General features: G+C 45.7%; 10 protein-coding genes and 1 non-coding gene across 32 annotated transcripts; 6 read left to right on the top strand and 5 right to left on the bottom strand.

Moving 5' to 3' along the window:
* Positions 1-5,868: 5,868 nt before the first annotated feature.
* TJAP1 (tight junction associated protein 1) lies at positions 5,869-31,800 on the top strand. Of its 14 annotated transcripts, none has more exons than XM_053668337.1 (12): positions 5,875-5,947; positions 6,424-6,544; positions 17,252-17,388; positions 24,249-24,355; positions 25,070-25,195; positions 26,726-26,754; positions 27,433-27,648; positions 27,855-27,921; positions 28,153-28,182; positions 28,942-29,049; positions 29,159-29,242; positions 29,944-31,800. In XM_053668337.1, exons 5-12 carry the CDS (start codon positions 25,097-25,099, stop codon positions 31,042-31,044), a joined length of 1,734 nt encoding a protein of 577 aa, XP_053524312.1. In that variant the 5' UTR covers positions 5,875-5,947; positions 6,424-6,544; positions 17,252-17,388; positions 24,249-24,355; positions 25,070-25,096; the 3' UTR covers positions 31,045-31,800. The 14 variants fall into 14 exon arrangements, with proteins under 14 accessions (XP_053524313.1, XP_053524312.1, XP_053524311.1 ...); XM_053668336.1 differs by having other exon boundaries at positions 5,882-5,947; positions 6,454-6,544; XM_053668334.1 differs by having other exon boundaries at positions 5,882-5,947; positions 6,413-6,544; positions 25,073-25,195.
* LRRC73 (leucine rich repeat containing 73) lies at positions 31,794-36,885 on the bottom strand. Of its 2 annotated transcripts, XM_037154197.2 has the most exons (6): positions 34,791-36,885; positions 34,039-34,199; positions 33,577-33,699; positions 33,098-33,198; positions 32,732-32,954; positions 31,794-32,581 (listed from the first exon to the last, which is right to left on the bottom strand). In XM_037154197.2, exons 1-6 carry the CDS (start codon positions 35,060-35,062, stop codon positions 32,511-32,513), a joined length of 951 nt encoding a protein of 316 aa, XP_037010092.2. In that variant the 5' UTR covers positions 35,063-36,885; the 3' UTR covers positions 31,794-32,510. The 2 variants fall into 2 exon arrangements, with proteins under 2 accessions (XP_037010092.2, XP_037010098.2); XM_037154203.2 differs by lacking the exon at positions 33,577-33,699.
* Positions 36,886-36,990: 105 nt separating this feature from the next.
* YIPF3 (Yip1 domain family member 3) lies at positions 36,991-41,462 on the bottom strand. Its single transcript, XM_037154189.2, has 9 exons — positions 41,218-41,462; positions 40,418-40,615; positions 39,929-40,035; positions 38,628-38,673; positions 38,423-38,515; positions 38,128-38,259; positions 37,886-37,999; positions 37,577-37,700; positions 36,991-37,484 (listed from the first exon to the last, which is right to left on the bottom strand). Exons 1-9 carry the CDS (start codon positions 41,296-41,298, stop codon positions 37,324-37,326), a joined length of 1,056 nt encoding a protein of 351 aa, XP_037010084.2. The 5' UTR covers positions 41,299-41,462; the 3' UTR covers positions 36,991-37,323.
* A 105-nt stretch (positions 41,463-41,567) lies between these two features.
* Positions 41,568-45,899, top strand: POLR1C (RNA polymerase I and III subunit C). Of its 3 annotated transcripts, none has more exons than XM_037154175.2 (9): positions 41,568-41,670; positions 41,796-41,867; positions 43,732-43,839; positions 44,085-44,217; positions 44,518-44,637; positions 44,742-44,894; positions 45,055-45,204; positions 45,314-45,430; positions 45,566-45,899. In XM_037154175.2, the coding sequence occupies exons 1-9, from the start codon at positions 41,602-41,604 to the stop codon at positions 45,682-45,684; spliced, it is 1,041 nt and encodes a 346-aa protein (XP_037010070.2). In that variant the 5' UTR covers positions 41,568-41,601; the 3' UTR covers positions 45,685-45,899. The 3 variants fall into 3 exon arrangements, with proteins under 3 accessions (XP_037010070.2, XP_037010062.2, XP_037010078.2); XM_037154167.2 differs by having other exon boundaries at positions 45,037-45,204; XM_037154183.2 differs by lacking the exon at positions 41,796-41,867 and having other exon boundaries at positions 41,581-41,670; positions 45,037-45,204.
* On the bottom strand, positions 45,885-110,406 carry XPO5 (exportin 5). Of its 2 annotated transcripts, XM_053668331.1 has the most exons (32): positions 110,099-110,406; positions 108,605-108,726; positions 107,607-107,679; positions 106,410-106,547; positions 106,073-106,255; positions 98,578-98,604; positions 98,000-98,185; positions 96,950-97,026; positions 90,493-90,592; positions 89,440-89,523; positions 88,464-88,589; positions 87,233-87,323; positions 85,603-85,731; positions 82,097-82,215; positions 77,003-77,158; positions 75,319-75,360; positions 74,825-74,914; positions 73,862-74,061; positions 72,048-72,147; positions 71,035-71,216; positions 55,580-55,680; positions 53,806-53,902; positions 52,859-52,995; positions 52,133-52,230; positions 51,523-51,569; positions 50,984-51,081; positions 50,290-50,352; positions 49,447-49,529; positions 48,862-48,969; positions 48,613-48,750; positions 48,265-48,429; positions 45,885-48,099 (listed from the first exon to the last, which is right to left on the bottom strand). In XM_053668331.1, the coding sequence occupies exons 1-32, from the start codon at positions 110,201-110,203 to the stop codon at positions 47,962-47,964; spliced, it is 3,603 nt and encodes a 1,200-aa protein (XP_053524306.1). In that variant the 5' UTR covers positions 110,204-110,406; the 3' UTR covers positions 45,885-47,961. The 2 variants fall into 2 exon arrangements, with proteins under 2 accessions (XP_053524306.1, XP_053524307.1); XM_053668332.1 differs by lacking the exon at positions 98,578-98,604.
* Positions 110,407-110,518: 112 nt separating this feature from the next.
* POLH (DNA polymerase eta) lies at positions 110,519-148,353 on the top strand. Its single transcript, XM_037154045.2, has 11 exons — positions 110,519-110,779; positions 113,744-113,884; positions 114,122-114,256; positions 117,751-117,968; positions 128,999-129,168; positions 130,997-131,100; positions 134,475-134,594; positions 136,254-136,377; positions 136,950-137,015; positions 141,800-141,969; positions 143,866-148,353. Exons 2-11 carry the CDS (start codon positions 113,748-113,750, stop codon positions 144,758-144,760), a joined length of 2,139 nt encoding a protein of 712 aa, XP_037009940.2. The 5' UTR covers positions 110,519-110,779; positions 113,744-113,747; the 3' UTR covers positions 144,761-148,353.
* Positions 116,786-116,892, top strand: LOC119056856 (U6 spliceosomal RNA). The gene has a single exon (XR_005083962.2). It is a non-coding gene; the product is annotated as a U6 spliceosomal RNA (small nuclear RNA).
* An 860-nt stretch (positions 148,354-149,213) lies between the features above and the next one.
* GTPBP2 (GTP binding protein 2) lies at positions 149,214-158,305 on the bottom strand. 5 transcript variants are annotated; one of them, XM_037154015.2, is made up of 13 exons: positions 156,620-156,816; positions 154,914-154,940; positions 154,477-154,661; positions 154,007-154,115; positions 153,613-153,810; positions 153,155-153,329; positions 152,780-152,999; positions 152,223-152,358; positions 152,028-152,086; positions 151,239-151,410; positions 150,696-150,860; positions 150,250-150,471; positions 149,802-149,891 (listed from the first exon to the last, which is right to left on the bottom strand). In XM_037154015.2, the coding sequence occupies exons 1-12, from the start codon at positions 156,803-156,805 to the stop codon at positions 150,298-150,300; spliced, it is 1,806 nt and encodes a 601-aa protein (XP_037009910.1). In that variant the 5' UTR covers positions 156,806-156,816; the 3' UTR covers positions 149,802-149,891; positions 150,250-150,297. The 5 variants fall into 5 exon arrangements, with proteins under 5 accessions (XP_037009923.1, XP_037009931.1, XP_037009902.1 ...); XM_037154028.2 differs by lacking the exon at positions 150,250-150,471 and having other exon boundaries at positions 149,214-149,891; XM_037154036.2 differs by lacking the exon at positions 156,620-156,816 and adding an exon at positions 158,098-158,305 and having other exon boundaries at positions 149,798-150,471.
* On the top strand, positions 157,056-164,742 carry MAD2L1BP (MAD2L1 binding protein). The gene is made up of 4 exons (XM_037153996.2): positions 157,056-157,355; positions 160,866-161,280; positions 161,806-162,071; positions 163,799-164,742. The coding sequence occupies exons 2-4, from the start codon at positions 161,235-161,237 to the stop codon at positions 164,309-164,311; spliced, it is 825 nt and encodes a 274-aa protein (XP_037009891.2). The 5' UTR covers positions 157,056-157,355; positions 160,866-161,234; the 3' UTR covers positions 164,312-164,742.
* A 3,021-nt stretch (positions 164,743-167,763) lies between these two features.
* On the top strand, positions 167,764-181,413 carry RSPH9 (radial spoke head component 9). The gene is made up of 5 exons (XM_037153977.2): positions 167,764-168,007; positions 170,375-170,540; positions 173,489-173,618; positions 174,084-174,230; positions 180,879-181,413. The coding sequence occupies exons 1-5, from the start codon at positions 167,781-167,783 to the stop codon at positions 181,037-181,039; spliced, it is 831 nt and encodes a 276-aa protein (XP_037009872.2). The 5' UTR covers positions 167,764-167,780; the 3' UTR covers positions 181,040-181,413.
* Positions 181,414-181,493: 80 nt separating this feature from the next.
* Positions 181,494-197,435, bottom strand: MRPS18A (mitochondrial ribosomal protein S18A). The gene is made up of 6 exons (XM_037153988.2): positions 197,305-197,435; positions 190,211-190,242; positions 187,585-187,692; positions 185,066-185,189; positions 184,771-184,840; positions 181,494-181,893 (listed from the first exon to the last, which is right to left on the bottom strand). Exons 1-6 carry the CDS (start codon positions 197,417-197,419, stop codon positions 181,749-181,751), a joined length of 594 nt encoding a protein of 197 aa, XP_037009883.2. The 5' UTR covers positions 197,420-197,435; the 3' UTR covers positions 181,494-181,748.
* Between the last annotated feature and the right edge of the window lie 46,358 nt (positions 197,436-243,793).

The raw sequence follows: 243,793 nt of genomic DNA, 5'->3' as shown, positions 1-243,793 counted from the left end.
GGCACATGCCTGGGTTGCAGGCCAGTTCCCAGCACGGGATGCACAAGAGGCACCCATACATTGATATTTCTCTCCCTCTCTCCTTCCCTTCCCCTCTAAAGATAAATAAATAAAATGGAAAAAAAGAAAAAAGTAAAGGGCCTTGGGAGCTTATAGTGTGGTAAGGCAGGCACACCCACTCACTGTTCACACACTACGAGTAAACTTGGGACCAGAGGTGCCTGCAGTCTCTGGACCTATGAAGACCAAGGGACACACAGGCCTGGCCCTTGTCCTCATCAGGTAAGGGGCACTCATCTACCTGTTTGCTTTGTCCTGCCACTGTCTCTCCAAGCCAGCTCTTGCCAGCCCAGAAAGTGGGGGTCAGGGGTGGGAGCTGAGTTTGAGCAGGTAGGGAGTCAGGCAAGTCCAAGTAGGCCACCCTTCTCTGGGTTTTCTGCCAGCACAGGGATCTTTGGGTCCTGAAACAAATGTCCTCCCGCTGTGCTTGTTTCCTGTCCTCCTCCCCCACCCCTACCATGAGGCAGGAGTTGGAGCCAGCTGCTCCAGGGCTGAAATCCAAACCAGCCATTGTGCCCCACCTTTCGGCTGTGTCTGACTCTGTGTGCTTGTGTGCTGGTGGGGATTTCTGTGTGCCCCAAGGGTTGCTGTGCCAAGTCCCAGTCTCTGGGTGTCATGCTTGGGGTACCTGGAGATGCCTGCTCAAGGAAAGGGAGGAAGCTGGGAGAGGGTAGATACCAGCTGTAAGTTTGGGGGATAGTTGGAAAGTGGCAGAGGGGGACACTTTGCCCACTGATGGGACCAGTGTGCAGTCATGTAGCTAGTGTCCAAAATGTTGAGAGGGGGAATGTGTCTCTCTGGGACCCTGAGCGTGTGCAGACACATGTGCACAGGCCTGGAAGGATGAGGGGCTCACCCTCTCCAGCATTATGAGTGTAAAACACAAGCAGTACCAAGATTTCACATGCCTCACACGCTTGTGAAGCCCCTGCCACCCTGGCTCCACCCATGCCCGTGAGGAGGTGGGGAGGCAGCCACAGCACAGGCAGGTTCCAGCCTCTCCAGCAGTGGCTAAAGGAGCCATCCCCAAGGTTTACTTGAAGCTTCTGGAAGCTGAACCTCCTCTGTTAACCTTTTATGTATAAACAATTACTTGGTCTATTACATTCAAGGCCAAATTTCAGATAATCACCCGGGATGGAGGGAAGCCCTCCCAATTCAGCAAAGAGACTTGGGACCACAGACCTGCCTAGTCTCTACTGGGTCAGAGTGAAACAGGACCTGACGAATGAGTCCCAGGGTGGTCTGGAACGGGGAGATGAATTGTTTCTTTGGTGTTTTCCAAGCGTCCCCAGGATGAAGAATCAAAGTCTGAGAGAGGAGGCACAGGTTTTCACCTCAGGGAGCCCAAACTCTGAGAGGGGAGACAGGCCTGTCCTCAGGGAGTCCCAGCCTCAGAGTTGGGAGAGGCAGGACCCTACCAGAAGCCAGAAAACAAGACTTGGAATCATTTAAAGATGTATGGGATGTATATTTTAAGTACTTTTTTCAGGAAATATTTTTTTTATTGTGGGTAATGTTTACCATTTTAACCATTTTAAGTGTACAGTTCAGCGGCATTAACGTGGACGACCATCGCCACTCTCTAGCTCCAGACCTTTTTCCTTCTCCTAAACTGAAACCCTGCCCCTACTGAACACAACTCCCTGTCTTTGCTTCCACCAGCACCTGGCAACCACCCCTCCATGTTGTGTTTCTGTGAATTTGACTGCACCAGGTATCTCATATCGATGAGATCACATAGTATTTTTCCTTTCGTGATTGGCTTATTGAACTCAGCATAATGTCCTCAAGGTTCATCCATGTTGTAGCATGTGTCAGAATTTCCCTCCTTTTTATGGCTAAAAAATATTCCATTGTGTGTATACACCACATTATGTTTACCCATTCATCTGGCAACGGACACTTGGGTGGCTTCTTCTCTTTGGCTATGAATAGTATTGTTGCACATATCGGTGTACATATGGGCGTTCACTTGCCTGAGTTTCTGCCTTCATTATCTTCTAAGGGTTAAGTGGTTTTAAGAATATTAAAGAATGAGAGACCCCACCAACTTTCGAGGTCTTTAAAATTGCATTTCTTGCCCTGGCTGGTGTGGCTCAGGTTGGTTGGAATATTGTCCTATAACCAAAAGGTTGCAGATTCAATTCCTGGTCAGGCACATACTTAGGTTGTAGGTTCAGTCCCCAGTATGGCTGCCTATGGTCCCCAGTCCAGGCATGTACAATCGATCCTTCTCTCTCACAGGAGAGATGATGTTTCTCTCTCTCCCTCCCTCCCTCTCTAAAAAGCAATAAAATATGTCCTCTGGTGAGGATAAATATAAAAAAAACAAAGTAAAATTGCGTTTCTTGGGCTCCCATCAAATCCAACATACCAAGTTAGGAGAAAGACATTTACACATAATATAAGTTTATCCCCCAGGGTGGCAGCTGTGGGCTTCTATTAATAGACAGAAGAATCAGGAGATGTGTATAACTTAAATCTGCGGAAGCAGACTAAGTTATCGCCTCTTGAAGTTTTGAAATCATTGTCAAAACAACCATGTAACTAGGGTTCAGCGTGTCCAATCAGAGTCACGAGTAAGAATATAGGCAGCCTCCTGGTTTCAAACTATAAGTAGACAATGTCAATTGCAACCATAAACATTGCATATGGCTTCACGGCCCTTCTCGCTGTCATGATGAACAGTTCAGAGGACTATGGGGTTGAGTCTAGGATGATTTCAACTCTTTAGCAGTTTTCTCCAATACCTGGAGCTCAAAGTTCTATCTTTGTCCAGAACCCACTTCTATTTCAAGGCTCTGGACTCCACGCACGCCGCCGCCTCCATTCCAGCTGGGAAACTAGGTCTACAGAAATAAAATCAGGAGAAAGAACTATCTTCAGTCTGGATGGATTGTGTCCTGGGAAGCACTTGACCATGCTTGTGCAGGTGGGCCCTGCGGCCACTGCAGCCCTGTGGACACAAGGCACAACCACATGAAAATGGCTATCAAAATGCAGTGAGCCTATTTTGCAAATTGCAGTTACTTCACGAAACCCTGAAAGCCTAAAAGAGGTCTTTAGTCTTCACCACCTTCCAGTTGTCTTGCAGGGATGGTAAATAATTATGTAATTGTGGTCTAAGGAATATACAGGTACACATGCATCTACAGAGGGAGTGATGAGGTAAACTAGTCTCTCCCCAGTAAAAAGATCTTTATCTCACATATTTTAAAAGTTCAAAATTCCGGAGGACTGTGACTTTTTTTCTTTTCAAAGGCATGTTTATGTTTACTGATACTTTCCCTTTTTACAAAATATGAACTTGAATCACTTTTCAAATTTATATACCATAAGTTTGTTTACCTGACAGTTCATGGGCCTCCTTCTCTCTGTGGCTCCCTCTGTGGATCACAAAACAAATTCGGAAAAGGTACAGAGGAGGAGGTCTAGGGGTCAGCCCTAAGAGGAACTCTGCTTCTGCATTTTCTCTTTCAGGCAGACTCCCTTTAGTAAGAAGTAAAAGTCTTATTTCAAAAAATCTGAGTTTGTGGTCTTTTTTAAAAGATTTATTTATTTATTTATTAGTTTAGAGAGAGGGGAAGGGAAGGAGAAAGAGAGGGAGAGAAACATACATCCTTTGCCTCTAGCAGGCCTCCAGCCCCAACAGAGGACCTGGCCAGGCATGTGCCCTGACCAGGAATCAGCGTCTAGGACCTTTGGGTCTTCAGGATGATCCCCAACCCACTTGGCCACACCAGTCAGGGCTGAATTTCACATTTTGGAGGTATTGTACTGGCAAATTAAGAGGAACCACGCAGAAACGTATAATGATTAGACCTTATTTTAAGCTCTGCAAGAGCTTAAACCAGTATGATTGATTCACTTAGTGAAATTTTATTAAATTAACAATAATAAAAATTTGTATGGGATTGAAAGCGTGGAGAGGATGGGAAATAAAGATGACTGACCTGTCCCTCTGGGGAGTACCTGCAAAGGTTTTTTGTGTGTTGGTGGAATGAGTTCTTGAGGCCAGCTCTACCAAGGGACAGACCCATCTCCTGTTCCCTTGGCCCAGGGAAATGGGACACCTCTCTGCTCTGAAATGTTCATGAGCAGTGGAAGGAAGAAGGACAGGGGAACAGATGGAATTCCTGGACAATTGTTCCGGCTGTCACCAGAGAGGACAGGCGGGAGGGAGCACTGGATAATTTACCGAGGAACAGATGCTGAGGCGCCTCCGGAACCATCTGGCCAAGAGAGGCCTGGGCTCGGGGTGGATGTTGTCTTTAGATCTGAGTAAACTCCTCGGCCTCCAGCCCACGCCATTTCCTCTGCCTAAACTGTGGCTTTCCCAGGAGGACTCTGCTCCCTGAGGACCCACCTCCCAAGTTCCACCTGGTTCTCATTCCACTCCTTTCTTTTCTGAGCCTGGCTTCTGTCTTTGCTACTATTACTGATAGGGACAAATCTGATCTTGAAAGCCTGTAATACATTTTATGCTGTAGTATTTCTTTCTTTTTTTTCACTGATTTTTGAGAGAGACAGACAGACAGAGGCAGAGACAAAGATATAGATTTCTTGGTCCACTTATTCATGTATTCACTGATTGACTCTTGCATGTGCCTGACCAGAAAATAAGGCCACAACTTTGGTGTATCCAGACAGTGCTCTAACCAACTAAGCTACCTGGCCTATTTTGTAGTATTTTTAATCTCTCCTTTCTACTTCTATATCCCAAAATCCCTCTATCACTAATCTCCATGATATTTACTAATTCAATAAACATTTATTGAATACCTACTGTGCTAGGAATTGTTTTAGACACTGGGGCTACAGTGATGAGTGAGAAAAAGTCCCAGACTTTTGGGGTTCACATTATAATGGAAAATGGTCAATAAACAAAGACATATTTAATATGTCAGATAACAATAAGTGCTATGAAGCAAAAAAAATTAAGGAAAGGTAAGAAAGAGTGGCTGAGGATGCTGTTTTAGATAGAGTGACCAGGGAAGGCTTCCCTGAGGCAGTGACATATGAGCAAGTCATGCATGGGAGTAAATATCTGGAGGAATAACATTCCAGGCACAGGGAAGAGCAAAGCTAAAAGCCCTGAGGCAGAATTATGCCCAGTGCATTAGAGGATACCATGCTATTTATTCGTTAAGCAATTATTGTGTGCCAGGCACCTTCTGGGAAATAAGGAATATGAAGATGCAGTCACACAGAATCTGCCTTGTGGGAGCGTCAGCTTAGTGAGGGATACAGCATGTACATGAATAATGACAGCACAAGTTAGCTACAATGAAGTTATGTGCAAGTGCAAAAGGAGCACCAAATGCAGGGGGATTGGAGAAGAATTTCCGGAGGAGGTGACAGTTTGAGCTGAGGGTTGAAGGAGAACAGGGCTTGGGCATTTTAAGACCTGAACGAATACACAGGACAGTTGGGAACCTGTAGTCCCCGGAAGAAGTGGAAAATTAAGCTGGCGAACATGTAAGAGGCTGGATCCTGCGGATCTCTGCGTGAGAAGCTACTTTTCTTCTTTGGATGATGGGGAACTAGTGCTAAGACATTCCCGCCATATTTTTATGCTGTTTTCCCCTACTCTTTCTTTCTTTCTTTTCTTTTCTTTTTTTTTTTTTTTTTTTTGAGTACCAGAATCTCTCCCCATCCTTCCCGCTATCGCCTTACTCCTACACCTCCTTCCAGCTCCCGCAGCCGGCCGCTTTTAGGACACACCCATCTTTCCCCCATCCTGCTCCCAGCATGAGACCACGCCCCATGACACGCCCCCGATGACGCACGGCGCGTAGAGCGTGGGGATTCCTGAAGCCGTGGCCACTACCCGGCCTGCCCCGCGACAAGATGGCGGTCTGAAGGCTACGGGCAACGGAAGAAAGTTTGTTGTGGGATGGGAGTAGTTGGCGGGGAGGCTGGGGTTTGGGGAAGAAATTGTGAGAACACTAACATGGAGTAGGGGCGGAGGAGGGTCTAGTTCCGGAGTTTAGAAAAGGAAATGGAATGGGGGAAAGTTCAGGGGAGAAAGAAAAAGGGAGAGTGGGTGGGAAGGGAGGGGCCCTAGGATCTAATGGCAGCCCTGGGGGAGGGGTCCAAAGCAGGGTACCAGAGGTAGATGTGCAGGCCCTGGAGAAGCTGACTCACGAATTGGAGGGGAATTATTTTTAACCGAGATTAAAGAAGCCTGGAGCATGTGCGACTGTACCATGCTGGTGGGAGAGGAATGGGGTCTTTCCTGTGGAGGAGCATAGTGGGGAAGCAGAAAGAGAAACCTGGAGTATGATGGGTAGGTTTGGTAAGGAAGGAACTAAAGCCAGTCAATGAATCTCTTCCGCACTTAAATCAGCCTTTCCACAGTTCTTATAGAAGCATCTGCCCCAATTTCAGCTGAAGACTCAGGGGCCCCAGGGACTGGAGGAATCACAGTGCCTTCTTGGAAGAAGAGGTAGCAACTTGCCCAAGCCCAACCCCAGAGCGGGTAAGGTGGCCTCCTTTGACAGGCTGTCATGCACCCTGGAAGCAGGATGCATGGGTTCTGAATGATGCTGAGAATCATTTAATCTGAGGAGGGCGCTCTTTTATAGACATTGCCCTTTGCCTGTGGTCCCTAAATTAGTGTTCTGCTTAGATTGCACGGTGGTTTTTGAGAGTTGGATGTAGAATTGAGCCTCGTGTACCTTTAGCCATTTAAGCAAGCGAACATGGGCAAGGGCCTAGGGATGAGGCTGAAAATATTTAACACATCCCTGTCACAAGCAGTTTCCTACATGTTCACTGTATCTTCTTCAGTCTCCCATCACAGTTGCAGTTTGGCATCCTGCCTGAAGTGGAGATTTGTGGGTGACAAATGGTGGGGAGTCAGGAGAAAACAAATTTCTGATGGTATTCACTAACCATTTAAGAACCTACTGTCACCAACTCCTGAATTCACTCTTGTAGCATTTCTACTTTTTTTGATCTTTTCTTTTGGTAAGAAGGGCTCCTTAGTGTTCTTGGGGATGTGGATTTGGTGATAGGTTGGGTCAGAGGAGGAAGAAAGGCAGTTTGGGATTAGGGAGACAAAATCCAGTTTGATGTATGGTAAGAGGTCAGGCTGACTGGTGTAAAGCTCTAAGAATGTTTATTACATAACTGTCGAGACCCGTGGTATCTGAGAACTGCTTTACAGTCTGGACCAATGTGGTGATGGAAGCAAAGGACTGTAGAACTTGCCCTTCTCTTTTTTGGTAGCTTGTTTCTCTTTTGTATTCTCATCAAACCACATAAAAAAACTCAGGTTATTAGCCAAACTAAGCATGGCTTTAGAGATAGGGGACTTGGGGTTGGAGAAAAAGGAAGGGGTCTCGAGCCACAGAATGCAGTGAATATGGTTCTCACTTTCTCTGATGCCCTGTCCTTATACTCAAGCCAGAGTTGGAAGTAGGCTTCTTACTGAAGCCTGTTTCAGGGCCGGCATCTGCTCCATGACTGGACTGGGAAGTCAGGTTTGATTAAGGACACCTCACTAACCGTCTCCTGCTCCTACTCCCCACCCCCACTCCCAAAATGTTTGACTCCAGATAGGCCAATGCAAATCTCTGTTACTAGGCCAGCTTCAGTACCTTCAGGTACCTGAAGCACTGATGCCGTTTGGTTGTGATCTCTTAGAAGGTTAGGAACCTTTTCTATCTGAGGGTACTTTGTGGATGTCCTCTTGGAAATTGTCATCAGCAAGGACAATGTGGTGAGTGCACATACAGGTTAAGAACACTGACTTGGGAGCCAGGGTGCGTAGTTCTCGTCCTGGCTTTGCCATTTGTAGCTCTGTGACCTTTAGAAATTACATAGCGCTCTGTGGCTCAGCTTTTTCATCAACCAATGGGTTTGGTAAGAGTACCTATCTCATAGGGTTATGAGGGTTAAATAAGTTAATATGTTAATGCATTTAGAACAGTACCTGACCCTCGATATGTATTTGTTGTTTTCGTGTTAGATCTCAGCACTGATTTCTGCTTCATGATTGAACTTGTAGTCTCTCTATGGAGGACCTGAACTTGTTTGGGCTGCCATCCTGATGTTAGAGATGGGAAGTACAGCTTTCTAATGTATTTAAAGTAATGTTAAAATGCCAATGATTTCCTGCTGAAGCTTTGAAGCTGTAGAATTATCTTCTTTGCATTTGAGTGGTGATAATAACAGTAGTGCTTACTGAGCACATTTTATGTGCCTGGCACTTTTGTGAGTGCTTTAAATATATTAACCAATTTTTATAACAATGCTGTGAACTAGATACTGCTATTATCCCCATTTTACAGATGAGCAAATAGAGGTGCAAAATGGTTAAGTAAGTTGCTCAAAGTTTCCATGCTAGTAAGTGGCAGATCTGGGATTTGATACCAGGCAATCTGGCTTGGCAGTTGACCACCTTTTTTGGGATCTAGTATAAAGTTAACTATTAAATATGCCTAGTGGCTATTTGTATCTCTCTGTAATGATGGTTAGTTATATACCCATACTGTAGTAAAAATTTTTGATTATTAAAAAAAGTTTTAGCCCTGGCTGGTGTGGCTCAGTGGATTGAGCACCAGCCTGTGAACCGAAAGGTTGCCTACGCGATTCCCAGTCAGGGCACATGCCTGGGTTGCGACCTTAGAGGCAACCCATCAACCAGCAGTGTTTCTCACATGCATTGATGTTTCTCTGCCTCTCTTTCTCCCTTCCACTCTCTCTAAAAATAAAGAAATAAAATCTTTTAAAAAAAAGTGTTTAGAAACTGATCTCTTCATCACAGCTGTCTCCTTCCTCTTAGAAATAATAACCGTGCTGGAACTGTGGTGATAGAGACCTCTGTGCCGTGTTAACCACATCTGGACTCTCTCTTTGTGATTTGACTTGGCCTTTGGAAAACCTGGGGCCTGAGTTGGGTGAGCAGATTAACATTAGGACTAACACTAAGCATGGCTTAATGGAGTGTGTGTATGTGTGTGTGTTAATGTACATGTAAGTGTAAAGCTCATTTCTGACTTTGTTTACTAATATGAGCAATTGAAGCAGTCATCGTGTTAAATTCATGGACAGTCTGGCTGCATCTTTTAAAAATAGCAAGTAGCAAACTATACAGGAAAAAAAAATGCATGGCATTTTAAACAGTTCCCTCCTCCCAGCTTAAAAAGAAAATGGAAAGTGAATGTGCCTCTGCTGAGGCTTGTGTTGCTGAGGAAGACCATGGCTCAGTGCTCATCTTTTTTTTTTTTAGTCAGGCAGGAGGCCTTTGTGCTGCCTTGGGGCACAGGTGTGCCCCAGTTTGATAAACTGGCTTTCCTTTGCCCTCTTCTTTTTTTGGGGGGGGTGGGGGGTGGAGAGTATTTAAGACTCACTCTTCCCCTCTTTCTGAGTCACATCCTGTCTTTTAACTCACCCTCCGGGCCCATCTTTTTCTTAGTGAATGACTCTCCACCCTGCCATCAGAGTAGGCACACGCCTGGTGTCTAACCAGATTTCAGGGGATTGGGGGTTCAGGAATTAGGGCTTTCCCTGGGAATTCCTACCCAGCCCTGTGATGAACTCTTCTGTTCGTTGTGGTGCACGTGATTTTTGTCAGTCTCTGCTGCCCTCCTCCAATAACTTAGGAGCTGCCTATCTCTGGATAGTGTGTTTTATCTTGTGTTGCAGGCAGCATGCTGAGACACGTTACCTCTGTAGAGCACATCTTTCTGTTTTGGTAGAAGTCCTCAGACTTTGTTGATTCGGGTCACATTTTAGCAAATGATTAAACTGCAGGGTGAAGTCAGATTGATTTCGAGCTGATTCTCTTCACTGTTTTGTTTTAGTTGTCTAAATCATTTTCTTCTCACAACACCCCTTGTTATGTATTAGCTTCGAATCTAATCCCTTTGCATCCTTTCTACCACATTTTGGGTGCCAAGGACCCCTGAGTAAACTAGGCCTCATTTCTCACCCAGATTCAGCCTCTGAACAGCGCTGTAAACTCACCTCATTCTAGTTTTGGGCATCTGTAAGTGCTGGTCCTGCTCTGGAATGCATCCCCTCTCTTCTGTTTACTTTCCTTTTTGTCCTTCACGTCTCAGTTTAAATGTCACTTCCTTTGGGACCCCACACCCCCTTAACTGCCCTTTTTCTGTGCTTCTATTTTAACCCTTATCTTGTATTGTAATTGCCTGTTTACTTGTCTGACTCTTACAAGACCATAAGTGCCCTGAGAAAAGAGACTGCATTTTATTCATTATTGTATTTTCCTATTTAGGATAGTGCAGGGCACATAATAGGTGCTTTCTAGTGCTGTTGTGCATGTAGAACAAATGAAGTGTGATGGGCAGTCTTGCCCCACTCCATTCTATCTTCTTTGCTGAAATTATTTTTCTATTAAAAAAATATGTCTCGCCCTGGCTGGTGTAGCTCAGTGGTTTGAGCGCCAGCCTGTGAACTAAGGGATCGCGATTTGATTCCCAGTCAGGGCACATGCCTGGGTTGCAGGCCAGTTCTCAACAGGAGACACACAAGAGGCAACCATACATTGATATTTCTCACCTTCTCTCCTTCCCTTCCCCTCTAAAGATAAATGAATACAATCTTAAGAAAAATATGTCCCTTCCCTTAGAAATGCCATGGGTTCTACTTTTTCAGGATAAAGTCCATACTCTTTGGCTAGGCGTGCAAAAACAGTTCTTTACACTTCGCCCCAAACCCAACCCTGTTGCCTGAGTTGCTGCTACATCTGTCCTGTTCTTCCTTGCTTTTAAATTTCCTGCTGTCCTGAATGTGTTGTGGCTGTCCATTTACCCATTTACTTTGTTCTTTGCTTGTACACTGTACTCGCTGCATGATGCTTACCATGTGTCTGAAACTCTGCCCATTCCTAAGACCCAGCTCCTCTGTCACCTCCCATGAGATGACTTCCCTGCTCTCCTTTCCTCCTCTTGGCCCCCACAACACTGTGTTTGAGCCTCTGTTCTGGCACTTACCTTGTTGTATGGTGAGTTCTCTGTTGACTTGTCCATCTCTTTCACTGAGCCAACCCCCTCTAGAGGAGGGACCCTCCCTGGTCTCAGGGTGGGGGTGGGTCGATGGGGAAGACTGGAAGTGTGTGGGGGTGTGGAGAGTTAGGAGTGGGGTAAGCAGTGTATTAGAGTCTGATTTTGGAGCTAGGCAGACCTGGTTTAAATCCAGACTCTCCCTTACCAGCGGTGGGACTTAGGAAAGTGCTTAACCAGTACGACCCTTAGTCTCGTACCTTATAAAGTGTGACATGATTTTTTTTTTGCAGGAGTGTTGAGCATTAGAGAAAGTAAGTTTACAGCATATTGCATGGTGCCTGGCATGTGGAAGATACTCAGTAAATATTTGTTAAATAAATGAATTTCATTTTGAAAAACTCAGTGTATAAGAAAAGGCTTTGTTTTATTCAAGCTAGAATAAGCCTTTTGCTTTCCGCCAGGTAGCCAGGAGCATTTTTGAGGTGGGAGTAAAATTGAGAGTCTCCTTTCTTGTGATGAAGCAATAAAAAAGGTGAGGCTGGGGACACTGTCAGTGAGTAGCCTGTGCGAAATAAAAGATTGTTGACGCTTCCCCACATTCTTGTGTTGTAATGACTCCTTCGATGGGTCATGACATGCACTCAGGATTCGTGGTGACTTTGGTGAATACAGGTGGGGGTGGGTAGATGGTAGATTTGTAATGTAGTTAAGGCTGTGGATGACTGGATGGTGTGTTTGAGGATTCATGTTTTTTTCCTCCTGGTGGGTTTTTTTTCTCTTGGTGTTTTATGAACTGAAGAGTGTTGGCCAAAGCAGGTAGAACACATCTAGGCTTTGAGAAAGCCAGATTTTAGGGGGGCTCAGTTTTCTTAGGACTTTTTTGTTGTCATTCCACTTTTTTATGCATTCATTGGTTAATTCTTATATGTACTCGATAGTGGATCAAACCCACAACTTTGGTGTATCAGGACAATGCTGTAACCAGCTGAGTTAATCTAGCCTAGGCATGGAGGCTTTGATGATTTTCTTGTGCCACAGAACTGGCTTAACTCAGATACTGCCCAGAAATCACACTGGTAGCTGAGAGAGTTGCTGTCCTCTCTGCCTTTTTATTTTTCATGTAGTTGGCGGGGTTATTTCTTAGGGCGTCAGTTCTCAGCAGACACCAAGGGAAGTTGTTTCTAGAAGTCTGGACCTCTTAATTGTAAAATGCCAGGTGGTCCTCCAGGGTGAGTTTAAACTCAAATGAGGAAGATATGAAAATAAACTGGCAAAAAGGAAGTTTGGGTAGGAAGAAGCAAAGAGACTAAGAAGGAAAAAACTGAAAAAGGAAAAGGAGAATTGCGAAGGACAGAGGAAGAGAAGGAAAAGAACACAGGTGGAAAGGTGATAAGAGAAAAGGAAAAAGCAGTGAAGAGTGATAAATAAGGGCGAAGAAAGAGCAAGTGAGGAAGAAGTTGGAAGAGGGGATAGAAGGTAGTAGTTTGTCGCTAGTTTGTTGTTAGTCTTGAGAAGGCTGAGAAACAAGCCTGCTCTGAGGGGGCCTCCTTGCTCCTCATATTTCGGGTCCCAGGCAGGTAGGGCAGGCCGCCCTCAGAAGCTTCTTCATGGGCACTGACCCAGAGGGATCGCTGTGTGGAGGTGCTTGTAATATGCTCTTCAGATCAAACTTTTGCCCTTGTTTTATCTTGTGTGAATAGTAAATCTCAAACTTCATTACAAATTAATTAAAATGTTGATGAAATAATAAGTACTGCAAATACTACATAACAGACATAGTACTCAAGTACTATGCTTATTTCAGAAGATAAGTGCTTTTTTTTTAACTTCTAAGAAACCTTATCCTAAGGAATTGAAATAAAATATTCCTGTGGTCTTCAGTCTTTTAGAAGAAAATAAGTTCTTTAGTTCATCAGCCTTTCTTCAAAACTCATCATCAGATTGCTTGGAACTTACTGTACTGTGATACTATGATATAATAAGACATATATAGTGTCCGGCAGAAGTAACGCCTGCTTGAGTGGGGTTTGTAGGGCGATAATATGGGTGTGATAAGTTATAGTTTTAACTTGAACATTTCACCTAACATGTCATATGATGTGCTTGAGTGATATTGTTATGTTACAGAATTACATGCTTATGATTTTGTAATTTAAAAAAAAAAAGAACTTCTCAGGAGGGCAGGCTTCTTGTCTGGTCCTTGAGCCCCTGCCCCAGCCAGGCATCTCTCCTCTGCGCCCTCAAAGCACTCACCACACTCCAATGCAAGTGATTCTTTTTTTTTCTTCTTTATTTAAAATTTTAATTATTGTTCAAGCACACAGGTGGTTCTTAACCTGCCCCTCCCCCACTAGGGGCAAGGTCTTCTCTCTCTGCAGCTTCTTAGGGCCGAGGTCTTTTACTGAAGGCATTTAGGCCCTACATACCATAGTGTGATGCACATAGTGTGCACTTTTTTGCCCAAATTTTTTAGGGAAAAATAAGAATGCGCATTATACATGGGTAGTACCTGAAATACCTTGTGTCTGTTCCTGTGTTTTATTATTTGTTACATAACGTTTCTTGTACCATAATATGTTAAAAAAGTAAAAGCTAAAATTCCTTTATAATACAAAAAACCAAGTATCTAAATAGAAATAAATTAATAATTGGATTGATTAAACGAAAGATGATTTTCCTGAAAGTTTGGGCCAAAAATGTTTGTGCGCAGTACACACCAGAGAGCACTGTACAGGGCAAAGTGCGGCAGTAGTTGCCGAACATCCGGTTCCCGTGTGACCCCACCAGTCCTTCCTCAGAGAGACTGAAGCAGATAGGACTTATCTCGAACAACCTTTTGAACTGCTTATGAAGAGAAGTCTTGCATAAACAAAAGATGATAGTATTAACGATAGCATTACTGACTGGTTTCCAGGGTTGAGTTAATGTGGTTACATGGTCTTCCAGGTGCTTGGCTTCAGTCGTCTCCCTTTTCAGCCTTTTTATTTCAACATTCATCCCTCAGCCAGCATGACAGGTTAAAAGAGGAGGCGAAACACACCAGTATATTTTCTTTTTTAATCCTCACCTGAGGACATGCTTATTGATTTTAGAGAGAGGGGAAGGGAGGGAGAGAGAGGCATTGATCCCTTGTCTCTCCTATGTGCCCTGGCGGGACTGAACCTGCAGCCTGTGCGCTGACCTGAAATCAAACTCGTGACCTTTCAGTTTACGGGGTGACGTTCCATCCAACTGAACTGTACCAGCCAGGGCCACCAGTATATTTTCTTGCTGAATTAGCATCTATAAGTCTGGCTGCTGGCATCCTTTTTGTTCTTCATTAAGCTTCTTTTAGTGGCCCTATATCCTTCTTGTTTTTCTGGTTGTATCACTAGTCCTATCTTGGTGCGCTCCAAGCTCACATCCAGGTCTTGCTCCATCCTCGTGATGCCTGGACAATCAGAAGGCCGAAAGGAAAAGCTCTGGTATGATGTGGCACATCTTCACTGAGCGCACCTCGGTGGGAGTGATAAGCTACGTTGTATGTTAAGCAGAGTTTTTAAAAAATATTTATTTATTTTTAGAGAGAGGGGAAGGGAAGGAGAAAGAAAGGGAGAGAAACATCAATGTGTGGTTGCCTCTTGTGTGTCCCCCACTGGGGACCTGGCCTGCAATCCAGGCATGTGTCCTGACTGGGAATCGAACTGGTGACCCTTTGCTTCACAGGCCCGTGCTCAATCCACTGAGCTACGCCAGCCAGGGCTGTTAAGCAGATTTGAGAGTCAGCTGGGCGAGCCTCCTGGACTGGATTGTGCTGTGTATTTTTAGGCTTCAAAAGGACTGAGTCTCCTGGACGGGCCATGAGTAGACGAGTGGGGCCTCCTCTTTGTTAGTTACTATCTCAAAAGTGTCGGCTGCCTGCTCTCAGTGACATTTGGAATCCATAAAGGACAGAACTGCCATGACTTTTCTGTGGCTCCCTAGAGATGACTGTTTTCCATGCTTTGCACTGGAGTTGGAAACAGGGCTCTGTCTTAGTCTGTGGTCTTAGGCAAGTCTCTTAGTCTCTCTGTCACTTTGGAATGGGGGAGCTCCACCTGTCTGTGAGCTCATAAGGCTGCAAGGATCAAAGGGCATAAAGTGGAAGGGAGAGCTATTCCAGAATGGAAAAGTGCAGTGAGGACAGAGGGCTTTTGTCTGTTTGTCCGGGAGGTGTATGTTTTTGTCATAAATGTGTGTCTTTGTATAAATTACCAACCATACAGAAAAACATACAAAATAAAAAGTAAAAAAAAAACCTCCCCATTGCCCCTTTGTAAGCCCGTTCCCCAAAGATAGGGAACTAGTTCTAACAACTGTTAACCATTTATCACATATCCTTCTAATCATTTTGTATCCTTCTAGACAGTCCTAATAAAGTATTACTTATAAAATAAACAAAACTCATTAATAGTATATACTGTTCTTCAATTTGTTCTCTTCCCCTAACAAGTCACTTAGGGTTGAGTAGTCCCTGTTGGAACCTTTGAGGAGCCTGGCCGTAGCCTTCCTCCCAGCTCCGGGGTTCCCTTTGGTGCTAGCTAGCTCTTTGGGAGGGACGGAGAGGCTTCGCTGCAGGTTCTGGGCACAGCGGCCCTCTGGTTATCTCTGAGGGACCGTTTTTCATTCTGAGCTGAAACTCTGCACAGGAGTGCACTTGAGTAGGATTCAGAATGGATATAAGCATGGTGTGGGCATCAACACTTTATCCTATGTTTGTTTCTCCCCTCAGTCCACTGTCATTTTTGGCTGGGAAGAGAGTAAAATTGCCTGATTTTTGAACCTCTGTTTCATTGCAGGGGGTGTCCCTGGTTTCTGAAACCTTGGATTAGCCAGTTCACTTGCTACTCTACCTTTTGAAAGCAAACCAGGCCACCCCAGCTGGTGCTGATCATCCTTATTCTTAGTAGTAGTTTGTGTGGGTGAAGATTCTGAGGTCACCTGTCCATGGCCATGTTTTCCTATCAGTCCAGGGAACAGGTCAGAGCCCACTGCAAGCGTTCTTTGTCTTCTTGATGGTTCTCTCACCCTCTGTGGTTGGGCCTTGGCCTTTGGAGCTCTGGGGCAGTTGTCACGGAAATAGGGAGAACCCAGTGAGTGAGCAGTTGGAAGCCTACTGGAGGCTTCTCATGCCTGTGTTAATCATTAACCTCGGAGAGGAGCCAGGGCTACCTGTGGGGCCAGGTTGGTCACTATTCTCTCCTTTCCACCCCAAGTCATCTCAGCATCTGCAGTGCTACCCAGACAGAAGGGGGAATCCCTCCCTGTTTGTTTTCCCTTGACAACAAGTCTTTCTCTTTTAAGCACAAACAATATTCATCGATACATTTGCTGAAGCTTTCCTATTTTGCTGCCTCAGGGGTCATTTCTTGTGGGGCTTCTGGGGCTCTACTGTCATTGCTTCATTTGCCGGGAGATCTATAGGCCAGGGCCTGTGACTTCCCTTTGGGTGGTTCTGGGCTTGCTGTGAGGAGAATGCTTGCCTTTCAGGCCATTGCTCATTCTGAGAGAGTGGACTAGTCCCTGTTGGAGTGTGGGGAGCCTGGCTATAGCACAGCCTTTATCCTAACTCTGTAGGATCCTCTGGGACCAGCTCCCTGGAAAGAGCTGTCCCCCTGGCCCTTTCCAAAACTGAAAGGTGGCAGTGTGCCGCCCTTCCCTTGACTGGCCCAGAGCTGGGCCGCCTCACATACAGCCCCATTGTACTGTGCTTTCCATGCAGCTCTTGTTGCAGTATCTGATCCCTGGGCAAGTTCTCTCCCGGTCCCTTTCCTCAGAGCCTGTGGGAGGTGGTGGGGTGGACTCTGCCAGCACAGGCATGGGGTGGGTAGCAGCTGCAGCTGTGGGTGGCTTTGTTCTTAAGAAAAAAGCTCTAACAGAGCTTTCAGGGCTCTGGTGTAGCCTTGTGTCAGTGTTGGGGGAATAGGCGAGATAGGAGCAGCCCCCCATCTCCCTACAAGCAGTGATCTTTTTGCAACAGCTGACCAGCCAAAGAGCCTTGTTATGTGGCGTCAGGGAGCTGGACTCATCGGGCGGCAGGGGAGTGCTACCCCTCTGTGCCTGGCATGGTTTCCTGGCGGGAGGAAGCCCCTGAGGGTCTAACGCTAAGTCTGGAGGAGCTTGCCCTGTCAGGAGAGCACAGTGTGTGCCCTGGTCATCTGCAGCTTGGCGTTCCTTCTGTTCTGTCTTTGCAGCTCCGGAGTTGGGAGTTGGGCTGCTCACAAAGCCAGCTGTCTGTTTATATGGAGTGCCTGGAGGGTGTCCGCCATGAGTCTGTCACTAACCATGCTAACCAGGATTGCTGGCTGCTTGGGGAGAAGACACTAACCCTGTGAGTCTGACCTGGGCAAGCTAACCTGCCCTAGGAATACCACCAGCAGTGCCCCTGTCCTCGCTCCCTCCCCATAACCTGGCTGCCTCCTCCCCCTAGCCTACCTCATGCCATCTCCTCTGCTCTCTGGTCCTTATAACTGGGTTTCCTCCATCTTCCCAGTCTCCTCGCTCTGGGTGCGGATGTACCCCCTTCATGGCCAGGAGAGGAGGGCGACCTGTGCATCTGCCAGCCTGCTGCTGGACTCGGCCTCCCCTCAGTCAGTACCACGCTTTCCCATTCTTTCTTACTTTTTTTTTTTTTTTTAGATTTTTATTTATTTATTTTTAGAGGGGAAGGGAGGGAGAAAAAGGGAGAGAAATGTCAATGTGTGGTTTCCTCTCATGTGCCCTGTACTTGGGACCTGTCCCACAACCCAGGCATGTGCCCTGACCAGGAATTGAACCAGTGACCCTTTGGTTCACAGGCCAGTACTCAGTCCACTGAACCACACCAGCCAGGGCCCTTCCCATTCTTTCTTAAAGCAGAATTGGGTAGTTTCTGTTTAATATGCCTTTATCACCATGGAGTTAGAAAGTATCCCTCGGTTAGCATGCTGTTTGATGCCTCAGAGACAGATGGGAATTTTCTTGAGACTGAATAGTTTCTTCTGTTTTTCAAGAAGGGAAGATTGAATGGTGTCCCCATTATTTTCACTGCAGGTTAATAATTTAGAATTAGCTGCAAGGTTCTCCTTGGGGTTAGGGAGGTTGAGGAAAACCTCAACCTAGTTGTGAGAATTTCCTTGGACAGAAGTGTGAAGCTTCTTAAACTGAAATCGAGCCCAGAGCCAGGTACCCATCTGAGATATGGCTCCCATTGGTGACTATTACTCTGGTAAGCCGAGTGGGTGGAGTTTGGTCCCCCACTGTCTTCCATGGCTGGAGCTTCGGTGGACTTTAGCCGAGAAGAGCTGGGAGGGGCACCTTAGCCCAAGGAAACGGGACCTGCTTTGGATTCCACAGTGAGCCTAGGAGAGGCTCTGGCCTCAGGCTGGGAGACTGGCAAACGCTGTGCCATGGAGAAGCTCCCACCGAACCCCTGTCTCCCTCTAGGGTTGGAGAGGACAAAGGGGTTCTGGAAATAACAGGAAGGCCAATTGCTTGGAGCTCCCTGGTGTTCTGCACAGGTAACTCTAGACAGACTGTCTGTGTCTCCAGTATCTGGAAGCTGTGCAGTATGGGGTAGTCTGGGTAGGGAAACTTGAGACCTGCGGGTGCTCACAGTGGTTCTGTACCATTGGGCTAGGAGGGAACAAGGCACGGGGGCTGTCTGCTAGCACGGTGTGGGAATGTGTACGTATGAGAGCTGGTGGATGCTAATCAGACGTCTAGGGACCTAGAATAGGGAGTGAACAAGCTGAAGGGGGTTGTGGCTTGGCTCCGACCAGGAAAACCGAAGGAGACTGGAGGGGAGCCGGAGTTCAGGGCCACCTCTCACTTTGATTTTCCAGCTTAGGAGCGGGTATGGGGGCTACTGTCAAGTGCTGGTTATGATCTTGGGGGGGCTGGCCCTCCCTTTATGAAGGGAGGTTTGGTTTGCTTGGACCATCATCAGTAGTCTTTAGCCCCTTTATTCCCTTCTGGTGTTTGTTCGGTTGAAGTCAGGTGATAGACTTGAGGTGTTTGCTCAGGTGGGGAGCCAGGGGAGCACTCCAGGTCGCCATGCTAGTTCTGAGTCCTCAGGATTACTCTGTGGCAGAAAAGTCCCCACCCCTATTGGAGTTTGAAAACCTGTCAATCCGTTCTGCTTAGAGCAGGCAAAAGGCCAGGTCAGGGCCACAGGCAGCCTGTCCCAATCGGGTGAGGTTGTACTTGCCCAGAAGGGTGGCAGGCTTGGCTGTTGGAGGGGCAGCAGGGCTGGTCTGGGCACAGACCGGCATCTTCCAGCCTAGTCATGAGCTCAGAGCAGAGCCTGCCCAGGCCCCACCCTGTGAGCTGCTGGCTGCTTGCCTGCCACGCGCCCAGGATTGCTGAGGGCTTTGCTCATGTATCTCAGGAACAGCTGCATGCCGGAAACCGGGGGCTGACGGCAAGCAGGAGGGACACCCGGGGGTCGTGTGGGAAAGCTGAGCCCCAACAGCTCTGGTAGGGTCTGCTCACTGTGCTGGAGGACTGTTCTGCTGTTCACTGACAGTCCAGGTGGAGAGGGGTCCTTGCTGACTCACCTGGTTACAGGCCTGGGCCTTGCAGGGTGGTAGTTTGTACTTTTGCGCCTTGGTTGGAGGTAGAGCCTGGATTTCAAGGGCTTGAGGTGCAGCTTCCTCCATGCTTGCAGAGTTCAGAGACTACATACCGCCGAGGACAGTAACTTTCCGCTGAGGACAATTCCCACAGAGGAGACTTTGGTCCCAGTATGATCAGACATTCATGTTTCAGTGGTTGCTTAGGGGCTTCAGGAAGGGCCTGTATTTATTTTTATTGTTTATTTATATCTTGCTGGGTTCTGAGAGAATTAAGGCAGCATGTAGCACAGCTGGGGTATTCTGAAGATGGGCTGGTTTTCCTGTCACTTTAAAAGCAGTAGTGATTGCTGATTCTGAGTTTTCTTGAGTGCATTATGAAGACACACTTTAATGATTTTGGTGGTACTTTATTGGCCCTTCATGATTGAGAAAATTGAGTTCATTGACCCCTCAAGTGCCCCACTTGCCTGATTCAGTGCCAGCTATGAGCAGAAAGGCGTATCATTAGGATGGGAAATGGTGCCGTAATTTCCTAAAGAGAGCAGGGGTGGTGTGGTGAGCAGTGTGGCATTCAGACTTTCTAGGGCAGGGCAGTGGAATGAAGTCGTAGAGCAGAGCTTGGAAGCTAGAGGAGACACCCGATGGGGGAAGGCAGAAGTTTGAAAAGCCAAAGAACCACACCCGTTTTGGATTTACTCCAGTCTTCCTCTGCTGGGCCAGTGTTGAGAAGGTGGCCTCTGAACCCTCAGAGGGATGCTTGGACCTTCCTCTCCTGCACCTTTAAATTTGCCCTGCGCCTTGGGCAAACCCACAGAAAAGGTGGCAGAAGGAACTGAGAGGGTGTCCTTGGCTAAGAGCTTGAATGTTTTTGCTGTTGCCTCCTGTGGGTTTGCTGGGAGTACAAGTAAGGCAGTGGTTTGAAGAGAATTGGGATTCTGAAAAGTTTTCTCCTTACGTGGCTCCATCTCTGGCAACAGTGATTCCTGACCACAGTGGAATTCCTGGTCGCATACGCGTACTTCATATCCACAGAAAGGAGCAGGTATGCTTGGCAAATTTGTTCTCTGATTCAAGGATACTGCTCCGCCAATTTCTGGCACAGATTTCTCCTTATATCTGTCTCTGTCTACATTCTCTGCTCAGCTGTTCAGGTTCACAGTGCAGGTTCACTATGCGTGCGAGTCCCATTTCTAATGAAAGCAGACTTTGTTCTCTGGAGGCAGTTAATCATGCCCCATGGGCTGTAATCAGGGAGAAGGTATTTGATACAGGGCAGGTGGCAACAGGCAGCGTGCACCGACTGGCAGATTGCAACATGGCAATTAGGAAGCTAATCACCCCACTCCCCACCCCAACAGATATGGGGGTTGAGTCTCTTCTCCAAACTGATTTGGAGTGAGTGAAGAATGAGTACTATGCAGAGGAGGCAAGAGAAGGCGGGGGGTGGGGGGCAGGAGTTGGTGGGGGGCAGTGAGGGGTGAGGAGAGCTGCGTTTCCTTCTCACCTCACCTCCCTGAGATGGGGAGGGTTTACTGCTCTGGGTGTCTCCCTCCATAGTGCCTGCAGGTCCAGGCCAAGGAGCCTCAGACCAGACTGGGTCAGCCAGAGGTCTTACCCTAGGCCTCAGCCCCTTTCCCAGAGCACAGCTGTACTTACAGTGCAGACCCAGCACGTGATCTGGTAGTCCCACATCCCCAGTCGTCTGCCCCCAGTTCCTTGAAGCTTGGGTAGGTGAGGAGTGGGATCCTTCCCCTCTCAATTTCTTGACCTTCCAGAAGACCAATTTCTTGAACATGCCCTGAAGGAGGGCACCAAGAGGCTGAGATGCCCCAGAGGTGGCTTGCTTGCTCCTCAGGGCCCAAGGCCCATTGTGAACATCCAGCTGCTTTCCCTGGAGTTCTTTTCTCCACGCAGGGCTGAACTCCTCCTTGGGCTGAAACACCACAAGGCCACCTGGGAACCTCTGGGTGGAGGACGTGTGGCCAGTGGAGGCTGAACCTCATAGCTGGGAGGGTCTGCTCTGCTGCCTTTTAGCTGACCTTTCATCTTTTCCCAGCTCGGAGGCCTGGGGTCCATCTGCTGCCTGTTTTGTTCTCTGCCTAGCATTGTTCTCACGCCCAGGTCTGCCCTTCCCGGTAGCGCTTCTGGTCAAGGATGGCAGCTTTCCAGGCTCATTTTCCTATTCAGCTCTGGGACAGTCACGCCTATAGGCTGATCTGGGGTACTTAGCAGATCCCAGGAGTTGGAGCTAGGGCCCAACATGCACTGGTGTTTGTGGACATAGGGCAGGGAGTGGCACAGACTCCTGTGGACTTGTGTTGGGGACATGGTAGGCTCGCTGTGGACTGTCTCCCTAGTGGCATTGCCTCTGCTTCCCCGGCTGGGAGTGGCTCCCCCCTCCCTGTGACTGATGTGCATGAAAGGGAAAGCTTTGGCTGGGTGTGAGAACTGCCCCTCTCATCTCTCCACCATTCCTCCTCCCAGAGAGTCCATGTCTGCATTTCCTCCCTCTCTTGCTGCCACCCACATCCACAGTTTGCCCCCCAGCAAGCCAGGCTGTGGATGCCCTGGGAATGTGCTATGGGACTGTGGGCCTGGGGGGATGGGGACTTGTCAGGGGGAGGCAGGATGACCTGTAGGATGTGTGGCAATTAGAGCGAGGGCTGCGGGCATGCAGTGAGGCCTCTGTCCTTAAGGGTAGAATTACCAGATACCTGAGCAGTCAGTGTCCTCCCTGTCCACCCACTGCCCGTAAACAAACATATTCTGGCGCCTAGAGGACAGTGCGGTCATCGGCAGGCACAGGGCAGGGGAGAAAAGCAGCAGCTGAGAATAGAGGGGGGTACACAGAGGGGTCTGCAGGGAGAAGGGGGCCTGGATTCTCTATATGGGGAGCAGGCTGCAGCCAGTATGGGGTTCTCCCCTGGGTGTGTAGAGTCTCTGGCCGCCTGTAACGCTTATAGTCCTTTGTCTCGGGCTCTACCCCTTTTCCAACTTACATACACACCCCCTCTTCTACCCCTGAATATCAGCGCTCAGGGACCCAGGCTGGTTGGGGCTTTCTGGGCCTGTCCCCAGACCATAGGAATGCTCACCCTGGGGCCGTCTGGAGGGGTAGCCCTGGGGGACCTGTGGGGTGGCTGGTTTGCTCCCACACCCCAGGAATGTACTGTCCCTTCAGGCCCGCCCGGATTCCTGCACAGGGAGTCAGCCCAGCACAGCGTGCTGCTCGTGCCCTGTGGGGACACGTTTTGCCTCACCGTCAGAGGGGCGGAGGTTGGCGGCTCGTGCCTGCTGTCACACCCCCGTCCCTGAGAGTCCCCAGCCAGAGACTAGACTGTTCAGACAGAGGAGGGAGGCCACTCCTGTCTCCCCGCCCTCTCTACTCCGCACCGTTCTTCCTGCCTTAGGCCCTGTTGGAATGTGACAGGAGTCATGGCCAGGGCATGTCCCAACAGCAGGAACACACGCTTTAGCCCGTAAGGCTTCCCTCAGCCCCCAGCTCTGTTGAGGTGGATGGCAGCAGGAAGATTGTTTCTGCCCAGAAGGCTACCTGAGGTTACTGTCTCCATTGGTCCCTGTGGTGGCTGCTGCCCCCTGCTGTTGTCCAGCTTACTGCAGGTGGGGGCAGAGCTTGGAGCCCCAAGAACCTGGAGGGGATGACACAGGTCCCTCAGCGCAGCCACCCTGTGCAGATGACACAGCCTATCTAGAGAGCAAGGGCCACACGTGGTGTGTCAGAAGCATCACTGGGCCTGGGACCCAGGTGTCTCCGCTCCCCGGACATGGGTGTTCTATCCCAGGCTTTCTCGGCCTTGGCGCCATCACACTGCGTGCTGCTGACTCTGTTGTGGGGGCTCCATCACAGTGCGTGCCGCTGACTCTGTTGTGGGGGCTCCATCATACTGCGTGCTGCTGATTCTGTTGTGGGGGCGCCATCACATTGTGTGCCGCTGACTCTGTTGTGGGGGCTCCCCTGTGCGTTACAGGCTGCTTGGCAGCAGCCCTGGCCTCCACCCACTGGGTGCCAGGAGCACCCACCCCTGTTGTGACAACCAGAAATGTCTTCAGGCACCTGCCAGCTGTCTGAGGAGGGCGAGGGGGATCGTCGTCGCCCTGTGTGAGCACCATCATCTCTCGAAACGGCTGCCTTTCTAGGTTTTCTCGGCCACACCCGGCCCTCTCATCTCAGAGTCTGCTCGCCACCGCCGTGCACAAGAGGTCATCTGTGGGCTCCTCTGGAGCTTTCTTTCCAGCAGAATCTTATATCTCTGCTAGGCCTGTCCCTGGTATTCTCTTCTGCCACCCATGTTCTCCAAACCTCTTAGTTGTTTCTAGACTCTAAGAGGCCTGGGAGGTGTGCAGAACGGATGTGGGGCAGGGTGGGGACAGGACAGACCTGACCTATTTCTGGATCAGGCTTGTGGGTATGCCAACACCGTGAACACGTACACACGGGGGGTGCTCACGGAGACGGCAGGAGCCCGGTGCCTCCAGCCCTTCTCCAGCCCTCTGTCCGTGCTTTCCTGCCTGGCTCTCCCTGGGGGGCCTTCCTGGTCCCACACTGGGCAGGGTGGCCTGTGGCACTGACAGACAGGCGGCTGACACCTGGTTTCTGCTTTCTTCCCTTCTCCAGTTTCAGAAGCTGTTGGCTAGAGGAGGAAGTGGAGGGGCCGTGGGATGTGGAGAGCCGAGGGCTAAGTCCCGAACGGCAGAACAGAGCGAGCTGCCAACTGACAGACGGTACGTTCTGGTGAGGCCTGAGACCCCCCCATGTGGCTCTCCTGGGGAGGCTGGCAGGAGAGGGGGCAGGCAGGTGGCCCCTCTTGGCCGGGGCCTGGTGAAAGAGGAGTGGTGGAGGCCAGTGGGGCTTGGTCTTTAGGGTTCTCTCGAGCTCAGAGAATCGCACTGAGGAGCCCAGGCTGGTTAAATGTCCTCAAACCCTTACTTTCTGGTTATTTTTGGAAGGTAACATTGACCATTTCTTTTCTTTCTTTTTTTTTTTTACATTGGCCATTTCTTAAGTGCTAGGTACTTTCTCACTGCTTTATATGATCGCACAATACCCTATGAAATTGGTGCTATTTTCACCCCAATTTGGAGTTAAGGAAGCTGACGCACCAGAGCAGCTTCCCCTTCGAGGCTTTCTTCTGCACCCGCAAAGTAGAGAGGCGCTGCCTCAGACTCCCCGCCCTTTCTGCACAGCGCACGCTTCCTGGTGCACGGGCTCTGCATCCTGCCCTTCCCACCGTCTATTCCTGTTGGACCCCTGCAGGGCTCTTGCGACTCCGTAGGTGCCAGCACACAGGAATCCACCCTTCTCATGACCCCAGCATGCCTAAGCCTGTCTGCCTGCCTGGTGGCTCCTACATATGTCCCCTTTTACCATCCTTTTCCTTTCGTCCAGAGGCCTCTTGCCTTTGTTTCTGAGGCTCCTCTGTCCTCGCTTTCCCTCAGCAGGTCACGGAGCCCTTACCTCCCAGAATGACCAGTGCAGCCCCTGCTAAGAAACCCTACCGTAAGGCACCACCCGAGCATCGGGAGTTACGCCTGGAAGTTCCTGGATCCCAGCTGGAGCAGGAGGTCAGCAAGGCTGGTACCTCGACCCTGGCTGGCAGAGGCAGGCTCCTGAGGCTGGGTATCCGGCCCACTTCTCCCACACTAGGGGCTTCTGGCTCCCAGCATTTGGGTGAGAGTGTGGTGCTGCTGGCAGGGCTGCGTAGGCTCACAGGGGCCACCGTGGGTGCACGTCCACCTGTCTGGAGCCCCCCGAGTCTTGGTAGCTTAGCAGAGACGACCCCACACATGCAGTATGGTTCTTCCTGTGAGAAGCAACCCGCCAGACTGAGGGGCCCTAACCTGCTGGAGGCCAGGACTCTGGTCCTCCCCTGGCTGAGCGAGCCGTTCAGCCCACAGTCCCTCTGGGGGCTGTTGGGAGGTGGTACTCCAGCTTATTCCACCAGACCAGCTGTTCCTCACTGTCCCCAGAAGCGCGGCCTTCCTCCAGCTTTGTGTTGTTTGGGCGGCATTCGTTAATGCATCGGTTACCCTCCCTCACTAGGCTTACTGACAGGAGGAGAGAAATGTCGCAGTGGTTTATCCGTCTCGCTCCTGGGTTCCCACCCTGTTGCAGTATGTAAGGCGCACTCACAGAACCCGAGAGACGTGCTGAGCACCAGGCATGCCACAGCCATTGTGGTCAGACTCAGGGCACAGGTGCCAGGATTTGCCCACTTCAACTCAGAACAGTAAATAAAAAGGCCAGGTATTGTGCTAGGTGCCACCCAAGGGGCCTTCCCCCGGTTTTGGAGATGAGGACCCTAGGGCTCAGTGCAGTTAATGTAACCAGTGTGTGATAGAAAAGGGTCAAATCTAGGTGTCAGTGGCTCCAGAGTCCGTGGTCTCGGCTGCCCACCTCATTTTTGGACCCTGACTGGTGTTTGGAGCAGCCAGTTCAATCCGAAGTGGGCCCGTTAACATTTCCCTCTTGCCAGTGCACGCCTGCTCTACTCTGTGTCTGGCTGAGCCCTGACTCTTGGGCCACGACCAACAAAGGGGTTCAGGAGGATGGGGCAGGAGGTCAAAAGCAAGACGAGACACTTCACTCCTCTCAGTCCCGACTGGCCCAGCACCTCTCCTTTACCCGTGCCTGGGTTCCTCCCAAGCCTCTGTGAGGTCCTGATTCCGCCTGGTTGTCAGAGCCCAGAACCCTGCTACATCTCAGCCCGATTTCTTCTCTGGAAGGTCTCTGCCATGCCTGCGAGGCTCATAGCATCCCATGAACAGGCTCTTTTTATCCCTGGGAGAGGTCACATGGGTACCAAGACTGATTCACAACTGATTCTAGGCCTGAGAGAGGGATTGGAGCTGATGTGTGTGAGGGTGAGGGCTGGAAGGGGTTCTTGAATCTTCTAGTTGGTATGAGAGAGAGTGATCCAGGCCTGTCTGGGCATTACTGGATTGCCTCCATCTCTAGGGGACACTCACTCAGCCCTGTTCTGCAGTGAGAGATTTGGGCTTCAGAAGTGGTCCTTTCTAGGGCTTCTTGGAGGGTGGGCAAGCAGGAGGCTGGGTCTAGAGCTGAGCCTCAGGCTTTCGTTTTTTTGTGCCCAGGAGTCCCTGACTGATGCAGAGAGGATGAAGTAAGTATCTGCTGCCTGAGAGCCTGCCCTGCCTCCTGCCTCAGCTCTGCCCCTCTTAGCTCCAGGCAAGGCTGTTGGGATAGTTGGGCTTTTCCTTGGATTAGATAGTTGGGCTTTTTCCTTGAATGTTGCGGCGGGGGTGGTATTTTAGGGACTCTGGGAGGGGGCTTGCTGTGGTTATTCCTTTTAGAAAAAGAGGTTTGTTCCACGGGCTCCAAGAGAACCTGGAATTGAGGGGATGGCTCTGAGGGCCTGCTCTTGGCAGTGAGCCCTTCCCCAGCTCCTGGCCCTCCTGTGCCAGCTGCCTTTCTGAAACCCTGTCTGTCAGCCACGGAAGACCTCGAGAGGAGGGCAGTTCTGGGCTGGATGTCCAAGAGATTAATAATGGAGCAGCCTGATTGTGTAGTGGGGAAACTGGAGCTGCTGCGGGCTCGGCTGTAACCAGAGACAGACTGGGAATTCTGTCCTCTCATTCTTCTCCAACAAGTGGGGGTTGGACTACCACCTCCTGTCCCCTCTGCTCCCCTGACCCCCCCAGCCAGGCTGTGTTCTTAGGTCCAGTAGGCCTGTGGAATTTGTGGCCCCAGACTCTGATTGAATCTCAAGGAGTCCCCTGCCCCCAGTTGCCTGTCTTCTGTCATTCCTATTCCTTCCTTTCTGACCTGCCTGGGGCTCCAGGGATGGCCCTCCTATCTCTGAAGCCCCTCTGCTCTTGACCCCTTACCCTGCCAGGCTCTTGCAGCAGGAGAATGAGGAGCTTCGCAGGCGCCTGGCCTTGGCTACCAGGCGCACCGAGGCCCTGGAGCGTGAGCTGGAAATTGGGCAGGACTGCCTGGAGATGGAGCTGGGCCAGAGCCGAGAGGAGCTGGACAAATTTAAGGACAGGTTCCGCAGGTGTGGGCACGAGGGGCTAGGACGTGCATGTGTGCATCTCCCGTTCATTGGGAGCTAGCTGGAAGGGGCCTCAGAGATCATCTGATTTTGATGAGAAAACAAGTTTGGGGAGGAGAATGATTTGCCCAAGATCCCTTACAAAAGAGCTGAACAGGGTCTGAGGAACAGGATCAAGACCCAGGGGTCTGCCTTGTGTTCCTCTGCAGACTGCAGAACAGCTACACAGCTTCCCAGAGGACCAACCAGGAGCTGGAGGACAAGCTGCACACGCTGGTAATCTGGGAGGGCAGTTTGGCTGGCATTGTGCTTACAGCATAGCAGGGGGGGCTAGGACTTGCCAAGGGAATGCCATTCTGCCCTGGGGCTTGGGGAGGGGTTGTTGGCAGTGGTGGGGAGGGGACCACTGTGTGCTGTGCGAGTTGGTACTGTCTTAATGCTCACACTGTTTCTCTTCTCTCGTCTCCCCCTCATGCTGCCACCGTTGCTGCTGCATTCTCCTCTCAGGCCTCTCTTAGCCACAGCTGGATTTTTGCAGTTGCGTCTGAGTTTGTGTGTTTCCTCCCTTGTCCTGGCCTCCTCCTCCACTGAGATCTGGGACTGCTGGGGCCCTGGTCATTTCTCTCTGCCCACTCTTTTCCTCTTCCTTATGTGAGGCCCATTCAGTAGTCAGTGCCTCCTTCCTGGGGGACAGCTGGGAGCCTGCTCTTGGCCCAGGCAGAGGTAGTGATTGATGTCACCACTGAACACACACAGCTTCTCGGCTGCCGTGGCTGCAAGCCCAAGCCATTCTGGGGAAGAGGGCTATAGATCCGGCCTAGGAGCTGAAGATCAGAAAGCTGCTTTTGAGCCTGCAGCTTTCTCCCAGCTCAACTAGATAATCTCACAGGCTCCCCTAGCGGCCCCGCAGCAGCTGCTCCCTCCTCCCTCTTCCTAGCCTGATCCTGAAAACAGCTACCTACATAGGCTGAAGCCCGCCTGGGTTTGCAGTTACCTTCTCTCAGGTACCAGCTGCCTTGCCTGGTGCATCATAGGGTTCCGTCAAGGGATGGGCAGCTCATATACTGCCTCTACTGCTGGGCCCAAGTGGCAGCAGGTCATGCTTAGAAAGCGCCTACCTCACAGTCAGCCCGGAGAACAGGAGAGGTGTTCCATCTCCTTCTGTCTGTTCGTCGTCAGTCTCTGTTCTGTCTGCCTTGGCTGCCCTAGCACCTGTGGCTTCCTGTATCTGGGCTGGGAGGGGGTGGAAGGGCTGGCTGGGGCGTGGACTTGGTTCACCACAGTCTTGTGCCTCAGATCAAGAAGGCTGAGATGGACAGGAAGACGCTGGACTGGGAGATTGTAGAGCTGACCAACAAGCTGCTGGATGCCAAGAACACCATCAACAAGCTGGAGGAGCTCAATGTACGTGCACCTCCAGGGCCTTCCTCGCCTGGGGCTGGCACTGTCCTGGCCTGTCCCGGCCCTGCTCCCTTGGGCAGGGCTGGGCTCTGAGCCCTGTCTGTATCTGCAGGAACGGTACCGGTTGGACTGCAACCTGGCTGTGCAGCTCCTCAAGTGCAACAAGTCCCACTTCCGTAACCACAAGTTTGCTGATGTGAGTACAGTGCCCGCCTCAGCAATGCCAGTCCAGTCTTTTTGGGACTCTTCTGACTCTGGTTTCTGCATCTCCATCCCCATAGCCTCCCTGTCTCCTCTCAAGCCAGTCACCTCTGTCACTGCTTGTGTCCTGTATGCTATCAAGGGCCCAGCACTAGGGCTGGGGCTGGCCTTGTTGGTATTTCTGGAACAGATACAGGGGGAGGGGGACTCCAGGATCCCATGCAGGAGGGAGGGAGTGGCCAGAGCTATCAGCCATGAGAACATTGAGAGATCCCCCCACCCCAAGGGGCAAACTCTAGACTCAGGATCCTCAGGTTTAAGGGTGATGGGGCCTACAGGAGTAGTGGAGGCATTCTCAAGGTTCCGGTCATTACAGATCCTTAAACCTGTGTCCGGTTTGGGCAGAAGCTACTGCTAAGATAGGGGACATGGAAGTTTCAGCACATGGGGGCCCTAGTACCAGTTCTGGGTTTAGATCTTGGCGGTGTTAATCGGAACCTCAGGTTATTTTGCCCCTCCTGAGCCTCAGTGTTTCCGTGAAGCGGGGACCTGCCCTGGCATGCTGCAGGCTCAGTGTAGCGAAGTGCCGAGCACATAGCGGTCTACACTCGTGCGTGCTACCACGACTTCTGCCCTCAGTCAGCCTGTCTGAGGTTGGGGTCATGCGTGTCTCTTCCTTTCTGCTCTTTACCCCAGCTGCCCTGCGAGCTACAGGACATGGTTCGGAAACACCTGCACAGTGATCAAGAGGCCGCCAGCCCAGGTCCTGCCCCGAGCCTGGCATCAGGGGCTGTGGTACCCACCTCGGTCATTGCCCGGGTGTTGGAGAAGCCAGAGTCTCTACTGCTCAATTCGGTGCAGTCGGGCAGTGCTGGACGCCCCTTGGCTGAGGATGTTTTTGTGCATGTAGACATGAGTGGGGGTGCCCCAGGTGACCCAGCCAGCCTCCCTGCCCCTGGCAGCCCCACCCCCCAACCCAATGGGGAGTGCCACTCTCTGAGTGCTGCTGGGGGCTCCCCAGAGGATGACCTGCCACTGCCGGCCTGTGAGAAGCTGAGCCCCTACCCCACCCCATCTCCACCACACCCTCTGTATCCTGGCCGGAAGGTCATAGAGTTCTCTGAGGATAAAGTGCGAATCCCCCACAACAGCCCCCTGCCCAACTGCACTTATGCCACCCGCCAGGCCATTTCCCTGAGCCTGGTGGAGGAGGGGAGTGAGCGAGCCCGACCCAGCCCAGTGCCCAGCAGCCCTGCCTCAGCCCAGGCCTCACCGCATCACCAGCCCAGCCCAGCACCCCTGACACTCAGCGCTCCTGTAAGCTCTGCCAGCTCTGAAGAGGACCTGCTGGCCAGCTGGCAGCGAGCATTCGTGGACCGCGTTCCACCACCGGCCACTGCGGCCCAGCGCACAGCCTTCGGACACGATGCACTGCCTGAGCTGCAGCGCCATTTTGCTCTTAACTCCACGGACAGAGATGAGGAGTTTCAGGCACCTTCTTCCCCATCCTGTGAGAGCGGGCTTCTCCTGCCAACAGAACCTGACTCTGGCCTGCCCAGGGAGGAAGAAGAGGAAGAGCTGAACCTGCCTGTCAGCCCCGAGGAAGAACAGCAAAGCCTGCTGCCCAGTGATAGTAGCACAGAGAAAGGGTCGGGCACTTCCCACGCTGAGGGCAGGAGCTGGGCGCTCCCTGGCCCCAGCCGCCCCCAGCGCAGCCCCAAGAGGATGGGGGTACACCACTTGCACCGCAAGGACAGCCTGACCCAGGCCCAGGAGCAGGGCAACCTGCTCAACTAGGACCCCTGCCTGCCTTCCTGCCAGTGCTGCACCGGGACTAAGGGAGGCCCGTACCCTTGTAGCTCCAGGTCCCCTTCCCAGCCCAGGCCCTTGAGCTTGCCTCTCTCTAGGCCTGTGCAGCTCTGTTCCCTGTGCAGTTGGGTCAGGCAGTGGGTCACACCAGGCCTTTCAGCTGCATTGACTGACTGCCACCAGCTTGCCTCATGGTTTTTCTCCCTTCTTAAAATATTTATTCTCCAAAGGTAACATGCAGCTGGGCTCAAGACTTTTTTACCTATCAGTCCAGCCCCAGTTGGGCTTCTGGGGAGCAGAGAGTTCATCACATCATCCTCTATCGTCCTTCGATAGCCATGGATGAACACCCTCCATCGGTGTGTATCCTCCATCATCCTTCAATAGCCATGAGGGGTTTGGGGGGAGGGGAGGGGAGTGTTTTGGGGATTAGTAACTTCTAATTTCTGTTTTCAGTTACCCTCTCTATTTCCCTCCCTCTCCAAACCCTCTGCAGAGCTGTTGCCTTCAGGGGGCCTGGCACAGTGGGTCCTCCAGGGGGAGGGAGAGGGCTGACTCAGGGCTCTCTTCAGCTGTCTCTTCCTCAGGAAGCAGGTGTGGGGTGGGACTCGGGGCCTCAGCTGGGCTCCGGGTGAGGCCTGGCCCCCCTCCCAACCTTGGCTCTAGACTGTTACTCCCAGCTTTGGGAAATTTTCACATTGATGACTATTTTAAAATTAAATAAAACTATTTTACTGGTATGGACTAATTTGTCTATTAATGACCATTCATTTCTCCATTCTTGAGTATTCCCAGTTCCTGTGATGTCCTACTCTTTGCTAGTGATTCTGCCTTGCCCCAACTGCCTGGGCCTTCCCTGGGCACAGAGCATCGGGCAGTCGGGAGGGGCTGCACCTTAAATAACCTTGACTGGGCCTCAAGTCTCCCCTGAGGTAGGGTCCAGTCCAGCTCAGCTCTGGAGGTAAGCTCTATACCTCTGCAAAAATATAATCTTTGTTATATCTTTATAGGCCTTGTGTAAGGGGTCACTTCAGAACCCTGGGTTGTGGAAGTCCCAGGCCTGTGCCAGACCATTTTGAGACCTTTTGCTGGTGGGGGGTGGTGTCAAAGGATGCTTTGGCTGTGGGGTGGCATTGCCCCCTAGTGGTATCTAATGGTAGTTCCAGTTCCTCCCCTACTGCCAGCCCCCCAGTGACCATAGCCACACGCCAGGTTGTAAAGTTGATAAAATCTCTTCCGAGCCAGCGGGCTGCAGCCAGAGCTGCCAAGTCCAGAGCCATTGCCTTGGGTTCAAGGCAGTTCACAGCTTCCAGAGCCTCCCACCCCACTGCCATGAGCTGCCAGAGCCCCAGGCAACCCCTCCCTCCCAAGCCCCAGGGCCTAACCCTGGCATCTGGGGCAAGGTGCTGGGGACAGAGAAAAATGTAATGATGTGCAGAAGCCCAAGTGGAGAGTCACATCTCGGTCTCAGCCAACAGACTGTCCCCTAGTCCTGATGTCATTAGCACCATCTGAGAGCTGGGATCTGTGGAAGGGCAGAGGGGCGTTTAGAATACCATTTGTTCCTCCAGTGGGGACCATAAATAGAAAAAAAGTGGCCTAGGTTTCCCACACCCATCCTCCCAGGTCCCCAGTCTCTTCAGACCTGGTTCCAATGAACCCTCAGGGCTCTTACCACTAGGGCACATCCAGGAGCCGCTTCCCCTCTGGTGGGCAGCAGGCTCCCTCCCCCTCTCTCGTTCCTGGGTGTCACCAGGCCCTCCTGCCACCTCCTCCTCCTCCTCTCCCTCAGAAAGGAGGTCACAGATCTGTTGCTGCAGCTCTGGGCTAATGCTGTTCTCAGCCAACACCAGGCTCCGCAAAGCTGTGGGGTAATTTTCTACCATGTCCAGCAGGGTCTAGGGTGGAAGAGAGTATGGAAAAGGACAAGCAGTTAACGTGGCTTCCCCGACTCCAACCTGCCATACCCCTTGGGTATGTCCACAAACACCCTAACTTCCACTGCAACCTATGGCCTCCCCCAAACATGAAGAACTCACACCTGAGCCGACTGGTTGGTGAGCCCTGTGCTCTCCAAATCTAGAACCTCTAAGGTTCGACTGGACGCCACAGCCACAGCCAGCATCCCGGCCACATGGTCACCTGGGGAGACAGCATGCACACCTGAGTTCATGCACAAGCCTGCTAATCCCTCTACCCTGACAGCCTCCTCATTGTCCTGTCGACCTTAGATCCCACCCCCAGGCCAGGAAACGCTGACAATTAGTAGATGGCCAGGAGGGGAGCATTGTGATTTGTGAGTGAATGCATACAGCAAGCCTGGCCCACGGTGGTGATGGATTCTTTGATCTACCTGTTGGTCATCTACCTGGTCATCTACACAAGTGATTCCTCTATTACCTCCCAGATCTCCCTCTATCTTCCCTTTCCTGGTGTGGGGGTACTGTAGCAGCTGATGGTCCCAGGTACTTGGATGGGGATGGGGTAGTGAGAATCTAAGGGGGGTTTCTTGAGCCTCACCCAGCGGGTTGTAGTCCAAATTGAGGACGCGGACCTGCGAGCTGTGGGCCACAGCAATGGCGAGGCGACTCCAGCCCTTAGGGGTGATGCCAGGGTTGGCACTCAGCGTTAGCTCCTTCAGACCTGGGCAACATCGTAAGGAGAAGCCAGGATGGAGAAGGCCAGGCCCTCTTTAAGCCCCTCCCCTCCTCTGGGTCTCGGGGTGTCCCTAGTGCCTGGGAGCACCCCACCCCTACCACAGACCTCCAGTGCCCTTAGAGACCCTGTCTTCCCTGCCCACCAGACCTGGATTCCAAATTCTCCATCCTGCTCTGCCCCTAATCCTTCTCCTTCCTGAGGGATTTAAAAACATTCTCACCCACACTGTCAGAGCCCTCAGCTCTGGGCCACAGACCCTGCCCTCTCCATTTAGCTTTTCATCAAGGCTACACCAGCCCATGCCCTTAGGAGGGCCCTGCTCACCAGACTTGGCCCCATCTGGGGGGAGGAGGCCACAGATGAGGTTGATGGCTTCATCACCCAGCATGCAGTCCCCCAGGTCCAGAGCCACAAGGGCAGGGTGGAGGGCTAGGGCTGGGTTCAGCAAGGCCAGCCCGGCATCTGTCAGGGGGCTCCCATGCAGGCTGGTGGGTGAGACCAGAGAGCAGCGGTTACCACAGTCATCAGCCCCACTGTAGGGGACAGGGGTGAGCCCTAGTGGTAATGAGGGCACTGAGGAAAGGCCTTGGAAAGGGAGAGAAAATTCTAGATTCTAAAAGAATACAGGTAGAAGGGGAATTCGCTTTTTCTGGTGCAGGGACTGGGACCCAGGACAGAGCACATAGAAGGGGCGTGGGGTGGGGAAGGATTCCTCAACGGGCAGGACGTAGGGAAGGGATCCGGTCCCCAGAGCAGTGTTCCTTCTTGGGAACTAAGTAGCTGCCCCCAGAAGTCAATGCGGGTGATTAGGTGGGAGGTACACGTGCCCCACCAGGAAGATGTGGGTATCCCATCTTCTCTGGGGTGGGGCTGTGTGTGCCAAGTCCGGAGAGAAGAGATGTGCTGGGAGGGTACTGTGGAGTCACGGGCAGAGGAAGGAGGGGGGTGTGTAAGGGTGGGGGGAGAGGGAGGCCGGTGGAAAGAGGTACAGGAAGGTGTGTGGAGGAAAAGGAGGTGGCAGGGAGTGCAAGAAAGGGTGCAGTGCCCGGGACCCCCTTGCGAGGGAGCGCACTCACAAGAGGGACTGGATGGAGCGGTTGGTCCGCAGCGCCTCCGCCAGCTGCTTGATGCGGCTGGGGCTGGACACGACGCCCAGGTTAAGGTTGAGCTGCGCCAGGGACGTGGCCCCAGCCAGGGCCCGGCAGATGCGGCCAAAGTCGCGGTCGCAGAGGCGGCAGCCGCGAAGGGAGAGCAGGCGCACGGCGTTGTCGCGCAGGCCACGGCAGATGTCCCGCACCTCGGCGCCTGACAGCGGCTCCCCTGAAATCTGGATGGAGCTGGGCAGCATCGTACCTACAGCTGGGCCTCCTCCAGGGCCTGGGCCGGGCCGCGGGCGAGGTTGGCAGGGCAGGGGGCGGGGATGGGGCTCAAGTCGGGGCCTGGGCTGGGGTCGCGGCCAGAACCGGGGCAGGGGTGGCGGCAGAGGTGCAGGCGGCGGAAGACGTGTCGGCGGCGGCGGCAGTGGCCACGAAGAGCGTCGGGGCCCAGGCCACAGATGGCTGGGATGCGGCAGGCACTGAGGTCACCGGGGAAGTTGAGACCACGCAGTGCTGGTGCTGGGGCGGACCGTGCCGTCTGTGTCTGGGCAGGAGGCCGACCGGCCGGGAGCTGCTCCGCGCTTGTACGCGTCCCTGGCGATTGCGGCGGCGGCGAAGGGGTCTCGTCTTAGGACGTGCAAGACCGGTCCCAGCTCGGAGGCCGCATCTGCTCCCTGCCTTCCTCTAGCCTGGTTTCTCCTACCGTGCCGCAAAGAGAGCCCGAAGTGGGCAAGAGGGGCAGCCGGCAGGCGGGCAGCGGGCGACGGGCGACAGGCGACAGGCGGCCACTGGATCTTCGGCTCCCGAGCAGGAGCGGGCGGCAAGTTCCCATGGCAACGGCCGCGTCACCGCTGCTCGCTCCGCCCCTTCCCTGTTCTAAGCCAAGTGGGCCTACCAGGCTTGTAGGCACTGGGTGGTTCAGCAGAGATGAGGATGCTCTTTCCCTGAGAGTGGGGCACACGACAGGCAGAAAGTAGGTATGAGAGTTGAGACCTGCGATTGGCAGGGGTGGGGAGGGAATGGAGCTACGTGACATGAAGGTGACCTGGTTCTCTTGCCCATTTTCCCGTCGTCCCCCATTCCCACGGACCAGACCCTCTTCGCCTTTGCTTGGATCCTTGGCACGCCCTCCCGTCCCTTTAGAAGTACCTAGGGCCCTTTAATCCTGGCTTTGCCCCGCCCCTGCGAGGGCAGGCACTGTGGAGAGGACTTCTGGCGTGTTCCTCACTAAGTTGGCGGCCTCGCAGCGGCGGCCCCGGGGGCCTGGCTGGGTAGAGATGGCCTCAACTACTAAGCACAGGGGAACCACAAAGACTTTCTGGGGCAGGTAGATTCAAGGTGCTGGAACCACCCCTTCTTCAGGTGCGTGGGGCAGTGCTGATGCCGTGAGGCTCAGTACCAGTGAGACTGAGGTAGCCAAAATAAGCAGGGTGCCAGGCCCAGCGACCTGGAGTGGTGGTGAGGCCATGGGAAGTGGGCTAGAGCTTTCTGGAAGGACACACTGTATGGTGTAGGCAGTAATGATAGAACTTTGTCCAAGGATGATGGTGTGGGGGCTCACATAGAAGGCAAATGAAGGTCACATCTTTCTTAGTCCCTTTATTAGGAAGGAAAGATGCTGACCTAGATTTACTATGGTAATTTTTCTTTTTAATGAGTAATGTAAGTGTAGTGAAGAGAGGTCAAAAATTACATTCCCTGGGAACTAGCAGAGAGCAGATTAAATGGATGGTGGCAGGCTTTTAAGAGTAACCAGCACTTTTTCAAGAGGAAGGGCAGAACTGAAGAGAGCTTTGTTCCTCGGCCCCACTACAACCCAGGCCAAGCCAGGTCTGTTTGGGTCTTGGACGGATATGGGGGACATGGGAAGTTTTTGTCCAATTGTCATTGCTTCACCGGTGTCCCAAGAGTGCAGCTGAGTCCAGACTCAAGCTGGATACTCTACTTCACTGAACTTACAGTCCCCATGCTGCTGTGGGTCAGATGTCCCTTGCACTCAGGGACGGGTTCCATATTCCATCACTGCCTTCAGTGTAGCCGGGGCTGTCCCCTTCACCCTGCCTGTCCCATCTTACATCCTGAGGGTATAAATAAGAAAACATGCTGCACCTCCACCTCGGACAGAGGAACAGGAAGGTGTACAGAAGTAGAACGGCAGGGAGGACCACTGGAGGGCAGCTGCAGTTCCAAACTTCAGTATTTTAATTACCAAGTCTATATTTAGCAAGACAACGTGGGAGAAACAAAGAGGAAGGAAGGGGTAGGTGGTAAGAGGGCCTCAGAGGCCCCGACCCACGTTGTGCACTAGCTGCAGAGCCCTGCAGTCCCGGCCAGGGGTTCTCGGCCTTGTGCCCTTCAGAAGCCCGACAGGTGACAAAGGAGGTGCTTCAGTGGCTACAGTTCTGTAGCAGCTGCAGACCCCAACAGAGACATATGTCATCAGTTCTGTCCTTTAGTCTTCCTTCACTCTGCAGCTGGGTTAAAGGGGGCTGGCCAAGGGTTTCAGGTGGGGTCAGTGTGACTGCAGGGTGACCACAACAGCCTTGGCTGTGACGTTGAGCAAGGTGGCTGGAAGCCTAGCAGCAGGGAGTGCAGCAGGGAGTGCAGCAGGGACATCTCTGGGGACCCTCTGCATGGGTGGGATGTTGGGGCCCTCCAGTGTGTCCAGGATCCCTGGAAGGAGGACGGAAAGTGAGCAGGAGCTGGGTGGCCCTCGCCCCAGGCGCCGTTCTCCCCTTTCCCGCACCAGGCCTCCTGTCACTTACCCTCCACCACCTTGTGGTAGGCAAAATGCAGATAGAGCAGGAAGAGCATGTGCAGGGTGGCTAGGGTGCCACAGAGCAGCAGCCGCTGTGTGGGGCCCACAGTCCGTGACACCAACACGGCCACCTAGGGCCACAGGAATACAGCTCAGAGGGCATGGCTCCATAGTGAGCAGAACCGTCTTCGGGCTCTTACCGCCCCCGCCCCCCCATGCTTCCTCAGAGCCCTCTGTGAACTTCCGCCTGAGCTCTGGGCTGCTTTCCCCAACTCCCCAGGAGGACAGCCAGCTCCTGGAAATCTGCCCAGCTTACCATGCGCAGGGTGGACAGCCCCCCTACCAGCAGCCAGAATAGGTAGAAGAGGGCATGGAGGTGGATGTTGTAGGTGATGAACAGGACAATGCAGTGCCCAAAGAGGCCATAGCCCTAGGAGGAGGAAGATGGAAAGAAAATCTCTCAGGTTGGGCTGGCCTCTAGACCCTCATGAGAACTCTGAGAAATAAATGGTCTACTGTTAAGATTACCCTTGCCCGCCACCATGCTGGAGTCCTTACCAGCAGTGCCAGCATCTGGAGCATGGTGATCTGGGCATTGCACAGGTAGGCGAGGAAGTAAATGAAGGATGAGACGCCCAGCCAGTAGCCAAAGCAGGTGCCAATGGCTGTGCCCATCAAGGTGCCCTCCCGCTGCAGGGTAAAGGCTCTACTTAGTCCTGGGAGGCCTCTGACCCCAGCCTCACCCAGGGCTATCCTCAGGACTGCTTCTTGCTTCTCACTTACTCCCCCAGCTCTTCCTCAGGCAGCTTTCTACTCAGTTTGGCCACCCCCCAAAGTCCCCTGTCTGGCTTACGATAATGGTGTCAGATGTCTTCATCCCGTGGAGGAGAATGGCGACCAACGTGAAGACCAGCATGAGAGGCCCATAGAGCTCACCTGCAATTTTCTGTCAAGATACCAAGTCATTCAGGCTGGAGGGGACAATGGTGCTTCTGTTTCCTCCTTCCCAGGCTTTGCCTGGCGACCCCACCCTCTTCCCTTGTGCTTTCCCCACTCACCTGGGGAAAGTTGACCATCTTGACAGGGATCATGGACTCCAGGAGCCTGAGAGAGGAGAGGAGAGGAGAGATGAGCGCAGAGGCAGCACTTAAGAGGTTCTGCAGGGCCTGAATTTTAATCATCTAATTCCAGAGAACATGCTAGATGGTAAAGGGAGAAGAATGTAGTAAAGACAGACAAAGAAGGAGGAAATCACTTCCTTGCCTCTAACAATATTTCCCTCAGGTGCTGTGCCGACTGACGCAACCGCAATATGGGAAACTCAGGGAGCCCAGCTGGGTCTCTGGAGAGGGTATGACTATTTACCTATTTGAACTGCCCCCCGATAAAAGGCAAACCTCAGCAGAGAATGTCCAGAATGCTGAACTGCAATGGTGAAGCCCTGGGAAAGGTTTCAAAGGGAAGGTGGTACCTGAGGGAACCAGTGTGCCTCCTGCCTCTTCCTGCTTCCCATTCCTCCATGCACTGCTGAGGATTTTCTTGAAATATATTTGAAGTGGTATGAAAATTCCAGGGAGGAGAAATAGAAGTGCAAGTCCCCATTCTCTTCTTAAGCGGCTAGCTCCTAATAATACCTTGGAATTTGGCTAGATCTTACCCTCTCTGGGAAACCCACCCTGTCCCAACCTCCGGCCTACTCTGGGTCAGGTGTCCCCTGCCCCCATGTTCCTTTATAGCAAGTGAGTGCTGTACTCTCTAACTGCACTTGAGGGCAAGGCTCCTGTCTGTCTTCACCACTAACTCAGATACAACCAGTAAATTGCCTAATGCAGAGTAAAAGCTTAAACAAAGAACCAAACCAAGATTAATTCCGGTTCTTGAGAATTCATTCAATAATTATGTGCCGACATTCTGGTTCAGAGACTGTTCTGGTGCTGGGAATAAAAAGATAAACAAATCACAGAGCCTACTTTTGAAGAGATCTCTAGGGAGACAGAATCAAGACTGAGAGAGTACAGCATGACTGAAGTGTTATCTGTTAGAGGGAAACGCAGAGCTCTGTGGGAGCGCCCAGAAATGACGAACTGGGGATCGGGTCGAGGAATGGGGAACAAAGGAAATGACGTCTGAGCTACGTTTTGAGGAAAGATAAGTAATTTACTACATGGAAAAGAGGAAGGTGATGTGTTATCACCATGTCCTGTTCTAGACTGGTAAGAGGAATGGGTGTACCTAGAGTACAGACATAATGACAACTGATGACGTCAAGAAGAGGAGCGTTTAAGGGCCTGGCCTCTGGCTGCATTTTGGATGAAGGGCTATGTGTGAGGAGGGCAGCTTCTGTCAGAAGGGTCCTCACCTGCTTCGCACCTGGGCGGGCTCCACATCAAAGTAGGGTCTCAGGATGTCAATGTTGGCATACAAGCTGAAAGCCCTAGAAGCTTGTCTCTTCCCTGCCTGCCACATCTGAAATTAGGAAAACAAGGATGGGGTAGGTGGGTATTGTAAAACACCAACAGCTCTAAGATCTGTTGCCTATTTTTTAAAAGATTTTATTTCTAGAAAGAGAAGTAGGGAGGGAGAAAGAGAAACATCAACATATGGTCACTTCTTGTATGCCCCCCACTGGGGACCTGGCCTGCAATCCAGGCATGTACCCTGACTGGGAATAGAACTGGCCAGCACTCAACCCACTGAGCCACACAAGCCAGGGCTGCTCTGTTGCTTATTTTCTGTTGGATTTCTACATGGTTCTGACTGGACAACCAAGGCTTCACTAACATCAATTCCAGAACCTGGGGCCTCCCAAGTATACTTTTGTATTTGCCAGACATCCAGTTTTGCTTACCTGATCAGCCACTTGCCGGCTCAGCTGGCCCTTAAAGCCCTTCATACCCAGGAATTCCCCATCCTCATCTTCAGCAGCGGCTGCATCAGCATCTACTTCTTCCTCGCGCAGTCGCTGATGCAGCTCACCCATATCCTCGAAGCTAGACCCTGAAGTATCATCCATGTTCTCCATGTCAATCACAGCTGAGCCCCCACCCTGTGAAAACAATAAGCTTTTAGTGTTCAGGACCTTCCTGCTCCAGCCTGTAAGCCCTTCTCTGTTCATTCCTAAGCCTGGGGCTTTATTCTTCCACTGCCAGGTATATGGCTTGGAATGACCATATAGCCACTCCTTCTCCTCATTCGCTCTCCAAACCTTGGTTGGTTGTTTCTTTTCTAGCCTAGGAAACCTACTCCCTGTCTTCCACACATGTCTTTCTCCTACCTTCCCTATCAAAGGGCTATAAAATTGCTTACTTCCTTTGTCTTTCCCAACCCAAACGAGACTGTGCACACAGTGTGGTTTTGGCCAGTGCAGACACCCTCTCAGCCCCCGCCATGCCTAACCCCGACCGACCTCCTAAACTGTCCCGAAAAAAAGAGCTGCACCCACAGACCAGAGGTCTTCTGTCTGGAGTGCAAGCCCGACCCTTTCAGGTGAGTTCTGGCCCCACTGACTTTCATGTGCACGAAGAGCCAAAGGATAGGTGAAGTGCTGCAAATGGAGCAGACTTCCAGGCCCCGGAGGAAAGTCCGCAAAACGCTTCAGGACGACAGCCAGCCCCAGGGCTGGGGCTGCCAGAGCCTTGAGGCCATTACCTGGATGTTTTCTTCGAACCCTCCCCATTCCGGGCCAGCCCCATTTCGAGAGCCGCCGGCCGGCGCGGCCGTAGACGCCATGTCCCTCGAGGGCTCCCGTCGTTGAAGGTCGCGCTACTCCCGCACGCGGAGGAGTGGGAGAGATCTGGGCCTTATAGAAGAGGTATAGGGGCAGAGAGAGGTGGGATCAGCCAGAACGCAGAAAAACGAGGAACCCGGATGTTTGGACAAAACTAACTTCCGGAAGCTGGGGACGTGGACGTTGACTGGACAGAGTCTCGCGATATTTAGCCTTCTAGGCGGTGACGCGTTGCCACGGAGACGAAAGGGGTCCATTAGAACGCATGCGCCCGTTGCTACTGTAGTCACGTGGAAAGGTGGAAGATGGCAGCGACTCCTGCGGTGGAAGAAATGCGTAGCCGCGTGGTTCTAGGGGAGTTCGGGGTTCGCAACGTAAGCTTGCGGCCTTGACGTCGGGAGGAGAAGTGAAAGAGGGACAGGGATGATTTGAGTTCGGAGTAGGGATGGGCTTGGCTTCGGTGCCCCTTCGCAGACAGCCTCGTCTCTCTTTGCTTTAGGTTCATACCACCGATTTTCCCGGTAACTATTCGGGCTATGATGATGCTTGGGACCAGGACCGCTTCGAGAAGGTGGGTGGAGCTGGAGGTGTCCGGAGAGGGTTATGAGGATCGGACCATGTGATTTGAGCAGCCTGTGCTTCAAAAGCTGTCTTCGGGGATCGGTTTCCACCTTTTTCTGCGAACAGATGTTCGTTCAGTCTCGTTGGAAAAGAGCGCATGTAAACAAACGATTATAGTATAATGTGGTAAAGGCAGTTGGTAGCAGTAAGGATGACGCGGGATGGGCTGCGGTGGGGGGTTACCCCATCCCGCAGAGGCTCTTAATCTAGAATGGGAAGGAGGGCAAACGTATGGAAGAGTTTCTGAAAGAGAAAACACCCTAATTGAGCCTAGAACGATGAACAGAAGTTGAGAACAGGTGAGAAGGGACTAGGAACAGAAGCTAAATCACAAAGGCTTGTGTGATCTGTTGTGGGAGTGTCCAAACAGTTCGTTATTGCCAGAACATAAAGCGGGTGGGCATGAATGGTAGGCAGGACTGAAATATGTTTTAGGGACTCTAGGTGATAGAGCAAAAGGGAGAAACAAGGTAAGTTTGGTGATTGCTTTGATAGGGGTTGTGACAGAGTACTGTAAAGCGACTTAGCTTGGGGATCAAGACATAATGGCGTCATTTATTGAGAAATTGGTTTGGAAAATGATGATGCATTCAGTGCCCTGCAGATGGAGAAGTCTATTAGGCTAGTGCATATATGTTGGAATTGAGATCAGAAGTAATAATTTTGGGAGTTGTTGGTGCAGATAGTTGATAAAACCATGAGTGTAGTTGAGGTCACTCTGGAGGGAAAACTTGGGAAATAGTATTTGTGGAGTAGGTAGAACATAGTGAGTTTAGAAAGATTCATCGGAGAAGAAAAAACCAGGAGATTGGTGCTCAGAAATAAGGCACTAGAGTTTGAAAATGAGGGATCTTAACAATGAGGATTGGACCATGTGATTTGTGCAGCCTGTGCTTCAGAAGCTGTCATCAGGGATCGGTTTCCACCTTGTTCTGCGAACAGATGTTCGTTCAGTCTTGTTGGAAAAGAGCACCTGTAAACAAATGATTATAGTATAATGTGGTTGTACACATTATAAATGTGCACAACCAAATGTTGTGCAACAGAATAGTCTAGCAAGGTAAGGATTGAGTAGTGTCAACCAGACTAAGCAGAATGGAAGCATGTTCTCTAGTAGAGTAGCTTCTGGATGTTCTGGCTAGAAGCCATAATGCAGAGGCATGGAAACGACAGCAGTGTCCTTTGCTAGGTGATTGAATAAAGATGATGTGGTACATACCTACAGTGGAATACTATGTAACCATAAGAAAAGATGAAATACTGCTATACGTGATCATGTGGATTGATCTTGAGAATATCATGCTAGGCAAAATAAGTCAGAACCAGTTAAGAACCGTATTTCATTCATTCATGTGGGATAGGAAACTGAAAGCAACAGACGAACAAACAAAAACTCAGACAACGGTATGGTGGTTACCAGAGGAAAGGGGGGTAAGGGGATGTTAAAGGGGGTAAAATGGATGGTGATGGAAGACAATTTGACTAGGTGGTGGGCACACAATGCAATGTACAGGTCACATGTAGAAAGCATACTTGAAATCTATATAATCTTATTAACTATTGTCACCTCAGTAAATTTAATTAAAAAATATGCAGAAAAAAATCCTCACTCTTAAAAGATATTTAATTTGACCAAATAAAGTGGGGGGGGGATTGCAAAAAAAAAAATAAAAGGTTGGGGTGAAATGAACATCTAATGAGGGACATCTAGGCAAAGGGAGGTTTTGGGGTGAGAGAGAATGTTAATACTTTAAGGGAAATATCTGGGGCAGGGGGTATTGACTATACAATTTCGTGTTTTTCTGTCTTTTTAGAACTTCCGTGTGGATGTGATACACATGGATGAAAACACATTGGAGTTTGACATGGTGGGAATCGATGCAGCCATTGCCAATGCTTTTCGACGTATTCTATTAGCTGAGGTATTGGTTGGCTTGGTGGCAGGGGTGAAGTTGCATGGGACACCTTGCTGTTACCTCACTTGCAGAATTCTCAAGGTTTATTTTTCCTGAAATTTTGCTGAGCATTTCTCCTGCTCATTTGTAAACTTTTAGTCAAACACAAACATTCTTCTAGGAAGAGATCTCTCCCTACCTGTGTCAGCAGGTAGGGAGTAGATGGGAAATCTATGGGGTCTTGGTAGGTGAGGGATTGTTTTGTTGGGCAGGTGCCAACCATGGCTGTGGAAAAGGTCCTGGTGTACAACAACACATCCATTGTCCAGGATGAGATCCTTGCTCATCGCTTGGGGCTCATTCCCATTCATGCAGATCCTCGTCTTTTTGAATACCGGAACCAAGGTGAGGGTTTGAGAAAGCGAAATTTTGGGGAAAGGAGAGCAGCTCTTTTTTGCAGAGTTGATTCTGGAATCAGACTGCCTATTTTCAAATCCTGGATTGACTTTACTCTGTGACCTTGGCAAGTTACTCCTTTTTTCATACACTAGTGTTCTTACCTGGGAGAACACTTGTCCTTGCCCTCTTTGTTTGTCCCCTACTTCAGTTTGTCGAGAAGATTAAATCAGAAGTGTAATGCACTCAGTATGGTTGATGTCTGGCATTCAGATGACTAGTCCTCTAAGAGCTTCTGTCTTTGTGTAGGAGATGAAGAAGGCACAGAAATTGATACTCTGCAGTTTCGGCTGCAAGTCAGGTGCACTCGCAACCCCCATGCAGCTAAAGATTCCTCTGATCCCAATGAACTCTATGTGAACCACAAAGGTAAGTATTGGTAGTGTAAGAGAGTCCACCTTTGGGCTCTCTAGCACCCTTTGGTGGGTGCTAGTTTTAGGGACTGAGGTCTTTCAATGTGCTTCTTCCTCCAGTGTACACCAGACACATGACATGGGTCCCCTTGGGGAACCAAGCTGACCTTTTCCCGGAGGGCACCATCCGACCAGTGCACGATGACATCCTCATTGCTCAGCTGCGGCCTGGCCAGGAGATTGACCTACTCATGCACTGTGTCAAGGGCATTGGTGAGAATCCTGTGGGCTGTGGTGGGGGGGTTAAGGTAGTTTGAATACGGTTGGATGAAGTGCAACTAAGGGACCCACCAAAATGTCAGACAGGCAGAAAGTCAGTGGGCCTTTGTGAATATCAAGAAGGGTTCTCCCACAGGTTCTGATTTCCCTCTAGGCAAAGATCATGCCAAGTTTTCACCTGTGGCAACAGCCAGTTACAGGCTTCTGCCAGACATCACTTTGTTGGAGCCCGTGGAAGGGGAGGCAGCTGAGGAGCTGAGTCAGTGCTTTTCACCTGGCGTTATTGAGGTACATGAAGTCCAAGGTATGGTATTTGGGATGCTTTTGGGGTCAGGACCTAATGTATATATATTTTTGAAAGTGGCAGAGAGAAAGCTCAAATGCATGTTTATAACATGGTTTGTTTTAATTAGGTAAAAAGGTGGCCAGAGTTGCCAATCCCCGGCTAGATACCTTCAGCAGGGAAGTCTTCCGAAATGAGAAGTTAAAGAAGGTTGTACGGCTTGCTCGGGTTCGGGACCATTATATCTGTGAGTATGCAGTTTGCAAGGGTTAGTTCTTTGATACTACCACTTTTGGTAGAGTCCAGATGTGAAATATAGCGGTAACTTACACAGGAGCTTTTGCAAGCCGTGTCTGGGCTAAAATGTCTCTTTGCTTCCCAGTCTCTGTTGAGTCGACAGGAGTACTGCCACCAGATGTGCTGGTGAGTGAAGCCATCAAAGTACTGATGGGAAAGTGCCGGCGGTTCTTGGATGAACTAGATGCAGTTCAGATGGACTGAGGCTTCTTGGCGGGGCTTGGATGTTCCTGATGCAAGCTGAAGATTCTGACCTGTTGCCACCAGATTCCTAGAGAGAGCCCAGTATGATCAGGTGTCCCGAGTTTCTGGGACAATTTTAGCTTTATTTCAGTCAATCCATTTTGTTAAATGTGTCGCAAAATGTGACTATGCCTTTATAAGGCTTTCATGTAAATAAATTCATACCCAAACACAAATTGTTTAGTCTGAGACTACTCTTTCTGTTTCAGTCCACAGATACTGGGCCATAATCTCAAAACAGGTTTGGCACTGACAGGAACATTGGGCTCAGATGTCGTTGCAGGTCTGGACCAAGTCCCTCTGAGGCTTTGTGAGAAATGCCAAATCGAGGTGGCCACAGTCAGACTGTACAAAAACACTGTGCCAGTTAAGCTGTCTCTTTGATACTGGAAGAAGTTGCTGATCAAAAAAAGAGTGGTCCCTAGCAGTCAATTTACATTGTTACCAAGAACTGTATGAAGAACAGCAATCCCTTTGGACTGTCCCCAGGGTCAGATCCAGGGGTCACCAGAGACAACTCTGGAGAATGGTATGGGTTGCCTGGTCTACGTGTGTTGAGGATAGAAATCTTTTTCTAGCTGGTATACTGTTTCAGAATGCTTGACAGAGCAGGTCCATCAGTTCTTCCTGTCCACTCAGGGACATGAGGTATGTCACTACTTTGAAAAAGACAGATGGGCTCTTTCTGTATGAAATTGAGATTTTTACTGACATGCAGATGTGCTTTAGAGTTATGTTTCTACAAAAAGGTTCTATAAACAATAGAAAACTTCTAGCATGAAGTCACAAGATGTTAAAAATAGTACAACACAATAAATACAACTATGCCCTCCACAGCCCCAACTACAGAGAGGAGTAGGCAGCTAACACGTTTGGAGGGAACCATGCTTTGAGATGGCCTTCACAGTTGATAAGCCCAGAGCACCACTCAGGAAGAGGGTGTGGGACAAGTCTCTGCCACAGAAACAACTATACTGGACACCAAGTTCTGTTTCCCCAGCTTCACCCCTTCCTAAGCCTTCTTGCCTGGGACCAACACAAGCTAAAAGCTGTAGCTTCTGTCCATGCTGTTCCACTCAGTCCTCACTGAAACCCTCCTCAGTGAGCTGGATCGACAGGCCTCTGTGCAGAACACGTGGACACATATCGTATGGTTTCTGTATGGGTTAAGCTTGTGTATGGTGAGCAAGGACCTCAAGGCTAGGGTCTGGCATCTATTCTCTTATGCTTACTAGGGCCACCCAGTGATCTCTAAAGTGGGCTGGAAACTCAAAATAGGAAGGCATATTTTCTTTTGGAAAATGGTCCGTGACAGAAATGACCAGGGTCCTGAAAGACCATGAGATTTTTGAAGGCACCTGGACTCAGCTAGTCCTTGGAGAGACCAGTGGCTTTGCTAGCTGCTTGTCACAGATGTAGCCTAGTTGGTCTGGATTATCCTTAGATGCCAATGATATCACTTGACACTAGGTAGGGTACTGTGGCTCTTGTGCCTGAGTGGACCCTGGGGCTGGGAAAAGCACACTGAGGTCATTCGTGGAAGGGCACGTGTGGGTTCTTAGGGGGATGTTAACACTACAGATGCTGACTCAGCCCCAGTCCCTGAAGGTACTATACTTAATACTGCGTCCAGAGCTTAGCAAAAGCCTGTTCCGTGGACCCCATCAGCAGACCAGATTCTTGTTTAAAACAGAGGGAACTGGCCAAATTCAGTTCAGCACTTGGCACCTGACCCAGACAAGCCCCTGGTGGATGGGAAAGGCTCCCTGTCAGCCCAGCAGCATGGGGGCTCAGTGGGACTTGCAATGGTCCAGGAGAAACACTTAGGCACAAGTACTTCAGGGCTGAGCCCTTGCCACAAGGCCGGCTAGTTGAAGTGCTGGGTACAGCACCCCTAGTTACCACTCTACACAGGTGTATGGCTGCACGGGGGCGGCAGGGCTTGGGGAGAAGGGCTGCTCTGCTCTAGCTCTTCTCTCTTGGAAAAGCCAAAACTCCAAGCAGCATGGGAGACCCTGGGAGGTCTAGACAGCGTGGTGTAAGCCCCGGCTCCCTTTCCTGATACTTCAGTATGATTACTTCTGGCCCTGCACAGGGCCCACTCTCCAGCTCCAAACCTGGATCTCTCCAGGCCGACAATGGACGTGAGTGGGGTGGCAGTGAAGAGGGGCCTAGAGAGTAGCTACGAAGGAGAAGAGATGACAATAAAGGCCAAGAAAGGACGCCCAAAAGCTTGATTCAGGGTTCAAAGATGGTGGCCAGGCCACCCTCCTCATTGTCCAGCACCTCCGTCTCCAATACTGGCTTTGATTTTTTGAAAAGTGAGGGAAGATTCTTAATGTGAACTTCTTTTCGGAACTGCTCTCCCAAGGGTTTCTGTGGAAAACAAATGAGAAACAACTAATGATGGACCCTGAGTAGTGGGTTGTTTTGAAGATCATCTCACCATAACGGCCAATCGCTATAGCTGAAGTTTGCCTGAGCCCATCGTCTGAGAAGACCACAAGGTGTCGGGAGCACAAAGGAAGGTGCATGACCTACCCCAATGCAACCAGCAATGAGGCGTTTGAATTGGTCCTTCCGGCGCTTATCAGCAGCTTTTTGCAGAGAGGGGTTCAAAAGCTTGCAGTCAAACTGGTCCAGAGAGTCTTTCTGTATTTCAGGGATCTGCTCCATAACAGCTCTTATCTCCAGGTACCTGGGACGCTGAGAAGTGAGGACAAACCCGCTCGATGGGGTAGGTTTGGGCCCTGCCACTTTCCCCATTCTGGGCCACACCCACTCCTCAGGCAGCAGCGGCAACTTGGCTGCTGCCTACATTCAGGAGAAGGCCTTGCTGAGTGGGAGCAGCTGAGAAGGGTGAAGCCATGGCCGTCCTCCCCCACTCACCAGTGCCTCGTAGATCTGGAAAGCCAGGTGCACCAGGGAAGCCATGCAGCCGTCGTGCTGCCCGTGCGTCTGCAAGCCCTTCAGCACGCTGCTGAAAAGCCATGTCACAGCATCTGAGAGCAGCGTCCCTGACAACACCTGGGGAGACAGCTGTGCTCAGGGCCAAAGTGGGACTCTGAAGACCCCAGTACCCCAATTCTTCCAAATGATTATGACCCAAACTTTTCAAGAAGGGGCAAATGACCATACTTGTTTGAGGAGGGGCCAGCAGAGCTGTGTAGTCGTCCTCTGGCAGGACAAAGTATCCTTCCAGGCCAGGGAATTGAAGGCTGTAATTAACAGCGCCGTACAGACATCCTAATGGAAAAGGATGAAGGGGTTACCATGGGAAAGTAAGCCCAACTTTCCCTGAGTGTACTTTTAGGCATCAGGAGCTACAGTTTCAATACTAGGTAAGCAGGAAAATGATAAAAGAAAAGTGAGTTTATTTCCTTGCTATGAAATCAGGCAGTCAAAAGAAGATAAAACAACTAATATAGAAGAGGAAACCTATGTGTAGGAAGGAGACGGAGCTTGGGCCTGGAAGAGGCCGCACATGAGAAAGTGGCACTGGCGTGCCGCTGAGTTTTTCTGAGAGCCTTTGCCCGTATCAGCAGAGGAGACACCATGGCCTTGAGTTTTACCCACTGCTTTCTGAGGCTTTAGGAATCAGGAACTTAATTCGTGTAAAGTATTGCCCCTAAAACTTTTTTGAAGACATCGCAGAATGAGAATAGTGGAAGCTGGCTCCACAGCTGGGAAAGGAGAAAAACATCACCTGTGTCCTCCACCCACCTCGTGCTTCATTAGGCATTTGCCCAGGTCTGTAAGCTCCGTCATGGCCGAGGGGGTTACCTCTGTGGCCATCATCTCTTCATCTGTAAGCAGAGAGCAGAATGTTAAACTCCATCCTCTTAGAACAGTGAGAGAAGCCCACAGAGTAGAGTTGAGCATGCTGGGCTGACTGCTGGCTGAGTATGGAAAGGGTGTGGAAGCCACTGCCCATGGTAGATCTAGAGATGTATGTAGCTGTACATTTGGGAACACTGGGAAACGAGTTTACTGGACAGTTGCTTAAAAAGCTGCAAATGGTGAGGATCCTTTGTCGTTGAACAAATATTTGAGGACCCACTGCAGTGCACACTAATTTAATTACTGGGGTAGCTGACATTCCAGTAAGGGAGAGACAAGTAATAAATGAATATATAAGTACATTGTAACATCATAAAAAAAGTCATTAAACAACAAAAATGTAATGTCAGGTAGTAATAAGTGCCCTGAAGAAAAATATAGCATAAGAGAATATAGAAGGGCTGGGTTTGCTATTTTTGCTAAGCTGTTCATTGAGGATCTATCAGAGGTGATACTTGGGCAGAGACCCAAATAAAGCAAGGGAACAGGCAATGTATATGGCTGAGAAGAAAAATCCAGACAAAACAGCCAGTGCAAAGGCTCTGAGGTGGGAATATAGTGAAGGACTAGAGCAAAAGGGATAGCAGAGGTGAAAGCTAGATGTACAAATTCATCCATATCAGACTGCTAGAGAAAGTTTCTACAAGAACTGACCTGGCTACAGAAAGGACAATATTTAGGAGCCTAAGTAAGGGCAGACCTCCCAGAGTCACGCAACAGACTCACCATCTCCATCTGCAGGGGGAGCAGTATTATGATCAGCACCTTTCTTTGAAACACAGCACACGGCTAAAGCAAGAAAGCAGGGTTACTGGGTTTACTACCACCAGACAACAGCTGCCTCAGGCCAACAGATCCCAAACTGTCCCTGGGCAGGTGAGGAGGGAGGAAGGTGGGGTACTGTCCAGGAACAACATCAGCTTCACCAATAGAAACAAGCATTTGACCAGCCTGTGTTTTGGTCCCTCTTCAAGTTCAATTAACTGGAGGAAAATTAGCGAATTCTCTGAGGCTAAGTGGCCAGGAGAGGATATCTGATAAATCTTTGGTCTACTTTGCATCTCAAACAAATGAAATGACCAAAAAATAAAAGAGAAATTAACCACCTTCATGTCCAAGAATTAAATTTTTTCCCTATTTTGACAAAACAAGGAAGTTATTCTTACCATTAATCCAAATTCCTTCTATTTTAGACCATTTCCTTATATTTTAGCCTTAGTATGAACAAATGCAATTCCATTTGCCATTTATAAAATGACTGTAGGTTGATTTAAAGACCACCTTGTTTCTACCTGGTTAATTTTTTCTCATTGATCTGTCAGTATTGCTGCAAATATGCCTTACTGGGGTTGGATGGCTGACCAGTTCTTTCTTCAGAGAAATTCTTCTCTACGAGCCCTAGTTCCCACATGTCACTTACTGATTAGGTCCATGACTTCTCGGGTTAACATCCTCACCAGCTGTTCCTCTAGCATCTCTTGAGACTCTGGGTTTTCATCTGCAGTCTCATCTTCTCCACTGCAGAACACCAGGGGACAAAGTTCAACAAGAGTGATAAAAGGGAAGGACAAGGAAAGCAGGGACCCTAACCAGACCTTGTGTGCCCAGCTCCTTCTCCTGGCTCCCTTCTGGTGTGCATTCCATGCAAATGTTGGGAATAGGCAGCAAGGATCCATTAAGGGACATTATGGCTTGTGATGATATCCAGTTGGCAAAGGGCGCTGAGACAAAATCCTAAGTGGGTAAAATGCCTCGGCATTCACCTGAAGTAGCTCAAGGTGCCCCCTGTGAAGTCTGAGTCTGATCTGGGTCTGCCTCATGTTCATTTTAGGCTGAGAATGACTACAACCCATCGCTGTTCTAGCTCTGGGATAGCAGAAACACCCTCCCTGCTCCTGACCTTCTCCCACCCCAAACGTGGCTCCAGCTCATCTACCAAGGAAAAGAGATGCTCCTTACCACAGCAGGCTCCTCTGGTTGATGACCTGCCATTTTTGGGAAAGCCTCTGGGGAAACAAAAAGGAAGGTGAGTACTAGTATTGGGGAGAAGACTGGAACAGATAATACCTCCTTCTTGATTAGAAGTAGCCAAGGATGATTGTAGGTATCAATGACAGCCTTGGAAGGCCCACAAGGTTAAAAAACCAGGCATAGTTTCTGTACCCTCCCTATACCCATATGAGGACAGCAGATCGAACACTTAATTTGCTTGGAAAGGATGAACAATTTTAGAATTCCTGGGTCACTCTGGACACATCTGTTCTCCACCCAGCCGGTCACTCTGCTTAATTCCAGAGTCAGTGAAACAGAAGCAGGCGAAGCACTGATCACCTTTCCTTAGATAACAGGAGGTTAGGAGCAAAAGCTGACGCTGCAGGTGCTTCATGGACAATTAAAGCAGTTTAATTCTCGGCGGACTGCTCAACCCACTGCAACAAAGGTGGGACAGCTACACAGCCATCCTGGCAGGGCCAGGAGACACTTTCAGGAGCTCCTTATTTGTAAGACTCGTGAGAGGCCAGGCATCCTGAAAGTCCACTTTGTTACCCGTTCCTGACCAATCCCTTACCATGTGGAGGTAGGTGAAAAGAGGTCCGAGGATGGGAGACACCAGGGCTTCGTAGTGCTCTGGGGGACAGAAGAGCACCAGAGGCTTCACAAAGACCCATGCCACAGCAGGTTAAGAAACTTTAGCACATGAGCGCACACACCTCTCATTCTAAAGCACCCCTTATCTGTCAGGTGACAGGTTGGGCCTTTGGACAGAGTCAACACACAAAGGACTAGCGAGATGCCAAGAACATCTTGTGTTAATCTTCAAGTTCTTTTCTGAAAATCCTAAGCTGCACGGATACTCATTTCCATTATATTTTTAGTTTCACTGTCCTTTCTACCAGGCTGCACGTTAATGGGCAGTGGGTCATCTGAAAGCAGGGAGGAAAATAGAAAGGACATCCTTATAACTCAGGGAAGAAAGGTATTTTTTTTAAAAGGATCCAAATGATAATGAAGTATGAGAGTGCAACTTCAAGGGGAAAGTACCTGACAAAGTATACAAAGGGGCTGAAACTGGGATGGTAAAGAGTTGCTCCTAAGAGCTTTCAAAGCCCCCTGAACTGCCTTCCTGTTTCTCCTGCTATTTACTTCAGTCTTTTTGTCCTTTTAATGTGGTTATTATACACTTTAGATATATGATTTGGTCTCTTCCATGCAGCTCATCTCTGCCTCCTCTGGTGCCTATGAACTGTTCCTGTATTTGATCTTCTGGGTTATCTAGGGACTTCTGAAAGGATATGAAGCATGGGTCTGAGTCGATAGTCGGGAATATTGTTCAAATTGACGAAGGCTGAGCTGAGAAGCTGGGTAGCCAGATGCTCCACAGTGTAAAAGTCCTGCTGCATGGAGGGGCCTGCCTTCCCCAGGATATGGAAACTGTAAGGGAAATCATGGGCAATGACAAATCCAACATCTATTACTGCCAGCTTTGACTGCCCCAGGAAATCTCTGTGCCACGGTGACACAGAAACTTCTAGTCTACAACAAATTAGAAAAGCAATTGCATTTACTTCTTAAGAGAACTTTAGCTAATCAGTATACTTCGAATATGTGGACTTAATCTTTTATCAGAAGTGAAAGTAACACCCCCTCGCTTCCCACTCTTAAGGAAGCTTCTTGATAGCAGATTCAGCATTGCTCGGAGGCCAATTTTGGTATATTATGGTACCCAAGACCAGCAGTAACCTTTATTACTTCATAAGTAACACAGACTTACAATGGAGAATCTTGTTAGTTTGGCTGATCTGGCTCTGGGTTAGTGAGGCCAGTGGCCTGGGTGTGGCAGTGCACAGGAAGGCCTCTCACTGCCCCACCCCCCAAATGGGACCTGAAGACAAAATCTGGCCATTGTCCCATAAAAAAGCAGGCTTGGATGGGTGAGGGGTATGGGAAAAATACATCCCCACCACTATACCTTCTCCTTTGGTCTCATCATTTTATGCACCAGAACAGACAAGTTGGGCATAAAATATCAAGTCATGGATAGGACTGAGGCACATATGACAATGATAAAATAACAAATATAAGAAAACTTCATTTTTATTTGGAACTAGAATTATAAGTTTCCTGTCAAATTCTCGCCTCATCTTACCTACTATTTCTCTACACCAAAAGTCCAACCCATGCCTATTTCTATACAACACATGCCTAGGAAGAGAATGTGGAGAGGCTGCATCGGTTCATTACCAGTTTTCGTAGAGGGTGGAGAAGAAACGCTGCATTCTTTCTAGGACTGTTTTGTAAACAGGAGAGTCATTCAGTTCCAGGAGAGGCTGAGGTAATCCTACAGAGAAAGAAACGTCAGGTATGTGCTGCTCCGCTTCTAAGAGTCTCAACTTACCAACACCCTACTGCAGGCAGATGTGGTTTGGGGGTAGGGGATGAGGAGTGTTACCAATGCCAAGCAGCTGGCCAAGTCTTCCACGAGCTGGAGGTGGTAGGAAGAGGTAAAAGCTATTTAAGTACTCAGGACTTTAGACTAGACCTGGGTACTCCAACTTTTGCTTGGGTTTCCCCAGATGGGACTTGTACCAAAACACACAATGAGAACTCAAAATGATCTCTCCATAAAAAAGTGGGGCCTCCCTTTTTAAGTTGTACAACCTCTTTTTCAAGCAATATTTTATGCAAAGCCCAAGATGTGTAACAGATCAAAATGAAACTCACTTATCTCAGTATAATAATTGCCTTAAAAGATCTATACTTTTAATCACAGGGAATTTTATATTTCAAGTCTTTTTCATGGTAGGAAGCTGCCAGAGGAACTGTTTGTCCATCCTAGTATGCTTTGGCTGGCCGTATATTTCTATAGCCAGAGTTTCATGGTTTAATCTGAATGATAATTGAATGTGGGTGTGTGGGTGTGTGTTTGTGTGAAGCAACAGCTACTTTTTATAATGGCAAGACATTTTCTGGAAGTTTTATTTTTACTGGTTTCTGCAACATGGACCTTAAGTGTAGTGGTGCCAGAGTGAATGGCCCAGAACTATGTAGGCCAAGACAGACCTAAGCTCTGGAAAGGCAAACGACCACCTTTCCTTTCATCAACATACTTACTGGGTTACTTCACCACAGCCAGGCCTAGGCAGAGGTTACAGGTGTGAACAAAGGGATATGGTGGGAGAAGTGAAGTTTCAGAGCCCGCATGAAGCATCAGAGATGGGCACAGAGTTCAGACAAGTCTGGATGTCACTAGCTCTAACTTGTAACTGTCACGGCCTTGCCCTTTTCTTACAGCCACACGAGTCCCTCCTCTCTATGCCCGGGACACACGGAGCTCTTTCTTGTATGCCTCACATCTTATACCTGCCAAACCTGTTTGGCCAGAATGCTCAGCATCTCCTCTTGCCCCAAACCTGGTTAGCTCCTACTCATCCTTCAAGTCTCCACTGGGGGGACAATCTTCTGACTCCTCCCCAAGACACAGTCACTTTCATTCACAGAACAAGTCACAGTTATGACTGCATGGTTATTTGCCCATGGGAAAAATGAGTTAAAGCAACATTTTGATACAGAAAACAGGGCTTAGAAAGTATTTATTTAAAATTGTTGATAATATATATTACTGCTGAAAGCTATTTAAGCTTAATTGTTTTAATAATTTTTAGCCCCATACAAAGGCAGGAAATTATGCTAATATCCTTCAGGTCAAAAACACCAAGGTTTCTTTATAGCCTAGAAGCTCTAACAAACAGCACTACCTGGAGGAGTTAATGTGGGGTAGGAGTGGCAGTGGGGAGAAACTGTCTTTGAAGACCTTCTCTGTGTGCTACGATGATGAAGTGAATGTACTTGCTCCTAGGGAGGCCATGGGAACTCCATACATGCATGTTTGAACAGACAGGTGGTCAAGATAGTGCCAGGTGACAAAGAGGAGACACAAGGCACACTGAGGCTGCTTGAGGAGCCCATTAGAGGTAAGGTGAGCTTCAAGGAAAAAAAAAAAGGCTAGATTTCTTACCTAAAATAGCAGATTTTTCCACTTCAAGCATATCCAGAGCCTTTGTGAAAGGCTCTACCATTTTGGCTAGCATTTCTGGTGCATATAAAGTATTGTGAGTTCTAAAAGAAAAAAAGGATGCTATGTGAACTTTCCTAGTCTGTTGCAGAAGGCAAGAGTGGGTTTCACCTTGTAATTGTGATACTACACTTCCACATAGATAAATCTCCCTGTCAATGCTACTCCTGGCAGGGGGAAAAAAGGCTGGTATAAACATTTAAATATTGCCCTGGAAAAGAGAACAGACTCAAGGCTAGTAAGTATAGTTGTATAGTATACCAACCTAAAAGCAATCAAGACGAGAACCAAATCCTGAGATAGCTGGACAACGTAACAGTCTGATGCTAGAAAGCAAAATTCTTTAAAACTTGAGACCATGCCTTGGCACACTATTTTCTGTTGCCAGTGACACAGGATGCAATGTCAGAGGCATTGTGGAGTCACAGGCAGGAACAGAGCACAAGTGGTAATATGCTTTAATTTTTCAGATGTTCTGTCTCCATCCCAAGAACACAGACTCTATCTACATTGCTCTGACAGTTGTTTCAGCCTCCTGGAGGAACATCCACAGTTCTCACATATGCATGTGTTCCCCAGCAAAACGACTTACCTGAGCAGTTACTGGCTTTGTAGGACTGAGGAGAAACGACTGTGGTGGACCTGACCTACCTGCCATCCACAGTAGCCACTCTTGCCCACAACAACGGCGCACTGAACAATCTATAGTCAGAGAACATCACTACCTATTTTGTTTGAAAGTTAATTATAAAACACCTCAAGATATAGAAAATTACAAATATAACAAATACCGGCAAGGTTACATATTTAAGATGCATGTGGACCAGATCTGTTTAGATCATGCTTTAAAAAAAGAAACAAAAAAACTCACCCTCAGTATTATTTTGAAACAGTACACTCATTTAAACTGTCTTTTAGAATGCCACTTTGTAAGTTAACTCCAGTTTATTTCCCCATCTCCCTAGTAAGAGTTAATGAGATTGTCTCCGCTCTCTTGCTTACACAAAGAGCCAAGCAATGAGCTTTTATGCAGAGGTCTCCTTGTGTACATGTGAGTTTCTCTATGGTGGATATAAACACATGGAATCACTGGAAACTGGTCCTTTGCAACTCACGGTTGCAAATGTTTTCCCAGTCAGTGGCCTGACTTGCTTACACTGACATCTGCAACTATACTTACAGGCTATACTTTTTCCCTTTTCTAATTGTGCTAACATACATATCACACAAAATTTACCATTTTAAGTGTCCAGTTTAAATGGTATTAAATACCAAAAATATTGTGCAATCAGCACCATTACCCATCCCCATAATTATTTTTACCTATGTAAAACTCTATACATTTCAAGCAAAAACTCCCCATTCTTCCTTCCCCATTATACTTTCTGTTTTTATGATTTTGACTATGCTAATCACCTCATATAAGTGGAATCATACAGTATGTGAACAAAAATGGGGCTACTTGGCAGGCCTGACAAGATCAATAACTGAAAGTAACCACACAGGATGTTTTCATAATATAAAATTTCCAACCTGAACAGATTTTAACGGGAAGTCATGTCTTAAAAGCCTGTATGATAAATTCATCTCTACCTTGAGCAAGTCCTGTTGATTATTTTTATCCATAACATACTTAAAACACCAAAATGATCTCTTCTCCAAACCTCCATAGTAAACACTCAGTATATTGGGACAACCCCAACATTCTTCATTATGATCTTTTATCTGCACACCTCTACAAACTATGTATGTTAAGTGTTAATTACCCTGCACCCACCAATGTATAAGAATTATGTATCTCCCCACTTTATTTCGCATCTAATCCTAGAGACTTGGCTTGCTTTACTTTCTCCCTCCTTAATCTGCCAGCAATGGACTTCATGTAACCTTGCCCATGTCTCTGGTTCTTATGTGCAAAATGAACTGCAAAACTTCTACTTCTTGGAGTGTTATGTCTCAATCCTTTGAGATTTTGCTTCCAGGACTCGCCCAAAAATCTTTGCTCAAATAAACACTTCAAACCTTTTTTATTTTTTTAATTTTTATTTATTTTCTTAGAGATGGGAAGGGAGGGAGTAAGGAAGAGAAACATCAATGTGTGGTTGCCTCTCATGTGCCCCCCATTGGGGACCCGGCCTGCAATGCAAGAATGTGCCCTGACTGGGAATTGAACTGGCAACTCTTTAGTTCACAGGCTGGCACTCAATCCACTGAGCAACATCAGCTAGGGCTCTTTAAACCTTTCTTTAGGTTTGGAATTTTGTTCATCGGACAAGTATTTGTCTCTGTGTGACTGGCTTATTTCACTTAGCATAATGTCGTCAAGATTCATCTATGTTTTAGCATATTGCAGAATTTTCTTCCGTTTAAAGGCTGAATAATATTCCATTAGTGTATACATACCACATTTTGCTTATCCATTCATCCATCAATAAAATACTTAAGTTTCTTCCATGTTTTAGCTTTGTGAATAATGCTATGAACACAGGTATGTGTATGTATATATAAATATATGTAGAGTGTATATATTTTCAATACTCTCTCTTTTTTCTTTTTTTAAAGGAAATACCAATGGCTTTAAAAAATATTTTACTTATTTTTTAGAGAGAGGAGAAAGAGTCTACAGCCATACCACCCTGAACGCGCCCGATCTCGTCTGATCTCGGAAGCTAAGCAGGGTCGGGCCTAGTTAGTACTTGGATGGGAGAGTTAGGAGAAAGAGAGGGAGAGAAATATCCAACTGGGGACCTGGCTTGCAACTCAGACATGTGCCCTGACTGGGGGGTCAAACCTGTGACCTTTTAGTTTGCAGCCCAGCGCTCAACCCACTGAGCCACACCAGGTAGGGTACTGACACCCTACTTTCAATTCTTTTTAATATACACCTAGAGTTGGAATTGCTGAATAATATGGTAATTGTTTTTAATTTTCTGAGGAATGACCAAATATTTTAGGAACAATTTTCCACAGTGGCTGTACAATTTTACATTCCCACCAACAGTGCGCAAGTGTTACAATTTTTCCTCATTTTCCCCAATACCTATTTTCTGATTTTTGTGATAGTACCAATTTTAATGGACATGAAATGATAACCCATTTTAATTTTAATCTGCATTTCCCTAATGACTGGTGATTTTTAAGCATCTTTTCATTTGCTTATTGGCATTTCTGTTCGAGTCCTTTGTCCATTTTTAAATTGTTTTGCTGTTAGGTTGGAATACATAGAAAATATATTCTGAACATTAATCTCTTACCAGATATGTGATTTGCAAATATTTCTCCCATTCTGTGGGTTGCCTTTTTATTTTGTGGAATAGTGTCCTTTAATGCACAAAATTTAAAGCATTCTCATGAAATTCAATTTTCCTATGTTACCAGTGCCTTTGGTGTCATAGCCAAGAAATTATAACCAAATCCACTGAGAAGATTTTGTTCTATGATTTCTTCTAAGAGTTTTACCGTATTAGGTCTTCAATCTACTCTGAGTTAATATTTGTATGTAGTGTTAGGTAAAGGCCCAACTTCACTCATTTGCATGTGGATATCCAGTTTTCCCAGCACCATTTGTTGAAAAGACTGTCCTTTCCACCATTGAATAATCTTCACATTCTTGCCAAAAATCATTTGACCATATACATGAGGTTTATTTCTGGGCTCTCTTCTCTATTCCATTGGTCTGTATCTCTGCCTCTCTTTATGCCAATACCACACTGTTTTGATGATGGTAGCTTTGTAGTAGGATTTGAAATCAGAAAGTGCCAGTCCTCCAGTTCCGTTTCTCAAGATTGTTTTGGGGGACTTCTGGTCAAGATGTAGATGTGGGCAGACACGTTTTGCCTCCTCATACAAACACAGAAACAATTACAACTAGATTTCAAATCAAATGACACCCAGAACTGTCAAAAAATCAAGCTGTATGGAAGTCCAACAACCAAGGATTTAAAGAAGACACATTCATTCAGAAAGGCAGGAGGGGTGGAATAGCATGGAGAGTTGGCAGCAGCAGTGGAATGAACCATCTCACATTCATGCATGGTGGATAAAAATTGGGAGGGATACCTTGAGAACAAGTGATTTCAGCCCCAAACCAGACCATCCAGCCCAGGGTTCCAGTGCCAGGAAAATAAATCCCCATAATTTCTGGCTGTAAAAACCAGTGGGGGTTGGGGCGGCAGAAGAAACTGCTGGATTTTTCAGGAGACTCAGACCAAAGGGCCCACACAGACTTAGAATGTACACAAACCCACCCACTCTGGGATTCACCAAAAGGACGATGGCTAGAAGGGCGCCTGTCACCGGCACTGCTCCCTCTCCGATCCTCACCCCCCCAACAGCCACAAAGTGGTAAAGCAGGTTGCCTCACCTTAGTTATTATACCTAAGCCTCCATCCCACACAATTTACAGGTGCCTTTTCTACAATAGGCCACAGTACTAAGACAGGGAATCAAAGCAGCTCTACCTAGTACACATAACAAACATAGGGAGGCTGACAGTTAAGGAGACAAAGAAATATGGTCCAAATGAAAGAACAGAACAAAAAGAAATGGAGATAACCATCATATCAGATGCAGAGTTCAAAACACAGGTGATCAGGATGCTCAAAGGACTCACTGAGTACAGCAACAACATAAAGGAAGAAATAAAGATTACACTAAATGAAATAAATAAAAATCTACAGGAAACCACCAGTGGAGGGGAAGAAGCTGGGATTCAAATCAACAACTTGGAATGTAAAGAAGAAATAAGCATTTAACCAGAACAGCCTTAAGGAAAAACAATAACAAAAAACAACAAAAACCAAAACAAGGAGAATATAAAGACGACCCGGGACATCTCCAAATGTACCAACATCCAAATCAAAAAAGTGCCAGAAGGAAAAGAGAAAGACCAAGAAACTGAAAACTTACTTGAAAAAATAATGAAACAAAACTCCCCTAATTTGGCAAAGGAAACAGACACACAAGTCCAGGAAGCAGAGAATCCCAAACAAGTAGGACCAAAAGAGGACCACACCAAGACAGATCATAATTAAAACATCACAGGTTAAAGATAAAGAGAGAATTTAAAAAGCAGTAAGAGAAAAAAAAGTACAGATATACCTACAAAGGAGTTCCCATAAGACTATCAGCCAATTTCTTGAAAGAAACTATAGGCAAGAAAGGACTGGAAAGGAGGAGTATTCAAAGTGATGAAACACAATCTAGATTACTCTCTTCAGCAAAGCTATCATTTAGAATGGAAGGGCAGATAAAATGCTTCCCAGACAAGCTAAAGCTTAAAAAGTTCATCATCACCAAGCTCTTACATGAATGTTAAAGTACATTTATACAATGGAATTCTCTGCAGCAAAGAGAAAGAAGGAGCTTGTATTATTTGTGACAGCATGGATGGAACTAGAGAGCATTATGTTAAGCGAAATAAGCCAGGCTGTGAGGAACAAACACCATATGATCTCACCTTTAACTGGAACATAATCAACAAAAGAAAAAAGCAAACAAAATATAACCAGAATAACTGAAATTAAGAATAATCTAACAATAGCCAGAGGGGGGGGGAGGGGACAGTGGGGAGAAGGGTTTTCAGGAACTACTATAAAAGACACATGGACAAAACCAAGAGGGGGGGTGGAAGCAAGGGAGGGAGGTGGGTTTGGAGGGTGGGGAGAAAATATAGACTGTAATTGAAAAACAATAAAATAATTTAAATTAAAGAAGAAAAAGAAAAAGAAGGCCACAACTATGAACATTAAAATGGCAACAAATTCACAACTCTCAGCACCTGAATCTAAAAAAAAAAAAACAAACTAAGCAAACAACCAGAACAGGAACAGAATCATAGAATGGGAAAAAAGAGGTGCAGGAATTAAGAAGCATAATTGGCCGTGGCTGGTGTGGCTCAGTGTGTTGAGTGCCAGCCTGCAAACTGAAAGGTCACCAGTTCATTTTCCAGTCAGGGCACATGCCTGGGTTGTAGGCCAGATCCCCAGTAGGGGGCATACAAAAGGCAGCCAATTGATGTTTCTCTTGTATGTTGATGTTTCTCTCCCTCTCTTTCTCTCTCTATTCTCCTCTCTCTAAAAATAAATACATAAAATCTAAAAAACAAAACGAACAAAAAACCCCCCAGGGTAGCATAATTGGTAGGTACAGAACAGACAGGGGGATGTTAAGAACAGTATAATAGGAGCCCTGGCCGGGGCAGCTCAGCGGATTGAGTGACAACCTGTGAACCGAAAGGTGGCTTCCTTGATTCCTAGTCAGGGCACATGCCTGGATTGTGGGCCAAGTCCCTGGTTGAGGCTGTTCGCAGGCAACCAACTGACGTTTCCCTTGCATGTTGATGTTTTTCTCCCTCTCTCTGTCCCTCCCTTACCCTCTCTCTGAAAACAAATAAATAAAATCTTTAAATAATAACAAAGAAGAATAGTATAGAAAATGGAGAAGCAAAAGAACCTACATGCACAACCCATGGACATGAACTAAGGTAAGGAAGTGCAGGGCAGAAGAGGGCAAAGAGGAAAAAAATTGGGACAACTGTAATAGCATAACCATTAAATGTATGTCTATATTTTTACATTTTTTAACTTTTTATTTTTAAAATATTTATCGATTATGCTATTACAGTTGTCCTATTTTCCCCCCTTCATCCCCCTCCACCCTGCACACCCCCTCCTACCCACATTCCCCCCCCTTTAGTTCATGTCCATGGGTAACACATATAAGTTCTTTGACTTCTACGTTTCCCATACTGTTCTTAACCTCCCTCTGTCTATTTGCTACCTACCATTTATTCTACTTATTCTCTGTACATTTCCCCCCCCCCCCCCTCCCATTTCTGTTGATAACCCTCCATGTGATCCGCATTTCTGTGGCTCTGTTCCTGTTCTAGTTGTTTGCTTAGTTTGTGTTTTCATTTTTGTTTTAGGTGTGGTTGTTAATAATTGTGAGCTTGCTGTCATTTTACTGTACATGTATTTTATCTTCTTTTTCTTAGATAAGTCCCTTTAACATTTCATATAATAAGGGCTTGGTGATGATGAACTCCTTTAACTTGACCTTATCTGAGAAGCACTGTTATCTGCCCTTCCATTCTAAATTAAAGCTTTGCTGGATAGAGCAATCTTGGATGTAACTCTTTGCCTTTCATGCCTTGGAATACTTCCTTCCAGCCCCTTCTTCCCTGCAAGGTTTCTTTTGAGAAATCAGCTGACAGTCTGATGGGAACTCCTTTGTAGGCTAACTGTCTCCTTTTCTCTTGCTGCTCTTAAGATTCTCTCCCCCCTTTTTCATCTTGGGTAATGTAATTATGATGTGCCTTGGTGTGCTTCTCCTTGGGTCCAACTTCTTTGGGACTCTGTGAACTTTCCGAAAGTCTATTTCCTTTGCGAGACTGGGGAAGTTCTTCTTCATTATTTGTTCAAATAAGTTTTCAATTTCTTGCTCTTTCTCTTCTCCTTCTGGCACCCCTGTAATTCGGATGTTGGAACATTTGAAGATGTCCTGGAGGTTCCTAAGCCTCTCATTTTTTTTGAATTCTTGCTTCTTCATTCTTTTCTGATTGGATGTTTCTTTCTTCCTTCTGGTCCACACCACTGATGTGAGTCCCAGTGTCCTTCCCATCATTATAGGTTCCCTGTGCATTTTCCTTCATTTCACTTAGGATAGCCTTCATTTTTCCATCTAATTTGCAACCCAAGTCAACCAATTCTGTGAGCATACTGATTACCAGTGTTCTGAACTGTGCACCTGATGGATTGGCTATCTCTTCATCGTTTAATTGTATTTTTTTCTGGTGCTTTGATCTGTTCTTCCATTTGGGCCATTTTTTTTTTGTCCTGACGAGTCTATTATGTAATAAGGAGCGGAGCTTTAGATGATCTCCAGGGCGGGGCAACCACATCACTGCATTGTGACTCTGTATGTAGGGAAGGGGTCCGAGAGGGAACGATGGCACTTGCTCCGCTCTCTGCTGGATTTCAGTCACTTCCCCTAAGCAGATTGTGCCCTTCTGGAGCTGGTTCCTGGGTAGGTGGGCTTGTGTACATTTTGGACCCTGTGGGTCTCTCTAACAAGCTTTCCTGTGAGGCTGGGAGTTTCTCCCACTGCCGCCTCAACCCCCATAGGTGTTTTCAGTCAGAGGCTTTGAGGCCTTATTTCCTCACCCCGGAAACTTGGGTTGCATGGTCTGTCTCGCGTCCTAGTTGTTTCTCCTGGTTTATCTGCACACAGTTGTGGGACTGTCTGGTCCTTAATCTGCTACCTCGCAGGGTCCGCCAGCCACCACTTTGCCCGCCCCAGTCCTCTAGCTGCTGCCTTGCTTGTGAGTCCTCTCTGCTGCGCTTCCCAACTCTGCTCCTCCTACCAGTCTGGATGAATGTTTCTTCTTTAACTCCTTTGTTGAAGGACTTCTATACAGTTCGACTTTCTGTCAGTTCTGGTTGTTTTTTGTTTTTAAATTGTTGTTGTCCTTCTTTTGGTAGTGCAAAGAGGCACAGTATGTCTGTGTCTCCATCTTAGCTGGATGTTAAAAATATATTAAAAAAAAAAAGAGAGACTGCTGGCCAAGATGGAGACATTCTTCCAGACCGGTAAGAGGAGTGGAGTTGGGCAGCTTCTGGCAAAGCAGTGGCTGGCGGACTACAGTGTGCAAGGTGGCAGCTGGCAAGGCAAGGCAGAGGCTGGCGGCCTGGGGATCCTACATTCGCTTGCACATAAATCAGGAGGAACAACTGGGGAGCAAGACAGACCACACAACCCACAGTCTGAGCACAGGGAAATAAAGCCTCAAACCATTGACTGAAAACACCTGTGGAGGTTGCGGCAGCAGCAGGAGAAACTCTCAGCCTCACAGGAGAGTTCACTGGAGAAACCCACAGGGTCCTAGAATGTATACAAACCTACCCATATGGGAATCAGCACCAGAAGGGCCCAATTTGCTTGTAGGAAGTGGTGGAAGTGATGGAAATCTGGCAGAGAGTAGAGCAAGCGCCACTGTTCCCTCTCGGACCACTTCCCCACATACAGCATCACAACTCCCTGCCCTGGTGAACATCTAAGGCTCTGCCCCTCACTACATAATAAGCATTAAGACAAAGAAAAATAAAAAATAAAAAAAATAATTAATAAAAAGGCCCAAATGAAAGAACAGATAAAAGCACCAGAAAAAATATAACTAAGCAATGAACAGATAGCCAACCTATCAGGTGCACAATTCAAAACACTGGGAATTAAGATGCTCACAGAATTGGTTGAATTTGGTCAAAAATTAGATGAAAAATTAAGGCTATGCTAAGGGAAATAAAGGAAAATGTACAGGGAACCAATAGTGATGGGAGGGACACTGGGACTCACATCAATGGTGTGGACCAGAAGGAAGAAAGAAACATCCAATCAGAAAAGAATGAAGAAGCAAGAATTCAAAAAAAAAAAATAAGGAGAGGCTTAGGAACCTCCAGGACATCTTCAAATGTTCCAACATCCGAATTACAGGGGTGCCAGAAGGAGAAGAGAAAGAGCAAGAAATTGAAAACTTATTTGAACAAATAATGAAGAAGAACTTCCCCAGTCTCGCAAAGGAAATAGACTTTCGGAAAGTTCACAGAGTCCCAAAGAAGTTGGACCCAAGGAGAAGCACACCAAGGCACATCATAATTACATTACCCAAGATGAAAAAGGGGGAGAGAATCTTAAGAGCAGCAAGAGAAAAGGAGACAGTTAGCCTACAAAGGAGTTCCCATCAGACTGTCAGCTGATTTCTCAAAAGAAACCTTGCAGGGAAGAAGGGGCTGGAAGGAAGTATTCCAAGGCATGAAAGGCAAAGAGTTACATCCAAGATTGCTCTATCCAGCAAAGCTCTCATTTAGAATGGAAGGGCAGATACAGTGCTTCTCAGATAAGGTCAAGGAGTTCATCATCACCAAGCCCTTATTATATGAAATGTTAAAGGGACTTATCTAAGAAAAAGAAGATAAAATACATGTACAGTAAAATGATAGCAAACTCACAATTATTAACAACCACACCTAAAACAAAAATGAAAACACAAACTAAGCAAACAACTAGAACAGGAACAGAGCCACAGAAATGCGGATCACATGGAGGGTTATCAACAGAAATGGGAGGGGGAGGGGGGGGAAATGTACAGAGAATAAGTAGAATAAATGGTAGGTAGCAAATAGACAGAGGGAGGTTAAGAATAGTATGGGAAATGTAGAAGTCAAAGAACTTATATGTGTTACCCATGGACATGAACTAAAGGGAGGGAATGTGGCTGGGTGGGCATGTGCAGAGTGAAGAGGAATAAAGGGTTGCGATGGGACAACTGTAATAGCATAATCTTAAGTATATTATCTTAAGTATATTTTATTATTAAATAGCATTATTTAATAATAAAATATACATAAGATAAAAGACTGTTTTGGGTATTTGTGGTCCCTTGAAATTCCACACAGATAGTTTTTCTCTTTCTGTGAGAAACCATTTTTGGGATTTTGATAGGGGACAGTGAATGTGCAGATTATGTTGGGTATTATCAACATTTTAATAACATTGTTTTCTAATCCATGAACATGGGATGTGTTTCCACTTATGTCTTCTTTAATTTCTTTAAGCAATATTTTGTAGTTTTTAATGTATGGGTTTTTCAAATTCCTTGGATGCTAATTCCTAAGTATTTTATTTTCTTTGGCGCTATTGTAAATACAACTGTTTTTGCGATTTCCCTTTTTAGATTGTTTAATTGTTGAAATATAGAAATGCAACAGATTTTTGTGTGTTGATTTTGTATCCTGCTACTTTGTGAAATTCATGTACAGTTGACCCTTGAGCAACACAGGTTTGAACTGCACAGGTCTACCCATAGAGATATTTTTAACTGGGGTTTTCTGTGTGAACCCCAATAATGTCTCTCTGTGAACAGAGGGAGTGTTACTCCTTTTCTAGTTTGAATGCTTCATTTCTTTTTCTTTGCCAACTGCTCTGTGTTGGATTTCCAGTACACAGTGGTGTACAGCAGTGGTGAAAGTGCTTGCTCGTTCTTTCCTTGCTTGCTCCTTGATGGTAGGGGGAGAGCTGTCCATCTTTCACCATGGAGTATCATATAAGCTGTGGATTTTTTATAAAAATCATTTTTCATGTTGAGGAAATTCCATTCTAGTCCATGTTAGCGGAGTGTTTTTTATCGTGAGAGAAGGTTAGATTTTTTCAAATGCTTTTCCAGTGTCAGTTAAGATGATCACACTTTTTTTCCTTTGTTCTATTAACATGGCATATTACACTCAATTTATTTTTGTATGCTGAACTACTCTTACATCCCCAGAATAAATCCTACTTGGTCATGGTGTATAACCTTTTTAACATGCTTTTACTGTCAGTCTGCTTGTATTCTATGAGGCTGTCTAAAACTCTGCCTTAGCATTTATCCCCTGCTGTGTAGAGCCCACGGATAGGTAAGAGGTGCCATTTACTTTTAAAAACTGCAACATTGTCATCTTTTTAGTTTCTGATTTAAGGTTTTTTTGAAGATGTCTGATACTATGAAATGATCTCTGATAAAATCAGTTTCCAGAAGAAATCGACTTTGACAGAGAGCAGATGAGCAGTTTCTTACTCTTTCATTAAGTACAACTGTGACCCAAAGAGATCACTTATCAAGCAGAAGGGTTACAGCATCATGTCAAATGTTCCTGGAGCTACAACAGAATCTTGCAGCCCTTATACTCTCCCCTCCTCCCGAAGGAGGTGGCACCATGGTGACTGCCCTCCACCTCACAGGCAGAGGAGGACTCGGATACAAGCCTGCTCTTGTATCTCTGACTCCAGGTCAACCGTTCATAAGCAGGGACACCTGCAACCCGTAGTTATATTCAGACTCCTGAAATGTCACCTTTCCTGACACACCTGCAAGTTGGAGCTCTGTGCTTTCACATTAAGAGGGACTAGTTACTGCTTGGCAAAGAAAAAGATAATTACCATATTTTGCCATATATAATGTGGTTCCATGTATAACGTGCACCTATATTTTTAGTCCAAACTTTCAGGGGAAAAATCTTTTGTTTTAATTTTTTAATCCAAGTATTTATTTGTTTATATTTAGAAACAAAACCGATTATTGTATTCCAGGGTATTATTTTCCATCAGGATACCCTTACTGCTTTCTAGAGTTACACTTTTTTTTAAAATACATATGCCTGGGTCCCACCCCTGGCCAATTACATCAAAATCTCTGAGGGTGGGGTGTAGGCATTAGTATTTTTTTTAAAGATTTTATTTATTTATTTTTAGAGAGAGGAGAAGGGAAGAAGAAGAGAGGGAAACATCAATGTGTGGTTGCCTCTTGTGTGCCCCCTACTGGAGACTTGGCCTGCAACTCAGGCATGTTGTGGGAATCAAACCAGCAACGCTTTGTTTTGCAGGCCTGTGCCCAATCCACTGAGCCACACCAGTCAGGTCTAGAGTTATACTTTTAAAGCATAAATAAAGGAGTTAAAAACACTTTTATAGATACAGAATTAATACTACTCATGTATAATGTGCATCCTTATTTTTTCCTTAAAAATTGGGGCAAAACAATACACATTATACATGGCAAAAAATGGTAGGTAATAAAAGTTTTAAGTTTTGGACTATCTGCACCTATCTTAAATACGGGAGTTGGCAAAAATAGGTTAATAGTTGTGATACAAATAAATAATACAATGATTAATAAATAATAGTACAAGAATAAACTCTGTTTCACGTACTCAATATTGGAAACCTACTTTTGCCAACCCCTGTATTCTTAGTATCACCAGCTACGAGTACAATCCCTATGCTAAATAAGACTTTATACATATAAAGATTGAGCAGCACATATAGAAACAATGTAACAAACTTGAGTTAGCTGAGAAGCTGTTATTATAAACTGATGACAATCTACCTTTCAAGAATCAGAGTTCTGTTCCCCATATCTGGCTTCTATCCAACTCACTAGAAATAACACTGTCCAACAGAAATACAGTGTAAGCCACTAAAATTTTCTAGCCAGCCAAACTTAAAAAGTGAAAAGAAACAAGTTAATCATATTTTATTTAATCCAATGCATAAAAAAATCATTTCAACATGTTATCAACACTAAAAATTATTGAAATATTTCACTTTTTTTCTGTAATAAGTTTTCAAAATCCGGTGTGTATTTTATATGTACAGATTCTCTCAATTCAAACTAGCCACATTTCATGTGCTCAACAGCCAACTGCAATAGTGGCTACCATGCTGGATAGCATAGCTCTAACACCTTCTTTGCTTATCAGACTACTTGACAGGGAGTTAAACCTCACAGCTCCAGTATACAATTGATGGAAATATACATTGTAACTTAACTGGCTCTACTGATGAAAACAGAAAACATGCATACCTTATAAACCATGAATACTACTCTTACCTGTAGGATTCTACTTCTCAACAGAAATGAAGTATTAAGTAAGTATTTGCATAGCCAAAAGACATTTACAAGAATGGTAACACTGTTTGTAGTAACAAAACACTAGAAACTACCAAAAAGTCCATCACTGTTAAGTGAATAAATAATTTAAAGTATATTCACACAACAGAATACCACCCAAGCAATGAGAATAACAAACCATGACTGTGCAATAACATGGATGACACTTACAAATATTGAGCAAGAGAAACCTGACATGAAGGAGTGCATGCTTCTGATGCCATCCACTAAAGGTAAAACAACCAGGCAAAATGTTAAATGTCAGAATAAGTGGTTGCCCTTGAGAGGCAGGTACTGATTTGAAAAGAGTTGTTGGATAAGATTGTTTCTTAATCTGGGTGCTGATTACATAGGTGTATCCATTTCACGAAAATCCATCTTCACACACTCTTAATTTGCATCCTTTAATTATATATTTGTGTCCTCACATTATACTTCAAGATAAAATTTACTACAAAACTCTAACTACTCAAAGAATCTAACTGTTCCATAACTACAGTCAACATTTTTCAAAATACCTTTTGGCTGATTCTGGGATTTCCTAAAAGCATTGAACTCTTAGAAAAACATCAAGAGGACAGTCATGCTGTTCCATTGTGGCCTCCTCACCCAACCAGGAATAAATCCCATTTCCAGGTCTGGGTTCTCACCATATGTACTCTGGCCACAGTTCTAAAAAGGCTGGGTTGTTAAGTCTGTTGCCAACTAATTTAAACACGTTCACATTTCTCTAAACTAACGAAGAACCTTTTAGTTTAAAAAACATTGCTATGAAAACAAACCTTTCCCTGAATAAATATTTTACTGCCCTCTCAACATGCAGGTCATAATTCTTTACTGAAACCTCTCTTTTTGAAATCAGCACACAAAATATTGCCTAATTCCAGATGCATCCACAATAACAACTCTTTCAGACATTCCACCCTTACAAATTGGTCAACAAGCCCTTTAAACCTTAAATTCTTAAGTTTATGATCTAAAGTGTCTGTTGCTAGCAGAGCGTCCTTGAGACAGGAGTAATTTGTTTTGCTCCGTTGAGATTCTGCTCTTAAACCCTGGACAAGAGGCCAAGCTCATGGTAACACAGTTCTCAGTAGTAACGAGATATAGAAAGCAATCAAATTTTGCTTTGGCCAGTAAGAACTGAATTCTGTCCAAAGCCTATTTTTCTCTGCAGAGAGCATCTCTGAATCATCAAACATACATCAAGCAACTAACGAGCATAGACTTGGCATATTTCAATTTGAATACACTAGCTCATGTGATTTATAACAGTGATTATGAAGCTTTAATGTGCAGAAGAACTACTTTGGGATCTTGTTCTAATGCAGATTCTGATTTAATATGTCTGGGGTGGGACCCCAACTCTGCATTTCAAACAAGCTGACGCTACTGGTCTGAGGTCTCAGCTTTGAGAAGTAAACACCTAGGAAAGGGAGGTGGACCATGTATCAGGCCCTTCTTTGGCATGATCAGCCACTAGCTATTTGGTCCATTTGACATCAAGAGTCATTATGGATACATTCAGATCAGGTCATCTGAATACCACCCAGAAACACATCACTATAGAAAGCAACTGTCCTTCCCAATGAACAATTCCTTTAGTGGCAAAAATTTAGACTAAATAAAACTTAGCAAGTAAAAAGTAAGAATAATGTATAAAAAAGTAGGAGAAAAACACAGAGGAGATTCAAATCAAGAAAAGCCACTTTGGGATTAGCACCCATGTGCTCACTTGAAATGCAAGATTTAATGCGAGAACTAATATTATTTTTAAAAAGAGACTTTTCCCCCATGGAAGTAAACATCTAATGCCTCATTTACCATCACCATGATTTGAAGAAATTTAAACAATTTTCAACTTTTGAGATTCTTAAGGTAAAAAGAAAGAGAGAGAAAAACCATTATCCTGACTCACCTTATAAGGGCAAGCAAATTGTCAAGAAGTTTCAGAATCTGTTCTGTACAGGGATTACGGAAGATGGGATTTCCAGTGGGTGTGTAACCCACCACAAACCCTCCAGCTTTGGCCTCTTCGAGGTCGGTGGGCCAACACGTTCGTTTCACAACACCCAGAATGCTATACACACAAAAGCTCATCTACAGAAAAACAAAATGAAAGGTAAACATGAAAGGGGAAGAAAAGACAAAAGTGCTATCAGATATATGCAAGGTTATGGCAAAAGGGATACAAAGATGAGAGAGAAGGAAAAGGCTCCTGCCCCCAACCCTGTCCCTTCCTTTAAGGTCAAGTCCTTTCACTGCCATCTTCAAGTGCAGTGGTAGGCTCTAGAAACTTCTCTGTCATGAGGATGTCCTTCCAGAGGCTACAGTGACCCTCTCACAGGACCCCAATTAGAAAGTGGCTTGGACATGCTTCAAAGCAAAGTATTTAGACAGACAACACTTTATCTTGTTTTTGAAATGACCCTGCAGCCTCCAGCTTAAGCCTTGATAGCCTTTGCCCTAACCCCCCACTCATGGTACTCTCAACCAACCTGTTACCTGCCAGGTTCATTAATGTGATTTTTGCCATAATGGAGACAAGAACAATGTTTATTTGAATAGCAAAAACTGAAAAATCTCAGGTTTGCAAGTTAGGTTATCATTTAGGACTTTACATGCCAGAGAGCAATGGCAGGGAGGACTCACCCTGCTGACCAAGTTCTGACCTACTTCCTCATTACACCTTCAGTCTTCAGAGCTATTTAGAGATCCTTAAAGCCAAAATAATGACTTCATAGAAAAGACCATCTGCTCTGCTGTGGGAACTAACTCAAGAATTCAAGACTAAAGAAGAAAAGAAAGGAGAAGCTTAGGAAAGTGAAGAGCCCAGATTTCTGACCCATACAGAAAAAAATGTAAATGACAACACCCCTACTCCTACCCATGGCAACTTCTACTTCCCATTCCCAGAAAAGGCTGACTTACTCGTGCACGGTTTAAGCCACAGGAATCCTCCAGGGCAGGGTCGCAGCTTTTCCGATCTGCACCCACATAGGCAAGAAATGCATCAACGTCTGACAGCACTCTGAAGGTTAGGGAGAAAGATAAGCTATACCAGGATTTTAAGCAAGGACAGTTTCTTCCACAAAAATTATGGTTATTTGGCCCCAAAAAACAATTTTTATAGTGACAGCAGTTTAATCATATTTTCAGCCTTCATTTGACAAGTTTAAAGTTCTCTTCTCACTTCTAAATGCTATTAGTGACACTTTTGCTCTGGCTGGTGTGGCTCAGTGGATTGAGTGCCGGCCTGCGAACCAAAGGGCCAGCTGGTTTGATTCCCAGTCAGGGTAGATGCCTGGGTTGCAGGCCAGGTCCCCAGTGGTGGGCACACGAGAGGCAACCACACACTGATGTTTCTCTTCCTCTCTTTCTCCTTCCTTTCCCCTCTGTCTCAAAATTAAAAAAAAATAAAAAAGTTACTAGTGACACTTTTAAGAAAACAAGCTTGAACCCTGGCTGGTGTGGCTCAATGGACTAAGTGCTGGCCTATGAACCAAAAGGTCGCTAATTCAATTCCCAGTCAGGGCACAGGTTTAAGTTGTAGGCCAGGTCCCCATTTGGGGGCATGTGAAAGGCAACTGATCATGTATTTCCTGCATATCGATGTTTTTCTCCTTCTCTTTCTCCCTCCCTTACTCTCTCTCTAAAAACAAACAGATAGAATCTAAAAAAAAAAGAAAGAAAAGAGAAAAGAAAAGAAAAAGAATACCAGCTTGGCTCAGTTGGTTAGAGCATCATCCAATAAGGGTTCGATCCTCAGTCAGGGCACATACAAGAATCAACCAATAAATGCACAAATAAGTGGAACAAAAACCCTTATGTTTCTTCCTCTTTCCCCCTCTCATCCTCCCTCCCTCCCGCCTTCCTTTCCTCTGTCTCTCTAAAATCAGTTAGATCTTACAAAATACAAGCTTTGATGGCACTCTCCCCTTTGAGAGCATGCCCGCCTTCCCCTCCTCTTTCCCCAGTGGGGTGTGCTTTCTCCGGAGCACGCCTGTGCCTTTCCCTTACCCCTTTTCTTCCCACCGGGTGTATTACCTTTGTCTCTCTCTCTCTCCTAAGTGCCAAAGACCCTTCTTTTGTCTCTGTAATTTGTTTCCTGGGCCTAAGCAGCCCAGTTGGCTCACATCTACTACCTCTGTAACTTTCTAAATAACCTTTTTCTTATTAAAAATAAAAAAAGAATACAAGCTTGAGAATGCTACACGAGCTCAGATAAGTGTTTGTGTGGCCCCTACTCGGTATAGGCCATTACTGGCTGTTCTTATTTCTCTACATGTACTGGGGCTACAACACAGACACAGCAAGTTTCATGGTGAACTCCCAAACCATACAGTCCGTTTGTTATTCTCCCTCCCTATACCTCTGTCCAGCAAGAGGATATTTTCAGCAATTAGAATAGAGGCTGCTTTCACACATCACTGATTGTGCCATTGTATCTCAACATCTTTACAACATCCTTACCCCTCCTGGGCATTGCCTGCTCTTTTTTTTTTTTGGTTAATTATAGTTGACTTTCAATATTATTTTATATTAGTTTCAGGTATACAGCATAGTTGTTAGCATTTATATAAATTATGAAGTGACCCCCCTGATTAGTCTAGTACCTGCCTGGCACAATATTACTGACTATAACTTCCCTACGTTGCACTTTACGTTCCCATGACCAGCATAGCTCTCGAAACAGAAAGGGTGCTTGAGTGCAGTGCCAGTAAGCAGCAAAGGATGTCCTCTACCTGTGCATGTCTTCAGAAAGCCAGATGCCAGCCACCGGTGCCATCAGCTCCTCTAGGAACATCTTCTGACGCTCATAGTTCTTGAACTGGTTGCTAATGAGAACCAGGGCTTCCATGAGGGCACACTTCTCCATTTGTGTCAGGAGTAGCTCATTGGAGAGGAGTTGTTTCACGTGGTTGTAAAGCATGTCAAAATTGGGCTGCAGATCACAAAGGAAAAAAAATACTAGAGGTGGTGAAAATCTAATTTTCAGGGAGAGATAGTTTTCAAGGAAGCTGGAAGGAAAACCAAGGCATTCATTCCCAAGAAGGTCAGGTCTATAAGACTGTCCTTAGTGATTTGGCTTCCGGGTTCTTTTGTTTGGGCAAACAAGGCAATTTAGGCAGAAGGTGGCTGTCTTGAGTATTTGGGTAACTGCAATTTCCCATACTACAAGTGGGAAAACACTTTATCTTTTTTCTACATCAACTTTTACAGTATAGTATGCTCACAAAGGTCAGTTTGTTTTATACACATACACACTCTCATACAACACTGCTGTGTGTTCAGAAGAGAAATTTACGGTTAATTTGTAATTTGGAGTAGTGCTAAATTTCTTCTAAAAACCATCCAAAAAATACTGGGGTTCACATCTGGCTTCTCTCAAGATTAGCACATCATTTGCTAGTAGTAGTGAAGAACATCACATAGTACATAACAGTAAAGAGGTGTACACTGATGGGAAAAATGTGGTCTCATCCATATGCAAGAGAACTATTTATTTTGAGGGAATATTCTGCACTTTTAACTCCACCAGTAAGTAGAAGATACCAATTCAAGAATGCTTATTTTAAGCAACGACATATTTCCCAGTTTTCCATTTATGTGAGGTAGAAATAAAAATGAATTTACAAAAAAAAAACAAAACAAAAAACCAAACTTGACAAGTCTCCGTGACTACTTGGCCAAATCCAGGGGCTTACCAGTGCAAGATGGGGGTAGTCTCGACATATCTTGATGATGGAGGAACAAGCATGTCTTCTCACGTTCCTCACTGCCCTGGTTCTGGGGGCCTAGGAAGAAATATCCAACAAATGTGGAGCCATTTTTAATACGATTTACAGATGCTGCATATTACTATGTAAATACCTCCTCCAGAGCAAATTCACAGTCATATGTTACAACTGTGTAAAATATGAATATAAAGAGGTGGCATTTACAGTCACCATGAGAGTATGGTTGCCATGAGTATAAAGGGGTGACATTTATAATCACCATGAATCCAAATTTACTGTTTACCCTAGGGTATCTCTAGTACAAAATACTATATCATATGATCATCTCCTGCTTTTACTTACCCTTTCTACAAAAAAAACCCCAAAACAAACAAACAAAAAAACCCCAAAAAACCAAGACTAAGTGTTAAGTATTTATACTTTTGCTCTCAAGAATTTGTTGGTTGAATTAATGGTCTTACCTTACTTTCTTCAACAGTTTCAAAAGTGACAGATGAAAATAGCTAAGGGGAAGGAGAAAAAGGCCACTTATCAGTAAGAACTCTGCAGAGTTTTTTTAAAACAGTAGTTATAAAGTTTCCAACTAAAAATCCCCAAAGTGTTACAATACGGCTACAAAAGGGCTTTCCATTGGTATTACAAAGTTTTGAGTGTTTGTTTTCTCAGTTAAGGAAGAAGGCTTGAGATTCAGAATTTTACCATCAAACATTTTACAAAGATAAAAGGCCACAGAATCCCAGAACAACCCCTGCCATCATGCAAACACCCAGCTGTCATGATGCCTCTTCCTTCTCCACTTTTTATTAAAAGTGCTCTACCTTTCCTAACTTCACTGCATGCATAACTTCCCATTTACTCTTTAACCCAATGCAATATGACTGCTGCCCTAGTCACTATAATGCACTAACACTATAAAGAAGGTTTAATAGAGAAACATAACAGACATTCTCCAGTTCTTAAGAAAATTTCAGTTGCAACAAATGAGTCCACGTTTTGGAAGTTATACTGATCTTTGTCTTACAACATTTTCTCCACTTCTCTGGCTTTTTTTTCTCCTTTGAAGCTTCTTTTTAAAATTTTATTTACTTTTTTTTAGAGAGAGGGGAAGGGAAGGAGAAAGAGAGGGAGAACATCAATGTGTGAGAGATACATCGATCAACTGCCTCTCACTTGCCCCCAACTGGGGACCTGGTCCACAATCCAGGCATGTGCCCTGACTGGGAATTGAACTGGCGACCTTTTGGTTTGCAGGCCAGTGTTCAATCGATGAGCCACACCAGCCAGGGTTCCTTTGTCTTTGCTCCCTCCCCCCAGTGATAGTGATCTCCAGGGTTCTCTGCTTGAGCCATCTAACTCTACTGATCCTCTTCCCTAGGGCTTCACCTCTATTCTTGACACTTACATGATGACGCTGCCTTCAGTTTATCTTATACTCCAAAGTCTAGACCTTTAACCTCAACTAGTCAATTTATTGTGAGGCATCTCTTCAGCTACTGTTTGGAAACACAGTATTCCCAAACAAAACTCACTCCCTCTTCTTCCGTACTCCTCCACTGCCCAATGACCCACTATTCGCCCTCAGGTGGCACTCTCCTGCTCACCTACGCACCTGCACTGGAAACTTCTAACCCCTCCCACCATCCCTTCTCAGACTGACAGAATGCTCTGATTCCCTCTCAGGGGTGTCCAACCTTTTGGTATCTCTGGGCCACAATGGAAGAAGAGTTGTTTTGGGCCACACATTAAATATACAAACACTAATGAAAACTGATGAGCAAAAAAAAAGGTTCTAAGTACATTTATGATTTTGTGTTGGGCAGCATTCATAGCCACCCTGGGCCTCATGCAACCCATGAGCCATGGGCTGGACATCCCTGCTTCTTTTCCACTGTTCAGTGTACATGTCTATAAATTGCAACGCCACACTGGTACATCTGTTTATATGACTTTCTTCCCAAACAGAGTGCTCCTAAGCGATAAGGCTTCCCCTACCCCCCACTATCGTGGTGCCTGATCCACAGTAAGTACAGCGTAAATATTTTAAATGAATAAAGGACTATTTATCAGCTTGTCTCACAGTTTCAAAAGCAATTACATGCATTAGCTTAGAAATGCCAAACTGTTTACAAAGCAGTTGAAATTTACCTTAGAGAAGACCTGGGGTAGAAACTCTGGTCTGTAGGTGACAAATGGAAAGAGTGCTGAGACATCAGTGAGGACACAAGACAGAATGAGAGGGTCCTTAGTGTCAAAGTTCAGGACCATCTGCAATAGCTCTAGTCCATCACTAACAGGGATTTCCTGTAATACAGACATGAAAAGGCAATTGACACGGCTGATAACTTTTCATTTGGACTCTAGTTTGCAAATGCATAATATGGTTGCCATATATGGTCTTATGTACTGTTTTATTTATTTACTTATTTAAAGATGTTATTCATTTATTTTTAGAAGGGAAGGGAAGGAGAGAGGGAGAGAAATCTCAATGTATGGTTGCCTCTCATGTGTCCCCCAGTGGGAACTGGCCTGCAACCCAGGCATGTGCCCCGACCGGGAACTGAACCAGCGAAACCCACCCCCCTGCTTCACAGGCCCGTGCCCAATCCACTGAGCCACACCGGCCAGGGCTAATGTGCCCTTCTTATCATGTTCTCAGCAGCATTGACTCTAAGTCAATGCTCTAAATAAGTACTCTAAAACGTACTTATTTAAAAGTTTTAAAAAAAAAGAGCTTATTTAAATTTACATTTCTTCCATTACTTTTTTTTTCAAATTTATTAACTATTTTAGTTTCTCCTCTATGTATTATCCGATCACATCTTTTACCTATTTCTCCACTGGATTCTAATGTTTTTATCAATTTATATAAACCTCTTACTGTGAAATATTCCAGGCCTTTAAACGGTATAAATAATACTTAAAGGACCCTCCACACAACTTTGAGAAGCGCAACGTCTCTGACAGTGGTTGTTTTGTGCACATAATCTCTTTCTCCGTCACACAGGAGGCCACCAACCTGAATTTGGCTGTTCATAATTTCAGATTCCTTCATTTCTGTATACTTTTATCCCAAATGTACACATTCCTAATTACACAGTATTGTAGATTCACTTTGTAGCTTGCTGTTTTGGGTCAACATGTTTATCAGAATTATTCCTATTCACTGTATAACTCTAGTTCATTTTCACTGGTCTATAATAAATATATTACAATCTAGTCTATATAATATATTGGTGGGTATTAAGTATTTTTCTTGGCTTAAAACACAAGGCCTCTATATTGGTCATTCAGTACACGTGTGGCATTTTTCTGGAGTCCAGACTTAGGGGCATAGTTGCTAGGTTGTCTTCAACTAGATATTGCCAAATTATTCTCCAAAGTTGTGATATCAATTGTACTCTGTAAGTGATGATTAAGAGATAAGTTATTTTTAAAAAAATTCTTACTTGAGGACAAGTAAGTGCTTTTTTCAGTGCTTTTTAGAGAGGAAGGGAGAGAGGTAGAGAGAGACATGGACCGATTGCCTTCCCATATGTGCCCCAGCTGGAAACCAAACCTGCAACCTGGGTATGTGCCACGACCAGCAATCAAACGCACAATGTTTTTGTCTACATGGTGACAATCCAACCAACTAAGCCATATTGGCGAGGGCGAGAGATAAGCCTTTCAGAGTAAGAATATCAACCCCATCCATATTTATTGCAAATACTGTTTCAGGTTTGCCTTTTAAAAGTTTATTTTATAAGTTAAACATATGCAATTAAAGCATTAATTTTTGTGATTACTTTAATTGTTTTTTAACTTTTAAGGACCATTCCCTAAACAGTTAATTTTCCCTAATGCTATTTATTAAATGATCCAATCCTTCTCATTCCTTGTATATGCTCCAGGTTGCTTCTGGGCTACTTTACTCCACTGAACTGTGTCTGATGCCAGTCCCACACTGCGTTAAAACACTGCAGCTTTACATTTTACTAAGGCAAATCAATCTCTATCTTCTTCAAAATGCGATTTTTTCCCCTCCAAAGCTCTTCCCTACATGAATCCACTGCTAAAGCTACTCAAGTAGGGTTCTACCCAATGTTCTTGGATCCATACTACTGGAAATATAAACTCAGCTAATGGCACTATGGACAGATGAGTAGTTTTTCAACCTTTTTAGCCAAAGAAGCTCTCAGTCAAACTCTCACATAATAAAAGCTGACCTACTCTGACTGACCCAGGGTGAGAGTGGGGACTGAGGGCAGGAGCTAGGCAGTCTGTAAAACCATTAGATTCAGGTAATGCTCTGCCAAGTCAGAAATTGTTGGCAACAAGTGGGAGTGCACCAAGCTGAAATAGATCTGTCACTTGCACACTCCTGACACATACAACTGTTACAGCTTCATTAAACAAGCAGGTGAATAATTTAATAGCATTTTCAAACACTCATCTCTCTTGATTAGGAATGCTTATTCTGACCCATCTGCTTTTCATGGGGGAAAGAAAAAGGTCTTAGAGTCAGGTTTACTTTAACTCGTTTATATGCCTAAATACTACCATCTAGGATTCTCCTGAAGAAAAAAAAATTTATTGCTATTTGCTTTTCTCCCTACCAGTGGTTATGAATCTTACCAAATTTCTAATTGTTACACAGTCCACATCTTCCTGGTATATACATTCCAAATTTTTTTTTGTATTTTTAAAAAGGTTTTATTTATTTATCTTTAGAGAGGAATGCAAGGAGAGAGGGAGATAAGTATCAATGTACGGTTGCCTCTCGTGAGTCCTCTGCTGGGAACTGGCCTGCAACCCAGGCACATGCCCTGACTGGGAATCGAACCTCAATCCTTTGGTTCGCAGGCCTGTGCTCAACCCACTGAGCTACACCAGCCAGGGCAATTTTTTTGTATTTTTTAACCAACTAGTATTTAGTATTTGACCAAATACCATCATCTTCAAGGACTCACTGTAAAATTCAATATACAACCAACCAGGCACTCCCCTCTCCCCTCCATTAGGACTACCAGTCCTTTCATCAACTTAAAAACAAGTGCTCGAGCCCTGGCTGGTGTAGCTCAGTGGATTGAGCGCAGGCCTGCGAACCAGACAATCGCGGTTCGATTCCCAGTCAGGGCACATACCTGGGTTGCAGACCTGTTCCCTGCAGGCCAGCTCCCAGCAGGAGATGCACAAAAGGCAACCATACATTGATGTTTCTCTCCTTCTCTCCTTCCCTTCCCCTCTGAAGATAAATAAATAAAATCTTAAAAAAAAAAAACCAAAAACAAACAAAAAAACAAGTGCTCAACAGACCCTGACCATTTCTTTCTCCTGCCTTCAAGCAGGACTATAATCACATATCTGGACCAATTTCAAGATGTCTAACTTAAATCCATGCAAGGAAACAGCAGAGCCATTACCACTGATTTAATAAAGGGCTTTCTTCATTTGCCATACTTAGTAATATTAAGTCCCATCTAAACTTAAAAAATGGCTAACATAGTAAAAATACAGGATCCAAGTAGGGTTTCCCACCTACATTTTGAAATAAACTCAGAATGCCATCATTTCAAACTGAAATGAATATAAAAACAGATGAAGTTAATAACCTTAAGATTTAATTTGTTAGTATGCACTTATAAGAAAAAAAAAAAGATATCCCCCCTTTCTTCAAGAAACTTAGCTTCTTTCTACAACTCAGAATACATTAAAATGTAATTAACACCAAATGAGTGATCCAGTCATTTAAATTTAATTAATGTTTTATATATATATATATATATATACACGCTGTTATCCAATTCATTATAGCTTCACCTAACGTAATGTTATAAGAGGGTGATAGGTGACACGAAGTATAGAAAAAAAAGAACTATTTATTTAGTTACTCAGAGAAGAAAGCCATTGATCATCCAACATGAATATTCTGGTCTATCTGCCATAAACTGAAAAGAGGCTTAATGGCAACTATCTCAAGATTCTCCAATTCAAGGTGTGGAATAGTTATTCTACCTGTGATTCAATGTACTATTAGGCTCATATTGTCCCTTTATTTTTATTTTATTTTATTTTTTATTTAGTTATTTTTCAAGTACAGTTTTTTGTCTATTTTTCCCCCACGCCTTACTCCCCACCTCCCTCCCATTTCCACCCCCCTTAGTTCTCGTCCCTGTGTCCTTCCTATTTGTTCCTCCAAATCCCTCCCCCCTTTTCCCCTTAACTTCCCTTCCTTCTCCCCTCTGGTCACTATCCCCTTGTTCTCTATTTTAGCGTCTTTGTTTTTTTTTCCTGCTTGCTTGTTTGTTTTGTTGTTTAGCTTCCTGTTAAAGGTGATATCATATGGCATTTGTCTTTCAGCACCTGGCCTATTTCACTCAGCATAATGCTTTCCAGTTCCATCCATGTTGTTGCAAAAGGTAGTAGCTCCTTCTTTCTCTCTGCAGCATAGAATTCCATTGTGTATATGTACCACAATTTTTTGATCCATTCATTTACTGATGGGCACCTAGGTTGCTTCCAACTCTTGGCTATTGTAAATTGTGCTGCTATGAACATTGTGGTGCATAGGTTCTTTGATATTGATGTTTTAGGATTCTTAGGATATAATCCCAGCAATGGAATTGCTGGGTCAAAAGGCAGGTCCATTTTTATTTTTCTGAGAAAATTCCATACTGTTTTCCATAGTGGTTGTACCAGTCTGCAATCCCACCAACAATGAACTAAGGACCCCGTTTCCCCACAACCTCTCCAACATTTGTTGTTTGTTGCTTTGTCTATTATAGCCATCCTGACTGGTGTAAAGTGGTATCTCATTGTGGTTTTAATTTGCATCTCTCTGATAGCTAATGATATTGAGCATCTCTTCATGTGTCTCTGGATATTCTGTATGTCCTCCTTGGAGAAGTGTCTGTTCAAGTCCTTTTCCCATTTTTAATTGGGTTGGGTGTCTTCTTAGAGTGGAGTCGTGTAAGTTCTTTGTATATTTTGGAGATTAAACCTTTGTCTGAGGTATCATTGGCAAATATGCTTTCCCATAATATTGTCCCTTTAAAATGAATACTAAACATTGTAGGGCTGAGAGTCAGACAGACCTGAGTTAGCTCTGCTGCTTAATAGCCACTGAATCTGAGTGTGTCATTTAACCTTTCTGAATCTCATTTTCCTCTTCTGTAAGATGCACATCCACAGATTTTCCTACCTCTCAGTTTTCAAAACATCAAAATCATTACACAATCAGCATTGGAAAGAGTTACTTACTTCTTTATCTAGTATTCGAAACATCTGGTTGATTACACTTTCCAAAAAAAAGGTCATGGCTTCCCACTGCACAAATGAAGGGGAGAAGATGGAGCAGAGGCCACCTTCCCCAGTTCCAGCTGTAAGAAAACAGGGTTTTAAAACACACTCCCACACATCAACACTGTAGGTAGGATCACAAAGACACAGAAAGAGAACGGGGTCTTAGAGAGACCACCTGGTAATTTCACAGTCAAAGGTACAAAATAATCTAACCCCTTGGTTTGGGAAAAGAACAAAAAAGAAAAGGAGTCTATTCTGCTTCTACATCTTAGGACGAGCTGTCTGAATTCAGGTCTGAAAGCCTTGTCTATAAAACCATTTTGAGTACTGAGTATACATGTAGGACTTCCGCCAAGATGGAGGCGTAGGTGGAAACACTGCCTTCTCCCACAACCAAGTTTAAAGACAACAAAAGTTTTAGTAAAAAAACAAAACAAAACACAGAAAATTGAACTATACAGAAGTTCGACAACAACGAACCCTTCAGCCAGACTGGTAAGAGGGGCGAAGCCAGCGACTGGCGGAGAGGGGTCGCACAGGAAAACTTGGTCAAACCCACCCAGGCGCGTGGGCGGTGGTTGGCAGATCCCAGGCGTGGGGTTGCGAGGGGCAGACCCAGTGAGGGCACAAGGCAGCAGGCTGACTGCGGTCACACATTCGTGCGCAGATAAATTAGTGAAGGAGCGAGCATTGAGACAGACCGAGCTGGCTCCAGCGACAGGAAGCAGCAGAGGGGACCACTGTTGCCCTGCTCCGTCCCTGCCCCCACATACAACGTTACAATCCAGTGACCTGGGTGGCCCCGCCCTGGTGAACACCTAAGGCTCTGCTCCTCATACGTAACAGGCAAGAACAGACCAAAACATGGCTCAAGAAGAACTCAAAGCCCCAGAGCCTATAACTCTAAGCAACCAAGAAATAGCCAAACTTTCAGATGCAGAGTTCAAAACATTGGTGATCAGGATGCTCACAGAACTGGTTGATTTTAGTTAAATTAGAGGAACATATGAAGGTTAAACTAATCGAAATGACAGGAAATGCACAGGAAACCAATAGTGATGGAAAGGAAACTGGGACTCAAATGAAGGGAGTGAACCAGAAGGAAGAAAAAAATGACCAAACAGAAAAGAATGAAGAAACAAGAATTCAAAAAAAATGAGGAGAGGCTTAGGAACCTTCAGGACATCTTTAAACGCTCCAACATCTGAATTATAGGGGTACCAGAAGGGGAAGAGGAACAGCCACCAGTGGAAACCTTATGTGAACAAATAATAAAGGAGAATTTCCCCAATCTGGCAAAGGAAATAGACTTCCAGGAAATCCAGGAAGCTCAGAGAGTCCCAAAGAAGTTGGACCCAAGAAGAAACACACCAAGGCACATCGTAATTACATTAGCCAAGATTAAAATGAAGAAGAGAATCCTAGAAGCAGCAAGACATAAGGGGACAGTCACCTACAAAGGAGTTCCCATCAGACTGTCAGTGGACTTCTCAAAAGAGACCTTACAGGCAAGAAGGGGCTGGAAAGAAGTATTCCAAGTCATGAAATCCAAAGACCTATAACCAAGATTGCTCTATCCAGCAAAGCTTTCATTTAGAATGGAAGGGCAGATAAAGTGCTTCTCAGATAAGATCAAATTCAAGGAGTTCATCATCACCAAGCCCTTATTATATGAAATGTTAAAGAGACTTACCTAAGAAAAAGATAAAAAAGATGAACAGTGAAAAGACAGCAAACTCACAGTTATTAACAACCACACCTAAAACAAAAGCAAACTAAGAGGACAGCTAGATCAGGAGTGAAAACATAGAAATGAAGATCACATGGAGGGTTAGCAACAGGGGAGTAGGAGAAGGAGAAAGGGGGAGAAGGTACAGAAAATAAGTAGCATAGATGGTAGGTAGAAAATAGATAGGGGGAGGGCAAGAATAGTATGGGAAATATAGAATCTAAAGAACTTGAGACACGTGGTCATAAACTAAAGAGGGGGAATGGTGGGGGGGGCTGCAGGGTGGAGGGGAATGAAGGGGGGAATAGAACAACTGTAATGGTATAATCAATAAAATAAAAAAAACAAACAAACAAAAAAAAAACAAAGACACTGAAATAGAGAACAAGTGGACAGTACCAGAGAGGAGAGGGGAGGGAATTTCAGGGGGGAAAAGGGGAAGGATTTACAAGAGCTAATATAAAGGAGGCATGGACAACAACTAAGGGGGGCGGAAATGGGAGGGAGGGGGGAGCACTGGGGGGTTGGGCTGGGATGGGAGTAAAAACCAGAAAACTGTATTTGAAAATTATTAAATTAAAAAAATAAATTTTGAAAAATAAAATAAAATAAAATAAATTTTGGATATTAACCCCTTAAAAAAAAGAATATACATGTAAGCATCAAAAACAGTGCCTGGCCAATTAGAGGCAATCGATAAATATTAAGTTCTCCTTTTCTCCTTCTTTATAATCTGCCCATGAGAATATAAATAATTAAGGTATTTGAGACCATAAGTAATCCTTACAGCAAGCAACTGACATAAGATACAAAATGCTGCTTCACATCCAGTAGATTCACATCCTCAGGACAATTGCAAAGGCTACGTCTAGAGAACTGGGACACCCTGCAAGATCACAAGTATCACCAAGCCACATCACTCAACCGGCAGGCAAAAAGAATTACAAATTACTTTTCTTGCTTCCATTAGTGTTTCCATTTACTAGCTTCATCTTGGCGTAACATATAGAGCCTCTGCAAACATCTGTGTTACTAGATGCCAAGGACCTTCAGATCAATGCTGAATATGCAAAACTGAATGCTAAATCCCTTGATTGTCAAGTAAGTATGTACTCAGTAACTGACCATTACTATGGACCTTTTTTAAAGCAGTGATTCACAACTCTCTCCAGCTTTATAAATCGTTGTCACTCATGGCGCGCATTAAGGACAGACAGAAGATATGGAGAACAGAGAATTTACCTTGCTTATGCATTTGGGTAGAGGAGGGTAATTTTGATTTTACATAAAGTGGCATTTTCCCAAAGGCTTTGAGGTAGCTGAGTGGGAAGCCCTTGTTTTGCTCCTGTTATGCCTAACAAGACATTCTTTCTGATTTTTAGGAATGGTGCTATGCAAAGCTTGGTCGAAAAGCTTTAAAAAGTTAAGCACAGACATGCAATCTAAGATAGTACCTGAAGTGAAGTAATAAAATTAACAGTAAACAATTAGTTGATTATGTTAAAAAGGAAAAGTGAAAGCAAAACCCAACATAGATTTACTCTAAACAGATAAAAAATTTGGTGTTACTTGCTTTCTCTGTGTACAAATAAAAACACTAGAACTGGGTAGTGAACAAAGCTATTTTTGAATACTATCAGCATATTGTTCTGAAGTATGATTTAGGAGGTTTACTTTCTATGTTCAGTTTTGATACACTATTTCACTAGTGTTCAGACATTAAAAATAAACTTACAGTTTATGGATGCAGTATCAACAGAAGTTGACAGCTGATATTTTAGCCATTCTCCAGCCATTTGGAAGCTAGTCTTGGGATCCAAACGACATGCTAGCCTCATTACCTCTCCCTGTTGGGCCCGGGAAGCTGCCAAGAGAAAGACAACTCTGGTAACTGGTATCTAATAGGTACTTAGTTAATGTTTATTCAGTTAACCAACCCAGGGGAAAATGTTCAAAGAAACTGTTTTTGTAGACTCATGCTTTGAATGTAACAAATACTCAGTAAAGCTTTGTTAACAAATCCAGACATTTTCAAAAATCATCTCTGGAAACTGCCCTATAAACTAGATCCTGTAAGTGGCAAACTAAAAGTGGCCTCCCATTTCTGTTGGAATTGAAAGTATAGGTTGGTACAGATGTAAAATGTATGACTGCTGTGGAAAACAGTCTGGCAGTTCCTGAAATCATTAAACATGAAATTACCATATGATCAAGTAATTTCCTTCCTAGGCATACACCCAAGAGAAATAAAAACACATGTACACTAAAAAACTTGTATTCTGCCCTGGCTGGTGTGGCTCAGTGGACTGAGTGCCAACCTGCAAACTGAGGGGTTGCTAGTTCAATTCCCAGTCGGGGCACACGCCTGGGTTGTGGGCCAGGTCCCTGGTGGGGGCACCTGAGGGGCAACCATATGTTGATGTTTCTCTCCCTCTTTCTCCTTCCCTTTCCCTCTCTCTAAAAACAAATTAATAAAATCTTTAAAAAACAAAAACAAAACTTGTATTTCAGTGGTGTAGCAGCATTATTCTAAATAGCCAAAAAGTAGAAACAACTCAAATATGCATCAATTTATGAATGGATAAATAAAATGTATACATCCATACAATGAAATATTGGTAATAAAAAGAAATGAAGTACTGATACATGCTTCACCATAGATGAATATTAAAAAATTATGCTAAGTAAAATAAAGCAGTTATAAAAATAACACATTGTATAATTTCATTTATATGAAATGTTCAGAATATAGAAATAGAAAGTGAATTGTGACTGCCCAAGGCTGGGAAGGAATAGGGGATTGGAACCTGACTGCTGAAGGGTGCAGTGTTTCTTGAGTCATGAAAATGTCCTAATATTGCGGCGATGGTTGTACAACTCTGAAAATACTAAAAAGCACTGAATTGTATACTACAAATGGATAAACTATATGGTAAATAAATTACATCTCAATAAAGCTGCCATTTCAAAAAAGGAGGGGGAACCAGGCTATAGAAACCCAGAACATAATTAGCATATGAAGTTATATGGGGTTTTCTTTTCTTTCTTAAAATACCCACAAGGTGAGATTGTATTTAATCCTGAGTTTAAAAAAAGAATTCAAGACTTACATACAATTACTATCTTCTAAAAATTAATGTCCAAAGGCCATTATGTGTGTGTGTGTGTGTGTGTGTGTGAGAGAGAGAGAGAGAGAAAATGCTAGGTTTTTGAAATAAGTGCAATCCCAGCACCCTCTGCAATATGAAACTAGAGCTTAAGTAGACTGCTATCTGAATTTGGGGCTCTTGAATATAGAACCCCAGGGGTCATGCATCTTGATTCACAACACTAGACACTGCTGGAAGAAATTCCGGGTCACTTACAGTTGAAGAAAGCATTGAAGTCCTCATCACTGTCAAAATCAAATCGAGAATATTCACAGCTAGGGCTGTCTGTTTTAGAAGGAAAGCCCATCTGGAAAGAGAAAGATAGTCGGGGGAAGGGGTGAAAAGTGACCTACCAAAAGAGCCTTGAATTGCAGGAACTCAAGCACTAAGAAGAGTTAGGGTTTACATGAGATATTTTATGATAAGTAACTGCTCTGGCCCTTCAGCCATGTGAGGACACAACGAGGAGATGGCCACTATGAACCAGAAAGTGGGTTCTCATCACACCTGAGTCTGTCAACCCCTTGATCTTTGACTTGCAGCCTCCAGAACTGTGAGAAATAAATGTGTTTACGGAAAAAAATAAGTAACTGCTTCTGTTCTATCCCAAGTCCATAATATGCTCCTGGTTCCAATAATCCTAAGAGTGGTAGAAAAGAGAACACTTTCATTTAATAGTCTTTTCCAGATTCCTCAGGGAGAATTTAAACGCTGGAATTTGTTAAGGGTTTGAGTACAAAAATGTCCCAAGACAAAGTGCTAATACAGCATGAAGTCAGTAAAATGAATTGAGAATTATTTGTTTCCTTAAATGTTGAACCCTGAGAATAAGCATGGAACTTTTTATGTTTCATTCAAAAAGTAAAGATGACCATGGCAGACAAGTAGGGCATAAGTGCTATGTGCGAATTAAATTCCTTGAAGAAATAAGGGGACCCTTGAATGGGCTACATACTCTGATTTTACATATCAAGATTAAGCATCTGTCAGCTGCAAGAGCCCTTAGTGGATCTCACGGAATTCATAAGCAACTTTACTGAGGTAGTGAGCAATTTGCTTCTCCTTTCCCTCCCTTTTCATTCACCTTCCTCTCACTTGACCTTCAAAAACAATCAGATATTAATTCCTCTTGGAATCTTCACTCCACCCTCCTTTCCACTTTTAACCTCTGAAAAGCAATTACCCCACTGTATGGTCATGGTCATGGTCACTGCTCTTGCCCTATAGCTCCTTTTACTTAGCATCTAGTCCAACAGGTGGTATATAAGTGCTCCAAGATAGAAAGAATAGATATAAATAATCAGTATGGACTGCTTTCTTCTTGAAGAATAAGAGAATATATCCAAAGAAGGGATCTTAGTGACCAAGATAAAGTTGGCAATGATGGCAGTCTAAGTCTTATTATGTGTATTCATCTACATTCCACATTTAGATTCCCACTGCATACCTTGACCAAGTTCGTCATAGAAGCACGAAGATATTTTGGTATTATTGCTAATAGCAAAGGGTCATGGGATAGGATCTCATGCCGGAAGAGGGCTCCCCAAGTCATCTGAGTTGAAGAACGTAGAAACTAAGAAAGAAAAGTAAAAGTAAAATCTGTCTGCTAATTGCTGAGGGTTGGGTGTTGTCCTGCAAACTGAAAGGTGGCCAGTTCACTTTCTGGAAAGGGCACATGCCTGGGCTGTGGGCCAGATGCCCAGTTGGAGGGCATGTGAGAGGCACTTGAATGATATTTCTCTTGCACATCGATGTTTCTCTCCCTTTTTTCCTCCCTCCCTCCCTTCTCTCTCTAAAAATAAATAAATAGTCTTTTAAAAAAATCTGTTTAAGAATTTGGATTTTATATCATCAGGATTGTTACTTAGCCCAGCAATTATCAACCATATTTTTTCCATGGATATAAACCACTATAATACTTTGAACTGTCCATACTATATACATCAGTAATGACCAACTGCTCACTATGTACCACATGTTAATGAGACAGACTGTGGGTCAGGTAAAATTCCTGGAGTGTCAGCTGGAATCTACTACTTTCTCTTTTATGCAAGAAAGGTTATAGGAATCTCAGGTGATATTATAAGAAGAATCTTGAATTGGATGGAGTTAATTTATATTTAAAATATCTTTAGTAGCAAATCACCTGGGACATACCTCACGTGATTGAGCATTATCAAAAGGATACTGATATTTTCCCTTCCTTTTCCCCAAAAGGAGGGGGAAAAGCTAATGACCCTGATGGTGCAATCCTGGTTGAGGAAGACAATTAGGCAATTCTCTTAATGAAATGATACTCTAGCTATTTTCTAGGGCCTTAAGAGTCACATTTTATATATGAGCGGCTAATTACTTCAGGCAATAGTGCTTGGTTTTGGCTTACCTAACTAAAATTTTTGAAAAGTTACCTGCATAAAATTTACCTGACTTGGATGCGTTGTGAAAGCAAGAAAAGATTCCAGGTATTTCCCAAAGTTTGCTGGTGTTTCTACATTAGAATCCACACCCTGTTGGACAAAAAGTCCATTACATTAATGATACTGATTAGGCGAGGGGAGTGGGAAGAGTGGAATAACAAATACAGATACCTTAAACCTGCAAAAATTTCAGTTTTGAAATGACTACGTACTTCCTTGTGGTCTGAGGAAGACCTCACTTGAGGGTTTAAAAACAGGAAAGCCACTTTATCTCCTTAATCATCATCATTAAAACCCACTCTGGGCCCTGGCTGGTGTAGCTCAGTGGATTGAGCACGGCTTGAGAAATGTGTTCGCTCCCTAAGTTTGTTATTCACTTTCATCAAATAGTAAAATTAAAAACAGTATTCGTTTCAGAAATCACAGAGAGAAGAAATCCGTATTATCTCTTTATATCTGGTCTATTCACATCTCTGTGACCCATTAAATAACTACTCAATGGTATATCTTATGTCTGAAGCTCTATCCTCTAACTATTCAAGCCACCATAAAAAAGAACAATATCAAATATAAATATCTGTATCAATATCCTATCTTTCAATTTGTAAAAAACTGAGTATCAAATACTTCCCTAAATATAGGTATTTATAGGTAAATCAGAATTAAGTTTTCTTTTATGATCCGATAATAGGTCCTTTAGATTTATGGAAGGGGTTCTTTATTCAAATCCATAATGTTTCCTAATCTAATAGGACTTTCAGGAATAGTACACTCAGCAGACTGATATTTTACAAAACATTACAAGAATACCAATGCTGACTTTATGGCATAACATATGTGGATGTTTGCTGTTGATATTAATAACTGACCTGATAAAAAATTTATATCATTTAAACCTTATTAAAAAAATTTAATCTGTAGAACCACATGAAATAATCTTCAGGGCAATGCTCCATGAGGCTAAAATCAATGGCATGTGTCAGCCCCAATACAAATATAACTTTCTAAATGCTCTCCTCAAACAGCCCTGAAACGCTCCAGAAATTGGGAAGTACTCACCAGCAATGCACAGAGCTGATTGCCCAGAGCACATAGCACCTGACAGAGTCTCTTCAGGAAAACATAGTGTTTTTCTACCAAGCCTCCTCCATCAGCAGTCCTGTAAGATGAAAAAATAGTGTGATTAGTTGCACATCAAAAGAACCAAAGGGATTCCCAACAACTGGAAATGTATGCGGTCTGTGCTCAACATTCAAATTTGTTATTAAAGTTAAAAACAAAACAACCAAAAAAGTCCCTCCAAAACTGAAAGTTGAAGAACAGTATTCAATGCAGTCTCATCCCTTAAGAGACACTAATTTGGGGCATCATATGGTCCTTGGGTATTCTGGAGTAGTAATGTAAATTCTGAGCATGACTCCAGAGATCACTGTACATACTTATATATTAAAAAAAAAAAGAAGCTGCCCAAAAGCAGCTTTGGTTGCTCCCTAGGTATTGGTTGATAACCAGGGAGAAGTTAGAGAGAGATCCATAGGGGAGCATGTATGACATTTCCTTATACCACGACAAAATTTAAAGGACTATAATCAAGAGAATGAAAAACAAGCCACAGACTTGAGAGAAAATATTTGTAAAAGACACATCTGATAAAGGGCTATTTATCCAAAATATACAATAAACTCTTAAAACTCTGTAGTAAGAAAATAACCTTACTAAAAAATGGGCTAAAGATATTTCCTCAGATACACAGATGGCAACTAAACATATGAAAAGATGCTCTACAGACTTCTGGTCAAGATGGCAGCATAGGTAAACATGGCTCACCTCCTCACACAACCACATCAAAATTACAACTGAATTATAGAACGACCATCACTCAGAACCATCAGAAATTGAGTTGAATGGAAGCCTGACAACTACAGAATTAAAGAGACCACATGCATCCAGACTGGTAGGAGGGGTGGAGAGGCAGTACAGGCTGGTCCCACATCCACATGTGCTGGATAAAAATTCAGGAGGTATGTCTCAGAAGTGAGGAGTCCCAGCCCCACACCAGGCCCACAACCCAGGGTTGCAGTGCCAGGAAGTTAAGTCTACATAATTTCTGGCTGCAAAAACCAGCAGGGATTGAGTTGGTGGAGAAAACTGCTGGAGCTCCAAGCAGTTCTGAAAGGATCCACACACAGACTCACCTAACTCAGACTCACTTCCTCTGAGCTCTAGCAACAAGCTAGCAGCTTGAAAGGCACTAGTGGCATATGGGAAAGAACTGAGTGTCTGGCATCAAGGCAAGAGCTGGGGGACAGCTTTCTCCCAGACAGAAAGGCACACGGGGGTGGGGGGGTAGGCTGGGATGGGAGTAAAAGACAAAGTACTTTAACAATAATTAAATAAATAATAATTTTAAAGAGAATACAACAACAACAAAAAAAGAAAAAAGAAAGGCACAAAAAGGCCATTATACCTTTTTTGAACCCTCCGCCCCACAGAGGCATGGAGCTGGCAGGCTGCTATGTCTGAGACTTTATCAACCTGGCTAACACTGTTTGCCCCACCCTGGAGATCCCAAGGAACTGTCCTACTGTTGGGAGCCGCCCTGCCTGGTTTCAGGAGCTGTAACCCCCCCATGGCCAAGGCTGAATGAGCGACCTTCGGACCATAAGCTACTAAGGAGACAAAGCTTATGTCCCTGGCAGGAGTGCTGCTTCTACTCCTTCATCCATAACTGGCCCCCAATGCTTGATGAGTTAGCCAATGACAGGTAAGATTCCCCAAGGGGGGAACCACCTAAGACAAGCATGATCACGTGGAGGCCCCAGGGAAGGACTTGGGGGGCTATGGAGAAAGGGGGTGATGGACTCTTGCCCCTTAGCTTTGACAAAACCCGAGTCCTCATTCTGTCTGCGAGAAGTCTAATTTCTTGGCCATCTTGACTCCTCTGCATGACTTAAGCCTGCAACAATGACAGAGGGCAGTGCAGCCCACTGCTACAAAGGGCAGGCTCCCTGGGACATCAGGCCTGAGAAAGAATATGTAAAATCCTGTGAAACCTCCTTTGCTAAGAATGCTTTTAATTAAATGATAAAGGTCCGAGCAGGAAATGAGTTAGTTTCCCAAAGTTTTGTAGCTGATAGACCCTGACTCAGAAGAAGTTCTCTGTTCTTCTGAGTAGTCTAATAGTTCTTTGTATGCTATCTATTGTTTGATCCTTACTGCCTGACAATGATTAATGGGCTATACCTGTATTTCTGTGCAAATTAAACCCAATAAAAGCCTGTCTTGGCAATGGCGTGCAGTGCTCTCCCCTCAAGAGAGTGGCCTGCCCCTTTTCCTCCACAAGACTCGGTAGTCCATGTGAATTTGTCTCGAATCCCATCCATAACACCGTGTATACTGCAGGATGGTGCATGCGTCATCACACCAAACTTACTACTATTAACAGTGGCTTTTCCACATGAGTGGTTGGTCTTGGGTCAAGCTTCACAACTTCCCAAATTCTCTCAAACAAGTAAAGCTGGTATCGTGAGCCCTCAGCCCTGTATATCTAGCTAAGTGGCCCCATGCACGGCACTAGCAGTAGCTGGCTTAGATGCATAGCTTGGCTTCCACTGGGAATCTCCAAGCCCAGCACAAGTAGTAGCCATCTCAGGTTGCTTTACAGTTTAGGCAGAGTAGCCCTAGCAAAACACAAGTTGGGGTGGACCTTGGCCTGCACCACTCAGGAAACTCTAGGGCCTGAGCACCCACTGGACAGCCATAGACCATATCAGAGCTCTGCACAGCTGATCCTTCACAGAGGTTGGTAGTCTGTGGTCATAGCCAGTTCTTGCAGCTGACTGGAAAGTAAATCCCTCCCACTGACCTGCCAACAGCATGAAGGATGCACCTGAAGTACCCAGCTTGGATGAGAGGCAAGGCTGTGCCACTGGACCCAACAGGACACCTACTACATCAGGCCACACTAACAAGACATGGAACCAAAGCAGCTCTGCACAGAAACAATGACAGGGAGACAAAGAAATATGGCCCAATGAAAAAGAGATCAAAACTGCAGGAAAAAAACCTAAACAAAATGGAGATAAGCAATCTATCAGATGCAGAGTTCAAAACACTGGTTGTAAGGATGCTCAAAGAACTTAGCGAGGACCTCAACAGCATGAAAAAGATCCAGTCAGAAATGAAGGATACACCAATTGAAATCAGAAACAGTTTACAGGAAACAACAGTTGAGTGAATGAAGCCGAGTCAAATCAATGACTGGGAATATAAGGAAGAAAAAAAAACAACCAGTGAGAACAAGAAGAAAAAAGAATCCCATCCCCTCCAAAAAAAGGGGATAGCATAAACAGTCTCTAGGACAACTTCCAGAGGTCCAAAATTTGCATCATAGGGGTACCAGAAGGAGAAGAGAAAGAACAAGAAATTGCAAATCTATTTGAAAAAATAATGAAAGAAAACTTCCCTAATTTGGTGAAGTAAACAGACATGCAAGTCCAGGAAGCACAGAGTCCCAAAACATGAATGTAAAGATGCCTACTTCAAGGCACATCATAACTAAAATGCCAAAGGTTAAAGATAAACAGAGAATCTTAAAAGCAGTAAGAAAAAAGCAGTTAGTTACATGCAGGGGAGTTCCCATAAGACTTTCAGCTGATTTCTCAAAAGAAACTTTGCAGGCTAGAAGGGACTGGCAAGAAATATTTAAAGTCATGAAAAGCAGGGACCTACAGCAGCTAGGATTGCTCTACCCAGCAAAACTATCCTTTAGAATTGAAGGGCAGGTAAAGAGCTTCCCACACAAGAAAAAACTAAAGTTCATCATCACCAAACCATGATTATAAGGAATGTTAAAGGGTCTTATTTAAGAAAAAGAAGAAGATCAATAAAGCTATGAACAATAAAATGGCAATAAATACGTATCTATCAACAACACAACTGAATCTAAAAAAGAAACTAAGTAAATAAGAAGAACAGAGACAGAATCATGGATCCTGAGAGTGTTTTGATGGTTGCCAGATGGGAAAGGAGTATAGAGGGATGAGTACAGAGGTAAGGGATTAAGAAGTACAAGTAGGTAGTTACAGAATAGCCATGGGGATGTAAAGTACAGTACAGGAAATGGAGTAGCCAAAGAACTTATAAGCATAACCCATGGACATGAACAATGGTGTGGGGACTGCCTGAAGCAGTGAGAGGTGCTGGGTGAAGAATGGCAAAGGGGGAAAAATTGGGACAATTGTAGTAGCACAATCAATAAAATATAATTTTTAAAAAAGGAAAGAAAAGATGCTTCACAGGTCATCAGAGAAATGCAAATTAAACAACAAAACACTGCACAACTATTAGAATGGCCAAAATCCAACAATGAAAACACCAAATGCTATCAAGAATATGGAGCAATAGAAAATCATTATTGTTGGGAATGGTATACCGACTTTGGAAGACAGTTTAACAGTTTCTTACAAAACTAAGGATACATTTCTCATATAATCCAGCAATGGCCCCTCCTTGGTATTTACCCAAAGAAGTTGAAAACTTGTGTTCACACAGAAGCCTGCAGCTTTTATAGAAAGCTTTTATAGTTAAACTTGGATGTCAATAGCAGTTTTATTCATAATCCCCAAAACTTGGAAGCAACCAAGATATCCTTTCATAGGTGAATGGATAAATAGAACCTGGTACATCTAGACATGAGATATCATTCAGTGCTAATAATCTATAGAAGATAAAACACCAAAAGTAAGGTAAACTATGTTTACCCTAAGGTAAACTATGGAATTTGGATGATTTTCTGTGTCAATGTAGGTTCGTCAATTGTAACAAATGTACCACCCTGGACAGTGATGTTGATAAGGGGGGAGACCATGCATGTATTGAGTCAGGGGGTACACGGGAAACTGCTGTACCTTCCCCTGAATTTCACTGTGAATCTTAAATTGCTTTAAAAAAGAAAGTTTTAAAAACACTATAATAAAAGCATAACTTTGTGTATCATTCTTGCTTAGTTCTGATTGCAATCCCTTATAATTCTTTAAATAAAAAAATAATTACAACTTATTTAATGGCAAAACTTGACCTGTAATGACATAAAACTATTTATAGTAACAAGAATTCATAGTGAGGACCTGGCTGAATATCTCAGTTGGTTTTTCTCTCTCTCCCTTAAATGAAATTTAAAAAACAAACAAACAAAAAAACCCTACTGTGGACAGCAGCCATATCAGCTGTGTTCTGGAGGTAATACAGTATAATGTAAAAAGCTGGGGCCTTGCTCTTGCTGGTATCTCTTAGTGGATTGAGAGCTGGCCTGAGAACAAAGGGTCACCAGTTCGATTCCCAGTCAGGGCACATGCCTAGGTTGTAGGCCAGGTCCCTGGTAGGAGGTACGCAAGAGGCAACCACATGCTGATATTTCTCTCCCTCTCTTTCTCCCTCCCTTCCCCTTTCTCAAAAATAAATAAATAAAATCTTAAATTAAAAAAAAAAAGAGCTGGGGCCTTGAGACAAGTAAGACCTAGGCTCTAACAATACTGAAGGGTAGTACAGCATTATGGTTTCCAATGCAGGCTTTGCTGTCTGATTGCTTGGGTTTGAATCACAGCTTTGCTGATTAGTATCAGTGGTGCAAATGGAGATAGAACACCTCAGGGTGAATGTCATGGTCTCTATGTAACTAATGGGTCTTGGAGACAGTAACTGCAGTGGCTATTCAAAAGAGCTATCACTCATTTAATTAACAGGACCCCTTAAAAACAGAGCTGAAGTCTCCACAGGAAAGCCATCATAAAAGCTGTATTAGAATAAACAGTAAGGAGATTTAAAGTAATACATATGTATCGCACATATTTTCACTTGTCCTTAGGACCAAGAATCAGTGATAAGTATTGAAAAGAGGGTGTCTCAACAGCTTTTGCTATTTGTAAGGCACGGTTCTACATGACTCCCTGGTTAAGAAATACAGTATCAGGAAATGCTTTAATATTTACCAGAGCAATGGGAACAAAAAAGCAGAACCCATTATTTCAGAACCTTGAATATGTTTATAGGTTTTATTAACACATTTCTCATTGACCACATTGTTCCTGCTGTTTGCAAGAGCCTCAACACTTCAGGTATTAACTATTTTGATAAGGAAATAAGGGAGGCATGTCTCAAGTTATATAATCAAGCCAGGCCCTGGGACAGACTCAGGTCCAGATCTAAGCAGTCTAAAGCACAGTCACCAAGGCGACTAGGAGGCTTAGGAATCATCAGAAGCAGACAAAGAAAATCATGGAGATGAGCTGTCTGGAGAAAATGGGGAAAACTGTGAATGTAAATCAATGCTGAGTCAGTGGCCACAACTTATTTCCAGTATGAGGTCTTCAAATAGGTTCAAGTCCCTTTAAGACTGTCTGATTTTCTTATTAGAAACACTGTCAACTGACTGCCAGCATTCAGATAGGAACTTCAGATATATCTGAGCATGACATAACAAGGAATTAGGAAAAAACATAGGAAAGTAGATACTCACTGTGCAGCAGAGAGAATATAATGCATGGCAACATCTCCAAATAAGACCATTAAGGGCTTCCGGTCTTCTAATTTGCCCTAGACCCGATTTTAGGGAAACACAGATAGCACAAAAACTATATTATTAAAAGCGTCCAATTACTAACATCTTCTTACCTATATAATCAAATACACTGACTTCATAATTTCTCACATAGTTTCCAGGCTGACTGAACACTAAAGCAAAGCCAGTTTTTTGTTTTTTTTTAAATTTTATTCATCTTTAGAGGGGAAGGGAAGGAGATAGGGAGAGAAATATCAATGTACGGTTGCCTCTCGTGCATCCCCTGCTGGGAACTGGCCTGCAACCCAGGCATGTGCCCTGACTGGGAATTGAACCGCGGTTGTTTGGTTTGCAGGCCTGTGCTCAAACGACTGAGCATTGGCCTGTGACCCCAAAGGTCATCGTTTCCATTCCCGGTCAGGGCACATGCCTGGGTTGTAGGCCAGGTCCCCAGTTGAGGGCACGTGAGAGGCAACCAGTCAACATCAATGTTTCCCTCCCTCTCTTTCTCCCTCCCTTTACCTCTCTAAAAAATACGTAAATAAAATCTTTTAAACAATGTTTGAATCTTAATTTGGATAAAACTTTTATTTTTAAATGTGATATGAAAACAAATACCAAAGCAAAGTAAGTGACATCTGAAGATAGCACTGCTATGAGGAAAAGAGTCATGGTCTGGTTTGTTGGTAGCCACCATCTATGATTCTCTGACATAAGCATCAAGTTTTAAACTTTAATACTACCTTTATCTCTTAAGTGTGAAGCGCCAAGCTTCACAGCTATTTCAAGAACCAACTAGCCCGACCAACCTCTGTGTATTTTGTCAATAAATGCCTAGAATACTGGCAAACTGTTGTCCAAAAACGGCTTAAGGCAGGTAGGGAGCTGGTGTCAAGTAAAAAAAACAAACCAAACATTTAAGTGTTTTTCTGTCACAACATACAATTGAATGCACACACAACCCACAGAGACTCCAAGGATACAAGTCAGTTTGAAGCGGTAACGTACTTTCCTGCTGACTGCAATGAGAAGACATTCAGCGGCTCCCAGCTGAAGCTCCTGTTCATTCAGAAGCAGGCACAGCACCTCCAGGAGTCTGCAGTTCTCAGCAGTGATGTGACTCATGGACACCCAGTCAATGTAGCCGGCCAGAGTATTCAGGGCTGCCACCCCGACACGACAGTGTGCTTGAGCCTGAATAACAGAAACAACTCTTTGACTATTAGGTTCTAATAGACAAGCAAACAATGGTTACATCTGAGTTCCTTCTATTTCCTAATTCTAAATAGAAAATGATTTTTTCAAAATGTACTATTATAATAGTTGCTAACAAGAAATTCAAAAGTATTTTTTTCCTCATGAACACATTCACTTCTTAAACATTGGCAATCTCAAGAAATCAATAAGACCATGTTGATATGAGTCCATTAAATTTCCTTCAAGAAATACCAGATATTGTAATTTTAACTCCCTTCCACCTCAGCTCAGTGATCAAATAAACCAAGGCTAAGGTCACCCTCCACTAGACGGATATATCTTGTACCTGCAAGCCTCAAAAAAGTCTCCTTCCAACAAAGAGCTCTTACCTTTGGCTCCTGAGTATTATCTGTATTCTGAAAGAAAAGAAGTATAAGGATCCAATGTTTTTAATGAGTAAAAGGCTGTGTAATAACTTTCCATCCCCATAATCAAGGCTCTCAAACAGATTCTCTAATATAGACTCAATCTTCAATCTTGGAAAGAATATACCTTTGCCAAGGATGCATAACTGATATTCGCCCCAGTAAGAACAAGTTATTTGAATTTTAGCAATATGACAAAAAGTTAATATTTAAAGAGCTTACACAAGAACATTCAGATCTGCAAAGACAGTTTCAAAGCACATGATTTACAAAGAAATACAACTAAAAAATGAACAATAAATAAGGCTAAACACTGCTAGTGATGAAAGAAATACAGTTTAGAACAAAGTATTAGCATGTTCTCCAAATTAAAATAAAGACAAATTATAGCTGGCAAAGATACATCGAAATGATGTAATGTTAATGGAAAAGAGAAAGAAGATGAAATCAATACAACTTATTACCACATGTGAATGGACATATTGGAAAAACATGTACATAAAAATACTAGACGCTAAACAGATCAAAATGGTATGCTTAGTAAATGTACAATTATGACTAATTTTTACCCTTATATTCCAAATTCTGTAAAAATATTACATGTTTACAATTTACAATTGTATAAAATTAATATTTTTCTGAGGAATTTTTTAAATTAAAATTAAGAGTAACTCCTGAAGACCATTAACAGAAAAATAGAAGCAGGAATAACAACTTCTGAAGTACCTGAAAACTTGCCATCATTAAGATTATAAAGGACTCATTTTACAATTCCTTTTCTCAAGAAGTAAAACTATGTTTTTTGCCCTGGCCTGTGTGGCTCAGTGTGTTGGGCATCATTTTGCAAACTGAAAGGTTGCCAGTTCAATTTCTGGTCAGGGAACATGCCTGGGTTGCGGTTTGGTCCCCAGTCAAGGCGTGAACAAGATGCAACCCATCAATGTTTCTCTCCCTGGTCTTTCTCCCTCCCTTCCCCTCTCTCTAAAATCAATCATATCCTCGAGTGAGAAAAAATTTTTTTTTGATAAAGAACAATTATTAAGGCTTCATTATTAATAGCGATCACATAGATGTGCAAATGGCACAGAGATGAGCAGAACATTATCTTCCTCATCAACATCTACTAATGCTGCCCAAGGGGGAAAAGGGATCCAAATGACGAGAGCCAAGTCCACTGTCTACTCTCCGTTCCTGCAAATCCTTCATTCCTGTTGGGTCCTCCACATCCCTGGGACCAGTACAAGAGCCAGATGATGGGACAGGGAGAGTGAGCCTACCCATACCCATCCCATTATTGTTTACCATTCAACTTATTCTTCAGTTGGGAAGGTGAAAGGATAGAAGAGAAAAACCAACTACAAGCAAACTGAGTTCAAGATAAAAGAGTTGGCGCTTGGTGTGCTCTGGTCCTGTGCACAGGTGGAAGTCCAGTTTAACAGATGAAGGAAACTAAAACAGAGGCTAAAGATAAACACACCAGTAGGTGTTTCTTTTTTTTTTTCTTAAAGGTTTTATTTATTTATTTTTAGAGGGGAAGGGGAGAGGGAGAGAAATATCAATGTATGCTTGCCTCTCATGCATCCCCTGCTGGGAACTGGCCTGCAACCCAGGCATGTGCCCTGGGAATCGAACCATGGTTGTTTGGTTCGCAGGCCTGCACTCGATCCACTGAGCTGCACCAGCTGGGGCTGTTTCTAACTTTTTAGACTGTCACCTATCATCAGCCCTGTTCTTGCACATTTGCTAGATTTCTACAGCAACTAAGTATTCACAATTTGTTCTCTATCTCCTAGGTATTAAATCTCCCAGGGGAAAATAAAAGAATACTTCCTTTACCCTCATTATATAGGTTTGGTTTTTGTTTTGGCTTTTTTAAAGGAAGAAAATTTGAGTTTATTTATTTTATTTTAAACAACTGTTTTTCTTCTTGAATGAATGAAATAATCGATCCCATGTGATCCACCCCACCAATCCAATCAGGCTTAGCTGTGGCAAAGTTTGTTAAAGTACTGAAACTTTCTTCTTTTATTAAACAATATACAGCCACATCAGTCTAACTGGTTCATATCAAAGAAGTTCAGAGAAGAAGAGATCCTCTCACTTCCTGAGGAGGGCTGGAGATCCAAACACTGGGAACTCCAGACTAATGTCCTCTGCTTGCTCCAGGCCTGTGGGATATCCATCCGTTAACAGATGGGAACAAGGCTCAGAGCAGGTCTGCCCTAGTGCAGCCTGCATAGTGTGTGGGTTCTTGATTTCGTGCAGGAAAGATTTCACAACACGAGTCCAGGTAATTTTGAGATTATGTTTATTAAACCTGGGGAGAGTGAAACAAGGAAGGGCTTAGGATAAGAGAAGTAACAATAGAGGGCCTAGGTGGGCTGCTTTGGCTCCCTGGGAAGTCAGAGAAAAGGGGGCTTTTTCTCAAACAGGCTCAGGGGGTTAGCCCAGGATGAGCTGCTGCTGCTACCCACTGCTCCCCTTGTAGCAGGTCTAATTGGGCCGTTAGAGTTTAGGAGATGGATGCCTGAGAGGGAAGAAAGGCGTGGGCATGCTTCCGGGAGAGAGAGTGTGCCCACGTAGGTTTTAAAATCCAAGCATTTCCTTGATATTTTCTTTTGAAAAATCTCAGGGAGATATTTTTTGGGAAAAAGTCTATTCTAGTATGAAGAATGGGGCTTGAATTCTAACCAAACCATTTATACAGGCTCTTTAATAATTACCCCAAGCCTTGGTTTTCCTCATCTACAAAATGGAAACAATACTTTCTGACTCTTAGGGTTTCAAGGATTAAATACCATAGAAAGTGTAAACAAGTACAGGGAATGGCAAAAGTAAGTACAGGTATTTCATATGGAAAATAATACAATTAACTAATACACTTGGCAATCCCATCCATGTTGGAAACTGCTCTGCCTGGTTTCAGGAGTTGTAACTGCCTCCCATGGCTAAGGCTGAGTGAGCGACCTCCGGAATGTGAGCCACTGAGACAAAGCTTATCTCTGGCAGCAGCACTGCTTCCGCTTCATCCCCTGCTCCCAAAGCTTGGTCGGTTAGTCAGAGACAGGTACGACTCTTCAGAGGGACAACCTAAGCCAGACACGATCACTTGGGAGGCCATCGTGGAAGGACTGGCGGGGGGGGGGGGGGAGGCGTTTGCAACAAAAAGGGAGTGATGGACCCTCACCCCCCAGCTATTCTGACATAGCCCAAGTCCCCATGTCCTCTGGGAGCAGCACTTCCTGGCTCTAACCCACTTAAGCCTGAAAACCTGTGATGCGGGAGGTGGTGTACAGCCTCTTGCCGGCTACAATGGGATCCAGGGGGATCGGACATAAGAAAGAATTCCTTAAAGTCCTGTGAAGCCTGCTTTGCTAAGAGTGCTTTCCATTCATATGACAAGGGTCTGAGCAGGAAATGAGTATGTCTCCCAAAGTTTCTGCAACCCCCTTTCCTGACAGACACTGACTCAGACTAAGCCCTCAGATTTCTTTGAAATGTTATCTACTGTTTGATCCTTACCCCCTGTATTACTGTGTATTTCAACCCAATAAAAGCCATTAAGGAAGGGGCTCCTTAGCCTTTCTCCTCTGAGAGATTGGCCACCTCTCCTCCTCAAGCAGATCATGTCTTAGTAGTGTTACTTTCATCCGTGGCAGAGGGACTTGCTGGCAAAGTTGCCCCCACACATCTGGAGACACATTTGTTGTGATGAAAGTGCACCAACCACAAGGAACATTTCACAGACAAGCTACACTGGCATTCAAGAGCAAGGCTCCTGGCTTCAAGTTCAAGTTGGTGGAATAAGAGAGTCCCCCTACTAGAGCCTCTCACTGACATTAAAACTGCAACTACGAATAGAATATCTATCTCTCAGAATGACCTGAAGACTAGCAGAACAGATTTTCTACAACTACATAAATAAAGAAAACACCACACTAAACCAGGCAGGAGGAGTAGAGACTAAGAACAGTCAGGACCTACACTATCCCCTACTCCCCATGCGGTGACTCACAAGTAAGAAGAATATCGCAACTGCAGAAATCATCCCAGAAGAGCAAGGGGTCTGAGTCCTGGCCCAGGAAACCTGTGCCAGGAAGATGAACCCCCAGTGGGGCTCACATCTGGGAGAGCCAAAGGGCCACAGAAAACCTGGGTTGTGGCCTTTTTGAGTCCTGGCACAGAGGCAGCAGTTTGAAAAGCACCTGGATCACACGTGAATGTGATAAATTGACCAATTTTTGGGTATATGCTGGAGAGACAGGGATCTTTTGGAACTTTCTCCTCAGTCAGAGGTGCTGGCAGGCGCTATTTCTGACACTCTATTAGCATTGCTAACACTGTTCACCCCACACTGGCATTCATTTCCTTGAGGACTCATTAGAGCTAGCATCCCTCCAAAGTGGCTCCTGCCCTGCCACCCCCAGTGGGAAGCCTTTAGCTGGCACCAGCACACAGCAGTGTCTCTGCAATAGCATGGGTGGACCTTGCAGCCAGCCACACCGAAGGCTTGCCATGCACACCAGTGAGTCTGCAACAGTGTGGACAGACCTCTCAGCCAGTGGGCTAGGGACCAGCCTCATCTGCCAGTGTGTCCACAGAAGTTGTGGTCCAGCCACAACAGGAAGCCACACTAGTCCATCCAATCCAGGGAACACCTTACACATCGATGTTTCTCTCCCTCTCTTTCTCCCTCCTTTCCCCCTCTCTAAATAAATAAATAAAATATTTTTAAAAAATCTCACTAGTAAAGGCAAACATATGGTAGATAGTAGACCAACCACTTATAAATTTAGTATGAAAATGATTAAAGTGGCAATAAGTACATATCTATCAATAATTACTTTAAACGTAAGTTGACTAAATGATTCATTGAAAATACATATGGCCCTGGCTGGTGTAGCTCAGCGGATTGAGTGCAGGCCTGCGAACCAAAGGGTCATCGGTTCGATTCCCAGTCAGGGCACATACCTGGGTTACAAGCCAGGTCCCCAGTAGGGGGCACACTAGAGGCAACCACACATTAATGTTTCTCTCCCTCCCTTCCCCTCTGTAAAAATAAAGAAATAAAATATTTTTTAAAAAGAACAAAGAAAATACATAGGATGACTGAACAGATAAAACCACAAGACCTTTACATTTGCTGCTTACAGCAGACTCCGGATTGAAAGACACACATAGAATTTTCAATGTGATGAAGGTAAAGGGATGGAAAAAGGTATTTCATGAAAATGGAAAGGAAAAAAAAGAAGCTGGGATAGCAGTACTTTTATCAGACAAAACAGACTTTAAAACAATGGCTATAACAAGAGACAAAGAAGGATCCACAATTTGACTTTTGGGCACTTATCTGAAGAAAACTAATTTGAAAAGATCTCTGCACCCCTTTGTTAAATGCAGCATTACTTACAATAGCCAAGATATTGTATAAAAGCAACCTAGGTGTTAATCAATAGGTGGATGAATAATATATATGGGGGGGGTATTACTCAGCCATGAGAGAGAAAAGAGAGAAAGAAAGAAAGAAAGAAAGAAAGAAAGAAAGAAAGAAAGAAAGAAAGAAAGAAAGAAAGAAATCTTGCCATTTGCAACAACATGGATAGACCTAGAGCAGGGTGTCAAACTCACTTTCACCAGTGGGGCCACACCAGCCCCACGCTTACCTTCAAAGGGCTAAATGTAATTTTAGGACTGTGTAAATGCAACTACTCCTTAACAGTTAAGTGAGAGCTCAGCACTGCCGCCGGGTAGAAACAAGGTGGCGGGCTGGATAAAACAAGGTAAAGGGCCGGGTACGGCCCTCGGACCTTGTGTTTGTCATCTGTGGCCTAGACAGTATTATGCTAAGTGAAATAAGACAAATACTGTTATCATTTCACTTATGTATAGAATCTAAAAAACTAAACAAATGAACAAACAAACAGACTCATAGATACAGAAAAACTGACAGCTGCCAGAGGGTTGGGTGGTCAGGTATGAATAAAATGGTGAAGGGGATAAAAAGGTACAAACTTACAGTTATAAATAAGTCACAAAGATGTAAAGTACAACAGATGAACTACAGTTAGTAGTATCACAATAACTCTGTATGATGACAGATGGATAGTACACTTTTTGTGGTGATCACTACATAAGGTGTATAAATGTGAAGTATCACTGTGCTAATACACCTGAAACTACTACAACAATGTATGTCAACTATACTTTAATTAAAAAGGGCTTTATGCCCTGGCCAGGCAGCTCAGTTGGTTCGAACGCTGTCCTGACAGGTGAAGGTTATGGATTTGATCTCTGGTCAGGGCACATACAAGAAGCAACCAATGAATGCACAAATAAGCGAAACAACAAATCAATGTTTCTCTCTTTTCCTCCCTCCATCTATCCCTCTCTAAAAATCAAAACAAAGAAAAAGCTTTATATTTCAGAATGAAAAAATACAATTATTAATAAATAATAATACAAGAATAAACTGTTTCACATACAACTGTAAACCTATTTTGTCCCACTCTGTATATGGTATCTATATACACCATGTACTCACTGTGAGCTCCTCCACACCAAAATAGTTTATAGTACCTTCTCCTATTAGTGTTAGTATCTAGTGCTTCTCTGAGAGCAGACCTAATGAAGTTGCGGGGGGGGGGGGGGGCATAAAGATAACGAACTATAATTAGTCCTATTTTGTGAAATAAGCACATGGGAGAATACTAGAGCAGGGTTTTTCAACTCTGCACTTTTGACATTTTGGGTTGGATTATTCTTTATTGTGGGAACTGTGTATTATATAATGCTGCTACAGTTTAGCAGCATCCCTGGTGTCTACCCACCAGATGCTAGTAGCAATCCCTACTTGTGAAAATCTGGGGGGCTAAATCACCCTCTAGTGGGGACTAGATTAACTTTCTATACTAGGTTAACTTTCATACTGCCTTCTTCTAAAGGCTCTCTGCTAAAAATGACAACGGCTGGAAAGAAAATATCTGGCTTGCCCTTTTCTGCAGAAGGGAAAAATGAAAATTAAGAGTAACTCTACCTCATCAGGAAGAACAAAATACCAAGAATTATGTAGTAACAATTAATAAAACTTGGCACAGTTTATACTAAAAGAGGGACAGGACTAATGGAACATCAAATTTTAATAGGGATACTACTCTGACCTATGAGATATCTTGACTTTCAAATATTAAGACATCCTTCATCTTTATATTATTTAATGAATTTCCTTACTGTAAAAGAAATTATTTGTTCTAGTAGAAAATCAGTTCTTTAAAAAAAAAAGGAAATAAGTCCTTGTTTTTCCTGTCACCTATTTCCTTTTTGTTCATAAAATGGCCTTTTCTTTTGAACTAGACGTCTAGTTCAAAAACTAGGTGCTTAGTTCCTTGCTCATTCTAACTTTAAACAAACAAAAGAAGACTCACTAAAAAACACAACTTTGAAGAGGTGGGGTATCCCTTACCACTTGCCGGTACTTGTTTACATTTTCTTGAAGTGTGTTAAGTAGAAAACTGAAGATCCTTTCCATGTTCTGGGTTAATGTTTGCTGGATGTCCCTTCTTCTTTGAAAGGGCAGTGTATGAAAGGTCACTACATCCTCTGCCAGTCGCAAAAGGATGAACATCACTAATTCTGTCTGTGTTTCCTGTATCAACAGAAATAAGCAAGTTAAACTAAAATATCTTTTCCTTTATAGGTATGCCTAAAAGCTCTTTTCTATTGACAAAACAAAGAAACCCCTGAAGAGCCCAAAAAAACCAAAACCACAAAAACTGAATTGGCACTACTGTATCTCATACCCCTTGTTTGGAAAGAGTGTCCAATTCTATGAGCATGTCGGGCCAGTGCTGTGGCCATTCCCGCTTGATCATTTCTACTACAATTCGAGACAGAACATCTTTAATATGGTTCTCCTCTTCCAAAATATTCAGTGTTCCCTGAAAAAGAATAAGAGATATTAAGAGATCTGCAAGAGTGAATTCAAGGGGAAAACAGGACTATAAAAACTCACCAGTAAGCCTGCATTTAGACTAACCAGAATAAACAAACCTGTTCTCCATGTCTGAGTCATTTGTCCTGCATTCTTCCTAATTATTCCTCCCACTTAAAACTTAAGTGAGGGTTTCACCAGCTAATAAAATGGCTGTCACACAGAGCAAGGTAGACATCACTGTTGTCCTTCAGAAACAGAAGAGACTCTCTTATTGATGGTTTCATTTTGTTAGAGGGCCAGGGTGGAAGAAAAGAGAAATAAGGAATATGTTGAGGGGCTGCTAAAATGGGAGAGTTAGGAGGAGCACCTAAATATTTCACCAATAGTTCTAGTATGAGAAGATACAGAAAGACTATTATGATTTTTATCAAGTTTTCCCAGAACCAGCAAATTACAGAGCCTGAGTTAATTAATAGTTTTGAAGATTCCCCCCCCCCTATCAAAGGCACCAGACTTTGGGGATAAAGAGGGGTAGGAATTCCACTTTTTATGCCCTTTAAAAAGGAAAAAAGGTCCTGGCTGGGTGGCTCAGTGGACTGAGTGAGTACTGGCCTGTGAAGTGAAAGGTTGCTGGTTTGATTCCTAGTCAGGGCACATGTGTGGGTTGCAGGCCAGGTCCTCAGTAGGGGGTGTGCAGGAGGCAACCCTCATATATGGATGTTACTCCCTCCCTCCCCCTCTTTCTCTAAAGATAAATAAAATCTTAAAAAAAAAAAAAGAAAAAAAGGCGATGGATTTTAAACATGTTTAAAGCCATATTCTGACTCCTGAAACAAATTCATTCTGCTTATTTTTTACTGTTACTATCATACAGTATGTTTGTGATGAATTACAATTTCTTGTGACGGTGGTTCTTCTTACCTTGAAGGTAACATTTAATGTCATACAAAGTAGGCTGTCTGGCATGTAGAACCACTGAATTTTTACACAAACGCTACATTAAAGAAGTCACTCTGTCTAAACAACATTGGAAACACAAGTCGTCCAACCAACAATTCCTTACATTTTCAATCAGCTCCATGACACTGTTCTTCAGATAGACCTTCTCCAATCGAGACATGCTGTTCCACCGAAACCTGGCCACCAAAATGCATAAAGTCAACAGACCACATTAGAAGTCTTCTCTTTAGGAGACTTTGAGCCTGGTATTAGATTATGTTGGCAATTTCACTAAGAAATTAAACTTTTGATTTCATATGCCTCAAAGAACAGACAAAACGTAACCGAAATGTAACCACACGTAACCAAAATGCTAACAACAGAGAAAGTATGGGGAAATAGTTTTATTTAGGCAGTGGGCCATTAATCGGAACCCATACAGGATTTTCCAACAGATCAGCTTTCCTGTTGATTTTCCCGACAGAGCAAAAGCAAATGTATACCCCTGAAACAACTGCAACAATGTAACTGTTTTTCAGAAAATACAGTCTTGATATTGCTAACTCCATTTCTGTGATGGTTTACAAAGTAATACCGCAAATCCAGAAAAGCTAGCTAATTCTTAAAAACTGACTGATTCTTCTGATAGACATTGGGGGTAGGAGACTAAAGTTAGAAAGGGTTTTCAGTTATTTTCATATGATTCTGCTTTGAAGTTGCCATTCAGAGAAGGCCCATGCTCAAACTTAAGGAAAAAAAATTAAAAGCAAAAATGCCTAATCAGAGATTTATTTCCCTATGCATTGCATTATTCTAAAAAGACTTAGAGATCTATGGCATAAAGTCAGAACTCAATAAATGCTGGTTGAATGACGATCAGCTAACATTTGCAGAATGCTTAGTATGTACTATGCAGTTCCACATGGACAAATAAACTAAAGAAGGGAAAGGTGAGGTCCTGAATGAGAGCTCCAATGAAGCTGTGGTAACCTCTTGGGGATGAGTCCTTTCTTCTTGGGGATTCCTCTTTTCTACTTACCTAAAGACTAGCTCTATGAGTTATAGAAGAACTAAAGATTTGCTCCCTCAAGACTTCAGCGGTAACACCCAAAAGCTCCTTACTTGACAACGTGTTCCAGGATCTGAAGACCGAAATGTCTGACGATAGCAATCTGTGTTTTCTCAGCCAGCTTCAAACCACAGGGGACACAGACAGGGCACTTTTCTTTAAACTCCTCACAAAACTAAAAGAAGAAAAGTTAACGTTTTCCTTACTAGCCAAGAGGGTAGGGCCTAAAAAAACTTTCATTTTAACTCCAACCTGAGCCATATTTTTACACTGCAAAATATAGACAAATATTGTAAGGAACCCATTAAATTCCTTTCACTTTCATAGTTCTAGATTCCCCATGCACTATCCCTACGAATGTTGAAAAAAAAAATCTTATCTAAAAGACTAAAAAAAATGTTAGAGATACACCCCTGAAGTATATAGGAGTGAAATGACAATTTCGAGGATTTGTTTTAAAAACTTTTGGTGAAGGAGGATAAAGCAAATGTAAAATCTTTTGTAATACCTGAGTTCATGCAATGGGCATACCCAAAATCATTGCAGTCTCTCTACTTTTGTGTCTATTTTAAATATATTATAGCAAAACAAACAAAGTACAACCCAACCGTTTGACTCCAAATTCGGTGGCATACATCTACGTATTTTAAATTTCCTCCAAGTGATGCTCACTGTACATCACTTAAACTGTGCACAAGTTATTTTTTTCCTAGTGGTTATTTCATTTCTCACAGCCCACATACATTGTTTGATGCGGGAATATGCTCATATTGCATTAGCATCTCCACTTGTATTAGCATCCCCAAATTGCAGCACAAGAGTCAGTCCCAGGAGCAGAGCATCCGGGACTCAAAAAAACTACTTTCAGGAAATCAAAGTGCCCTTGTTAAAATGCAAAGCAAGTGGTTGGAAGTTCATCTCTGCGCAAAATAACCTAAGAATATCACACAATAAAAAATATGAGGGGGGGGGCGCGTGTGAGAATTAGCCCAAAAATACCAACATACGTAGAGGTCAGGAAGGGGTGTAAAGATTTAAGTAAAAGGACACTACGGGGTCTGATGCTCATTTAGGGGGGTCAGGAGAACGGATTAGTAGGGAAACTTTGTAGAGCTGGGGAGACCGTAAAGAATGTAGCTGGTGCTGAGTACAGGATGGACACGTGCTCCACGGAAAGGCGAGGGGATGCGGGGATGTGGGGCTCTGGCGAATAAAGTTAAGTTTAGCCAGCTGTGGAGGGGGGCGTCCTAGTGCGAACAAGAGTGAAGTGGGGAAAAGGGGAGGAGAGGGCAATGCGAAGTGGTTGTGAGATGAGATCGCCAAAAGCAGTTACGGACCGGGACGTCCCGGGAAAAGGGCCGGCGCCACCAACAGAGAAGCTGACAGTGGGAAGAGGCGCGGAGGGTAGTAAAAGAAGGCCCCCTCAGGGTTAAGGAGGGAAGTCCAAGGGCCGCGTGGGCAGGAGACTACCAAGGTTGTGGGCGGTGCCGGGATGGCTGGGCTGAGGGAGGGTCTAGGGCAGGCCCCGCGCGCCAGACCCCAGCTACCTTCAGGGCTTCCAGCCGATAGCGCTGGGTGGAGCTGGGGTCCATCATGACCGTCACCGCTTTCACCAGCTGCTCGCACAGCGCGTTCACTTGATCCATTGCCATGGCTACTGCCACGCGCCGGGAGAGCGCACTACGGCCGTCTTGGGAGCACAAGATACAGACGGCTCCCTCACCGTTATAACAAGCTAGTACCGGGCCGCGGCGAGGTGGGGGGTAGAAAGCGGGAGGAGGAGCCGTGTGCGCCAGAAGATCCAGCCGGGAAAGAACCGGCGGGGCACACGCGCCCGATCCTACACTACGCAAGCGCCGGCGGAAGTGGCGGCGCACTCTTGACGGTTGCCCCAGGGTGGGCGTAGCTGGGGACGGAAGGGCCACCCTGCGCAGGCGCGTCAACGCCCTTCGCGACGAGCGCGCTGATTGACGTCTGTCAAGGGCGTTAGCCGTTGAGCGCGCTGGCTTTGGCTGAATCAACCCGGTTGTGTGGGGCGCTGCTCGAGCAAGGATTCTCTGCGACCCTCCGTCTGTTTGCATCCTTACGGGGAATAAATCTCTCGATACTAACCGGCTTGCTCCCGGAAAAGAGACAGTTATTCAAGACCCAGTCATCTTCCAGTGGACACCAAGCCCAGCATTTGCAGCGTCCGCAGTTTGGCAGTTTTGCCAGGGTTTGCCACATTGGTAAGAGAATTAAAAAATTTTCGGTATCACTGTTTTCAAACCTTTCGGGTTGCCTTAGCTATTGGTTTTATGATATAGCAGTGACTGGCGACAACATTGGGCCAAATGTTGGTTCCAAAAATTACATGAACTGGAAATGCACGCTCACAGAGTATGTGGCCCTGGTATTCTCTAAGAGAATTTTTCGTGTGAAAAAAATAATATTTTTCTCTGTAACTCTTAAACCTCCCTCTTGTACTTACTTTCTTTGGGTGTGTTATCACCAGATTGGCACCAAACTTGTTTTGTGCGGATTGGGATAAATCGAGATATTTAAAGACGAATAATTGCAAGTATTGAAGGTTGAGCGGTGCTGATCTTCTGAAGTGCTTTCTATAGATGCTTCACCGTAGTATAACCCTTATTCTGAAAATGGGGTCTTGGCAGAGAGTGTGTTTCATTTTCCATCTTTTAAAAAGCTCTTCCCTTCACCAGCAAAATATGTGAACTGAAAACTTGAACAGCTTCATTATCTGTTAAAGTGCATATCGGTTTTTGCATTTATATACTCACTAATATGTTTGCTGGATTTAAATCACTGCTCCCAATTCATACTCCATTTCTGGTACTTGTATCACTATGGTGCATATCTGTTGTTTTTGTGTGTGTGAAAACGCATTTACTATTTTTACTGTGGCATCTGTTTCAGTGCTATGCAAAAGGCACTTCAGTCAATGAATTTCTTTCTGCCTGTTTTCAGTGAGTAGAATTTATAAGAAATTAATGCCTTGACACTCTGATTTTTAAAAACTCATTGTTTTCTTTCCACTAATCTTCCACTTTGTAGTTGCATACCACTTTTTTCAGAGTGAATGTTAATTTTTGACACTTTTTTAAAAGAATACAGTTGAGTGCTTACTCAACTGTATAACCTGTGTTTCTCATATTTAAATCATGAATTACTGGTGTTTTCAAAAGTGTCTTACATACTTTAGGTTAGTGTTTCTCAATCTCTGCTACATATTAAAAGGGCCTGGAAAGCTTGTAGAAATCACAATGCCCAGCTCATATCCATACCAATTAAATTATGGTGTCTGGTGGTCAACCCTAAAAGCCAATATCAATATTATTTAAATGTTCCTAGGTGGTTCCAGTATGCAGCAAAGTTTGGGAGCCACTTCTTTAGTTTACATTCCTTCTTCTAATTTTCTAATATTGTTAAATGATAATATGAGTCTGTATCCATTATCAAGTATGTAAGGTTTATTCTTCCAATCTACTATCCATGCCTTTATACATGTCTATGCTGGAATAGTATGTAGCATTGTTTTCTTTTGTTTTCAGAAATTTACATGAATGAGTAGAAAATCACCATTAGAACACTGCAAAATAATTGTCCCAGGCAAGATTCACTGATACCCATCAGTGAAAATGTGAGGAGAAACAGGATATTTGTAGCCTCAAAGTATCTCCCCTAAGATTAGTTACAAAAGGAAAAATAGTAACTTTACCATGAGAAACAGGGCAAATACTTTCTCAACTAAATGATCATGGTTAATATCACCAGTAATAAGACATTGATATTATGTACCTCCCAAAATGATACACTGAGAAGAGCACATAACTTATGTAATATTCTTGGCAAAAATGCATAACCTCAGTCTAATCAAGAGAAAACATCAGACCAACCTAAAGAGAAATATATTCTCAAAGTAACTGACTAGTTTTCTTCAAAAGTGTGAAGGTGATGAAAAACAAGGGAAGATTTAGGAGGTGTCGCAGATTGGAAAATATTAAGCAGACATGATGACTAAGACTGGGTACTAGATTGGATCCTGGAACAGAAAAAGGGTATTAGTGGAATAACTGGTGAAATTCAAGTAGTTAAATATACCAATGTTCATTTTTTAGCTTTGATAATTATGCTATGTAAAATATTAACATTAGAGGGAACTAGGTGTGGGAGAACCCTACTATTTTTGCAATATTTTTTAAGTCTAACATTATTTCAAAATAGAAAGTTAAAGAAATTCACATGATGCCCTGACTGATGTGGCTCAATGGACTGAGTGCCAGCCTGGGAACAGAGGGATTGCCAGTTTGATTCCCAGTCAGGGCACATGCCTGGGTTGTGGGTCAGGTCTCCAGTTGGGGGTGTGAGAGAGGCAACCACACATTGATGTTTCTCTCCTCTTTCTCCCACCCTTCTCCTCTCTAAAAATAAATAAATAAAAACTTGAAAAAAAGAGGAACTGCTTGGGGCTTCAGCAGTATCTTCCACTGACTCAACCCCTGCTCTTTTTTTTTTTTAATAAAAGAAAAAAAAGAAATTCACATGAATGCTGCGATGTTATATATCATTTTTGTTTCTCTTTTCCCTGAATTTATACTTGAGATTTATGTATGAATTAGATTATCTATTGGCTTAATCCCTTTGTCAATGTGAATTGTGGTTTTAATTTGCATTTCTGTAAGACTAATGATATTTTCATTTTCATGTGCCTGTTGACTATTTTTTTAAAGATTTTATTTATTTATTTTCAGAGAAGGGGATGAAGAAGGAGAGGGAGAGAAACATCACTGTGTAGCAACAGCCTCTTGCGTGCCCGCAGCTGGGGACCTGGCCCACAACCCAGGCATGTGCTCTGACTGGGAAACTGGTGATCCTTTGGTTCTCAGGCTGGCGCTCAATGCACGGAGCCACACCAGCCAGGGCCCTGTTGACTATTTGTATATCTTTTGTGAAATGTTCAGTTTTTTTGGGAGATGGATATTTTTAAAGCTTTTAATACTTACTACCTTCCTAAAATTGTACCAATTTATTATTCTCCTTGGAGTAGTAAATGAAAATGCCTTTTTCATTCTTGTTAGTTTCCAGGATCTCATGCTCATGGTAACTCAACACTGGAAGGAGGGAAATACAGTTTTCCTTGGCACTTTGGATTAGGTATCCTTTTTAACTGTCTATAAAATTTTATCTTACAGAAGCATGGCTAATGGACAGGACCGGGTAGTAGCTCTAGTGGACATGGACTGTTTTTTTGTTCAAGTGGAGCAACGGCAAAATCCTCATTTGAGGAATAAACCTTGTGCAGTCGTACAGTATAAATCATGGAAGGGTGGTGGGTAGGTATCATAATTATTGTTGAAGCTGTCAACTACTGTTTTAATTTATAAGAATGCATTGCACTATGCTAGGTACTATTTTTGAGAGTAATGAACTGCTGTGTTTGAGATCAAATAGTGGCATCTATGTCCAAAAAGTTTCTGCTGTTAACGTGTATAGCCTGTACATGTTAAATTTTAGTTACTTTGGCCTGTGATCATAGAGTATTTTTCTGTCCCTTTTTTTTCTAACCTTAGAATAATTGCAGTGAGTTATGAAGCTCGTGCATTTGGGGTCACTAGAAACATGTGGGCAGATGATGCAAAGAAGTTATGCCCAGATCTTCTCCTGGCACAAGTTCGTGAGTCCCGTGGGAAAGCCAACCTCATGAAGTAAGAAGGACAAGATTGTTTAAGGGGTTGGGAAGGGTTGGAAATAATATGCCACGATGCTAGGAACTAATGTTTCAAATTAGTTTTGTGTAAATAGTGTCTGAAAAAGTTACCTTTGATCAGCCAACTTTTAAAAAGTTATTTATTTTTAGAGAGAGGAGAAGGGAGGGAGAAAGACAGGGAGAGAAACATTGATGTAAGAGAGAAATGTTGATCAGTTGCCTCTTACCCAAGCCTCTGCTGGGACTGAACCCGAAATCTAGGCATGTGCCCTGATTGGGAATCGAACTGGTGACTTTTTGCTTTGCAAAATGACACCCAGCCAACTGAGCCACATTAGTCAGGGAAGTCAGCCAACTTTTCTATGTCATATGAAAACAGACTCTGATATTGTATTTCAGGAATAGTTCAGAGTCATTATAATCTACAATAACTGCTGTTCTTGACCCCTTCTCACTTTCTTACTTTAAAATTGGTTGAACCTAATCAACAAAATAAACTAATGAGCGAAACAGAACCAGAGACATGGAAACAGGGAACAGACTGACAGCTGTCAGAGGAATGTGGGTGGGGGGGCAAGGGGGACCAGTGAAAAGAAGGGGAAGGGACCAGTCAAAGAACATGTATGAACGACCCATAGACATGGACAATGGTGTGAGGATGGACTGCTGGAGCGGGGGAGGGCTGGATGGAGGAGGGCAAAGAGGGAAAAATTGGGAAAACTAATAGAATAAACAAGAATTAAAAAATAAACTTTGAAAAATGGTTGTATAATTATAACTCAATATCAATTTCTGTGTTCTCAAGCCAAACCTGTAGTATTTGAAGTAATTAAATTGACTGTGAAACTTAGAGTTTTTTCAGAAAAGGCTGAGTCAAACTAACATTCTAATGTGATATCTAGAATTATTTGCCAGAATTGAACAATCTTAAAGGAGAGTACCATCTCGGATTTTGAACTGACCTGTCTCTTCCCAAATTTTAGAAGGTTAGTCTTGAAATGGGAGACATTATAGCCATAGCCAAGTTAGAGGCAGTTACAAGCCCAAACCATTTTAATAATCCCAGTAGTTTGTATTGAGTATATGTCATACATCAGACACTGTATTAAGCTCTCCATAAGCACTATCTCTTAAATTTCATGTTGTCATATGGTATGTTCCAGCAGTATACACACTCACAGATGAGGAAACAAGCTTAGAGAGGTTAAATAATTTTCCACAGCAAGAAAATAGAAGACTGAGGATTCAGTTTTTTTCATATTCCACTATCCACATTCTCACAGTACATTATACCATGTGTTGTGGTATGTAGAGATCATGCTTTGATTTGGGACTTGAGATATTCCTGAATTACCGATGAATTGGAAGTCTAAAGGCAGAGTCTAAAGCCACACATTGAAGTTATTGCCAGGAAAGAAGACAGATTTGAGTGGAGCTTATTAATACCTTGACCCTAAATTAGGATTAATTCAACTAAGGGACATAGGCTACATTGCATTGAATAGAATTTTATGCTGGTAGAGACAATGTAACTTTCCAGAAATATAATTGTGTGATTTTGAAAAGTCACATGCCACCAACTTTAAACTTTTTTAACAAGAGCAGTTTCAGAAAATATAGGAGTAAGTCTGCAGACAGGAGCATTATCAAGACCTGATGATTTAAAGTTTAGTTTAGCCCTGGCTGTTGTGACTCAGTGGATCGACCATTGACCTGTGAACTGAAAGGTCCCTGTTTCAATTCCCAGTCAGGGCACATGCCTGGGTTGCGGGCCAGGTCCCCAGTAGGGGGCGTGTAAGAGGCAACTAATTGATGTTTCTCTCCCTCTTTTTCTCCTTCTCTTCCCCTCTTTCTAAAACTAAAATCTTTAAGATTATTTTAATAATTAGCTTGAGATACCAGGTTATTAAAAATAAAAACATGATTTTTAAAAGTATATATACACTAAGATTATTAAGTATTCTTAAGAATACTTTAGAGCAATTTGCTCAGGAGGCTGTGAAGGAAAAACAACCACTACAGCAGAGTTCCCTTTCCTTGCACTGTATGTGGGCGAGTGTATGGAGCTCTCATGCTCTTGTGCACACTTGAGCTCTCTCTCTTTTTTTTTTTTTTTTTGAGGTCTGACTCTCTGGCCCAAAAAATGACCCCAAAAAAAGCCATCTTTTTCTAATTCTTTCTCAAATTCTGACATTTGAGAATGCTTTAGAACACATTTCGCTAGTTTTGCTATCTTAGTGAAGGGGTGCACATATTTCATTTTTATGGTAAATAAAATAGGTTCAACAAGAATAAATAACTTATTTAATTATGTAGTGAGTGGAAAACAAAGAAAATATCCCCATATTACCATAGAAAACTAGCTATATGCAGCCAGAAGAGCTGCTTATTTTGGTTTGACTAGACAGTATACAGTGAGACTGGTATCCCCTAGGGGAGGCTGAGTGCCTGTCCAGGCATACTACCACATTCTAAGAGCTTATCTCCAACTTTATCATTTGAACGTTAGTATATTCAGAAGTGATTGATGCTCGCTTTGGCAGCACATATACTAAAATTGAAACAATATAGAGAAGATTAGCGTGGCTCCTGTACAAGGATGACATGCAAGTTCATGAAGAAGTGATGGGTCTTGCCTGGGTGTGTGTGTGTGTGTGTGTGTGTGTGTGTGTGTGTGTGTAGGGAGGACCAGCTCACATGTTAATCAGACTCACCACTGACTGCTTATAAAATCCCCATGACATTTGGTTAATTTATAATGAAAATACCGTCCTGAGGAGAAGATACTTGGGTTCACTAATCAGTGCAGTATTCCCTATAAGTTACCTCATTTTTTGTTACCTCTTGTTTGAAGACAACAGTAGAAGCAGAATACTATGTGGTGTGTATATGAAAATTTAAAAAAGGAATGGGTGATCAGAGTAAAATGTTTCTAGTTAGAATAGTTGGAAGCATTTCTTTTCTCATTTTTCAAAAGATTGTATTTACTTATTTTTTAGAGGGGGGGAAGGAGAAAGAAAGGAAGAAAAATATCCATCCATGTGTGGTTGCCTCTCGCATGCCCCCTACTGGGGACCTGGCCCACAACCCAGGCATGTGCCTTGACTGGGAATTGAACCAGTGACCCTTTGGTTTGCAGGCCAGCACTCAATCCACTGAGCTACACCAGCCAGGGCTTTTTACCCCTTTAGAGTGATCCTTGTCACATAGACATGTTCATAGTCTCAATGCTTTCTACCTTAGTGTGCTAGAGTTGCCCTGCAAATGTTTGCCTGTATGGTTCTCTTTCCTTGCTTCTCTTATTGACTATTTTCCTGCTTATTGATCCCTTTAGTTGGGTTACTATTTATTCTCTGACAAGCCATTCCTTTCTTTAAGGAGGTCTTACACTAATTATGTATATTATTATTCTACTATGAGGGAGGGATGTGGCCCATAGTTTCAATGTTGCCTCCATTTATTGCCTATGTCTATAATCCTTATACTCCTTAGGTACCGGGAAGCCAGTGTGGAAGTGATGGAGGTAATGTCTCGTTTTGCTGTGATTGAACGTGCCAGCATTGATGAAGCTTATGTAGACCTAACCAGTGCTGTACAAGAGAGATTACAAAAGCTACAAGGTCAGCCTATCTCAGCAGATTTGTTGCCAACCACCTACATTGAAGGGTTGCCCCAAGACCCTACAACAGCAGAAGGGACTGTTCAGAAAGGTACTTCCATAGCATCATTTGCTTCTGCTTCCTGCCTTTGGAACCTGCTTTGCTTGGTCACACTGATATTCTTGGACTGATTGAAAGGAAACTTAAACTGCAACCTGAATGAATTACAAGGACTCATATGGAAGGATATCCAAATTCTTTTATCTTTCCAGGTATATGGATTTTTAGAAGCTCGAGATCTGTATGAAATCAAGTTTCTCTTTAGATTAGGGTAGGTTAGAGTTATCAACAGAAGTCTGACTGAGCATTTCCATCACTTGCAGGCTAATTTATATTATTTTAACTTGCTTTCTTTATCATAAGAAAGGTGAGGTGTTTTGTTTTGCTTTGTTTTTTCTTTTAAGGTAGACATCAAGTACTGGGAGTTGTGCAAAGCCTCTCTCATTTTATTTTACTTCTTTTCCTCTCTCTGGTGATTCCTCCCTCTCCCTCCTGACCTCACACATCCTTTGGCACCACCAGTACTTTTGGTATATCTTAAATATGTATATGTCTTTATAATTATACTGTGTTGCTTTGTGTATGTGCTTCTTAATTTTCTCTCAGTGGTGATTTTATAGCTCTCTCTGTATAGCTGTATTTATGTGTATTTGGTTGCTTTTACTTATTGCAGCATAATGCATAGTGTAGCTCTCCCATGTTTACAGACCATTCGCCTAGTGGTGATCTCACTGATTGCTTCTAACTTCCTACTGTTTACATGATGACCGTCCTCATTCATCCTCTTTGGGACCCGTGCAAGTATTTCTCTTGGAAATGTTTTCATGAGTGGACTGCTAGGTGATAGGGTGTACACATGTACCTAGTTTCACTAAATACTGCCAGTTTGCTCCCAGAATCACTATAACAGTTTCCCCTACCCCTAGCAGAACACAAGAATTCCTCCCCTGCCCCCATCATCAGCAACTGGTATTATCTAATGTTTAAAAATCTTTACCAATATGATGGCTATAAAGTGGTGTTTTCTATTTTTTGGTTGCTTTAATTTACTGAGGTTGAGCATCTTTTCATATACTTGTTAGCCAATTGAGTATCTACTTTCTGTGAATGGCTTAATTGTAATATTACCCACTTTTCCATTGGATTTCATGCCTTTTTTTTTTTTTTGCAGGAGTTCCTTGTGTATCCTAGTGATTAATCAGTCCCTTATCTGTTTTGACATTGCAAACATCTTCTTCCAAGGCTGTCACTCACTAACTTTGTTTATGTCATAATTGTTGAACAAAATTCTTTAGTTCATAAATTTTTCACCTTATAGTTTGTGCATTTTGAATTTCATTTTAGACATTCGTTTTCCACTAGTTCACACATTTTCTTCTCTTTGCCTTGTAGTTTATTTTTAGGTTTTCAATCATATGAAATTCACCTTTTTATTTGATTTAAGATAGGGAGTCACCTTAAGTATTATTTTTCATGTGAACTAGTTTTCCCAACAATTATTTATTAAGCAATTCACTCTTTCTCAACCCCCATATATAAGAGGGTCTTTTTGTAGTATCGCATCAGTTTGTCTACTCCTGCTCCAGAAACACGTCATCTTTATCACTGTTTGTAGTCTGTCATAATATCTGATAAGGACTCCCTTCTGCTTTTATTTTTCAAAATGTTCTTATTTATGCCTCTTTTGTAAAAAGTATTTTATTTATTTTTAGAGAGAGGAGAAGGGAAGGAGAGAGGGAGAGAAACATTAGTGTGTGGTTGCCTCTCAAGCACCCCCTACATGGGACCTGGCCCCCAACCCAGGCATGTGCCCTGCCTGGGAATTGAACCAGAGACCCTATGGTTTGCAGGCCCACACTCAATCCACTGAGCTACACCAGCCAAGACTGCACGTTTATTGTTCAGTATGTATTTTAGAATACATTAGTTGGATTCCTCAAAAAATCCTGATGGAATTATATTAAATTTACGTATTTAGAGAAAATAGTTACCTTAATATTAAATTATCCCATCAGTAACCATATCTCACCGATGTTTTAAGTCTTCATTTATATCCCTTTTAGTATATTAAATTTTTTTATTGATTCATTTTTGAGAGAGAGAGAAACATCAATATGTTGTTTCACTTATTTATACATTCATTTGTTGATTCTTATATGTATCCTGACCAGGGATTGAACCTGCAACCTTGGCATATTGGGATGATGCTCTAACCAACTAAGCTATCCCACCAGGGCACTTTCAATAAATTTTTTATTTTAATTTATTTTATTCTTTATTTATTTATTTTTAAAAAGATTTTATTTATTTAACTTTAGAGGGGAAGGGAAGGAGAGAGGGAGAGAAATATCAATGTATGGTTGCCTCTCATATGTCCCCTGCTGGGAACTGGCCTGCAACCCAGGCATGTGCTCTGACTGGGAATTGAACTGTGATCCTATGGTTCACAGGCCCACGCTCAATCCCCTGAGCTACACCAGCCAGGGCTTCAATAAATTTTTTTTAATAAAAATATTTGATTTACCCGTTGTAGTATGTCAGCTTCTTCTGAGATCTGGAATCTAGTATGTTTTCCTTTTTATTTCTTATCTGAAGTTTTTTTTTTCTTAAACATTTCCCTTAAAAAATTTTTTTTTGAAATATTTTATTTATTTATTTTCAGAGATTGGGGAAGGGAAGGAGAAAGAGTGGGAGAGAAACATCAATGTGTGGTTGCCTCTCATGTGTCCCCTACTGGGGACCTGGTCTGCAACCCAGGCATGTGCCCTGGCTGGGAATAGAACCAGCGACCCTTTGCTTCACAGGCCTATGCTCAATCCACTGAACTATGCCAGCCAGGGCTGAAGTTTGAATTGATATACATAAAATACACAAATTGTAAGAGTACACTTTGACTGATTTTCACAAAGCAAGCCATTTTGAATGAGCCTGACACAGATCAAAAAACAGCCATTTTGATAGGTATGTATCAAAATGTGATAGTGATATCACATTGTGGTTTTAGTTTGCATGCCAATGAAATTGAGCACCTTTTTGTAAGTGTATTGACTATTTAGATTATCTTCTTTCATGGAGTGTATGTTTAAGTCTTTCAGTCACTTTTTGTTGGATATACCTTGTCTCCTCATATAGGACTTTTTTGTGGTAGATGCAACTCCTTTATCAAAAATACACATGGTAAATATCTCCAGTCTGTGGCTTTTTTTTTCCATTCTCTTAATAGTGGCTTTTGATGAACAGAGGTTTTTAATTTAATTTGGTCCAATTTCTTTTCCTTTTCCCTTATGGATAGCATTTCTTTCTTTCTTTTTTTTTTTTTTTTTAAGATTTTGTTTATTTATCTTTAGAGGGGAAGGGAAGGAGAGAGGGAGAGAAATATCAATGTATGGTTGCCTCTCATGTGTCCCCTGCTGGGAACTGGCCTGCAACCCAGGCATGTGCCCTGACTGGGAATCGAACTGTGATCCTTTGGTTCACAGGCCCATGCTCAATCCACCGAGCTACACCAGCCAGAGCTGGATAGCATTTCTTTATGTCCTGTTTAAGAAATCTTTCCCTATTTCAAGGTCATGAAGAAATTCCCTGTCTTATTTTAGAAGCTTTATTGTTTTGCTTTTCACATTTAGTTTTACAATCCATTGTGTAAATGTCTGTAGGATATGAGATGGGATCAAGAATCCTTCTATTATTATATTAATATCAACTATAATGGCTTTATTAAAGCTTTATTTTTTTTATAAAGATCTTGTACATTTGTCATCTTCATAGATGCTTAATTTTTTTATTATATGGTGATTTTTTAATGTACTTCATGATTTTTTTAATATATATATTTTTAAGATTTTATTTCTTTATTTTATAGAGAGGGAAAGGGAGAGAGAAAGAGGGAGAGAAATATCCATGTGTGGTTGCCTCTCATGTGGGCCCCACTGGGGACCTGGCCCACAACCCAGACATGTGCCCTGACTGGGAATTGAACCGGTGACCCTTTGGCTCTCAAACTGCACTCAGTCCACTGAGTTACACCAGCCAGGGCCTATGGTGATATTTTTTTAAACTTTCTACTTGATTATTGATGTATAGGGGAATGATAAGTGATTTTTTAATGAGTTATCTTTATTTACTTTATCTACTTAGCAAAAACTTGTGATATAATGTGCATGAAAGCACTTTAGAAATAAAATGTACTTGGTGGTTTAAAAATATTTTCTTAGACTAGAATAAAATTAGAGCAATAAAAAATTTGCTTTTGTGGTAATATTAGATTATGATGGTTCTAGATATCAGATCTAAGAGAATCTGAGTCTTATATGTTTTTAATTAAATATTATGAACATGGAATTCAACTGGATTTCCCAAAGAATTCTTTCTGTATCTAAAAGCTTTTCAACAGGGTGTCTACACTTTGTTCCTAGACATATTCTAGGGCTTTTGATCATGGCTATATTCAAAACAGTGTATCTGTTCTCCCTTCATTTGTAACATATACTTTTGGAACTATTATTATTCAGAACAGCTTTCAGTAAAAAAAAAAAAAAAAAGACAAGGAAAGAAAAGAAAAGAAAAAGAACAACCTTTAAAATATGGATATTAGCCAAAAGGAAATTGGATACAAATCTATGGCAAGTTAACTTTTTTGGGGAAAAATTAAGGCAATCTGTAATTACTAATAAAAAATACAGATTTCTTTTTTTAATTTAAAAAATTTTATTGATTATGCCATTACATTTGTTCTATTCCCCCCCTTCATTCCCCTCCACCTTGCACACCCCTCCCCCACCATTCCCCCCCTTTAGTTCATGAACACATGTCTCAAGTTCTTTAGATTCTATATTTCCCCTACTATTCTTACCCTCCCCTCTATTTTCTATCTACTGTCTATGCTACTTATTTCCTTACCTTTTCCCCGCTTCTCCTTCTCCCACTCCCCTGTTGCTAACCCTCCACATGATCTTCATTTCTATGGTTCACTCCTGATCTAGCTGTCCTCTTAATTTGCTTTAGAAACAATACAGATTTCTCCAGAAAAACCTCCAAGAGAGTTTAGCTTATTTCTAGTTACAGTGATGAATTTCCCAGGGGTTTTCTGGCTTTAAAAAGATGTAAAGTATTAAAATATTGAAGATTCCTTTACTGTATAATATGCCTTTCACATGTTGTGTTGAAGGGTAGTAGAACTGTCTAGCGAAGCTCATGGGAATGATCATTTAGAAATTATTTTATTCTCTGATCCTGATACTGGAGAGTTTATCAAGCTGGAGTCTGCAGATCCTTTAGTTCTATAGGGAAAACAATGGACAATAAAAATGTGCCACTTGAAAGAGGGAAAGGTATCATACATAACCAGTTGGTGATGAAACATGATTTCTTTATTATTCTGCATCAGAGTCAGAGATTTACTAATCATAACAAAGAAGGTTTTCTTTGGTCTTAGCTTTGTGTATCATGTTTTACAGTGTAGCTTATTTTTTTTAAATAAATGTGGAATTTCTTTTATAATGCTTTAAAATGATTGGTTCTTTAAAGGTTTTTTTTTGAGGGCTACATATCCTTTTGAGAATCTGTCTTGTCTCAGAAAAATACAAATCTACATATAAGATAATTTTGTGTGCAATTTTCAGGAGATTCACAAATCCTCTGAAACCCACATACCTCAGAATGAGAACTGTTATTACACATTACAGTAGTATTTGGCTGAAACTCATTATGGAACAACTCTCTGGCTGAAGATGATGGAACATAACCTTTGTTGGTGGTCCAGTATTAGCTCAAGTGGCCATGCTCCTCTTTCTCCTCAAATCTACTGATCTTTTTTATCCATACACATTTTTATTTTAAGTGCCAGTGTTTATAAAGAAGTCATATTTCTGTCTTAGGTATCTGTTGCTTTAGTGTCAGTTTAAATATTAAGCTTACAGATGCAGTGATATCACCTTATTATTTATAATGTTCAGAATATTGAAATATCTAGTAAATGGTTTATGAAATTGCATATCATATTCCTGAGTCTTGCAACAATAAAAGACTGATAACAGAAATTAGCTGATCTACATGCATATAACCTTCACCATCTTCCTCTTTTTCTTTTTCCTTTTCTTTCTCTTTTTCTTTTTTCTTCTTTTTCTTTTTGGAGAGAGAGAGAGAAAGGGTTAGGCTATTTCCTGAATGTGCCCTGACCAGCGATTAAACCCCCAACCCTGGTTGTATCAGGTGATGCTCTAACCAACAGCCATCTGACCAGGGCATTGTCCTGCCTCTTAATGAGTTCAAAGCTAGTGGTCCTACTCCGCCATGCAGCATTTGCAACCTTATATTTTCTGTTTCCCAAACGATTATGTGTGTGTGGAAAGCTTAAGTAGTAGGATTACTTAAAAATAATATTAAAAAATTGGCACAGTAGAAAATTTCCCTTCGGAACCAATTTGTAACTAGTTTGTTTAGCTAAGGAACGTACTTGTTCTTTCCTCCCTTTTTTTGCTCTTAATTCGTTTCTTTCTAAGCATATATTGGATATCTTCTCAATGTGTATGACATGAAACAGTCATATATTGGTACAAAAATTATAAGTCAGCTGTGAAATGTAGCATCCTTGCTGGCTTTGAAAGAAGCCAGTTAAATGGGAGGGAGGTGGGGAGCACTGGGGGGGGGGGTGGGCTGGAATGGGAGTAAAAAACAGAAAACTGTACTTGAACAATAATTAAATAAATGTTTTTAAAGAAGAAGAAGAAGAAGCAAGCTGCCATGTTTTGAAAGGGTCTTTGGAGGAGGCACCGTGGCTAGGCTCTGATTGCTGCCCTTTGCCGACAGCCAGCAAGGAAACAGGGACCTCCGTCCTACAAGCTGCAAGATGATAAATTCTGCCAACCACCTGATGGAGCTTGGAAGGCACTTATCAGCTTGTAGCAGAGGGGAGGGCACACCTGTTATCAGTACAGGGACTTCTTTTTTGTAGTTATGGAACCTGGAGTTGTGGAGTCTAGCCAGAGGTCTATCAGTTTAACCCTGAAGTTTTGACACAAGTCATCAACACTCACTTTTATGCCTGTTCTTATTCAATATTGTACTGGGAGTACAAGAAAGATAGCCCAATCAGGACAGAAAAGGACATGAGAGATATTCAGATGTGAAGGAAAAAGTAAACTTTCTTTGCAGCTGACATGACCATATTTCTAAAAAATCCTAAAAGCTCTACCTCCCTCCTGCACTGACCCCCCTACAAAAAAACAAAAACAGCCCTGGCTGGTGTAGCTCAGTGGATTGAGCTTGGGCCTGTGAACCAGACAATCGTGGTTCGATTCCCAGTCAGGGCACATACCTGGGTTGCAGACCAGTTCCCTGCAGACCAGTTCCCAGTAGGGGGCACACGAAAGGCAACCATACATTGATGTTTCTCTCCCTCTCTCCTTCCCTTCCCCTCTAAAGATAAATAAATAAAATATTTAAAAAAAAAGAGGAGATCCCTCCATCTTTCAAAAAAAAACCAAAAAAACAAAAACAAAATAAACAAAAAAAGCCTATAATAAGTAAGATCAGCAAGATTACAGGGCAGAAAGTCAATATAAAAATCAATTTTATGTCTATACTAAAATTAAAAAATGGGAAATAGAAATTTAAAGAGCAATATTATTTGCAATAGCATTAAAATCAGAAATTAGAGATAATTTTAACAACATGTGAAAAACTAGTTCAGTGAAAGCTACAAAACATTACTGAGAAATGAAAGACAATCACAGAAATGAAAGACATCAATGGAGAGGCATACTGTGCTCATAGATCAAAAGACTAAATGTTATTAGAGTTCATCTCCCCAAATTTGCCTACATATTTTTTGAAATACTTTTTAAAAATTTTTACTGATTTTAGAGAGCAGAAGAGGGAGAAAGAGAGAGGGAAACATCACTTTGTTGTTCTGCTTATTTATGCAGTCCCTAGTTGCTCCTTGTATGTACCCTGACCGGGGATTGAACCAGTGACCTTTTGGTTCGCAGGCCAGTGTTCAATCCACTGAGCCACACCAGTCAGGCCTAAAAGACTTTCTTGAGACACCCCAAAGTTAGCTAGAATAGTTGAAGAGGACCTCATGATAGTTAAGACTTGAGATAAGCCCTAAAGTACAGATAAAATTTATTTAAGCAAAGGGTAGAAGAAGAACAGTATTAGTAAGAGGGTAGAATAAGCGATGCCTTGAGATAGAAACACAGTATGTTCAGGAAATGGAAAGGATATAACAAGTTTGGGATTAGTGGAAGATTGAAAAGGGTAGGTGGGCCCTGGCTGGTGTATCTCAGTGGATTGAGTGCGGGCCTGCGAACCAAATGATTGAGGTTCGATTCCCAGTCAGGGCACATGCCTGGGTTGCAGGCCAGTTCCCAGCAGGGGATGCACGAGAGGCAACCATACGTTGATATTTCTCTCCTTCTCTCCTTCCCTTCCCCTCTAAAGATAAATAAATAAAATCTTTAAAAAAAAAGGGTAGGTGGTCTTTAATGCCAATTTATAGAGTCAGTACTTTATCTTTTAAGTGTGAGACAGCCAATGGCAATTTTGAAGAAGCAGTTAAGATTTATAACATTGCTACTTAAGCACATTTAATTTGTGGGCACTGTGTAGAATGCATCAGGGTGATCTAAGCAAGAATGAAAAAAACCTGAATAAAATACAGTGGGTTGAGATGGATACGTGAAATATTTTGAAGTGGGCTTTGTTACCTACATAACTAAATGAGGAGGAATAAAAGAAAAAAGAGACAATATTTGGATTTTAAACCTTTAATAGAAATAGGGAACAATTTCAGGAAAGAACCTTTGAAGAGAAAGACAATAAAGATTGATTTTAGTTATGTCTAGTTTGAAAATATAATGAAAAATTCAAGAAGATTTTTTGTTTTTTGTAGGGAGGTAGAGGTAAGGGATTCATGTTTGAAATTCAGATTAAGATTGGCATATATTCAGCATAAGTAAATTGAAACATAAGCCAGTACCAGTTCACCAAGAGAAAAAGCACATATACCAAGAAGAGCTGAAGGTTGTTCAGTATCCACAATTGGGGTATTTGAAGAGGAAGACAAGGCAGCAAAGGACAGACGCAGCAGTCATCAATAGTTGGAAAATATTTCCTTTCAGGTGCTCATCTTTCTCTTCTCTGTGTGTAAACCTTCATTCTACCTTTCCAAAATACTTTGAATATATAGTTTTTGCCTTGTTCATACCTCATTACTGCCTATTTATTTATTTTTTTAAAGATTTTATTTATTTGTCTTTAGAGGGGAAGGGAAGGAGAGAAGGAGAGAAATATCAATGTATGGTTGCCTCTTGTGCATCCCCTGCTGAGAACTGCAACCCAGGCATGTGCCCTGACTGGGAATCGAACCTCGATACTCTGGTTCGCAGGCCCGAGCTCAATCCACTGAGCTACACCAGCCAGGGCTCATTACTGCCTCTTTAAATCAGCACGTGTATATTTCCTGTGTATCTATCTTCTTCACTATATAATTATGTATATAATTATGTTTATGCTCTTTCAAAATTGTGACTAGTTCTGAATTAGATAGTAAGCAATTTTCAAGGCCCTGAGTCCAAAGCTATACCTAATTTTATTATTTTAAAAAAAATTTATTTATCTATATTTTAAAATTATTTTATTGTTGTTCAAGTACAGTTGTCTGCATTTACCCCCACCACTCCCCCCACCCCACCCCAGCCATCCCCACCTCCCTCCCTTGCTTCCACCCTCCCCCTTGGTTTTATCCCTGTGTGCTTTATAGTAGTTCCTGAAAAACCCTTCCCCCTTCCCTCCCATTGTCCCCTCCCACCTCCCCTCTGGTTATGGTCAGACTGATCTTAATTTCAATGTCTCTGGTTATATTTTGCAAAGCTATATCAAATTTAAACAGCTTGTCAGGAGAATAAATCTTCTAGTGCTTCTGATGGGATTTTAAGCTACTCAATTGTAACCTGCCTCTAAAAATATATACAACACACTGACTTAAGTTTACACTGAAGTGTGAGTTAATTCTGAATGTATTCTAATTTGGAGGGATGTGCAAGGAGAAATTGGAGAAAGAAAGTTCAAGAGAAATGGAGAGAGAAAACATATTTTTAAATCATTGCTTATGAAAGATAATATATTTATGACATATTAAAACTATAAGGTTCAGCCTATGCTGAAGTTAAGGCTGATGGAATCAGTATGAAGGAGAAATTGATCTCTCTTGTAAGTACCAAGTAGTCTTCTAAGATGGCTGCCATTTGTGTGAAAACCTGTGTATCTAAAGTACCTGAAATCTAAGCATTCCTGCATTAGATAACAAAAAAAAAGTCTGATTTAAAAAATGTCTAGGCAAGAGTTGGAAGCAACCTAGGTGCCCATCACTAAATGAATGGATCAAAAAGCCATGGTACATTTACACACTGGAATTCTACACAGCAGAAAGAAAGAAGGAGCTCCTACCCTTTGCAATAGCAAAGGATGGATGGAACTGGAAAGCATTATGCTGAGTGAAATAAGCCAGGCAGTGAAAGACAAATACCATATGATCTCACCTTGAACAGGAACCTAAACAACAAAACAAACAAGCAAGCAAAATATAACCAAAGACACTGAAATACAGAACAGGCTGACAGGGACCAGAGGGGAGAGGGGAGGGAATTTCAGGGGAAAAGGGGAAGGATTCACAGGAACAAGTATACAGGACACATGGACAAAAACTAAGGGGGGTGGAAATGGGAGGGAGGTGGGGAGCACTGGGGGGGTGGACTGGGATTGGAGTAAAAGAAAACTGTACTTGAACAATTAAAATAAGAAAAACAGTGACCTCTTATAAAAAATAAAAATAAAAAATGTCTAAATGTGCCCTGGCTGGTGTGGTTCAGTGGGTTGAGTGCTGGCCTGTGAGCCCAAAGGTTGCCAGTTCAATTCCCAGTCAGGGCACAGGGCCTGGGTTATAGGGCAGGTCCCTGGTTGGGGGCATGTGCGAAGCAGACGACGAATGTTTCTCTCTTCTCTTGCCCTTCCCCTCTCTCTGAAAGTAAATAAATAAAATATTTTTTAAATGTCTAAATGTGACCTCTCAACTTTTTCAGAGGAAATGCGAAAGCAAGGCTTATTGCAATGGCTTGATTCTCTTGAGACTGAGAACGCCACCTCTCCAGACCTACAACTCACCGTGGGGGCAGTGATTGTGGAGGAAATGAGAGCGGCCATCGAGAGGCAGACTGGTTTTCAGTGTTCAGCTGGAATTTCACACAATAAGGTGAAGGCTAATGGTAGTTTTTAAAGAGAAACATAGGTACCTATAAATACAGCAAGGATACATTTAAGTAGGGCATTTAAATAATTATCCATATACTTTGCACTGGGTTTCTATTTAAAATTAATGTCCAGGGTGAAGCAGAAGCCTAGTAATTCTTTCACATGGGAATCAACATTGAACATATACTTTCCTAAGAAGCAGGCTGAAAATTTTGCAGAAAATGCTTATTTATATAGTTGCATCCAAAGTATTTCCTTAATGACTGAACTATCCAGGAAGGAGGAGGTTAGTCTTTGAATTTTATATATGAATCTATTTGTTTTCTTTTAATTTGCTGAATATTCTAGTATTACTTCATTTCTTTTAAAAAGAATTTATTTTTTTAGGGAGGGGAAAAGAGGGAGAAAAACATCAATGTGTGGTTGTCTCTCATGCACCCCCTATAGGGATCTGGCCTGCAACCCAGGCATATGCCCTGACTGGGAATTGAACCAGCATCCCTTTGATTTCGGGCTGGCACTCAACCCACTGAGCCATACCAGCCAAGGCTAGTATTATCTCATTTCTTATGTGGAGTGGCCTAGGTGTTTTATGATTTGACTATTCCGCCTTTCCTAATGAAAGCAGTAAGAGAAATGCAATAGTAAAATGTTATTGATTTGAACACTACTTTGATTTATGGAATACAGACAATTGTCAATCCAGGGGGAGAATAACTGGTTTTCTGATTAAAGTTCAGTGGTGTGGCTCAGTGGATTGAGTGCCAACCTGCAAGCCAAAGGGTCACTGGTTTGATTCCCAGTCAGGGCACATGCCTGGGTTGTGGGTCAGGTCCCCAGTAACGGGTACATGAGAAGCAACTATATATGAGAGAGAAACCATTGATGTTTCATGCTCTCTCTTTCTCCCTCCCTTCCCCTCTCTAATTACATAAAATCTTTAAAAAAAAAAAGTGCAGTGAGGGTCTGGAATCTGTCCCCCTGACTAGTCTCAAAACTGGGCAGAGACTGATTTCTGGTTACTACTTTTCCCCCCTCCCTCCAATAAGAGCAAAGTGCCAAACTACTCAGCAGAGTTTGGGTGTTTTTTGTTTTTTCTTTTTTGGTTGGGTAGAGGGAAGGAAAACAAAAGTCCTAACTTAAACCACACTAAATGATGCCCAGAAGTTCCAGAGAATCTGTCCAATGAGTTTAAGAATGATTTTATATTTTCCCCACCAATTTTAATTTGTGAAATGATACCACTGAAATATCTTGTTCTTTGAAAGGAATTCTCAAGGATTAAAATTTTTTTCATTTTAGTCTTATTTATAGTATATTTGCTAATGGAGGGTGCTTCGGAGGCCAATCCCTATCAAAGATAGAAATTATGGTAATGTGTATTAAACCCAGGACTCAAAATGGACTAACCAGTAATCAAGAAATATCAATAAGTGGGTAAAACGAGTTTGCCTCAGCTTTTTCATATGGATCTGTTAAGAAATGCATCATAAGTTTCTTCTGCAGCTTCTCTGCCTTTTACCCTCTTGACGTGGGAGAACCTTAGGATTATATGCAAGCAGAAGAATGACTAAAGGAAAACCAGGAACAAATGTAGAAAGAACAATGCAGACAATGATCGTGGGTCATGTTTTCCAGTGAGGATGTTATAGGAAACCAAGGTTCAGAGGTGTCTTGGGTTTCTGGTTGTGTTTTTGTTTTTAATGTGGACACTGCTAGTTATAGCCCTTAAGCTGTGCCTCTGTGTGTGTGTGTGTGTGTGTTAATATTCATCGATTCTCTGTGTGGGTGTTGACAGCAATGAGGTTTTTACACTTTCTGTACTCCAGGTCCTGGCAAAACTGGCTTGTGGACTAAATAAGCCCAACCGCCAGACGCTGGTCTCACATGGGTCAGTCCCACGGCTCTTCAGCAACGTGCCTATTAACAAAATGTAAGTATTTGGGCAGCCTCTTCACTTTCACTCAGACACATATGAAGGCACTTTCTGGTTGTCCTTTTTTGTTCCTTCCTTATGTAGGAGTGATTGGAACCAGGGAAAACTGGTGCTAGGAAGGTGGGAGGGAGAGACACAGGAAATTTTGAAAAACACAATTTTTCTTTTCTTTTGCCATTTACATTTTAATTGTGGAAAACATATGTAACGTACAGTTTACCATTTTAACCACACTGTTTTAGCCACACTGTTTAGTCACATTAAGTACCTTCATACGGCTGTGCAGACATCAGCACTGTCCATCCACAGAAGCCTCTTCGTGTTCCCACACGGAAACAGCACACCCATTCAACTCGGACTCCCCCGTAGCCCCTTCCCCCAGCCCCTCGCAACCACCCCTCCACTTTCTGTTTGTATGAATTTGACTTCACTAGCTACCTCATGTAGGTAGAATCATACAGTGTTTTCCTTTTGTTTTCTTTTAAGTATATTTTGTAGAATTTTTCTTAATGAAACTTCAACTCTAGATTATCTGTGGAAGATACTTAATACTGAATTTTTAAAAATAAACAGATTTTTAGATGTATGTTTAACTTCCCTCTGGACTTTTATTCAGGTCTGTTACTAAATATATAAATAGGAATTTTACCTCTTCTAATACATAAAGATTTGGACTTTTATTCAGGTCTGTTACTAAATATATAAATAGGAATTTTACCTCTTCTAATACATAAAGATGCTTAGGACTACTGAGTTGCTCCTAAACAAGGCATGAAAGAAGCCAAATAAAATGAATAACTAGATTGTGCCTACCAGTCGCTGTGTGTCCTCGTCAAGGGTTTATAATACCACTGACAGGACAAGACACAACAGTTCAAAGCAACAGTAAGAAGTGGTATCACAAGACTGTGTGTAATTGCTAAATGAATTGTACAGGTAGTTACCAAAGTTCATAGTAGACAACAATAAATCTGAGGAGGATTTATGAAAGAGGCATGGGATTTGTTTTGAGATTTGGCAAATCTGGACAGTTGGATGAGTGAGAAGAGCAATAGCAATTTGGACAATGTTTTGAACACAAAGAGACAAAAAGTATGAGGTGTTTCAGTGAACTGGGACATAAACTAGTTTAACTGGATCATACTGAGGAAGAGAAGTGATGGAAATAGTACTGAAAAAATTGGTTGAAGTCAGATTATAGGAAGCCTTGAAGGTCAGGCTGAAGATTTTTTATTCTTAAATATAAAAGGTTTTAGCTATAGAAGAGATGTGTTGGAGGGCTGGAATTTTAATCCATAAATGGAACAGTAGATTTTGTACAATTGAAAGTTTTATGGACTTCTGCCAAGATGGAGGCATAGGTGGAAGCACTGCGCCTTCTCGCACAACTAAGTTTAAAAACAACAAAGTTTTAGCAACAAAAACGCAGCCAAACCACAGAAAATTGAACTACACGGAAGTCTGACAACAACGAACCCTTCAGCCAAACTGGTAAGAGGGGCAGAGCCAGCAGCAGAGCGGGGTCAGGCAGGAAAGATCCACCTGACTGACCTGGGTGCACGACTCAGGTGTGCCAGCAGCCGTGGGCGGATCCCAGGTGTGGAGAAGCGGGCCGACCCACTGAGGGCACAAGGCGGTGGAACCACTGAGGGTTGATCGCAGTCACGCATTTGCGCGCAGATAAACCGGTGAAGGAGCAAGCAGTGAGACAGACTGGGCAGGCCCCAGTGGCAGGAAGCGGCAGAGGGAACTGCCATTGTCCCTCTCTGACCCCACTCCCACACACAGCGTCACAAACCAGCGACCTGGGTGGCCCCACCCTGGTGAACAACTAAGGCTCTGCTCCTCTTATGTAACAGGCATGAACAGATCAAAACATGGCTCAAGAACAACTCAGAGCCCCAGAGCTGATAAATCTAAGCGATGAAGAAATAGCCAAAATTTCAGATGCACAGTTCAAAACACTGGTGATCAGGATGCTCACAGAACTGGTTGATTTTAGTCACAAATTAGAGGAACAGATGAAGGCGAAACTAATTGAAATGAATGAAAATGCACAGGAAACCAATAGTAATGGAAAGGAAACTGGGACTCAAATCAAAGGAGTGGACCAGAAGGAAGGAAAAAATGACCAAACAGAAAAGGATGAAGAAACAAGAATGCAAAAAAATGAGGAGAGGCTTAGGAACCTTCAGGACATCTTTAAATGCTCCAACATCTGAATTACAGGGGTACCAGAAGGGGAAGAGGAATAGCAACAAGTGGAAAACTTATTGGAACAAATAATAAAGGAGAACTTCCCCAATCTGGCAAAGGAAATAGACTTCCAGGAAATCCAGGAAGCTCAGAGAGTCCCAAAGAAGTTGGACCCAAGAAGGAACACACCAAGGCACATCATCATTACATTAGCCAAGATTAAAATGAAGGAGAGAATCCTAGAAGCAGCAAGAGATAAGGGGACAGTCACCTACAAAGGAGTTCCCCTCAGATTGTTAGCGGATTTCTCAAAAGAGACCTTACAGGCAAGAAGGGGCTGGAAAGAAGTATTCCAAGTCATGAAATCCAAAGACCTACAACCAAGATTGCTCTATCCAGCAAAGCTTTCGTTTAGAATGGAAGGGCAGATAAAGTGCTTCTCAGATAAGATCAAATTCAAGAAGTTCATCATCACCAAGCCCTTATTATATGAAATGTTAAAGGGACTTACCTAAGAAAAAGAAGATAAAAAAGATGAACACTGAAAGGACAACAAACTCACAGTTATTAAGAACCACATCTAAAACAAAAGCAAACTAAGAGGACAGCTAGATCAGGAGCAGAGCCATAGAAATGAAGATCACATGGAGGGTTAGCAACAGGGGAGAAGGAGAAAGGGGGAGAAGGTACAGAGAATAAGTAGCATAGATGGTAGGTAGAAAATAGATAGGGGGAGGGCAAGAATAGTATGGGGAAATACAGAATCTAAAGAACTTGAGACACGTGGTCATAAACTAAAGGGGGGGAATGGTAGGGGAGGGGTGTGCAGGGTGGAGGGGAATGAAGGGGGGAAATAGAACAACTGTAGTGGCATAATAAAATATATTTAAAAAATAAAAAAAGAAAGTTTTATATACAGTTGGCTTAACAATAATTAATGACTTCAACTTTTTGTTTTTGCTATTGTTAATCTCCTTCCCAGGTCCTAACCCTCAGAATATCTGAATTCCCAGAACTGTTTAGTCTTACAGTACAGTATTAATAGTCTATAGGACTAACATGTGCTCTCATTTCCTTGAACCTTCTGGAGATTCACTTACACAAGCAAAATACCTTATACCTGCTGCAAACTAGATACTTGGGTTATGAACTAAATTTCTTGTCTTTTTTGTTAGCCGTAGTCTCGGAGGAAAGCTGGGAGCCTCTGTCATTGAAATCCTGGGGGTAGAGTACATGGGTGAACTGACCCAGTTCACTGAATCCCAGCTCCAGAGTCATTTTGGGGAGAAGAACGGGTAGGTGATTCCTACTACTTTTCAATCGTAACTTTTATGGAAATACTAAATTCAAATATACACTAAAACATTGAGTAAAATCTGGGCCTATTTTTAGGTTAGCATTTATTCCTCGATGTAATTTTATTGCTCCTTTTGCTTTAAAATATTAGATAACTACCCTGGCTGGTGTGACTCAGTGGATTGAGTGCTGGCCTGCAAACTGAAAGGTCTCTGGTTCAATTCCTGTTCAGGGCACATGCCTGGGTTGTGGGTCAGGTCTCCAGTTGGGGCCATGAAAGAGGCAACCAATAGAGATGTTTCTCTTACACATCGATATTTCTCTCCCTCTCTTTCTCTTTCCCTTCCCCTCTCTGAACATAAATAAAAATTTTTAATAACAAAATATTAGAAAACTACGACCTGTCTAGAGTAGTTTTTCATGTATTTTAATAGGTCGATTGGCACTGTTACTTCTTTTTCAATTGGTTTTCAAGAGAGAGAGAGGGAGACGGAGAGAAACACCAATTTGCTGTTCCCCTTTTTTATGCATTCATTGGTTGATTCTTGTACATGCCCTCACAACCCACAACCTTGGCTTACTGAGATGATGCTCTAACCAACTGAGCTACTGGCCAGGGCCAAGGAACTGTTACTTTGAAGCTTGGGTACATGAGGTCTGTCCGGAAAAAGACCAGCAATTGTTAATGTAACAAGAATGGTTTGTGTGACATTGATGTAACATGGCAGCCAAGGAGAGTGGACTGGAATGTACGTGTGTGAACAAGGACGACTTCACTGTACTGTTCCATGGGGGTGGTAGATGCCGTTGAGTGAGCATGTGTACTGTGTGGCCCTTGCATTCGAAATGACTGAGTAGAGCAACGAATCTGCAACATATTTTGTGTTAAGCTTGAACATTCCTTCTTGGAAACTATTCAGATGATTCAGAAGGCTGCAACTCTGGGCAATTGGTGATGCGCAACTTTATCACAACAATGCTCCTGCCTGTGCATCAGTTCTTGTGCAGAGTTTTTTGGAGAAACATCAGATCACCCAGGTGACTCAGTCCCCCTAAAGCCCAGATTTGGCACCCTGCAGTATCTGGCTTTTCCCAAAACTCACCTTTGAAAGAGAAGAGATTTTAGACCATCGATGAGATTCAGGAAAATATGTGGCAGTTGATGGTGAAGGGGAGAACTGTGTCAGGTCCCAAGGTGCCTCCTTCGAAGGGAATGGAGGTCATTGTCCTATGTACAATGTTCTTGTATTTTGTATCTTCTTCAATAAGTGTCTCTTTTTTTCATAGTACATGGTTGGATACCTTCTGGACAGATCTCATATATAAGTACATCATCTGTGTACGCTGATATTTCCTTAAAACCCTGTATTTAGGCTTATTAAGCACCAAAAAACTTGGAGATATTAATCAGTGGCTTGCTTGGCACCTTTCAAAAATACAAATGACGACTTGGCTTTGGAAAGCATAACCAGCTTTCCTCTCCTTGGCAATCAACATACTGCATTGGGAAGGACAGGGTTTCTGTCAGAAGCGAGGTGTACTTAATTTTGGACAAACTTTTTCATGAAGGGGATGAAAGGGTAATATTATACATGTATTTTGTTTAAACAAGAATAATCATTAGCTTTCACCTTAAAGAGTTTTGCTGGTTTTATTAGATCTTGGCTATATGCCATGTGCCGTGGAATTGAACACGATCCAGTTAAACCCAGGCAACTTCCCAAAACCATTGGCTGCAGCAAGAACTTCCCAGGGAAAACGGCTCTGGCTACTCGGGAGCAGGTAGGCAGGCACTCTTGACAGACATTGCTCCTTCTAAGGGGGTTTAATGGGCATGTTTTGATAACTGCAGAAGATTTAATTAGATGGAATTAATGTTAGAGTGAATCTTTAAGCTATAAAGTATGAAGAGGATAGAAGTTCTTTTTTGTGTGTTGAAAATGGACTAGTTTTCATTGGATTTGTTATTTTTCCTTTTGTCTACCTAAAAAGAAATAAAATGGAAATGATAGAAATTTGAAATGGAATTGCTCATTTTTTGGTAATTGAAAACTTGGAAAGTCTAGGATATTGTGCCTAAGTTTGTGTCATTTTTTTTCTCCCTCAGAGCTGGAACATGCCTGAAATTCACCTGATGGCATGCCAGCAGGAAAGCAAAATGAACATTTTGAGCTAGGACAGGTTAGAGTGCTGAAAAGTTCTATGATCTGTTGATCCTTTGGTTTGGGGGAAAACTTTATTGCACACTTCCATTTGGGAGACAGCTTAACAAATCCACCATCTCGTTCTAAAATAAACTTATGGTTTCTAAGTGAAAGGTTAAAGTCTCAATACTGGTTGTTTTTTTTTTTTAGGTACAGTGGTGGCTTTTGCAATTAGCCCAGGAATTAGAGGAGAGACTGACGAAAGACCGAAATGATGTAAGATTTTTTCTTTATTTCAGGGGTGAGATTTGGGATTTAAATACCAGTTTGAATGTCTTACCTTCTAGAGTAGAAAAGGTAAGCCAGGGCTGAAGATTCATTTCTTTATCCACTCTTCAAAAAAAAACAAAAACCGTTTTTTACTGATGTATATTTTTTAAAGATTTTTTATTTACTTATTTTTAGAGGGGAAAGAAAGGAGAGAGGGGGAGAGAAACATCAATGTGTGGTTGCCTCTTGTGAGCCCTATTGCTGGGGACCTGGTCTGCAACCCAGGCATGTGCCCTGACTGGGAATCGAACCGGTGAATCTTTGATTTGCAGGCTAGCACTCAACCCACTGAGTCACACCAGCCAGGGTTTACTGATTGATATATACATATACATATACATATATATATATATATATATATATATATATATATTTTTTTTTTTTTTTACATACCATAAAATTACTTGTTTAAAAAATTCACCCCAGCTAGTGTAGCTCAGTGGATTGAGCCTGGGCCTGTGAACCAAAGGATTGCGGTTTGATTCCCAGTCAGGGCACATGCCTGGGTTGCAGGCCAGTCCCAGGCAGGGGATACATGAGAGGCAACCATACGCTGATATTCCCCCCCTTCCCCTCCCCTCTGAAGATAAATAAAATCTTTTTAAAAATTCATACATTTATAGTATACAGTTCAGTAGTTTTAGTCTTTTCCAGTTGTTCAACTATTCCACAATTTAAGAACATTTTCATCATCCAAAAAAGAAATCCTGTACCTATAGTAGTTACTTCTGCATCCCTAGGCAATTACTAAGTCTCCTTTCTGTCTCTACAGAAGTGTTCTGGACAGTTCATATAAATGGAATAATACAGTATGTAGCCTTTTATGAGCGGCTTGACATCTTTAAGTCAATGTAATATTTTTAGGTTTTCCCACATTGTAGCATGTATCAGTACTTTATTCCTTTGTATATCTGAATAATATTCTATTATATAAATATTTCTATATTTTGTTTACCTATTCATCAGTGAAGATATTTGAGTTGTTTCCACTTTTCAGCTATAATGAATAATGTTGCTATGAATGTTCATTTATAGATTTTTGTGTAGACATAGGTTTTCATGTCTCTTGCTCCTGTATCCCTAGCAGTAGAACTACTGGGTCACATGGTCACTCTGTGTTTAGCATTTTGAGGCTGTTGCTGCACTATTTTACATTCCCAGCAATGTGAGAGGGTTCTTATTTCTTTATACTTTTGTTATTAGTTTTTAACAATTTTTAGCCTTATTAGTGGGGGTGATGAGGTTTGTGGTTTTCAGGTGCTTATTCTCCATATTCTTTCTTATCCTTTAGGGAGAGATGTCTATGGAGATCCTTTACTCAGTTTTGAAATGGATTGTCTCTTTATTGTGTTTTAAGAGTTCTTTATATATTTGGGGTATAAATCACTTATCAGATATATAATTTGCAACTTTTTTCTCCCATTCTGTGGTCTGGTTTTTTTTCATTGTCTTCAAAATTTTTTTAAATTTATTTTTAGAGAGGGGATGGGAAGGAGAAAGAGTGGGAGAGAAATATCAATGTGTGGTTGCCTCTCATGTGTCCCTTAATGGGGACCTGGCCTGCAACCCAGGCATGTGCACTAACTGGGAATCGAACCGGTGATCCTTTGCTTCACAGGCCCATGCTCAATCCACTGAGCTACACCAGCCAGGGCTCTTTTTTTTTTTCTTCCTTATTTGTTTATTATTTATTTATTTATTGTTCAAGTACAGTTTTCTGTTTTTTACTCCCATCCCAGCCCACCCCCCCAGGGCTCCCCACCTCCCTCCCATTTCCACCCCTCTTAGTTGTTGTCCATGTGTCCTTTATACTAGTTCCTGTAAATCCTTCCCCTTTTCCCCCTGAAATTCCCTCTCCTCTCCCCTCTGGTCACTGTCCCCCTGTCCTCTATTTCAGTGTCTTCGTTTTTATTTTGCTTGCTTGTTTGTTTCATTTTCTTGATGGTATCATTTGATGTGTCCTTCCTTTTTGGAACATCTGGGAGTCCTACATATCAACCGTATACTGGCAGGTATCATCCCAAACTACTTGTATGTGCTCCCTTTTCGCCGAATTGGTGGTGATTATTTGTTTTTGGTAAATGACATAAAGAGGGGTATGATCCCACTTGTGTTGTGGTCCTATTTGACTTTGCCCAGTAAGTGTCACCCTGTTCTCATCTCCATAAGCCTCTATAGAGGCTTCCCATGCTGTTATCAAGTGCAATGCAGTAGGGACGCCTGAGAAGGTTCATCTGTCTTTTAAGCTTAAAAGAACTTTATGCCAAAAATAATTCTAGACCTAGAATATCATATCATTTTACTTTAAAATATTCTACTGGCTTTCCTTCACACTTAACTCATGTGTAGATTTCTTTTATTCTATAATGACCAATATGTTTTGTCTCTAGCTTATTCTCTGACCTCATTTCCTATCCTCTCTCCCTTACTCCTCTTTAGCTTCCACTCCACTGGTCTCTTTCCCTTTTATTTGACACACCAACCAAACTCTCATCTTAGCACTTGCGGACTTGCTGTTCCTTCAGCCTGGAGAATCTTTGCTCTTATATTCTTATTTACTCAGGTCTGGGCTTAAATATAAGAGGGTAGCTGGGGACAGTAGAGGCCTCTACCTTCCCCAGCTACCCTCTCATATCAGCAACCTCCAGCATTCTGCCTTACTTTGCTTTTTTCCATAGCACTTTGTAGTCATTTCTGTTACATGTCTACTTGTTTATTAACTATAGCTCCTACTACAAGATAAGATCCCTTAGGGCCTGGACTTTGTTTTCTTCCATCCTATATCTCTAGACAGGGCCTGATATGTAGCAGGCATTCTCTGATGCTTGAATGGTTTTAGTCAACAAGGATTCCTTTGTAATCAGCAATTTGTATTCTCTCAAGATATGCAAATCTGTAGGTATTTGCAAAATGTACAAAAATACAAATTGTATTTTCACTCCCCAAAATACTGGTTTGGCTGTCTTTGCCTGGGGGTATTTCTTCTCACTAATATCTTTTGATTTTGAGGGGACCCGAATAATAGAATTTTAAATCATCTTTTATTCCACCTCTTGGTCTTTGTTTCTTAGTTTGTTTTGCCTCAAGCGTATTCAGATGCCCTGGCTGGTGTAGCTCAGTGGATTGAGGTTGGGCCTGCAAACCAAGGGGTCACAGTTCAATTCCCAGTCAGGGCACATGCCTGGGTTGCAAGCCAGATCCCCATTGTAGGGTGCATGAGAAGCAACCACACATTGATCTTTCCCTCTCTCCCCTTCCTTTCCCCTCTCTCTAAAAATAAATAAACTCTTGAAAGAATAGATCCACTACTCAATCTTGATATCCTAGCTTGGAACTTCCTTCCAGACAATTACTTATATGAGCTCTTCCTTAAGTCACAAAATAGAATATAGGACTGTAGGTATTTGTTATAATCTTCCTGAGTAGACATAAAAAAGCATTCAGAAGACTCCATTTTCATTTATTCTGTCCTCTTCCCATCACTTATGAAAATTTCCTATTCTAATAATCCATCATCTAAATTAATCTTCTCCAATTTCTTCTATTAAAAAATAGCACAATTTAAAAAAAAGTTTAAATTAAACCTGACTATTTCCAAATCATTCTGTCACCCTAGTTCTTTTAATGTCCTCTTGAAACAGAACCACTCTGGATTCTGTTGCCCACCATTGATAAAACTGTGACTCCCAATGCCAGAGTCTTATGAAAAGAAAAGAAACTATTTATTCAAAAGTTATACGGGTTTTAGCCCTGGCTGGTGTAGCTCAGTGGATTGAGTGTGGGCCTGCGAACCAGACAATCGTGGTTCGATTCCCAGTCAGGGCACATGCCTGGGTTGCAGACCAGTTCCCTGCAGGCCAGTTCCCAGCAAGGGACACATGAAAGGCAACCATACATTGATGTTCTCTCCCTCTCTCTTTCCCTTCCCTTCTAAAGATAAATAAATTTTAAAAAAAGTTATACAGGTTTAGAATAATGGCAGAATTCTACTATTAGATCCCACTCCCTTTAGAAACAAAAAATACCCATAATCACTCAGTCCTGCCTCCTCTTGCCAAAGCAGGTCGGTCAGGGGTACCATCACTCAGGAAAATAGAAGTCTGTAGCTTAGCTGGACAGATTCCCTCCTGTATCCAGTTATTTCCCGTCATTCAAGCTTGGCTAGGCTCCTGCCCTTAATCCAAAACAGCATAGCCCCTCCTCATGGTGGGCCAGTGGGGGTCCTTCTGCATCTTTTCAAATCAGGAGACCAAGACAGCCTTCTCTGCTCCCAAGCTGCATGGTTAAGAGACCATGGCTGCTCCACATTTGGTTTTAAATCTTGGCTCTGATCTTCCTCCATAACCCCATTTCCTACTCCTCCCACAAAGGGTTTCACTTCCTAGTCCTCTGGTTTCTTCTGCCTTTCTCTGCTTCCACTGTTAGTCTGGGCAGTCTTGCCTCTGTGATGTGAGACTCGCCTCTGGTAACCTACCTCCTGGCTGCATCATGGGTTAGAGTCCTGCCTGGTCTCCCTGGCTGTTAACATTATTAACACACTGGCCAAGTTCTTTAGATATGCAAAGTAACTCTCAATGGTCCTGCTCTGATTCCCCTTCCCCAAGCCAGGCTAGTGAGGGATTTGGGGGCCTGTAGCTCAGTACCCCATTATGTTCTCACGCAGTTCAGTATACAGCATCCAGATGCTCATGGTAACTTTAGTTCTGTTTTCAAACCTTTTATACCCACAGAATGACAGGGTAGCCACGCAGCTGGCAGTGAGCATTCGTGTACAAGGAGACAAACGTCTCAGCAGTCTGCGCCGCTGCTGTGCCCTTACCCGCTATGATGCTCACAAGATGAGCCACGACGCATTTGCTGTCATCAGGAACTGTAACACTTCAGGGACACAAACCGAATGGTGAGTTTCTTTCTAGCTCATCTTCTCAGAAGAGACTTATATCCTGTCTTGCTCTAAAATTGCTCTATACAAGCTTTCCAGCTGGGATAGGTTCTTTGTGACTGGCCAGCAGGACCTATTACAGAGGGGAAGGGTCACACACAAAGGAGAGGACACAGAAAACAGAAAAAAGGCAGATTGGCTGCAACTTCTTTGACTATGTTTGGTGCAGTCCAGTTCCCAGGGGCAGGTTTGAGATTCAAAGTGAATCAATACCATCCTGCCCTGGCCAGGTAGCTTGGGTGGTTAGAGTGCTGTCCTGATGCACCAGGGTTGCTGTATGTTCCCCAGTCAGGGCACAGACAGGAGACAACCAATGAATACATAAATAAGGGGAACAACAAGTGGATGTTTCTCTCCCTCTCTCTCTCAAATTAATACATTTTTAAAAAATTTTAAAAAAGAAAAAATACTATCCTTACCTGTATCAATTTGCAGTAGTCTGGGGAATGGCCATTTGCACTTGGGAGTACAGAATTCAAGTTTCAAGAATATAGCACACTTGGGAACTTCTTTCTCAACTTCTTCATTTTTCTGCCTTCCTTGATAATGAAAGTTTCATTACCCATATTCATCGGTAATCTCTAACACCCCAACTCAGTTACAAGCTACACTAGTATAATACCAAATATCATATTATAATAAACTTCAGTTGGTCATGAAAAAATAACTAAACACATGATTGGAGTGTGTTCATTTACTGTCCAGATATTATTTTCAGTGTTGGAGTCCTTTAACTATTTAACATAGCCTGTTACATTAAAAAAAACTGTATTCCAAATTAGCAATGGAAATATAATTATGTGAGGAAAATAAATTGGTTATTTATAGACCTATATTGACAATTATAAGAAATCAGTTTAACTATCTAACTTATTATCTAAATATATGGGCCAACACTGTTATATGTACAAAGACTATTATATAGCCTTTTTTGTTAGAATAATTAACTTTTACTCTCTGGTATATTTATTTTCAAAAATTGAATATTTTTACTGAACAAAATGATAATGGTGATACTATGTTCATATGAAATCTTAAAAATTGACAGACTATAATAGATATTATTCATCAAGAGCTTGAAACCTATTGATAGGGAAGCATCAAAATTACCTGATTGTGAGATTGTCCCGAAGCATGAATCTGGAGGACAGTGAGACACTGTTGTAATCATTTAAAAACAGCATTTACTCTTTACATCTTTGAGAGACTAATCTGTATGTAAAAGCACATTTCATCTTCTGAAATGCAACTCATGCAAAAATTTGCCTTAGTAATTAGACGTAATGAGGAACTTTATGGCAGAAATTTCTTGAAATGCTTCTGTAACTAGGAGAGGTAACCAAAAGCCATTGTGGAATTTCATTTTCCAGAGACTCCAGAGCTGAAAGCCCGTCAGCGTTGGAGTTAGGTGGTGCCCTCTTAAAAACAGGAGAATGGGTGAGAGGCTATTTTCGGGAGTCTTTCTAGTCTAAATATTCTAAAAGCTTTTTTGTTGCCCAGGGTAAAATTTCTTGCCCTAACCAGAGTTACAGCAGCTCTGAAGCCGTAGCTTATGAAAATAATGACACTTCGCTGTCAGGGAATCCCATTTACACACATGTAACTTGGTTCACCAAATCAGCGATTCTCAAGGAGTGGTCCTAAATCAGCAGTATCAATATCACCTACGGACTTGTTAGAAAGGCACATTCTCTGCCCATCCCAGGTTTATCGAATCTCTGTTATGATACACCCTAAAGTTTGAGAGTCAATGCAGTAATAATTTCCTGCTGTGGTAGAACCAGAATCCCAGTGATTTTTTATCATTCAAGTCTATGACCTGGTGCTAATCTTGTTCTTTTACTTTCCATACAGGTCCCCTCCCCTCACAATGCTTTTCCTCTGTGCTACCAAATTCTCCACCTCTGCCCCTTCATCTTGCACAGACATCACTGTCTTCTTGAGTAACGACTCAAGTTCTCTGCCAAAGGTGCCAGTTGCCAGTCCAGAAACTAAGACCCAGGGAAGTGGCCCATCGGTGACAGCCACTAAGAAAGCAGCCACTTCTCTGGAATCATTTTTCCAAAAAGCTGCAGAAAAGCAGGAAGTCAAAGATGCTTCACTTTCATCCCTTACTGCCACTTCCCAGGCCCTCAAGAGCAATTCACCACTGAAGCTCTCCTTACCTTTCCAAACCAGCCGTACTACAGGAATAGAGCCCTTTTTTAAGCAGAAAAGTTTGCTTCTGAAGCAGAAACAGCTTAATGATCCTTTGGTTGTCATCCCTCCACAAAATCTGCAGTCTAGCCCTAAAAAGTTATCAAAGTATTTTCCAACAAAATATCCAGATTCTGCCCCCGTCTGTGAAGAGGTTTTGAAGCTTGAATCCTTTAAAGCAACTCCTGCAGAGATGGATTTGGCTCCAAACAGCCGGAGCAGGCTTGCCTCTTTAACCTCCCAGTCTGCTCCGGAGGGCGCTCAGAAGGCAACTGCCACCACAAGCCTGCTGGTTACTGAGGACCAAGTGCCCTGTGAGAAGTGTGGCTCTCTGGTACCTGTGTGGGAGATGCCGGAACACATGGACTACCATTTTGCACTGGAGTTGCAGAAATCCTTTTTGCAGCCCCACCCCTCACGCCCGCAGGTTGTGCCTGCCAGTTCTCCTCAAGGCAAAAGAAATCCTAAGAGCCCTTGGGCCTCTAGTAATAAACGCCACAGGCCTGAGGGCATGCAGACCTTGGAATCATTTTTTAAGCCATTACCACCCTAAGTGCTGTCCTCAGGCTTGCTGCGCTGTTTTAATATTTTATCTGTAACCTGGGAAATGGAAATATGTTTACTTTTTAAGAAAATTCATAACTATAAAAAATTTATAAGAAAAATAATTCAGTTAAATACTGCATGTAGGCTTTTATTTCTTCACGGGCATGGATTCTAATTTCACTGCAAAGAGAAATGTAAAAATTTGTCTTCCAGAGATACAACTGCTTTGTGTTTTTAACCATAAAGTGTTCAGGGGGGCAGTGTTGTTACTGAACAAGAGGTCCGAGGGAGGGGGGGCAATATTTGGCCCACCTAGGGATGCCAAAAACTGCTACACAACAGGGGCCCCTTCCAAGGACAAAATACTAATATCTACTGGGCTCTTCTGTCCGCCGCCAATTGGAAAGACATCTCTCAATGCCAGAGATTTGTGAAAAGGAAACAAAATGTTTATTTAATGCTATTCAGGCCTAACGCCTCCACTAAAATATATACACCTACACCCACACAGCGCTCCCTTCTCCCACTGTCCCAACTCCGGGTACCGTAAATCAGGAAAAGAGCACACGTCTGTGTTGCAGGCCCCTGGTACCGTCAGCTGTGTCAGGCAGGATCTCTAGTTAATCCAGAGTACTGTGGTACCCTCTCACCTCACCAAGAGGGGGTCCTCACTCTGCTGAAACCGCGTGGCTCTCTCTCTCAATGGCTGCTGTGTCTGCCTTTTAAATCCTCGCACCCATCTTCCTCTGTACCGCTATTTCCGACTCCTCCCAAGATCAGTTACACCTGCCAGTATTTCTGTATTAATACAAGTTTACTGGGCTGCCATCGTTAGTCTGGGCAGTAATCATCCCATGTCCTAGAGCCAATCTTCTCCAAGCTCCTACGCAGGCGCTGTAACTTGGGGGACCTGCCTCCAGTTACATCTTGGGGGAAGTGACTTCATCCCCCTAGCTCCAAGCCTGGTCATAGCCATTTAACATACCCAAGTGACCCGCCAAAGGCTATAGATATGTTAAAAGACAATGCCATGGATTAGCTGCAAGGCTGTGGCTGTACGAAACAGCCCTACATGTTTCTGCTGCATGTGTCCCTTCCCCCCAACTCACACCTGTGGGGGGAAGGGGTGAGGACATCTTATATGTCTCTCCAATATTCCTATACACTTTGAATTCTGGGCACCATTTCAAATCTTTTTTGCGCCCCCCCCCCCCCCGGCTGCACCCTGTATCAGTGTCATATAGTTGAATTGAAACCTGGGCCATGGAGCCTTGGAGCTCTGGTTCCAGACCTGACACTGCCTCTCGTATGGTAGTGTATATGGCCTGGAGCAAGTCACTTTCCTTACTCTCCCTCGTCTTTGAGATGAGCAGAATTGAGATAATGCCTTACAGATTACTGAAGATTAAGAACAATTTCTTAAAGTACTGTAGCAGAGAAGGAACTGAGTAAAAAAGTTTTTAGAAAAATGTCCCCCCTTCTTCTGTGACGGGCTACTCAGCAGGTTCTGAATTTCATACAGGCAAACTGTGTGGATAGCCACAGTTTTAGCCTTGGCCCTTCTACCTCTTGCATCTTGCTCTAATGTACAGGATTGCTACTGGACCACTTAAGGAACCCTGCTTAGACTGGGTAGTCATGACCAGGACTAGATTACCTCTAGAACCTCTCTACTCGCGTGAGGTTGAGCAGCAGCAGCATCGGGGAACTTGTTAAAATTGTCGCGGCTTCACTTCCACCCCAGCTGAATCAGAATCTGTATATTAACAAGATTCCTCAGGGTATATCTTCAAGTTTCAGAAATACTGATCTAGAAGAAACCAACAGCTGGCCAGATTTGTAGAGAGCATTTTCTTAGACCCTAGACTACAAATTTAAAGGGTAAGTACTTGGGCCTTCAGGGTCACTGGTGTGCTCACGTTTCCCTGTTGAAGTGACTGTTTAGCTTAGGGTTTTGAATTGTAGCTTTTTGCTCTTGTCTGCATTTATAGTGCTGTAATTTTTGTCTCTGCTATGTGGAAAGTCAGGGTTTTTTTTTCTTTTCTGATATGGGGGCCCTTGAATAACACTGAAGATGAGCCAAGTTACCTGGCAATGAGGGAGTGCAGAAGCAGGGACAAGGGTGCACATTATCTCCCCTTAGATAGATCTACAAAAATCAACTGCTTTTTAAGCTTATTTATAAACTGCGGGGGGGGGGTCTGTTTTTAGTTTGAAGCAGGGGGAAAACAATTGAAAACCACTAGGTCTAACAGGAAATATCTTCCTCCAAAAATATTTAAATGTCTAATAAAAGACAATATTTACTCTATACATCGTCCTTTCCCTACTAGGTCTGTAGTTTCTTGGAGGCAAGAATTTTTCACAGTGCCTTGCACATAACAGATGCTTAATATTAATTGGATGAAACATATATAATGAAAAATTATAGGTGGTTACTGGGACTAGAAGAATAAAAATATACATACTACTGGGGGACAGGGGGCTTTTATCCTTTCAAATGTTCTCTTGACCTGAAGTGGCTCACTGGAGTTCCTGGAGGAGTGTCATTAAAGTACTGAGATGATTTTCTAAAATTTTTCTTCTTAACCCAGGAAGAGCTTTTAGAAAATTTTAAAAATAAAAATGCATTTTTGTTCTTTAACAGGTGATTATGTGCAGGTTTCATATTTCAAATTCACTTATAACCTAAGAAAAATTGTTTTAATTCAGTGGTGTATAAGAATGAATTATGCCAGGATGCCATCATTTCATATCTGCTGTCGTTGATGGCGGCCAGAAGCCCAGCTGGGGTCCTACCAGGAGCTTATTGATAGGAGCTTGTGGAGAAGCAACAATGGAAGAAGGTATTTAGACTGTAAGTACTGAGAGTTTGAGGATTATTTGAGAGTTTTGGTTTGGATGAGGTCTCTTCACTAACCTACAAACTCTCTAGAAACCTTGGAGACATTTGCTCCTACTCATGTGCAGTGGTGTTAAACCCACGCAGGGCCTCAGAAGTGATGATATTCGTGGCACCTCAGCCCTCCTGCTGACACCCCTGCCCTGGTTGCCTAGCGATGAGCTCTAGCAACAGGGGACTTTTACTTTTGTGCTGGCAGCTGGAGATCAGCTTTTTGGTGGCTCTGCTGCCAACTTTTTGGAGTGCCTCTTGGTATAAAAAGGTACACTTTGTATTAAGTTTGGACTTTACTCCTTCACCTCCCCTTGATTAGAACAATAGTGTGGCTAATCTATTATTTGGTATATATTACTTCTTTACTTGGCTTATTAAGAGAGATATTGTGTTCTGGCTGGTGTGGCTCAATGGATTGAATGCCTGCCTGTGAATCAAAAGATTGCCAGTTCAATTCCCAGCCAGGGCGCATGCCTGGGTTGCAGGCCAGGTCTCCAGTTGGGGGTGTGTGAGGCAACCTGTCAATGTTTCTGTCACACATTGATGTTTCTTTCCCTTTCTCTCTCCCTACCCCTCTCAAAAATAAATAAAACCTAAAAAATATTGTATACTACTCACTGGCTTATGAAATTATAATTCCCACAGTGAACCTGTGCTAAATAAATTGCTGGCAAAGACAGAAATCAGTCTCTGGGCACAACTTCGCTGCCTGCCCCAAACAAAAACCATATAGTTTTTGCTGAATATAACCTTTCCTCATGGCTCAGCAACTGTACAGGAGATAAACCCACAGGAGGAAGTTCTTCAACCGTAGGCTTCTTAGCAGCAAGATGAACCAGTGGTATTTTTAAAAGCAGCTGAGCTTGAGAGGTAGGGAAAACTATCACTTTAATACCCTGGAGGCAGGATGTTCTGGGACCTTGGGCCACATTTATCACTAAACTTTTTTTGAAAAGTTCAGTATTCAAAATGCAGTCCCGCTTTTTGTAGTTGACTTTAACATCACACCCTATTCCTCTACCCACAAACTGTGATAATCAGGTAGGTACTCTGAACAGACTCAGGAAGAAGGGACTAAAGGTTGGCTAGGTGGCATTCATAACTCCAAGAAGCCAGTTTAGTACACAGACCTCACTTCAGGCTATCTGCATTGCTAGAAAAGCATGAGGCTTGGATTACCATGTCTTTAAATTCTACTCTTCATTAAGTAGTTGGCATACTAATTTCCAAATCTCTGACACAGTAGTAGGCCTCCTGACCACTGCAACCATTAGCAAGTGGCCAATTCCTCAAGTGTGGGGTGGTTGCCTATCTCAGCTAAAAGGGTGGCAGTTTTGCTTTCTGTTTTGTTCACTCAAAGAACTATGCAACACAGGCCTGAATGCTTGATCACAGGACTGGAACACTGATCATGTGGAGGGAGGAAAGGAATAGCAAATGAGGTATTAGATGAGTTCTCTCCTCACTCAGGGCTCAGCAGTGTCAGGGTTTCACTTATCTCTAGTCCTGGACTGGAATCTAGATCTGGAAGCCGAACCTATCTCTTAAGCATAAACACAGTGTGTTCAATAAAACATTTTTATTCTGTACAATATATATGTATATTTAAATATATATATATGTATGTACATATATATATGCAGAGAAACCTCAATCGACAAATCCCTGAGTCCACGGGAACCCAGGACACTGACAAAGGGAAAGGAAGAGTCCATGCCCCGAAGAGCAGGAAACATGGCAGCATCTCTCCCTTTTCTCCAGGTTCCCAGCAACGGCGGGAAGGGATAGTCACTGCAAATTGCTAAAACGAGAGAATCGTCCCATTCTCTTGTGTAGGAGCGGGAAGTAGGGTGAGGGTGGCAGGAATGGGGGCTGTGAGTCAGTCTGGGGAAGTAAGACATACTGTTTGATCAGCATTAAAACCAACAGATCACTGCAGAGGAGGGGACAGAACTGACATGTGGCCGACCTTCAGTATGCCAAGCCTTAGCTCGGCACCCCCAGGCCTGGGCCAGCACAACAAATAGCACCTGTGGGCTTATGAGAGGAGAAACTGGGGAAATGCCCTTGAGTGAAGAAGGGAAGGGACATAAAGCAAAGGAATCAGCCACACGTCTCAGTACAGAATGGGAGCATTGCCATTCACTGTCCCTGTGCCTTTTCTTCAGACCCTGGGCCACCAGATGGCCCGGAGCAGATGTCTTCTGTCCATAGTCAGGTAGAGATGGCAACTTATAATGGTCTTCAGAAGAGGTATAGAAAAAGAAATGCTTTTGAGAACCACCCCTAGTTGCTGTGACAATTCCTGAAATGCAGGGACCACACTGGTGAATCATTCCCAGTCCTGACGGCGGGGCCAACGTCGTGACGGTCAGCTCCCTCTAGCAGACAGGCCACGGGGTTTCCAGGGTTGATGAGCCAACCAGGTGGACACATGGCTGCTGAGCACTGCCCTGAATTCTCCTGTCTTCTCCCTCAGGGCTGCCCCTCCCTGGCCACACCAAGCTTGGCACCTCTCCAGAATGATGGCAGGGAGCACCCCTCTCTCCCTAGCCTATTAACACACAGAGCCGCCAACAGGGGGCAGCATGGCCGGTCACCTTGTATATTGTAGGGACAGCAATGGAGCTGTGCCTCCCTGGAGGAGTTCAGAAGCCGTTGGCCTGGGCTTCTCCTGCTGCAATGGCTTGCACATCAGTGACATGGCCGATGCCCTTGGTGACACCCTCCCGGAACAGCAGCTTGGCGCCCACCTTCAGGTACTCTGGGTGTTTCAGGAAGCGGAAACGTACCACCGCCTTCTCCCCTGTCCGTAGCTTGTCCTGCAGCAGATATGCAGTCACTGGCCCTGGACAGAGCCCCCCGTCCCATTCTCTACCAGCCTGGGCTCTCCACCCTTGGGGGCCTATCAGGCTTCTACCCACCCTAAGTGGGTCTCTGTCCCTTTTGTAGAACCAGGGAGTTTTCTACGAGTCTGTGGGCAGGCCCTTCTGAAGGCAGAATTTTGACTTTTCCCTGGAAAAACAGGCATGGCTGGGTCTCTCACCTTGGCGTGGATCTTTTCCACCACTGCCGTTTGACGGACATTGCCCACGTGTACCGTCACCTGGAAGCCTCGCCGGAATGTGGTGGCATGGAACAGTAGGACTATTTCTGCCTCGAACACTGAGCAGATGGTGGGATTCATCTCGGGGCTCACCATCACCATGCCCTGGGGAGGCACAGCCCCAGCCGTGGCGTTAACCCCTCACACCCTCAGAGCTCCCAGGGCTCCCCTTCCTCTAGCACTTCAGCCACAGGAACTCAGGAGACAACGTTCAAAACTCTTCTCTTAGAGGGAACCCCTCCTTACCCACCTCCCAGGTCCTCTAATCCTTCTAATGTTTTGTATATCTAGGGTCCTGGACACTGGGCTTGTACCCCAGTGATTCATATTTAGTGATCTGTCCTTTATGGGCATGCTAAATCTTTTCAAACACAGACAGCCCGTGAAAGCAGTTTCTTGGGATACAGGCCATGTTTTCTTTGAGTTCCCTTTAGCCAGGTGCTTCTCTTTGTGTTCCCTCTCCAACTCTCCCTCCCACCTCACCTTGCGAAGGAGCGCACGGTCAAAGTCCCCAAGGGCCAGCGTAGCAGCCTGCCCAGCTCGCAGCACACGGCAGGCAGAGCGGTTGCGCTGGATGCTGCATACTCTCAGCTCCAGGAAGCAGCCATCGTCCGTGGGGCCCACCACCAGCTGGTCGCCCTCTCGGCAAATCCCACTGTAGCCCAGGGGGCGGATGACAGTGTCAGCCTGGGATCCCTTACTTCTCTGCTAGGGTCACCCAGAGCGTTCCTTCCCTTCTAAGGTGAGTCCCTCAGCAGGGGGAGAGAGACCCTAAATTCTGACTTGGAGATAGGGGAGATGCTTGCTTTGCCCCAGTTCAGAGTTCAGACTCTGAAGGGTCACAATACTCTGAAGGGCAGCGACGGCTGGCCGAGAGTACCTGCTGGTTTGATACTCAACACCTGATCCCTGAAAGAGCAAGACATTCCCTTGAGCCTCTGCTTTGGAAAGAGCCTTAAGGAACCTCTCATTTCCCTACTTGAAGGTGAGTGAAGTCAGCTAAATATACTCTAGCTATCTTCCTGGGGCCCAGGACCCACACTTCTCCCTCAGGAGCCTGGAGGTTCCTAGTAAAGCAACAATACTGTTTCTTCCCTCATGAGCCAACAGACTAGCTTTCTCCAGCTCTTCTGATGGTGAAAGCCTAGTCTGCAGACAAGCATGTCTGTTAGCTGGGCTCTGTTCGACTGCAGGGTCTCCCTTGGGCCATTTCTTCCAGTGTATGGGGTATATGAAGGCTGAGTGGGGTGGGTAGCAAGCAAGGAAGTTCACCTGGAAAGTGTCCCTCCAACAACTGTCCCCACTTCTGGTACTGTATAGATTTCATCCACCTGAAGCCAAAGAAAATTCTATCAATGGCCTGGCAAGTCGTGTTGGCAGGTCCAAACTCTCTAAACAGACTTGGTCTTGGCCAGAATTAGTCCTTCCTAGCTCCCCAGCTCACTGCCTGTCTGGGCGGACAATCACCTGAAACTCAGTCAGCTGCTGCATGAGTTCCTCCTGCTCTTTGCTGTTGGTGAGCGGTGGCAGGATATTCAGAAAGACTTTGAGCAGGTCCAAACTCTCTCCAGACACACTGGACAGAGTGAAGATAGGGGTGACACTGTAGAGGGAGGCATGGAATAGATGGATGAGGCAAGTTCTAACAGGAAGCAGAGGCTATAGCCCCATGCATGGAAAGGTGAGCTGTTTTCAGGGTGGCTAGGGGCCCCTCTCCTGCTGATCTTTGCAGGAGCTGTGGGACCTCTCTCTCTGTGAGCCAGCCAAGGACCCATCCCAGAGCCCAAGAGAGCTGGCAAATTCCTGACACAGCACTTCATCTCCAGGGTCCCAGGCATCACCCAAGTTCCAGGCTGGCTTGGGGGAAATGCCAACACTTTCAAAAAGACTCTCTTCCACAATCCCAACCTGCAAAACCACAGAACTGAGCCAGAACTGGTCTGGTCCTGAGGTGGGATGCCATGCTCCGGGGCCCTATGGCAGCTTTCCATATGGACCAGGGTTCTGTAGTGAGAAAGACTTACTTGGGTGACTGAGCAAACTGCTGGGCAGCAGTGACAGCATCATCCTCGGAGGTGACCAGCATGGGTACTTTGTGGCAGCCAGGCTGCTTGAGGACCCGCTCTAGCTGGCGTACCGTCCTCTCCACTGTGGTCTTGGCACACAGGTCCACCTTGCTGACCACGATGAAGAAGGGCACTTTCAGGGCCAGGGCTAGCCCCAGATGCTCCCTTGTTGTGCCAGCTGCCTCAGAGAAGGAAGGCAGGCATCAGAAGGGAACGTGGGAGGGAGAAGAGGGAAAAGGGCAGAGTTCATCTGGCTCCCAGGTTTGAGGAGGTCTCGCACAGGGCAGAGTCAGAATCCACCTCCAGTCCCGCCCCTGCCCCCATGCCTCATACCAATCCCAGTGTTAGCACTGACGAGGAGCAAGGCGCAGTCAGGGCAGTAAGAGGTGAGGCCGAAGATAGTGGTGTGTAGGTACTTGTGGTGGCCAGCCAGGTCGATGAAGGTGATCATCTTGGAGCTGCTCTCACAGATCTCTTCTGCCGTCCGTGAGTCACTGTAATTCACCACCTGGCCCAGAGCCCAGGGCTCTCAGTGTCCCCTGCCAGCCTCCCCAACCCTTCAAGAGTTGCCAGGACCTAAACCAGTCCCTGGGTGACCCCAACTCAACCCTGAGCCCCATTTCTGATTTAATTCTGTCGATTCCCCATTTGTTTCCTAAGGAGGACAGAGTTTGTTCACTGCCCTCGGGGCCTCATCCACTCTCCAAAAAGTCTCCCTTGGACTCTGTCCCTCACCACTGCCAACCCATCCTCATAGTCTGGCCCCACTGGGTCCCGCTGATTGCATGCACCTCTCCCTTGCTGTTAAAGCCCAGGATCTCGAAGCTGATGCTGGAAGTTCGACCAGATTGAATCTCATGCAGGTGGCGGAAAAGGTTCAGCCGAGCCCGGCCCCGCCCATTGTCCAGCTCTCCTTGGGTCAGGACTCCAAGCAGAGTTGACTTCCCTGAGTCCACATTCCCCAGGACAGCCACACGAAGGTCCAGAAACTGTGGATGAATTGTCAGAGGTAAGGACTCCTATCCCTTACCTCTGACAAGGTTGGGTCAAGGGCAGTGCTGCTCCCTGGGGACCAAATGGTAAACTGGGTACCCCCAGTCTCACAGGCCAGGAGGGAGCTGCCATCACAGGGCCCTCCCACTCAGGAAGCATGGGTGTGAAAGGCAGAGAAGGGTATGTGCTCACCTGTTGGTTGTCAGGGACCTTTCGTACCAGCACCTCAGTGATCTTCCGGGGTACGTCGCTATCATAATCCACTTCTCGCTCCCGGAGAACAGTGATGTCTGCTCCAACCCTATCACAACAAGGCCACAGCTTCCGCATCTCACCTGTACTCCCCCACCTTCCACCCTGGCTCTGGATCAGTGGCTTTCCTGCACATTCCAAAGAGCTCCCAACACCTTCTTCCTCCCCTACCATGCTGCAATCGATCCCACATCCACAGCTCCCTCTAAACAATGAAACGAATCTTAAGTCAAGGAGCCACAAAGCCTAGGTCCAAATGTGGAGAAGCCCAGAAGACTAGCCCTGCCCACTGTCTAGAGAAGGCAGCAGAAAGAAAGTCCCTTTTTGGCCCCTAGGCCCTAGGTGACTGGGTACATGAGGGTCCTCCCCAGAGTTAGGGAGAAGAGAACTGAGGGGGAAGGGAAGCATACTTCTCTGCCATCCGGTGCAGGGTCTTGAGGGAAGCCCGCATCTCCTCCTCAGCCAGCCCCACCAGCAGCCCATTGTCCTCCACCCCAATCTGGTAGACTGCCTCACCGCGGCCCTCCTGGAGTCGCCACTTCATTTGTGTCACCAGGTGCTCAAAGCGGTACTGGGATGGATTCACCAGCTTCAGCTTAGGGCAGGTGAGGCATAAGAAGGTGAGATCAGAGATGCTCCTCCTGAACCCATATGTTCACCACCTGTCCTGCTGCAAGGACCAGGACCTTCCCCTCCCACTTCAACCTCCTCATACCTGACACCCTCTAACAAAGCCCTTACCCTGAACCATGTCCCTAAATTACTATAGATCATGAAGTTGGAATGATCTCGGAGAAACTGTCATCTGCCAAAAGGACAACCTGCTCCTCCCCACCCTAAGACTCACTTTATATTCGATGTTTCCATCTTCAGCCTAAAAAAAAACAGGTAGCAGTTACCAAACACGGTCCAGATCCAACCCCTACTTCCCCATTTCCTGCTGGGGCCCAGGCAGCAGCTCACTCCAGAGAGCAGGAAGGCTCAGTGGCATATGCCAAGGCATGTGCCTGCCAAAGGTCACTGGCAGACAAGCCCTCTACTCAGTCCCAATGTGACCTCTCTCAAGGAAAGGCCTCTAAGAACACAGTCACTCTTCTAAGCCAGGAATGGAACCTTGAGTTCCTCTTTTCTTTGATCAATGGCAGTATGCTCTTCCTAGATGTGAGACCACCCCTTCCTTCTCCCTATCAGGCCCTCAAATTGTGGTCCCCAGAAATCTCTATCTCCTCTGTCTGGGCTGCTAAGGCCATTCTTTGCCACTGCTCAGGGAGATACTACTTCCTTCCTGCCCACCCCTCTCAGCTGATGTAACCAAGAGTAGGAGGATGCAAGAGGTTCTGGACCAGAGCCAAAGGGTTAACTCAGCAGTGGCCACTGCAAACCCAGTGAGAGAGGAGCCCAGGTGAGACAAGGGCAGAACTTCAAAGTTGGGACTGAGGTAAAGAGAAGTAACTCAGAAAATATAATTAAGGGGACAGACTCACTGTGGCTTTTATCTCCTATCCCCTAACCCTTGTATCTCGGCTGAAGTGAAATCCTGAGTCTACCCCACAACCTCCTGTACCTCTTCCCTATTTTAGGTGACCCAAAACAGAAGTATCCTCTCCCTGAGTCTTCCCCTCTCAGATGCAAAAAGATATGAGATTTGCTTGTTCTGCTTCTCCTGCATTTCTGCATCCCTCCTCCCTGGCCATTTTTCTTCTTCCCTTCCTGTCATCATTTACCCCTTCAAGGCCCTCTGACTACAAGCTCTAACAGGTCTTCACCAATAATCTCTACCTCATTTTGCCGGAGATGACTTCAGAAAAGTGGTACAAGGAAGATTCAAAGTGCTGGTCCTAGGACTAGGAGCATTAGCATCACCCAGACACTTGTAATAAACACAGATTATCAGGCCGACCTCTGACCTACTGAATCAGAAATTCTAGGGGTGAGGCGGCAATCCAGGGGATTCTGATGTATGCTCAAGTTTGATACCGCTGGTTTAGGTTCTTCCTTTGGGTCCATCTTTCCTAAGATAGGCAAAGTAGCAGTTATTCTCTGCCTTATGGAGGCGTGAAGTCCCCACTTCCTTATAGGACAGGCAAAGAACTGGAGGACTATCTGACTGTTCTCTGGATGTGTATGTTGTGTGTATGTGTACTCAGGCATAGGTACAGAACGAATTGTTCTTTTCCTAGGTACTCCCCTTCTCCCCATGGAACAAGTTTAGAAAACTCTGCCTCCTCATCCCAGAATATAGTCTACCTTCCCTCCCTGCAACTCAGGGATGGAGCCTGGGCATTTCACTCTATTCTTCCCAAGGGGGTGGGAGTGGGATCTCCTTTTCCCATTTTTCCTACTGGCGTTTTGTTACTAGAATGGGAGGATCCTCCTCCCCACTCTTCTTTCCTGGGGTCCTGACCCTTGGGGAGAGGGCCAGTCTCGCTATCCCTCCTTTCTGGGGGTCCTGGGACCGGAAGGGGGTATCAATTCTCTTGGTCCCGCCTTTTGGGGGGTCTAGGAACGGGAAAGAGTGGTTTTCTCTCAACCCGCCACATCTCAGGTGCTCACCTCGGGAGGCAGATACGGGGGGTTGTTGGCTTTGCTCCCTCTGTTTCTTCCGTTCTTCTTCTTCCCCTTCGGGCCCCCACAGCTGCTGCTGCCCCCGGCCCCCCTAGCCTTGAGGGTTCCGCCCATGGCCGGGCCCCCTCCGGGCCGACAGCAGCCGCCGAACAGCTCCGATACCCGTGAGTCCATCCGCCGCTGCCGCCAGCCCCCCGCCCAACCCCTCCCCCCCGTCACTGCCGCCACCGCCCCCACTGCTACCACTGCGTCCGGCCAGCTAGTGTAGAGCGGGGTGGGGCCCGCTCAGACCACGCCCCCACCCTTCCCCCGCTCCCGGCGCGTCAGAAACAGCCGCGGTGCACCACGGGATATAGAGTCCTCCAAGCTCAGATCTCGGTCGAAAGAGGTCGACACCGCCCTACAACTCACAGGAGCCATCGCGGCACAGCGGGGCGCGGGTGGCTTCGGGGCGTAGAAGGGGAGCGCGCCTTTGTGCGCAAAGGTCTAAGGGACCTGTAGTCTGATTCCCAGTTTCTGCGGTCTGAACGGGTCCTTTTCTAAGGCTTTGGGGCAGGGGATCACTGGAGAATCAAGCTTTAAGGGGGCTCTTGGGTTGGGTCCTTTAGCGCAGTCCCAGACGTTTTGGACGTGGAGAGGTGCAAATTCAGGGCGACTGGTCCCTCCAGCCTGCTGGCTCCTCCCTTGCCTCAGTTTCTTCCCCGATGGTCCGCATGCCGTGGGGGTGAGTCAGGGCGCATGCCAGGGCGGAGGCGGATGATGGTTAGCCTAATTATGGCTGTTATTGTTACTATGATTTTGTCACCTTTACACAGCAGTCACTGCTTTATTACTTGCTGACACCCTCCGGGAGCTGGTTTTAGCAGCCCAAGATACCGCGGTAGGCCCCAGGCCCGACCCCATAAACCAGCTTTGCTCCCTGAGGGCTACAAGGATGCCGGCAGCGAGTCCTTCCCCTCCTTTTTGTTTTGAAGCAGAACCAATCGGGGAGAACCGAGTTTGGTTTTAAAACAGCAAGGGCTATAGGAGGGGCCTTGCCACAACTTGGGGCGGGGCTGAGGCTGGGGCTTGGGTTACGTCAACCACTACGAGGTCGTAGAAGTGTCTGGGAATAGAAACTTGGCCAAAGGCCCCAGAGGATTGCTGACTTTTGACTTTTTTGCCAAGCCGTCCGTCTTGCTCTTTAGGGCTCTGGCAGTCAGCAAAGAGTAAACACATTTAGCGACATAAACCAGTGTACAAGACACTAGAAAGGCAGAGTGAAGTTAGTGTTGCCAGGTAAGGAGTCAGGACGCCAGGGTTCAATTCCCAGCCCATGGCTATCTCATGACTCACTACTCATTGTATGTCCATTTCCCCTCGCTTCACAAACAGCGAGATGCTCACACACAGCCAAGAAATAAAACAGCCTATCCCTCCAGACCTCAGTTTTCCTTGGAAAATTAAAAGCGGTAACGGTGGCTTACCTCTGGTGAGCCTTTTAGGGATTCAGATTTGGTAGAGTCCATGGCTTCCCCACTAGGACGACAAGAAAAAAAGCAGTTTACTAATCATAGAGTTGCTGTCCACGTGGCCTAACTGCCCCAAACTAAAAACATGGGGGCAGAAGGACCAAAATCTGTACAAGAACCTAGCAGACCCGGCCAATTATGCGGTCTTCAGTAATCGAAAGCACATGTGACTTCTCTTCAACCCACTTCAGCTAAAGGAAGATTATGCTGTAGAGGTCAACCCTAGTCAGGGAGGAGCACAACCCCACCAGGAAAACTGCTAGTTAGAGGCTGAGACCAAAGCACTCAATGATTGGTCTCAAGAAGGGTGGGGATTGGAAGAGAAAGCTAAGATCATCCCAACTCTCTTAGTACAGGCAGCTCTGGGCTCTTGTGATAAGCAGGTCCTGCTGCACTTTCCTGATAAAACTTGTCTCTCATCTTTGTGTCTCTTTCAACCACCCCCAACACACAGTTTCACTTTATTCATCCCAATCCTGTTGTCTCCTAAGAGGAGAACTTTTTTTTTCAAATAAACTTTTAAAAAAGATTTCATTTACTTTTAGAGAGAGGGGAAGGGAGAAAGAGAGGGAGAGAAACATCAGTGTGTGATTGCCTCTCATGCGAGCCCCTCACTGGGGACCTGGCAGGTTCCCTGACTGGGAATTGAACCTCAGACCCTTTGGTTCATAGGCCAGCACTCAATCCACTGAGCCACACTAGGCAGGGCTAAATGGAGAACTTTTGAGAGATGGGAGGGAATAACTCATTTCGATACCCCATTCTTGGACAACCTGGTTTACCACAAACAGGAGTGAAGCCTAGCAGAGAAGTAAGGTAAACAGGGATGTCTGTCCAGGAGGAGATCAGAGTCCTGGGAGATGGCAGGTGGTTTAGTTTCCTGGAGGAGCTGCTTATGAACTGGCTGACTGTGGGGTGTATATTTATATATACCATAACTATGTGTATTTATATATACAGACAAAAATTTTTCTGATATATAACTAGTTATTTCTGTGTGTGTAGTACTTTTACATAAGATTTTAACTTATTTGGAATTTGTCTTTATGTAGGATGTGTGGTAGGAACTAATTTAATTTTTTCCCCTTCGAATTGGTTAGGGAGTTGTCTCAAGTTATTTGCTTCGAAAAGTCATCCTTATTATATACTAAGATTTACCTATACATGGATCTGTTTCTGAGCTCTCTTCTGTTTTATTGTTTGTTTGTTTATTCCTGAGTGAATACCACAGTATTTTAATCATTGTACTTTTATAGTAGGTTTTGATCTCTAGTTCCTGCTTCCTGAAACACACCCTTTTCCTGGCCTCTATGACTTGCTACTTATCTATTTAAAAATATTTTATTTATTCATTTTTAGAGGGAAAGGGAAGGAGAAAGAGAGGGAGAAAAACATCAATGTGTGGTTGCTTCTCATGCGCCCCTTACTGCGGACTTGGCCTGCAACCCCCCCAGGCACATGCCCTGACTGGGAGTCAAACCCAGTGACCCTTTGTTTTGCAGGCCTGCACTCAATCCACTGAGTCACAGCAGCCAAGGCTTATCTATTTTCCTTGATACTTCTCTGGCAACTCCTCAGTGTCTTTTAGAGCTTCTTCCTTCTCTGTTCATCTTCTAAATGTTAGTGTCTTTGGAATCCTAGCTCATCCTTACTTTATACACCCTCTCTGGGTGATCTAATCAAATCTCATGCTGGTGATGTTCAAATACTTATCTCTATTCCTGATGATGTTCTTAAATATTTGTGTAGTTAAATGCAAACTCAACCTATCAAAAACTGAACTCACCTTTTCTCCTTACCCACATCTCAATAAATCATCAAATAGCACAACTGGCCACAGAGATGCTGAAGTGAAAATCCTGCTTGTCTTCTTGGAAGCCTCTCTCTAGCTCTCCTCTTCCTCCTGGGATCAATCACCAGTAATGCTCCTTAGACTTCCTAAATATCTGTAGGGGTTCACCCAGTTCTCTCTACCCCACTGTGACTACTCTAGTTCAGGCCTCTTTCACCATGCATTGGGTAATTGAAGTTGCTAGATCTAACAGGTATCCCTGCCTCCTCTTTTATATCCTACCTGTAATCTAATCTCAGCACTGCAGCCAGTGTAGAGATTAAATTTATAAAATGTAAATTTAATCATGCTACTCTCCTACTTAAACCTTTCAAAGCAGCTTCTCCTTCCCTCACAGGATCAAGCTGAAACTCTAACATGGCTTATAAAGCCTTGTCATGACCTTGCTCCTGTTTGTCCACCACAGCCTTAACTCTTTTTTTAAAAAGATTTTATTTATCTTTAGACAAAGGAGAAGGGGAGGAGAAAGAGGGAGAGAAACATCGGTGTGTGGCTGCTTCTTGCACACCTCCAACTGGGGACCTGGCCTGCAACCCAGGCATAGACCCTAGACTGGGAATTGAACTGGTAACCCTTTGGTTTGCAGGCTTGTGATCAATCCACTGAGCCACACCAGCAAGGGCAGCCTTAACTCTTTATAACCTGAATTCTTTTCATTCCTTGAATAGAGCATGTGCTTGTCTCTAACATTCTCCAGGACCACTAGGTCCTCCTCTTTACCTTTACCCCATCCTACAGATCAGTGTCTTGGGCACATTTCCTCTGGACTACCCTTTACTCCCACCCCGTCTGGGTTAGGCACTAGTGTTCTTCACATCCACAGCCCTTGTAAACCCACGGTATAATTCATCGTGTCGTATTGTATCTATAGGCATTGAATCCCTTGAGGACAGCGTCTGCCTTGGGCTTATTTGTCACGGTGTCCAGCACCTAGGACAGGGGCCGGGACGAAGTAGGTGTCCAATGAAGAGTGAACACTGGAAAGAAAGGACGCGTGAGGGCGGGTGTCCTTTGGAAGGCAGCGCTCTGGCTGAGAATGCGTCGGTGTCCTTGTTGGGGAAGCTTTCCGTACAGGTACTAGCGGGTTAGGGAGTGAGCGCAACGCTCAACTCCCGCCTCAGCCCAGCCAGCACCACACCAGGGAGACACCGCGTCCCCTTCCGGCCCGGCGGAGCAGACTTCCCATGATGCTCGGCGCGACGCCCATTCAAACCGCCCGGCGAAGAGGGAGGAGGTCGCAATGGCAGCCCCGGAGCCGGAAGTAGTGCCCCCGGCTGCTGTCTCAGGTAAGGCACGGGGTCCGGATCTCGGGATACTTGGGGGACATTTTTATTTCCTACCGCCGTTCCCTCCCATCATTTAAACCCTGGCCCTTTCTCTGGCCGGTCTTCTTTGACGTCATTTCTCCGTGTCCCTCCCGGCCCTGGTTCGGCCAGAGTGACTGTCGCCTCCCAGCCCTGGATCACAGTGGTTCACCCCCACTCTGCCTTCAGTCCGGCGGCGTTCTGTAGCCCGCTCGACTATGCTCTCAACTCTGATCAGGGCCTCCACTTTCTGAGAGTAGCATCAGTCCCCTGTCTCAGATGTTCTGTCCCCCAACGCGGACCCCTGCCTCTGCTTTCTCACCATCCGCCGTCACTGAAGTCGTTTTAGGCGACTGGGTTCAGGAATCTCCCCGCCTCCGCCCACACAGACGTTTGTGGAGGGAATGTGTGTGTGTCCGGGTTCGGGTGGCTGATAGGGAAGGAGAAGACTGGTTTGGGCTTTTGAGGTTCTCATTTTTCTCTCTCCTCCCTCTGTGCGCCCACTAGATTTGGAGTGGTATGAGGAGTCGGAGGAAACCCACGCCCCCCAGATAGAACTACTTGAGACTACCTCTGCCCAAGAACCTCCCAACCCTTCGGAGTCATGTCGCCCCCGAGACTGCTTGGTGCCAGTGGTGTTTCCGGGGCCCGTTAGCCGGGAAGGCTGCTGTCGATTTACTTGTGAACTCCTAAAGCATGTCCTGTACCAACGCCAGCAACTTCCCCTGCCCTATGAACAGCTTAAGCACTTCTACTGCAGACCTTCTTCCCAGGTAGGCACAGGCTTTGGGAGAAAGTTGGCGTTGGGACTTTGTGGCTGTTAGATGGTAGCCAGGTAGAAAGGAAGTGTAAGGAATCTCCTGGGCTTCTCAGCCTCAACAGCCCTAAGGAGCATGTTTCATCCTGCGGCTTCAGTCACTTTCCCTGCGTTCCAACCTTTGATAGACTGACCCCTCACCAGCGTATCTCTTGTTTTCTTTTTCTGAAACTCCTGTTGTGTTGCCTTTGGACTTCATGAACTGACCTTTTAACTTTAATGTCTTCTCTCTCCAAATTTTTATCTCTTTGTTTTTTTTTTATGTTCTGCTTTCTGAGGGACTTCTTTGACTTTATATTCCAACACTTCTATGACTTTTTTTCTTTTTTGGCAGTCATAGTCTTGGGGCTCTTAATTTTTGCATGTAGCATGTTTCATGTCTATGTGAACTTCTCTTGCCTGTGGATATTAATTATTGTATATTTGGGATTTTCCTCTGTTTATTTTCTTTTTTCCTTTTTTTTTTCTTAGAGAGAAGGGAAGGGAGGGAGAAAGAGGGAGAGAAACATTGGATTGTTTGCCTCTGGCAGGCCCCCAACTGGGGACCTGGCCCACAACCCAGGCATGTGCCCTGACCAGGAATCCACCTGGTGGTGACCTTTTGGTTTGCAGGTTAGCACTCAACCCACTGAGCTGCACTCAACCCACTGAGCTGCACTCAACCCACTGAGCTGCACTAACCCGGGCTCCTCTGTTTTTGCAGTGTCTCGGTTTCTTCTGGAGTCTGTTTCCTATTTGTTTTGGTCTCTGACTTTCATGTTAGAGGCTTCTAGTCTATGTCTGGTAAATATTTAAGAATAAGCCATTGAAAACTCTGTATGCATGGCTGATAGACCAAGGATATTGGGTAGAAACCTATTGGTTTGTTTGGAGGACTCCTAAAACATCAATGTTAGAAAGTCTTCTCTCCAGATGGAAGAGATTGGCAGGTGATCCAAGGGTCCTCATGTTTTCACTCAATCCCCACATGTTCACTCTTGCCTTTTGCAGTGCCTACATAAGCAATTCCTGAGTCTGGGGTTTTGCTGTGTGAATCAGTTTGCTTCTCATGGAAGTCTCCTCTGTCAGCATTTGAACTCTTTCATCTGCTTTCTGTCCTCCAAAAATTTGTTGTTGCCTTTGGCTACTATTGTCTATTCTCTAGGTCTCTTTGCCCTTGGGCATCCTCCTTCCCTTTCTCACTCCCTCCCTTCACCCCTGCTCTCTCCTTTCTTCTTTCCCTTCTTTTTCCTTTCACTTAGTAGTATTTCATTCAGACGGGAGCACAAATAAGCATGTACTCAATTTGCCATGTTTAATTGGAAGACCAACTCCAGAATCACCTTTATTAAACCAAATAATCCTTGTTTCTGTTATCACTCCTATAACAGCAAAATTTTGCCACATACTATTCCACCAAATAGTGGACTCCTTGACTGCTTTAGTTATTTATTTCTGGATGCCCTCCTACTTCAAAACACGATCTTTGCTGTTCTAAGAGTGGGACAGTTTGGTTTTGTACAAAGAATGTATTTTCCTTTTTGATATATTGTCCTCTGATAAAACCCAGTGTCTTGGCTGTAGCAGTTCATTGAGCTGGAAATCCAGGCCCATAGTCTACTATATCCCAAACAACAGGGTTCTTCAAGGGTCGTTAACTTTCCCCTCCCTTGCTTTCTTTCTCACCATACATTGTCTTCATAGGTAGAGGACATGATGAAGAAGAAACCTTGGACCACCGCTGAGACAAACAGCAGGAAATGCCAACAAACCCTGGCAGAGCTGGAGAGTGTCCTCAGCCACCTAGAGGGCCTCTTTGCCCGGACACTAGTGCCACGAGTGCTGATCCTCCTTGGGGGCAGTGTTCTAAATCCAAAGGAATTCTACGAGCTTGACTTGTCCCGCTTGGCCCCCAACAGCATGGACCAGAGCCTGAGCACAGCAGCTTGTTTGCGCCGTATCTTCCGAGCCATTTTTATGGCTGATGCCTTCAGTGAGCTGCAGGCTCCTCCACTCATGGGCACCACTGTTATGGCACAGGGGCACCGTGACTGTGGTGAAGATTGGTTTCGACCCAGGCTAAACTACAGAGTGCCCATACGGGGCCACAAACTGACTGTGACCCTCTCCTGTGGCAGACCCTCCATCCCAGTAACAGCCTGGGAAGATTACGTTTGGTTCCAGGCACCAGTGACATTGAAAGGCTTTCACGAGTGAATGGGGATTCTTCTTAATCATGAAAACAATGGCTAAGTTACCTTTCCTTCTGTGGCACCAAGTCACCCATCTCTTGCCTGGAAGTAGAGTTGCTTCCTGATGAGAGGAAGGTTCTGTCCTGGCTTTCTGCTTCCCTTCCACAGACTTCCTGGTGGGCTGATGGTGTGACTGGGACTGTCATAATCATTGAACAACATCTCTTTGAATCAGAGGTTGATTTCCCAGAGGGTGCTGGGGCAGACTTTTTTGTTTGGGGTTGGAAAACAAATGTAGGCCCATAGACACAATTATGGAGGTGTCCCTTTTTCTGAAAAAGCCTATGGAGGCTTTTCAGAATTTTTACCAGGAACATAATGTGGGTGTGACTCATGAACTTAAATATAAAATGAATGAATTCATATTAAATTTTCCTGAAACTCTTGGCTACTTGAGACTACAGTATTTTGTTTTTTTCCTTAGTCTCTTTATTTTTTATTTTTTACTAGTGGCTCTTTCTCTTCTGCCCCAGATTAGTCTGGGAAGTTAAGTGATTTGGCCAAAGTTCTGTACTGGTTTGATGTCAGCTGGGATTCTTCATCAGCTAACTCCTAGCCTGATGTTCTTTCCTTTCACATACTGGTTTTGTGATCCTTAAAACATGTCTGCAAAGCAGAGGTCACATAAGGGAATGGGGCTGAAAAAAGAAAACCGAGAAGGTCTTTGCAAAGCATGATTGAATTGTATAGGCTGAGGCCCCAGGACTGCCTTGTGGGATCAGCTTCATGAGGACAAATGTCCCTTCTGGAATTCAGCCCTTCCTGTCTCCATTGCAGTTGTCTGATGGTTGCTGGCAGTTACTGCTGGCAATATTGTCCTTAGGCAAACCCTACCTTCTTGCCTGTGGCAATTCTTAGCTACTTTTCTGACTGGGCTTTCCTTATTCTTATTGTTATCCTCTCTGGTCTGATGCTGTCCTGACCAGTAAGCGGTTCATGCTGTTTGTCCCTTAGAACACCTGTTTATTTCTTGGAAGTAAATTGAGTACATATCTTCACCCTGCTGGTGCTGGCCATAGGGGTGTCTGTATAAATGGGGATAGTAAAAATATATACTTTTTTCATGTTTTAAGAAGAAAGCATTATGTTTTGTTAAAAAGAAACATTTAAAACAATAGCCCTGGCAGGGTAGCTTAGTTGGTCAGAGTATTGTTCTTATATGCCAAGGTGGCAGGTTTGATCTCCAGTCAGGGCACATGCAAAAATCAACCAATGAGTGCATGAATACATGAGTGGGATAACAAATCAATCTCCCTCCCTTTTTCTAAGATAAGTAAATTAAAAAAAACAACAAAAAAAAATAGCTTATATTTTATGCTCTCTTTTTTTAAAAGATTTTATTTATTTGTAGAGAGGGGAAGAGAGGGAAAGAAACAACAACGAATGGTTGCTTCTCATGCGCCCCCACCCTGGGGACCTGGCCTGCAATCCAGGCACGTGCCCTGGACTGGCAATCAAACCAGTGACCCTTTGGTTCTCAGGCTGAAGCTCAGTCCACTGAGCCACACCAGCCAGGGCTATGCTCTCTTTCTACTACTTCACATGTGTTTCATCTAATCTAACAAACTTGCAAAGTTTGTATCATTGTCCCCATTTTGACTGGGGAGTAACTTGCCTGAGAGTGGAAAACTGGATTCAGATCCAGCCTACCTAGCACTAGAGGCTGGTGCTTTACACTGCTGTGCATCCTGTGTGGTTTTACTGTGAAATAATTAATAGGATTTGCCTTACCAAGGGTGGTTGTGTTGGAAAGCTGCAGGACCCTCCTCTCTGGCCTCATACTGTTTCCCCACATGGATCCGACATTAATAGGTATTATAAATATGGAATCAATGAAAACAAAAGGTTTGAGTTCTTTCTGTGCTGTGATCATTTGAAGCATCTTCCACCAGCTAGAATTTTGGCTGTTTCTCTGCTTGATGATATTACCTTACAGAACAGCAATAGGGCCATATCTCCCACTTGGGAAGGGACATGCTGAGTGAGGGGTCTGACTAAAGGGAGGGTTTGGAACAGGGAGTTATAAATTGTTTTGAGATGCAAGACACATTAAAACATGTCAGCTCCCTCAAATACTGATTTTTAAAAGCCTTCAAAAACAATATTTAGCCCTGGTTGGTGTGGTTCAGTGGACTGAGTGCCAGATTGTGAAGCAAGAGGTCGCCAGTTTGATTCCCAGTCAGGGCACATGCCTGGGTTGCAGGCCAGGTCCCCAGTGGGAGTCATGGGAGAGGCAACCAACACATTGATGTTTCTCTCCTTCTCTTTCTCCCTCCCATCCCCTCTCAAAAGTAAATAAATACAATCGTTTTAAAAAAATATATATTTAGACAACCAAAACAAACGAATTACCTGGGTAATTTAGATACTTATTTCTCTATTGGTTTTGCATTGGGGCCCAGGTCATTTTGATTTCATGAGTCCTTTCCAAAGGAATCCAAAATTAAAAGATCATGTAATACTAACGATAAATCCTACCTCCTTCCCTGACAACAAGCTTGCTAAGGCACCTATGTTTGACCTTGGCTGGGGACTTCAGAGGCAGATGTGAAGTAGCCCGTCTTTAGCCCATGGAGTGAAGAGCTCCAGTTCCAGTGGGATTCTGCCCTTTCATACATTGCTACCATTTGGGCCTAAAAGCTACAGCTGTGGGATCCAGGTAGGTAAATAGGTGGTAGTTGATGGGAAAGTACAGTTTGTAAATGTCGCCCTTTTTCTACACCTTTTCACACCCCCTTTTTCCAAGGTGACCCTATGCCTTGGCCCATTGCCTCGGTCTCCATTTGCCACTTAGGTGGGATAGTACTATGGAAGGGGTAAAAAAAGAGTCACCTGAAGACTAAAGAGAATGGAATGGATGGACCATTACGTAAGACCTGTATTTGGTGGGGATTGTCTTAGATGCCTAGACTTAGCACCAAGAGTATCTTAAATTGTTTTCTTCACAGATAATTCTGAGGCCAAGAAGGGGCATACCTGAGGTGAAATACGATAGCTATTGTCACTGTGGTGGTGTCTTCCCAAGCCCCGATTGCATATACAGTAAGGACTCAATGGAGACTACGTGGAAGGACTCAGGAAAGGCAAGAATATCTATAGAATTGGCCTGGGTTGGGACTTCCGACCTCGCACTGTAGACTACCCTGTCTTTTTTAGAGGAAACTACGCTGATGCCGTGACAACTGAATACATCCTGTCACCTACTCGAGAAAGAAAGAGGCGGGGGGGGGGGGAGAAAGAGAGAGGGAGCTAGCGTATGTCCAAGCTTTTAGTAAGAGCTCCGAGGTAGTTAGGGCTGTCTGTGTTCCAGGAAAAGCGGAGTCACAGGTGGGTGTAGTCCTACTTCCTGCCTGAGCAAACGGTGGAGCTTTGGGTCTCCATGGAGACGGCTTCACGTAGCAACCGGGTGAGCGTTGAGCTGACCGGCGGGCAAGATGGACGCCGAGAGCCTCCTGCTGTCTCTGGAGCTGGCGTCGGGCAGTGGGCAGGGCCTGAGCCCGGACCGTCGGGCTTCGCTGCTCACTTCCCTCTTGCTGGTTAAGCGCGACTATCGCTACAGTCGGGTGCTCTTCTGGGGCCGCATCCTTGGCCTGGTCACCGATTACTACATCGCGCAGGGCCTGATTGAGGACCAACTTGCACCGCGCAAGACACTGTACAGGTGGAGGCGGCGCCCGGGCAGCCGAGGTTGCAGGGCGGCACTGGAGGGAGAGCCACGGGGAGGCTTGGGGACCCTCCCCGTGGTAGGAACCGAAAGGGGCTAGGCCTAGTGGAGAAGGGATTTGAGGGGGAAATGGGGAAAACCCTCCGAGGAGCGAGGAGCGAGGCCGAGGACCTGAGAACCAAATGCAGCTTAAGTGGGCGGGGAAGTGGGTGGGTGAGGTCTCAGAGGGCGGGGCTCTGGGAGAGCCCTCTTAATTTGGGGGGCAAAGGGTTGCAATAGAGTTAGAGGCCAGTGGGTTTATAAGGATCTGGGCCGAGGAGGGAGGCGGAGGAAGGTAAAAGTTCCGGGAAAATGGAGACCTGGAGCAGAAGTCAGGTGCAAGCCTGGTGCGGGCGGGTCTGGCTTTTCGAAGAGCTCGGTTTGGAGAAACTTTAGAAGCCCCAGGTGGTGGTGCTGTTCGGAAGCGTGTCCAGAGCATCCTCCGTGGAGTGGTTGACTTAGAGAAGGAGGCGCCCTAGGAAGTATGGAAGGAAAGTGGAATGGGAGAGAAGGGATTTTGAGCTGGGGGGAATTACGTGGACACTACCATAGAGAACCTGCATGGTTCTCGACCATGCTGCTTCTTGACTACCCCCAGTGTTGATGGGGAGCTCAACACTTTACAAAGCAGCCCATTAAGCACAGGAAGTTGGAAACTTCACTTAATCTATCTACGCAAAGTCCCTGAAGCAGGTGTGTGCTTAGTGTGTTTGCGGAACCTCATACAGGCTAGTATGGCTAGAGAGGGGTGAAGGACCGGGGCATTGTAGGACCTGAAGTCAGAGGGCTGGAGACAATCATGCATTTATTGCCTTGTGGGGCATTGTAAGGACTTGGCTCTATGGGAAGTCAGTGAAAGGTTGTGCAGCACTCTTCCTGTAGAGACAGGCCCACGCCTTTCTTGCCCCACTGGCATGCATCTTTACTTTTATCTCATCTCTAAGGGTTCCTATGAGACTTGCAACCAAGGGAGCAGTGGGTGGCAGCAGCTCATCCCAGGCTGACCCCCTGAGCCTGTCTCCAAGGCCCCTTTTCTCTGACTTCTCAGGGAGCAAAGCAGCTCCACCTGGGCTTTCCTGGTGCTTCTATCCTTAGCCAATCCTTGTTTCACTGTTCCCAGTTTTAATAAACATACTCCCCCCCCCCCAAAAAAAAGAAAGAAAGGATAGAAAAAGAAGGAAAGAAAGGGAGAAAAAAAAGAATGCAAAGTTGGTTCTGCACAGAAGTATGATATGGTTTAGGTTGTAGCAGTTGGGTGGGGACAAGACAGAAGGGCGAGTGAGTACAGAAGTGGTGAGACCAGGTGGAGGCTATTGCAGCCTCCAAACAAGAGTAAATGGTGGCTTGGCCCAGGGAGGAAGCAGTGGAGGTTGTGAGAGATGGTTGGTTGGATTCTGGATACCAACTAGTAGCTGGGGCTCTGGGAGTCAGTTGAGTGAGACTATGAAGAGAAAAGGGGGGTGAGTCTAGATCCCTGGAAATACTAAAGGCACTGGAGGAGGGAGAAGGAAATACTAAAAGAAGTAGGAATGGAAATGCATTTGTTGTCTTTTAGTTCATCCCATGGATGATCTTCTCCTAAGCAGTTTCTTGGGGTGGTATGGGCAAAACCCATGTTGCATTGGGCAAAGAGTGAAAGTGAGAGAGGGTTCCACAGAGTAAATCATTCTCAGATTATTGTTCAGAGTTGAGGCAGAGAGGGGAGGGACAGGAAAGGGGCATTTTCTAGAGGGGCAGGGATTTGAGGGCTGTTGCTTTAGAAAGCTGAGAAGTTTTTATGTTGAGAATGAGGCAGTAGAGAGTGAAAGGAGGAAAGATGAGCAGAGAGCAGGCTGGGGACACAGGTCCTGAGTGGATCAGAGAGGAGTGGGAGTATGTCCACGCCTGGTGGGAAATGAGAAAGAAGGGACTGGGCTGGCTCGTGCTCCTGGAGAACTCATAGGAAGAGAGGTCCTGGAGCCTGGGCCTGGCTTTCCTGAGAAATGGGGGGGGGGGGTGGCCTTGCTGTGGCCTCAGTAGGCAGACTGAGCACAAATTAAGGGCCCTCCAAAGCAGAGGCACCGGCAACTGAGGAAAATTCAGCTTCCAGAACTCCTCTGGAATCTTACAGGTATCAAGGAAGGCTCTCAGAATTTTGGCATACACAAACTTTTTATGATCTTTTAAAAAATAAAATGGAATTTGCATCACATTTGGGGGTGGGCGCACCATTAGGCATTTAGGGCAGTGTTTCTTGGGTTTCGCCCCTTGGGAGAAGGGGTGGGGCCCGGAAGCCTGAGCAAGAGCAGGCGTTGGAAACCGGGGGGTTGTGGATGTTGTTGACAGTGTGAACTGCATGGAGTGGAGCCTCTTGCCCCCTGCCACAGAGGAGATGGTGGAGCAGACGTCAGTGGTGAAGGGCCGCTTCATGGGGGACCCCTCACATGAGTATGAACACATCGAGATGCAGAAGGTGAACGAGGGTGATAAAGTCTTTGAAGAAGAAGTAGTGGTGAGTGAATCTGAGGGGAGGGGTCTGGAGGAGGAGGGCCTGGGCTCTCCAAAACCGAGCCCAATAGAAATTATGGCAACAACAACGTAACAACAGCTCCTGAGCAACAGGGTGGGGAGTGGATGGGCAGTGCTTGTGCAGCCTGGCTCTGGAGCAGGGCCAGGGAAGGGGGTCTGGGCTGAGCTGTGGGGTAAGGGCCTGGGTACAGGCTCTTAACATTTTTGTATCAATTTTTGTTTTCCTAGATAACACATACACATGGTTCAAAATTCAAAGGTACAAAAAGGAGTATAGTAAAGTGCCCCTCCCATCTCTGTCTTCTAGTCATCCAGGTCCTATTCCTGGGGGACTAATGTCACCATTTTGAGTGTATGTGTCCAAATCTTGCTCCTCAAAGAGCAGCCTGGATCAGAGGCATCACCATGCCCTGGGAGACAGAAGTGCAGAATAACGGCAGGCAGGGGTGGGGAGTGGGAAGGAGGAAGGGCAGGCAGGGGTGGGGAGTGGGAAGGAGGAAGGGCGCCAGGATCTGCATTTGAGCACATTCCCAGGGGATTCGGAATTCACATTTAAGTAATAGAAGCTCTGTTTCCAGAGACATTTTAGCAAATACAGACCCAAGTAAACACCTTACCTTTTACATACTCTTTTTATCGCAAGAGCAAAACAAAAAGCAGTGGCAGCATGTTATATACACAGTTCTGCACCCCGCATTTTTAACCTAATATTGGCGAGATCTTTCTACATCAGTGCCTTAAAGAGCCTCCCCACTCTTTACTGTCGTATGAATGCACCATAATTTAACCACTGTCTTTTTGTTGTTGTTTTTTAAGTATGTCTTTTTGATTATGCTGTTATGCTTGTCCCAGTTGTTTCTCCCTTTGCCCCTTTCCTCCTGGTACACCCCTTCCCTCCAGCAGTTACCCCTCTTATCATGTCCATGGGTGTGCGTGTAAGTTCTTTGGCTTCTTCATTTCCTTTTTTTGTTTTTTTTTAGATTTTATTTATTTTTAGAGAGGGGAAGGGAAGGAGGAAGAGAGGGGAACATCAATATGTGGTTGCCTCTTGTGCACCTCCTACTGGGGACCTGGCCTGCAACCCAGGCATGTGCTCTGACCAGGAATTGGACCAGTGACCCTGTGGTTCACAGGCTGGCACGCACTGCCTACAGTATTCTCAAAATCCACCTGTCTATTTTGTTCCTACAAATTATGCTACTTGATCCCTGCACCATCCCCCCCCCCCCACCCCGTCTCCTCCCAGCTCATAACCCTCCAAAAGATCTCCTTATCTGTGATCTGTTTCTATTCTGGTTGTTTGCTTAGTTTGTTTTGTTTTTATTTTTTAGATTGAGTTGTTGATATTTGTGAGTTTGTTGTCATTTTACTGTTCATATTTTTTACCTTCTTTTTCTTAGATAAGTCCCTTTAACATTTCATATAATAAGGGCTTGGTGATGATGAACTCCTTTAACTTGACCTTATCTGGGACGCACTTTATCTGCTCTTCCATTCTAAATGAAAGCTTTGCTAGAAGAGTTAATCCTGGTTGTAGGTCCTTGCTTTTCATAACTTCGCATACTTCTTTCCAGCCCCTTCTTGCCTGCGAAGTTTCTTTTGAGGAATGAGATAACCGGTGTGTCTCCTCCATGGAAATAGAGGTTTCCAAGGTTTAGCTCTGACAAACGGTGCCACAATGAGTGACCTTGTACATACATCATTTGCAGTGTGTGCGGGCTATCTGAATGATCAATTCCTGGAATGGAAAGCTAGGTCAAAAAGGAGCCCAAGTTTTGAATCCAAAAGTCTGGGTCCAAGTTTGTGATGCCTCAGCACCCATGCCCTCCTGTCAGACAACCCTAGGTTTTATTTTCCGTAAATTGGGGTAATTACATTTACTCCTCAGGCTTGTGCAGAGTAAATGAGGTGACATTTAAAACCCTTGGCCCAGATACTTATTAAATATTAGTTTCCATATCCCCCTTTGTAAATAGTCCCAGCTAATAGCCCATAGGAAATAGGTGGCTGAGTGACTCTGGGGGTCCCTGGTGATGTGTTCCCTTGTCAAGTGCTGCTTTTTCCCAAAATATCTATGAAGTCCTATTGTTGAGGGTTGCCCTTGATATTGATTGTAACCACATTTCATCTGCACAAAAATGTTACAGTACAGACTGATGCTCAGGAAATAATGTTAAATCAAAGAATAGAATGTGAAATTATATGCTCTGCTGGTGTGGCTCCAGTGCCCTGAAGTCAGGGCACATTCTGGGTGCAAGCTGGGTCTGCAGCTGGGGGCTTGCGAGAGGCAGCTGATCAATGCATCTCTAGCACATTGATGTTCATCTCCCTCTCTTCTTCCCTTTCTAAAAATGAATAAATAAAATCTTTAAAAAACTATTTAAACTGTGACTCTAATTGTGTTTTAAATACATGTGTTAAAAAAAGGATAGAAAGAAGTATACCAAAATGTTATTAGTGATAATCTTTAGGAGGTGGGATTATGAATGGTTTTAATTCTCTTAGGTATGTTATAAAATATTTCTGATTACCCAAATAGTTTACAGTGAGCATGATTGCTTTTATATTTTCAAAAGGCAAAATAAGCAACATTTATATATGATGATAGGATGGTATGTTTCTGGAAGGGTGCATAAAAAACCCTTAACTGTGGTCGCCCCCAGTGAGGGCAATTGAGGGACAAGGGATGGGGTGAGAGAGACCACTTTCTTTTTTTTTTTTGTTCTTTTAAATATTGTACCACCAGTATGTATTACCAATTTAAAAAAAGAAATTTTGATAGGCAGAAAGGGAGGGCTGGCCAGTGTGATTTTCCATGGACCTGGCATCCACACTCTGGTAACCCAGGTCAGATGGTTATGCAGAGGGCCCTGCACCAGGGGGGAGTGGGCACAGCACCCCTGCAGGAACGCTGGTCTACTGTCTCCTCAGGTCAGGATCAAGGAAGAGACCCGCTTGGTGTCCATCATCGACCAGATTGACAAGGCTGTGGCTATTATCCCCCGAGGTGCCCTCTTCAAGACCCCTTTTGGACCCATCCATGTCAATCGGACCTTTGAAGGTGTGTTCTCTGGGGCCTCTCTCATGGGCAGGAGGGTATCTCCTCCTGAACACAGTCAGATGCACATCTGGGAGTCTGGGAGAACCTGCCTACTTCCTCAGCAAAGAAGTCACAATAATCACATCAACTGGGAGGATGTGTCCAATGACCTGGCATTGGTGTTTGGCATGGGTTACCCAGTCCCTGGACCCTCACTCTTCTGCCTGAGGGTGGGAGAGCATTTGGCCACCTGGGTCTCAGGGCTCTGTGTGGGTCTGGCCTCCCTGCCTTTTCCCACCTTCCTCCTTGGTCTTTCTTCACTGCAGGATCTAGGTCACATTTGGGCTGAAGGAACACTATTCCCTTTTCACCCTTCAGTTCTCTGTCAGTAGACTTAGTCATTTGCAAGCCCCTCCATGTGGTCCCCATGCACAGAGGAAGTAAAAATAGGAAAAGGCTCCCTTCCTACCCACTGCCTTTTTTTAGGACTGTCTGTGTCCGAAGCCAAGAAGCTCAGCTCCTACTTCCACTTCAGGGAGCCTATTGACCTGAAGAATAAGACCTTGCTTGAGAAGGCTGACCTAGACCCCTCATTGGACTTCATGGATTCTCTGGAGAATGACATCCCCAAAGGTAATAGCCTATTACTTTGAGGACACTGGATCTGCCCCCAGGCCAAAGCAGTGGGCCATGTACCTGCCATTTTCCTCTGCAAAGGGAACCAAGGGCCTGGGTGGGAGATGGTGGTTTAGTGTGAGTCCTTGAGGGTGGGGCCACCCCAGAGGCCAATACAAGTTTCAGCTCACAGTAAACAGTTAGTAAATGTTTACAGACAAAAGGAAGGATTGTCTTCCATATGCTTTCGGAGACAGGAAGTCTCTCAGTGTCTCTCTTGATTTTCATATTAATCTTGAATAGAGGTATACATCCATCTCTGTTAGTCTTGGGTTAGATCCAGTGCTTGGCCCATAGCTGGTGCTCAGTAAGTGGGTGCTGACGGACTGAATAGCAAAGCACCTGCTAAGGATATGAGTTCTGTATATTTGCTTCATGCTATGTGTGGGGGATTTTTAAATCTTAAAACAGCTTCAGAGGCCTTCCTATGCTTCAGGGCCCACCTGACCCAGGCACATCCCTTGGGCAGTGGGGTCACAGAGACTGCATTTTTCCTTCCCTTGAGCTTCAGTAGGGAATATATTCTGGGAAGATGCTCTTGTTTGGATGCTGTGCCCCAGGACAGGTGCCAGGCTCTGGGCAATGTGGGGTGGACCCAAGATACTGACTCAATCCCCGTCTCTTTCTCTCCTCATATTTGGTGTTTCTGAGAACTGGAGGGATCTGTTGTTGATGATGGCAATGATAATGATAAATGATAATCGTAAGAACTCACAAAACAGTGGCACTGCTTATTTTGTGCTAGGCACTTTACTCAGCCTTTTCTGTAACTTATCTCATTTTAATATTCACAGCCAACCTAAGAGGTAGATACTGTTATTATCCCCATTTTATAGATGAAGAAACAGACTCCGAGTTAAACCCAAGGGCACAGTAAGTGTTAGAGCATTTGACTCCAGGGCTCTGTCAGATAGATGGTGGTTCTTTTTAAGTGGACAATGGGAATGGCAGGACCACTAGAGGCCACACTTCTGAGGAACAGATGAGCCTCCCAGTTGCAATGGAACTCTGGATGGAGGTGGGATGGCGTTCATGGTTAAGGCGAGGACTCTGAAGTTACACAGCCTGGACTGGGATTCTGAATCTGCCCCTTGCTAGCTGTGCGACTTGGGCAAGCACCTCAACTGTCTTGTGCCTCAATTTCCCTCATTTCTAAAAGGGGAATGATGATATTTTCTACCTCATTGGGTCAGTATGACAATTAAGAGTTAACACATATACGAAATGCTTCTAACAGTGTCTAACACAAAATAAGAACTCATAAAAATTAATAATTATTATTGATATATTTTGCATGACAAAAAGGCCTTAGAGGTGGGTCAGGCGGGCCTAAGAAGGCCTAGAGGGCCAAGGGTAGAAGGCCTACCTAGATCAAGGCAGTAGGAGCTTCTGGTGGCTTGTGAAGAGGCCTGTGATAATAAGGTAGTGGTGCATGGAGGGATAGAGAAGGGACTAGCCAGGGGTCTGGATGCCATTTCATGACTACTGCAGTGTGCCAGGGGCCAGGCAGTGAGTGGGTCCCAAGATCAGGGCTGCCAGCAAGGAATGGCTACTCTGGTCTTGGCCACATGGGGGCACTCAAGGCAAGCCCCCCTGAGCATTGAGGTGGGCTTCTGGACCTGTTGGGGGAGATAAAGGTTTATAGGGGTTGGGGCATTTCTCACCTAGGAGACAAACTTTCCAGACTCCAGTTATCTCCTCCAGCTCTGTGTTCCCAGCCGTACATCCTTGGGGGTTGATAAAGGAGCCAGGAGTGTTGTGATGGTGGGACCCAGTGTCAGGGGCTGAGGGGTCGGGGGAGAAAAGTACTCTTAATACCTCTATCTGGGGGCAGCAGCTCCACCCTCAAGGCGAGCTAGAAAACCCTCTCACCTGTAGCTAGATGCTCCGGGGCCAGTGGATGAGGCTTTTTCTACACTGTTGGATAATTGGGGGTCCTAACACAAGAGCGTCTCCCACTCTTGGAGCCTTATTCTTTGTGTGGTGGGAGGGACAAGGTGGGTGCTAGGGCCTTTGCAGCCAAAACTAAAACCAGCTAGATGGGCTTCGGGGGTCCAGCAAAGTCTTCCTATGAGAATCCCATTAGTCCTGTGTGCCTTGCCACCTGGGGTAAAGGGAACGCTGGAGGCAGCTGCCTCTTCCTGCAGCAGGGGGTGTAGGATATGAAGCATTGGGGGTCTTTCTAAAGGATGCTGGGGCCACCCTGATATGTCCATACAGCAAGTGAATTTATATTATCAGGCCCCTGGGAGATACAGGTTCTGGGAGATGGGTGAGTAGCAGTGGCTGGAGGCCCTGGACATTCCGCCTAATGGTGGGCCTCAGGGCTGAAGGGCCAGCTGGTAGTCTGACATTTCAGTCCACTCCAGCCTGTGGCTTTGTCCTTGGTGCTGGAGGCTTGGGAGTTAAGGGCTCCTGGCATCTCCTGTGTGTCTGGGGGGTGGGGAGGTGAGGGATGCTCTTGGCCTGACCTCGGGAAACCTCACAGCTTCTGGGCCTTCAGCTCCCTTTATCCCAGAGCTGCCACCAGAAAGCCTTCAGAAGTCAGGCCCAGTTTTTTCTTGTGATGGCTTGGTGGGGGCCATGGCCCAGGGATGGAGGTGTGGTCAGAGAGAGCAGACACTGATTTAGCTCCCAGACTCCCTTCCTTATCTGCCAGTTAAAGAGCAGGACGAGTGACTGGGAGACTGGGAGACTGGGAGAGCAGCCAGAATGGGCTAGGCTGCTAAGGGGGCCTAGGAATCCCAAGGAAGAGTTAATTCCCTGGGACACCAGCACTGGCTGGCAGGGTGAAATTTAGCAAGTGGAATTTGGTGGGGTGGGATTTTCTGCTAAAATTATGATTTACTTTCCAGGTCTGAGGCAGTTGTTCAGGGGACTTCATGTCACCCCTGAGCAGGTATGGTATAGGTTGGCCCTGCCCCTGGGACTCTTGCTCTAGGCCCAGGGAGGTAGGTCAGGAGATCAGCAGCTTGAGCCTGGGCTAGCCTGGGGCCACGGATGCCCTCCTGAGCTGTCCTGCCATGCTCTGGGGTCTGTAGAATTTTTGTGGGTGCGTAGTTTGGTGGCAGAACCATCCTCTTGGTGCATGCCAGGAAACAGCTAAAAGTCCTCTGAGCTTGGACTGCAGCCAGGAAAGAAGGAACACCAGGTCAGGAGGCCAGATTTCTAGATAGTATTCTGCCATTGCATCCTCCTTAACCACGGAGCAGCTATTATGTGCCAAGCGCTGGGGATATCTTTGTGAACAAGACAGGCACCGTCCTTGCCTCACAGAGGTTTGGGAAGATCAAAAGTGAATGAAAAAGTGGAAACGTAAGATAGAAGTTGCTTCACCAATGAAGTCATTGTGTCTTGGGGCAGGAGGAGCAGCAAGGGAAGCAGAGCAGAAAGATGGAGGCAGGGCTCCTTCCCTTGCTCCACTAAGGAACTGTGGGGACCAGCCAGGTCCTGGGCTGCTGGGGCTCCAGTGCAAGAGCTCTCAGCAGCAATGCCTAGTTTCAGGCAGCAGAGGGCAGTGAGGGACCTGCCTGCTTGGAAAGCAGCCTTTAAAAAGTGGTGGTAGTGGTGGTTGGGGAAGGGTTAAGGGTAAGAGGGATACAAGAGATGTGGGTGAGGGGGTGGGGGAGTGGGGAGACACAGGAGCATTGGAGAGTGGCAGGGGGTGGGGGGGACATGGTACCCTCAACCAGCCTTCTTTTTGGGGGTGTATGCAGGTGGCTCTTCCTACCCAGTCCCTTGGAAGCCTGGCTGACAGGTGCTTGGCCTTTTGGACTTGGTGGGGGGGTGGCTGACCTTACCAATCAGGCATTCTATCGTCGTGTCCTTCAACCTGTATGGGACTTGACCATGCCTTGTGGCCCTGGTGTGGCGGGAGCGGCCATTTTAAGGAACCCATGCCACTTTTATGTATAACAAGTTGTACAGTGCTGGTCTGAAAGGATTTAAGCAATCTGCTGCCCTGGACAGCCCTGATCCCCAGCCTTGCCCACTGTCCCCCTCAAACTGAATCTCAGGGCTTTGCTGCCATTCTTCTCGGAGGGCAGATGAATGTAATTAGGAGAAGCATAGTCTAGCCTGATGTTTCCACACTAGCAAAGTGGGGAGACCCCGAGGATCTGGACACCCAGGACTTACTGATTAAAATAGGCCCTGTTCCTGGTTACCAGCTTGTTCCACGCAACTGCCTCAAAAAACAGAGCTTGCAGAAGAGAATGGGTGCCAGGGGGCAGGAGGGGAGGTCTAAGGAGGGGCTGGGCTGTGAACTGAAACACCAGGGCCACAAGGGGCTGCTTCTCCTGGAATCCTACAGGCAGAGGCAGAAGCAGCTGGCTGGGTCCGGCCTTTCCAGCAGTTGCAGTAAGATAAGTGGGTGAAGGTGACAGTAAGTGCCTGGCTTCCCAGGTAGACACTACGTGACTCCTGGCACGTTGAGAGTCTGTGTGTTTCCTGGGCAACCAGCTGAGCCAGGAACAAGGAGAGGACAGGAGTGTGACAGGAATGCGAGGGCGGGAGGGAGGCAGTGTTGCTGGCTGGCTGGCCCCTCACATGCCACTTCCATACTCGGCCAGCACCCTTCTGCCTGCTTGGCACTGCCACCCTCCTGCCCCACGGGGTCATTGTATTTCTCTACATCCCTGTCAGTTTCTCCTTGCTCTGTGGTGGAGGGATGGGGGATAGCCCCTGTTGATAAGCCTGGGCCCCTCCCCTGCTACAGGAAAGAGGTGGCCAACCCCTAAGAGGGCAGGCTGGTGTAAGGGAAGGTCAGGGCCCGGCCCTTGCCCAGGATGTGCCAAGATGCTAACAGTGAAACGACAAGTGGTTTAGGTTGGAGGACTCCACGAAAGCATGTAGCATAGGCAGGTTGCAAGCTGCTCCCCATGGTGGGCAGAGGAGGCAAAGCCTAACCTTTCTCAGTTCAAGGGGACTGTGACACAGCTCCCAAGGCAGTGGGGGCTGCCCCCAGATGATGCCGTGGTGGCTGGGGTGGTGGTGGAGGATGCGACTAGGGGATGCAAGATGTACCTTCCTGGGTCTGTGCTTCTGGCCAAAGGCTGAATGCAGCATACTGTGAATACTTTGTTCTGCATACCCATTGCCATTATCCCTGGGTATTTTTTGGAATGAGGAAAGCAACAGGCTAGGGCCTTAGGCCTCTGAGAGCAGATGGAGGACTTTGAGCGTCCAGAGAAAACTGTAGGAGCCAGGGAGGATATTCTTCTTTGACCAGGAAAGCAGCCCCCACCCTCCTGGGCAGTTAACTGTCAGAACTCTGGTAACCCAGGACACCCTTCTTGATGCTGTCTGGCCAGCAGTGTGTGGTTCCTAAGAGAGTAGAATCAAGCTCACACTGTAGCTTACACCTCATCATCTCATGCACAGGCAGTGACACTTGGTGCAGGCCACCGCACAGTGCTGTGGTGGCTCCAAGCCAACCTCTTTCTGAGCAGGCAGGGCCAGCTGACCTACATGCATCAGAAAGCTCTGGCTTTGATTTGGGCAGGTGACAGTACCCTCAGCAGGGCTGAGCTGCCATCAGGGTCAGGGGTTCCTGGTGGTCAGGTCTCTGGGATGTAGGGTGGCCCCTGCTGGGTGGAGACTGAGCTGTGAGGCTGCTGGTTGTGGAGTGAACAGGGTGGGCCACGGTTGAAGGAGGCCTGTGGGAAGCTGGGGTGGCAGGAGCCAAGCAGCCGGGCTGAGCTGGCAGCTGATGAAGGTCTCAGCACAGCTCTCAGTGCATCACTGGCTGGTCCAACACCAAAACCTTCAAAGGATTTGCCTTTCTGGAAGGGCCTGGAACAGAACTGTGGCTGGACCCGGGAGGGGCCTTGGTGCGCAGGGGAATAGAAGCTCCAGATCTGCATCCAGAGGCGATTTTCCCAGGCTCCTTCCTCCCACACATCGGCTCCCTCCCTCAGTTCTGGAGATGGATCAGGTCCTTCCCGCCAAGTCCTAATGGCTGCACAACTTAGCCCTGGGCTGGGCTGCTCCTGTCTGGGGAGCAAAAACCAGGGCAGGACTTAGGACAGACAATGGCTCATTAGTTGTCGCCTGGGTCTCCTCCTGCCAAGGATGGCTCCCACACCGCCAGTGGCCAGACAGGGCTATTGAGCTGGGAGGCCTGGAACGACCAAACTCCTATATGAGCCCCTGGTCAGGTCTAATCTATCTCAGGAACAGAGGATTCTGGGGCTGGGGAAGAGATAGCAAAACAGCAAGTAGGGGTACACTACACTAGGACTGAAGTCACTGGTGATTACACCTAGTAGAGGGTGAGACTGGAGTCCCCCAAGCCTGGCCCCAACTCCTGTGGATTTGGCCTCCTCCCCCACTCAACCTTTAACTAGACTTGCTGACAGGAACAAAACGCACTCGTTTGAGTTTCACCTCTTTTCATTTCCTTTGCCCTCCCTCTGGAAGTGGTTTTAATGAACAGTGAAATGGCTAAAAGGCAATCAGGAGGAGTAAAGCGCTGGGATAATTAAACTGTCTTCCTTTTTCCCAACGGAACCTCAGCACCTGGGCCTGGCTGCCCAAGGAGCCAGGGCCTCTGCACATGGGGCAGAGCTGTGGCTCTGCAGCACTCAGGCCTCACTTGCCCCCCAGGGTCCTGGAGCATCCAGATGGAGAGGGGCAATGCCCTGGTGGTGCTGCGCAGTCTGCTCTGGCCAGGCCTCACCTTCTACCACACCCCTGGCACCAAGAACTGTGGCTATATCTACGTGGGCACCGGTGAGAAGAACATAGACTTGCCTTTCATGCTGTAGGAGAGGCCAGCCCAGGAACTTTTTATGTAGAGCATAAAATTATTTTCATACATTTCAGTGAAGCTGGTCTGTTTGTTCTATCCTGCCTCTTCCCCTCATCTCCACCTCCATCTGGTGTCCAGGCTCTGAGGACACCACAGCACTAAAGCAAGTGGCAGAAGATCAGAATGTGCTAACAAGAATGAATGGAGGGTGGAAATGGCTGTGGAAGGTGACAGCCAGGAGCCCTCTGAGGAAGGCAGCTCCTAGACTCAGATTAAGTCATATGGGGGCCAGGCAGCCCATCTCTACCCCCCCACCCGCCCCGTAGCCCTTAGGCCTAAGACTAAATGGACGATGGTAACCTGTCTGGCCCATGAAATCCCTTCGGTTTAGTGGCTCAATGCTCAGTAACTGGCTGGAAATAGGCCCAAGCCCCCCGCACTTCCTAAGCAGTGAGCACACACCCAGTGGATGAGACATGAGCCTGGTTTATGACATTACTTTGAGGGGAACTCCTGTCCCCTAGTGCAGAGTAAGGCCCCAACCAGTCATGAGACTACCTCAGGTGCCAAGGAACCCAAGTGAACTGCATGCCCCCGGCTGAAGGCACCGAAGGTGGTGTCGCTGCCACTTGCACCATTCATGCTGGAGGAGCCAGACCACCCTGGTAGGATCCGGTGACAGAGCTGGAGGACATCTGGCCAGGTTCTCAGGAAGCCCTGCTCCATCAATGATATAACACCAAAGGCCTTCTTGAGTAGCGGACATTGTCTTTCAGGAGGGGTGATCCCACGGCCATGCGCACCTTATTCCAGCGGTGGCCTTTATTGTAGATGGGCTTGACGGAGCTGGGGGACCAGCGAGTCAGGTACCTGTAGAGGAAGGACCAGGAAGTGTGGCTGAGGGCTGGGAGCCTGGGATGGAGCTGGGAGGGTGGGCATGCCTCCTCAGGCCACAGCTGTGGATATCCAACCAAACCCTTTCTCTAGTTTTTCTTCCTTGAGAGCAGGGGCTTTTCCTGGGAGCAACCGCTGAGTGTGCTGTAAACAGATGGGCTGGGTTCTTGCCGTAAGCGTGTGTGGCCAGGGTCAGGCAGACCAGGGCCACGTGAGCTCCCTTGATCTTTAGGAGTTGTCAATGTTTGTGTGTATTTTCTGGGGGAGGAGGTGGAGGAAGAGGCTGATGTAAGAGCCTGGAGGAATCCTTCCCTCTCGCCCACTTGGCTCATTTGGCCACCCCAGCCTTTAGGGAGCTCCCCTGGGCAGCCATAACTGGCTGGAGGACCCCTGCCCCTCACTCAACCCATGATGGGAGCCAAGGGTGAAGGCCCATGGGGGGTATGGGGGAGGAGGTAGGGAAAAATGGCTGTGGCCCACAGTCCTTTGGCCTCCTTTGGGGATGGCCAGGGCGCTGCTAGTTCCCGGAAAAGTGGCTCATGCCGGCTGGGATTGGGGTTTATTCTATTCAGAATGAAACTTGGATTCTGTCCAGAGAGGCCCACCCTTCATCCTGAAAGCTCAGCTATGCCAAAGGCCAGGATCCTCCTCTGCTTCCACTGTAGGTTGTGACTCAACCCAGCCACCTCTAAAAACCATCAAATGAGAGATTTCTAATTAAAAAAACTACCCTTGGACAAAAATTTTTAGATGAAAGTGAACAAAGATTGCTAATTTACACATTTCAGTTGAGCTCCCCTGGACCTTGGTCTTCTCCTGCATGAAGGAAACAGCTCCAAGAAGAGTGAAAAGCCGGGGAGGTACGAGCCTGCACTCCAAGTGTGAGGTGGGCTTCTCTGAGACTCTTGTCAATGTTGTTGCCCCCCAAAAGGGAGACTTCTGAGGAGTGGGCTGGTCCCAGGGACTGCTCTTCCTATGGCTGGAGTGCTGTGACGGTAGGAGTGTGAAGGGCAAGGGAAGGAGCGCCTGGCAGGCCCCCGCACTGGCATCTGCCAGTCTTCAGAGGGGTGGGGAAAGAGATGGGGCGTGGGAGCCGTTTCTCCAAAAGGAGTGCTCACCAGAATTCTAGGACCCCAGGCTGACCAGGTTGTCCAGAAGTGTTGCCCGAAAACTGTTCTTCCCTCCCCTGCCCTGGAGAGACCTGGGGAAGCTGGGCTTCAGCGAGCTCTGGGCCTGATGCCTCTGCCCCATGGAGCAGCCAACTGGTGGGGGAGGGGTGCCTGGGTGGCCTCCAGTCAGCATTTTGGGAAGACTCCAGCTCTGGGAAGAACCAAGGTTCCTTCCTACCTCTCCTGAAGGGGCAGGAAAAGGAGGAAGTGTGGCTCCTTCGGGGCCCAAAGCTCAAGGGCCTCTGGATAGAATCGTAAAATCCCTTACAAGGGAACCAACCTCCCTTGTAGCCAAGATTGTCCCTCCACCCAGCCCCCCAGAGTGGCCTTTTGCAACCCAAGAGCCCCCACACATCATCAATCCTGTGTCACGTTAGAGGACACCGGATATATGGGAGGGAGCCTGGCTTCACTTCAAAGGCCTGAGGGCAGGGTGCATTGTGTCCTTAGGCCTGCTGCGGTCTCTTAACAAGTCGGGGGGTGGGGGAGAGGCTCAACCCCTAAATGGTCTGTAGCACATTTGGGAAAGACAGAAAGATGTTACTAGGTCCTGATCCCCCAGGGCTGCTGGAAGATGGCCCAGTTAGCATTGTGGGAAGGGCAGGTGGAGATGGGCATGGGGCCAGGGTGCTGGCGAGGTGTCAATGAAGACCCAGCTCTGGTCCTACACCCCCAGCCCAGCAATCTGTGGCTGGTACCTGCCGGGACTCCTACCCTCAGGCTTGGGTTCTGCTGGGAATCAGACTAGGAGGTTTGCTAGGGGGTGGGGTCAGTCTTACTTTGCTTCAACCATCTTTGGTCCTATATAGACAGCAGTTCCAGTGACGGCTGGACCAGCTGAAAGAGGGAGGGGCCACTGATAGGGGAGAACAAGAATAAATACCAAAATCATTTTTACAGACCTGACTCTACTACTCTCAACAAGGGTGTATTATAGATGTGGGAGTATGTGAGTATGGTAATGTCAGAGGTGGGGGAGGGAAAGGAACACACAATAGGATAATTGAGTATTAGTTAGACAAGTCTGCTCCTCCACCAGAGGGTGCCACCCTGCCTAGCCTGAAAGCCAGATTGACTGATTCCAGGATCCAAGGGCCTTCCCCTTCTCTAAAACCTCAGGATCTCCTGGGTCACCACATGCAGCTATGCAGGTGAACTGTACAACTCAAGGGAGTGCCATTCACTCAGTCTACATGGACACTGCCTTGAAGTTTTACAGTGTACGACGTGCACAGCTACATACAGGGCTCTATCCCTAGAGAAGCCCTCCCTCATTTTTAAGGCCTCACTTTGCCCTTTAGTAACCCTAGTGCTAGGACACTGAAAGTCTGAAGTGCTCTGACACTCCCATAGCAACCTAGTGTGATGTCATAAATGGGATTAGCACATTCTGATGCCCAACCGGCAGACCTCCTCACCCTCCTCGCCCCTGTGCTAAGTGCCCTACTGGGGAGGGAGGAGAAAAGAGGCTGAGGCCAGCAGGGAAGGGTGACAGAAGCGTGGTGTGCAACATCAAGTGCAGCACCAGTGGGACTGACAGGGATGGGATGGAACGGACAGCCAAAGGGCACACTGGCTTTCCTGGGCTGTGGGAGGAGCTCTAAGAAATGGCTTCTCTGGCAGAGCGTAGTGAGAACCAACGGCCTGCAGAATGCTTGGGGCACTGACACCCAGGCTTGCTTACCGGTTGAGTTGGAGTTTTCTTTTTGGAACAAATCCTTCAGGAAGCGGAGGCTTATGATTTGGGAACAGACCTGAATGCAGAAGAAACACATAAGGAGATGGTCTCTGCAGTTCCCCCCTCAGCTTTTGGGGACCATAAAGACAAAGCCCAAGGAGGCGGAAAGGTGGCATTGAGGGGAGTAAAATGAAGGCTCTGGATGCCCATCTCTTTCAGGAGGGGCTACAGCATGGGGCAGCTAGCAGGGGAGCGATGCCTACAGCCCTCTGTCCCTCTTAGCCCCGAAGGGGACTTCTACCTGCTCGGTGGGCCATCTTCACACACTCCTCAATCTTGCGGTGCTCTTCCTGGCACAGGCCTGTGATCCTTCGGGGCAGCATGCCTCCGTGAGGCCGGATGAACTGACTGAGCAGCAGAACATCCTGGTGGAAGTGGAAAACAGGACATGAGGGTCAGCCGGGTGAGCGTGTGATACTGGGGAGCCAAGCCACATGACCTACGGAAGAGGTGGTGGACCCTGGCACTCCAAGAAGTTGAGGTCTCCCTTGGGAACTGACCTAAGACCATTCCCTCCACAGAACTTTGCACACTGGTCTACTACCTAACAAAAGTTAAATCCCAACTTAATAAGATTTTCTGACCCTCTTACCAATCCTAAGCGCTTTTAACTCTCCCTGAGATAATCTTTTGATAGAGAACAGAATAATCTAGGTTAGAGAATAGAAACCCTTCGAGAAATGTTAACAATCTTTCATGTACCTGCAGTATCTTTCCTGGTGACAAAAAGCCAACCTCCCAGGGTGAGGTAGAGGGTATGTCATATATTTCCACATAAGAGAGAAACTCTAATACCAGCTCCGCCCCCAAAGCCTATGTGCCACAGGCCACAATACACGTACACCATCTGCCATTCCCTCTGAAGTACTAAGCAGGGTACAAGCTGAGGAAGGGACCAAGGCTGTGAAATTAATCCCACATCTTCTGATGTGAATGGCTTCTAAGGCTTCCTTTGGGCCATCAGATTGCCTTGGAAGAGTCAAGGAAACGGGTAAACAGAGCCAGAATCAAGACAAGAAACTACCCCCTCCCAGCTCTCACAGGGTGGTTGAGGGGGTTGGATAAAAGCCACCATCTACCCCCCCCCCCCAGAGGGGCCCGGCACACCAGTCTTAGCAGTCATGTCCACAAACTGACTCGCTGCCCTGGCAGGCGCCTCGCTGTACAACCGCAGATTTGTTTTAATCACTGGAGAGCCCCTGAGGGACCCAGACCCCAAATTCCCACCCCTATAATCTTCAGAATCTGATGAAAAGAACTTGGATTGGATTATCCAAGGCTAATAAACTGGGCTCCCAGCCCCAGCCTCCCCCACTGCAGGCTGCCAAACAAGCTGACAGCTTTGTGCAGCTCAGGCTAACGATGCCCTGAGTGAAAAGGGATAAAAGGAAAACAACTTTAGCCTTTACCTTGGAGAGGATTGGATTTCTTCTGCTGGATAAACAGAAGCAAGTCAATTTCCTGGAAATGGCTGGTAGAAAGAGTGCCCCATGGTGGTCAGGCAGGTTCACCTACCCAATTTCAGCTGAGATTCCAAGTATGGCCACAGCCCAACTAACTTCCTTGTAAGAAGCTGTGCATGGCCTGCAAGCTTCCTATTACTCTAGGCGGCCAGCAGCAGAAAGGCCCAGGGTAGAGTAAAAGAACACCCCCTCTCCCCACCCGGGGTGGCCTAAAGCCAAGGCTCCCAGCCCAGGAGATTAGTTGGGTCACTCTGTTCAGATCCCATGGGCGTGTGGCCTCTCCTGCTCTTGCCACCTGACCGGAATCTCTGCCTTAGTCATCCCATTCCACCAAGGGGCACAGGGACAACCTGCAAGTCAAGTTGGCCCAGAGCCTGAATCACCTGAAACCTAAAAATAGGGTGCTTAATGTTACCAACAGAACTCTGGGGGACACGTATGGATTTCTCCAGGGCTGTGTCCTTTCCCCAGTCCCTCCCCACTTCTACAGAGGATGCAGAGCAATGGTTGGAATCATAGTCTCTGCGTGGGTTTTGTCTCCCTGGGGTTTGAATCCCAGCTTTGATCCTTTCTAGCTGGGTGTTCTGAAGCAAGTTCACTAACTTCTCCATGCCTTAAATTTCCTTACCTGCAAAACAGGGATGGAAAGTACCCACTTCAAAGGGATATTGTGAAAACTAAGTGAATGAAGACACACAAGTGCTTACATTAGCGCCTGACACACAGTATGCACTCAACGCAGGGTACCTACTGTTACTTACCATCATCATTCTTCTGTGCAAACAGAAGAGCTAGAAGAGCTAGAGCAAACAGGTTTCTGCAGCTCCAACATGGAGACAATAATGGGTCCCCAGATCACAGTAAGGCCTTTTCAAATAGCTTCTCATTACAAGAGACAGAAAGCCAAACTCAGATCCTGATTCCATCCCCTTGGGAACACAACTCTGCAAGACTGGGGCACAGGGCCCTGGTGGTCTGAATTGAATGCAACCAGGCTGTGAATTAAGTGACCCTTAACCCTGGCTGCACATGAGAATCACCTGGGGAGCTTTAAAAAATAATGATGGCCAGGCCTTACCCCAGACCAACAGAATCAATGTCTGGGGTGGGCCCTGAGTGTTTTTTTAAAGCTTTCCTATAATTCTAATGTGCTGCCAAGGTTGAGAGCCGGTGGACAAATGCTTATCTTTGGTGGCTCCATGAGATGCAGCAGTGGCTATGGGGGAAGGGGGAATGAAGGGGAGCGATGCCACTTAAATTAACCAGGGAACATGACCTCCGGGACACGCTCACTCACTTCATAACCATACTTGTGCTTTAGGTTCCACCTGCAGATGGGGCACTGGCCAGCGGGGTTAGGAGGATGTGGACTTTCCCGGGGAGTCTCTGTGATACGGCCTTCGATCTAGGAGGCAAAGAAAGAGCGCGCATGAGGGAAAGGGCTGCGCAGAGTCTCTAATCCTCAAGCAGCCCCCAAAATGGTGGTGTGATGTCATCTCTGCTAGGTAACAGGTTGCTCCGCTGAAACTACAGTGGTGGTTGTGCAGCTGCTATATAATGGGCCCTGGGGTATCCACAGAGATGTGATTTTGGTGGCCTTTTAAAGGTAATGAAAACTGAACTTAATGCTGGTGGGGAGAGAGAGGAATTTGCTGTGTCAGCTGAAGCAACCTTTCCTTCCTCGAACACAAAAACAACCTTTGGGAAAAAGTAATAAATGCACATGGTAGAAAGTTGCAAACTGCACAGGGATGTGGACTCCACGGGAAGTCTCCTTCCCCCGAAAGTAGCCTTCTCAGAGGAAACTGCAGATTCCACCTTTATCTTACACAGCAAGTCTATGCCAGTGGTTCTCAGCCTGCCGTGACTTTGCCCCCCAGGCGACAGTGGATAATGTCTGAGTCATTTCTGACTGTCACAACTGAGAGATGGGGTGCTAATGGCATCTAGCAGGGAAGCTAACCATCCTACAATGCACAGGATACACAGCGAAGAATTAGCAGCCCAGGATGCCAACAGTGCCAAGGTAAGAAGCCTGCTCTCTGCCTACATGAGAATATACCCACTTCTCTCTCTCCCTTAAACGGAGAGAAACATCTAACGTCCTCTCGCATGCCCCAAATGAGGACCTGGCCCACAACCCAGGCATGTGCCTGGACAGGGAATTGAACTGAGACCTTTCGGTTCACAGGCCGGTACTCAATCCATTGAGCCACACCAGCCAGGGAACTCTTTCTTTTCTTACAAAACTCAGATGGGAGGATACATTCTCCCGTCTCCCTCCTTGCTTTTATTATTTAGGATGCCACCTTTCTGACTGTGCTGAGGTCACATGCAAAATGCCCTCGGCTGTGGCTGTTGTATCCTGTGACACAGCCTTGGAATTACTAAATGCAACAGACCAATGATCTGGGAGTCGGCTCCAATTGCAAGAGGGGGAGTTTAGAAAGCCCTGCCTGAAGCCATGGATTATGAAAGCAAGGCTGGGACAGGGCTGAGAGGCTTTGGGAGAGAAGCAACACTGTCTCCAGGGGCAGAGCTGGCAAATGGGAAAGAGGCTAGAGGCAGTGCTTGCCTGTGCAGGGCACTGCTACCCACCTGTCTGCAAAGACCACCACAACTACTCCAGAAATAGCGTGTTAGGGAAAATGTGCAGGTGTGTGGTGGGCTCAGATGGGGATTACGGTGGACTGTGGAGAGAGAACTAACATTTGCCGACTCCCCATTAAGTGCCTGGTTTTGTGCTAATTGTGGCTCACTATCTCATTTAACCCCCACAACCTAGTGAGGGGGCATTATGATGTTACTTTATAGATGAAGAAAGTGAGACTCCAGAGAGTGAGCAACACCCTGTCAGCCAAGGCAGCGCCTCTCCAGGCATGGGTGGCTCCCTCCCCCGAGGCTTGGGAATGCTTCCAATGCCACCACTTTTCCACATTCATTCTACAACAAGCAAATTCATGCCCCATACGAAAAATCGTCTTCACACTCAAAAGCCAGATGTTTTCTCTCTCCACCAGCAGCGAGTTCACAGGGTGAAGGCTTGTTTCAGCTTTGAATAAGGGAATAAACAAAGGTGCCCTAAGGGGACGGCCCCTCCTCAAAAGAACTATTTTGAGGTAACACAGTGCAAAAACGGAGGGACTATTCTGGGGAAGACCCAGAGGGAACTCAAAGGCCTTGTCCTGGGAATAAGACTGCCCAGTGGGGACCAAGTGTGGCTGGCAGCCAGAATGGTTAAATCCCTGGTGGACATGGAAGTTATACAGGCTTCTGGAGTGGCTGCGGATTTCTTGGAGGCATGGAAAGCCACAGGAAAACAACACTGTCTTTTAGGGATTATAGGATAATCTAGGCCCTGTGACTCTTGGAGGAAGGGAAGTGAGATGGGCCCCAATGAGGGAAAGGGGGAGTGGGTGGATACAGTCATTCTAGCTTTCTCACCACTAGACAAGTCAGGGTGCTCACTAGTGAGTCCAGGGTCCAGAGAGTGTCACCTTTTATCTGCATCACTTAAGGAGTAGCTTAGTCATTCTGAGCAGAGAGGAAAGAAGCTGAGATCCAGGATCCTGACTCAGGATCAACTTACTTTGGCTCTCCTGCCATTGCCTTAGTTTCCCCTTTGAAAAACTAATTTATCACCCTCCAAAGAACATATTAGCAAAGACCTCTGAGATCTTGTCATACAAAAGGCCACTTTAATCAAAGAGCAGATGCTTCTATCCAGGTACAAGTGTTCCTGATTAACCACACTATAGCACACAGCTAGAAAAATAGCAGACAGATTTATAGTCACAGAAGGAGCAGATCCTGGAGCCAGGAGTCCAGTTTGGGCCTCCCTCCTTCCCTCCCTCCCGCAGAGGAACAACCAGGCAGCTCCAAGTGTTAAAGAGGTTGTAAGTGGCCAACTTGATGATACTTACTATAGTTGTCTTCCCTTCTTGGATCTCCACCACTGCAGAGATAAAGGGGAAAAATTAGGTCAGCCGTTTAATAAGGAACAGGGAGTTTTGAATAACAGCTCAAATTCTATGCATGCGGAGGAACAGAGCCTCCAGCCTGCACTCTCTCACAGGCCCCACCTAGAACGGAAAGCGTGCAGGGTCACCTCCAAATGCCCTATGCCTCTGCGGCTGGATGAGGGCAAGCCCAGATGCCAAGTAATATCATCTCTCTGGGATCAAGGGTTTCCACACTGTTTTTGCCTTTCCGAACCAAGATTTCTCTTGGTTCTACCTAAGGAAATTGGCAAGATCCTGCCCTCCTATGGCTAGCAATAATGACCTGAGAGTGGGGAGTTGGGGGGCAGAGCATGTAAAGACCTTCAAAAGTACCCACTGCATGTGTCCTTTTACTAAGAGAATCAGACAAACATAGTTTCTGACCTTGAACAGTTTGCAATACAGTACTGAACTACGTAAAATGACTCCAGTGGCCCTGGTAGATAAGCAGTGAGACAAGTTCACTCCTAAAATTCATCCTGAAAGCCTTGTATCAAAGCTGGATGAAGACAACTGTGCTTGTTAAATCCTCTTCATTATTCCCTGCAGGGTTGCAATTTGTTATCCACACTGGAGAGGTGTGATAAAAAGAGGCTGGAATAAGGGGCCTGCAGAAACTGGGTCCAGGCAGAAGTTCAAGAATACTGCAATTCCAGAATGAGAGGGACGCCCTCAGCTCTTTGCCCGTGTAGGTCTGGCAGTCAAAAGAGAACCTGAGGGAAAGACAGTCACGCCTGCTAAGCTGCACAGATTTCCTATCTTACTTGACTAGGATGCAGAATGACAGCTTCAACAGTATTCACAGGAAGAACCAAGCTAAAAGCCCACATTTGGCAAATATAACCACACAGAAAGTTCTTGGAGATTCCTGCTTGTTCTCCCAGTTTCTTCAGAAAGGGAGGAGCCAGAGCTGTTAGCATAGGAACTGGTACACAGCAGATGCTCCATGGATGCTAGCTAGCATTTAGGGAGCAGAATACTTGTCATGGTCCCCCCGCTGACTACTAATTACTGTAACAGAAAACTTGGGCCCACAAAGCTGCTGTCTCCCCACATACTAAAATCGTATTTTAACAGCAGCTTGGCTACACAATTAGTTTTACTCAGCTCTAGCCAAGGCAAGAATAGAGCTTAGAAAGAGCCTAAGGTTCTTAACTTTGACAATCCAGTAAAAGTTATGCACCTCTCCCTAGAAACATGTCCATAAACATACATACAATAAACACGGGTTTAGGAGACTCGGACCACTGAAGCTATGTACCCAAATGGTAATACTGGGTTTCTCTCAGTGGTGGCGGTAGGTAATTTTAGCTGCTTCTTTACGCCTATCAGTATTTTCTAAAGTTTCTAAAATAAATGCATACTGCTTTTGCAGTTAAAAAAACAAAAAAAAAACAACAAGAGAAAGAGAAACAGTATATTTAAGAAAACAAACAAACAAACAAACAAACAAAAAAGAGGCAATTTTGACCCAAGCAGAGCCCCACACCAGTCTTTGAGATCACTGTGCTCCCTGACCAACAGCTGATAGGACACTGACTGCCTATAGTCGCTGCCCTTTGGTTTTCTGAGTGAAGCCATTCATGAAGACTCATTCCATCTAAATACCCAACCTGAGAGCCCCTCAGAGTCCTACTCTGCACACAAAGTTGTAACAGTGACCAGAAAGGTCCTGAGGCTTTCTGCCGAACACTGCAGTTACCAATCAACTCAAAGACAAACTAGGTTTCTCCCTGTAAAAGAAAATGTGTCACCCCATGCACGGATCTACTTGTTCAGAACAGAGACCAGCCTAAATGAGAAGTGAGACTCCACCTGGTGCTCAGTCTGGAGGCCAGCACAGTGGCAGAGGGCCTGTCACTGCAATGTGTCAACTTAGAAACGTGGGGATGCGTAGGAGGGCACCGCTGCAGGAGGGCACACTAGGGCTTTTAGGCACCCCAGAAACGCAAATCTGCAAAAACCAAGTTGGAGTGAGGGTGACCAACTCTGAGCAACAATAGGTGGGAAAAAAAGATTTTTTAAGAACCGGAGACACATTCTGGTTCCACTCGAGTCAGCACTACAACAATGCTCTGAAACACAAGCGAACAAACATGTGGTTCCCTTCTCCAGGAGGCACTTGGGCCCCAATCATGAGGTAAACAAGTCTAACAAAACACACATCACTCCCGGCAAAGAACCAAACCCTGAAGTCATCCCACTGGCCCCTGGAAAAGAGATCAAAGACCATGGCAGGCTCCACTGTTCACAAGCTCCCCACACAGCCACTCTGAGCCAGTGAATCATATTACTATAAGCCAGTGGGTAAAACATTAGGCACAGGCTTATCTAATAGAGACAATTTGTCAAACCAGAAGAAATGACCTGAGAACTCACATGAGATTGAGAATAATCAGGGCGGTGTCTCAGTGCTGGGGCAGGAGGCCTGGCTGGAGCCTGAAGAGGCTGTGATAGATTTTAAGCCTCTCAAAACAGGAGATAGGAATCAAAATCGTATTGATTTTCAGTGTGCATACAAAAACATGTCAAAACCAAACAAAACCTCAGATCCATTTTGTCCCTGGTCTCTACTCCATTTAAGAGAAGTGGGGGTGGACTGAGAGATTTGAGCACTAACAGAAAACTTGTTTGGACGTTGAAATAAAGAACAAACTGACGGTAACGAGAGGAGGGGGGAGAAGGATAATAGGGGCTAACAGGGGAAGGGCCTCAAGGAACATGTATAAAGGACCCATGGATAAAGCCAAAGGGGTAGGTTCAATGGTGGGGGCAGGGGTGGGGCAGGGGGGTGTGGTGGGGTAAAAACGTAGACAACTGTACTTGAACAACAAAAATAAAAATAAAAAAACTTGTTTTTAAAAAAAGATGGAATGACCCTTGTATTCTAAGAAACTCAGGAAAGGAAAAAAAGCAGTTTTCTAAACTACAATTAAGGACCAAAATCTTCAAAGATGGCCACTTCTCATTCAAATAACCTTTTTCACAGAAAGCAACAAGTTTGCTGAGCACTCATGGAGTCTACAGCCCAGCTCCACCTATTGTGGAGTTACAACAGGATAGGAAGACAGAGCCTTGCCCTAGAGGGGGAAGGGAACTAACCAAGTATGGGAACTTCACTATATAATAAAGTCCAGGCCTCGTAAAGAGGTCCTTTGAGTGCTTCGGTAAATACTCGCCTAGGATGGAGTCCAAGATAACTGAATTATAACAGTCTAGAGCAAACAGCATTGCGGTGAGACTGCAGTGAACACAGAAAGACCTTGATGGCCACATAAACACAGACACAGTGAACTGCAGCAGTATAAAGACCCAACTGTTTCATAAAGGAGGAAGTGAGGAAAGATGAATGACGAGGAGTGGAGGGCACTAAGGGCCCAGAGACCAAGGTCCTTCTTGGAAAGTATCCACAGAAACCAGTCCCAAGCAGAGTATGAAGGAATGGAGGAACTGAATGGCAGGATGGCTAAGAGGAGGCACTGACAGGCTTACATAGGGTCAGGGAGTAAAGTGAGTGTTTGGGATGTGTTCCTACACTTCTGGTCATTACTTTTCTCAAATTCCTTCCTTACTCAAGTACCACGTCCCTTCTGTTCATTTTGTTTCTTTCTTTTTTTAAAGATTTTATTTATTTTTAGAAAGAGGGAAAGGGAGGGAGAAACATTGATAGGTTGCCTCTTATATACCCCCAATGGGGACATGGCCCACAACCCGGGCATGTGTCCTGACCAGGAGTTGAACCCGCAACCTTTCAGTTCACAGGCTGGTGCTCAATCCACTGAGCCATACAAGCCAAGGCCCTTTTGTTCATCTTTAATTCTACCACTGAAATTTTCTGATTCTCTCATTACCTCCCCACTTCTTTACCCATGGAACCCTGAGGGAATGTCCCTCTGCACTACTCTTCAGAATGCAGAGTCTCACTGCTGCACAAAAGCCCCTTTCCACTAGCAGGTTACTCTCTATTCTTTAAAACCCCCCAATCACTCACTTTTCTCTCAAAGCTTTTAGCTATAGGGCTGGGCTGCCCATCCTTGTCTGAAATGCTACAGCTAATTGGAAAAGATGAAGAAAATTCCCTTCAGCCTTGACTCATTTCAATACATTCTGACCTAGGTGTCTGATAGATCATCCCTGTAAATTTAGATAATTATGTGTGCTTTTGTTTTAAATACATTTCTTTCATAAGAGCTCTAAGAGTGATAAGACAGGAATGAGGTCTAACACAATAACTGCTAAGTCTGGCAGTGCCAACCATAAAAATACGAATGGTCTTCAGCAAATTAACTGATGGGGGCTTTCAGGGAAGGGAGGGAACCACAGGGATGCCCAGCCATGGAGGACCAAGGTGACATGACTGGTGGAAAGGGAAGAGCACTGGCTCTACTTCCAACTCCACCAGTCACCAGCTGTGTGATGTAGGGCAGCGGCTAAAGTCCTCTGGACCTGAGTTCCTCATTTGTACAAATGTCAGTAACACCCACTTTTAAGGTGCATTGTTGAAAAGACTGATTAAATATATGTGGAAAATATAGCACAGTGCTTGAAGCAGGCACTTAATAAACCACAATGCCCATTTCTGTCTTCCTTCAGTGTTGCTTCTTCCATAAGAGTATATTTTTGGCTTTGTGTGCTGCTCTTGTTAAACTACAGACCAGGCTCTCTCAATAGCAGCATGACTCACAGTTTAGGCCAGAGAGTTCTTTGTTGTGCGGGGCTGTCCAGTATACTGTAAGATTATAGGAGCATCCCTGGACTCCACCAACAAGATGACAGAAGTACCTGACAACCAAAAATATCTCTAGACATTGCCAAATGTACCCTGGAGAACAAAACAGCCCCCAACTGAGAACCACTGCTTTAGAATGAGGGTCTTTTTTTTTAAAATTGATTTGCATGTGAGAGAGGAGGTGGTGGAAGAGAGAGACAGAAACATCGATTTGTTGTTCCCCTTATTTATGCATTCATTAGTTGACTCTTGTATGTGCCCTGACCAGATATCAAACCTGCAACCTTGGCATATCAAGCAGTGTTTCAACTGAGCTGCCTGGTATGGGCTTACACTGAGTCTTTACAGGCAGGAGTGCTGATGCTGAGTGCTCAAGAACTCTTGACTAAAATTAAGTACTATCTGATACTTTAAAAAGTAGAATGTTTGGATATTTTCAGCAAAACATCCAGCTTTCTCCCAATAACTTTAAATTCTATATGTACTGTATTATTTGGGTGTCAAATATACCAGCTGGGACCAGTCAAAAGTAGGTATATGTGAACTATTTTATACATAATGGGTAGAATATCAAGGAAGATTTTTGCCCTTAAAGGCTTTGGAGACAGTTGGTTCTCCTTTGTTTAAGATTACATCAATTTAATTATTTAGCTTTTAGGCCTGACAGTGAGCAGCAAAGAAGAGCAACCAACCCAAGAATTTATGGAGAGGAGGACTTCAAAGACCCATCTGATTATACAGCCCATTATTTCACAAACTCTCCAACAGAAAAAATTCAAATCTAAAAATGTTCCTTTGTAAAAAAAAAATACAAAACTACTCTTTCCTGTCCTTTGGGAACATAGCGAAGCACTGTTTTTAACTTTGAATTTTAAAAGGGATATGTAAATTTCGGCTATTAAGTGTTTGACATTTGGTAGAGACCCTCAAAAATATTATGGGCATATGCTAGTTTTGCAGCATGGTAACAGAGGAAACACCTTTTATAATCCATTTTTATTAACAATATGCTCTCTTTGGTGTCTTTCTTTATTAATGGATTAGTTTACCTAATATTAACCAGGCAGCATCTAGATTTTGTTGTTTGCCAGAAAGTCTGGCAAATGTTCCACCTCCCCTTCATAGCTAAATTCTTCACACTGCCTATTTCCATTTCTTCATGAACTATCTCTTTGATTTGCCATTCTACTGGAATTGCTGTTTGAAAGCTTTAAAAAAAAAAAAAGGAGAGAGAGAGAGACCTCTTCTGAAACACATCCAACGGCCTCTTCATTAGGCTCTTCTTTTTGGACTTGTCTGCTCCCTCTGAAAACAATGATCACTCTTTTCCTCTGGATATGTCTCAGCTTTGGTTACAGGACACACTAGTCAATACTAAGCCAGAATCTTAAAATAACCCCCCACATCACTTCTGCACATCAACTCATCCTTTCCTGCTTCCAGCAGGTCACAAAGCAGGCTGTGTCCTGAAACACCTTTTTCACTCTCCATCAGATCCCATCCTCCTTATGAAAACTTCCAGTTGGGTTTGCTGTTTCCTGTAACTGAATCTTCCTGTACTTTATTGCAGCCTATGTATACACACCATCTCATTAGAACCTAACTTCTCAGGAAAAGGGCTGTATTTTCTTTCTCCAGAATCCCTTGACAGCCTGAAGTTCAGCAATTAGCCTTTTTACTAACAGGCTCTCAGTTCGATGCCAGAATGAGGCTGCCTTCCCAGACCTAAGATTAATTTAAAGCAAAAATACCATCCAGCATTTGCCTCTTTCGTCTGTTCTATGGCCTTTCCACGTTAGCTTCTACTTCTCGGGGAGACTGGTGGCCCAGGTAGAGAAAGCCGCCATCACAAAACAGCACTGCCTGATGAGAAACTGGAAAATGAGACGCTGGGGAGGGCCTCCAGATGTCCCTCCCTTATGACCCAGGGATTCTTTAATAAATGAGACTGCCTTTCGGACGATACGAAGGGAGAATACACACGCGGACCCTTGCCGAAAACTTTTCTGAACCCTTGGACAGGTTTCTCTTCTCCCCTCGCTAACTAAGCAAATCTCTCTCTCTGTCCTCTCCACCTGCCCCCGCCCCTGCCCGGGAGGACACTCAGAGAAGTGGGAAGTCATGATAACAGTATCAGGGTTAGGAAGGATCTTTCGAACACCCCGGGAGCGCATTTCAGACGTTTCAGAACCTCGCGAAGAAAAGAGGGAAGGGGCAAGGGGCCTAGAGGAAGCAACCCCCCTCGCTTTTCTTTAGCTTCGGGAGGTCGCCAGGACCCAAGACTTACCTTCCCTGTATCCGCGATCTGGAGGCCGAGCCCGGCAGGTCGCGGCTGGGCCTGCCAGGTACCCTCGGAACAAACGCCGACAACCGGACATCAGTACACTGAGGGCCGCCATCATGGAGACCTATGACCTCTTCGGCACTTCCGCTTCCTGAACGGCGCACGCGCAGCCGCAGTAGTGGGCGAGAGCTGTGCGGGTTGTGGGCTTCTTGCTCCGTTACTCTGTCACTTACTTTCCCCGCACCTCTCCAGCTTTGGTCTAAACCAAGTGGCATTTGTGTCAAGCTGTGCTTCATTCTCAGGATATAGGGGGAGGTCGTCTAGCTCCTGTTTGCCAGTCGCCGAAGTCTGTAGGGTCGCTTTCCTTCCCTGGCAGTTTTTCTCGGTAAAATCACACGCGCTACCCTGTCTTTAAAGCTTCTCTGCAAGTTAGATGTAGATTTGCAGCTTCTTGCGGGGGAATCTAGGCCTGGTACAGGGGAGGTTGAAATGGTTGGGAACTCTGGAACATCAGGCAAACCTAGAATAGAATTAATATCCGCTCCCAGCCCTGTCTTTCATTTTTATTTACTTAGCATTTATCTTTGGCTAGGGCTTTTGCATAGCTGTTTCCTCCGTCTGCTCTTTGCCTACCTGTTAAAGTCCTACTTTTCAGAGTTCAGCTCAGTCTTCACTTCTACAACGGGGTCTTCCTTAAAACCCTCCCATTACTGTTTTTCAGCACTAGATATTTCTCCATCTTAGTACTTGGCACAAATACAGTTTTACATTTGCTTGCATAATATGTTTCCTACCAGACTGTGTGCTCCATGAAGGCAAGGACATTGATTTTTGTTGACGCTCATATCTAACACATAGCATAGAGCCTAACACGTAATGAGTGTAATATATACTTGTTAAATGAATGTGGAACCTATTTTATAGGGTTGTGAAAGTTAAATGAGGTAAACATAAGTGCACAATAAATATAAGCTAATTGATAAGGCCTTTGTCCTGTCTCACAAGTTTGATGTACTTGCATACTAAGGAAGTATATAGTATCAAAACAAGAACACAAGTGCTCAATTTTCCCTCTTTCGGATTTGCAGGACATAATAGGATGTTCCCCTGGAGCTACATAAGACAGAAAAGCCATTCACAGCTCAGTTCTTCCGCTTGGTTAGGATATTCTTTTCCACCCTCCACAATAAACCTAAAGGGGGATTTTCTAATTACCCTACTCTGGTTCATAGATGGGAAAATGAGGCTCATTAAATGGCACGGCATGTTCTCTGATCAGAGTGGGGAAGGAGCCTATCTTTCAGTTGACTACCACCCTGGTGGAGCAGGAAGTTGCAGAGCAGCTGCTGCATGGACAAGTGAGCAGGAGGAATGTGCCATTGAAGGATCTTAAAACACTGCATTTAGCAAGGACAGATCCTGGGAAGGGGGAAATTGAAAGGAAGGTCAATCTAGATGGGTGAGAATGACACATGGTTAGGTGGGACAGAGTTTTGGTTGGCTATAGGTCTGGGTATGCTGGCCAGGATCAGGAAAGCTTTGGCTTTCCGGATAGCTTCCACTTTCCTTCTGTACAAATGGTCTTGAGTTCTTCCTGCTTATACCACATTCCCTGTCTCTTTACAAGTCTCCAGCTTCTGGCAATCCAAGGGACCAGGGTAGTAACAGCTGCACCCAAGGCTTGTTGTGCACACGGTGAACTAAACTATTGGAATGCCAGCCCTCTCATTATTATTTCCTAACTTGTCATAATCAAATTTTATTTAAGAAAAACAACTTGGCCCTTGCTGGTGTGGCTCAGTGGATTGAGCACCTGCCTGCCTGTGAATCAAAGGGTCCTTGGTTCAATTCCCAGTCAGGGAACATGCCTGGGTTGTGGGCCAGGTCTCCAGTAGGGGGCATGCAAGAGGCAACCAGTGGAAGAAACAACCACACACTGATGTTTCCCTCTCACTCTTCCCCTTTGTCTAAAAAGAAGTAAATAAAATCTTTTTTTTAAAAAAAGCAACTTGTACTTTTTACAGTGACAACACATGATCATCGTAGAAAAATGAAATAAAGTAAAAAGAAAAAATCCATAATTCAGAGATAAGCACTGTTTATATTTTCCAAATGATGTAACACTGTGCATATTCTTTATTTTGTAATACATATTTTATTTTTCTGAATCCATTTATTATTTGCTCTTACATGAAAAAACAATTCTGTGAGACCAGATTTTTCTCAGAAGACTAGCCTTACATTTTATTTGAAATTAAAGAATAACTTATATAAGAAAGTACACAAATTATCGGTGTACAGTTTCATGAATTTTCACAGAGGAAACACTGCCCTCACTCACAAATAGAACATTAGCAGCATTCCAGAAAACTTGCCAGTGTCCCCTTCCAGGTACTAAAAGTCATTGTCTGACATAAATTATTTTTTCTGCACTTGAAATTTATATAGATAGAAGCTTATATAGCGTGTACTCTTTTTGTCTGCTTTCAGCTGCTCGTCATTATGTTTATAGATTCACCCATATTGTTATATAGAGTTTTTATTCACTCATTCTGATTGCCGTATAATATTCCACTGTGACTTTACTACAGCTTCTTTATCCTTTCTTTTGTTGATAGAGTTTGGACAATTTCCAGTTGGGACTTGTAATACTGCTATGATGAACATTCTTCTATACGATTTTGGTGAGCATAGGAACAAACTTCTTTCAGGAATATATCTAGGAGTGGAACTGTAGGATCATGTAAATACTCAGATTTAGTAGATACTACCAAACTCTTTTCCATAGTAATTGTACCAATTTACTCTGGTACTATCTGTGTATGAGAGTTCCAGTTGCTCTCCAACCTTATCAGTATTTTTTTGTATTATGATTTTTGTGCACTTTTCATCTTGGCCAATCTGATGAGTATGTAGGCTCTCATTGTGTATTTAAGTTATATTTCTCTGATGGCTAATGGAGATGAATCACTTAATGAGACATTTAGATATCTTCTTTTGTAAAATGTTCAAGTCTTTGGTCCATTTTATATTGGGTTCCCTGTCTTTTTGTTTTTGATTTGTAGAAGTTCTTTATATATTCTGGATACTTGTCCTTTTTTGGATGTATGTGCTGAAGATGTTGTCTTCCTCTTTGTGGGTAGCCTTTTCATTTGTCTTTAGTATATTTTTGATAAGCAGATTTTTATAGGATTTTTTCCCTTTATGGTTAGCATTTTTGGTTTCTTATTTAAAGTTTCCCCTTCTCAAGATCATGAAGATGTTCTTCTACGTTTTCTTCCCAAAGTTTTATTGTTTTACGTTTTGTATTAGATCTAAACTCATCTGGAATTATTTTATTATGTGGCCTGAGATTGGGATTAAGATTCATATTTTTCCCTTAGAGCTGACTGACATAGCACCCTTAGAGATATCTGACTGATAATTATGTAAATAATATTATTAACAATATTATACTTTCCTTTATTGTCTTATATCTGGTGTCTATCTGTTTCTGGGATTTCTATGGGGTTTCATTGGTCCTTTAGCACCATTTTTAATGGTTATATACTATTTCATTGTCTGGAAGTGCCATAATTTAGTCAACCAATTCCCAATTGCTAGGCATTTAGATTGCTTTTAATATGAATGTATTTTCTAAGGCCTATCACTGTATTCTAAAAATAGCATCTTCTATTTCATCAATGAGTCTTATATACCTCCCCCTCCCCAGTTGGGTATACTGTAGTTTTTTTCTTTTATTTAATATAACCACTGCAAAATAAAAGGGAGTGAGGGCTCTTTTCTGGGGGCTGCCAATGGTAGGTGCCACCCATTAGAAGGGCCTTTTCCAGAGCCAGAGTTTCTGGGGCTGGTGGCAGAGTCACTCTCTTGCATGGGAAGAGCCATTTCCGGTCTCAGTAGAGACCCTGGAACAAGAAGAGCAGCAAGGACACAGTGTGCACATGTATGAGGAAGGGGAGGCTGATGAACCACTTCTGACCCTGACCAAAAATTCTGTCCACACCATCTGAGGAGCCCAGCCCCCTTGCTTCCACACATTTCCCGAGGAAATCTTTCTTTCCTCTACCCCTTGTCCTGGCCCCTATTCTTGAATCAGGATATAACTCAAGTCCCAAGTAAACTGTCCGAATGAAGATGTTTAGGGTAACATTCACAAGAGACAGACCCAGAAATGTTCATTTTGCCAAGAAAATCTTAAACTCCCAGCAGAAATGATCTGGTCTGGGGACTTGCTTCTGGCCAACAGGACAGCCTGCTCAGGCCAGAGCAAAGGCAAGAGTTAGAAGGTGCCCTGGCCGGTGTGGCTCAGTTGGTTGGAGTGTTGTCCTGTAAACTGAAAGGTCGCGGGTTCAATTCATGGTCAGGGCTCATGCCTCAGTTGTGGGTTCAGACAAGTCCTTGGTTGAAGACTAAAAAAAAAAGTTAGGAGGCCATGGGTGGGTCACCCTGTCTATGGCTTTGGAGCTGAGGAAGATTTGGTTCCAGCTGTGGATGAATGTGCTCTTCCGGCCTTCCCCCCACCTCTCCCAGGAAGATTGGGTCAGAGCCAAGAGCCACACAGATGTTCACCATGAACGAGCAGAGGCAGTGAATAGGCGCGGGAGGGTGGAGAGAGCTGATCTGGTAGAGACCATGATGGGAGGGAGCTGCAAGAGAAACCAGGAGAACGAACTGGCTGAGTGAGTGGCTGTCAGGTTTGCTTTCTCCCAATTAATGTGGTTTCATTACAAACCCCCTGCTGATTCCCAGCTGAACAACCAACCATTACAACATGAGGACTGCCTTGACTGGGCCAGAAGCTGAGGCTGTGAGCCTCCCAAGAAGGGTCTAGTTTCATTTGCAGTGTCTGCCCCTCTTCCCCAACTGGCTTTGTGCAGATGAGACAGAGACAGTACCTCAACGGGGGGAGAATGTGGCGTTGCAGGGACAACCAGGACTGCTTGTATTGGGCTTGCCTGGCTGATCTCCTTGGGTTCCCATGACCTTTAGAAAAGGGCAGTTCCTGCTTGTTTGGACTGCTGCCTCCAAACAGGTGTGAATGGGGGCGGGCCAGGAGAACTTGGACTGAGAACCCCTGGCCTATTTGTCACAGTGGGCCTGGAAACAATTGTGGTATGTCTAGAGTCCTTGTTAATTTAGTGTTTTCCATCGATTTTTCAGGGTTGCTTCTTTTCCTCACTAGAGCTCTTACTCTGTCCAAGTTATTCATCATATACCCTCGTTTGTTCATTGATTCATTTCACCCACAAGTATCAGTTGAGCTGGTACTACGTACCTTTTGTAAACAGATGATTATATGCTGGGGCTGGGGTTGGGGTGGGGAGGCAGAAACTCCCAGGGGTGAAAGCTCTTTTCTGACAAAGAAACATTTTGTAAACTGGATGATGACCTTGGGATTTATTTGCTTTCCCTCCAACCACCCCCACCCCTGCACCGTGTAAAAAATGTTTTTAATAGTAAAATAAAACACACACAGAAGAAGTACATAAAATCTAAATGTACCATAGAACAGGTTAATTGTAAAGAAAAATGATTTATTTCTATATTGGATCAATATGGATAAGGGTGGGAAAATACAAAAAAAGAAGTGAAATTGGTAAAAGGCTTCTTTAGGGGTGTTCAGAATCCCAAAACCTTGCAGGAAACTGGGGCCAGAGGACAAAGGCCCCAACCAGAATTGCTGAAGCAGAGAAAGCCTGCTGTGCCCTTTGTGTGCACTCCCCAGCCAGGCCTGCATCCTCTCCAAGTGAGTGCGCCCTGGTAGGGACCCCCGGCGCTTGGCTGGCATTAGCTGTGTCCCAGCTTCAGTAGTGGTTGGAGCCAGTAAGAAATGCTTAACTCAGTTTCCTCCCAAACTTTGCAAGCCCTGGCTGCGGCTGGGGCAGAGGGCTGGATGCCCTCTCTAAAAGGGCCTTCGTGTCCCTGTCAGGCTGAGAAACTCATCAGGTTTTTTTTCTCCCAAATTCCAACTCTTGTATAAGGAGAAGATCTTAACCTTTTACAGTGCTTTGGAACTGCTGGCACATTTTTGCTAAGGGGTACAAAATGGCACCCTAGGCAGATGCTGTCCCCACTATGCACATGGGGACACATACAAAGTGAAAGGAAAGATCTGCAGAAAGACCTGGAAAGACCTGGCAACCTGAAGTCGAAGATGCTTTCTGGACCTCAGTTTCTCCATCTGTAAGGAGTTCTGGTTCTAGAATTCTGATTCTCTAAACACTCCCATCTTTGTACCCAGAATGATAAGAGTTCAGTCTTGAATTTCTTCCTCCGCACTCTGCTCTCCCTTAAGAGATCTCACCGACTTTTACTGCTTGGCTCTCATCTTGAAGCTGGTAAGTCCAAACTTCATAGCCATGCTTCTCTGAGCTGCAGCCTCTGACTGTCTCTAGAAATTTCTGTTTGGTTCTTCTGAAGGAGCTTAAATGTGCACTGCATCTAAGTAAGGCCACTACCTTACTCATAAATATCAGTAGTGTCCATCTCTGTCCTTCGCAGTGTCACCGTCGGCTGGCCCTCCCTCTAATTTTCAAAGTTTTCATAAATTTCACAGATTTCAAAGTAACCTCACAATCCCCTCCTCTTCCTTCCCACTTAAGTTCTCGCCACCTTCCAACACCTCAGCTTTCCCATTGCTGTCAGTTTCACCATCTATAAAGCCACTCTACTGTCTGTCTAATTTTTCTAAACACTCACAGTCACCTTCCTATTCGATGGCATCTCTCTTCCCCCACCCGCCCCCCACATTTGGCCTCTGAATTTGCACTTTAAAGAAACTCCTGGGAGGCTTAAGTCAGAGCTGCTGCTGACCAGGAGGACTAAAGTCCTAACTCCACAGCTTGACAGTGGGGCCCTCCATGATGTGGCATCCCCTACTTTCCTGCCTTTTTCCCCCTCTTTTCCCACATAGACTCTCAAAACCTACCCCATGTCTATTTTCCTCCCCTCCTTTACTCCCACCATGTTCCTCTTCAGGGGGTTCCTCCGCCCTTCCCTAACCAGAGCCCTCCCTTCTTTCAGGGCCTGGCCCATTTCTCCTTAGTCAGGTCTTCCTCCATCTGCCCCTTCTGCATGTTCTCTCTTTCTTTCCTGCTACTCTGGTGCTATTCTGCTCCTGCCTCTGGCTGTGTGGAATAGGGTTACATGCTATTCTACATTTGCCAGGACTCTCTGAGTGGTAAGGGATGGTCATCCAACTTGTAGAAGGACATTTTTGAGCTCTTAGTTCCCATCCAAGATGGGCAAGGTTCAGTGGGTCTTGGGGCAACTGGAGCCAGACTTTCAGACAACACCATGTTCTTTCTCTTCTTCACTTTTCTCTGTTTCCCTCTACATTTGGCTTTATTCACTCAGTGCTGTCTCCCCATGAGGCTGCCAACAGTTCCTAGCTTTTAGGCAGGGATGGAGATACTAAGATTGGCAGGCCACAGGGAAGCTGTAAGCTGTATGGAGCTGTAAGCTGTATGAAGCTGTATGGAGAAGCTACAGGAAAGGCAGAAAGAATTTCCCCAAAGAAAGGAAGCACTGTTTCAAGAAAAAGGACAAGTGCTAGACAGAAGAACTAATAAATGATCACCCCTGTGTTAGTTAGGAGTTGGGTCAGCTATGCATGACAGAAAACCGCCAAAAGCAGTGATAAAATAAGAAGGCAAAGGACTCCAGAAGCAGTCAGAGACCCAGGCTCCTTCCGGCATGGTGGCCTCTTAGTCCTAGATGACTGCGTGAGCTCCAGCCATTCTGCTGAGATAGCCTACGGAGCAGGAAGGAGAAGGAAAGGAAGAATGGCCTAACCTGCCATCTGTTAAAGATGCCTTCCGGAAGTTGTACACACTTTAGCTTTTGTTTCTTGTATTGCCATGACTTAGTTATATAGCTATAGCTGGCTGTAAGGGCTTCTGGGAAATGTCTTTAATCCTGGGCAGCCATATGCACAGCTAAAAATCGGAGATGCTATTTATCACACACTAAGGTGAAGGTTAGAGTGGATGTTAGACCCAAAGCGGCCTGTGCTGTAATTCATGATATGCTTTGAGGGGCATTGCCCCAGAGATGGGGAACACACTGCTATGCAAGGTGACCAGCTTCGTTTTTGAATAGCCCAGTTCTGCCCCTCTGGGACCTGCATCTGCTGGTCCTTGCTCTGCGCTCTAATCCTTGTCAACACTATGGCATTTAAATTATTGGAAGACAACATTGCATGCAAGTCCGTTTTGGTCCAGTCATCCTTGACTTCTATTTTTCTCTCTTCAAAAAAAAATTTTTAATCCTCACCTGAGGACATTATTTTTTTATTGCCTTTAGAGACTGAGGAAGGCAGAGAAAGAAAGAGAGAGAGAGAGAGAGAGAGAGAGAGAGAAACATGGACCTAAGAGAGAAACATGGATTGATTGCTGTCTCGCACACACCTTGATTAGGGATTGAACCGGCAACCTGGATATGTGCCCTGACTGGGAATCGAACCCACCACTATTTGGTTTGCAGGATGACACTCCCGCCAACTGAGCCACACTGGCCAGGGCCTATTTTTCTCTTATAAGTTCCTGCCCTGTTGTGCAGCTGAGGTTGGTCAGTAATGTGACACTCCAGGCTAGACCTAGTGTCCCAGATGTTGTGTGACCAGTATTAGCATGTAATTGGGCCGTTAGCACCCTTATTCCAATGATTTACATCTGTTAATGTGGCCATGAGAGAGACAGTGTGTCATCTCAGGTCTGATGGGCTTGTTATCAACCGACCTCATGCTTATCTTCACGTGGACGTCTGGTGCCAAAGCACTCAAACTCAGTAATCCACTCCCTGGCAGACTGACCCCAAAGCAAGTCTTTATAAGCATCCATGACAATTGCCATCTTACTCTTGTGGAGCCTTCATTTTTATTGTGATTGTCAGCTGGTAGATTTGTGTTTTCTTCCAAATTCTGACAAGATCAGGAGTAATATCCTTTTCCTCTTTCATGTTCCCCATGGAGATGTTTATTTTTTGTTTTTCTTGGGTAAGTTTATTTCCCCAAGTAAGGTGGAAGGTCTCTCAGAGCAATGGGAAACACCCTGACCTCTGAATATGTTGTTAGGGCTCCTGAGAAGTAGATTCTGAAGCAGAGGTGAGCACGTAGTGAGTGTTTTAGGGAGTGATCTTAGGATCAATGTCTGCTAAAGGGAAGGGAAGGGAAGGAAGGAGGACCAGGCAGAGGGAGGGGTCAATCTGCATTGGGGTCTCAGTGGAATTTTCCTACCTTCTACAGAGAGTTCTGAAGTTGGGGTGATTCTTCAGGGTTGTCTCAAGTGGGGACAAGAGGGCTCGGTTTTTATATTCCCATCACAATCAGCCATTGGATGTGGGATCACCCCTTGTTCAACCGGACAGTCTCCACAGGGATTGGCAGTGCAGGGGTTTCTGCCTGTAGTACTCTGAGCAGCTGGAAAAAGAAGTTCTTTGTGCCCGAAATGGCGTCTGAACAGTGCATCGTGGTGTCCAGCAGAGTGGAAGATGGGGTTCTAGAGTTGCCACTGACCAGCTGGCTCACTCTGGGCCACTGCATTCTCCATGCTGAGCCTCAGTTTCTCTTCTCATAGAAAGTGATATCTGGGGAGTCAGCCGGTGTGATACGCTGAGGGTGGGCCGTGATCTGGCAGTTGGATATGGAAGGAGCTCTGCTGAGAGGCCTGATAAGAATCCAGAGGTGATCCTCGGCTGCTCCCCTAAACCTGGATTGCTGTGGGTGTTATCGGAGGGCCAGGAGATCACTTGGGTCCCAGGTCATGGATGGCATCTAGGTGAGAAGGGGGTTATCTTGGAATGGTCTTCCTTAGAGTCCCTGAAAGGCCAGGTGGGCTTCAAAAGCCGCAGAGTAGTTGTCAGAGGCTGAATGTTTGTGCCGCACACCCCTGCAACTTGTCTGTTGGAGCTTAACCCCCAGTGTGATGGTATTAGGAGGCGGGGCTTTGGGGAGGTGATTAGGTTTAGGTGAATCAGGAGGAGGGTGGAGCTCCAAGGATGAGATTAGTGGCCTGATGAGAAGAGGAAGAGACACCGGAACTTCCTCTCTCCCTGGTAAGGACACCGTAAAAATAGGGCCATCTGTAAAACAGGAAGTGGTTCCTCGGCAAGAACCAAATTTGTTGGCTCCTTGAACTTGGACTGCCTAGCCTCCAGAACTATAAGAAATTAATGTCTATTGTTTTTGTCTGCTGTTTTGTCAGAGCAGCGTGAAATGACTAAGACGGTGGTAATGGAAGAGGGAAGAAGGAGACAGCTGAAGAGAGCCTGGGGAGTCACTGCCGATGAGCAGGGTCAGGAGACCTGGGTCTCGGTGTGAAGCCTGTCTCTGCTGCCGTGTGACCTGGGCATGGCCTGGACCGCTCTGGACTCCAGTGACCTCATCTGAAGAGTGAAAGGTTGGGCCGGGACTCTCTGAGCTCGTCTCTAACTGTGTGGTTCCATCACTCTAGAGCTAAAGTACTTCCTTCACGCCTTCAACCTTGGGGCAAGGATGGGCAGAAGGGAAAGACTGGGAGCCAGGGAGGCTCAGCTTCCTCCTCTTTTCCTTCATTCTGGCCCTGCTGGTTCTTCACTTCTGCAAGTGAAGCCATTGCAAACACTTCAGGAAGACTGTCTTCGGGTGGAGGTGGGTAGGGCCAGGGGCCGGACGTTAGGGGTGGTGAGAGGACCGCAGGGGTCAGGAAAGGGCAGTCACAGTGCTCCCTCAGGACTGTCCTTCCCGACTGGTGGCAATTTCTGTAAAACTTGCCTCAATTTCAGGGTGGATTTATTAAAGTTAAGGGTATCAGTAATAAAAGAATGTAACCTAGATTTTATCTGACATGGGTACTCAGGACCTGTATATACTTTGTACACAGCTCGTATGTATGTGTGTATGTGAGGGAGAGAGGGAGGGGGAGAGAGAGTGTTGTCATAACTTGATGTTTGGAAAAGTGTCACCTTCCCCTTTGCTCCCAGTTTCCTTTCGACCCCTGAGAAATTTTTGGTTGTATTTATCCCCACAAGCTGGCAGCCTTGGAATGTGAGAACCCAGGGGAGGAAGTGGAGCCAGTCTCTCGCTCATTCCTTTGGGTCATTGGAAGGCACCGGAGCAGAGGCAGAAGGAGAATCCTTCCTTTCCTTTTTCCCTTCTAGCCCATCTGACCTTCCGAAGGGATGCGTATCACTGCTACCCTCCTCTCTGAGAAGCAGCACGAGGCTGGAGTGGAGGCAGGGGAATGGCTGGGACGGCCCTTTGCCGGACATCCATTCCATGGCTTCCAACCCAGGTTGGTCCTGAGATCTCGCTTGAGGCCTGGGACACTGGTCTGCTCCGCAGCTCAGCTGCTCCGTCCCTGAAGGCCTGTGCGTGTCACCCGCCTCTGGCCTCCAGCCTTCCAAATCTGAGGATCTCTGACTGGCGGAATCGCCCCTTGTTCTCACACTTGTCAGGGAGGGAGGAGAGGGCAGGCAGAGGGGTGTTTCCTTCTGGAATAACCTCTCAGTTCTAGAGAGGACAAGTGACTTGCCCAAAATGACATAGCAGATTAGAGAGTCCTAGTCAATCAAGCAACCTGATGGCTAGAAACAGATTGTAGTATTTGCTGTCTTTGGTGGGGAGGTCGGAGGGGCTGGAAAAATTCTTTTGGGGGGTCAGGTAGTCTTGGGTGACAGGGTGTTCCTTGCAGACCTGCTGAGACTAAGAAGTGCCTGCTCTGCTCCCCCAACACTGGAATCTGCCTGGGGAGCTTGTTGGGGGAGGGAGCAGAGCCCAGGAAGGAGGGAGGGAGAGGCCTGAACAGGGAAGGCAGAAAGGGAGGGAAAGGGCTTGGGGACAGAGGGAGCTGGAGAACGAACAAACAAACAATGTCCTGGAAAATGACTTGTTTCCCCTTTCCAGGCTCCCTGCCTGCCTGCCTGCCTTCCCCACTGGAGACAGTAATTTAGAATAACGAGTCATAATTTGATAACATTCTCTTCCAGCCTGCAGAGTAAACAAGGATCTCCCGTGGAAGGAAGGAACATACGGCGCAGGCCTCTGGCACACTCCCCGGCGCCTAGACAGGGGTTTCCCTCTCCCGTAGCTGTCCCTCTTTTACTGGGTGTGCTTGAAACATGTTTGGGCAGCTTCAACCCCCATTTTCTACTAAGGTTTACATCTCCTTAGGTCTCCTGCCCCCTCCTCCCCGCTTCCCCTCAGCCCTCACTGGTAATGTCCTCACCCTGAAGCCTGTATACTGTTTAAATATTTAAACCCATCTATTATTTCCTGTTTATTAGCGGTGTGAGTCCTGGGTCTGTTCCTTGTGCATATGTCCTGCTGGGTCTGTCTCAGAGGAGAGACTGCTGGCCGGCAGTGGCCTTTCCTGGACACAGCCTTGCCTGGGTCTGTGGTCAGCTGTATCACCGATTCTGGCTCTGATTTTACCTTTCTCCCCCTTTTTTTTTTATTGTGGTAAAACATGCGTAAACTTAACCATTTTCACCATTTAAAAACGTACAATTCCTTGCTATTAAATACATTCAGAACATTGTGCAACCATCACCACCATCTCCTTCCAAAGCTCTTTCATCTTCAAAAACGGAAAGTCTGTACCCATCAAACACTAACTCTCCATTCCCTTTTCCTCCCAGGTCCTGGTGACCACCATTCTACTTTCTGTCTCTACAGTATTGATTATGGCAAGTACCTCATGTAAGTGGTATTATACAGTATTTGTTTCACTTAGCACAGTGTCCTCAGTGTTTATCCACATTGTAGCATATATTAGAATTTCCTTCCTTTTTAAGGCTGAAAGATATTCCATTGTGTATATATACCACATTAGGCTTATTCATTCATTTGTCGATGGACGCAGGATGGCTTCCATGTTTTAGCTATTACCAGTAAGGCAGCTATGAACATGGGTGTGCAAGTTGGCTTTCATTTTTTATAATAAAAGGCTACCTTTCATTGATTGCTCACTACATGCCCAGGACTGTGTAGACTTAATTATTTAATTATCACAGGTACCTCCCAAGTGGCAACTATTCTGTCCATTTTATGGATGAAGAAATTGAGGAGCCAAATAATTTGCTCAAGACAAGAAAAGGGGAGAACAAGGACGACCATCTGCTTATGATCTAACCGTGACCTTTTTACTGCATTGTGTTGATGATGAACTTGAAAAAGGAGTCTGAGGATGATTTACCTGCTATGCTGTCCCAGGAAGGGCAGGCTCTTCCCCTGACCTTCTGCCCAGGGGCAGAATCCATCCTCCTGTCTGCATGATCCTATTACGAAGGGATTCTCCTGTTAGAATCAGCAGCAAGGAGCTTTAAAAACAAACAATGACCTCGCCTCTCCTCAGAGTTAAATCTAACAGTTAAATTGAACTCCCTGAGAGTCCTTAAGAGCCAGAGCCCAAGCACGGACCAGCATTTAAAAACCTCCCTGCGTGCTTCTTTGTGCTGCAAACATTGAGAGGCACTGGTGTAGAAGATAGGAGAGGAAGAGGACAGAAAAACCTACTCCCCTGTCAGCCTCTTTTTCTTCCCCTGTGACCCCCCCCCCAAAGAGCCACAAACTGCTCTGAGCCCCAGCTCCCCGGCTTCCTCTCAGTCCTTGTCCTGAAGCCTGCATCCAGTGGCTCAGAACCCCAGGAATACCTCCTCTTCCATCTGCAGAAGTTCTGTTTAGTGTGTGTAGAAGAACATCATGGCACATAGATGGGAGAGCCTGCACACAGGGCCCTGCAGTGGAGGCTCCTGGATGGACCCATCAAGACCAGCCAGATCCCAGAAGGAAGACAGTTGACCACCCTAGGGCAATTCTGTCAGCTCCCCCTCAGGGGTGAGGGCAGTGAGTAGGAGGGGAGGGGTCAGTGGTCAAATGACCACTGGGGAGGATGGGGAGTGGAGGGAGTGTGAGTATTAGGCTCCATAGGATGGGGTGGGCTAAGTCATCATCCATCCCCACCCCCAGCTCTTTTGCCTGTGACTGTAGCACATCTCCCCTTGGTGTCCCTGCTACAAGCCCCACCTGTCCCCCAGTCCCTCCCTTCACTCCTGTTTATTCCACGGTGTTGTATAGGCCTGCAGAATTTCTAGGGGTCTCTACACTAAGGTATCCAGTTTTGGGAGCTGCTTGACTGAGGCACACCGGGGTGAGGGGACTCTGTCGGCCTATCTCAGAGCTCTTCTGAGCCAGCTTAGAGTCAAGAACTCCAAGGTTCACCCGGCAGTGGCAGCTGGCCAGCTAGCTCAGTTCCCTCAGCAACGTGGAGAATGGAGCAGGGATATACCAGGAGGCCTGCCTTGAACCCTGCAAGACTTGGGTTCAGCCACTGCCATGCTTGTGACCTTGGCCCATTGCTTTTCTTTCTTTTCTCTTTTTAAAAAATTGGTCTGAAAGAGAGAGGGGAGAAACATTGACTGGTTGGTCTACTTATTTGTGCATTCATTCGTTGATTCTCGTATGTGCTATGATAGAGATCAAACCTTCGACCTTGCTGTATCAGGATGACACTCTAACCAACTGAGCTACCCAGCCAGGGCTTGGCCCATTGCTTTTCCTTCTGGGGTCTCAGCATCCCCAAGTGCATTATAAAGGGGTTGGCCTAGATTACTGGTTCTTAAACTCTGCTCACATTGGAATCTTTGAGGAGCCCTAAAAACTACCAGCGATTCAATTTCATTCTCAGAGATGCTGGTTTATTTTATTTTACTTTTAAAAAGATTTTATTTATTAATTTTTAGAGAGAGGAGAAGGAAGGGAGAGAAACAGCAGTGTGCGTTGGGCTCTTACGCCCCCTAACTGGGGACGTGGCCCGCAACCAGGCATGTGCACTGACTGGGAGTTGAACTAGCGACCCTTTGCTTTGCAGTCAGGTGCTAATCCACTGAGCCACACCAGCCAGGGCCAAGGTGCTGGTTTAATTGGGATTGGTTGTGGCCTGAGCATAGGTTTTTTTTAGAAGACCTTCAGGTGATTCTAATTTATAGCCAATTTTGAGAACCACTGTATTAGATAATTGCTTCCTAACTGGTCACATCATGGCACCATAGAACAAGACGGTATTTGAACAGTATCCTGTTAATAGAGGCAACCACAGAGGGGGCTTCAAATGTGCACCTGTCTGGCTGCCCTTAAGGACCACAGGGCCTAGGGACTCTGTACTAGCAGGAAGCTCTTGTGTTTGTCCAGCTGAAGTTTATTGTTTTACCAGTCCTCCAACCGGGGTATACATGATGTTCATGCTGAAGTCCAAGTGGTTTACAAAGTTACAGGTTAATTTAAACATGGGGCATCTTCATGGAGCATCAAATTTCTAGACTTCAGGAGAAAAATTATGATTCACCTTATAAGGAACTTAGGACCTGTTAACAATATAGTAAGATATGGCTCTATCCTGGAGTAGAATGCAAAGCTCACATATATTTGAAGCCAAAAGATCAGATGTCAAAGAAATTTCACCATTGTGTCAGGAGCCCTGAGCCTACACATGGGTAGAAGACCACACTCCCTGACCTAGGATGACAGTTTGAGGAAATTGCTGGAGAAGCCCCGAGTCAGTCTCTGCCTTGGCACATGGGTCAGAGACAAGGAGAAGGATTAACTTCTGTGAGTTCAGGAGTGCTTCTTGAGGGAGACAGCATTTCAAGAAGGTTCTTGGCTAAAGGGAGGGAAGAGAGGACTCGTTGGGAAAAGGTCATGGGCAGGGCCTCTGTAGCACCTGCAGCAGTAACACAAGTCAGACAATGTCTTTCTCGACCTTTGTAAATTCAAGAAAGCCCCCAGAGATACCTTCAACACATGAGCTTACCCTGTCCACACCCTTGAGGCTGGCCTGGCCCTCAGGCAGCCTTTGTGGAGCAGCTGGTGGAAAGTTGCAACACCAAAGCTCTCTCCCTTGCTCTGGCTTTAGCAGCCTGCGGCTGAGTCATTATTGCAGAAGTAGCTGCTGACCACCCAGGCAGGAGAGCAGCCCAGTTGCCTCAGTGTCCTGCCATTTCCCCCTGCATTCTAGCTCTGGTCCCCAGGCCTGAGAGAGGCTTCTGAGCTGCAGGGTCAGGAGCAGATTGGGGGAGGAGAAACTCAGCCTCACCTGTTTCCTCTGCAATGTCTGCCTGGCAGCCTGCCCTTTGCTCTTCCCACCCCCTATCCCTCCCCAGGGGCTTCTAAGAGATTGGGTACAGCCTAAAGAGACTCTGGGAGGGGTACTCTTTTCAGTGGTGATGTGCCTTAGGGCCTGAGTCCTGGGTCCTCTATTCAGTAGCCTATCCGAGAAGGGGTCACGAGCCCCAGAGCCCACTAGTTTCTCAGCAGGGTGGCTGTTCTTTCTCTTCAGCAACTAGACCAATAGTGTCTCAGGGCACCAAGCATCCTCTCCAAGCACAGGACTGACCCTTGCTTCTGTTCGTTCCAACTTGGGAGGTAGGGCAGTGTAGTCATTGACAACATGTACTATTGAGATCCACTATTTATTCACCATGATGTCTTAAGTGCGTAGACAGTGCCTGACACAAAGTGAGTGCTCAGTAAGTATTTACTGAATAAACAAAAGGAGCCAGACTGGGTTTGAATCCCCATAGTAGACACTGTGGGATCTCTCTGTGCTTACCTAGCTTTGTTTTGTAAAATGGGGACAGTAATAGAACCTAGTTTGTAGGATTGATATGTATAAAGCCTTGAGGCGGTGCCTAGTCTATGCTAAATACTCAATAAGTGTTTGTTGTCATCTTAAATCTCTAACTGTATTTTTTCCAGTCCCACCTCTCCCGTGGAAAACTCTCTCTTGCTCATTTCTAAGCCTCTGCAGGGGTTACAGCTGAGACCAGTGGCAACCGGCTGGACCCAGCACCATACACAACTGGGGCCTAGGACAGTATCCAGACCAGCCATCTGTGGGGTCCTCTTCCTTTCCTTTTCCTTAACATACCTGTGGGTGAAGCAAGGTTCAAACACATGTAGACAGAGGCCTGCTTGGTATGAAGGGCAGAAGGGGCTCACAGACCGTGAGGTTGACTGACAAGGCCCAGGGTTCCCCTCTCTGGATCCTTCCTTTCCCTGCCAGAATGGTCTTCCTAAGCCAGAAAGGAGGACATGTCCCTTGCTTACTACTCCTCCGTGGTTCTCTGTTTCTTGTAACGAAAGCCCAGGGCCCTATAGGGACCTGTGTGGCCCCCAGCCTTATGTTCCCCTCTCCTCTCAGTCTTGTCTGTGGCTGTTAGTCTTGGGCTCCACAAACCAGTCACCCTAGATGACCCACCCTCCCCAGCTGGCCCACCGTTATCCAGAGAGATGCTGGCCTGGCGATCATACAAATGAGATGGGCTCAGCTGCTGCTTGGAAAGCTCATCCCCACCCCTGCTGTCCCTGACCTCGTTTACTTTTAATGTTCATTTTAAACTTTACCTCCTTTAAGAAGTCTTTGCTGACTCCTGTATCCATTGGACTCACATATTCCACATGTTCCCTTTCTCTCTGTTTAACTGACAAGGACCTTTATTTACTGTGCTTCCTTGTTTGGGCGCCACTTTCTCCACTAGATGGGTAACTTCTCTATTCTTCTTTATGTAAAAAATATGTTTATTTGTTTTAGAGAGAGAGAGAAGGAGGGAGAGAGAGTGAAAGAAATATCGATGTCAAAGAGAAACATTGGATTGGCTGCTTCTCATATGCACCCTGACCAGGGATCAAACCTGCAACCTTTTGGTGTACACGATGACACTCCAACCAACTGAGCCACCCGGCCAGGGCCCAATGAGTAACTTCTAACTGGGTCTGCATCCCTGGTGCCTCACATGGGGCTTGCAGTCTAGCAAGTTCAGTGAGAACACGTGAAATGAAGAATGAATGCATGGATGGACTTCCTGGGGAGTGCCCTCACTGGTACACATCAAAGCTGAGGGTTGTTGTACCCCAAGGGGAAGAAGGGTACATCTTGGGCTGGGACTTCTGTGTACACGCACCTGGGAGGATGGGCAGTGGGGAAGGGGGTTGAGCCTCTCTGGACTGGGGTTGGCGGTTTGGGAGCTGGAAGGCCAGCCTTCTCCTGCCCCCAGCCTACTTCCTGGCAGCCTCACTGGGGCCTCTGACTGCTAGTCAGGGACTTGGGGTTAGACTAGAATCTGTCTTTCTGGACCCCTGTTGCTCCCTGCTTTAATCTATGGCACTGGTGGCTGCGTCAAGCTGTACCCGGCGATGGTCTCCCGAACACAGGCTTCTGCCCTCAGGCTTCTCAACTCAGGCAAGAATCAGAAGACAGTGAAGGCCTTGGAAAGTGATCTCACCCAGCCCCCTGCCTCCAAGCCGGCCTAGACTGAGAGTGGTCTGCCCTTTCCTTCAGAAGTCTCTGGAGAGGGAGACTCCGTAAGGTCTTCACCCACTTCTCAGCTCTAGACTCTGGCTGTGCTGGGCACCTCCAGCTCACTTGTGTGGTGGCCAGGCCAGCCTTTCACTGGTCAGTGTATGCTTTCTACTGTGGCTATGTGAGACCATTTGAATAGTTGGGAACATATATTCTGGGTTCAGACTGGATTCAGATCTTAGATTTAGATCATTTTTTAGCTGTGATGTTGGGCAAACTCCTTAATCTTCTCTATACCTCAGTTTCCTTATCTCTGTTAGGGTTTTGGGTGGGGTTGGTAGGGTTGTTGTAAAGATTAAATGATTTTACTGTGTGAAAAGCATTTAGAGCCCTGGCTGGTGTAGCTCAGTGGATTGAGGGAGGGGGGCTGCGAAACAGAGTATCGCGGTTCGATTCCCAGTCAGGGCACATGCCTGGGTTGCAGGCCAGTTCCCAGCAGGGGACACACGAGAGGCAACCATACACTGATATTTCTCTCCCTCTCTCCTTCCCTTCCCCTCTAAAGATAAATAAATAAAATATTTTTTAAAAAAAGCATTTAGAGGAGGACATGGCACTTAGTAACATGCTCAGTAAATGGAAGCTGTTATTATTACATAGCAACTGCCTTTCTCCCCCAGATCAGACCCATCTTCTCTGCTTTTCTGTGGCCACACATTTACCTCACCAAACCAGTTCAATCTGACAGACGTTTACTAGGGGTCCTTGGTGTGAGCCATTCTGTGCCAGACATTGAGGGACAGATGTGAATAAGTTGGGGTCCCTGTCCTTGGTATGCTAAGGCTGCCTTGGAGACTTGACGTGGTGTGCATGCAAGCCCCTACTCTGCAGGCGATAAAGAATGGGTGAGACAGGTTTTTGTCTTCAAGAAACTCCAAGTCCAGATGGGAAACAGACGTGGAGAAAAGCGAAAGGGCCATGTAATGCAGAAACTGCTGCCACCCTTTCTGCTTTCTAGGAACGTGGTATGTTTCATCTTGGGGAAGTGGTTCTTTTGTGGGGAAAACACGGCGATGGGCCCTTTGGGTGAGCAGGGCATGGCCTGAATGGGTGAAGATGAGGTCAAGAGACAAAGTTTTGCATAATATAAGGTGTTGAGGAAACTGGTCTCTCTGAGGCAGCTGGGCAGAGAGGGTGCGATAGGGCCCTCAAAAGATTTCTAGGTCTAATTAAATCTCTTCTTGATTTTTAAGAAATTGTCACTTTTTTCATTACTAGGTAATATATTTGCATATTTTGAAATTTTAAGTGTATGAGAATGTATGCAATGAAAAGTTTCCCTTCACCCTTGCCCCTAGCCAGTAAGGTTGACACCAGTTTCTTATGTGACTTCCCGGAGATATTCTATGTATATACAGCAAATATATATAAACCTACTTCCCCTTCCCCCAGCTCCCTTTTTCTTTCACAAATATGTCATTCATAGTATCCTGCACCTAGGTTTGTATTTATTTAGTGATCATTCCATGAGCAGCAAAAGATTTTTGCATGATTTTTTTACAGCTGCACAGGCTTTCACTGTGTGTGAGTACTAAGGTTTATTTACCCAGCCTCTCATTGTTTCACCTTGATGTTGAAGTTGCTTCCTGCTCTGTGCTGTAGTTTTCACACACTTGAATCTCCTGGAAAGTCTGCCACACAGATGTGGGCTGGCGAACCTTGGGGGCAGACCACCATATGGCAGAGGTGTTCATGAGAAAAGACATGGGGGAATCCCCTGGCCCAGCCCTCAGAAATGCTGGGAAGAACTCTGTACCATCCACGTCACGTGCATGGGGCTCAAGCCTTCCCAATGGATGTTGTGAGAAAGAGCAAGTCAAGGAGGCCCAAGGTCAAGAAGTCATGCAGACTTGAAATGCCTGGGTTACTCATATAATGGCAACATAGTAAGAAATGCAGCCCTTTGGGCACCATCCTGTGCACCAAAAGAAAGGAGAAAAAAAAAAAAGGAAGGGGGAAAAAAAAGGAAAAGAAATTCAGCCCTGGGTGGGTAACAGTTGGTTAGAGCATCATCCTGATACGCCAAGGTTGCAGGTTAAATCCACGGTCAGGGCATGGACGAGAATCAACCAATGAATGCATAAATAAATGGAACAACAAATCGATGTTTCTCTGTCTCTGTCTCTCCTTCCCTCTCTCTCTAAAATTAGTAAATTTAAAAAAAAAAGAAATACAGACAAATATGATAGTATAGGGAGAATCCCAAGGTCATAGAATACCAGAGCAGAAAGTGACCTCAGAGACCACTGGGCACTCCTCCCTCATCTTCACGACGATACAGATAGTTAACACTGATTGAGCCCTTACTCGGTGGCAGGCAGCATTCCAAGTGCTTTATAGCAATTAGCCTCTTTAATCCTCACACAGCCTTTGAGGTGGGTACTATCACTATCCTCATTTAGGATAAAGGAACAGACACAAAAAGGATATATAACAATCCCAAGTTCACAAAGCGCATAAGTGGCATCTGGGACTCAAAACTCAGGAGTCTGGCCTAGAGACCATGCTCTGAAGCTTCACGTGTTCTACCACACAAGTGAGGAGCCCGGAGGGGAGGTTGGTGGCAGAGCCACAGGGGTTAGAACTCCCTTAAGGACCTTCCCTCCAACACAGTACCTCAGTTTGCCTTGATGGGTTTAGAGAAAGGCGGGCAGTACAGGGAGAGGACCCAGCAGGGGTGAGTGTGGCTTTGGGGGGATGAAGAAAAAGACTGTGATTAGTTCAAGGTGGTGGTCATGGGACAGCCTGGTGCCTGGGGACACGCTGAACACCTGACATTGCTGGTGGGTCCGGGGTGTGTCTGGAAGACCATAAATGCTTTCAGGGGTCCCCTTGTGGAGGTTTCATGGAAGTACTTTGGGGAAGTGATGGTTTCAGAACTCTTTCTGACTTCTTCCAGGATTGGGCACTTTCAGCAACTGTCCCAGTTAGGCTGTGGAGCTCCCCACCTTGCTAATCCCTGCTGTTCCAGTCCCAGCCCAAGCATCTGTCTGCTGCAGTTCTGAGCCCACCTGGGAGTCTATCTCAGATCAAGAGATCAACCCCACCAGTTGAAGATGGTGAGATGGGGCAGGGCATCCGTCCCATCTCTGCTCCGGCTTGTTCCTCCTGATCCCACCACGCTTTGTGTGCCTTCCCATAGCTGTGCTCATGCGGACTCGTCCAGGCCCTGGGAGCAACTCCAGGGCATTTCAGCCTCCCAGCCTCTGACACAGTACCTGGCACTTAGTAGGCACTCAGTAAAGTGCGTGGAACTGATGAGTGACCAGCCTGCCATCCTGTCTTGGAGGGATGCTGTATCCTCCACTGTTCTTTGAGTCTGGCCCTCACCCAAGTCCCTCCTTCCTGATTCCCAAAGGAGCCTGGGGTTGTATCCAGCCTGGTTTTTAAAAAACAGCTTTATTGAGCTATAATTCACACATCGTCGGACTCACCCACTTAAAATGACCATTCCGTGGCTTGAGCCTGTTCTCAGAGTTGTGCAACTTTCATCACCACAGTCGGTTTGAGAGCACTTTCATCACCAGCCTGCTCGTCTTTTGGCAGCTCCATCCTTGGCTTTCTAACACCCACAGGTCTTCCTCAACTTAAAAAAAAAGCCTCCCTTGACCCTGCTCTGCACTCTGGCCATTGTGCAATGTGTTTCCCTCTCTTTGCGACTAAATCTCTTGAATGAGAAGTTCACACCCACTGTCTTCATTTTCTCAGATTCAATAAATGTTTTTTTTTAAGCATCCACAAGGCACTGTGCCAGAGGTTTTCATATACATCATTTTATTTAATTTTCACAAAAACTGTGTGGACTGGGAATTATTATCTCTATTTTAGAGGCAAGAAATCCAAGGCAGAAAGAAAGCGACTTGCCCCAGGGGCTTGGTTGGGATTTGAACCCAGGTCTCCATGACTTCAGAGCTGATACTTCTCTACTGCTGCTGTCTCTGAGGTAAGTCCAGCTGCACAATTGACCTGTTGACCTTCTCACTCATCGCTTGGGCTGGGTGCTGCTTGAATCTCATCATCCTTCGGATTGCCTTTCTGTTCCAATCAGAGTGATGCCCTTTATGCAGGCTGATTCTCTTCTCTAAGTCTTTGTTCAACTTGTTCCTTCCACCTGACATTATTTTCCTTCCTACTTTTTACCTTAAATATCCAAAGTGCACTGCCCCCCCCCTCTTTTTGCTCATCTACTTTTGGCCTGAGAACTCCCTGTGTCTTTGATTGAGCCTATCTGCTCTTGAAGGCTGTGTCTTGGCTCATTTTGTTCCTTACCTAACAGCTCGATCTTGTTATTGAAGTTGTTGTGGGTGCAGTTTTAAATCTCCTGGGACCCTGGAACCACACTGGTACCCTACAACCCTCACCTTGCTGTGTTACAAATGGAGCAGGTTCTCAGTAAGTGTTCTGGAAGAAAGGAAAGAGAGAGAAAAAGGAAGGGAGGGAGAAGGGGAAGAAGAAAGGAAGGAAAAAAGGAAGGAAGAGTTTGGGGGTGTGAAATGGTGGTAGTGATAGTGAGGGTCCCAGGAGATGTGGATATGAGGCGCTTTCAATCCACACACCTATTTTAAGGTCAGAATAAAGCTGGATCTGTTCAAGGGGACTTGCCTAGTTTATGTACGTAATGATTATTGTTTGCATAACCCCTCGGCCACACCCCCTGCTGAAGATGGCTGAGGTGGTGCTTGTTTTCTGGATAAAAAGCCTACAGAGCAGGGACCATGTCAGGCCCTGATCACTTTCCTGGATTCAGCACCAGGCCTGACATGTGGCAGCTCTCTAAAAATGTTTAGCAAAAGAATGGATTTGCCTGTGGCCCACCTGAATCCCCCAACATATGCTGTTCCCAAAGAATTTTAAGGTTATATATCATCTCAGTCACTTCATTTATTCAAGAAATGTTGACTAAGCACCTAATATGTGCTAAGCATAGTTCTAGGTACTTGGGACATAGCAGTGAACAGAACTGATAGATTTGCCTGCCTACATGGAGCTGGCATTCTAGTCGGGGAGAGAGACAGTAAAGATGGATACATAAAAAATAAGTAAATTGCAGGGTATATTAGAAACTGATAAGGGCTTTGGAAATTGAGTAAGAAAATGGAAGAAGACTGGGAATGTCAAGGGAAGGGTGGTTACAGAAAAGTATAGTCTGGTCATAACAGGCCCGACTGAGAGGTGAAATTTAGAGTCAGAACCTGAAGGTGGTGAAGGAGTGAGCCATGAGGGCAGAGCATTCAAGGCAAAGAAAACAGCTGGAGCGAAGGCCCTGAGTCAGGAATGTGTCTTGAGTGTTTGAGGCCAGTAGGGCTGGAGCAAATGGAACAGGGAGAGTGGTGGGAGGAGAGAGAAGGGGCTGAGGTCAGATGGTGTGGGGCCTGGAGGCCATTGTGAGGGCCTGGCTTTTACTTTGAGTGGGAACTAACCCTGGAGGGGGCTGAGCAAAGGACAGATGAAGTTGGCTTAAAAAGGGTTGACTCCAACTCTGGTTATTGCGTGGAGAGTAGACTGTAGGTTCCAAAGGCAGAAGGAAGGAGACCTGTGAGAGGCCACTGAAGTACTGCAGGAGAGGGAGGATGGCAGGTTGGTGCAACAGTGGTAGTGATTGGGAGTGGTGGGTTCTGACTGTGTTTTGAAGGGAGAGCCACACGACTCCCGATGATTGAAGGTGAGATGTAGGGGAGAGATGCCAGTGGTGGCTCCAAGATGTTTGACCCAAGCCATCGGAAGGATGGAGTTGCTTTTAGCCGTGATGAGAAAGCTGGGAGTGAAGTACATGTAGAAGGAAAGATCAGAGGTTTGCTTTTGGACATGTTGAGTTTGAGATATCTAGTGGGCACCCAGGTGGCATTTACCCTTGGGTCATTGACTCTACGGGTCGGTAATCTTTTGCCTTGACCCTGCTCTCTAACACCTGTGCAGGGCTGCTGCCAGGAACAGAGGGTGCTGATCCCTTAGACTGTGACTGTGCAGTGCACAAGGTGGCCATGTTTCTGAGGCTTGGCTTCCTCATTTGCAAGATTGTTATAACACTATCTACTTGGGGAGGTGCTGTGGGAGAGCAAATGAGACAGTAGACATAAAGCACTTAGCACGGTGTCTGGCACAAAAGAAGTACTTGAAGGTAGCAAAAAAAAAATAATAATAAGGAACCAACCTGGACTGGCTCCTGGGGGCAGGCATCAAGGGGGTTATGGATGTAGGGACCAGCGAGTGGGGGGAGTGAAAGGCTAAGAATGGAGCTGGAGCCTGGAGGATGCGATTTCATCATAACAGGAGGACTGGAGCTTATTGGGCAACGGGAAGGGGAAAGACCTGTGGAAAGGTGTTGGGCCATCCAACCACAGGTGATGGAACAGCTACTGGGCTTGGGGCTGAGCAGCTGTTCTCAGAGTGTCTCAGCCAGGAGGCTGGTTGCCTGGTGACACTGCCCCTCCTCTGTAGTAGTACCCATAGGAGATATTAACCAGGCTTTGGCTTTTTAAAGACCGTGTTTTCTCAGTGGAGAATCCAGGATTTCCTTGGTGTTCCTTTCAGGCCCAGCACATGGCTTGGTGTGCAGCAAGTCTTTAATAAATGTTAACCCTTCCCTCCGTGTCTGTAGAACGATGGCTAAGAAACTTCGTTTTCTAGAACTAACAGGAAGATCGCATTCAACAGCATAGAAGAAACCATCTTCACAGCATATAACATTTAACCCCCAGGGTAATTGAGTCTTAGAGATGTTCAGGGATCTCCCCTAGGTCACAGGCGTTATGGGGTGAAGGGAGATGTGGGCAGTCTTCCTCAATAGGCAGGTTTAGAAAGTGAGGAGGGCAGAGCTGGGCAGAGAGAAGGGAGAGTCAGGTTCCATCTGGGTAGGGCATGGCTTTCAGAGCAGGTCCAGGCATGGGGTGGGTGTGCTGAGTACAGGCACTGGAGAGTGAGACCCCAGAAAGTGGGGCAGGGAGAGGAGTGAGGGGAAGGTGCCCTGTGCAGCTTTCTGCAGCTCTTCGAGAGGAGGGAGTGAATGTTCTGGGGCATGAACCAGACCATATGGTCCTCCTGCTGGGGAGGTGCCATCCTCCCATTGCACAGATGAGGCTGCTCAGCCCCAGAGAGGGTAAGACCTTGCTCAAGGTCACACAGTCCAACAGTGATGGAGCCAGGATTGTGACCAGCTCTGCTCAACTATAAAGGCTGCCCTGTCTCCACTACACCACTGGTCATCATGACCCCCAGGCGATAGGGAGATTGACAGTACTCGATGACCTTTCGATGATGTCTTCCAGCAGAAACGGTCTCTCAATCTCTGCTCCTCATTCTCCTTCCACACTCACCCCAGCCTCCTCTCTTTCTCTTCTCTATTTACTACTCAACCCCTAGTAACCCCAGGCCTCTCTGCAGGGCCAGAGGAGGAGGAGACCGGCTCTTCTGGGTAACTCACATGAACTCCGCAGCTTGCTCAGTTCCCTCCCACCCCACCAACAGGGCGGTGAGGACCCCTCCCCCACCTCATCCTCTGCAGCACAGCTGAGGGGTACTTCCCAGAACTAGCCACCCGAGAACAGCTGGAGCAGAGAGGGGGAGGTGGGAGAGGGAAGGAGGCTAACAGCTTCCAGATGTGCCAGGGCACGAGAGAGCCTCCGCTCCAGTGGACTCCTGCCACAGTTGGGAGGCTGGGCTGGGCTGGGCTGGCCCCCATGACCAGGACTTCAGAATTGCCAAGGCAGCTGGGCAGATCCTTGCTCAAAAACTGCATGCGAATGCATGTGTGCAGGGTGAGGGGACCTCCGCGCTGCACCTGCAGGGGCTCCTGGGAAAACCCCTGCGGCCCAGCTGCTCTCTCTGGCCTTTTTTGGAAACGTCCGACTATCACTGTATTTATATTTCTATGCCTAAGTTACATGGAAGAGACAATCAAGCAGTTCTGCCCCATTTCAGGAGAAGTTTTGAATCAACACTAATTATGTGTGACAAATAACTGGGAATGGTGACATCTTTGGGTCAAGACCGACAGGAAAAACAAGCCCTGGTGCTTGTTTTTCATCTCCAAAAAGACTGTGGCACAATGGTCTGCACAAGCCACACGAACACCAAAGCTCTAGTGCTGACCACATGTTCCTATCTCTTCTCTGAAGCTAGCGAGTCATGTAAAGTAAGTGGATTTAAAAAAAAGTCTTAAAATGAAACCCAAATAAGTTAAAGAACCATGTTCTGCACATATTTTCCTCCTAAAATTAGCATAAAACACACTTTTCTCCTAATGATATAGCCAGTACTGCTGTCTACCTTGGCACACTGCCCATGGCGGAGGCGCAGAGCGCAGTGGCTCTGTGAGCAGGGTCTGGCCTCACAGCTCGGAACCGAGTCCCAGCTCAGCCACTTCCCCACGCCGGGACCCCAGGCCCGCTGCTCAGCACCCGTCACCATGAGTCAGTTTCTGTTTCATGTAGTTATTCTTAGGGTTAAGTGAGATAATCTATGCAAAACACTCCGCACAGTGCCTGGCATGTAGTCAATTATTACCATTTAGAGAACACCTACCTTGTTTCAGAAGCCATGCCACTTTACCTTTGCAACCTGGGAGTTAACTACGAGTACCCCCATTTTTTATGAGAGGAAATCAAGGTTCAGAGAAGCTGAATCATCTGTCTGGGGTTACATGTGTTAAGTGGCGGGGTCATGACACATACCCAGGTCTATTAGCCCCTGAACCCCAGGCTCATTGTACAGTGCCCCTCTCTGGGTGTTTCTTGACTATTTCCCATCAGTGGTAAAAAGTCGTTAGACTCGCTGGGAGCTGTGGGCCAGGGGCATAATTTTCAGTCCTGCTTATATGAAGACATGACAGCAAAAAAAGGGCAACAGCTTGGGGTTCATAGGGGCCCCAGAAGAAGATAAGTGCCCTGGAGGGGGCATTAAGGATAGGGGATTTCAGGAATGTGGAAGGAGCAGGGAACAGGGTATCCACAGATTGGAAGGAGTCCAGGTTGTCCTAGGGTGCCCTCAAAGAACACCCAGAGCCCCCTGAGCAAAGCCTCAGCGTGCTGACTGCACTCTCATTGTGTGTTCCTTACTCTGCCAATTGCTGCTCCCCTTCTGCACGTCTTCTCCTTGGCTGGGGTGGGTGGTGGAGGGTCTCCAGAATTCCCCTTTGTGAAATGGAGAGGACAGGACTGCAGGGAGGAGGAGGACCAAGAGTGAGGGGGCTGGAGCTGGCCAGCAGGGAGGCCCGCCATTGGCTCAGATCCCAGGGCCTGGGCCTGAGTAGGGAGCTGCCTGCCCCTCACCATTCCCTCCCCCTGCCCCCCGGGGCTCGTTGGCTGCTGAGCCTGCCAGCTGGGCCCCTGCCAAGCCAAACAGCTGCCAGGGGGAGAGGAAGAAGCGTTTCCGAGCAGAGAGGCCCCTGTGGGCTCCAATTCAAGCCTAGAATCCCCCTTTCTTACCGCCAAGTGAAAAGGGGAGTCTGCGCACATGCACACAGGCATGCATGCATAGCTCCAGGGCTCCTGGGCACAGGGCCAGAGGGCCCGGGGTGCTACAGGGACACAGCTGGACTGGGGGTGTCCGGGAGCAGGCTCCAGGAGGAACCGAGAGACAGGGCCTGCGTGACTGTGCCAGGTGGCGGTGGGCTTGGAGAGACAGGTTCGGCCCACTCAGGGCTTGTGGGTTGTGTAGTGGGTTAAATGGCCCACCCCCACCAAATTTATATCCTCCAGAAACCTCAGAGTGTGATCTTATTTGGAAAAAGGGTCTTTGCAGATGTAATTCAGGTAAAGATTGAGGTGAAATTATATTGCATTAGGGTGGGCCGTAGATCCAGTGAGATATAAAAAATAGAATGTGCGTGCACGTACACACACACGCACAACCATACAGAAACCCAGGGGAGACGATGGGGTGAGGGTGGAGACAGAGATTGGAGTTCCAGGCCAGAGAACCACTGGGGACCCTGGAAGCTGGAAGAGACTAGGAAGGATTCTCACTCAGGGCCTTTGGAGGGAACTTGACTCAGCCAACACCTTGATTTCAGACTTCTGGCCTCCAGAACTGCAAGAGAATGCATTTCTGTTGTTTTAAGCCATACAGTTTGCGTTTGTTACGGCAGCCTGAGAAAACTAACACAGGAAGGCATATGGCAAAAGGGGTGGGTGGGCACGCCAGGGCCTGATAAGAAAGGCTTGGAAAAAGGTCTACTATTTATCATGTTGCTCCTCGGTGCCACGCAATTTCAGAGATACTTATCTCAGTCCCTACAATGACCCTGCCAGGAAGACTTATGATTCCCGCTCCACAGTGAGCTTCAGACCCAGCCTCGTTCCAGCCGTTTGGGATTCCAATATTGGATCTTCCGTCTTTGGGCCTCTTCCCACCTTTGCCCAAGGGAAGCCTCAGCAGTTTCTAGGTCAGAGGGTTCGTTCTTCAACTCAGAGGGAGGCTCCAGAGGTCTGGGGCGGGGGGACATGTTGCACCTCACCGGGAGCCGGGCAAGGAGTCATCACCCTGTTGCTCCAGGGCCCTTCTGTGTCTGGGTGCCCTGGACAACACGCACTCGCCTCTGTCCTAGTGGTCCTCAGGGACACCTATCCCTGAGCCTTCGTGAGGGAAGGAAGGCACATCTAGTTGTCTCACTGCTGCCGTACTTCCACCATCACTGCTTCCACGGTCACCACCGTTTCCAGCAACAGCACCCCCTCTGCACCGCTGCCTGCCCCCTCGTCACCACCCGGTCACTTTCACCACTGTAGTCACCGTCACCATCACCACTGTCGCCTCCACTGAAACTGCTGGAACTAATATCACAACCAGTACTTCTGTGCCCACGTAACCACCTCCATCACTTCCCCACCCCACCACGATCGTCATTACTGTGCGAAACACGGAGAGGTTAGAGGTGGGCAAGGTGACTCGGGAGATTCCCGGTGACAGGACCGCTGAGCAGAATTGAACAGGAGAGGAGAAGGGCTGGGATATGTCTCGGCAGCAGATGTGATCGGTGGTAGAGGGTAACCCCAAGTTCACCCTGGTCGAGAGGGGAGGTGAGCCTGCCTGGCTGCAGTACACTCTTAGCAGGACAGTCTGTCTTCGAAGGCGTGGGTTTGGGAGGGTGGAGGTTGCCTGGCTTGTGCTAATTTCTGGGGAATGTGGATTTTGGCGGGTCCCTGGCTCCTGGCCATCTGCTTGGCTTGGCCATGGCAGTGAGGTCATGAGAGTGGCTGTACTGGGAGTAGGGGGAGTGGGGAGAGCAGGGGGCCTGCTTTGGCTGGGAAAGGAAGAGGGCCTCTCTCCACAGGCTGACCCTACCAAAAGTGATGAAGTCAGCAGGTCCTGACACTTCATTGCCCTGGACTCCCACCCCCTCTGCCCGCCCAGCTCCTTGCGCGGCAGGCACTCTCTGCTGCGGGCTGACTCTCTCCCAGAGACACTTGGCTGGTCGGTCCAGCCACCTGAGGGGATTCAGGAGCCAGCAGGCGTTACTGGCAGGGAGAGAACTGATGGAGTGGGCTGTCCCATTTCTCTACTCACTTGGGCAGCCCCTTCTTCCACATTAGGCCGTGTGTGTGTGTGTGTGTGTGTGTGTGTGTGGTGTAGCAGCAGTGGTAGAGGAGAGGGTGGCAGAACATTCTAGATGCTAAGGCCACAGGTGCTCCCCTCACCCCTTCCCTGCAAGCCCAGCCACCTTCACTGCCTTAAAGGACGGGACTGGATGGCTCTGGGAACAGCCTCTCTCAATCCTTCCAAACCCCTAAGCTGCCCAAGTACCAGACTAATCCCACTCTTTAAGATCACACTTGAGAGCTTCGGGAAGTGGGAAACAATACTGTTGTGGGATGTGTTTATCTCTGCATCAGGCGTGAGAGCCGGGCAGACAGGCTGGCGACTAGAGAGGCCAAGGGGCCACTGAGTCCCACACAGGGGTTGGAGGGTGAGGTCAGTGAGCCCTGGGGTGGGACCCAGGCACCCCCACCCCACCCAGGGAAGAGGGTGTGGCTGAGCCGCCTCCCACTTGCCACTGCAGATTGCTCCTGGGGGAAAGCCTTTTGCTGGGTTGGGAAAGACTTTGGCAGGACACAGAGACCTCTTGATGAATAATATGATACAACAGTGACACAATAGATGACACAATAGACACGATAGATGACACAATAGTGATGGCAGGTTTTTACTGGGTGCTCACTGTGTATCAGGCCCTCTCTAAGCATTTTATATGTATCAACTAATTTAACCCACCAATAGCACTAAGAGTAGTATAATTACTGTTATCTGTGTTTTGCTGGAGGCTATTGTCCTGTCAGTCAGAAGGGGGCCTGGGATCTGTGCGCAGTCTGTCTGGCTCCAGAGCTCATGCTCTTCTTCACTTCAGGGTGGGGGGCATGGGATTCCCTCTTCTGAAGTCAGGAGTCCCCACTCCAAACCTGCAGACGGCTGCTTCTGCCCCGGGGCCCCCTCTGGCAGGGCAGACAGCACAGAAAAGGGAGCCGGGAGCCTTGGGTCTTGGGTTGTGTGCGGTTGTGGGCAAATCCTTGCTCTTTGGCCCCCGATTCCTCACCTGCCCTGTGTGAGCACTGCCCTGAGCCTGCTGTTCCCAGAAGGCCCTTCCAGGTCCCATCAGGAGTTGAGCTACTCCAGCTTGGAACTCCTTACGTGTGTTGGGCCTCCATGGGGTCAGTCTGGCTCTGGGACTGGCTCGGGTGGGGGATGACAATGGCCCAGAAGACTCCTGTATGTCTGGGCAGCCACCTCTTTGATTCTGCTCTGTAAAGAGGAGCAGCAGTGTCACAGAGCAGAGACAGCCACCAAATGTGCTCGCTCACCCGCAGAAGAGGGTCTGCCGACATCTGCTCTCACCCACCCTGCACTGCCCTGACTGTGGTCCCCACCCTGAAGCGGGTGCTAGGGGTAGAGACAGACCCTTGGCTCTTACTACCCTCCCATCTCACTCTCTCCTCCAGCCCTCTGAACACCCAGTGGGCAGCATCTCAAACTATCCTCCACACTCCAACAAGCCTTTCCTTCCCCTCCAAAACATATCCTGATGGCTTATTTTCCATCAGGCATGAAAGGCAAATTTCCATGTAGGGGACTTAAACCCCATTAGAGAAGCCGGTGAGTCTGAGGTGGGTCTGGTTGGGTCACCTGCTGTGGAAAGCAACTGCAAGGGCTTGTGAATGGGGAATACTCATCTCATTCAAAATATTAAGGTCATTCATTCACCCACTTCATCAACACGGCTTATTGAGTGACTACTATGGGGTGGGCAAAAGGAGTTTACAGTGAATACGGACAATACTACCATAATTAATAAATAATACTACAAGAGTAAACTCTGTGTGTCACAGACTCACAACTATAGACCTACTTCTGCCCCGCCCTGTGTTCCAAGTACAGGAGCTGGGGATCCAGTGGTAAAAGGCAGATTCAGTTCCTGCCCACTTGGAAACCGTGTGCAAGTATTGAGAAAGGCAATAAGCTGATTACTACATGAAACTATTATTTCAATACAAATCTGAAAAGCATTAGAGAGAAATACAGGCTGCTATGCTGTGAGAATTTATAGCATCTCACCTGCCTGAGTCTGCGTGACTGGGGAAGACTTCCCTGAGGGAGTGACGTTTCAGCCGAGCCTTACAGGATGAGGGCAGTGAGTCGGGTAGGTTCAGCTGTGAGTGACAGAACACACACCCCCCATCCCAGGAATGGTAATGTAAACCACATAAAAGTTTATTTTTATCTCTTGCGTAAATGAAGCCCAGGGGCTAGTTCGCCCAGGGCTGGTAGGACATTTCCATAACCTTTGGGGACTCAGGTGCCTTCTATCTAGTGGTGTTGCTTGACCATTTTCAAATACACAGCTTCCATCTCACAGTCCAAAACGACTATTCCAGCTCCAGCCATTACGCCCACAGTCTGCTTGGTGGGAAGGAGAAAAGAGGAGAGAGAAGGGCATGCCTCTTCCTTTAAGGGCACATCTTTGTAGGTGGCACACACCATTTCTGCTTTTACATACCACGTCTAGAGCTTGGTTTTACATTTAGATATGAGAGAGTTTGAGTAGTCTGTCCTTATTCTGGGCAGCCACGGGCTTAGCTATAGCTCAGCAGTTTTATTACTAAAGAAGAGGAGATGGATGGAAGTGTGTGCCACAGGGAATTAGCTGGGTGAGAGATGGGGTGGTAGAGATGGGAGCACCAGAGAGAGGGCTGGCATGTGTGAAGGCCCTTGGGCAGACAGGGCAATGAGAATGACTTAACGACTCCTAGTTCCTGGTGGTAGCATTTGCTGAGCTAAGGGGCCCTGAAGAAGAAGAAAGTTTGGTGATCAAGGTCAGTGTTGGACCCAATGAACTGAAGGGCCTGTGAGCTGTTGGTGCACAGAGGCTCATGGATATACATGAGTCTGGACTCAGGAGATAGGTCTGCATTGGGAAGTACAGGCATGTTCATGGCCATTGTGGCCATCGTCTTGGGAGGGAATGAGAAGGTTCAGGGAACAGTGTAGAGTGAGGGGAGAGAACACCTAGGGTACCCACCTGAGAACTGGGGAGACATCCGCCCTTATTTTGTGGCCTCTTGGTCTCTGGTCCCCTGTGGGGCACCATCTATCTCTCTGCCATCTTGTGGGGTGCTGACTCAGAGAGTCCACTCTCCCACTCCGGAGTTTGGAAGCACCCCTGGAGACCTGTTCCAGCGGACTCTGCCTTCTCATTTCCATGGGACAGCTCAGGGGTGACCAGGTGACCTGAGCGTCTCGACACTGTCATAGGGGAGTCCTTTGAAGTTCAACAAAGTAATTTCTGTTCCATTTCAAGCAATGTACTTCAGCCTCCCAGTCGATTCCCTGAGATATTTCCTCAATATATTTCTAATAAATTATTATTATTATTATTATTATTATTATTATGCTTTTAAATGTCAGAGTTGGTTTCTGTTACTTGCAAACAAAGAGGAGCCAGCAAAGGAAATTGAGCTGGAAAGGCTCACAGGGGAAAAGCAGGAGGGTGAGTTTTCACAAAAATCAGTGGAGGGGTATGTCTCTAAGGAAGGAGTAGCCAGTGGTGTCAATTTTTATTTCAAAAATGTCCAGGATGCCTAAATAAGCATAGGATAAAAAGGCAAGAAGTAGACACAGCTGTTAACAATGAGTAATAATGGGGGGCAGGCTTTGCTAGATCTCTGTTTCAAAGGAAGGAACTCTATTCTACTTGCTTAAGACAAGAATAACAAAAAAGTAATTTATTGGCTACGGCCGCTGAGAAGTCCAGGGGCGGACCCGTGTTTGGCACGGCATGAATACTGTCATTGGGACTGGTCTCCGCTCTCCTGTATCGGCTTTCTTCTCAGCCGTGGTCCCCTCCGGCAGCTTTGGCAGCTCCTGACAGGCACATACCCGGTTAGCAAGCCTGGAGCAGGACACCTCCTCCCCAGTGGCTTCAGTAAAACCTGAGGCTGGCTCTCTTGGCCTGGTTTGGGTCATCTGTCCTTCCTGAACCAATCACTACAGACAGCACGTTTTAATGTTTGACTGGCCAGGCCGGAGTCACATGTTTCTCCCTGGAGATGGGAGGTGGGGTGCAGAGGCATCTCCACCCCTCCTTTCACTGAGGGCCTGAGTATGGCCCAAAGAAATCCAAAGGGACTTGACCAGAAGACGGGATGGGTCCTGGGCGTGAACACCAAATCTGCAGCCCCACTTGCCAGCGGAAGGCTACAACTGGTCAGGTCTGGCTCAGAGGGCCATACCTGGAGGGCATGGGGCCCACTTCCCCAGAGTAGGGGTACTGGACAGACAAAACCACCCTTGAACACACAGGTGGTCTTGGTGGCAGGCAGACGCGAGGGCCGTGGCGCAGTGGGGCAGACACACGGGTGAGCGGTGCAGCTGGGGCCTGGACTCGAAGCCGACCTTTGGATTTACTAACACTTTTACTTCTGAGTCTCAGTTTCTTATCTGAAAACTGGATTAATATAGGAATAGTGCCAATCTCTTAGAATTCTTATGGGATTTAAAGGGTTTAGCTGTGTTCCTAGAAGATAGTAAGTGCTCAGTGAATGTTTACTATTATTCTAGTGAACTTGGGGGCGTTCCATGCCCTTGATGGGGTAGCAGGCGGTCCTGGGAGCCCCTCCCTCCTGCCATCAGCGTGGTTCCAGTTCAGGCCCCAGAATTCACTCATGGGCGGCCAGATTCCCTCCCCAGGATGGGGAAACCTGGTGGTCGGGTACGTGGTGATGGGGTGTGGTTGGGTACATTCTGATAGAGCTGGGTCAAGGCAAGAGGGGAAGATACTGGAAGGTTGGGGATTGGAGAGGAGGAGGAGGGGGAGGTGCACCAGGATGGTGAGCACTGAGAGGGATGATTTTGGGCAGAGCCAGCAGGGGTCACTGCAGATCTAAGTAACCTCAGGGCTGCTCTGGGCCACCCCAGGGCCCTCTCACGTTACTACCTGCCTTCATAACTGTCACGGCTGGGAGTCACCGCTCAGGCCAGTTCTGGGCGGAAGGGCTGGGGTTTGACTCACGCGGTTGGAGGCGGCCTTCTCAGGCAGGTGCCCTCTGTGCCATTTTGGGCCTGAGCAGTCCCTCCTCTGATGGAGGCCCGTCACGCCTGGGCGTGTGCCTGGCTTCCCTCCTCACTGGGCTCTGAGCTCCCCTAGTACCTAGAAGTGTCTCTGGAAATGCTTCCCTGTGAAGAGCCGAGATCAAATGCATTTCCTAGTCTCATCCCTCCTCGTAGACCGTCATGGCCCAGTCAGCATGCTGGAAGCTCAAAGTCCTGCAGACAAGAAAAGCTGTCAGACTTTGCTTAGCTGACGTTTCCTGTGCTTGGTTGAGTCCTTTCACCATGGCGCACTTAGGGTGACTCTGGGTTAAGGCAAGTTTGGGGCAGAAGGCGAACGCTCCAGGGGAGGTGAATGCATCAAGCCCATCCTCCTGCCTCCACCTTTTGTTGCAAAGTGTAATGTAACATGTTTGTAGAGAAATGGGGAAAAAAATCAGAAGTGCAGAAGAGACAGTTACCTCCCTCTCCTCCTACTCCTTAGATTCACCTCAGAAAGCTCTGGCTATTGTCCTCCCTCTTTCTGAGGAGGGGGAGCTGACCATGGGGCTCCCCTCCGGGCACATGCGCTGCTATTGGGAGGAAGCCCGGTCAGAAGAGAGCCCTGTCGGCGGAGGTCCTCGCATCCAACCCTCTGTGCTCTCCTAGGGGAAAGGAGGGTATTGGCAGTGTTCAGAGGGTGGTAAGTGGGTATCCAGGTCACAAGGGTGGGAGGAGAACTTCCTCTAAAGGTGGGGGAACAGGCCTGAGAAGGGACATGGCTTATTGAAGTTTCACGAAGAACTGCTGGTAGAACCTGCAGATCTCTTGCTCCTGTCCAGGCACCCTCCCCCCCCTCCCCAGCTCCAGATGCCAAGAGGGGCCGATGCCCGTGGAGCAGGGCTGTGGTCTCTTCTGTGGAACTGTTGGGCCACCCGGCGTGTGTGGGTGCCCTGTGCTCGCACCACAGTTGTGTAACAAGCTCTGGGGTGTGTGTACCCGCTCAGTAACCTGATGCAACAGGGAAGTTGCGGTCCCGTGAGTTGGGGTGTGGGCGCTTGGCTGGGGCCCAAACCACAAGGAGTATTTGGCTTGTGGCTGTGGAGGCCGGGCATGGGGGTCGCAGAGTTGTCCACGTCAGGGCTTGGCCATCCCTGGTACCCACATCCTGGTCTTTGTGGGCACAGAGCTTGAAATGGGGCTGCCCGGCCAGCTGATGTTGGGGGGGGTTGGAGCAGAGAGGGACACCTTGCCCCATCCTCATCCTGTTTGCCAGAATGCCTGTTGTGACTGCGGGGGCAGGCGGGGCTTCCTCCCTGTGCTTCCATCTCTTTCTAGTTGTACACCACCACCCCCCATTCCCCTCCCCCAACGGTCCTGGAGCCCTCACCTCAGTCCAGGTCGTTCTGCTCGGCAACATCTGTCTCTTGCTCCCTCAGTCCTCCTGAGTCCCCCGACCCCATGGTCTTCCCTGCACACCCCCTGCCTCCCCGTTGAGGAGAAGCAGAAGGTGGGGGAGGGGAAAAGAGCAGCCGCACTGCCGCCAGGCCGCATTCTAACCGCCACTGCCATTCTGAAGTGTGTGACTGGGGAGGGTCTGTGTCCTCCCTCAGCCTCTGTGTGCTCATCTGAGAGATGGGCACAGAGATGCTTCCACCACAGGGCTGTGGGGAGGGACCCTGGGGCCTAGGAAGAAGCCCTTACTGGGAGTTGCCCTTCCACTTCATCTCACGCGGACTGAGTGCCTGGGCACCTGCACTCCCAGCACCTGTGTCACCAGATGGGGCGCGGGGCCTTTGGAGAGCCAGGGCCCCGGAGAGAGATGGGCAGTGGAAGCAGCCACTGCCTTGCCTGCCTGGTGCCCGGTAAGGGTCTCAGGGGCCACTTGCACACCTCCCCTCCTCCCCTGTCCTGGAGAGGGGTGAGGCACGTGTGTCCCTTCCGCCCATCTCTCCGGCTACAGTCCCCAGAGAGGCAACATCCCTGGGGGCAGCCCGTGGGCTCAGGGCTGGGGGAGGGGGGGAGGGCACCTGTGCCCAGCGTCCTCACCTCCTTCCCTGGCTGGGCTGCACGTGTCCCCCTGGGGCTCCTCCCCGGCGCTCCCAGATTTCCTTGTGTCTATATTGCTTTATGCTGCACTGCCTAGTACTTTGGTGATCTTTTTGTGTATCTACCAGTAATTTAAAAATAACATACGGCACTTACTGTGTGCCAGGCTTCACATATATTAACTCCTTTCTTCCTTACAGCAGAGGCAGCCGTAATCGTCATTGGTAAGGAAACTGAAGCCCAGAGAAGGGACCGTGCCCTGCTCAGATTCAAATGGCTCGTGTTGTCTAACCTGTGCTACTATCATATCGCCGCACTGTTTTATTTTCTTCAGAGCTGTGATCCTAAGTAGTTGTCTATCTTGATGTATTTGCTTGCCCTTTGTCTGTCTGTCTGTCTACACAGCAAGCTCCATGAGGGCAAGGACTTTGTCTTCTTTTTTTCATTATTAACTTTATCGGGGGTGACACTGGCTCACAAAACCATACAGGTTTCATGTGTACAACTCAACAAAACTCCATGTTCACACTGCATCATGCGTCCATCGCCCAAAGCAAAGTCTCTTTTTGTCCCCTTTTATCCCTCCTTTGCTCTATCCCAGACATTCCCAAAGTCTTGACCGGTGCCTAGCGCATTGCGGATACCCAGTAAACATTCATGGGGAGAGTGAGCAGCTGACCACCTCACTGGAGACTCCCCAAAGGAGCGCTCTGTGCTTCTTCATGTCTGTTACCCCCACGCTGCCTAGCGCAGGGCCTGGCCCAGACGCGGTGCTTGGTAAGCGGTCTGCTGAATGAATAAATGAGTGAATAAGCAAATGGAAGATTCCAGGAACGTGGAAGATCTTCAGTCACAGGAAACATAGGTGAAGAATTTATTCTTCCTAGATCTCTGCTTTGGTTTTACAGTGTGATTTTGTGTGTGGGCACAGAGTGGGTACACAGAGGGGAAGCATGAGAAAAAGATGGCAAACATAACAACCCCTGGGAAATGACTCTTTGTATAATTGCTTCACATGCAGAGGCAGGAGGAGACATAAACAGAGGGTGTGTGTACACCTCAGCAGAGGCTCCTAGTAAGTGACGAATAAATAAGCGAGTGGCCGAGTGAGTAAGAGAGTGAGCGAGCTGAGTCAACCAGACAGTGAGATCCTTGAAGGCAGGCCCAAGTCATACATTTTTTTGCAGCCCCAGTCCCCAGCACGGGCCCAGATCAGGATTCAGTACATTTGTTGAATGAATGAATGAACGAATAAGTAAGTTAGTACCATGGGACAGGGAAATGCATAGAAAGGGCAGGTGCTGCAAAAGACCCCAGAGCCGTAGAGAATCTAACTAAGGATGCAGATTGCAGCCTCTGGGTCTTTTTCACAGGATTCAGGGTCTGAGAAATAGAAAGGGGCCTGTCGAATGCCAGAAGCCTGGCTTCCCCCCATTCATTCTTTCCAGGTGATCTTCCTGGGGTACTGTGTAGATACTGATAACAATTATAAAAAATAATAAGACCATATATTTACTAAGCACTTACCAAGTGCCAGACTCTGAGGTCTTCACACATGTTAAATAATTTAATCCTTTCAGCAGCCGTGTGAGTGTAGGTGTCCTACTTCTCCCGTTTCACAGAAGAGGAAACTGAGGCTCAGAGCGGCTACATGAATTGTTCAGGATCACACAACAGAGAGCAAACACATGGTCGTTGCCCGCGCTCTGCTGCAGACGGTGCCCGCCCGTGCCCCTCGGTCTGCATGGCGCTCCCTGGGTCTTACTCTGGGTGTGTCACCTCCCTGGGCCTCAGTTTACGCCCTGTGGAAAGGGAGCAATGTGATGTGCTAGGAACGGAAGTCTGAAGACTCTGAAAGCTGTAAAGGGACTACTGGGCTCTTTTAGCGAGAATTTACTCCTCATGAATCACCCTCATCTTAATTATGATCGTGATCATAATCATCTCCAGACCTGGCTCCCTGCCATTTGTATGCCAGGGAGACCTACAGCACTGAAGATCCTGGTGAGACAGACAAGTCCACCTCTCATTCATGGACAATTGTTGTCTGATTTGGCTCTACTTTTCTCATATTTCCATTTTTATTCTCTACCCTCTAAGCCTTTACTCAGCTCCAGCCCTATCTTCTCTTCCCTCAGTTATCGCAATACCTTTCTCCCAGCCTCTGGGCTCTTCCCCACGCCCATTAATTAATTTGTGTAATATGTAAATCAAAACCTGTCACTCTCCTCCCCTCATGCCAAGAACTGACACTAAACTATTTTTTTTTATAACAAAACGAGAGACCGTTTGTAATGAGGTCTTTTCCAGCCACTCCCAATGGCCTCCAGCCATGCGGCATGGCCGGCAGTTCCTACAACAGAGCAAGATTTCCAGCTCCTTTGCCTCGGCCTGTGCTGGTCCCTCGGCCTAGCACATCCTCCCGACTTTGCTTCCACAGTGAATGCCGACTCATTCGTTCTTCCCCATCAGAAGAAAAAAAGACGTCACTTTTTTCGTGGTTATAAAAGTGATGCGTGCTCATTGTAAATAATTCAAACAGCATAGAATGCACTAGAAAAAAAGGAGATGCTTCTTCTTCCCACAGTGTTAACAATGGGTGATTACCTCCGTGAAAGCACTGTGAGTATAATCACGAATGTTTTTATGCATATATAAACATGTATCTTTAAACATGTATATGTATATACACATTTACAAGAGTGAGATCGTGCGTGGAACTTGATAACCTACTCTTTGCCCTAAATAAAACATGTGGACACATTTTCCTGTGAATAAGCAGTTTTACACAGTAATTTTTTGTTCTTCAAAACTCAGTTCCAATGCCAATGTTTACTGTCCTGGAAGGCTCTTCTGGTCTCTCCCTCCCCGTCCCCTCTGCAGCGCCCGTCCCCCGAGAGCCCGTCGAGCCAGGCGCCTCTCTCTTTAAACCTTTCCTACCTCCAAGGTCATTATCTGACTTAAAAGAAAAATGCCTAAGGCAATATCTATAAAGAAGGGACTCGACAGGTTCAAAGATATCGTCTGACAACAACGCGAAGAAGACGGAGAGATGGACAGGTAAGGAAGCAGTGCCCGTATATGAAAGCCAAGTTGGTGTTGAAACTAGGTTGTTACAGGTTTAAGATGTTAACTGCAATCTCTAGGCACCCACTAAGAAAGTAATACAAAATATACAAGAGAGGAAAAACTTAGAGTGTCCAAATGGTTTACTACAACAAATCAACTTAATACAAAAAAAGAGCATTGATGAAGGAATTTGGAAACAAAATCATTTAAGACATTCAGAAAACAGCTAAATGCAGAAATAAATTATTCTTTTTAAAAAAAGATTTTAATTTATTTTTACAGAGGGGAAGAGAGGAAGAAAGAGGGAGAGGAACATCAATGTGTGGTTGCCTCTCAAGGGCCCCCTACTGGGGACCTGGCCTGCAACCCAGGCATGTGCTCTGACTGGGAATTGAACCGGCAACCCTTTGGTTCCCAGGCCCATGCTCAGTCCACTGAGCCACACCAACCAGAACAGAAATAAATCATTCTTTCTCAGTAATTAAAGTGAATGTAAATGAATCATACTGTTCTATTAAAAGGTAGAGATTGGATTTAAAACCTTGATAAACACTGTTTACAAGAGGCTCAGTTTAGATATAAAGGCACAAAAGGATTAAAAGTAAAAGGGTGGAGGACTTCTGGCCAAGATGGAGGTGTAGGTGGAAATATTGTGCCTCCTCGCACAACCAAATTTAAGGACAACAAAGATTTAGAAACAAAACCACAACCAAACCATACAAAAAATTGAACTGTACTGAAGTACGACAATGAACCATTTATCCAGACCGGTAAGAGGGGTGGAGTCGGCGGCGGCGGAGAGGGGTCCCAGTAGGAGGAGGCGGTGGTTAGCAGAGCTGGGTGTGGGGAGGAAACGACCAAACCAAGTGAGGGCGTGTAAGGTGGTTGGCTGACTGAGGACACGCATTTGCACACAGACGAACCAGGCAAAAAACGGGCAGTGAGACAAACCACGGAACCCAGGGACCCAGCAACGGGAAATGAAGCCTAAAAGCATGGATTGGAAAAACTTGCGGGGGTTGAGGTGCCGGGAGAGGCTCCCAGCCTCACAGGAGAGTTCGTTGGAGAGACCCACAGGGTCCTAGAATGTACACAAGCCCACCCACCAGGGAGCCAGCACCAGAAGGGCCCAATTTGCTTGTGGGAAGTAGCAGAGGGGACTGAAATCTGAGAGCTCGGAACAAGCAGCATTGCTCCCTCTCTCACCCCGTCCCCACATACAGCATCACGACCCAGTGACTGGGTTGCCTCGCCCTGGTGAACACCTAAGGCTTCACCCCTTGTATGTAACAGGTGCAACCTGACGAAAAATGGCTCAAGCATCAGAAGAACAAATCAAAGACCCAGAGCCAATACTTTTAAGCGACCAAGAGATAGCCAAACTATCAGATGCACAGTTCAAAACACTGGTGATCAAGATGCTCATGGAAGTGGTTGATTTTGGTCACAAATTAGATGAAAAAATGAAGGCTACACTAAGTGAAATGAAGCAAAATGCACAAGGAACCAATAGTGATGGAAAAAAAACTGGGACTCAAATCAGTGGAGTGGACAAGAAGGAAGAAACAAGAATTAAAAAAAACTGAGGAGAGGCTTAGGAACCTCCAGGATATCTATAAACATTCCAACATTCGAATTATAGGGGTAGCAGAAGAAGAGGAGGAAGAACAACAAGTGGAAAATTTATTTGAACAAATAATAAAGGAGAACTTCCCCATTCTGGCAAAGACAATAGACTTCCAGGAAGTCCAGGAAGCTCAGAGAGTCCCAAAGAAGTTGGACCCAAGAAGAAACACACCAAGGCACATCATAATTGCATTAGCCAAGATTAAAATGAAGGAGAGAATTCTAGAAGCAGCAAGAGATAAGGGCACAGTCACCTGCAAAGGAGTTCTCATCAGACTGTCAGCTGATTTCTCAACAGAGACCTTACAGGCAAGAAGGGGCTGGAAGGAAGTATTCCAAGTCATGAAATCCAAGACCTCCATCCAAGATTGCTCTATCCAGCAAAGCTTTCGTTTAGAATGCAAGAGCAGATAAAGTGCTTCTCAGATAAGGTCAAGTTCAAGGAGTTCATCATTACCAAGCCCTTATTATATGAAGTGTTAAAGGGACTTATCTAAGAAAAAGAAGATAAAAAATATGAACAGTGTAAGAACAGCAAACTCACAGTTATTAACAACCACACCTAAAACAAAAGCAAACTAAGTGGACTCTTAAAACAGGAGTGGAGCCACAGAAATGGAGATCACATGGAGGGTTAGCAACAGGGGAGTGGGAGGAGGAGAGAGGGGGAGAAGGTACAGAGAGTAAGTAGCATAGATGGTGGGGAGAAAATAGGGGGAGGGCAAGAATAATGTGGGAAATGTAGAAGCTAAAGAACTTATGACAAATGGACATGAACTAAAGGGGGGAAAGGTGGGTGGGAGAGGGTGTGCAGGGTGGAGGGGAATGAAGGGGGCGGGAAATGGGACAACTGTGATGGCATAATCAATAAAATATATTTTAAAAAAGTAAAAGGGTGGAAAGAGATATCCATGCAAACAGTAGCCAAAAGAGAGCTGGGGTGGCTATATTACTGTCACTCAAAATATACTGTAAGTCAAAAACATTATAAGAAACAAAGAAAGACATTATCTATTAATGAAAGATTCAATTCAGCAAGAAGATATAACAGTTACAAAATTATACACACCTAAAAACAGAGCCCCAAAATGCATGAAGCCAAAACTGACACGATGAAGGGAGAAATCAACAATTCTACAATGATAGTTGGAGATTTCCATAATGGATATAATGATTAGGAAGTCAGTTAAGAAATAGGGGACTTGAACAGCATTATGAATCAGTTTTACCTAACAGACATATACAGAAAGCTCCAAGCAGTAATAGCAGAACGCACATTCTTCTCAAGTGCACGTTATGATCACAATGGAACATTCTCTAGGAGAGACCATATGTTAGCCACAAAACAAGTCATAATCTCCTTTAAGTATTGAAATCTTTTCTGATCATAATGTGATGAAACTAGAAATCAATAACAGAAGGAAAACTACAATATTCACAAATATGTGGAATCAAACAACCATTCTTAAACAACCATTGGATCAAATAATAAATGACAAGGAAAATTAGAAAATACACTGAGGTAAATGAAACTGAAAACACAACCTACCAGAACTACGGGGTGCAGGGAAAGCAGTGCTCAGGGAGAAATTTATAGTTGTAAATGCTAGTATTAAAAAAAGAGATCTCAAGTCAGTAATCTAAGTGTCACCTTAAGGGACTAGAAAAAGAGAACAAAAGAACCCCAAAGCTAACAGAAAAAGGAACTAATAAATATTAGAGTAGAGATAAATGAAGAGAATAGAAAAGCAGTACAGAAAATAACAATTCTTGGTAAAAATCAACAAAATTGACAAAACATTAATTAGGCTAAGAAAAAAAGAGGACTCAAATTACTAAAATCGGAAATGAATGTGGACCTTACAGAAATGAGAACAATTATAACAGAATGTGATGATTGTTATGAATAATTATATACCACAAATTGGATAACCTAGGTGAAATGGACAAATTCCTAGAAATATTCAAACTTCTAAAACTGATTTAAAGAGAAACAGAAAATCTGAATAGATCTATAAAAATTTAAAAGGATGAATTAATAACCAAAACCCTTCCAACAAAGAAAAATTCAGGACTTGGATCTAGTGGCTTAACTGGCCAATCATCTAAACATTAAAAAAGAATTAGCACTAATCCTTCTAAAATTTTTTTAAACATTGAAGAGGAAAGAACATTTCCAATTCGTTCTATGAGGCCAGCGTTACCCTGATTCCAAAACCAAAAAATATGACCCTGTAGAAGCTAAAGAACTTCCTATGTCCAGTGGATTGTGTGAGGAACTGCAAACTAAAGGGTCGCCAGTTTCATTCCCAGTCAGGGCACATGCCTGGGTTGCAAACCAGGTCCCCAGTTGGGGGCGCATGAGAGGCAACCACACATTGATATTTCTCTCTCTCTTTCTCCTTCCCTTCCCCTGTCTCAAATAAATAAATAAATAAATAAATAAATAAATAAATAAATAAATAAATAAAATCTTAAAAAAAAGAAAAAAACAAAAAAAAAAAAGCCATTACAAGAAAATTACAGGCCAATAGACCTTATGCACACAGGTGCAAAAATCCCCAACAAAATATGCTAGCAAGCCAAATTTAGCAGCATATTAAAGGGATTATACATCATAACTGACTGCGATTTATCTTTGGGATGAAAGGATGTTTCGATATATGAAAATCACTCAATGTAATACACCATGCTTATAGAATGAAGGAAAGAAAGACACGTGACCATCTCAATTGATGTAGAAAAAGAACTTGATAAGATACAATACAAAAACTTCATGGTAAAAACACTCAATTAACTGGGAGTAGAAGGGAACTTTCTCAATATGACAAAGGCCATACTTGAAAAGCCCACAGCTAATGTTGTGTTCAGTCGTGAAAGACAAGAGCTTTTCCCCGACATTCAGAAACAAGGCAGGATGCCTGCTTTGTTTCACTTTTATTCGACAAAGTAATGTAAGTTCCAGCTAGAGCAATTAGGCAAGAAAAAGAAATCAAAGACATCAAGTTGGAATGGGCCAGGTAAAATGGTCTCTGCAGATGATGTGTCTTACCTCACCTCACACTGTGTATAAAACACATCTCAGACATGGGTCAGTGACCTAAATTTAAGAGCTAAAACTTTAAAACTTTTAGAAGAAAATATAGGGGAAAATCTTCAAGACCTTGGATTAAGCAATGATTTCTTTAGTACGACACCATGAACAAAAGAAAAAAAGATTAATTGGATGTCATCAAACTGTTCTAACAAGCAAAACAGAGACAGACTCATAGATGGAAAGCAGATGACAGTTAGTGGAGGGGAAGATGAGGGGGTGGAGGGGTTGAGCACACAGGAAAAAGGACACATGGACATGGACAACAGTGGGGTGATTGCTCGGGGGAGGGGGTATAAGGCGACTAAATGGTAATGGGAAAAATACAGTAAAGATTAAATTTAAAAAATAAAATAAATAAAAACTGCCACTGGCCGTACACTTAAAATGATTAAAATGGTAAATTTTATTTTATTTATTTTTAGAAAGAAAGAGAGGAGGGGGGGTGAGAGAGAGAGAGAGAAAGAGAAACATGGATTTGTCGTTGCCCTTGTTCATGCACTCAGTGGTGGCTCCTTGTCCGTGTCCTGACCAGGGTCAAACCCACGACCTTGGTGTATCGGGATAATGCTCTAGTCAATGGAGCTATCCGGCCAGGGCTAAATTAGTAAATTTTATGTTACGTATATTATACTGTAATAAAAAATAATTAAAGTAGAAACCCCCCTTTAATTCCAATTCAAATGTTTATTGTCCCGGTAGCCTCTCCTGGTTCCCCCTCTATCCCCCTCTCCACACACAGTGCCTCTCGTCTGAGGACTCATCATACTTTGTACATCTCTACCTGAGACCTTTCCCACTTATAAGGTCTGTATTTGGTTACAAGTTGGTTACAAGGTGGCCCTACCTCCCCCACTCTACCATGATTTCCCGTAGGCAGCGTATCGCCATGGTTAGGACCACCAGCCCCGGAGACCGAGTTCACATCTTCACCCTGCCTCTGACCACTGTGTGACCACTGGCAAGTTCCTTGACCACCCCAGACCTCTATATTCTTATTTATAAAATGAGGGCGATGATAGGACCTACCTCATAGGGCTGTGGTGAGGAGTCAACACGGTCATGTGCTTCAAGGTCTTAGAAGGGTGCCTGGCACCTGGGACATGCTCATAGATGTTAGTTATTATTTGTAGGCCTGGCGAAGGCAGATGACTAGACAGTTTGTAAAATGAATGTACCATAGCAATCCCTGGTCTCCTACCTGCCAGCCCCAGAGGACAGATAGAATCAATCTCTGTATATGTGTATCTGAATGTTCAAAAGTGTGTGTATGCACCCTGGGATGGGGAGAGGAGGAAGCAAGCCCCTTGGCCCTCTTCCCTAGCCCTGCCCTCCTGGGCCCCGTCTTAGTCCACCTCCCTGGACTCCATGAGCCTGTGTCCTGGCCCAGCCCTCTCCTCCCTCCCTGCTGGGCTCCCACAGGGAAGATTAGACAAGCCTTGGGGTATTGTCCCCAGTGGCAGCAGGAGGCCCAGTTTTCTTTTCTTCCTCTCTTCTGCCTGTCCTTAAAGTGGGCCCCTGGACCTGTCCAGCTTGGGGAGGGTGGGAAGGGCTTAGGTTGGGGGGTTTGTGTCAGTCACTGCTGCCATATCAATCAGGGCCCTTTCATCAGCCGGAAACAGCTGCACCCGGCTGCCCCAACAAGTCCAGACGGGGGTTCCCTGCCCCTCCCCAGCCTGCCCCTCTTGCCCCCCTCCCCCAGCTGACAGTCACTCTCACCCTTCCCCGGATGCAGGGGACAGGCTGGGGCAAGTCAGGGACACACTCAGTTTCCCTTCCCTGCTGCCCCTCCCTGGGGTGATGACAC

The sequence above is a fragment of the Artibeus jamaicensis genome, unplaced genomic scaffold (assembly GCF_021234435.1).
Source record: "Artibeus jamaicensis isolate MK-2021 breed Jamaican fruit bat unplaced genomic scaffold, CSHL_Jam_final contig_484, whole genome shotgun sequence".
Lineage (NCBI taxonomy): Eukaryota > Metazoa > Chordata > Mammalia > Chiroptera > Phyllostomidae > Artibeus > Artibeus jamaicensis.
Note: the sequence above shows the minus strand (reverse complement) of the source record. Positions and strands in the feature narration are given on the sequence as shown.

Excerpts from the sequence above, each read along its gene's own strand:
- POLR1C (XM_037154167.2), top strand. The coding sequence starts at position 41,602 with ATGGCAGCGACTCCTGCGGTGGAAGAAATGCGTAGCCGCGTGGTTCTA. Across the intron at positions 44,895-45,036 it reads GCACTGTGTCAAGGGCATTG|GTTCTGATTTCCCTCTAGGC; the intron begins GTGAGAATCCTG and ends GTTCTCCCACAG. Across the intron at positions 45,431-45,565 it reads GGTTCGGGACCATTATATCT|TCTCTGTTGAGTCGACAGGA; the intron begins GTGAGTATGCAG and ends TTTGCTTCCCAG.
- XPO5 (XM_053668331.1), bottom strand. The coding sequence starts at position 110,203 with ATGGCAATGGATCAAGTGAACGCGCTGTGCGAGCAGCTGGTGAAAGCG. Across the intron at positions 50,353-50,983 it reads AGAAGTCATGGACCTAATCA|CCGTGTGCTGTGTTTCAAAG; the intron begins GTAAGTGACATG and ends TTCTTGCTTTAG. Across the intron at positions 48,100-48,264 it reads TCATTGCTGGTTGCATTGGG|AAACCCTTGGGAGAGCAGTT; the intron begins GTAGGTCATGCA and ends TGTTTTCCACAG.
- MRPS18A (XM_037153988.2), bottom strand. The coding sequence starts at position 197,419 with ATGATGGCGGCCCTCAGTGTACTGATGTCCGGTTGTCGGCGTTTGTTC. Across the intron at positions 184,841-185,065 it reads GAAGATGGCCCACCGAGCAG|GTCTGTTCCCAAATCATAAG; the intron begins GTAGAAGTCCCC and ends TTCTGCATTCAG. Across the intron at positions 181,894-184,770 it reads AGAAAACTCCAACTCAACCG|GTACCTGACTCGCTGGTCCC; the intron begins GTAAGCAAGCCT and ends CTTCCTCTACAG.
- YIPF3 (XM_037154189.2), bottom strand. The coding sequence starts at position 41,298 with ATGGCGTCTACGGCCGCGCCGGCCGGCGGCTCTCGAAATGGGGCTGGC. Across the intron at positions 40,036-40,417 it reads GCCGGCAAGTGGCTGATCAG|ATGTGGCAGGCAGGGAAGAG; the intron begins GTAAGCAAAACT and ends TCCTAATTTCAG. Across the intron at positions 38,674-39,928 it reads CCCGCCCAGGTGCGAAGCAG|GCTCCTGGAGTCCATGATCC; the intron begins GTGAGGACCCTT and ends CTCCTCTCTCAG.
- TJAP1 (XM_053668338.1), top strand. The coding sequence starts at position 25,097 with ATGACCAGTGCAGCCCCTGCTAAGAAACCCTACCGTAAGGCACCACCC. Across the intron at positions 25,196-26,725 it reads GATCCCAGCTGGAGCAGGAG|GAGTCCCTGACTGATGCAGA; the intron begins GTCAGCAAGGCT and ends TTTTGTGCCCAG. Across the intron at positions 28,183-28,941 it reads GCCACAGCTGGATTTTTGCA|ATCAAGAAGGCTGAGATGGA; the intron begins GTTGCGTCTGAG and ends CTTGTGCCTCAG.
- RSPH9 (XM_037153977.2), top strand. The coding sequence starts at position 167,781 with ATGGACGCCGAGAGCCTCCTGCTGTCTCTGGAGCTGGCGTCGGGCAGT. Across the intron at positions 170,541-173,488 it reads TCTTTGAAGAAGAAGTAGTG|GTCAGGATCAAGGAAGAGAC; the intron begins GTGAGTGAATCT and ends CTGTCTCCTCAG. Across the intron at positions 173,619-174,083 it reads TGTCAATCGGACCTTTGAAG|GACTGTCTGTGTCCGAAGCC; the intron begins GTGTGTTCTCTG and ends GCCTTTTTTTAG.
- MAD2L1BP (XM_037153996.2), top strand. The coding sequence starts at position 161,235 with ATGGCAGCCCCGGAGCCGGAAGTAGTGCCCCCGGCTGCTGTCTCAG. Across the intron at positions 161,281-161,805 it reads GCCCCCGGCTGCTGTCTCAG|ATTTGGAGTGGTATGAGGAG; the intron begins GTAAGGCACGGG and ends TGCGCCCACTAG. Across the intron at positions 162,072-163,798 it reads ACTGCAGACCTTCTTCCCAG|GTAGAGGACATGATGAAGAA; the intron begins GTAGGCACAGGC and ends TTGTCTTCATAG.
- LRRC73 (XM_037154197.2), bottom strand. The coding sequence starts at position 35,062 with ATGCTGCCCAGCTCCATCCAGATTTCAGGGGAGCCGCTGTCAGGCGCC. Across the intron at positions 33,700-34,038 it reads CCCAGATGGGGCCAAGTCTG|GTCTGAAGGAGCTAACGCTG; the intron begins GTGAGCAGGGCC and ends GATGTTGCCCAG. Across the intron at positions 32,955-33,097 it reads TCACCAACCAGTCGGCTCAG|ACCCTGCTGGACATGGTAGA; the intron begins GTGTGAGTTCTT and ends CTTCCACCCTAG.
- GTPBP2 (XM_037154007.2), bottom strand. The coding sequence starts at position 156,805 with ATGGACTCACGGGTATCGGAGCTGTTCGGCGGCTGCTGTCGGCCCGGA. Across the intron at positions 154,941-156,619 it reads CCCCGTATCTGCCTCCCGAG|GCTGAAGATGGAAACATCGA; the intron begins GTGAGCACCTGA and ends GTTTTTTTTTAG. Across the intron at positions 150,472-150,695 it reads TGGAAAAGATCCACGCCAAG|GACAAGCTACGGACAGGGGA; the intron begins GTGAGAGACCCA and ends TATCTGCTGCAG.
- POLH (XM_037154045.2), top strand. The coding sequence starts at position 113,748 with ATGGCTAATGGACAGGACCGGGTAGTAGCTCTAGTGGACATGGACTGT. Across the intron at positions 117,969-128,998 it reads AGAAGGGACTGTTCAGAAAG|AGGAAATGCGAAAGCAAGGC; the intron begins GTACTTCCATAG and ends CAACTTTTTCAG. Across the intron at positions 141,970-143,865 it reads TCAGGGACACAAACCGAATG|GTCCCCTCCCCTCACAATGC; the intron begins GTGAGTTTCTTT and ends CTTTCCATACAG.